General features: G+C 42.8%; 2 long non-coding RNA genes and 1 pseudogene across 3 annotated transcripts; 2 read left to right on the plus strand and 1 right to left on the minus strand.

Annotated features, from left to right (window-relative positions):
• Nucleotides 1-66,365: 66,365 nt before the first annotated feature.
• On the minus strand, nt 66,366-237,100 carry LOC309634521. The gene is made up of 3 exons (XR_014248174.1): nt 236,105-237,100; nt 189,629-189,774; nt 66,366-68,125 (listed from the first exon to the last, which is right to left on the minus strand). It is a non-coding gene; the product is annotated as an uncharacterized lncRNA (long non-coding RNA).
• Nucleotides 101,371-134,672, plus strand: LOC309634529. The gene is made up of 2 exons (XR_014248184.1): nt 101,371-102,883; nt 102,994-134,672. It is a non-coding gene; the product is annotated as an uncharacterized lncRNA (long non-coding RNA).
• Nucleotides 237,101-247,041: 9,941 nt separating the features above from the next.
• LOC309634488 (transcription initiation factor TFIID subunit 9B pseudogene) lies at nt 247,042-250,075 on the plus strand (annotated as a pseudogene). Its single transcript has one exon. The product of its transcript is annotated as a transcription initiation factor TFIID subunit 9B pseudogene (transcript).
• Nucleotides 250,076-288,358: the final 38,283 nt, after the last annotated feature.

Genomic DNA, 288,358 nt, shown 5'->3' on the forward strand with positions numbered 1-288,358 from the left:
AAAGAAAATCCCAGTGAGAATATATTATTGTCCCATCATACAGATGGGTAAGATAAGGCTCATTCTCCCAAGGTCAGTTCCAGGAGTAGGAGAGCCAGGGCTAAACTCACCTCGGGTGCTTGGACTATGCTTGGGGGATGTGACAAATAGAAAATGGTAACACATACACCTCAAACCATAGTGCATTTTAGACTATCAACTAAAAATAGGCTTAAAGAAGGACAAAAGAAAGACCCAGAAGAGTGGACAGTTATGGATGAGCACTGGAAGCCAATCAATAGGAAAAGATGGCAGAACCGAAAGGTTAGACAGTAGCAACCACGAACTTCACACGAGCAGGGACTTCTGAAATGAACTTGGCTGAAGGAAGAGCAGACTCTTTTTCCATCCTGTATGGGATATGTTCTTCCACTTTTGACAGCTGGACAACCAAGTTCTTAAATAAATAAATAAATAAATAAGGAACAATTAGTGAACCTCAGACTTCCATTTAGGGCCAAGGAAGGGGCTTCTTTCATTTCAACTAATATCTCCATTTTTATCTGTCAGCATTAAGAGAAAGATTATCCATTCAAAAGCAGCTGCCATCCAATTAGCACATGATTCCAAGTAATAAATCATATCACAGATTTTACTGACAATCTGTAGGACATTATCTTTCCAATGACACTTGGCATGACCTTTAACTCTAAATGGTTTAAAAGAAATTCAAGTACAGCAATTCAGAAGCTGCCACAATTCTAGTGCATGACACATCCTGGCAAATCAAGGGAGTGCCAAGCAGAATATGGAAAGGGCACGCTTGCTTGAAATACAATTACTGTTGATTAAGTATCATCCAACATCTCATGTATACAGAATCTATTTTTAACATGCATATTTAAAATCCAATTGAACTGGATTTCCTTTTTCAAGCGTTCATTATTCCTATCCTTTTTTCCTAGTGAAAGATCAAATGTTCTATAATGCATTTTGTGTAAAACACTGTTTTAACACCACAAAAAATTCCGTTAAATGTCAGAAGAATTTAAAGCCTCGTTGTTGAAAATCACAGGCTCAGGATGTTACGAGTATTTAGATCTCTGGAAACTTTAATAACCAATGAGTGTGAAAATCTTTTGCAAGTCCCTGTTTGGCTGTAGAATATGATATGATCACTAGTTTATTAAAAGAAACCAGTAATTATGCATGTGAAACACAGGGAAGATTTGGAACGCTTTTACTTGGGTGCCATATAAGTCTTTATGCCCATGCATTCTCATACAGTTCAAGAATATCAGCATTTCTTTTCATTCGTTCATTCAGTATTCTAAATAGTAATGTCTGTAGGGTTGTTAAAATAATTTGCTCTCTTGCATTATCTCGTGAGTACTTAAAATATCAAAAAAAAAAAAACAGAGGCAGAATTTTTAATCTAGAGGTGGAGACCTCAGGAGACATCAAAAGGAATTCAACATGGGTTAAACATACACATGATGCATGCATATACTTGCACACATGTACACACATATGCCCATATACGTAAACATGTGTGTACACACGTGTGCACACAGAGAGACACACACCACGCAGAGTTATCTAACATTGAAAATAGAAATTTTGCAAGACATTTTTTCTTCTGGTTAAACCACTAGATTATTTTAGGAAACATTCCTATCCCTAGCAAGTATTCACGTTTCCTTTCAAGAATGTTCTAAACCTCACTGACTACTGCCTTTCCTAGTCTTGCAATAGTTACAGTGTTGGATGTATGAAGCTTGAGAGTGCAGACGGTAAAATAGATAGCATAGAGCTATTGATCAGGTTGAATAATTAATCTCAAAATTAATAAAAGTAAAAAGCTAGGAAAGAATATAATATGGGGAAAAGACATTTGAACTCCCTACAGAAGATGCTACCAAAAATGTACAAAGATGATAACATGACCAAAACCTGATGTCCATGCTAATTAATGTGCATATATTACAGATATAAATATATACAAATGTATGTATATAAATGTATGCGTGAGTATATATGTGTATATATACACGGGGTGGGAGGAGAGTTCTACTTACCAGGCCCTCAACTAGACACATTAAGGATAGAGAAATAAATATGAACATTCCTGCTCTCACAGAGCGCATGATCCGCTGGTCACATAAATAAATTAAACTACTAAGCACAGCACAGAGAATAATCCTGATGTAAAGCTTAGCCAACAATCATAACTATTCTATAGATCAGATATTTATTATATGTAAACTCAACAATAAAATTAATCTGGGAAAGCTTTATAAAAGTGGTAAATGTTAAACCCAGTTTTGAAGAAGGAAGAGACAAGATTTAATAGGCACAATTGGAGTAGGCAAATCAGGAAAAAAAATCTATCCCTTAAGATATTACAGAAGCAAGAGATTTTGAGTTGTGTGCAAAAGGTAAATACTTGAAATTATTTCTTGAGTCAAATACATAATAAAAGGTTTAGGTAAAAGGAATAAAAACTCGGTTCATAAAAGGACCTCTTGCTTAATGTTTCCCAAATTTCTGTTCTTATTTCCTGAATAATCATTGATATATTTGACAGTAGAATATAGAGAAAGAACATAAGTTTTAGGATTGATTTAGTAAACAGGACCTTGAAGAGGAACCTCCTTCCCTGATGTGAAAAATAGGCAAACAATTCTAAATTAGGAAATAGTTTTGAGAACTAAGTGAGATAAAATACGTAAAGGGCCTAACATAAGGCTTGATACCTACAATACACAAAACAAATGTTAGTTCATTTACTTCTCTAAATATTTGTTCCCTGATCACTTTGGTACAGGAAGTCTTAGTCTAATTTTTCAAACATATCATAAAGCACTAGAACATAATGATATTTGAAGACCTGACTTTTATGTTTAAGATTCACACTACTCTAATAAAAGAAAATTCTCTAAGTTATGATTTTATAAATCTGCTTTGCGTTAGTCCCCATAGAAATTAAATAAAACAAATCGTGTGTGGTTTAATCACAGTCGAATGTATGTTCCTCTCAAGAGAATAGGTTAGTGATTGTGCAGTCTTTAAACACACTCTGCACATGGCTGGTGTAACTGAGTTGTATTTCTAAAATTAGCTGTCAGGTAGAAACTATGCTTTTTAAAAGAATTCTCCTTCGGGTCCTCTGCCAGCTCCTCTCTCCTGTTGTTCCTTTCAGTTTGTCCTGATGTGTTGTACGTAATTGCCCTTGATGATAGTACGTATAGCTCTTGATGACGCGCTATAATGAATACCCCTCAATTCAGCGTAAGAGGGACGGGCAGGGGCAGAGAGTTTTATGCATATCTGGGCTATTATCTCCTGACACGCTCTCGCCAAGTGAGACCCATTATGATTTTCTCACCGGTTCCATGGAACCAGGCAGGCTCCCTCTTTTCAGAAGCCACCAGCAGCTTGTCTCCCACCCTATCCCACAGATCCACGCTTCTACGGTGTCCCGGGAGCTGAGGGACGTAGGGGAGTGGGGTTCCTAAGCCAAGGTCGCCTCCGGGATTAAGCTGGGTTCCACGGGCACAGATGTGAAAACTCTGAAGATGCCCAGTTGGGTTCTGCCCTCACCTCCTCCCCAGAAGGAGCACCGTGCTTCTTCTGCAGATGCGCAGGATTTTAATGAGACACTTGCTGTCAAAATTCATGCTCCTACGCGCAGGTGTTTGACCTCTGCAAAAACGGGAGTGTCCTGCCTCAGGAAACAGCACATTACCACCATAGCAATAAGTTAGAAACTCGAATTTCAGAAGCAGGGTCTTCAAAATAAGAGAGGATAATTTAAGGGCAGAACCTACAAGATAATGAAATAATTCAGATCTGCCTTGGTTTTACCAGCATGCATAGATATGGGTCTGCAGTATTTCTCAGGCGATAAGAAAACCCCAAAACATGGAACTAAAACTAAAATACAAGCCTATTTCATTAAGGAGTATTCAATCCAGTTCAACAAACGTTTATTAAACAAAACATTATTGAGCCTCTATCGTATGATTTTTTTTCTATTCAGCTTGTTCATTACTAATATATTCCGTGATATAACACTTCTTTTGCCATATAATTTAAGTGTTCACACTACTAAATTCTGCTTAATTTGCCCTCCTTCCCACTTACAATTAAAATGTTGCTATGAATTTAGTGTTTCCCCACAATGAAGATGAACCTGGAGAAGAAAGGTCTTTCTTCTCATTTGGTAACCACTTCACAGGTATTTGCTTCATTAACTATGCAGGCAACCAACTGCGTACTTTGCTAAAAGGTAGTATGTTTTGTAAATAGAGGTCCTTCTCCAAAAACTCTATTTCCCAAATCCCTGGACACTTTTGCCAGCCTATTTTTTTTTTTCTCACAAACTGACTCAATACAAGATTTAATAAGGTTCATTTCTTTCATTCACTCATCACCCATTCATTTACTTACCCATTCATTCATTCATTCAACCAATATTGATTACTGATTATAAGGCAGGCTCTTAGCTAGGAGCTGGGATCAGAGGGAACCAATCAAGACACGGTCTCACTCCTATAGAGCTGACAGTTTGTGGTTCCATCTTGTCAATGGGGAGATTTCAGGGGCTACCAGGAAATTCTGGCAGCCTGACAGGGAGACAGTGGAGCAGATTTGTAGAGCACACACACTTGGAAGTTCTCAGATAGGAATTCCGCCACAGTCTTGGGAACTTAGGGACGTTATTTTACCCTCTGATCCTTACTTACCTCATGGATAATTATAGAACCTTCATAGGGTTGATGGGAGGAGAAATGAAGTAATAACTCAAGTGAAGCATCCGGCACCAAGCATGTAAGTGCTCAAGAAATGTCAGCTACTATTATTTTGTCTTGATTTTTTTTTCAGTGGACTGCCAGCCTCCAGCCAGCTGCCACTGCCCATAGCAAGCATACATGCCGTACTTCTGTGCTATAGCACTGATTAAAAATAGATTTTCATTCCCCACAGGACAAAGCTAAATCCGTGCACCTGTGCTTTCCCGTTTCACTAGGTAAACCCTGTCAGCTTCCTGACAATATGCTCTGCAAACAAGTTTTAGTCCCTACCTGGGCTCACCTCTGTCTGCAAGACCAGAGGAATTCAGGATCATTCCCCCTGGAGCACGGAATCTTGCTCATTAGACAAGAATTATGAAATCACTTTTGCCAGAATTGTCATAAACCTAGTTTATTAGTTCTAAGAAATCAATTGTAATTTTTTAAAAGACCTCCAAGAATTATAAGAGAGGCTGCCTGGTATCCAAGTGTTTCCCAATACAGACTCTTTGAGGGCAGGGAGGACTGGGGAGGGGTGGGGTGGAGGGGAGCTGGGACATTGTTGGCTCAGACAGGGGACATTCCAGCCCTGCCCCATGCTCCGGCACCAGGTTCTTTATTCTAAATTTAGAATGTCCTTGGCATTTCTGGGCATTTAATGCCCTGCACTATATCTCTCTCCTGTGAATTCTGGTTGTGTTTATCTTAACTTACAGAGACAATTTAAAAACCTTAATGTCTAATAGTTTTGTCAGACTCAGCCTAATGATTAGCGGTGTGGGGAAATATTTTAATGATATTTCTATGGTTCATTAGGAGCCAAATATTCCAAACTCTCAAACTGGATTCCAAATCCCCTGAGAAGGAACCGAGTTTTTTTCAACTTTCAACCCCACAGAAACGTGCAAGTCACCTGGAAATACACAATAATGAATGCATGAACAGAAGAACGCACAGCAAATCCATTTTCCGTGGTAGAACCCTGGGGCCTCGGCCGTGTTGCGCTACGGTTCTCACTGCTCTCCAGGACCAGACAGAACCGGAGGCTGATTCCCAAGTACACTGTGAACAGCTGCCCACAGGCGCTCTGAACGGGGACTTGGGAGCCCATGGGGAAGCAAGACGCTCTACCCGAGTCGGGTCACAGCTAATCCTTAATCCAGGATGTATGGATAACGGAGTAGGAGGGAGGCTGGACCTTCAGGCCCAGGAAGACACACCCACACTCTTCCCTTCTTCTCCACACCCCTCCCCTTCTCCCATCTAGCCCCTCGCCCCTCCTCTTTGTACTCCAAGCCCCTCCCTTCCTTCCCCACACCCCTAAATGTGAATGTTTCCTTCACAGCCTCCTAAGGAACCATAAACATGGGTATTCTCCAAAATTCCATCCTCCTTTTCCTTCTTTCCCTCTTCCATTCTCTCAGAAATCCCTTCGAATCCCACATATTAAACTTCCACATCAATGGCATGATTAACAGCACCAGTCCTGGTGCCAGACGGCGCCATCACGTTTTAACTGTAGAGCCGTGGGCAAGTTATTTAAAATCTCTGCCTCAGTTTTTTAATCTTTAAAATAGGGATAATTGTACCTCTTTATATGGGGCCATTGTGTGGATTGAATGAATTGGTACAGGCAGAGTGCTAAGAAAAGTGCCAGTATAAATATTAACCATTTCTTAAGGTATTGGTATTGTAATTTCTGAATGCAGATGACTCTCAAATCTTTACCTACACTAAGAACTCTCACCATCATCTCAAGGTCTAAATGTCAAAGTTTGCACCCATTGCATTTGCATGTCTCAGCCCTGCTATTTTGTGTGTATTTCCCCACACAGCAATGACACCCTCATTCACCCGTCTACCAGAGCCAGAGCCCAAAGAGTGCATTTTATGCTGCACTCTCCTTCCCTCCATTTCCTATCGAGGATAACTCCCGACTTTCTGAGCTCTTCCCCAGACCCCTCGCCCCCTGGCCCCTCCTGGGTGTGACCATCACCTCTGGGAGTCTCCCTTCTACAGGTCTCAGCTTCCTCCAGCCCCTCACTGCCTCCAAAAGTGGTGTGACCTGCGGATCCCTGATTAATCATGTTCTTTGGAAAGTGTCAGCGGTTCAGGACAGTGCTGTCTCTGGGAGGGCAGATGGGGGTGGACGCGATTGGGGAGATCAAAGCTCTCGATGTGTCTTACTTAAGCTGAGAGGAGGGCACACAAGCGTTTGCTGTATTCATCTTCATTAAATTATACTGATCCGCATTATATATACTCTTCTGTAGCTAAGCTTTATTTACTTTAAAAAGCAGCAAAAGTTTAAACTCTAACTGGGTGCAATGCCTGTAGGAAGAGCCTGATTCGTAAGGCTTTCCACAATCTGACTCAAGTAACCTCTTGGCCCTCATCGTATGGTCGGGTCACCCTCCTTCTTGCATTCTCCAAGCACGACGCAAAGGCGAGAGAGCGTGAGGGCAGGAAGGGATCCAGGGAGGTGCAGGAGCGGGTTCCCATCCCGGTGGTAAGTGGATCTCTCCCGCCACGGCCCGGAAGAGGCACCCTGATGTCACCTGCTCCCCTGTCCTCCAGCACACCAACTGTGCCACAGAAATCACCAGTCCGTTATGTCCCGTGGAAATGTGCAACTTACCCCACCCCGAGAGCCAGCAATGTGATGCTTACAGAGGCTGGCGCAGCGCAGGCAGAAACCACACCCCCAGAGAAATCAGCTTCAAATCTGTCCGACCTCTCTGTTCCCCAAACTGCTCCTCGGCTGACTTCTTCCGAGGCTGCTCCCATGCTGGTGTCTCCTCCCCTCTCTGCTCTTGTATGTGCGTGTAAGTGTGTGTGCGCTTGCGAGTGTGTGTATGTGTGATCGCCTCTCCCTCCCGCCCAGCAGCGAAGCTCTCTTGGCCGCCTGGTTCTTGTTACTTTCCTAGCCCCATGCTCTGCCTCAAACACCTGATCACAGGGAGTCTTTCTAACACCATGATCTCCTTTCAGGAATTCTGGTGAACACTGTGTTCTCCGTTGCGTTAGAATAGCTTATCTCCCTCTAATACTTTTAGGATACTTACCACTTTCCCCTCCTGGGGTATTTGGGGAACATTGCAGTATTAAGGGGCATGTCGTAATGGGACCAGAGGAGGTGATTTCTCCTACAGTGGCTCCCACCCCACAGTGTTTCCACATTAATACTGAGATCTTCCCAGGCTCCAAGCTTTCCCTGTGTTGTTGGCTTTGTCTGGAAGATCTCACTTTCTTCTTATCACCTAGTTAATTCCTATTCATTCTACCATCTTATTTCCATTTACTGTCATCCCCTTGCCAGAACTCCTCTTGAGAAATTGTTACTCCTCTCAGGACCGCCACATTCAGTTGCCCCGGTTGTTCACTGCACAACTCCAGTGGGTGCCATTCCCATAGCCATTCCCATTGGCATCTATCTGAATTGTGTCCCTTGAGGCTGTGCAGGGTACAACCTATATGACCTGATACTCTTTCTTTTGTTCCTCCTCGGCAAAGCACACTCCTTTTTTGGTGTAGTTTCTTCTTCTCTGCTTGTCTTACCTCTACTGAACTCTGTGCCTCTAAGGAGCAGGGAGCATGTTTTCTTTGAGTCTGTCCAACACTTAGCACAGTTCCAGGCACACGTGGCTCTCTGTAAATAAGTAAGTGAGTTCATTGATTGGTTAGTTCTAAATGGATCACAAATTCTCCAATTGCTCCTCAATCACACTGGTGACTTAATGAAGATTTTTGAGCAATTGTTCTGCATACTTTAACGAGAGAATGAGAGAGAGAGAGAGAGAGGGGGACTGCTCAAAGTAAATAATACCCTGGAAAAGAACGTGTGTAATAAAACTGAGCAGACCCTAATGAAGAAAGCCTTGGAACCACCATGCCTGATTCTGATCAGACGTGAAGTTCTCTACCCACCTGCACGGATAAAGGATGAGAAAAGCCAAGTAAAGCAGGCAGGTAAACAGACTGCCAAGAAGGAGATTTCTTGTGCTTTGGGGAGAAATGTTGGCATTCCTGAGCCTTACCCTGGAAAAGGTCAAAGGAGTGTCTCTGTGGAGGCGTTCTAAAAAGGATGCACTGCCTTTTATTTGCAAAGAGAAAGCTGCTGACTGCAGCTCAGGCCGCGGGCGGGTCCGGGCTCCCGGATGAGCGCGCCCCGCGGTGACGGATTTGAGTCTTTTCACCTGCGCAGGTGGCTTCTGCTGGGAATTAGCCAATGACCGACCCCGCTGAGAAAAGTGTTTAGTAGAAAAAAATTACCCTTAACTATTATGAGTCTATTTTCAGTAGACTTCAGGTTGACGAAATGAAGATCAAGCGAGCATCCGCTCAATGGCTCCAAATTACAATTCCTCACGCGTTGCAGCGGAGAGCGTCCCCAGGAAATCAACAGTGCCTGCGCTCTGGGGCCATTCTGCCTTGTTCCCTACGTATTGTTTCGATTCAGATTATTTCTGGAAACAAGATAATTGTCTCCTGGCTACCTAATTCCCCGGAATTCTCCCAAGGCGCTGCTGGTGGGAGGGCTCGGGGAGCCGGTTGCTGCTGGCAGCTCTAGACATGAACCCTCTCCCCTGGGTCTCTCCAGCTCCCGGGAATGTAGATCAGCTTTTCAACATCCACGGAAAGGAGAATTCCTTTCCGTTTTAGGGGAAGCTGGGAGGACAACTTTAGCATATTTACGATAGTCAAAAATAGGGAGGTGGATGAAAAGAATTCTGTTAAAGGAAGAATAAACAGGATCCTGAGACATCTATCTGTAGAAAGTATTGCTAACAAGTCAGAAGCCGGAGTTTTAAGATCACTCATGTAAATACCTCCCAGGATGTCTTCCCTGATTAAGGATGTGTGAGGGTTATTGAGTTTTGAATTAGAGGCACTTTAATAAAACAGTAGAATGTTCTTATCTGATTGCACCTGTATTAATGGTGTTAAAGAGGTCTCTCCTTGCATCAGGGTAAATGAACCCTGATCCAAACTTACTAGAGACTCAGACTGGTATTAGTTTTAGGATTCCTGTAAGCTATCCAATTTGCTAGATTTCAGTAATCGAAGGAACATGAGAGCATGCCTCTTGTTGAAGAATTTTTTTCTTTTTTTGGCCTGTGTTTTAGTTTGCTTAACCTCTCTGACTGCATACTCAGTTGAGGTATTAAAAAATAACTTGCATTAAATAACAGACTTTATTTCAATTTTTTTAAATTTTAAGAAGTCTTTCATAGAAACAAAAAAATGCATAGTTAAATATCACGTAGGAAAACTAGCTACATATCTAATTAAAATGGAATGCACATTTCACAGTTAAAATGCAAATATGTGTTCAATTGATATACATTCATCAATATACTTCAGATTATTAGTTGTGTAGTTTCTGATGACTTCCAGAAAATCAATATACATGAGTAAACTCATGGACAAGCTCCTACCTATTAGTACCCTAAACCTCAATTCTGCAAGAAAAAACATTCATTAAGCTGAAGTTTGGAAGGTTTTCAATTGCCATGTGTATGATGTTGTAAACATTATTATATATTATGAGCATATTTATAAGGACATCTTCAAAGTTTTTCCTAGATTGTAGAGATGTTCTTTTAAAAAGCTTTTTAGATTTTACAAATAAAGCAAAACAAACAACTCAAGATTAGAATTCATTAGTTCTTTCATTCAACAACTTTTTGTGTGTTTGTTTTAGATCCTACTGTACTCTGGCACTGTTCTAGGAACAGGGATATGACGGTAAACGAGACATATGGGATCCCTGCCTTTACGTAGCCAAGGAGCTAGTGCAGATGACAGACAATAATTAGTGAACAAATGGAAACATATGAATTCAGATGAGATGGAGAAAATAATGCACAGTGAGGCTATGGAAAGGTTGGGGAGAGGGTGGGATTACTGGATGGTGGGATGGTGGTGGTTCTCTTAGAGAAGGTAAAAGATTAGCAGCAATGTGACTAAAGAGAGGGAAAGGAGAGTGTGAAAACATGTGGGAGGGGTGTTCTGGGTAGAAAAATCAGCAAGTGTGGAAAGCAGATGTGGCTATGAGTTTGGTGTCTTAGAAACTGTATGGCTAGGAAGGAGTGAGCAAGGAGAATGGTGGAGAAGATGGAATAAAAGGTTATCTGGGGACCAGATCAGGAAGAACCAGGAAGGGCATGGTGAGGAGGACCTTTGACTGCATTTTAAGTGTGATGGGAAGCTAGGTAATAATTTAAATAGGAGTAACATTCTAATTTGTGAATTAAAATATCATACTGGCTTCTGTTAGGAGAATGGATTGGTGAGGGGCATAAATAGAAGCAGTGAGGCAAATACAAAGATGCGTTGAGCATTGCTGATACCTACCCAAATCTCTCCTCCTTTCTTACACAGTAAAAGAATTCAGCACTTCTTCCGGACAGTCATGTGACTACCTAGAAAGCTATATTTACTTGCTCTCATTCCAGAAGGAATTGCCAGTGGGGTGTAATCAGAAGTCAAAGAGGGAGTCAGACAAGTGGCCTGAGTCCTGTTGGCCCTTCCTTTCCTCCTGGCTGTGTGGTCAGTGGTGTGAATGTGATGCACGGCCAGTGATGCAGGCACCTTGGCCCATGCGGTGCTGCTAGGACGGCAGAACAAGAAGGTAGCAGGATGCCCTACCTCTGGAATTCTGTGGCAAAGAATACAGCCATACCTTGCTTTTTTTGGCTTTGCTTTATTTTGCTTCAAACATACTGCACTTTTTACAAATTGAAGGTTTGTGGCAACCCTGCGCTGGGCAAATCTATTGGTGACATTTTCCAAAAGCATTTGCTCACTTCATGTCTCTGGGTCACATTTTGGTAATTCTCATAATATTTCAAACTTTTTCATCATTACTGTATTTGTTATGGCGATCTTTGATCAGTGGTCTTTGATGTCACTATTGTTAACTGTTTTGGCATTTTTAGCAATAAAATACTTTTAAACTAAGGCATATACATTGTTTTTTAGACTTAATGCTATTGAATACTTAATAGACTACAATATTGTGTCAGTGTAACTTTTATATGCACTGGGAAACCAAAAAATTCATGTAACTCACTTTAGTGCACTGTTCACTTTATTACAGTGGTCTGGAACAGAACCCACACTATCTCTGTGAATGACTGTAAACTTCTGTTTTGTTTAAGCCACTGATATTTTGGGATTTAGGTTAGGCAAATCTAATTCCAAGTAATTCAGTAGATAACAATGGCTTAAGGAGATACAAAAGTGCTTGCTTGGATTGGGTATAGTGTAGGAGGTGGGAATTGTTGGATATCAAAGTATATTTTGAAAGTAGAATCATGAAAGTTTACTGATCTGAATTTTCTGGATGAATGTGGATGATGAGAGAAAGAGTGGAACCAAGGATGGCTGCCAGGATTTTTGCCTGAGTAAATGGTTGGATTGGAAATGTAGATAATAAAACACACTCCTGGCACATGATTACAAGGGGGCAGATTTGTGATGAAAACATGAGCAACTTCCCTATAAGTTACTTCTATTTTTCAGTGCAAAGAAGGTCCTCAGCTGAGAGTGAAAATGGTGGACGGGCTGTTGAACACTTAAGGAGGGAGGAAAAGGTGTGGAATGGACATTTGAAAGAGGAGGTGAGTGAGTTGAGCTGGGAGATGTACTAGCATTCCTGGCCAGCACTGAAAACTCACTTATGTTTGTGATGAGAAGTTTCAAGTAAGACAATCTTCCCACCACCAGCAGCATCATTAGATAATCTTTCCCAGAACATCTTCAACTAGTCAGATATGGACACATAGTTAAGAGAGTTGGCTGTAACCAAAACAGTGGTTTTACACAGAGAGTACAATTGAGGGATAGAGGGGCAAAAGCCCTGAGGATATATCAAGGGAGTTGCCATAGTAATGGACCATGAAATCTAAGCTGGGTGAGCAGGGAGTAGGAGGTGTAGGGAGGGATGGACATTGACAAAGGGGTAGAACAAATGAATTGGAGGTCCCAGTGTAGATGAAGCCATATCAGTGTAGAAGTACCAGCGTAAGCGAGCTGGAAAAATGAGACGTTGGGCCAGAGAATGCTTTAATTAAAGACTTTGTAGGGAATGTGGTACTGGTAATAGTAAGTACAAGGAAATGGTCATGGAAATGGATGGCCGAAGTAGAGGAGGAAAGTTTATTCTGGAGGTGAGGGAATGAAGGGACAGTAGGGCAGGTGTTTGATGATCCTTTACCTGGGTGTGCAAGTCACCAGGAATGATGATCAGTGCCTTGGTGGAGAGAGAGAAAGAGAGTCACGTGGGTGCAAACTGCAGACCGCCCAGAAGAATGGTAGGGGACTTTTTGACTGGAAAAGGGGGGCACTTGTAATAATCTGATTGTGTGTGCTTTAAGGATGCTGGGGGGTCATCTGTTTGGTCTCGCTTGTTTATTTTATGGGCCAGAAACAGACAGTGTCTGGGAAACAGGGAGGATACCACCCCATCTCCGGGCCGTGCAGAGCACATCACGAGGACGGGAGCCATCACTTGAGAGGCTTGCAGTGGAAACCGCATCTTCAGGCGGTAGTTGGGACTATGTGAGTGCAGGAAGGTGATGCACTGATAACAAGACGCCACAGAAGACAAAGCTGGACAGAAATGTGGTCAGAAAAGAAAGAAAAGCAAGCCAAGAATACACATGTTGACCAACCCCTGGAACACTCTTCAGACTTGAACATGTGCAAAGCATCCTTAGGGTGGAGGGTGGGGATTGGGGAGTGTGGGAATAGCAAGCTCTTCCTGTCCCAGCCTCATGAGTAAACGCAGCTGATTGTCCAAGCCCCGAGGAGCATTCATTCCCTGCTGCCTCTCAGAGGACATACTTGAAAGCAGAGATTGGACAAGCTTGGTCAGGCTGTCTCTGTTTCACTATCCCTAAGCCTCCCCTGGGCTTGAGGAAAAGTCACAGGATTGTCACACAGGTGTATTGTAGTGTTTTCTTTAAGGAAATGTCCAGAGGCCCAGAGAGGTGCACCCTTTAGCTTTAATTCTTGAAGTATTAAAGAATTAAAGTGCTAAGATGTCCTTTCCAAACCTAAGAATCCATAACTGCAAGCTATTCTTGAAGTTTAAGACATACAAATGAGTTTTTAGAAAGAGAAATTCTAAGACCCAAAAATGATGACACCACCCCTTCCTGGGCTGTGTGTACACACACACACACACACACACACACACACACACACACACATCTGTCATTCAAACCTCATCGAGTTCACTCTTCTATGTTCCCTTGGTAGCCTCCATGCTCATCCCTGCTGAGTACTTTCAAGACTGTGTAATTTGCTTCTGTTCTTGTCTTCTTACTAGATTTGAAAACAGGAGCTGTTTTTACCATTGTGTTTCCAGAACTCAGTAAGTGGTAGGTGCTTGAGAAATGTTTATTGGATAAAAAAAGAATGAATAAACAAATGCCCCGAGACCCATCACAAAGTAGGAGGCACCATTTTGTTTTCATGATTCCAGGCACATCCTACAGGTCTAGTTTCCCCTTATTCTGAATGGGGTCAGCAAATCTGTCTTCTCTTTTGCCACGTAAGCCAAGCCACCTGGTGGAAGCCGTGAAAATGGTTGCAGTGGAGTTCATGGTTGTGACAGCATTTTCAATATGGCGCTGACCCTTTCCAAGTTAGGAGCCATCATGGGAATACCCATCCGTCTAATGAATGGACCCTGATGTAATGCAAGACACTAACAGACATTGTTCATCCATTAAGTGGTTTATGGCCTCCACACTCTGTCTGCCTCAAAGAATCAAAGGCCGAAAAATAAGTATATTTTAATGAATCCACTTACATGTTTCAAGTATGTTCTTGAATAGGTTCTTCCCAAGCCAAAGAGCACCTAAGTGTATCAATGAAGTGAAACAGCACAGAAATAATACCAATGATCAAAGCCCTGTTCATACTGTAATTTCTTTCCGCAAATGCATTTCTCTCTAGTAACTGTCACCTTATACTGTACCCACGCATACAAGATCTTCTGTGCGCTGAAGGCAAAGACCACACATGTGAAACCAAATAGTCCCACAGCAGAAGGAGGCTTTACCTTGTCTCCGTAGGTAACAACTCAATCGATTGTCAAAAGGCATTTTTGTCCCAACACTAATATCCCTCAAATCAGGGAAGAAGTTGAGGTTACAATTTAAGTAACCCACAAAGGATTAATAAAAAAGTAATTACATGTGAATAAGACAAAAGAGGGAGTTTCATTTCCTACTTTCATTGCCATCATAAGGAGACAACAGAGAATCTGAAAGTGCCTGGGTATAGGCTCACGTCACGCTCCAAAGCCACATGCAGACTGAAACAAAAATCCCACAGCCAAGAACCTGCTGATGAAAGTCAGACACACTGCCTGGTATGATTCTTGTGCCAACTGTACCTTTGGGAGCTAACGTAGAAAGCGTGTGCAGAACAGCTAAGATTCAGCACTGGCTTAGCCTTAGAGACGGGGTCCTGGGAGCCATCACAGACCGCCTCCATGACTGGTCCTGCCTCAGCTAGGGACCCAAGGCCCACAGAGCCTGCCTGTGGGAAAGCAGGATACCTGGTTCCAAGATCTGGCAATAATGTGAACACACAGAAGTGTTTTCAGGGAAGTGGGAAAAGAGGGAAGATGGACTCATTTGTCCGGGGAATGGTGGTGTTCTTTGGTCCTGAATAGTAGCTGTTGGCTATGAACAGTTACTATGGATAGTCAGGCTGAGGAAATACAAGATCCTTCTTGCATCTAAATTTTGCAGCCTGAGATCAGACACAAAAACCATTTGGGGAACTACTACTGATCGTGCCAAAAATTTTTCTTGGTCCTTGGTGAAATGAGAAAAATAATGACTGTGTAGAGAGCTTTCTGAAAGGCTAAATATAGTCATAAGATATAGTCTTACTTTTTCTAATTAACCTTCTACCCTGTTTTTAGTGTTAAAATGCCTTTTCTTTTACAGGATTACAATGATATGTATGAGGTGAGAGTCGCATCTCTTTGGTTTATGCCCTTGTTGGCATAATAAGAGGTGGGTGACCCTGCCAGACCTCCACTGTCTTTGGAGGTTTTTACTAGACTGGAGTCGACTCCCCAAGAGCATGAGAAGTAGCTGCCCCAGAGGGCAGCCTTGACTCTTGCATGAAAAACTTGGGTCAGAAATTCTTTCAGCAACCAAACAAAACCCAAGAGCCTGGAGAGAAGTTCCGCTGCCCAACTTGCTGGGCTGTGCTAGTGAACATGTGTCTTGGACCCTCTCTTTTACCTTCTCCCACGCTGGAGGCATTTCATAAATCAGCAGAACCCACAGGGCTTCTCAAAATGTGCGGCAGGAGAGCCCCCAAGCTCTGCCGTCTGCGGAGGGCACCAGCATCCCTCATGAGGATGAAAACCTAAAGGTCAGGGGCAAGTCTGTTCCCTTTCTTCTTCCTAGAATGTGAGTGATCCCAAGATGCAGTTCTAAGAACAGAACACAGAAGATATGTTCTGCTCGTTACTCCTAAAAGCAGGGCATTATGAGTGATGAATGATTGCGTCATTTCAGAAAATGATCTCCTGAAGACTCCCTCTCTTTGGAAGTTTCTTTTCAGGCGTCTTTTCTCTTCAGTCTTTTACAACATCTTGGCTTCATCCACCCCAGCACTTTCTTTCATTTTTCTTTCCTTTTTTAAACCTTCCTGACCCTCGGCACCTTATTTCTCCAACTGAATCATTTATAGTAGAGAAGCTTACAGAGAGGACATAGGATGTAGTGGAGAGAACTTCGATCTGGTCCTAACAATGAATTTTTTGAAACTAGACTCTTCGGAGGCCTTCATTTCTCTTGAAATTATGTCTAATATCTCTTCTAGCTCTAAACATCTGATCTAGGATTGCTCAGAGGTAAATAAGTTTTCTTGAACCATAATCACACGAATTCTCCCAGAATCCAGGCCATGAGCTCCTCCACGCCTCTCGGCTTGTTTGAGGCCATGTCTGGTCAGAATCCCGTTCATCCACTTTTTCAGTCATCTGTTCATTCACTCAGTCAATCATTTCTTATTTGTCAAATGCAACTGAAAAATTACCATCTGTTTTTCTCCACATGTGTGAATGGAAAAGCAATAGCTGCTTTCTGCACACACAAGGCTAACTTTCTCTTCTCCTCTGTAAAGTCTTCATTTATTTTCGCAGGTAAAGATTCCCCACTTTGTGCTTTATTTAGAATTCTATTGTGAAACGAGTAGTACTGTGTTGTTTTTCATTGTTTATGCACCTTCTTCTCTGACTGTAATATTAGCTCCTTGAAGGTGGTAACTTGCTATGACCCAGTTCAAATGCCTAGAACAGAGTGTGGTGTGTAGCGACGTCAACAATTCCTTATGAAGTGCTTTCTAGATTCCAGGCACTGTCCTAGTCAGCTTACACGTACTAAGTCATTTAATCCTGGCAATGACCCTATCAGCGATTTGTTGGTATCATTCCCACTATACAGGTAAGAAACTGAGGCTCAAAGAGTTGAAATGATTTGGCCAATTTCATACAGATGATAAGAAATAGAGCTGGGATTCCAGTCCAATAGACTGGTTCCTAATTCCACGTAATAAATATTACACTATATGACCTCACCATTAATTGAAAAAATTGAATTGATTATACCCATTGGCTTCACAAGTATGTCAGAATGATATAAAATACAATAATTATATTCAATACATAATATACCCCAAAAGTAGAAATTTTGCAATGATCTTCAGATTCTGAGATTCCATTTTGATGCACAATTTTAAAAGCTTATATCTCTATTTATTGTATAATATCCCACATTATATTAATTACGTAATTCTTTAGGAGCATTCCATGATAAACTCCTCCACGGAACTGAACATATTTCTTATCTCCTGAGCACTGTTCTAATTCTCCTTCCAAATAAGCCTGCTAAGTTTAACTTGTAAATACATTTACTTGACTAGTTCAGGTTTTAGTCAGGGAAACATAAATGGCAATTAGGATGAAGATTCATGATTTTGGAAAATGAGAAGTAAATCTCAAGGTGTAGACTTGATTGAAAATATTTCAATGAATAAATGGACCAATTAAAAAATGTGCTTTCAACCTTTATTAGTCACTGAATATTGACTAAATAAATGCTGAACCGTGAGCTGTTCACAGATTAATTTTCCAGTTCAATGTGCAAACCCCTCTGAGGTTTCCTCAAGCTGGACTCAGTCCTCGGGTAATTTCATTACAGCTTGAAGAGACTAGATAAAAAGGAAGATGAATGGTATTTGAAATTAGTATTTCCCCCTTCAGGGCTAATCTACAAATCAGATATTATCAATTTTTTATCCTGTTCCCAAATCAAATAATTTCAGAGACTCTACACTGGCTGGGTTTGAAACAGAAATCCCCAGTGAGCTGAGACCCACAGCTGTGGTTTACTTGCTCTTTCCTCAACTTAGAAGCAGAGTCATTAATTTGGGTTTAGATTCCAACCCGGCTCCGGGGGTGGGCAGGGCTGGTAGGGGCTCCTGGCAACTTCCCGCAGGCCTGGAGGAGTTGGGCCTAAGTATATCAGCCCTTCTTTTTAAAGATACAATAGGAACTTGTGAAGATTCCTTTTTTATTGGTAATTTCATTTTCCTCCCTTTAAAGACATTCTTCAGTAATGTGGTCCTCTTAGCATCTTAAATATCTCGCAGGATGTTACAAAGACGCCATTCAGGGCTTCGCGGGAGCAAAGCTCTGCGATAGCACAAACACAGGAACTGAGAAGCTACAGCCTGTTCCCAGGGAGGGACTCAGAGCCACAGAAAGTTGGCAGAGGGCAGCCGCTGCTCCGAGGAGAGATGGCATGAATGCATTTGAGACAAAGGGCCGAGGGAGACTGGACCCATTTTCCACTGAGGATAAAAAGCTACCATCAGCAAAACCACCTATTTCTGGCTCCTTTTCGTTCTTCCCTTCTCTCATCTTCTTGTCCGAATTATTGAATAAGCCACCCATTGGATGTTGTAGAAATTATGTAAAACACAGAAATGTGACTTTATCGGGGAATGTGAGACGTAACTTGACAGGTCACCCCTCCATAGTTGCTGCTTTTATTGGCAAAGGAACCCAGGAGGCAAATATTCATTCAGACTAATGAAAAAACTGAGTTTTATTTCCAGATGACAGACGACATATCCTTGAGACCCAAAATATTGTATTCTTCAACAACAGTAGTATCTTTGTAGCAGTATTGTATGAGGAAGCCTCCCTTCCAAAACAAAGAAACAAAGTTAGGAAAGCTGAATGAGCTGTCATGGTCAAAAAATCAAGAAATTTTAAAAATAATTTACTTCATTTACATTATCAGTAAATGGACCCAGAAGTCCTCAGTGGTCACTAGACCACTATATTATTTAAATCAACCACCAAGAGGATAGTATAACAAAACCTACCTTCCCAATATCTAAAGTAAAGCTACTGGGAGCCTAAATGCCCCTTGGTGCTACATCATGATTACTGTACATTACACATTGTTCTAAGTTAATACAACTGGTTTAAAGCACTAGTACAGTAACTAACACCAGGGCCATTCAGTTGTGTTTATTCAATAATGAAGAATTCCTAGCATCTTTCCTACAGGATAAAAGCAAATTGTAGAAACCTTTTTCTCTAAGGGCAATACTCAACAAAAGGCCATTTCTTTTGAGAGTCCAATTTAATTATGGTCTTTGAAAAGCAGTAGGCATTTTGGTATTTCACTTAAATCTACTAACTGTGGCAGAGTACTTGACTTGTGAACAATATTAGGAAAGCCTAGAAAACTGGCGTTAAAATCCCCAAATTTCCATTTGTTTATTTAAAACAAAGTTCTTGATAAGCAGGATGGTGTCTTTCTCCTCCCCCAACCAGCATGGCCCATACGCCTTTCTAAGCATTCCCTTGAGTCTGAAGCTTTTATAAAATCTTTCCCGAGGCTGTTTGACAGCAGGAGAGGCCTCGAAAAGGTGTATGCACCTTTCCCTGAAGACCACCTATTAGACTTGACTGGGATCGCGGTTCACCATTATCCCTCCCAGAGATGATGGAGTGTTTGTTCTGTGAAGCTCATTCATGGAGTCCTGAAACTCCTGTCTGAGGTGGTTTTCAGTTATTCTGGCCCCCATAAGGTACTCTTGCCACCTCCTTTGAAATGTCCCTCACCTCAGGGGTACTAACTCTCCATAGTGCGGTATGAGATGTGACAAAAGGTCAGCAGGAAGAGTCCCGTTGTCCTCCTCTTACTCCGTGTGACCTAAGGAAAGAGCATTCATCTCTCTGATTTTCAGTTTCTCATCTTTAAAATGGATATAACAGAAGCCACTACTCATATCACAGGGTCATTTTAAGGTTTAAAGAAAATTATGCATGTCAAGCCCTTAGTAGAGCACCTAGTACAGAAAATATGTGAGAGTAACTATTATTTGAAGACTTAGGAGACAAGGATAAAAAGCCAGGAAAAAGCTAGGAAAGTCAACAAGAAGAGGGAAAATGATGAGTGAGCCAAAAGATGGAAATAGATGAAAAGACACAACTACAAAAAGTTTGTCATCAGCTACTCATTCTGCTCTATGAAAAGCTGGGTAGAAAGGCTCCTCTCCCTCATTATTGTTGCAATCCGTGTTCCACGACAGTGACTTCAGCTCATTTGGAACAACACAGAGTATAAATAAATAATGAAGTGCTGGCTGTTGAGAATGCACATCTACAGTCTGAGAAGAAGAGTCACTTGTAGGTCTGCAGTCCCTGCTAGGTGTGCTTTGCATGCGTTTTCATAATTGTGACAAGAAGCAGGCAGCCCTGGATTGAGGTAATTGACCAGAGGTAATGAATGCAAGGCTGAGCATTGGGCAAAGAACTCTGCAGGGACTCAGCCCCGGCCCTTCAAATGCTTGTAATTGAAGGAGGACATCAATGGCAGAGACAGGCAGCCAATGGAAGCCATCCAGCTCTGAGCCAGCATGAGGCTGACGAGGAAGGTGTGTGATGGGAAAATTCAATGTCAATGTATTTTAGGCCAGGGAGAGTGTATAACTGAATGCATAGCCAAATGGTTGGATATCCAGACTGGGTAAAGCTGGAGAAAGAGAAGATTCTGGAACTTTCTCATGAGCCCTAGAGGACTCTATGAGTATGATAGTCAGCATTGAGAGTGTTGGGAAGAGGATAAAGGGTGGGTCAGGGTAGAAACTCATGTGCTACGAACAATCCTTCACTCCTGAGGAAATGGGAAGACCCTGCTGTCGAAGGGACCAAGAGAAGAGTGAGGTGTGGTAGGACACATTGGCATTCACCAGCCCTGCCCTCTCCACTGCGCTTGAGCCCAGGTGTGGTGGAAAGTCCATCAAGGCAAGCTGAACCCATTTAAAGAACTCCACAGAGAAGAAACTGATCAGGAAATAAGTGTGGAACTTCAAACACAATTGATCAAGCCATCACTCTCTTATATCTAAACGTTCCATTAAAACACTCTAATTTTGAAATCATACCCAATAGTGGGCTATTTTGGGGTGGTCTTAGAGAATCAATATGTGTAGGAGGTTCTGAATTCTCTCCGCAGGTACTCCAGGTTTTCTGGGGTATCTCTACATCCCCAGAGACTTTGCTGAGCAGAGGACCCTTCTAATGTTTGCACAAACAGCCTGGGAACCAGTCCTTACTCTGGGTCTATCCTCTCAGCTCAGGTAGGTGGGAGAACTGGAGTCGAGAACAATGGCTTCTGGGAGTTTCTACTCTTCAGGCAATGGTAGAGTGTTCACTCCTTTTCCAAGACTCATTGAGCAAGGGGCAGGCTTCTGGCACCTTAGGCTGGAGAAAATTTTCAACCTTTTTCCACAGAGAGAAATGCGGAGGCAGATACCCACCAAAATTGGTGATACCATAACAGCAAATTTCCTCTCTAGACCTTGGTTTGATGGCAGTAATATGTCTCTTCATTAGTTCTCTGGTCAGGCAATGTTTAACCAAGATTTTGGAGGCAATATTAAGGGATAATTTAACTAATAATTTCTAATGGTCCAATTAAAGGGCTTCTGTATATAAATAAAGAATATCTGGTTTTAGGGTAAATGCATTATTCTTGTACATGTACATCTGACCTTACCATGTGTTGGCTGCAGAAAATTCTAGAATTCAATTCTAGAATTCAATTGCATAATCTGGTGACAAAGTGAGGACTAAAACGTGTCTACTATGCTAATATTCTATTGTTTCGGATTAGCTAGGTATGGTAGGAACTCTGAATACATTGACTAGTGACAACCTTTGTCCTCACTAGGAGAGTCCAGTGGTGGAGACAGACAAGCTCACAGACAATTCCCTGTGAGAAGTGTTCTCAGAGATATGATCGAAGACCCATGAGGGCATAGGAGAGGGAGAACCAAAGTTCTGGAGAAGTCAGGTAGCTCTGATTAAGAAATAGCACTTGAGCAGGGTAGAAAAGGATGACTAGGTATGCCCAGTGAAGGAAATCACCTGACATGCCCAAGGCTAGGACCACACAGTGTGGTTTTTCAGGTTGCTACCATCCAACTCTAAGAGCTATGGTAATGGTTGAATCTGCATAAGCCTTGCATCATTGTACTGGCGCCCTCTTAGTTATTCATCATCATTTTTTTGGTTTGTTTTGGACTTGGGCTCTTGCAGTGGTCTTTGCCACCTGATTAATTGGCAGCTATTTGACAGAAGGAGGCTGATATTGCTTCCACCACCACAAAAATTCAGTTAGGTATATATTAATATGGAAGAGGGGGTGTGAATTGAATCTGGCTTTTAAGTTCAGAGATGGCTAGGAAACAGGAATGGTACAGTTGAAAAACACTTTCTCCACTGTGCAATAAAGGAGTTTTTCTTAGTAGAAATATTAAGAGGAAATTTTCTGAGCATAAAATGTATGTTCATAAGAAAAGTAGCATAATTGATAGAATCTATGGTTTAACTAGAGCAAATGCTTCTTGTTATTTAAAATAAACGAACTTTCCTTGACTAGCTTCTGACTTTGGTGACACATAGAAGAAATGGGAATTTTCTCCTAGGAAAAGTTTCAGCTCTTTATAAAAATAAAGAAATCCATCAGGTCATTTCTTTGAGAGGCCACTTTAATTATAAGGCCACACGCACATGGCAGCAAGAGGTAATGACCTCAGAGAACAAAGATTCTGTATTTTGAGCAAGTGCCTATTAATCAGCGTCCACTCCACACCCTGATTTCCTCACAAATGCCTGTTGAAGAAGTCTTGCATCCCCAATGACAGTAAGACTTCATGAGTGATCACATGTGGCCCAAGTGCTTATGAGATTTTTCTCTAATAATTGGGCTTTTTCATAACTTTAAATTTATGTTATTTGTCCTATGGCAAATGTGTCCTTATGCATTGATCTTTTGCAAGGACCTTTTATCCTTAGTGCTTGTTTCTGCAGTTCTAAACGCTGATGCCAACACAGATGAGGAAAAGCTGAGCAGCTGCTGGTGACAGTGGATCGGGGATTCCTTGCACGCACCCTAACATCTCTGTGCAGATTGGTTCAGCACGTGGTACAGCTCCCTCCTTACCTGTGGGTCAAGCCTCAGGTGCCCTAGGAAAGTGTGGCTCTACCCATCCTTACTTCCCTAGAGCGATGGCTCATTACAGCCCTTTTGTCTCCCTCCTCTCTCAGTCCACTCCATTTGGATTTGAAATTTTGCTCAGAGCACGCTTTTGTTACCCAGCTCTTCTTCCGTTTGTGGATACCACACTTCCCGGTACACCTTGATGGCTGCCCTCAGCCCTGGCCACATGGGCCACTCAAGGGCCAGGTCCTGACTCCACAAACTCCTTAGAAGGAGGTCCAGAATCCAGGACGTTAACACATTGTGATAATAATAAGTAGGAAAGGAAGGTGAGACGGACACCAGATACTATCGCGCTGTCTCTGATTCCACAGGAATCAATGCATGTCACATACACACTACGTTTTAGGCTCTCTCCATTATAGCCTTGTCCTCATTCCCATCACTCACTGTGCACCTGCTATTCAGACTCTGCTAAGCACATTTCATACACTTTTGCATTTAATTTTAATTAGGTTTTGCTGAGTAAGCATTTTTACCCCCAATGTGCAGAGCAGGAAGCGGGGGCTCAGACAGGCTGCATGATGGGCCCATCTAGTTATCAGTAGAGCAGCAGCTGACTGAGGAGAAGGGCTTTTCCTCCTGGCCAGAGCTCAACTCCCAAACCAATCGTTATCTCTAGGACCTTGCTCTGGTAATTATATATGCTTTCTCATTTTCCTTCTTTTCTCTATCTGTGCCACTTTGCTCTCTGCCTACAAGTAGGCTTAATTATCCTAGAAAAAATAAATAAAACTCCTTTGGATCCTGCTACTCCCCTTTTCTTTTTTCTTTCGAGGCCAAACTTCTTTGAAAAGTGGTAGAACCCTCCTGCCCACACCTTCTTACCACCTGCTTGCTTCCCCCCAGCACTTCACTGAAATGGCTTTCTTGGACATCAGTACTGACCTTGTAATCATCAACTCCTCAATTATTCTTTAAGCACATTTGTTCTGGACGCCTCTGCTCCCTCACCCTCCATATCAATTACCAAGCTCTTTAAAGTTTACTTTCATTTTTTCTTGCATTTTACTCTGTATTTCCTTCCCACAGTCCCACTGTCACTACTGTAGGCTCTTTCACCAGGATGACGTCAACAATTTTTCACTTGTCTCTCTGCAATTTCATCCATTTCCTCTAGAAATCCCAACCTTGATGATATTACTTTTCCTCTCATGCCTTCATCACCCCTCTTTTCCTTCTTGATGCCCAGTTACTCCGTCTTCATAAGGCTCCCAGTGCTAACCTTGAATTTAGAGCATCTTTCCTTCCTCTCCATCCTAACCCCGGAGCTCAAGCAAGAGAGTGCTAAGGACTCAGTCCAGCTGGAAATCTCGTTGCACAAAATCCCATTTAGAAGCTCCCTCAGTGGGTTGGTTGTGCAGTGCTGTTTATTTCACTTAGACCCTTTAAGAACATAAAGAGATATTTGAAGTCTAGAAAATCTTGGAATATATGGACAAGGTGAGTCATTCATTCATCCAACAATCTCTGTTTTACCATAATAGAATTAGGGGACATTCCTTGAAACTTAAAAGGGCAAATTAGGTCAAATTAAACACTGTTTTGCAACTGATAGCCTAAGAATTAGAAATATTGAAATGTTTTTTAAAAGGTCAAGGAAAATTTACATAAATTCAGAATGTAAATTTCTAATGGAGGAGTGAATGTGAGGAACACCTACACTCTGTGCTGCCCGTTTAGCCTGGACATGTTTCACTCTTCTTCAAGCTCTTTGTTCTGAATTTCCACGGGACTGAGAGCTCAGTGCAAATAGGTTACCACTTAATTACACATTGTCTTGAAGTGTTTAATGTTGTATCATGGATGTTCATTCTATGACCTCAGCTAGGTTATAAGCTCCTTGCGTTCATGGCCATGTCCGCTTTTTTTTTTTTCTCTATATTCCCCACAAATCCAACTATTATTGTATCCACCCAAACATTTTAAAATAAATAATTATAATTAATCCTCAAAATTTTGCGATTTACGTCATCTTAGTCAACCATATATTTTACACTTAAAAGAATGTTGATACACCTTTCTAGGTAGATCAGTGGGGTATATGGATTATTGTTCTGACCAATTACAGTATTTCTTGTGTGTGGGGTAAACTATAATTCATTCTCCCAGAATTGACCCATTTAGAGCTGTTTATGAACACTTCAAGCCAAGCACATATGGAGAGAGATAAAATCATGATTACAATTTCCTAACACAAGCAAGAGAAATCTTTAATAATGATTTTTAATATTTTAATATTACACAACTATGTGCAACATTAAATTTGAAAATATTATTTTCCTTAAACGGACTAATTCTTTAATAAGAACAAATATTCACTTATTTTTTCTAAATTATGCATTTTTTATGGCCTAACCTAACATTTGTATGTCCTTAGAAGCCCACATCAGTTGTTATTTTTTCAAGGATCCTAGGAGTTTTTAAATGCTCCATTGCAACAAGACTCGTAAGAAATAGGTACTTCTTGAGATAATTAAAACTTATGAACACTGACGAAATGGAAAAGAATCTGCAGGAATCCTTGTCCATTTTCCATAAAATTTCTAAATACTCATCTCATATACAAACACCTAAGTTCACCAGTCGAATGGCTATAGTACTTTCACTCTACTGACAATACTGTGTGGAACTGTAAATGGAAAATTTAAACAATTCTGTAAAAATGTTGGATTCAGCATATTCATTTTACTCCAAATTTGGCTACAGTGGATCCTTCTAGACATCAATGAAGTGAATCTGAGTTCATGCAACCACACTCACTGGACAGAAGAGAAAACCGCAGAAGGTGGGATAAGCTATTGGCACTGCATGGCAGGTCTCCCTATGGAGATGACCCGTTTCCTTCAGAGAAGGTACTTTTTCAGGCATAATTCTGAGGCTGCTCTGTAGACAGGGAAATCTCCCAGGACATTTCAGGTGCGGAGTAAGGAAGTGGCCACTAAAGACCACAAGGCAAGCAGCAGAGTCTTGACCCTCAGAATTTGGCTCTTGGTCAGCTAAGCATTGAAACTGCAAACAATCGATCAGTCTTAAACTAACAGTGCCATTTTCATATCTCTAACAAGTCTGCATGCTTAAAATTCCAAAAGCTTAAAACGTATTAAACGTCTGGACTCGACCACAACTTCTGCTTGTTTTTTGTTTTCATTATTTTTACTTTGAAAAAAAACAAACGCTTGAGCCTTAAAGGAGAAATAGTCAAAAAGATCGAAGTACTTGAAAAATACAGTTAAAGTAGAATATATTCATGCTTTCCTTGGCTGTACCTACAGCAAAGCTATTCCCTTTATTCTCATCTTCCCTCTCCTCCCTTATCTTTCTGCTTTGAAGAACTAAGAGCTTTACAGAAGGTTTGACTGATTCAGGGAACCAAACCGTAGAAGATGTTCTCCCAGCAAAGCAATCTGCTAAGCAGTCAGATTCCCCCAGGCATTTGCCTGCAGCAAATATGGCATAATACCTCCAGGCAAATTGCATGACCCAGATGCCAACAGATTCGCTGTTGTTGAACCACTTCTGTGTGATGAGGGTTTTAATCTTGGCAATCATAAACATGGCTTCTGAGTTATTTCAATATAAGACAATTTTCCTTTTTGTCAAATACTAGGGGTCACATTCTTTTCATAAATTCACACTCTCCTTCTGGAAAGCTATAGCATTCCCTATCACATAGTATGGTAACCTTTCTTTGCTCTTTGCTTGTACTCAATACAAAGTATCTTGAAAGACAACTTAAAGAATTTCTTTGACCTACTATAGAGAGATCTCTACATATACGAAAAAATAAAATACAACATATATGAAAAATATATGAAAAAATAAAATACAACACTCTTCAGTTTCTGAGCAGCCCCAGTGTTCATATTTAACTGAAATTCAAGAACGATGTAGCCATAAGCCGTACTAAGCTGCTTCTAGGGAAAATGTTATTTTACAGAAAGTCAGTCATCTGGCTATTCTGTATTAATGAATGCCTTCTGTATGTTTCCTTAGATAACACTATGATTCACCCAGCAGATGCACATAAATTAGCTCAAAGGTCAGGAAATGACAAGGAAAAACATTTAAAAATATAAACACTGATTGATTATTCCTAAACTGCTTATTCCCACCCCTCCCATCCCTCTCAACCATGTGGAGCAAAATAACTCCTTGCGTTTTCTGACCAAAGCAGTTCCATTTGAAAAGCTCGCCAGCCGGGATGTTTTAAAATGTTGCTGAATGATTAAACACAAATCGTTAAATGGAGAGAGCTGGTTTTTATTAAATATCCTAGAGCGGTGTTGTCTGTCCACACTTGTGCCCGTGTCTGGCTGCTGATAAATGTTGCGGCTTTAAGATATTACTTATTAGCATGCCTGTATATTTCTACCTCATGCAGTCACCCAAGGTTGATTGCTATCTGTTAATTGAATTCTGTGCCAGCAACTGTGTCTTTGTGTGCTTGCCATTATAATTTCAAGGATTGTAACTTCATTTCCTATTTACAAATAATAGTGATAAAAATATAAAATGATGTACTGATGCACTCCGAAGTGTTGTGTATGTGTGCACGTGTGTAGTCATATATATGTGTGTTATGTGTATATATATTTACATATATGTATATATATTTGCATATGTATATATTTTAGGGACAGTTGCTCAAAGTCACAATATATTACAGAAAGACACAATTTAATAAGCCAAACATTTCTATATAGAAACAGACATATCCAACCACTTGACAGTTTTCTGCTATTGAGCATGGCTGACAGACTATAAAATAGAAACAGGCATTTTTATTTTTTGCACAACAATCAAAACTGACACGGTGGGCAGAATAATCAGTGAACAGATATAAAACTGTTCATTTATAAAGCTGTCTTTTGGAGCATATAAGAATAAGGCACAGTGATATGGTTAACCCTCTTTGGATTTCAGAATGTCTGTCTCTGAATCAGGCATCACATGAAATGAACCTCTGGTGAAGAAGAAAATTGGACCCTGGATCAAGACGGCACTTCATCAGCTGTGGTGAATAAGGTGAGGGGACAGAAGCCGTGGACACTTAGAGTCAAGGATTTCAACTTCTCTGGTGCAACCTGACCTCAATTCCTTTCATTTACTCCAATTTTCTAAGATTAAGGGAATTTCCTAAAGCATGGTCAAAGTTTTAAGTCTTCCTGTAGCTAAGTAATATGCTCAATGATACATTCTATTGGTCACTGGTACAAAAAAAAGGTATCGACTGACTAATCCAGAAAAATGTTCCGGACATTACTAACAACCCAAATGACTTCACCAAGTCATATAATAGATATTTCCAGTTCATGGAAGACAGAGGAGTGGTTTAGATTTTCTAAGGATGAGTCATTGATTCTTGGCTATTCTAACCACTCCCTTTAGTGGGACCCCTATTTATGTTCCCATGATCCCTAATTCTGGGTGACACTTTCTCCTTTAGAAGTGCCAAGGGATGTGATAAGGCATGACATACTTGCATGCTAAAATGCATCGCATCATGAGTTTAGTGTTTTCACTGGATTTCTGGTATCTCAAGATATTTGGATTAAAATCACCATCCACCTTTCCTTCTAGACTGAAAGTGGCAAAGTGGCAATAAATAAAAATAGATTAATCAAATGAATGGACACAGTTTTCTAAAGAAGCCACTTTGATCTGGAGATAATTTCTAATTTCATAGAAACTGCTGCTCCCATCCCTCGGGTAAGCAATGGTCTGGAGGGTCATGCAGAGTAGACAAAGGCTTATCTTTCTACATCCCACCAAGTCCTGGCATTCTCTCTGCCCGACTCCTGGGATCCCTGAGATGCAGACCTGTGACTATGCGAAGCTTCCACCTGCAGGGAAGTACTCCAGATACAGAATTACTCACTTATAATGTATAATACTTTCCCCACGAACAAAACAATTTAAATTCCATTTTATGCAAATAAGTTCATCTGCATTAGCAAAGCAGAAATAGAGACACAGATGTGTAGGGAACCGACATATGGATGGGGGGTAGAAGGGGGGGGGTGGGATGAATTGGGAGACTGGGATTGACATATATACACTACTATGTATAAAATAGATAACTAATGAGAACCTACTGTATAGCACAGGAAACTCTACTCAGTGCTGTGTGGTGACCTAAATGGGAAGGAAATCCAAAAAAGAGGGGATATATGTATATGTATAGCTGATTCACTTTGCTGTACAGCAGAAATTAACACAATATTGTAAAGCAACTATACTCCAATAAAAATTAATAAAAAATAATAAAAAATAAAATTCCATTCTATTACTGCAAGTGATTTTTTTAGGTATTGGGGAAAACATAATCTATTTTTTCAACTCAATTCAAATAAGTTGAGACCCTACTTTGTAATGTACTGACTTTCAAACTACAGAAAAGACAGGGGGAGGAAAAGCATAAAATCAAGCATATAAGAGCATTTGGAGAGAATGAAGTGAGAGTGATGGAAAAACAGGAAGAAGACAAATGTCCAAAAATGTGAGTGTCATGAATTAAAAAAAAAATCGAATGGTGTTGAAAGGAGGGAATAATCATAACACACATAGTGTTGAAAGAATGGCAAAGAATTTATGGAGAGATGGCATCAAGGATGTATCTTGAAAGATATTTAGGGTTTAGAAATTTGGCAAACAACATGAAGCAGACAATCCGCGTTAATGAAATAATATGAGGAATGACACGACAAGCAAAAACGCTGGGTGCATTTTGTGCCAGCACTTGGGTTTGACTGTAATCTAAGTGCAGAAAAAGACAGTTTGCTGACCTCTGAAACAGACGATAAGCCATATTGGGCAGGGGTCTTGCTGACAATCTGTGCAGGTGGACCACACAGTATGTCATAGGGAGCCACTGACAGTTGTTGAGCTGCTCCTGGAGGCTATGACTGCAGTTGTGCTTTGAGAACTGCAGTCTACAAAGTGTGCAGGAGAGGCTGGGGTCGAGACAGAGAGGAAACAGAATTACAAACAGGGGCAATTAGTCTATAAACGGAGGTACGCCAGTTAGCTATGGCCACAATAATGCTGCATAACAAACAACCCCAAAATTAACAGCAGCAATAAGCCCTTATTTAAGTCACAATATGCAGGTTGGCTGGGCGTCAACTGATGCAGGCTTCCATATGGCTTCCATCCCTCTCCTAGGATCAGTGGGCTAACCCATGCCTTCTTCTTCTGGCAGGGACAGAAATACACTGATAGACACAAAAGAGCAAACAAGCACAACTGTGTAAGCGCATTCTGAGCTCTGTGGAGTCAGATCTGTCAATATCCCACTGGCTAAATAAGTCACCTGGTCAAGCCCAGCGTGAAGAGAGCAGGGATGTCTTCCTCTCTCATGGAAATAAGCAAGAGTGAGTGAACAACCTGTGCGATAATCTAATCCACCATAAGGGCATCGGGCCAAGAAGGTGACACTGGAAACGGTAAAGAGGAAACAGATGTGAGGAGTCTGACAGAGCTAAAACCCAAAAAAGTCAACCATCATGTCACATAAAGGGTAGGATTAAATGACAGAGTAAAAAGACATGAGCTTCAGGTTTCAAACCTGGGAAGTTATAATTATTAGGAGGCCATTAGCATAAGTATTGAGAAGAAAGAAAACTTGGGGAGGAACATAATGAGTTTCATTTTAGATGTATGGAATGTAAAGTGTCAGGAGAATACAGCATAGATGTCCAGCTGTTTCTATAGAGCTGGGACTCACATAAAAGTCATGTCAAGAGAGAGCTGTGTGTCATCTGCATAGAGTTTGGACTCAAGGAGTGAATAAGATGTTAAAGATAGAGATATCGTTCTTAGAAAAAGAGAGGAGGGGTCCAAAGGCAAGGCCTCTGAGGGCTGCGCCCACCACCCACTCAGACTCCACACAGCAGGCTGTCTCTGACGGTTCCTTCTCCCCATTGCCCACATTCAGTCACTTTCAAAGTTCTGAACACTCTTTTGCTGGAATGTCCATCAAAGTTTTTCTTAAATTTTTATTTCCACTGTCACCTTAGGGTTTGATATGATAGTAATAGATCTCCTACCTCGTAAGAAGCTTAAAATATAGACTTGGAGTTTAAATAGTTTAAAGTAGAAAGAGCAAAGCTAGAGAGAGTTGTCTCTATAGAGTTGGGAGAGTCAAAACTCCAGGAATTGGTTGAGATCACGAAGAGAATAAATAACGGAGTGAGGAAACAAGAAACTCAGGGGAAAGAGGCCCTACAGATTGGAGGTGCATAGAGGAAGAAGAACCAGTAAAGGAGCATGGGATACAGCTAGAGAAGATGGGGAGGTGGGACTGTATGAGGTGAAGACCTTAAGGGTCCAGAGAAATCTAAGAATGAAGTGGTTGCACACATCAAATGCGATAGAGGAATAGAAGATTGTGAGGTCTGGAGAAATGACATGATATGGCAAATAGGAAGTGCTGAGGGTCTGAGAGAGACTCAGGAAAATGAAGATGAAAGCCAGATGCCCAGGAGGTAAGGTACAAATGGGAGTAGAGGGGTATGAACCATGTTCCTAAGTTTGATCACAAGGCAAGAAGAGACCCAGAGGGACCCAGAGGAAAGAATGGCAGGAAGCAGTAAGCTGGGGAAGCTTCCTGATTTTCGAGCAATTAAAACAATTCCATTATTCTCCAACATAATCTTTGCATTTGAAGAAGATTTAGTTCTTTAGTTGACTGCTGAAGTGTGGAGGTTGGAGAGAAGCATGTTAGTCCTTTTCTTGTGCCCCATTGCCCAGGCTACCACTCTTCACACATGCAATCCCACACTTTCACCAATTGACACGTCTCTAAATAAGGGTTGGAAATTTGGCTGGTTTTCCAAAGTAATCAAAAACCCCAATCAAAAATTAAATTTTATTTTCTATTTCCTTGGGTATGAAAATTCTTCGGATTCTATTATCTTGTGATAACTGTGGTACTTGTCCATATACTTTCAGGCACCAAGACCTAGCTAGCAACATCCTCACTGAATCTCAGAGCACTCTTTCTTCTGCCATACAATACGGGTACACAAATGAGGTGCTGGAGGTTGTTAGGGTGACTCAAGTTTATTGGTCTCCACTATGTTTGAGTTTTAGGGCAACTGGCCTATACTAATCAAGAACACAGGGGAGTTAAAGTGTTGGTATTAAATATACTATCAAATGCACCTGTTTAATAAGGCATGAAAGTTTCCTATAGAAGCTTTCAATTATTAACAGATACGTCTACCTAAGAAGCCAGACTGGGGGAAGAAAGCGTGTGTGTGTGTGTGTGTGTGTGTGTGTGGAAGGGACCTATAATTTTTTAAGTGGAGCACTTTCCTTATCTTCTCTGTAATAGAGGTGATAATCCCAGCTACCATTTTTGATCTTTTGCTATGAGGGCTCTTTACACAGATCATCTCACTCAAGTAGTTTAGCTTTCCGATAAACTATTAATATTTTTGAGTCCCCAGAGCAAAACACCCCTCTTCTCTGGACACTGGTACATTTATATTGTCCCTCACCATCCCTCCATGCCTTCCTTTTCAATATGTCTTTTCTAGAGTTGACTTAGAATGTGGTGTTTCCATTTTCACCGCTCCCTGTGGTTATTTTTTGGTACAATCACAGTTTATCCAAAAGACTTAAAGTCAGAGAATATTGGAATCCCAAAGATCTTGGGAGACTTTTTTCTCCTCCTCTTGTTTTGTTGGTAAAATTAACCATGGCTTTTAGAGGCTGAGCTGTGATGGTTACGGGACAAGAGCTCCATTTTACTGGACCTAAGTCTAGTGCCGGACACAGGAGATGTTCATCTCTCCATAGCAATTCTAGCACCCACTTGACCAGCCTCTTGTCTACACCCCATCTGATTCTGAGTCAGGGGCTGGACTTCCCAAAGCTGATATCCCTCTGCGGCAGGCCTGAGTGCATAAACAAATCCAACACAAAAGTGGGCAGTTCTCAAGAATGAGCGATATAAACCTCACTTGCCTCCATACAGGATTAGCAATGATCTGCAAACCACGTCGCTGGCCTTGGTTTACCAGGGCTGTTGCTGGGTTTTGGGACCTCAAGTAGGCCAATCCAAAAGACTCAGTACGAAAGCGGCCTGAGACAGAGCACATTGTACAGCCCATAAACACAATTAACTCTGCTACTGCCAAAATTCCTACCACCTGATGAAAAATGAGAGCTTTCCCAGCTGGAATATAGGCAAAGCCACGGGCGATTACCTAGGGACCTATCACCATAATTCTTCTGGTCCAGTAGGATCTGCTAATTACATTTATTCAAAATATGAGCATTATTATCTTTTAATTTCAAAAGTTAAATGTGATTTGATTGGGACTTTAATATTTATGTTTTTTGGTTTTTTTTTTTTTAACTAAACATGCAACATATCAGTCAACATTAAGGCATCATTTTAGTTCAGTGATTGAGTGAAAGTTTCCATGCAAATAAATAACCAAGTATTTCCTAAATATGTATTTACATAATGAGCTATTTAAATGCAAGGGATTATAACATATGTAAACAATTGCAAATGGCATGTATGTGAAAATCCATAGCAAAAATGTCCACTGTCACTTGGAATATGTGATTCATAATTTAGCCAAATCATATTTCCAAGTTTTTATGTAAGAAAGAACCATATACTATACCATAAGCATAATACATTTTTCAAAGCAATTAGATCAGTAAAGTGAAGGAGTTAAAATGTAGCATGACAATGTTGAAAAGTTATTGTCAATTATAAACTTTATCCTGAATTACGTAGTGTATAACAACCAGAGGAATATATTTTACAGTCATCAAGATCAATTCTATTACAACAAAGCCCATAGGAAGTGATTTCAGACTTTTTTAGTGAGCTCTGACAAATCATACAATGCATAGTTTTTGTACAGAAACATTCAAAATCATATTTTAATTCTCAATAGCTGTGAAGGGTTTTCTTAGCCAACCAATCAAAATATACCGTCTCAAAATATTTATTAAAATAAAGTTTGCAGAGCCAGCTCACCTGTGCAGGCTTAAATGAAGTAGCTCATCTTTCTTCTATATATTCCAACATTTTTTTCCACCCTTCTTTTTTTCTATTTTTTTTTTTTCCTAGACGTGAAAAAGGGAGAAGCATAAAGAGGTAAAGAGAGTGAGAGTGAATGCTTTCTGGTTTTGATAAGCAGTAAAAGACTGAGGCAGAGAGGGCCAGGTGAGGAGCTTAGTAGCTTTTGGCAGTAGGATGACCAAGTCTGTATTTCACATCTGCTGCATACTAATCACTGCCCTAGGAAAACCACTGGTCAGACACAAACAGCTAAAACCAGTTAAGCTCAGAGCTAATGGGTCACACTAACTGTCATTGATGGCAAGGATGTGGAAAATGCTTGGGCAGAGAAAAATATCTGTTATCTGCTGGTCGACTACTTCCCTTCACCTTTTCCTCATCCCAGATGGCCTGAAATAACCAAACTACCGAACAGACGTGGGATGATGGTTTCTTCCATCTCAGCTGATGGAAACCATATACTACATTTCAAAGGCCAAACGCAAATTAAAATTAGAGCTGACCTGGAATTTTTTCATTACTTCCCAATGCTTACTTTATTCGAGACTCCAGATATTTTGAAAACTAATTTCTATAAAGAACTTCAGAGCCCTGGTAGTTACTTCAAATGAATAGAAGAGAGCAGGACATCGTCCATTATGTAGTCCTGAGCATTTCACAGGGTGCCGAGGCCACATTAGGGAAGGTGATGCCTTCCTTTGTAGGGGAAGGGTGAGCCCAGAAAAGCAGCTCCGTTAGACTAGGACCAAGGACCTGGTTGATCGGGATTTTAGGATGTTTTACACCTTAAAAATAGCAGAACTATGAAATTCCAATAGTTGTAAACCAGAAACATGCACACACACATACACATATATATGTGTGTATATATATTATATATGTACATATGCATACTATATCTATTATATATTTTATATACATTGTGTATATATATTGTATATTATACATATATAATAAGTACATATTCCATTATATATTATATATAATATGTATGTATTCCTATATATATAAATATAAGTATGAGGGGTCCATTTGCTATTCACAGTTCTCAACTCTAAGATGAACATTCTGAGACTATGAAATTCCCTCCTACGGTGTAAATTGAAGAGTGTCTTTTCCATAGTTACCTGAAGAGGAGATAATATAGTTAATAGGGTCCACTCTCTTGTAATGGATTTAGCACCTCAATCACTTAATTGACTGACTGAAATGGATGAGAACAGACCTTTTCATGGACATACCCAATGCTTTTTGTTCTGTAAGTTAAAATAACAATGGCCTATCATTTTCCCTATTAAGTTTTTAAGTAAAATTCAAATTAGCAATCAAAGACAAAATACAAAAGTAGCACCCAAAAGGCTTCAAAAACAGTTTGAGAGATTGTTAAGGAAAAAATTATGAAAACAAACAAAAAAAGTGACCGCAAAATCCACTTCTTCCTGCAAGTCACGATATTTTCACAGCAAGCTCTTTTTATAGGAAGCTACAAGCTTTCGACAGGCTCATTTTCACCAGTCTGTGTCCAAGTAAGTCATCTGTCACATCTGAGTGCATATATTTTGCTCTGGACCCATAAACCCCAGAGAAGGTTCACGTTCTTTTTTCATTGAAATTCTTCCCCCACGGATATATTTTTTTCTTTTTTTGCAAATTAATTTCATACTGCCAGTGGTGTTGGCAATAATATATTAAAAGTTAAATTTATGTCAACATCCCCAGATCAACTATCAGATGTTGCTATTAACATTGACATCAAAATCATTAAGAAATTTCCATCATGTAAATTAATTATCAGAATTGTATTGTCATGAATACATAATGACATTATTCATGCAAATAATTAAAAATATGCTTCCTGAAAACAAATTATAATAATGGAATAAAATGTCATTATTGTGGCTTCTTGACAACCCATTAGGCTTGGTTTTAGGCACTCAAGTCTTGGAGATTATCATAAAGAAGGGGAACAAAATGAAAGCATGTTATTAATGTTACTGATGCCAAAATGGAGACTGAGAACAGTACAGCAATGGGCAGGATCGTGGTGATAATCAGGCAACACATCTATGGCACCTCTTTACTGCACAATTATCTACTCTACAATTACTGTTAAACAGAAGATAGCTTATTTTATTGTTGCCAATTTCACGTCTCAAAGGACCTCTCACATAAAAAGGTTGTGGTTATTAAAACACTGATGTTATTCTAGAACACAGCAGAGAAAAAAATAATCCACCTGTGTTCTCACAGGTTACATCTTGCCACCCCACAAAAATGTAATTACTACCCATCAGAGAGCACAGAGAGAGTTTGGTTATGGAATTCGCAGATGTCTGCAAACTCTCCCAGTAAGAGAAAGACGAGGCAATGATGGGAATTAAGTTCCTCTGAGGGAAGAATATGGCTGACCCTGTTGAATTAACATGGCTAACAACGTAGACAGCAGAGCACTTAGTTCGGGGGTGGTCCCCATTAACGAATAGTATTTATAACAGTGATAACATTGGCTAGGAGGCTAAGTGAGCAGTAGAAATGAAACCATCACCAAATAGATCCTATTTGCACCTCAACGCCAAATTCTCTAAAGAATCTTTTGTCTACAGAAGAATTAGAATCTCACCCAAATCCCTTACAATTTGGGGCTCTAATTCAGGGGCGAAAAGCAAAAATTAACAAGCATGAGTTGCCATTAAACCAAACAAAAAATGGAAGATATAACCATTGAAAAGACATAGGGATACTGTTATCAGCAGAATAAGTTGCAATGGTGGATGGAAAAAAGCAAAATTGTATCAGTTCAACAGAAAGTTGCTTTGCTAGAAAACAGAAAGCAAATGCTTGATGGGGTTTGCTTAATGAGGCATCAAAACTTCCATCGCTGCTTGGAAGCCCAGGTCCTTCTGTTGCTGATCCAAAAACACATCAAACCTATATCCTTAACTTGATGCTATATTAATAAGGCCCTGTCTTGGGGCAACTCAATGATAATATGTCATGTGTTGTAAGTAGAGTGTTTTTGCAAAGCCATGGCTTGTACATAGTTCACATGAAGTACTGCGATTTTTAAACAGCATGTTTTACAAAACAAAACCAAAAATAATTTAAATACCTTTCATACACTCTCTTTCAGAAGGACCATCTATAAACCCACAACTGGGATTTTCTATGTCCATCAAACACAAATCTACCGAAGACTCCAAATTTGTCCAGGAAGGGAAGATATAGGCCATGGCCATCTGGAATGAAGAGGGAACTGTTTGCACATTCTCAATATTCCTGGAATCAGGAATATTTTAATTTCCCAAATGCTTAATAAAGAACTATAAGCTGAATCTTGTTCAGAACTGGAAAGCCTAGATTTACACCACAGAAATTCATGAGTCATAAGAGTAAAACTCTGGAACCTTGTGAAAAACTGGAGTGTTACTTATGGTAGCACACTCGAATTCAGAAACAAGGATGTCTTCCTCCTAGGAGTTACCTCTAACCAAAATTATTATGCATGGTATCTTCTGTGAAAAAAAAATTATTCCCTATAAAATATAAGGTCTTCCCCTACTCCTTACAACACTAATTGCCCTCTGGATTTTAAGAAAACCAGTTTTAAGATCATCTAGAAATCAAAAAACGAAAAAGAAAAAAGGTACACGTTTGTCTTTCTTCTTAGTGGGTGTTATTTCTAGTTTTCACAAGAAGAAAAAATGACGTTATTATTGTTAGTATGTAGCAAGAAGAATAAATAACCCTAAGCCCCCATAAAAGTCATCAGCCTTGATCACGTTCCAGCTTTGGGGGCCCTCCTGGTAGAGGAAGAGGAATTTTACTCTTTCTGCTTCCGGTATTTTCTGTAGTCTATCTGCAGAGCTACGGTGACAAAATCTGTGACGACCAGGATCAATGAATAGATCTGTGTCATGATCACCTCCTAAAGAGGTGGAGAATGGGATGTCGTGCTACATGCTGGATAGAAGGACGAGAACGAGGGTGAGAACCGCACGAGAGAGAATGGACAAAGTGACCAAGACCAACAGGGACACAGCAGAACCATCAAGGTTTAAATCAAACATCAGGAGCCCAGCAAGAGCAAATCCATGGATGGGGCCCCTTTCTCCTAGTGCAAAAGGTGGAGAGAATGAGACTCTGCTGCTCTAAGCCTACAGGCCAGAAAGTGCACTTGAGTAGAAGCACACCCGGTGCCCCAGGGCCTGGGACAAGTGGAAATACGGCGGGGAGAAGACCACCATTCACAAGGGGCACCGGTCAGGCCTGTGCCGTGGGGTTAGGGCCACGAATGGGGATGGAGAAACCCTGGGCAGTCAGAGGATTCAGGGAGGAGGGTGTGGGCAGCATTTGACCATCATGGATGTAGAAAAACACTGCAGACTAGAGGAGGGTCTTGAGTGTCTAAAGCATCCGCAGGCAGGCACAAGGCCAAGTCCACCCACCGTAAAATGTGCGGGGAAGCAGAGAGGCGGGGAGAGCCGCTGGCCTGCCCTCCTCTAATTAGTCGGGCAAAGGAGCATCAAAGCCCACAGTCAGCAGCTTGCCTTTGCCCGCGCTGCGAATGGAGACAGAGCAGGAGCGCAAGCTGATAGGTTTGGATTTATGTGACAAAACTACGCAGGCCAGTTAATTAAGCCTTGGCCATTTGCCTGCAAGCGGGGTGGTGTCAATCTACAAACAGCGGTTTTTGCTAATTGGCATGCTGACCCAGAGCGACGTGCCCCCAGAGTGGGGTGCCCCAGGAAGGGCAGAGTGTGCCCTTACCCCAAGCAGCCAGCTCTTCTCCTTCCTATAAACATGTAACTCCTTTTCAAAATACCAGAAGAAATATTACTGTCGTCCCTGATTGAATGCCCTTGGAGAGAGTCTTCTTTCAAATAAACAAAAACTTGATCTCATTCACTCCCAGCTTCTCTCTTTCCTCCAAGGATACATTTAGCGCTGAGTGTGGGGAACCTGGATTGAACAAATGCAGATACTTCCTTAATGTCACCAAATCCCTTGGATAAAAATACTGTTTTTGGAAACTACAAATATAATAACAATCACCCAAATTCCCATCAATCAAATTAATAAATATAGCATAGTCTTATATACTTTTCGACTTTTTCTTCTATATGTGTGCTTTAAAAAATAAATGAGTAGTAGAGTCACATGACCTCCCCTTGAAAATGAAGACAATATTCCAGGTGAAGGTAAATCCCTTTGTCTCTGCCCTGGTCCCACTCCTTTCCCTATTTCCAGAGGAAGGCACTGTATGCCTTAACAACAGGTCTTCCCCAATTATCTGTAAGCCCTTGAATTTAAGCAAATGCAAACCCAGATTTGGTCATACTACAGCCAAACTGCCTCAAACTTCTCACCTTGCCCCTCTCTGCCTCAACTTTTTATTTCCTCCTAAAATCATTATCCTCACTTGTCTTACTGACCAAAGAAGTTCCTTTTGTTCTTCCTACACGACAGCACAACTGTTGCAATGCCCCAGTTACAATGATGAGTATCGTTTCTCTTCATCATCCTTGCCTTAGTCAAACAGTCTTTCAAGGCTTCCCTCCCCTTGGCATGAACGTCCATCTTCCCGCAAAAAACACTCATCAAAATGTTTTCTATGAAAAAAAATGCCCATGTCCTTTATTACCCCTGTGATGGCATGAGAGACGTTTAGTAGGAATATCACACTGCAAAGACCGAGGCACAATTGCTGGGTGCAGGAAAGGAATCACATAGGTAATGGCATCTTGAAACTGACATGACATGAATTCATGCCATTGTTCATTAAATATGTATAGATTTTTTTTAACGTCTTTATTGGAGTATAATTGCTTTACAATGGTGTGTTAGTTTCTGCTTTATAACAAAGTGAATCAGTTATACATATACATATGTTCCCATATCTCTTCCCTCTTGCGTCTCCCTCCCTCCCACCCTCCCTATCCCACCCCTCTAGGTGGTCACGGAATATTACTCAGCCATAAAAAGAAATGAAATTGAGTTATTTGTAGTGAGGTGCGTGGACCTACAGTCTGTCATACAGAGTGAAGTAAGTCAGAAAGAGAAAAACAGATACCGTATGCTAACACATATATATGGAATCTAAGAAAAAAAAAAAAAAAAAGGTCATGAAGAACCTAGGGACAATACGGGAATAAAGACACAGACCTACTAGAGAATGGACTTGAGGATATGGGGAGGGGGAAGGGTAAGCTGTATAGATTTTTGAGGTCACAAAAAGCAGACGCTCACCTCTGAGGTATGATAGTCAAGACATCGGCACCACTGAAAATATTTCTTCAGCTGCCCTGGAATTAAGGCTGTGGCCAGCTTGAATTTTTCACCATCAGTCACTCAAAGACATTTCTTAATGTGAAAAAAATGTACATATGTTATCTAAGAAGACAGCAATTAGATTAGTAAGATAGCACAGAGTGTGACTCTGAGATAGTAGACAGAAAGACTAGATATGTTGAGATGAGAAGAAGAAAGGCAGGTTACTTGGAGCCCGTGGCTTGGGAAGGAGGCCAATTCTCAGGCACCAGAGCAAGGATGGAGGTGAGCAGGAAGCTGGGGGCCCCCAGGGCTGCACGGGGGTGGGTGAGCCGCGCTGCAAAGGCTCTTGAATTAAAGAGTGAGGCTCCTGCCCCCTTGACCCAGGGGAAAGGCGGAGTAGAGCAGGAGGAAGACTAGTATACAGCAAGCTACCTGGGCGTTTTCCAAATAAGTCATCCCCACGGCTTCGCCATGGGGCCAGCGGTAAGTGCTCACGTCTGTCTAACTTGCCTTGAGAGTGGAGCTACTGACGTAAATAAACCACCAGGCTTCTTTTCTCCTTTTGACAACAAGCTTTTGCCATCAGAGGCTGCAACTTTGGTCTCCGTCAAGGACCTTCTGGTGGCAAGTGAAGAGAAAACACTTCAGGACAGTTTAACATATAAGAGGAATTGCTTAGAGATGATACAGACTATTCCTCAGGACCTAAAGCCAGGCACGCTTCACTCATGCATATGTACTGTATGTTAGGGTGAATGATAGACAGTTGCCAAGAGTCAATCATGTCTCACCTTTAAACATGGCAATTTCATAAGGTACAATATGTATACGTTTTCTGCTCTTCCTGCCCTCCCCTTCCACCTTCCCCCCACCCAAGCCTCTCTTGAGGATTATAATATCCCCTTTGAAGAGAAAACATCCAACATTGCTAGTCACCACATCTGAATTCCAAATACTTGGGTGAGATCATCTTCCGGGCACAGTTTCAATCCTGTAGTCAGGGGCTGAGATTAGAGACCACAAACATGGTTGTCAACTGCTACTTTTTTAGTAAGATGTATGTATGTGTGTGCACATATGTGTATACATGTGCATGGGTGTGTGGAGGGGAGGAAGGAGCCACCAGAGTCAGTGCTCCAAGAAAGAGTGATGGTGGATTGGAACACCACACAGGGGTAAATTTTAGAGCACTTAGTATCAAACACCCAGACCCTGAAAGGAAGCTAATAAAAATTAACTCAATGATGGAGATGGTGTTTCAGTTCAGTTACTACACCACTGACCCACTGGATGGCTACAAGCAACCTTCTGTTGGGCCATTATCACCCAAACACCACCCAAGAAGCTCCATGCTTACAGGACAAAGTCCAGATTCCTGAGCCTGCTGGGTGAGGCCCCACTTGGCCTGACTCCACTCCCACCTCTAGCCCATCTCCCATCACCCCCAAATTAACACTCATCTGTTTGCCCATCTGGACTCATTGTCCTTGGTCACAGCTCCTGAATCTCAGCGCCACTGATTCCATTTACCCAGGAAATGCCTTCTTCCTCTTCTTCCTTTTCACCAGCTCTGCAAATTCGACTTCTTCAAAATGCCTTTCAATCCCACTCCCCTCCATGAAGCCACTTCTCACCCATAGAGTAGTGACAACAATGCCTAGTTCATAAAGGTGACGTGGGCAGACATCAAGGTAACATACACAAAGTACAGTATCTGGCAGTGATAACTGCTGTTGATATTATTCTCTATTATCAATATTATCTAATAATAGTGTTAATATTTTTCTCTCATTATTTCCTTTCCCACACACTTCTCCATTTTCTAGCATCTTAAAGCTCTCCCTGGCTTTGATTCCACTGTAAACTCCCTGGCATTGCCATCCAGCTGTTTTATACCTTCTCAGAAGTCTGTGTTCTCCTCAAGAACAGACCCCTGCATTGTGCTTCTCAATTCCTATCACTGGGCGAGTTAGAGCAGGTGCTTGATGGATACCTATTAAATTGCTTGGAGAATGAGTGCACAAAAAAAAAAAAAAAGGGAGTGAAAAAATACATAATTTTAGAATACCAGATTCTGCACATTTTACATGAAGAAAACACTAAAGGGTAAATAAGACAAATTCCTAATGGTAACAGAAAATTTCACGTAAGTAGCAGCAGAAGCAGAGAATGTTGTAATTTATTTTCACGTAGCATCTTTTATTCAAAGCATTACCAGACATTTGCTGAAAAGAGTTAGGTGTACCAAGGGCAGATGACTCAATGAAATATTTTAGACACATTTTATAATGGGGGTGAGACTCTCCTGCGACATCTTTTGAGACCCAGCAAACGATCAGTAGGCAAGAAACCAGCAGTGTGGGAAATTCAGAGTATAAAACAAGCCTCAGCGTTTAACCAGACAACATGATCCGTGCAAGGCTGAGGGGAGCTTATTGTAACTCAACGTCTAGGTGACTTGAAGTGATGTTAAGCTGAGATTCCAGGAAGCAGCCTCAGTCTATCAGGGTTACTACCATGGATGAATGCCTTCTTTCTGGGGCACCAGGAAATTAGAATTGATTTAAGTTTCAGGGATAATGTTCTGTAAGGAATCCAAGGGGCAAATTCTTTCTGGATAAATCCCCACACAGGCAACATCTACACATGTCACTAACAAAAGACGCATTTAGTGAATTCATCTGGGAAAATATTAACGCTTGAAATATTTGTATTAGTATTGTAAAAGACTGAACTACTTATTCAGTTCTGAATTCCCTATTCTTGATTGCAAGAAAGTAGTAACAAGAGATTCATTTTCTAACCACCAATGGCCCCTCATCTTTCTGGAAATATTAATCAACTAAACCATAAGCAAGGAAAAGAAGGAAGAGAAACAAGAAACTTTCCTGAATATTTGCATTCAGCAGAGTGAGATTTATGCATGAGATGCAAATTGCTATGCGGTATTTACACATCTAAGGAAAAACAAATCTTGAATGTAAATGTTTAGAGGGCATATCATTTTTAAATATGAAAGTGGTAAAAAATTATTAGAGTGTTTGCAACTCCTACTCTGTTAAAGAGACATTCAAATGAGTTTTTAAAAGCACTTTTGTCAGAATTACAGAAACTATACCAACAAGGCATCTGAAAAAATAGAAAGCACAAAATATCTGGCTGTTTGTACTTCTGCAAATCCTTTAGAATAATTAGTTGCATTTTCAAGTGATTTCAGGACTAGTCCTCTCTCTATAAACATTCTGCTATTGATTAAATATCAAACACGTAACATTCACCCACTTATTTTCAAGCCCTTATTCTTTCTGTTGGAATTCAAATAAATAGAGCGCTGTCTTACCTAGCTATTTTGGTCTGATCTCTTTCACAGACAATTAAAAAAAAAAAAAAAAAAAGAGGAAAAACAAGTGGAGGAAATGGAGATCCACTGGCCCTAATTCTCTGGGTCACCAGTAGTTTATTTGGGAAATTATGCCAAATACCAAACTATGCGCTATGCAGGGCAGAGTTTACCTACAGACGACAGGATTATCGTTTATGCTTAGCACTTATGACGCTAGGTCTCTGTTCTAAGTGTTTTACATATAACTTATTTAATTCTCACCACAGTCATATCAGATACTATCACAGTAGACCCCTCCACCTTATCCACAGGGATAGTTACTTTCCCAGATTCCCAGGGGATGCCTGAAACCTTGGCTAGTACCGAACCCTATATATACTACGTTTTTCCTACGCATACATACATACGTACATCTGTAGGATAAAGATTAATTTATAAATTAGGCACAGTAGGAGACTATCTGAATTGCCAGCATTACTACCCTTCACTTTGGGGCCATTATTAAGTAAAACACAGGTGACTTGAACCCAAGAACCGCAATGCCGAGACACTTGATCTGATAACACGGGCAGCCACTAAGTGACTCAGGGGCCGGACACACTGAACAAAGGAATGATTCCTGTCCTGGTCAGGACAGAGCTGGACAGTGTGAGGTTTCATCAGGCAGCTCAGAACAGTTCGAAATTTAAAACTTATGACTGCAGGTAACTGAAACCTTGAATAAGGGCGACGACTGTATTATGGTTGTCATACAGATGAGGAAACTGAGGCTCTGGAAGTCAATAAGATTTCCAAGATGGCACAGCCTTGTCAACATGCAACCAGGCTCTGATACGAGCAATACACCACGATGAAGAGCAACGCCAACAGTTGAGATTGAAGGGGAACGGCACCCAGGAGAGAAAGGTGCACCCCTGCTTTCACACAGGTTGGTCGTTAAGCCCAAAGGCCAGATGCGGTGCTGAGCGCTTTGTATATTACTCTCTCATGTAATCTTCCTAACAGCCAAGTTAGGAAATGGGGATCCCGGCCTGTTCAAGGTCACAGTTAGAAGCTGGTGGATTCAAACCCGAGCCCTCTGACTCCAGGACCACATCTTTAACCAGAATGCCTTCCCGAATTATTTTCTTTCAGATTAAAACAAAGTGTCCCAACTTATTGATGAGAGACTACTTAGCAAGAGATAGAATAATCCACGTCTGCAGAAAGCACTGCCTAGTGTGAAAAGAGGCTGTCTCACTCACATTAATAGCCCTCCTTTTCAAAGACATACTTTTTGTTACTCCTTTGAAGCAGATTTATTGAGGTATAATTTATAAACAATAAACTGTGCATGTTTCAAGTTTCTGTTTGGTAAGCTTGGGCTTGTGTATATCCCGATGAAATCATCCCTGCAGTCAAGGGGATGAACTCGCCCAGCCCCGGGGCAGGCTTGGTGAGCTTGTGACCTGCAAGCTTGGTCTAGTGCTCTGCTGCCGAGTCTTGAACTTACAATGATTTTTGAACAAGAGACGCCACTTTCTCCTTTTTCTTTACAAATTACATGGCCAGTCCTGCCATTACCTCAAAAGTTGTCTCATGACCTTTTATGATTGTGGTAAAACATACATAACATAAAATTTACCATTTTAACCATTTTTAAGTGTGCACTTCAGCGCCATTCACATAGTTGTGCAATCATCCCCATCATCCATCCACAGAACGTTTTCATCTTCCCAAACTGAAACTCTGTCCCTGTTAAACAATTAACTCCCATGCCCCCTCTAGCCCCTGGCATCTACTCTTCCACTTTCTCTATGAATTTGACTCTAGTACCTCATAAAAGTGGAATCACAGTATTTGTCCTTTTGTGACTGGCTTATCACACTTAGGATAATGACCTCAAGGTTTATCCATGGTGTAGCAGGTGTCAGAATTTCCTTCCTTTTTAAGGCTGAACCGTATTCCATTGTAAGGATAGACCACACTTTGCTCCTCATTCCTCAGTGGATGTCTTGTGACCTTTTGTACCCTCTTCTTCTTGCCCCTTTTTTTCTCCAGGACACTGATCTGTTTTCTGTCCCAACAGATTAGTTTGTATTTTCTAGAATTTTGTATGTAATTGGAATCATGCTTTTTTGGTTGACTTCCTTTGCACAGCATAATTATTCTGAGATTCATCCATGTTATAGCATGCATTAATAGTTCATTCCTTCCTATTGCTGAGTCGTATGCCATTGTACAGATGTACCACAATTTGGTTTCTGGTTTTCTACTATTACAAATAAATCTGCTATGAACATTTGTGTACAAGTCTTTGTATGGATATAAGTTTTTCTTTCTTTTTGACAAATACCCAGGAGTGAAATGTCTGGATCACGTGGTAAAGGCATGTTTAACTTTTTAAGAAACTGCCAAATTTTTCCAAAGTAGCTACAGCATTTTGCATTCCTACCAGCTGGCTGGAGCGATCCCGTTCCTCTACATCCTGAACACTTGATAATGTCATCTTTTTAATTTTAGCCATTTTCACAAATGTGCAGCAGAATCTCATTGCAGTGTTAATTGGTTTTTCCCTAACTAATGATGTTGAACATCTTTTCACGTGCCTATTGGCCACCTCTAAGCTTTCTTTAATGAAGTATCTACTCAAATCTCTTGCCCATTTTTAAATTAGGTTCTTTGTTTTCTTTTTATTGAATTTTGAGAGTTCTTAATATGTACTAGGTATAAATCTTTTATCAGATATAAGCCTTGCAAATAATTTCCCCCAACCTGTGGCTTGTCTATTTACAGTGTATTTTGAAGATCAATCTTGGGGCCCACCTCACCTGTCTCCATCTCTCAGAGATCACTGCCCCTTGTTGCCTGATGTCCAGTGTTTTGAAAACTAATGTTACCTATATTTTGTCTGGTTTGATTGGTTGTTTCAGATGACAGGGTAAATCCAGCCCCTATTACCTGGAAACTAAAGTTTGACATATACTTTTTAAAAGTATCATGTTGAGATTACCAAAATGCACATTTTTTTTTAAAGTATTGCTAAATTTTTAGTAGATTTTTGGTATTTTTTTTTTGATTCAAAAGTTACTTGGAGAATAACTATCATCATGTGGAAAGTTGAAAAAGGGATTTCAAAGTTAAAACTTTAAAAATAAATGTGATTTTTCAGAGGAGTGCTCCTCGCTCTGAAAAAGTTAGGAAAGCTCAGGACTAAGAGAATTAGCCAAGATGCGAGAAAACCTAAAAGTGATTATACTTTAAGCCAGGAGTCCTCAACCCCCAGGCCTCGGGGGCTGGGGACCAGGAGTGGTCCAGCCTGTTAGGAACCGGGACACACAGCAGGAGGTGGGCAGCAGGCAAGCGAGAGAAGCTTCATCTGCCTCTCCCCATGGCTCCCCACTGCTCGCATTACCTCTTGAGCCATCCCCACCTGCCCCTGGTCCATGGAAAAATTACCTTCCACGAAACAGGTCCCTGGTGCCTAAAAATTTGGGGACCGCTGCTTTAAGCAATTGGTACCTTGGGGTGAATTCACTTTTAAGAGAATTTTTTAAGTTAGTCATTTCACAAAAATGAAATGAAAAAAGAAAATATGTTAAAAATTCAGAGGTGACAAACTAGTGGACCTTAGAATAAACATCTTTTGGTTTCTGGCTTTTCTTGAACACTCTGGCAACAAGAGGGCAAGAAGTGGTCAAACAGCTTCCTGTTTTCTCCCAGAGGCCAAATGATATGGACCCTATTTTCAAGTGTGCAGTGATGTGCCGCGTAAACTCTCCAGCTCCTGTCCTGTGCACACCTGCTGGGCCCCTTGGAGAAGCTGGAGGTTTTACAGGGGGCAGGGGGGCGGTGAGCAAAGAGCGCTGGGCATGATGAGGAAGAAGCGGCCTTGGAAGCCCAGGCGGCGCTCACCTGCCCTCCAGCTTGGGACACCCGTGGGGACCAGACTGAGAGTCTGCAGAGCGAGCCCTGGGACACTGCTTCCCGGGAGCATTAGGGACAGAGCCCAGCCTGACACTTTGGAGGTGAGGTTATCTCTAGGCAGAAGCAAGGAGAAAAGGATACAAGATCTCTGAAGATTCGGTGTGTGATTTGTTTGTAGCTGACTCTTCACGTGCCCTCCACTCTCCATCCCCATTTGAATTAAAAAAAAAAAAAGAATATATATATATAAAACTGAGTCACTTTGCCGTACACCTGAAAATGACACAATCTTGTAAATCAACTGTACGTCAATAAAAATTTTTTTAAAAAGAAAAAAGAATGGAGTGAACTGAGGCTGGGCCAACAGACTTGTCTCAGCAAGTGGGTGAAGGTTAAAACATTTTCATCTCAGGGATTCCCTGGAAGTTAAGGAGGCATATATATGTGTATCTATATAGAGATACACACATACACACACATACATGAATGTATATGCACACATAAATATTACACACGTATATGCACACATGCATACCTAAACATATATACACACACATAAACATGTATACAAACACATAGATAAATATATATACACATTCACACGCACATTACATACATGCACACACATACGTAAATATATATATGCACATAAAAATATATATACCTTTACTTACATATACATATCAAGACATAAGTGTATAGCTCAATACATATAAGTATCTAAAAGACTCACCATTATGAAATACTTTACCATGCTTATTTTTATTTCTGATTTGCATTTTTTTAAATGAGAATCTCATATATTTTATGCTATATACCAATATACTACCAAAAGAAGGAATGTACAGAGGTTACTCTACCAGCCTTGCTTCCTTCTCTCCAAAGCAGTGGTCATATCCCTTTTAGCCATTTTTCAAGGACATGGTTCTGGTAGAGTTCTAGATCTTTTCAGCATCCCACACCTTGGGCCTCCGGGCCTTTACTGCTCAGTTGCTGTCTGTGTACTCATGTGTACCCTTGTGCAAAGTTCATCTTCCCTGGGCCCCATGCCTGTCCTCCATCAGCATCCTTTCTCTCATGCCCTCAAGACACAGATCTCCAATGCTAACAACCTGGCAGGCATTTTTCCATCTTTATAGCATGTGTAAATATGCACAGATAATAGCATATACACACAGGATATTAGTCTTAATTTCTGTATTAGTGTCCTAGGGCTGCCTTAATAAATCACTCCAAACTGAGTAGCTTAAAACAGAAATTTATTCTTTCACAGTTCAGAAGGCCAGAAGTCTAAAATCAAAGTTTTGGCAGGATTATTTCCTTCTAGAGCTCTGAGGGGGAATCATTCCACTCCTCTCTTAGATTCTGACGGTTGCAGGCAATTCTGGGCATTGCTTGCTTGTAGATGGGTGTGGTCAGGCCACTCAAGACAGATGTTTTCTTGCTGTCTGTCCTTCCCCTGCTTGACCAGTGCCTGCTTCACCTCCATCTACTCACAAGACTGACCTTCCTACATACTTGTCCCAGGCCCCAGCTAATGATTGCCCTGATCTAAAGACCAGGACATCTCCACCCTGATAGCTTATCAGAGGGGCGGGGAAGGGCATGCCCCTCTGCTGGTTTCCCCGGTAACTGACGTCAGTTCCTCCTATAACTGATAACCTCCCCGTGCCCCAGGAGGGAATGCTACTACCATGTCCTGCCCACCGTCCACCACACAGGGCGGGGTGTCATGCCAGGACCTTGCTTCCGACGTGTAAGCTCCCCCGACCGTTCAACCACTGGTGTCTCCATTGCTGATTCCAGGCTCTTTCTTTGGTCTCGAGGCTGGGCAAACACAGGGCCTGCTGGCCCGCAGAGGGCAGCCCACCAAGATGCAGCACTTCAATTTCTGCTTCCATCTTTTTCCTCACATGGTCTTCTTTCTCTGTATATCTGTGTCCCAAATGTTCCTCTCCTTTCATTTATAAAGACACTAGTGAATGGATCTGGGGCTCATCCTAAATTCAGGATAATCTCATTTCCAGATCCTTAACATTTCCAGATCCTTACATCTGCAAAGACCTTATTTCTAAATAAGGTCATGCTCACAGGTAGGGGAGTTGGGACTTAGACACACCTTTGTGGAGCCATCCATAACTCAATCCACTATAGTTTCTTTTTTTTTTTAAAGTGTATTATGTGTTATTAAACTTCTCCCAGTCCTGATTTTCTCACTTAATAGTACCTCGTAAGATTGCCTTCAAGCTGTTGGAAAAGATCAATGTCATTATTTTAAGGAACTACATATTAGTTCATTGTACAAGTGCACCAAATTTTATTTAACCATTAGAATCCAAGCTAATATCATTTTAAACACAGAATCACTTCTACCAGCAATTTTAGTAAAGAGTCTCCCCCTTTCTCATTGAATTCACTCCTTTGTCAAGTTTCCATAATATACTGGGATCTATTTCTAGGATTTCAATGTTGTTCCACTTCTTAAAATAGAAGGAGTTGGATATTATAGATATGCAATCATATCATCAGGAAGAAGAATAACTTTATCTCTTCTTCACAAGATTCTGAAGACTATCTGTTTTTCTTATCTTATTAGATTTCTTAGAAATATCAATAATATCAATAATAATAGTGATAGTAAATATCCTTGTCTTGTTCCCAGTTTTGTGGAAATTGGTTTAACATTTCATCCTTTAGAATAATGCCTGTTGTTGACTTTTTACAAATTGTCTCTTTCAAGTTTAAATTATTTCCTCCTAATTCTGATTTGCTTAGATATTTTATTAGGAATACCTGCTAAATTTCATCAAATCTCTTTAGAATGAGTCGATACGATTGTATTTTTTTCTCCTTAAATTGGATGATGTAGTGAGTTGTGTAGAGATGTCCTGATAGAGAATCATTCCTAAATTCCTGAAATAATGTCTAGTTAAATATATGTAACCTGGGGGACACATGTTTGGATCTTGGGTGCCAATTTTTAACTTAGAATTTTTACAGCTGTAGTTATAAGAGGGATGGTTGTTACAACAGGTGGGTTTTACGATGCTCTCCTTGTTGACTTCCAGCCTTTAAGTAGGTCATCAGTGGATTGGTGAGCCGCTCGGTTTGGCCTGTGGTCTGTGCCCATGTCCTCAGTCTCGTGTGGTGGCTGTTTTGGGGTGGGAGGGGCCTTCCCTTTCCCCACAGCCCTGTCATGACCATGCTCCCTCATACTCCTAATCTCTGCAAACCCCCTCGGTCCCCACGTTGACACACAGAGACTAGGTTTTTTTGTGTCAGGTGACGTCATGATTATGAATGTGTCAGGAAGTGGCTTTAAAACCACATCAGCGAAATATACTCCAAAGAGGACGGACTAGAACCTGATCCAGAAGGAAAGGACAAATATCCACCAGCCAGTGTGTAAACGTGGAATGTGTTTTCTAAAGAAACTGCAGGGAGTACCATCAATTAGAATACTGAATATGTGAAATACATCTTCCCATTTCATAGATTAAAAGTAAAAGTCTTGTTTTAAGGTTTTCATAACTTACAGTGTTGCATCGTCCCTAAGTGCCCTGGGAACATCACGGAGACAAGCTGTGGGTTCATCTCTTCACTGGACATTCCTCAGCGTATTCACAGATCTGTGCCCCGATTGGTAAGAAGCAGTTCAGCAATCCACAATATTCCTAAATACCTTTTGTACCCAGGAGGCTGGAACATGCTGACAGCACCAAAGCCCAGGGAGACGGGCCCACGAGGCCATCTCTCATAGGCCTTGACCCCGAGTCAGGGGCTGTGTGTTTGCTTTATTGAACAGCCTGGGGTGATGGTGCCGCTAGACAAACACGCCAGGCTCTCTCTCTCTCTGAAAAAGAGCGCTCTCCCCCAGCCTGGAATGCGGAAGGCAAACATTGTCCCATCTTTCCCAGCTAATGAGGATTCCTGGAATGTGTGAGCTGGGGCAGCTTGCCGCCTAGGATCGTGTTTGGGGAGACATCCCCCCCTCAATTAAAGGAACTCTGAGATCATCATCAGAAGACAGGACCGTGACAGCGCCAGCAAAAGGAGCAAGAGAGGGACGGCATAAAGCAAGGCCCATCAAGTGGACGTGACTTGCTTTTTCAAACTCTAAGAAAATTCCCTATGAAGATTTAGCTACATAAAACTGTAATCTGTTCAAAGCGACAAAAGCGTTCCATATTTCACAGTGCCGCTTCATCAGGCTGGTTGTTCCAACACTGTAAAACTCCTTGCCATTGGAAGGCAAAGATTGACACTCTGTAATGACATGAACTGCTATGGGGACCCCGAATGTGTGCAGTTAAAGCCCCCTCCCCTACCTCACGTGCCCCTCTACACGACAGAAGACTTCGATTCTGCCTCTCAACTTTCCCTTTCCTGATGAATAAGAGTGAACTGGGTGTGCGAAGTACACCCGTCCGTCCAGCCTCTGGAGTGTGCTTTTTTTGGAAATGGCATGAGACCCAGACAGCTGGACGTCCCTGCCCTCGTGGGCCTTATGCCCCAGGGGACCTGGCAACCAGCAGGCACATCTGGGCATCAGGAGGTGGAAGAACAGCAGCCTGTGCTTCCACTTCTGTCTCCATGTGTATCCAGCTCCGAATCTCACTGCAGGGTGGTGGTGAAGTGCTCACAATTGTTTAAATGTCAGCGAAATCCAAGGCATCTCCAAAAACGGAATTCTGTGGAGTATCTCCTCAGAAACCGGGCTAAATTTTGCCCTGAGAAACCAGAGCTGTCCCACCCCATGGAGCCAGGAGGAAGCATGGTTTGAAGGTGCTCTGGTGCTGGTTCAAGGGTTAGGAATGCAACTTTGACAAGACCCGCTGGGAGGTGAGCTCCAAATTACCTGACATACCTTGGTCGCAACAGGAGCGGTGAAAGAAACACTCTTCTGAATGGATTACAGCTTCGTGCTGTGTAAACACACAACAAGGTAGTGTGCTTTAGTAGTTTTAATTAAAAATAACAGTCACTGTTTTTCATTACTATAGCAATGCATGTTTGAGAAAATAAAGATAAGCCAAATTTCTTTAAAAAATTAAAAAGCATCCAATATCTCATCATACACAGATAGCTCCTGAGAATGCTTTGTGCACATTTATTTCCAAACCCCTCTCTGCCTAGATATGTTCATCTGTTTTTCACACAAATAGACTCCTATTGTCATTTTCCTTTGTACCTCCTTCTTTTAATAATAGATCTTTTAATATCTTTTAATAATAGATCACAAACCAATTTCCATGTCATAAAAAATTTGTGTAGAATATCATTTTAACAATAATTTATTTTGCTATTATTTAATGGCAATGTATTTTATTTCATTCTTTTTTCTGTTACAAGGTGATGTTTCATTTTTAATTTCAATAAGTTGCTGGTTATTTTCTCAAATACCTTTCTTGGTTTTGTTTATTCAATATATTTCCTGGGTAACTGGCATGAGTTCAGCTCTGGGGAGATGAGGGTGAAGAGAACAGGCACGCTCCCCCGCCAACCCCAAAGAAACGTAGAGCCTGAAGGAAGAGGCACACATCAGGCAAGCATTTAAAAGTGAACTCCTAACTAAAGGTAAAACTGTGAGGTTTTATCTAGACACCAGTAAGTGTCTTGGAGGAAAAAGAGAGCAGGCAACAGGTGAGAATAGTGATATTCGACTGGAGGCCTTGATGAGGCAACCGTGCGATGAGGAGGGGACATGCACGTAGGAGACAGTGCACGTGAGGCACCAGGATGAGTAAGTGGGGAACGGAAGACAGGACTCTGGGAGGACCAGGCATGGAAGAGGATGCACTGCTCAGCTGTGCTGAGGAGATGCAACCTGACTGTGGGTACAGCGGGGGAGCCCTGAGTTCACACAAGAGACAGTATGAGTCAGGGCTTGAAGATGACTTGGGCATCCTTGAGGGGCGGGGACAACGGTGACACAGAGGTCTGCATGAGATGCCAGTGGCTTGGCCTGGAGAGGAACGAGAGGAACTTTTTTTCTGTTTCTACTATGGGATCTTTGCAAAACATTCAGAAAGTACTGAAAATAAAAACAAAAGTAAACATCACCTCTGCTTCCACTATCTGAAGAAAATCTCTGACCTATTTTTGCACCCCTTTTCAGAGTATGTTATGCCTATGCTTACATATAAGTGGTTTACTGTTTTTATAATAAAATGAGATCATCTCTGTATTATGCGTGTGTTGTATAATACGTTTTCTGCTTACTATATCATTTATATATTTCTATATTGATAAATATACAATTAATCAATCTAGAAATTTCCATGTTGATAAGTCTATTAATTTAATACAAAGTAATAAAATATGGATATAAAAATGTCCTTAAACAGACCACGATTAATGAACAGTAATGATGTTTCCCTTTTCGTATAAACAGTATACCTTCGTAACCACTACTTAGATCAAGAAACAGAATATTACCAGATTTCAGATCTTCCTCTTGCTGTGTTTCCACCACTATCATTTCTCTCCTCTTCAAAGATAGCTACTAGCTTGACTTCTAATACCCTGGATTAATTTTGACTGCTTTTGAACTTTATGAAACATACAGTGATTTTTAAATGTATAATAGTAATATTATATAGTAACATATAATAATTTTATTATAATAATTAAAATGTTTAAGTATGTTATTAGTGTGTTTATATAATTGTGTTTAATGATAATATATTTTAATTATATGGACAGTGTACTCTTTTGCCTGACTTCTCTCACCAAATTTTACGATTTTGAGATTCATTCATGTTATTACATGTAACTACAGTTTGCTCATTTTTCTTGTGCTATAGTATTCTATTGCATAGATGCATCTTTTTATATATTGCTGATTATTTTCTTAGCATAAATTTGAAGAAGTGGGATTGAAAGGCCAAAAACCAAATATTAAGACATTTGCTAGGCACTTCCAGTTATTCTCCAGAAAAGATACACTAATGTATTCTTCCACCAACCATGCAGGGGTGGGCCTGATTCTCATCACACGGTCAACATTGGGTATTGACTTTATTTTTTAAATTTTTTCCAGCCTGATAGACAACTAAGACATTTATTGTTGTGTAACTCCTTTCAAATCACACTTTGTTAGGAATTTGCACAAATGCGCAATATGTTTTTAAAAAACTATTCTGTAGCCTTTTCCCTTTAACAATATATCCTGAACATTTTCCTGTGGTCTAAGTCCACAACTATGCCATCATCTGTAATTAATACATAATAATCTATAATAGGGATATACCTAAATTTACCTCCTGACAGTTCACTATGTGAAAGGTATTGTTTTGGGTTTGTTTGTTTTTTTTAATGAATTCATTGTCATATGTCTTTTAATTCTCATGGCAATTCTATGAATCAAGGTCTATTATTACCCACATTTTAACAACAAGGAAACTAGGGCACAGAGAGATTACGTAATAATTTGCCTAAGACTAAACAGCTAGAAAGGTTTGGAACCAAAATTTGAAACTGGGCTGTTCTGGTTCCAGCAGCCATGATTTTAATACCCTAAATCCTGACTCTGTAAAGTAATTATCACACTTTCCTCTCCTTCAGAACAAAAGGTGTGGTTTATTTCCACTGCACCTTTGTAGCCTCTTGTAGATGGTAATTGTCCAATAAATCCACTAATGAAGTGCCCTATAAATGAGTGAAACAAAAGTTAATCACTGCTTGATTTCAAAATGTGCTGGTTTTGTTTCCTACAACACTCACACCGATAACTGTTGTTTTCTATAAACGAATTCATGAAATCACTTTCATTTTACTTCTTAAGCTTTATACCACAAATGTTTATGGGTCCAAAGAACAGAAATTCCGGTATGTTTCTAGACGTCAAGTTCTACAGGACAAATTCCTCCTCAGTTAAGAGGAGTTAACCAATTTCACTAGCAAATTGTGCCTTTGGGTGTGCTGCTTCCCTCACTGCAAAAAGTGTGGAGTGGCCAGTTCTAGATGGTAAAGTAGATGAGCTGATGCGTTGTCCAGAAAATTTCAGAATAACTTCTTAGCAGTTTTTCCAGAATTACTAGACAACTGCCTTATTCCTCCACATGTGTCTGGCTTTGGAAAGTGACATTAAGAGAGAAGATAAGAGAAAGGACCAGTGACTTCATTAGGTTTCTTGAACATCTGAGAAACGTGAAAAGATGTCTGTAAAACTGATCAACCCGATGCAACTGTTTACTATGGGTTAAAAACAGTGTGTTCAGCCAACCTCTTTCCACACAGCGGTAACCTAAATTGCTGTTTTCAAAAGCCAGTGCCTTTCCCTGCTCAACCCCATAGCTGTCACATGATTAATGTGCTGGCGTCTTATTAACTGCTCTGTTACAGAAGCTGTCCAATTCACAGCCACGCTCACTGCAGAGACCTTTTTGTTAAAAACCTAGTTGAAATCATGCTGTTCTGACTGCAGGCTGCTGCACCTTTCTCCAAAACATCATAAAGAGCAAAGAATTATTGTTTCCAGTAATCCAGGCCATAAATCAACCCAGTCTGAGGATGGAAAAAAACATCATGAGTGTTTCCTTCATTCATATTCAAAAACCTATCCGTATAACAGCATATTTTGGAAAACGTCGGAGGACCTGTGGGTGCCTGTGTGTGTGTGTGTGTGTGTGTGTGTGTGTGTGTGTGTGTGGTGAACAAGAGGTGAGAGCAATGGGAAGATTCGGGGAACGTGAAGGACAAAAGAAAGTTCAGCACCAGTTAAATAATTCCAAAGGCTTTGATCTTATCAGGCCCTTCCTTGCTGGAACAATATTTTAAGATTGTTAAAAACTGCCACTTTATCTGTTTGGCACTATCTCCCACTGCTTAACTTATCTGGGCCCAGCTGTTTGAGAAAAATGCGATGTGGCATGACCTTGATTTCCCAGGACCTGACCTTAATATCTAATCAGCTGTACGTCTCAGTGAAGCCATCTAGAGATGTCACCTAGGCCCCCCTGGCAGCCAGCGGTTGAAAGGATGTTTACTTCTTCTCCTCTTTGAGACATCTTCCAGCCGTACCCAGCAACCCTGCCCTGCTAATCTGTGCACTGGGTCCTCAGGGGTGACGGGGCACTTGAAAATCTTGGATGCCCTTTCAGCTGAAAATAATTTGGATACGTTTAGTTCAGTCGTAAAAAATGATCTGAGTTCCTCCTGAGACTTCTGAGGGGAAACTTCAATTTGGATGAAGAAAAACATTAACCCCACATAGCTGCTGTAGTGTTTATAAAACACAAACCCTTCTCACCTGTAACAGCCAGTTTGAAAGTCATACAATCCAAAGCAGTAAATACACACACCCACCCACCCACACACACACAAGCATGCATGCATGTGCACACACAGGAATACGCATACACACATTCACACATGTGCACACAATACACGCACACACATACGTGCATACACACACACACGAACTCGAAATAATTTTTTTAGAAACGTCCAAAGGTGGCTTAGTGACCCCACATTGAAGTCTTAAAATTCCAGAATGATCTAAAGAGGTGTCAGAGTTATTAAAGTACCATTATATTAAAAGTGACATAAAAGGAACCGGAGTTTTTTCTCTCTCGGCAACTTCGGAATCAAATTTGCTTTGTTGACAAAGCAATAGTTTCCTGCCAGCCTGGCGGGCTCAACCTGGAACCTGGAAATCAAGCTGTTTTCTCCCTGGTTTTGACACTGTCACCAAGAATAAGTGTCCCACCGTCACGACACCACAGCCGCCCACATCTCAGATCCAGGCAAGAAGGAGACCTGATGCCTCTCTTTTCCTGTTACTATTCACATTCCTTTACATGGTCAGCTACAATCATACAGAATGCTCATGGATTAATTCTTGAGGATGCTCGTTTTCTACACAATAAGTTGTAATGTTGCCTCTGAACTTGAGAAGGAAAACTAAGGGCAGTGCCAAGACCCCGCCAGCCCTCCTCGCCTCTGGTCTCCCCGTGAAGCTGGGCTTGGGGGATGAGGGGGACACCGCGTGTCTGCTGGGGCCTCCATGGGAAGACGGCCATCCTAGCAAAGGGCTCTCTGGACCGGAGTCTCTCCTCTACCTGCATGGCCCCGTCCCCAGGCCGCACAGCTCTCTCCATGGATCTGTGCTTCTGGTGCTGACATTTGTAGGCGGGGACTACAATCCTTTCTGTGACAGAGTCCCTGACCCCCTGCCCTTTGTGAAGACAGCCTTGCGGATGGGGAGACACTAGGCTCCTGCGGCCGACCCCCAGGGGGTGCATCCCCAGGGCTGAGCGGGGCTTCTGGAAGCTGCAGGACTCCCGGCCCCAGGACCCCAGGCTAGGTGTGCTGCTGTCCCCGCCCACCGGGCAGCTTAGGCAGTTATGGTCTGGGCTCCTCCTGAGGCCGTGGCGGCTCCGAACATCCCTGATCAGGTTTCCATCAGCCCCGAACTGGTTTCCCTGCACGGCTCACAGGTCAGGCTCCACCGAGGTGGCCCTGGAGGCTACAGGGAATGCCCACCTGCAGCCCTGAGTGCCTGAGCATCGGCCAGGGGGAGAGAGGCCCAACGAGACCCGCATACACTGGACTTCTTGGCTTCATGGGAGCCGCCTGTAGTTTCTGTTCTGCTCTCGGAGCCTAAGCCCTGCATCTAGAACCGCAGTCCATTCCAGTCGCCAGCAAAAGACCCGGGATGCTTGCCCCCTGCTTGCTGTGTTGGGTGCCACTTTCCAAGAGCTTCTACACACCTGTGATTTGAGGCCCGGTTTTTAACTGAAGTTGCCCTCCCTCCTGACTTTCTCACAGGCCCCCTCTCACATTTTTCCCTGTAAACCAAATCCCCCTCCCCAGTGATGAAGCAAAGACCCAGCCAGGTGGGAGGATTGCTTTCCTGTTGAAATCTCAGTCAGTGAAGAATTTTTAATAGGTTTAGCAGCTGGTCTTCAAAAGTCTTCCAAGGTCTGACAAGGCCTCCACATCTGAGGGAAACAGCTCTGTGGGATCAGATGCTGACATACGACATCTCTTATCTGGGCAGACATAACACACCCAGGAGAGCAGCTAAGCCTGTCCTCACAGGCTGACAGCACCTAGCAGGCTCCAGTACCTTCTTCCAGAGGAGTGGTACCTAGAACGAAGTGGGGCATTATCAGAAGGGGAAACCTTCCAAATAGATGCTGAGCTTCAAGGTTAAAATGTCAAATTACAGAAGGAAGACGGCACGTCCCCCACTGGCAGGGACAGGAAAAGGGACCCCCGCCCGGTGAGAGATAAATCAGATACAGAGACGGTCCCCCTGTGGGCTAGAACCACGCTGGAAGGGTCAGAATCAGCATCGCATGCTGGAAGACGGTGTGCAGAGCCCTGTAGCTCCTCCGGGGAGCTCGCGGTCCTGCTGTGACTTTGCATGAATCTCTGCCTCTGGCTTCTCACGGGGTGTCACATGCACTATAATTAGATTTTGGAAATGTGGGCAGCGAGAGGGAAATGGCGTAATTAAGGCAACCTATCAGATGCCCAGCCTCATCCTCTAGAAAGGAGCTGAGGTGCACAGCACGCGGGTTTCACACACCACCCTTCAAGGGCAGGGACGTCAGTGTGGTCATTGCGAGAATTCCAAAGCCACTCTGGAAGGGAGCCTATTTTCCACACCAAAGTCAAGGTGGCGAGTTTGTTAGCAGAGAGGACACATCCATCCAGAGACATGTCAGCAATGTAAGGGTGGCAGGCAGGGCACTCAGAAACTTGATTTTGCATTTGGGCCACACAATCCTGTTTTCGGAGAGAGCTCAAGGGAAGCGAAAGCAAAGCAAAGGAAAATTCACTATAAACTCGAGCTGGGGGGAATCTCACTTGAATAGTCAAACCAGCAGGAGATGCAGGGCTTCTGGAAGCTGATTCGGCCAAGGTGAGCTATGATACAGCAAGGGTCTTGAACTTTCAGCATATTTTACCCGAGCGTTTGCTTTTCACACCAGGAGGCTAGCTTTTCACCTTCATTTCTGAGAGCGAGAATAGGAATCAAGTAACTGGAAGTAAAGCCACTAGGTCTATGCACTGCCCGCCTGTGACTCAGGTCCAGGGAGGTGTCTGGGTTCAAATCCCAGGTCCTCCTCATGTGAGCTGTGTGACTTCAGTCAAGTTACTTAACCTCTCTGTGCTAGACGATTGTAGTCGAGACCCCCAGTTGGTCCTGTCTCCCTTTCTCCACCTCCCTGGCTAGTGCTCCCTCCCTCTGACTCTGGGCTTGGCTGTGGCCAACGGTACAGTAACAAGAGTGACACCAAGGGGGGAAAGTGGTGGGGGGATGGGGGTGGTGGTGGGATGAATTGGGAGATTGAGATTGACATGTATACACTAATATGTATAAAATAGATAACTACTAAGAACCTGCTGTATAAAAAAACAAATAAAATAAAATTCAAAAATTAAAAAAAAAAAAAAAAGAGTTGACACAGCTGAGACGTGAAATACTTCCTCTCTCGCTGCCCTGTACGCCTCCTGCCACGCTGCTGGAAGATGCGGACGAGGCCCGGTCTCCCTGTCTCCACCCTGGACAGGTGCAGGAGGCCATCCTGACCAGACCGCAGAGCACGGCCTCCCCAGAGCTGCCCAGCTGGGTCAGAGAATCATGGGCTCAATCACCAGCCCCTGTCTGAAGCAACTACATTTGGGGAGGTTTGTTATACAGCAACCATAACTGACATAGTTCCTAAGCCTCGAAGTCGTCATTGCTAAAATGGGGACAATGAAAGTACAATCGCTACCCCCTCATCCACGATTTTGATTTCTATGGTTTCAGTTACCAAGGGTCAACTGAGGTCCGCAAATATTAAATAAAAAATTCCCAAAGTAAACAATTTGTAGGTTTTAAATTGTGTGCCTTTCTAAGGAGCCCGATGAAACGTGTTCTCTCCATCCTACTCAAGACGTGACTCATCCCTTCGTCCGGCACGTTCCGCCTGTTAGTCGCTCAGCAGCCCTCAGTCATCAGACGGGCTGCTGGGCTATCACAGTGCTGGGGTTCAGGTGCCACTATTTACTTAATAATGGCCCCAAAGTGCCAGAGGAGTGATGCTGGCCTTTCGGATACACCAAAGAGAAGCTGTAAAGTGCTTCCTTTAAGTGAAAAGGTGAAAGTTCTCTACTTCATAAGGAAAGAAACAAAATCATATGCTGAGGTTGCTAAGGTCTACAGTAAGAATGACTCTTCTATCCATGCCACGGTTTCAGGCATCCACTGGGGTCTTGGAGGGGATCCCCCGCCATAAGGGGGGCTTACCCTCTGAGGGTGGTCGTGGGGATTAAGGCAGGGGAGGATTAGGAGTGTCAGCTCTCACTGACAATGTGCATTGTGTCTACTACAGTTTAAAAAGAAAAAGTAGCCACCCCTTTTTCTGAATTTTTAAGACAACTTCTTGGTGCTTAAGAAACACCAGCTCTAACATTTAAAAAATTTGTCAGAGCAAAGAAAGTACCAGCAGGGAGAACTTTTAGCATCATTTCTCCCGTCCTCTCCTCTCCAGTGAAAATGAAGTGACTTCACAGCATCCAAGGTGAGCGTTCGGGACAAGATGTAAACACCTCCTCCAAAGCTGAAACTCGACTGTAAGAAAGTCTCATGTTATTTATTGGTGCACCTGGTTACCCAAAATACAGACTCTCCTCAAACACGCCACAGAGGAGACCACCAGCGACTCAGTTTTATTAGCCATACCCCAGCTCTGAGCAGGCTGGGGAAACCAAACATTTATTCTGATGAGATGGACCTCAGATGGACCCTGGAAAAGGAGGTGATAGAGGGATAATCAACAGAAAACCCCCTCCTGGGCTAATTAGTGAATGGCACTGGGGGGGTCTTGAAGTGTGCCGTATTTAGGTCTCTAAAAAGCAAGGAAGGAAAACACTCAAAGGGCTGACTCACTTATTTACACGCCGGGCTCTTGAGTGTATGATGAGGGTCAGTCTCTGCCCCTTCACTCATCCTCACAAGCCCTCCACTCTGTATCCCAAACCACTAAAAGGTGCTGGGATCCAGTTTAGCCCTGGAACGAGTAGGAGGCAGGGCTTGAACTCAGACCTTCTGCCTCTAAAGTCAGAATTCTCTCCTCTCTTCCAAGATAGGGAGAAAGAGGAACCAGAGAGTGTTTTGATCAAGTGGAGGGAGAAACAGTGGCAAACACAGGAGCCTCTTGAGGCAAAGCCTTTAATACTTGTAGGGCGAGGTGAGGGGGGAGAGAGAGAGAAGGGAGAGAGAGAGAGAGTTTGGACCAAAAGCAGTAGAAGATCGAGTTCAGTCCCTGACATTCACTGAGAACAGAGGAAACAGAATCTAAAGCAGAACAACAAAGAACTGACATAATTGCCAGGATGAAGCTTAGGCTGTGGCATTATCTTTCTGGTATTAAAAGAAGCTGATAAATTTCCACCCCCCTCCCTTCCCCAAGGATTATTACAAGAGCCATTGGTAAGATCTGTTATTTTACAGAAAAATGGGTTTTTGAACATGTTAGTCAGATTGTAGGGCTAAATCTCTTGAGTGTGTGACTTGAACTTCTATAGGGATGACATTTTTATTCATTCAGGAAGCATTTACTAAACACTTGCGAAGTGTACAATATGGGGGAATTCCAGAAAAAGTCAAAACCGTGCTTCCAAGGTCTTTGCAAGGTTGGGAAGGTGAGAGCACAAAAGTGAGTCACAGCAGTGAGCGAGTGCCCCTGGATGCAGAGTCAGCAGAGCAGAGCAGACCTGGGGCTTCGGAGAGCACAGGGCAGGGAGGAAGGTGAGAGCACGTCCGGGAGGCTTCCTGCAGGAGGAGGGCCTGGGGGAGGCTGGGACAGGGAGCAGGAGCCCCCAGGGTGAGGAGGCCTTGTCCTCTGGAACGAGATGCCCTGTTCCCGGGTCAGGTGTGGCCGGGTCACTAGACCCTCGTGTGACAGCTGAGAGGTTAGGCTTTAAGAGGCCGCAGTGGAGAACCTCTGACAGCGTCAGTGCCGTCCTGCAGAGAAAGTCCCAGGTATCTGCCGGGTTGCGTGAACCAACTACAGTGTGACCGTGAGAAGAATTAGATTGGTTACCTACAAAAAGAATTGCTTATTTTCCTTGTCTCAAAAGAAAAGTCATTTTTAGAAAATCCAGTGCCCTGTCTTTTAAGATTCTAAGTAATTTGGAATTAGGGTGGCTAGATTTAGCAGATAGAAATAAGACACCAGTTAAGTTCAAATTTCAGATAGATTGAGCAATTTTTTGGTATATGTATGTCCCAAGTATTGCCAGGTATTCTGGTTTTTGCCTGGGAACTCTACTTGGAAGGAGTAGGGAGGGCCAGGCATCATTCAAGTACTCGTGGGACAATGCCTTGCATTTACGAGAACACAGAGCACGGAGAGGCCAGTGGTGCCTTGGTGCACACAGCAGCTGTGGGCCTAAAAAGAATGTTCTGTTCTTTCTCATATCCATCACATTTACAGTGACCTTCTATTGGAAGGAATCAAATACATTTTCAGAGTAAAGAATATTTCTGCACTGGCAAGAGGCAATTATCTAATAAATGTTAATGCATTTGATTTAAATCAAATGTTAGTATATTGCATTTTTCTAAAAGGAGAAACACACTGAAGGAAAACTTTGTGAAGAGTCAGGATGCAAAGCCCTGGAGGAGGTTCCATGGACTCGTTGGGAAGTCCCAACAGCCCCGTCTGGGAGCTTTGGGTGGAATCCTCCGGGCACAGAAGGACAGACGGTACATTCCTCTCTGCCCAAATATCCTGAGGAGGAAGCTGGAGCCGGCGTCGTCTGACCCAGAATCTGCAGGGTTAGAGCAGAATTTACGAACGACTTTAGGATGCAGCATTGAGATGGAAGATTTAGAACTGGAGAATTAATTTTCTCTCCCTCCTGAGTAAAGCAGCTCTCTGCCTAAAGCCAAGAATCTTTACAGAATCAAAGTACTGAATGGAAACAATCCCGTAAGCATTGCATGACCCTAATAATTCTGACCATATTATGCCACATTTTGCAGTGGCCTAAATTAAACAGAAGAGAATCCACGTGATGCGGTCCTCCCGAGAACAAGACTGAAGCTCTGCCAGTGGACCCGTATTCCCTGGGGGAAACATGGGGCATTCTCTTTTAGAAGCTAATCAGAATAGAAGGGCACTTGGATTCTGTGCTAAGAACTGTTTACCGGGTTTAAGTGTTTTAGGTGATACAATAGCTAGGAACAAGCCTCCAAGAAACAGAAAATCTGGATTCAACAAGAACACTTGTTTATTAAAATGTAATCTGAACAATTAGAACGCTGTAAATATTTCAAACTGGAAATCCTGCAAAATTAAAAAATTCTCATGAGATTTTATGTTTTCTAGTAAGTACCCCTCTTGCTCAATCACAATTAGAAGATGATATGTATCTGTACATGATCCCAGAGGAATATTTTTAAAGTAGAAGATTTTAAGAGAAAACCATGTAATCCTAATAAAAATAAAAAATCTTCCTTTTCAAACACCTTTTGATTTTATGAGAAGGGTTTGTTCTCATAATACCTGTATAAGACCAGTATGGTTTTCTCCAATATATAATTAATACTTTATTTGCCTACAACTCTTAAGTCTTACTTTTTAAAACTGCCAATTGTTAAAACAAAGCTTGTAGATAGAAGCTAAAGAAAGATAATCCCTATAAAATACAAATGAACCTAGGCCTAAACAAAGATATTGATAAGACTAGCACAAACATTGAACAAAGACACAAGATGAATTAGGCCCAAGATGAATTTCTTTTAAAAAATCACTGACTAAGTGAAAAGCACTGGGTCTGTCAGCATTAAAGACAACAATAAAAATGTTGATAAGAAATAGCCTTCAACTTTATACACTATGGAAAAATTAGAATGAAATTGAAATAAAATATTCTTCAAAACAGAACTCTTAGAAAAAATGGGAAGAACATCAACGGATTTCCTACACTGATATTCTATGAAACACTTACAAAAATATTAATAAAAATGTTACAATGTAGAGGTCCACGGCCCAACAATTTTAGGAAAAACTCTGTGTGTTGTTTGAAATATTTTCTTATTAGAGGCTCTGAGAAGTTCTGCAACAAAGAATCATGTTTGATTGCATTTAATCCATCATTTTCAAAACTTACTTGAGCACAGGACACCATTTCTTCCTGCATACCTATCAACAAGCTAAAGAATATTTCTCAGGAATTACTAACTTGAGAAACAGTCCCTGATTTAAAGAGATCAGGCTCTCTGCATTTCAAAAAAACAAAGAGCTGTTGAACAAAATCCACTGAGATATTAACTCATGCTGTTAGTCAAAAGCATGCCATCCATTTTTTCACAACATTGGTACTATTCCAGCCTCCTGGTCTCCCAGCTCTTGGGAGAGACCCTCCCATTTCCATGGGAAATCTGGTTCCCAGAACTTCCAGCAGGGGGCTGTGTCTGCTAGTGCTGACCGTGAAGGCCTTGAAGCTAGTTCAAGGTTAAGAGGGCTCAACAGCTAACAAGCTAGAAATGTCATCTGGGCTATTAGGACACAGCATTACAAAAGTATGATCATGGTTCAAGAATGTTGCCAGGAGAGAAATCTGTGCTCAGAATTTTATTATTAGGTTTTATCATGTGTCCATTTTCAAATATAGCTAAGAGAGCCCAAAGGGGAAGAAATAAAAACCAAAGAGTATTTTTATAAACTAATAATCAAGTTATGACTGATACTGAAAAAAATTCAAAAGACTTAAAATTTCCCTACGTGGTTAGCAACTCATGTATGCTATTTTCTATCAAAATAATGCAGAAAAACCAAAATGTGAAAGTACAATTGAAAATGAATGGCAGGATTTCCCTGGTGGCACAGCAGTTAAGAATCCACCTGCCAATACAGGGGGACACAGGTTCAATCCCTGGTCCGGGAAGATCCCACATGCCGAGGAGCAACTAAGCCTGTGTGCCACAACTACTGAGCCTGCGCACCTAGAGCCCATGAGCCACAACTACTGAGCCCATATGCCACAACTACTGAAGTCCGAGCGCCTAGAGCCCATGCTCCGCAATAAGAGAAGCCACCGCAATGAGAAGCTGGCGCACCGCAACGAAGAGTAGCCCCCGCTCGCTGGAACTAGAGAAAGCCCGCGCGCAGCAACGAAGGCCCAACGCAGCCAAAAATAAATAAATTAAATAAATTAATTAAAAAAAAAAAAAGAAAATGAATGGCTATAAGTTACTCCTACTGAGATGAAGGACAAATGTAACTCTTCAAAGAAAATCCCCGCGAAGGAGGGAAGCACCATGTTTTGACAAAGTGTATACTGGTGAAGTTCACGTCCATAATCTGGATTATTTTCTCTTAAAACCCTTTTCCCATATCTCCCTCCATACCCTCTTCTAAAAAAAAATGTTTTTTTCCTACTTATAAATTGGGTTGTAAAGAGATAAAAATATTTGGTTCAAAGGGAAAGCAGTATCACTTTAGCCGGAATGGTTGGAAAAATGACAAATAAAGTAGCCGGACAAGAAGGTCAAAAATGCAAATAGACTGAACGGGCACCCAAAACATTGCACTTTTGCTTTAGTCTCAGGAGAGGGTGGCTGCTGGGAGGGGGACTGATTCCCAATGGGAAAGAAATCTGCAGCATGACAGTTGCAAGTGGCTAATACATTGTGGCATTTGCAAGAGAGTGGAACAATTTAGTCCCTCCCTAGCCTCAGGAGAGTTTGTATGTAATATACCCACCCACACATACACACAAAATATCTCACCAGTAAACCAGTCAAACCTTTGCCATTCTTTTATTGAAATGCCAAAACTATCTCTATAAATAAACCATATATGAAACCAGTGCACTGCACTCTAATTTCCCCATAATCGTGTGTAGATGATTCTGAGAATGTGATTACTTTTATCCTGTGTTTTGATCTCATTAAAAGTCAGTGTTATGTAAAGATGTTATTCCCACGTACTCTGTACTTTCATGTACTTTTTATTTTGCTCCAGGAAAGTGACTGTTACAATGTGTGCAAGGTGTACCCTGTAAACTGTGTGTAGGGGGCAGATTTGGGGAGAGTACAATATAATGTAAGCAAATAATAAACATTTTCCCACAAGGGAACCTTTCCCTTTCACCTTTCACTGGGAAATGTGACCACAGGGGAGAGAGCTCCAGAGCTCTGGGCATTCCTCAGCCAAACAAGCTTTCAGACCACACACTGGGTATTTCTAGCAGCCAGAGGTGAAGATCTGGGTGGGATAACACAGCCCCAAGAAGGGAGGAGACGGGCCACAGAGCTCCTCAGAAGCCCATGCTGGCACTCCCCAGGCCCAGACCCCATGTGCAGGGCTTGGGAGACTAAACCCGATTCTCTAAAGTTTATGTCGAAAAGTTAGTGGCAACTAAGAGCTAAAAGTAAATTATTCCACAGTATCAGACCATCACAGAGTTTTCAAAGAAAGTGTCCTACATATCAGCTAGAAACAGATACTCTGGCAGGTACTTAACAGTTAACTCAGGGAATAGAGCTGTGATTTGTAGAATTTGCCAATATCTGTGGTATAAATACTCCCACCGTTGTTAATTTCAAGCCACAGCGTGAGGTCATTGGATGCAGAGGTGGGAAGAAATACATACAGTTGACCCTTGGGGTGTCTGAGCAGACTGAACCAGGTTAAGCAGACTGAGGTTTCCCAGCAGCTCCAGACTCCCAAGTCCAGGGAACTTGCTTAAAACACAAAACTAATTTGGTTTAGGAATCTTTGGCTCCATGCTGGAATTGCTTCTCTTTATCATAAATCAGAATTTGTTTAAAACAGATATCGAAACAGCATCTTGATGTTTGTTCAATTCCACCAGCAAAACTATTTTATGTTTAAAAAGTAGTTTTAAGTATCTTAAAAATAACTTTTCCAAAGCAGACCATACACTCTTGCTCAGTCATTTCCACAAGGCTTTTCCTGAGAGCCCCATTTAGGAATATGAAAAAAGACGGTCCAAACATTTATACCTGTTCATTGTTCTGGCATAATTTGGATGAAGAATTTTCAATGAATTTGCAAATAATGTTTTCTGCCTCCCTCTTCTGCCTTAACCAAGCCCCAGCCACTTACCACAAACAGTGAGTTGGTCTAAGGTATCTCCATGTGTTTCCATAGGGCTTCTGTCTTCTCACCTTTCACTGCCAAGTAAAAATGCAATTTCTTCTCATGATCCCAAGCCATAAAGCTCTCATGCGGCCTTATGAACTTCAAAGCATTTGCATTTCTTACGGTTCTTATGTGATTAAATACGTGGCCTATCAAATATTGAATATGTGGGTAAAAAGAAAGATGTATCATGAAGAAAAATACTCATGGTTCTAAAGTATAATTTCACACAACTGGTTTGGGCCAGTAAGATCCAGATATTATACTTTTTTTTTTTTGGTTGTAATCCATAATCACCAAAGACATGAAAATTTACAATAAGTCAGCCTCCAAACGATGAGCATCTTAGATGAGGGAAGCTGAAAAGAATTTCAAATTTGAATTTTAATTCATCATTTTACTCTTCATGTTATTTCTGGGTTTATTTCATGACTCTGAAGAGTAGAGTGAATGGAAATAATTCAGCTGTTTTAATCTTTGTGCCTCTGAGGCTGTCTTATGCTCCTGAACACATTTTGTGCTGGGAAAAAATCTCTAGGGTTGCAAATGTTCTGAACGTGCTGAAGTGATACTTTTTCTTTTTTTTCAATTTGTCAATAAGGAACTGATATAGACCAATTTTACGAATTTTAACAATGTCATTTAGAACAAAATATAAATGTGATAGAGCTCAAAAGATTTTGCATAATCGATGTGCTATACTCAATAACTCCAAGAAAATGGAAACTCAATCATAAAAAAGGGCAAGACGAACTCTATAAAAATACAAAATAAAGCCTGTGACAATCTAAGCACTGAGGAATTAGTGAAGGTAATTAAATATCATGAACAGTTTCAAAGGAAACAAAGGAAACAAATCAGGGCCGAAAATAACTAGACACAGGTTTAAAGAGAAATGTTACAGTCTGATAATTAGATGAGTGTGCTTGGGAAACGTCTTTGTTTGGCTCCTTTTTTATCTTAACTAAAATTTGAAATGACAGTAAAAATACAGATGAAAGGTGGTCCAAAGGAGTCCAACGATACCACTGTAGCTAAAGAATTTTCCAATAACCTGTAAAATATTAAGGACAAATTAAAGAAAAAAGAAATGCCAAGAGACAAGCGATTACTCTGTTGCTTCTCTTGGGAGCAACCATGGATGGACAGAGGCAGGACATGCGGGTGGGAGCTCACTCTGGAATCAGCTATAACCACAGTTCCCCTCAGGATTTACACCTTAAAAAAGAAATCCAAGACAAGAGGCTTTGCCCAAACAACTTCTCTCTATCTCTTTTTTAAGTACACAGAGCAAGTCACACATCTTTAAAGACTCATTAGGAGATGAACCCATCCCAACCAAGGGCATATAAATGACCGTACACGTTGAAAGAAGCTGGATTTGCTGTAGTAACTTCTGTTTTGTCAAACAGTTTTGAATGCCTGACAGCTTATGTAGATGCAATTTGTTAAACACGGTTCTGAAGGGAAGAACAAAATAAACCATCCTGTCAACAAATAGCTCACTGTGCTTTGTGTTCCTTAATGCTGCAAACCAACCACAAGATCTTGAAAATTCAAGTAAACCAAAAACAGAATGCAAAGATAACTACTAATAACATCTGCTTGGTGTGTATGGAGGGTGGGTGTTGGGATTTGAGGACAAGTGGAGAAATCAGAGTGACCACGGTAAAACCAGGGTAAAATTTAGCACGGGCTCGTTTCACGCAGGCTAAAACTCTGAGAGGGGTAAGTGTCCCAAGTCACAGCAGAGAAACTGGCCAAGGCAGAAGGGTCTGCATGAAGCTGAGGGTTAATGTGAACACATATGACCTCGGAATAATGTCCAGATATGATTCTTCCAACTCAGCACTCTGAGAAATGGTAGAGGACCAAGCCATTTGTTTTCTATGCTGGTAGAAGGAAATATATGTGTGTGTCGGTGGCGGGGAGGGGGGCGTGGATTTGGCCAGTTGAATAGAGTATGTGGCTGGGCTACAAGGATCTGATCTCCTGGAGCTGATTTGGTACTATGTACAATGTCTTCTGGTGTTGCCATGGTGATGATGTGTCACTAATACAGTAGCCTCCAAACCCACCTCCCAGACTCAAACACTAATCCCCTCCAACCCCCTTCCATTCTGCCCCATAGATATGTCTCTGAAATGTCCACTCTGGTCATGCTGCTTTCTCACGTAAATACCTCAGATGAGCCTGGTGTTCAGGCTACAGAAATAAATATAATGATGAGGTATTTTCCCAGCTGGCCCCATTCCATGGTAGATGCCCTGCCCCCACCCTGATCACCAGCTCATTCCATCTCCTTGGAAAGCTTTCCTCCACCTTCTCTACAAAGCTAACTAACCGTCTTCCATTGTTACTTCCAAGTGTCACCTCCTCAATTTGATGCCTCAGGGAAAATTAATTCTCACTCTCCCTTGTTTCAAGAGCATTTTACTTGTACAGAGTTTAGAAGGTGTCATATTGCATTAACGTTTAGAATATATTATATTCGTATTATTTCTATTACGTGTCTGTCTCCAGTTCGATCAAGGTCTCTCAAGGGCAGGGGCAAGTTCTTCTTTCTTTCTGTTCCCAGCAACCCACAGGCAATGAGCCTCACTCAGTAATTGTTAGTTGAATAAACAGAGTTTTACAAGTTTATAAGTTTGATTATTTAACGTTACTGATTTTTCCATTTTGCAGGCTTAAAAATACAGACACAACGCTTAGAATCACCCAGGGAATGAGCAGCCATTCCATTCAATGATAGACCCGGAGACATTATATATTTTTTCAAAGGGTCCTGGACTCTTAATTTCCCTTCTGTAAGCAAGATAATACATCAACCAGATTTGCAGTAGAAAAACTTTTATTTGCAAAATTCATAGCATTAACATTGTTATTGGGCTCATTTTTTACACAAGAAAACATTAGCACACAAAAAGCTAGACTAATTTACAGGGCTTTCTTGGTGAATTCACAACAGAGCCACAGCTAAGAGCCAAGATTTACTGAACCCCCAAGTTAATCTGAGTCCATTGAACCATTCTGTAGCTCAGTCAAGGTAGACCTAAGGAAGAAGGATAGGGTTGAAAAAGCACCGCCTCTGCTACCAGCCACTGACAGTAGGGTATGGCTAGAATATACCACTTTCCTGTAGGATAACAAGTGAACCATAGCCATTTCGTGCTCTCCCTGTATCTCTGGCTGGTTTGAAGCAAGCACGTTACAACTGGTCATGGCACCGTCTTTGGGCTTGAAGCAGAGTGAAGCCAATGAGTACAGCATGAAACCCACTGAGGTCTAACCTCCCTTATAAAACTATACTTAGTTCCAATGCATAAAGATCCTTCCTGAGCACTAGATGCCTGGAAAATTATATCTTACAGGGTAAAAAGTAAAACTTGCCAAGTTATGCATTGAATGTGACAACCCTCAGTACATTTGGATGTTTCTAAGAAATGTTTCCTAAATTACATTTGGATTTTCTGCATGCTAAGGGAAACAATTTGCATGTCATCAACAGATGCATGAAAATCCCAAGCTGTGTTAGAAAAACTTTATAAACATAAATATTCGGTCTGCCAAATTTCAGGCCTAGGTATCAGAGGAACAATAGCTCTCCCATGATTCTGTATTTACATTGTCGACAGGGTCAAATCAAAGATAGGTACGGTGCTTTCATTAAGGAGAAGGATGAAAATGATAGGCAGATTTGGGAATGCGTAAATAACCACATGAGAAAAAAATGGGAAAAAGTGTATAAGGACACCTTAATCGATGTGAAATCAGTTCTCTTCTAAGTTTGATGTCCCACAGAAAAGTCAGTGTCAAGCAAACACACACATACACACATGCCCCTAGTGTGAAGTCCCGCCTCTGAAATGATATAACTGTGGGACTTTGAGAAAGTCACAAACGCTGAGCCTGGCTTCTAATTTACAAAATAAGAATGGTGATGTCTTTAGAAAACAAACTTATGGTTACCAACGGGGATAGCGAGGGAGGGAGGGAGAGAGATAAATTAGGGGTCTGGGATTAACATATACACACTACTATATATAAAATAGGTAAACAACAATGACATACTGTATAGCACAGGGAACTATAGTCAGTATATTATAATAACCTATAATGGAAACGAATATAAAAAAAGAATATATATATAATAACTGAATCACTTCGCTGCACACTTGAAACTGTCACAACATTATAAATTAACTATACTCCAATTTTTTTTAAAAAAATTGACAATTAAAAAAAAGAATAGCAATTGGTGATGTCTTCCTATGGAACTACTGTGAATATTAAAATAAATAAGTACCTGAAAGTCTGTTATAACTGGGAAAAGCTTTTTACAGACAGGCAATAGAAACAACAACAAAATACATGTCATGAAGTCCAAAATGTGAAAACCTAGTGAGATGCAGATAAACATGAAGGTGTAAGTGATCCACCTTAAGTGTAATTTTTTAAACAGAGTTCCATCATTTTCTAATTCTTGAACGAGGACTCCATTTGTAGAAAGAAAACTAGATTATTGCTGTTTATGCACCAAATAAGACTCCTGGTTACTTGATACCTGACCTCACCTGGCAAGCTCCCCCTGAGTCTCCAACCAACTCAGACCTACGTGTCCTGCAGGGGCCTCACCGCCCCCCCCCCAACCTGTCCCTCTGCCACTTGGAGCCTCTCAGAAGCATCACTACCCAGCATTGCGGGAAAGACAAAACCTCCCCGTCCAAATTCAAGAGCGGTGCTCAAGGAAAGAGCTTCTGGAAGAGTTTTCTAGTTTGCTGGTCTCCAAGAGTGTTCTCTGGCTTATCTCACTTTCCTGTTTTGGTTTCTCCCACTTTCGTGTTTTTATCCCATTTTTTGGTGAACTTATTTCATCACTTCCCTTGTGATGTCTACTCCTCTCACAGCCACCTTCCTTCTTCTGGGGTCTCTTTCCTGTCCTCTCCCTGCAGACTTGCTCTCCTCCTTCTCTTCTTTCTCTCTTCATCTTCTCCCAGGTAACGCAGGCATGATGCAAAGGGCTCAGGACTGTTAGGAGCCCATGAAATGTTTTGATTTCTTTTGGAACCAGAAGAGAAAGTGAATTCTTAGGTCAAATAAAATGTGTTAATAAACAAGATTAACATAGTCAGAGGAGATTACAGACAGAGCTGTAAAACAGACTTCTTAGTATATTCTTTCTGTGGAAGAAGGAACCACAGACAGTGGTCTCTAGGGCCCACAGAAGTCATACTGAGGCCCTGCCTTCTTCCTTTACTGAAACTTATCAACACCTTGACTTGACTTTTAGAGTAAAATCCGCTTCGTCATTTTTCAAAATTTTCCCAACAACGAAGTTAGTAGCTGACTTTTCTGGGTTCCTGTAGCACTTTGAACATATATATCCCTGACCGGAATTATTACCCTCGCATCAATTATCTTTTGATGAGCATCAGTGGGCTGTGAGCATTTTGCAAGCCTGAACCTATTTACCTTCGCAGGGGATTAATCCGTGTTTCATATCCTACCTAATCAGCAGGTGAATCGGGAAATCATCAGTGACTTACACTGCGCCCGCTGGTGCTTTCTCATTCACTAAAATGTACTCACACCACCTGCCATCCAAACAGGGCAGGAAACCCCAGGAGAAGGGGGTAGGTCACGGCCATGTCAGAAATGTAGGGGTAAGACGTGAAACCATCAGCAATGCTGCTCACTGGTGAAGAGGTAAGATGCCCAGGGTCTGCTATAGATGTGGCAACTGGAATCGTGCAGATTTCTGGTGGGTTACGTCTGCTCATCCCACATACCTGTTTGCCACCGGAAACTTCCACGGACAGATTCTGAGCAGCTAGCAGCCCACAAATGAATATTTATTTACGCACATAACAAGCCAATCCATTATCCATACTACCTGAAGTCTGATTGATTGAGGCAGCAGAATTCCCAGGGGGAAAAAAAAGCCCTGGAAATACACTGCAATCGCAGGATCTTCGAGTTTATGGAAAGGTAAGGTGGCCCTTGGATCAGAGGGACGGATGTTTACAATCCAAGAGAGGAAACTAGAGCAAAAGTAAGAGACTACAGGTTCACATTTCCAACACTTTCATGGTTTACACAAGCCCCTTTTTCAAGGCCAGAATAATATTTCTTCGTTTCTCATTATTGTAGCTTGACACGGTTTCAAAGCACCACATGTACTTCTGAGTTGGATAATGCACAAAGAAAGTGTGTGTGATGTTACTGCTGAAAAGAATCCTAAATCAGGATTTAGAGCTCTTGAACTTCAACAAATGTCTTGGTAGGTGGGTAATTCAAAACCTCCCAGGGAAAGAGCGAGGCATTTGTTAAATCAGGACCCATGTGAGTACGTGTCTGCCGGAGGAAACAGTTGCGACTTGAAAAATTCGACTTGGGGAGAAAAGAAAGTGCTCTTTTCCCTCTAGAACTTTCAGTTCTCCTCGTGTCTTTTGTTGCTGTAAAATTATATTCATTAACAAAGCCCCCTGGAAAGCTGCCTGGGCTGAACAGCAGCTGGAAAAGATGCTGCAGAAGGAGACTAAAATTGATCCAAAGGTTTGTACAAGCCCAAGGCTTCAAAAAGCACGAGGCTAAGCAACTCCGAAACCAGGACCTCCACCTGGGGGTGAAGTCCCTGCCGCCCTGGCTGGTGTGGCCGGCCTGACCCCTTAAGGCCCCCCCTGTCAGATCGCTACGATTGTGGGACCCGGCCTCAAAGCACAGGGAGTGTGACCACTGCCCTGACAAGTTGAAAGTCAATATAAGAAAAAGTGCAAGTAAACGAAGAGCCCCGTCTTCCTCTCCTACCTACGGAAAAAGTGAAAGTGGGGGGGGCTTCCCTGGTGGTGCAGTGGTTGAGAATCTGCCTGCCAATGCAGGGCACACGGGTTCGAGCCCTGGTCTGGGAAGATCCCACATGCCGCAGAGCGACAGGGCCCGTGAGCCACAACTACTGAGCCTGCGCGTCTGGAGCCTGTGCTCCGCAACAAGAGAGGCCGCGATAGTGAGAGGCCCGCTCACTGCGATGAAGAGTGGCCCCCACTTGCTGCAACTAGAGAAAGCCCTCACACAGAAACGAAGACCCAACACAGCCAAAAATAAATAAATAAATAAATAAATAAGCCTACACCTTTAAAAAAAAAAAAAGTGAAAGTGGGAATCTTTCCTTTATTTAGCAAACTCCCAACTGCGAGCCCTTGGGTGGGAGAAAAGCAACGTATCCACAACAGTGAGTGTCAGCTCTGCATCCTCAGGAGGCTTTGCCAGGGGAGACCTGGAGAAGGTGACCTTGCAGCACAGAGGCCATCACTGATTGAATCTATCCCATCCTCAGTCCAGAGATGGGCAACCACAGCTGATCCTGCGGGATCCCTTTCCTCCTTGACTATTTGCTTTGTATTCTGGGCCACCGGATCACTTGGGTTGGAAAGGACTGGTTTGACTTGTTCTGCTGTTTTCAGTTCCCCCAGGAACTCACATGCCTGCGGCGCCTTCCAGGCCCTGGGAAGCCTAAGCCTGTGCCCAGAGGAGGACTTGGTGATGACCTGCTGCTTAAATGTAAATGAAAGCTGACCCAGTGCCCCCAGCGTGTCTTTTAATGAGGCTAAAAATTTAAATTTGGAAGTTGAACTTTTTCCTCTCTACTAAACCTTTAATTTCATAGGCTGGGCCAAGAGAAAAGGGAACCCACAGGCATGGCTGGGAGAACTAATACAACTGTTCCATCTGTGACGGCCACATTGAAAGAATTTCATCAAATAACTAGTGTTTTCTTTTCTCTCAGATATGTTTTCAAAACTTGCTAAAGTCACTTTTTATGACTAGCATAAAAATAAAAAATTCACCTGTGCAATTTAATGAGTTCTTATGAAAAATACTTATTATTAGTAGTAGTAGTAATAGTAGTAGTAGTTAGCTCTGAACAAGGAATCTTCTCTGAATTTTGAGGTAATAATGCACTGGGTTTAATGTATAATTACCAAAAAACTCTTTCAGTATATAAGCCTCAAAAATATTATATGAAGAGAAAAGCTCTTACTCTGTAACAAAACTGCACGACTTTTTCCAACCTGTCGGACTATTAGTAAGAAAATGTGGGGCTACATTTTTCACACTTACCAAGAAATAAAATTGACATGCGAGTGATAGCTAGCACAAGACATCTTGTCCCTCGAGAATGAATCTGATTCATCTGTGTCTCCTGGTCTCTCACTGATGGCTCCTGGCAGGATGCCCTATGCCCACCAACACCTAAAAAGTATTCACTGAAGATGACAATTTATATCTGCCCTCAAGACTGGGACAATATCTCTGCCTGTCCCATGTCACTGGCCTTGTGCCACCCAAACCGCAAATGCAAGCAGCAGGTGGGTTTGTGGAGCAATAAAATGAATGTGTGCGAGGCCACCTGGAGGGTAATGGTGCCAGGGCGCCACTCTTTCCCAAACTGCCCCAGCCTGCTAGTGAGGAAGGAAAGGCTCTCCAGTACATTTTACACCAGACAAATTGGTGCTTCAGTCTGCTAGGGTGCTTAATTAGAAACAGGTTTAATCAAAATGTTTCACAGTGCAAAGATGCAAACCTATTGGATAACTAATAAGAACCTGCTTTATTAAAAAAAAAAAAAAAAGGAAGCAAACCTACAACCTTATATATTTAAAACATTTTACTGGGGAGAGAGTGTATGTAAAAGGAATTTTCATAATTTCTGATATAATCTCTGATTTTTAAATATTTCAAATATGGGAAAAGTACCAAATCACTTAAATTCAGCAATTCTGACAGGAACTTAAAAATCTTATTTTTTATAAGCAGATTATGTCATTAGAGACTATTCCAGTAATTCCCTTTCCCTTTAGAAAGCTCCGCTGCTTATAGATGTTAGCTAACCTCCATTAGCACCAAAGGTTACCCGTCTTTTTTCTGGTAAAGGTAAAAGCATCCTGTTACTGGTTTTAAACTCTAACAATAGGACAACAAAGGCCCCAAACCTTGCTCTTCTGCAGTACCCTAATGAAATCTAACTGGGGAATGAGAAAGCAAGAGACATCCCAGGCTTTGAGTTTTTTTTTCTTTTTTTTTAAATTGCCCATTTTCCCCTTGCAGTGAGGCATTAATCCTTGAAGAATAGAAAGTAGACTTGCCAATAACCCAGCAGAGAAGGGTCCTGGGAGTGAGAGAAGGGAGGAAGCTCATAATTGTGGGAGAAGTCCTTCCCTCTCCCAAGAAACCACTATTGAATCTTGTGGGCCCTCCCTGCCCTGGATCTGGAAGTCCCCCCGCCCCGGAGCGGCATTGGTATTCAAATTAGTCTGCCAATCTCAGCCTGGCACAGCTCTTGGTGGCCTGTCAGTACACGGCTTGAAGAAAAGGTACCCGATCTCAGATCCGGGGAGATCCATCCAGATTTCCAACCCCCCACCACCACCCCGGAATATATGTCATCAGCCTGTAAAGCAAGCTGCTTTGAGGTGGGAAGTGTTTTCTTTGCTACAGTCTTTATTTTTATTAAAACAAAAATAACTAGAAGACAATGCATCGCCAACAGAGATTTAAAAAGAAAGAGGAAGGGGCTGCAGAGTCAAGCTACTCATTCAGCTCAACGCCGGTTTCTATGGGAACAAGAGCTGCTTTGTGTGGCTTGAACAAGTCCGCGTCCCCCCGCCCAATGTGCTGGGGCCACTGCCCTGGGATTGTATTTGTGTGGCCAACGCTTCTGCGTCGCTCACTCTCCCTGCCCCCATCGGTCCCCAGCAACAACACCCAGCGCCACAGAAGCAAAAAGAAAAGAACTCATTGCACCCAAGCTGAATTAAATCATGAAGCACAAAAGTGTCCAGGAGGCTGGGAGCCCGCATTCAGCCCAGAGGACCACGGCCGTCATGTGGTTTCTGGCCTCATTTTTCATCCCTTCTTCAAGCAGGTTATGACTACTACTTCTCAACTCTTTTCATGCATAACACACACACTTTATGTATCCATTTAAATTGTGTTCCATGCATAACATGCTGTGGGCACATTCGATATTATAGAAAAGTAATAATAGCGATAAGCTGAATGGAAAATGGCCAGAGAAGCATGGTTTAAAGCAAACTTCACTCAGTAAAATTTTTTAAATCTTCACGCTTTCTGTTTGTGTGCAAGCACACATGTGTGTAGGGGGCCAGGGGGAGAGAGAAACTTTTATTTTTTTTTATTTTTGTTTTTTAACATCTTTATTGGAGTATAATTGCTTTACAGTGGAGTGTTAGTTTCTGCTTTATAACAAAGTGAATCAGCTATACATATACATATATCCTCATATCTCCTCCCTCTTACATCTCCCTCTCTCCCTCCCTATCCCACCCTGCTAGGTGGTCACAAAGCACGGAGCTGATCTCCCTGTGCTATGCGGCTGCTTCCCACTAGCTATCTGTTTTACATTTGGTAGTGTATATATGTCCTTGCCACTCTCTCTCACTTCGTCCCAGCTTACCTTTCCCCCTCCCCATGACCTCAAGTCCATTCTCTATGTCTGCATCTTTATTCCTGCCCTTCCCTTAGGTTCTTCAGAACCAGTTTCTTTTTTTTTTTTACATTCCATATATATGTGTTAGCATACAGTATTTGTTTTTCTCTTTCTGACCTACTTCACTCTGTAGGACAGTCTCTAGGTCCATCCAGCTCACTACAAATAACTCAATTTTGTTTCTTTTTATGGCTGAGTCTCATTCCATTGTATATATGTGCCACATCTTCTTTATCCATTCATCTGTCAATGGACATTTAGGTTGGTTCCATGTCCTGGCTATTGTAAATAGAGCTGCAATGAACATTGTGGTACATGACTCTTTTTGAATTATGGTTTTCTCAGGGTATATACCCAGTAGTGGGATTGCTGGGTCGTATGGTAGTTCTATTTTTAGTTTTTTGAGGAACCTCCATACTGTTCTCCACAGTGGTTGTATCGAAACTTTTAGAAGCTCCTCTCTGTCTACCTTGGATGAGGGAGGTGCAGCGGTGCTCAGACTGTGAGGCCAGGGAAAACCCAAAGTTCATCTTCTCTGTTTGACTGGGTATCTTTACTTTGGCACTTTTTTTCTAATTCATTTTGACTTTTAAATTAAAAAAGGGAAATATTTATGAATCTATTACTCAGAAGCTGCCATGCAAAACGTTTTAGCACATAAATCCTCATCATTTTACTGAGTGTCAGGACTTTTTTTTGATTAAAGGAAAAGCATATTTCTTAACATTGTTCATAAATCACCACTCTACAAGCTCCTTAGCTTTCAAAGGCACTCTTTCCTTTAAAAGCTTTACGGAGTGGTTCAAAGTCTACCTCTGGCAAAGCCCAGTGCTGTTCCCAGGCAAGCTTCAGATTCAAAGACATTTGTGTTTTGTTTGTAAGTATTTATTTAGGAGATCTGCAGTTCATTTTCTTTTGCAAGATGAAATGTCAATTTTCATCATTTAGATTCAAACTCGTAAAAAAAAAAAATATTAGCCTATTTATGTATAACCAAGTTGCTGTCTTACAGTTTTGAAAGGTATCTTGGGCTATAGGGCATGAAAGGAGTTAATAAAGATTTAGGGCCATTGTAAGCCTTAGTGAATAAGAAATATGATTTGCTCATAAAAGCCAGAAATCATCCTCAAATCCTTCTTTTCCCTCACTCACCTTCCTCATAAATATAAAACCTCTTTATCACAAAGATGTTAGGACACTGGCAATCTGCAGAGATTTTTTACATTCTCACAACTGGCCTATTTTGCCCTCTCCCACAAAATTGTGCAGGATTCACTTAAAATATTATTTCTCAAAATGTGAAGCAGATTGAAACTCCTGAGCAGGTTGATTTATCTCCCAGGGTCACAGTTAACTCATATCCTCTTTTCTCTTCTTTACTTTTTTCTTCTCTTGCTTCCTTTCCTCTTTTGTTTTCTCTTCTCTTCTTTTCTTTCTCTAAGAACCTTCCCAGAATGAAGCATTCGAAGTCAGGATGCCCCAAAGACCAGACACCACTTTATCAATAATTACTGAAGTTTCTGCTCTCCCCCATTCCACTCTGAGTGGAGTTTCTCTCCTTCCACTCTGAAGGAGAAAAGCCTCTCCAGATTAGATCACCCTAGTGTTCTGGGCCTCTCCATTTCTTATCCCTTAGGAACCAGCATCCTCCTCTGTTTCAAGGGTTTCCCCACCTCCGGCCACTTCTCTGCACTGGCTTCATTCCTTCTGCCTTGAAACATGGGTAGGTCTCTGAAAATCCTACAAAGGTTTTCACCAGGCTTTACTGTATCCTCCATTTACTTTCTCTAATCACCATCAAAACCATCCGAAGAAAGGTCATAGCTACAACGTAATTTCTCAGACTCATAGGGTCTTTGTAGGAAAAGCCACCTACTCATCTCTTGCTCCCCTTCCCATCACGACGAACTCTCCAATGGGTGGCCTGCACGTTTCTCTGACTATTCTGTCTTTTCTTTCTTCTACCTCTGTGGTCTAACACCCATTCCCACCAGGGTACCAAACCCGCTCTCCTGAAGGTCTCCACAGGCAGAGAGAACTGCTTTAGCCTCTTTACTCTGTTGCTCTCCATTTTCTACTTGAAATGCTTTGCTTTTATGTTTCCACACTGCAGAAGCTTTCTGCTGCTTCTCCTACCTCTTGCCTCACCCTGTTTCCTTTCCTAAATCCTGATTCTCTTCCCCCTCCTTCCTTATTTTCTCTCTGCACTCCACTCTCCTCATTTTATTTCAACTCCAATTCCAAGTCAGATAACAAATCTCGTCTTTTCTTATACATCTTCATTTTCCCTTCCCTTACATGCCAGTTGCTACTTCTGTTTATCAAGCACTTGTCACCCAACACCCAGGTTACTGAAATGACCTCCCAATAGGTCAACTCTAAATCCAAAGTTCAATTGGGTTCAAAGCAAGAGACTTACTTGAAAACTACAAGAATATATGGTCCTTGAGCATTGAGACTATCTTACTCAGCTTTTAATATCCATAGATCTACAAGTAATCCATGGAAATCATATGTCTAGTGTACTCTAAATACATTCACTCATTCAGAAACATTCACCGCATCACTACTAAGCAACAGAGACATGGTGGTGAAATATACACATGGCGGTATCTGCATTTCTGGGACTTCCAGTCTAGTAGAGGCAAAGACATGGAGCCAATAATTATTAAAATAATTAATTACAATTAAAATACAAGGGAAAAACAGAGGCTGCAGTGAACATGTATAACAAAAGTGCCCACCTGGGGTGGGGAGAACAAAAAGCTGCCCTGAAGAAGCCTGAGATGGGACCTGAAAGGACGTAAAGGAAGATGGAGTGGATGCAAACACTGGAGCAACAAGTGCGGTAATGTAAAGCAGGAAACTGAGGAACTGAAAGATGGCCAGTAAGGCTGGAAGGAGAAAGGGAAGTGTAACCAAGCAGGACCCTATGGGGCCTTCCCGGGACAGACCTTCCTCCACCTTCCCCTTGTTTGTAGAAAAACTTTAGCCTCCTAGGCTTTCCCCAAGTTCCAAAGAATATATTTAACCAGAGAAGTGAGAAAATGCAGAAACAAAGGAAAACAGTCAAGCAAGACACAATAATAATAGTTTAGCCATTAAACAAAGTCAAGGACCTTTAGTTCTGCCTCAAGGGCTATAGATAATATCCTGAGCCATATCTTTTGAGCTGTTTTGCAGATACTGAAACCCCCACTGGTGGAAGAAGTTAACTGTATGCTGCCCACAAGCACATAGACCCCAGACCAGCTGGAACCAGAAGGTTGATGATGTTGACTCCCAATTACCTCACAACCAACCAAAGCGAAGAATGTCCATGAGCTGATCACACACCTTGCAACCCTCTCCCTCACCCTGTCTTTAAAAGCCTTTCCCTGAAATCCATCGAGGAGTTTGGGTCTTTTGAGCACTAGCTGCTGGGACTCCTTGTTTGGTGCCCTGCAATAAACGCTGCACTTTCTTTCACCACAACCCAGTGTCAGTAGACTGGCTTTACTGTGAGCTGGCAAGTGGACCCAAGTTCAGTTAGGTAACAGAAACAGTGGTGCAAGATGAAGAACTTAGGTCATTCGGGGCCAAGTCATGCATGGTAAGAATGTTGGGCTTTATCTAGAACAGAGGGAAGCCATTACACACAAAGCATAGATGATGCTTTTAGAGCTTCTTCCCATCGATTTTGGGAAATTCACACAACTTCTCTATTCTTGTTGCAATAACATTTAAATCTTTAAAATAAGTGTAATTGATATTAATGAGAAATGGTTGGAATGGAAATAGTTGAAATATGAAAATATTTGACCTTCCTGTAGATGGGGGAGGCACACCAATAGACAGGACTAAAATCACAGAGTGCTGGGAGAGAAGGGAGAGTGGCTAGTAACCCACATGGCACCACATGACAAGACAGAAATAGCCAAAGATGACAAGATTGTCTGTCTTTGGAAACATTCAGCTTGAGCACCTTTAGGCATGTAGTGCAACAGGATGACTTCAACTCTGAAAAAGTCTTTCCCTGCAGGGCCTTGGGGAAATGGGCTTTTCAAGGGGGAGCATGTTAAAACTTTGTAAACATCTTCTAATTAGTATGGCAGCAAAGCTTGTCAAACTAGTAGCCCCCAGAGCTTTCTGACAATACATTGTATTCAGTGAACACTCAAGGGATGAGCCTGAGAACTCTTTGAAATGCAGTGCAGCTACCATTTTTCTTCCTTTTTTTGTGACCATGACCTCAAAAATAGATATAATTTTATAAATAAAAATTAGTTCTCCTTTATGTCTAACTTCTGCACCCACCATCCCTAAATTAATACATATGAGATGGCAAGATTTTATTTTGACCTTTTCGCTGAAGTCATTTGATGTCAATTTGTTTTTATAAGCATCTAAAGCACAATTACTGCTATTCTGATATTTGGCTTTTAATTATCAAAGACAACTTACCCATTAGTCATACCACCAAAATCTTCCTCTATTTTCATTATCCATTTTTTGGTTTGATTATCCCCAAGATAAGTTCTTCATCATTTAATCAACCAGAATTAACAATGTAAGTGTAGTTATTCAAATTCATGCTCAATGAAAATAATGTAACAAAAAGGACTTTTGATAAATGTGGCTTCCAGATTATCAAATTAGATGAGCATTTACCATTACTTTAATTTTTAAGTACTTTAAAGTTTCAAGAATGTTTCCACTTATATTCACTTATTTTATTTGGTTCACAACTCATTTATTCAGCTGGGCTGTGTGACTTGTATTCTGAGAACCTTTGTAAAGTTCAAATATTATTACTCTATCTTAATTTATTGAGATAATGTTTTGAAAGTTATCAATGTATATATTTCTTAGGATATAGGTTTAGCTGCTATCACAGAAACAAAAAATGACAGTACCTTAAATAAGATGGAAATTTATTTCTCTCTCATATAATTGTGGGATAAAAGTATCTGGGCTAGAAAGGTAGCTCCTCCTTTCTGTCTTATTTTTCTGTACATTCTAAGGTCATGTGGCAGGCACTGGTGTGGGACCACAGACACATAAGGAGATGGAGGAACCCCCAGTGACCGGCTTGTGGGATCTTGGTTCCCAGGCCAGAGGTCAGGCCTGAGCTCCTGTGGTGGGAGCTCTGAGTCCAAACCACTGGACTAACAGGAACCTCAGACCCCAGGGAATATTAATCGGAGTGAGGCATTCCGAAGGTCCTTGTCTCAGCACCAAGACCTGGCTCTATCCAACTGCATGCAAACTCCAGTGCTGGACGTCTCAGGCCAAACAACCAGTAAGACAGAAATACAGCACCACCCATCAAAAAAAAAGAAAGAAAGAAAGAAAGAAACAACAAAAATATATGTTACAGACGAAGGAGCAAGGTAAAAACCTACGAGACCAAATAACTGAAGACAAAATAGGTAAACTACCTGTAAAGGAATTCAGAGTAATGATAGTAAAGATGATCCAGAATCTCGGAAACAGAATGCAGAAAATACAAGAAACATTTAACAAAGATCTAGAAAACTAAAGAGCAAACAAACAGTGATGAACAACACACTTACTGAAATTAAAAACACTCTAGAAGGAATCAATAGCAGGAAAACTGATGCAGAAGAACGTATAAGTGAGCTGGAAGATAAAATGGTGGAAATAACTGCCAGGGAGCAGAATAAAGAATGAAAAGAATTGAGGACAGTCTCAGAGACCTCTGGGACAACATTAAATGCACCAGCGTTTGAATTATAGGGGTTCCAGAAGAAGAAGAGGAAAAGAAAGGGTCTGAGAAAATATTTGAAGAGATTATAGTTGAAAACTTCCCTAACATGGGAAAGGAAATAGTCAATCAAGTCCAGGAAGCACAGAGAGTCCCATACAGGACAAACCCAAAGAGAAACACACCGAGACACATATTAATCAAACTATCAAAAATTAACTACAAAGAAAAAATATTAAAAGCAGCAAGGGAAAAGCAACAAATAACATACAAGGGAATCCCCACAAGGTTAACAGCTGATCTTTCAGCAGAAACTCTGCAAGCCAGAAGGGAGTGGCAGGACATATTTAAAGTGATGAAAGGGAAAAACCTACAACCAAGATTACTCTACCCAGCAAGGATCTCATTCAGATTCAATGGAGAAATTAAAACCTTTACAGACAAGCAAAAGTTAAGAGAATTCAGCAGCACCAAACCAGCTTGACAACAAATGCTAAAGGAACTTCTCTAGGCAGGAAACACAAAAGAAGGAAAAGACCTACAAAAACAAAAGCAAAACAATTAAGAAAATGGTAATAGGAACATACATATCGATAACTACCTTAAATGTAAATGGATTAAGTGCTCCAAGCAAAAGACATAGACTGCCTGAATGGACACAAAAACAAGACCTGTACATATGCTGTCTACAAGAGACCCACTTCAGAACTAGGGACACATACAGACTGAAAGTGAGGGGATGGAAAAAGACATTTCATGCAAATGGAAATCAAAAGAAAGCTGGAGTAACAATTCTCATATCAGACAAAATAGACTTTAAAATAAAGACTATTACAAGAGACAAAGAAGGACACTACATAATGATCAAGGGATCAATCCAAGAAGAAGATATAACAATTTTAAATATTTATGCACCCAACATAGGAGCACCTCAATACATAAGGCAACTGCTAACAGCCATAAAAGGGGAAATCGACAGTAACACAATCATAGTAGGGGACTTTAACACCCCACTTTCACCAATGGACAGATCATCCAAAATGAAAATAAATAAAGAATACAAGCTTTAAATGATACATTAAACAAGATGGATTTAATTGATATTTACAGGACATTCCATCCAAAAACAATAGAATAAACTTTCTTCTCAAGTGCTCATGGAACATTCTCTAGGATAGACTATATCTTGGGTCACAAATCAAACCTTGGTAAATTTAAGAAAATTGAAATTGAATCAGGTAACTTTTCTGACCACAATGCTATGAGATTAGATATCAATTACAGGAAAAAAAATGTAAAAGATACAAACACATGGAGGCTAAACAATATGCTACTAAATAACCAAGAGATCACTGAAGAAATCAAAAATTACCTAGAAACAAATGACAATGAAAACACGATGACCCAAAACCTATGGGACGTAGCAAAAGCAGTTCTAAGAGGGAAGTTTATAGCAATACAATCCTACCTCAAGAAACAAGAAAAATCTCTAATAAGGTCATGTGCTCAGTCACATCCAAAGTTGGCTTACACTACATCCATGTTTCAGGGAGCAGAATGGAAGAAGAGGCAAGAAAGGAAAGTCTCATCCATTCCTTTAAGGTCACCATCTGGAAGTTTTTCACATCATGTTGCACACTCTGTTGGCCAGGACTTAGCCTTATGGCCAGAATTAGCTGCAAAGGAATCTGGGAAATGGGGTCTACCTAGGCAACAATGGACCTAGCTAAAAATTCCACTACTAACACAAGATAGGAAGATTGGATTTATCAGGTAGAACTAGCAATCTATACAATTTTTTTTTTCTTTTTAGCTTTTCTACTTCTGGCAGCAAAGTAAGATTTTGCAACAAGACCATGAACTCAAGAACCAAATATTGTTGAGAGAAAAGATTTAATACTTTATTTCCCCCTTTAGCATATCAAGAACCACACCTCACTTACATTGACGACTCACTCAAACCATTCTCTCCTGAAATAGAATGGGCTCCCCTTTTGGTTAAGAGGATGAGATTTGTTCTTGTATTACTAGTAGAAAATTATATAAGACAAGAAAAAGAAAAAAACTGATACTGTTACAGTCTAGGATATGGTGAGAAGGACATAGAGAGGGAAGGAAGAGAGTAAAGAGTCAAAGGTATAAATCTTCAGGCTGTACCCTGAAAGGAGGTGGTGCTTCAGAAGACTTTGCATAACACGGAGAGCAGGGGAGGCTCACACTGCCATCCTCCATGTGCTGACTTCCCCCTGGGACTCTGGGAAGGGGTTTTCTTAAAAGCTTCTGTTGTATCAGTCTGAAGTTGTTGGTGCAATATAATTTCAGAGGGAAGCCTTGAGGTCAAGCTCTCTGGGCTACTCTTAGCTCCTTTATGTTATGAGTGGCAGGTTGAGAGTCAGCAGATATGCCAGGTGGCCAGCCAAGGCTGGACTAAGTGCCCCCCCGAATGATGTCTGGGGGTCACAAGTTGGACAAGGGGAAGGAAGTGGCTGAGACTCAGGAAGTCAAGCTGAGGTTGAGTAACCCAGCTTTGTTCAAGGCGAAAGAAAGACCACCAGAGTGCATCGGTATATTTTTTAAATGTCATGGAAAGAAAAATACATTCGAATTTTCCCCCAGACTTTCTCCTAGGAGTTGAAGAGAAAAGGGATTTTTAAAACAAACCCACCAACCAAACAAAACCTTTGTTCTGAACAAAAGTATACCATAGTTTCATATGATACATTCCACAAAGTAAAAGGGGACTGTTGCCAAATTTTTATGAAGAAAAGACAGAAGGATTCCACCCATCAGTTCCCAACATCTATAGTGAAACTATTTCCTTGCCTAACTAAAAACAAACAAAAAACTGAAAGGAAACAAAGGAAAAAAATCTTGAAACAAGTGCAATTAAAAACAATGTATTTTAAACAGAAACAGACTCACAGACTTAGAGAAGGAATTTATGGTTGGGGGAGGGGGGAAGAGTGCGGGGGAGGGATAGATTGGGAGTTTGGGATTGACATGTACACACTGCTATATTTAAAATAGACAACTAATAAGGACCTACTGTTATAGCATAGGGGAAAAAATGTATTTTTTCAAATGTAGTCTGGTTCTCAAATCATAATTATTAAGTGCTTGCATACTTCGGTGTTGCTTTCCTCAAAGTTACCTTACTTTTCAATGTATACAAACAAATTCCAATTTAAAGTACATAAAAACACCTCTTTTAGTCTTTGCTGCAGTAGAATGATTGTAGATTCTGTTCCATCACTACCCTCTGTCCCTACTGCATCTTTATTCTCACTACTTCTCTACAAATAGCTCAAGTCTCATGTCTCTTCCACTGATCCTGCCATGTCCACAAGAGAATAACTTCCCTTCCTCCTTCCTCTCACAGCTAAACTTTTTGAGTAATCTACCTAGGCTTTTTAAGGCTATCACCTTATTCAAACTACCCCTCCAGGCTCCTATCCCATCTCAATACGCATGAGTTAATCCCTCATCACTCCATTTAAAGCTCTTTCAAGATTTTCCTTGCTGATTTCCCAAAGAACAAATTCAACAGCCTCTTTGAAGATATCATTTTCCCTAAACTTAGTAGTTTGGGATACACCTGACCAGCCCTCTTCCTTGAGGTTCTCTGTCTCTGACAGCACTGACCTATGTTCTCTTAGCTCTCCTCCACTCCTTCCATGAGCTCTTCCCCTGCTCCTTCCTCTACTGTTCATGTAAAGGTTCTGCAAAGACCCATCTTGATGTCCTTCCTGCAGCTCTCTCTGTACCATGTCACTTCTATGACTCATTGCGTAGATGTGCAAGCGTCTCTCTAGGTACTAGAGTCTAGGTTATGTACCCGAAAGGAGCACTGTGGGATCACAGCATATGAATGTATTCGGTATTACTACATCCCCAGAATTGCTCTCCCAGAATTGTACCAATTACTGTTCTCATAAGCAGTGTAAGAGGGTACCCTGCTACTCTATGTGTAGCCCACATAGATCAGGATGGAGGGCTGTCAAATCACATCTCATTGCTATTAAAATCAAATGGTTAAACACCCTTGCATATTTTATTGACAATTCAGGTTTTCTATTCTGAAATTTCCTGTTTATATAGATTGCTTAACTTTTAATTTAGTTCATTTGTCATTTTTGTTGAGTTTCGTCACATATTATGGATACTAATCCTCCGTGGGTTCTGTGCATTTGCAAATTTCTTCCAGTCTTCTCAATGTTTTAAAGCCATGTCTTACTGTGGAGAAGTCTTAATTTTAATATTGTCAATTTTATCAGTCTTTTCCTTTTAAGATTGTGCTTTGTATATCATATTTAAGAAAATGTTTTGTACCATAAGATCGAAAAATATATTTTTATGTTATCTTCTAAAAGTTTTACTGTTCAGTTGTAGGTCTGAACAGTGGGAGGTACAAATGTAATCTAGATTTTTGAAATATAATAAGAATAACCAGCATTGTTGCATGATTAGTGAATAATATCCTTTTCCACTCTGATTTATAATGCTGTATCTGACTTTTTGCATGTGTGTGTATCTAGCTGTGGCCTCCTCACTCCATTCACCTATTGTTCTCTTCCTTCTCTCAACATAAATATCACAGTGTCATAGGACTGTTGCTCACACTGGCATCTTTCCTCGTATGAGCACATCTTCAGCGTGACTTTATCCGAGGGAGTCTTAGGTAAACTTGGATGAGGGTATTTAATTACAACCCTCTTGTGTTTAATTTTACTGGATGCCCCAGAATTATTACCAGCTTAGAATCACTTTTTAAATTATTTTTTGGCTTGGAGGCTCCTGGACCATATGGTGACACACATTTCAACCTCAAAAGTAGTATGAGGTCACTACTACGGTTGTAAAATCTTAGAGATTTTTTTCTAGGCAGAACTAACAAGAAGAAACATAAGCTTCCTAGAAGTTTCCCTCCCTTGTGGGCATATTGTTTAGATTGAAAACTCCGACTCTCGGTGTTGCTACTCAAGGATTCCAGCTTTATGCACCTGGTCCTACTTCATTCGTTAGTTTCTGGAGCTTATCGCCTTGTAAGCCCAACTCTGCAATTAAATAGATATATGAACAGATTGTCTAGGTGTTCCTGAAGGAGGGATTTTAGGTTATCTAGTCCAAAATATTGCCGATATGAAAGTTAACTGACTTACTCCTAAATCTGTAACTTGAGCCACATCTCTGCATTACACTATCTCTAACTACCTGATTGCATAACTTCAGCAAGATGACCCACGAGCACCTCAAAATTAACCGAACTTCTCATTTTTCTTCCAAAATAAAGTGATGTTAATGACATCACTGTCTTCCCCTACACACAGGTTCAAAACATCCACTTCAGTGCATTTTATTGTATGTAAATTTTACTTTAAAAATGTGAAAAAAAAGTGTTATCTTTGTGTCTTCTTTCCTTGCCTTCAAAGCCAACAAATGGCCAATGTATGTTTAATGGACCCCAGAAATGCCCATTTTCGTTGCTTTCTTTCCAGCTCCAATGCAGCGACTCTCACTAAATCTCTCTGGGCTTCTCTCCAGACCACTGGAACAGGTTCCACCTCAAGGTGCTTCTCTTCTTCAAGACATCTCACTCCGCAGCCAGATGAAACCCCCCAAAGTGGAGTTTAGATTCTGCTATTATCCTACCCCCAAATATTAGATTCTCTATGGTTTGTGGAATGAAATCCAAACTCTTCAACCTAGAATTGAAAGCTCTCCCTGACTTGATCCCACTCTACCTCTGAGTCTAATTTTCCAACACTCCCTTCTCATAGTACTAGCCGCCACACAGAAAATAAATTTTCCACATCGTCCTACCCTTGGGGAAGAGTATGAACTCTAGAATAAGAAAGTTTGGATTCGAGATCTGGCCTCACCACTGACACAAAACTTTTCTACCTAAGGGTCTTCAGGATGTATTTTGAAGATACAGCAGATGTAACTTGCTGATGGATTGAAAATGAAGTGTCAGAGAAAATGAAGAGTCAAGTAATGCCAAGGTTTATGGCCTGAGCTGTGGGAAGGACAGAGGCACCATGAATACCATGAGGATGGTGAGAGACAGGGGGAGGGGTGAGATTAGGAGTCCGGGTTTGAACCCCTGACATCAGGATGTCTATTGATACACATCCTTCACGGCACAGCTCAGCGATGATCTCCTTTGGATGACGTCACAAATCCTGCCTTTCCCGGGGGTGCCCATCTCTGCTTTCCTCTGAGCACCGCTTTCTCCCTTGCAGGACAGTCAGGGCACCTGTCACTTTTCTCTTCCTACACATCACTCTTACTAATAAGAGGACTCATGTCTGCATCGCCTCCGTCCCCGACCCCAACAGGTAGGCAACTATTTTACAGAGAGAAGCTCAAAAATATTTCTGAATGAAAATTAAAATGTATATGGAATTGTTCCTTTTATTTTGTATCATAAATATCAATAAAGTGCTTCAAACCGGTGAGGAAAGTCATCCTCATGGACTTCTGACATCCCACCAACAAGCAGAACATCCTTATCAGACAGTCTCTGAAAACTTCCTTCTAGAGAGAGCACTTCTAACCCTGCCTACTTTTTCCATCATCTCATGTAAGAATCTGTGATTGTAGATAACTGTGGGGAAGCAATCAGTTTCCAAACGTAGTGGTAAATACCCTTTAATAGGAGCCTATGGCTGCTCTTCATTTGTGTAACAGAGACAACGTATTTACCAAGCAACTAAAAATAAGAGTGTGAATTTTAAAAATACATATTACTGAAGACAACTAAGCTTTGCCATCCTAGCAGCCTATAGGTATGCTATGGGTCCAGGGGAAGATTGGACTTCCCGTCAGAAAACCTTCACTCTGTCATCTCACTATAACTGTACCATATTCATGTTTCTGCAGGAAAATATTTCATTAGCGAAAATGCTAACATTCCCCTTCTGAGCCCCTCTGCGTCTTTAAGAGCCTCCTGGTGCCTCAGATTCTGCATTTAAAGAACACACCCGGCCCCTCTCCCACATGAAGGGCTGTGTTCATTGCTGTCTGTCTGCTGGCTAAATTGATTGACTGATTAAAGTTTTCTGGAATACAGAAGAGTGACCTATAGTTCTGCTGTAAATATCAGTTGTCTTCGGGATGCCCCGGGGATATTCTAGAATGTGCATGTGTCTGCAGGTCCTACCCCAGACCTACTGATCCTGAGTCCTCCGGGGAGGGTGGGGGGTGGAGAAGAAGCCCGGTATCTCTGCAGGTGGCTGGGGAGCCCCTCTGCCGAGGTCTGTGCCGCAGCTTTGTGGCTTTGTGGCGGGCAGCCCTGTATTTGAATCCCAGCTCTGCCACCTCATAGCAGGGTGGCCACAACTTGGTACTGAGCCTCTCAGAATCAGCTTTATCCTCTGCTCAAGGGTGATCCCATCCACCAGGCCGTCCTAGAGGTTAGAGATAATGATCACAAAGACCCTGCCTTGTGCACGACAGCCGGTGCTCAGTACTGGTAGCTCGGTACAGGCAGCACTTATTTTACTGAACTTAGCTTTACTGGGCTTCGAAGATACTGCGGTTTTTACACATTGAAAGTTTGTGGCAACCCTGCATTGAGCAAGTCTGTTGGCACCGTTCTTCCAACACCATTTGCTCACTTTGTGTCTCTGTGTTGCATTTTGGGAATTCTTGCAATACTTCAAACCCTCCACCAGCAAACTATCACAACTTGCTAAAGTCTCAGATGATGGTTAGCATTTTGTAGCAATAAAGTATTTATAATAAAGGTATGTACCTTGTGGTTAAGACATAATGCTATTGCACACTTAATGTGTTTTTGAAACTGTTGTATTATTTACTTTCAGTGTTAATGCAGAATTGTCATATATGTAAACTGCGTGTTAGGCACGTCTTTTAAAAAAACAAAAATAATTATATTGGTGTGAGGCATATCATTTTTTCAAGTATGAAAGTAATCACTTAGCAAACATGCTTGGTAATTTGGTGTCTGTTAAGGTAGGAGAGTTGTGGACGGGTAATCTATGCATATATCACTAGTGCCAAGACATAAAGTGACGGAAAATATATTTTACCCCCCTCCCCCCAATAAAAGGGTAAGCGTGACTTTACATGCACTGGGAGACCAAAAAAATCCATGTGATTTTCTTTACTGCTACAGTTGCCTTATGGGGGTGCTCTGGACCCGAACCCGCAGTACCTCACAGGCGTGCCTGTGTGGGGCTTTATTAACGGTCACCAGCAAATCAATTTTGAGGACAGAGCCCTACACGGAGGGCCCCTGCCTGCCTCTGGAGCTCATTCCATTCCTCTGCCTGCTTTGTCCCAAACACCCCAGCCAGCCCGTCCTGCCTTTTTTTTAAAATTTTTCCTAATTAATTTGTTTATTTATTTATTTATTTTTGGCTGTGTTGGGTCTTCGTTTCTGTGCCAGGGCTTTCTCCAGTTGCGGCGAGCGGGGGCCACTCTTCATCGCGGTGCGCGGGCCTCTCACTGTCGCGGCCTCTCTTGTTGCGGGGCACAGACTCCAGACGCGCAGGCTCAGTAGTTGTGGCTCACGGGCCTAGCTGCTCTGCGGCATGTGGGATCCTCCCAGACCAGGGCTCGAACCCGCGTCCCCTGCATTGGCAGGCAGATTCTCAACCACTGCGCCACCAGGGAAGCCCCCGTCCTGCCTTTTTTAACTCAAGCACGGCACGCCAGTCCCCACCGCGGGCTCAGCTGCAGTTCTCCCGCGTTCTCACTGACGGCTCCTTCTCTCCATCCGGAACTCCACGCCTCCTCTCTGTAAGGGGCCCTCACCCCACCCCCAAAGCTCCTTCTATCCCATTACAAATGCCTTATCGTTCTCCTACAGCTCTTCCAACGACCTAATACTTGTATTACATTGATTTATTTCCTTCTCGTTGATCTTTTCCCACCAGGCTCTTGTCTGTTTCATGCTCTCTCGAGCCCCAGTGCCTGAGACAGCATTTGCTGACTAAATGAATAACCTTGACAATCAAATTACTCAACCATAATAAATTCAGATAGTCCTTGGATTCGTCCCTCCAATTCTGAAAAACAGAGGCCCATATTACAAATCACAAACACAGGCGGGCCTTCCAGAAGCTTTAGGAGAAATGTAGGCCATGCAGCACAGCCCTGCCAGGCCCCTCTGCCGACAGCAGCAAGTCCAGGCTTCAGGGAAGGGCAAAATCCGTAAAAGGAAGACGTGAAAGGATAAAGCTTTCTTGATTTTCTTCTTTCCTTTTCAGTTTCCCGGTAATATTTTTCTTCTCCCACCGCCGTCACTTTTTTGTAAACTAGAGCAATGCCAAAAAATGAGAGAACAGGGCCCGCTGCTGCCGTATTGACAGGGACCAGGAAGGGAGGATGGGAACAGGATGCTGTAGAACAGACACTTCTCCGGCTCCGCTGCCCATCAGGACCCAGCTGAAGCTTCTAGGGGGCCTGGCTCAGGAAACCACAGTTGCGAAGAACAGTAGCTAAAGGTCATACGGTCCGGTTGCCTGGAGAGAACTGAAACTCTCGGAAACAGCAGCTCCGTGCCGTTCTGGAAGAAACTGGGAGACCTGGCCTGTCCGCAGCATTCGTGACTCTAGACAGGGTCCCCTTGAGGTTTACCCTCTGTTCTGCCTGGTGGCAAGTGGGGTGAAAGGACAGCTACCGCCTTCCAAAGGCAACCTTCACCTCCCTCTCTGTCTCTGTCTCTCTATCTCTGTTTCTCTCTCTTGTCTGTCTCGGTTTCTGTCTCTCTCTCATTTGCTTAGCTGTATTTGTACATTTTGAATAAATCAGCTAAGAGTTAAGCCCTTCACCTTCAGAACCCACTTCCCATAACCACGCTTCCATGGGGTATCCGTCTGGCAGGCTGGGAGCGCAGGAAGTTCTGACCTTGGTATTGGGTTGGTCTTTGGTGCAAAGAAGGTTCCTTGATCAATGGAAAACTTTCAGGGCCACATTTTGTATGGCGTCAAGCAAGTTTATACTTTTATTGTTTTTATTGGTTTCTTTTTTAAATTGACTTTTTGTCAATTTAATTCTTTAGTCGCTATTTTTTCTTAGTGTAAATCAAACTTTCCTGAATGAATTCTTTGTCTCCATTGATTGGCTTTTCTGGAAAGACTCCCTGTCTTTTCAATATGCTGTTTACCTAATTTTTTTTCCTTTTATATTTTTTTCTTTTATGTTTTTTCCCTGGTTAATTATAAAATTTTCTTTCCTTTTATTGGCTTTGTCAGTGTCTGGTTTTAAAACATTTCTTGGCCTTCTGAAAGAAATAAACTTGAACATCACATAGAATGTGGTTTTTCATTATATACTTGTAGCAAGTAAGTGTATGATAAATATGGATTTGGGACGTTTCAGAAACAGAAGAATACCCAAAGATGGGCCATCTACAGTACATATTTCTGGCAAATTAGACTATTATGTTTTGAACACTGACGAGAAAGCTAGCTGGAGCTCAAATCCCACCATGGAAGGATGTTCTTTTTCCGGTAGCTGTCAGGAGAGCATTGGTTGGGGAAGAGGTTCCAGAGGAAAGACCAGGGGCAATGTACGCCCTAATATATATAACTACATATGTGATTAATCCTAATGTATATGACTGACCCTAAAATACATGACTGGTCCTAACATACACCCAATTCTGAAAGCAGACAAGAAAGTTACTCACTGCTAAATAAATAAACCACAACAGAAAGAAAAGGATCATGGAAGAAAATCCCCAACTCCTCACCACTTGAGTGCCACTGTAGAAGATTCTGTACTGCCTTGGTATGTAAACAAGTGGAAGTCTTTAAATTCCTTCAGACAGAGAATAAACAAGATAAGTGGTCACCTTCTAGAACTTACAAAGGCTTTTTAAAAACTGGAGGCCACACAGAATCATTCTGTGACCCCCAGAGGCAGATCCTACCCCAGGACCTGCCGTCTTCCCAGCGGCATTTTCTGTATTGTGGGAACAGCTCTTCCTCCCGAGCCAAGTCAACTGCCATCGGCTCCAAGTGACTCAACAGTGAAAAAAACTACGCAGCAGGCAAGCTCTAAAGCCATGTTTCCGACCAGCCCACAGTGACCTACTGAGCCTGGACAAAGACGAAGACAGGCCAAAAGTGCCCCCTGCTCAGTTCTAAAGACGTTCTAGCCTCATTCTCAAGGGACCAGCCCCCACTAACAGAGTCCCCTTTATAACCCCTACCCTCACCCCTTACAGTCCTGGGAAGCTCAGGGGATGTGCCCTGTGAGTCCGTTCTTGGCCTGGAAGCACAGGAAAAAATCAATTCTCCCTTAAGAGACGGCTCCAGATTGTGAAATGCTCATGGCTCACTGTATCAAATCCCATTTCCCAAAGCAAAATACCCTCTACTTTCACTTTCCAGTGTTAACAAAAACTGATACATTGTGGCTGCAAGGATGACTAATGAAACGTTTCTAAAAAGACATATAATTACGGCAAAATGAAACTATGGTTCCAGAAATTAAGCCAGCTGCTTGACAGTGCAGATCAACTAGGCTTCCCAGAAAATGTCTTGTAGGAATAAAATAAGAAGGGTTTCTAAGATGCAGTACGAAGAATTATTTCCAGAGGAAAGATTTTTAGTTTTCAATATTTCATTTCGGTATTGTTAGACTTATTTAATTGGCAATGGCCTGCATTCAAATAAAGCAAATTATGTATTTAATGCAATTCAACTCAGCAAACAACTCTCAGGCACCTACTTTGGCTCAGGTTCTAAGACAGGCAGTTTACAGCTGTTATCCAATCTTCCACAGACAAAGGTGGTGGGCACCGGCCTGATTTTGCACATACAAAGACAGTGGCTCAGAGAGGCTAATAACTTGCCCAAAGTCACACAGCCATTATGTGGATTAGCTGGGGTTTGCCTCCGGGTCTCCCAGAGCCTGTGTTGTTCATGCTCTTGACCATCATGGCTCTTGGACCTCACCCTTCACCCCAAGAACTCACAAAGTACATAGAGAAAGGGGAACAGAAAATGATTTTCAAGTGAATAAAGTGATTACTGTAATTTTAATGATAGAAATCCACATAAAGTACTGTGAAAGCATAACGGAGGGATGAATTAATATATATTTGAAAGCAATCTTGTTATTGCAAATCAGAAACACTTCAGCATATCCTTGGGAAGGATATTGCTTTTTTGTTGTTGTTATTGGTACTTGGCTTTTACTTTGCTTTGCATTTTGGAAAGGGAAAGAAACCCCCCGTGGGTTGGCTGAAGCTACCGAAAAGGCATTTGAAGGCAGCCTAACTCCATGCAATCTATGCCTCCATGGGGCCATTTGAGGGTTTTAACTGCAACATAAATGTGCACAATTCACCAGTGAGAAAGAAGAGCCATAATGACGCATTCAGAGAACCTTCACTATAAGTGCATAAGATTATCCAGCTGCTACAGACTCAAAGATGCTTAAGCTCTGTTCCAAAAAATAAAATAGTGGGGCAAAGTTTGTTTTGAAATAATGTCAGACTCTTACCATTAAACTATTAATAACATCATTTCCTATTTTTTTAATACCTTAGAGGTACAGCTCCCAAAGCTATCAATTGCCTGACAATAAAGTGAGATGGGGCATGTAACAGATATAATTTAGTATCTTCTACTACCCTAGGACATAATAAAAGTAAGATTCAAATATATATCAATAAAGCTGATAGAGCAACTAGAACAGGTAAGTGTCATAGTCTTATTCAGCATAATGCCACTGATAAAAATTAAAAAGAAAGAAAAAGAGGGAGAGGAGGAAAAGAAAAAGAGACACTATTTGCTCTACTGAGGCAGGATGCTAGCCCAGGCTGGCAGCAGTACAGGATGGCCGGGCCCCCCGTGCACCAAATTCAGAGCCTGATGCCCGGTGTCCTGGGCCTGCAGGCCCGGGACCACCATCGGCCCACACTCAGCCTCCCATCTTTGCTCATGTTCTGGACTGTTTCTATGCTTCTGGCCCATCTGGTCCTCACAGTTTACACCTTTGGAAAACTTTCATTCTGTCTCTTTGTTTTCCTTTCCAAATGAAGGATCATTTTTCTGCTTCACTCCGGTTTGAGACCTACTTTATCCTTTTCTTCCCTCATTTTCTCAACAGTAATCAGACTGCCCTTGCTCCAGCACACCTCTCTTATCTAAGCAGCCTTTCTTTTCTCTTAGACGTGTTGTGATCAAGGCTGGAAGCCAAAATGTTGCATCTCATGTACAAGGTAATATTTTAGGCAGCTTTTACTGCAATGTTGAAAATGAGTGAGCACAAAAATCACTCTTGTAAATGAATGCAAGACACTTAGACCATGAGTCTAGCTCTCTGGGGCCACTGTCTCTCACCCTGTCCTTCTCCAGGTGTGGCTACAGCCAGAGCTGCCTTGTGCCTTCTGCTGGTCCTGGGCAATTTTGCTTTCATGAATCCCTCAAAAAATATTAAAAATATAATTTTATGTATAAAGACAGACGTAGGACTATTATATTAAAACATCTTCTTTGGGCTTCCCTGGTGGCGCAGTGGTTGCGAGTCTGCCTGCCAATGCAGGGGAGACGGGTTCGAGCCCTGGTCTGGGAAGATCCCACATGCCGCGGAGCAGCTGGGCCCGTGAGCCACAGTTACTGAGCCTGCGCGTCTGGAGCCTGTGCTCCGCAACAAGAGAGGCCGCGACAGTGAGAGGCCCGCGCACCGCGATGAAGAGTGGTCCCCGCTTGCCACAACTAGAGAAAGCCCTCGCACAGAAACAAAGACCCAACACAACCATAAATAAATAAATAAATACTTTAAAAAAAAAAAAAAAAGTAAGTCTATTAAAAAAAAAAAATCTTCTTCAACTTAAAAGGTTTTTTTTTTTTCCTTCTGACTTTAAAAGGCATTAAAACTTTTTCATGGGTCCCTAAAGTATGGTGGACGCTAGGCACTGCACTTACTGTGCCTCATGGATGTCAGCCCTGGGTCCAGCCATCACCTCGGTATTCCAGACCGGACAGAAGGCAGGAAAGGAGCAAGGGTCTCACCTCCCGGGTGAGATGTCATTATGTACTTTCCTGGAAGACCCAACCGGATTGGCCAGAGCTTAGTCACATGACCACCCAGAGTGGCAAAGGGGTCTGGGAAATAGAGTCTTTATTCTAAGTGTGAGACAGGCAGCTAGCAGAATCTGCCAAAGCTGCCAATCCGAGCAGATGAATAGCTCTCTTAAATGAATAGAAGTGGTGCAAAGGCAGTAGTAAAAGCGTAATCTGCTAGAGATAGTATTCCAGATTTCTTTCAAGGCAGCCCATACAGAGAAAAACAAAACTAAACTAAAGAAACAAACAAACAAAAACTCCACTGCCTGTTTGCTTACTTCTAAAATTCCTGAACAGGAACTTTACTTGAGCCTAAACTTCAGTGCACATGATTTTCCCTCATCATTTCCGTCCATTTCCATGCCTCAGTTGTGGTGTTTGGAGATCTCTTCCCCCGATTTTAAGGCTCGAGTCAAATAAATTCTCCTAGAGAAGCTCTTCCTAACAGTTCTCTGCAGTGCCCGCCCAGCCCCAACTGACAAGTGAGCTGCTCTCCTTGCTCCTCACCAAGCACTTTGCAAGTAGCCTCTCATAAACCGTTTGTTTACAAATACATACTCAACACTCACAAAGATTTGTTGAACGAATGAAAAAATGGTGTATTTTGATTAATTATGTGTTTGTCTCCTACCGTCAGCCTTGGACTCTGGGAACAGTGTGGTTCTCAGATACATGTGTATCTAATCCACAGCGTCTAAGAGAGTTTGACACAGAGTAGGTACTTCATGAACGGCAGCTGAACGGAACGGCAAAATTCCAGTGACTTAATAATTAATAATTTGCTCTGCTGAAATGTATGCTACGCCAAGCTGCCATTGTTCCTTGTCAGGTGTCAATGTCCTGCTCCAGGAAGAATGCTACGTGGAGGTGCCCTCATCCTAGAGAGCAAGCTGGGCTGTAGAAGCCAGTGCAGCAGTCAAATGCATGCTTACTGCCTGGTACTGTAAAGTAACTTCACCACATTTGTACCACTTCTGGCAATTCAAGGCTCTTTGGAATAAAGGTGAAATAGGAAAATAGCGAAGTGGGCGTTTTAAAGTACTCAAAGGGCAAATTATCATCCTCTTCAAAATATATACTTGTAATTTTTTTCTGGACCATCTTTAGAAGGGACTCTACTCTCCCTAAACAGAGGACAGTGACAAGGGTAAATAAATGCCATAGTCAACAAAATGGATTTACAAACAAGACAAATTAAGCACCTAGGAAGGTGCCCAGCACACAGCAAAGTGCTTGAGTGAATAAATGGTAATTAACCAATCTATAAAGTAATTTGTCACTTTTTCGAAATAACTCACAATTAGATTCTTTCACCAGGCCACTTTAGCATAATTTAAGTGATTTAACTTATAAAAAATCCAATTCACACTGACTTTTCAGGAGAAGACTTAGTTCTTAAAGCCAGTTATGATTTCAGGTGTATCTATTAATTTAAATGTATCTAACTCAGAGCCCTAGTTACCCTTTAATGACAGGATAAAGGCCTGAAGGATGGTGGTTCTGATTCATTCCAAAGCCCAGGTGGTGGATGGGCATGCAGAAAGATTGACCTGTGCAGGGAAGGGGGGCAGCAACAAGTAACAGGGAAGGTGTGTATTGAAAAACTAAGAGGCAGAAAATCAGAAATGGAAAGCACAGGAAGTATAGAGGATTCCGTGTTACCACATAAGGGTAACAAAGGGTAAGTGTTCAAAATAAGTCACATCTTAATCAAGTTGTAAGGAAAGACCTCATTCAACTAAGAAATTCTCAAGAAATGTACATATAAAATACCCTTCTTCTTAACAATAGGCATGAGCAAGTCAAACCGTTGTTGACAGTATCTATGAAATGTTGCTTTGGGACGAATAAAGCCTTTATTCTCATGAACAGAGACAAAGTTCCTCTTCTTTGGACTCAGACCTCCGTTTCCTCCTTGAAAATTGCTGGCGTGTGTGGAAAGCTCCCAAACTCCTCAGCTAATGTCAAAGGGCAGATTCTACACCTGCAAGTTACAACTAAATCTGCTTCATCTTTCAAGCTCTCATTTCAAGGGAATGGTGGAAATTTTCACTTAAAATTGTCGATTCAGCAAAACTCAGCCACTTTCAGTGTACACAAGTCTCTTTTGAGTAAATAGTTAACTCAGAATCGCCCCCCTGCCCCTCATTCCCTCCAATCTCTCATCTTATTCCCCAGAGGCTTAAATGTGGTCCCCATGTCAGGACAGGGCTCCCCAGCCCCTGGGCCTCCCTTCTTCTCACATCTTCCTTCTCCGTGTCCTGCTGGTTGCCACCTGCACTGCTGCTGTTGACCTATGGCACCTGCCGGGGCTCCGTTTGACCCTCCCGGCCCGTGTGTGTTCTGCTCTGGCACCTTCTCCAACCTCTCCATCCCTGTCCTGACCCCAGGCTACTCCTATCTACCCGCTGGGCTTCTCAGGACCATTTTCACCCTCTTCTGAAGAGGGGAACGTTTACAACCTCCAATTGCACCGAGCCGCGGATGGCAGAGCCTCACCAGGCTGCCAGCAGGCCCCTTGGGAATTGTTAACTTGACGTCTGAATTAGAAGCTCTGTAGTTCCAGGGCTATTCTAGATAGAGGTTCTCGAAAAGAACGCTCGCCTTCTCAGCCGTACCCCAGAAACAGAGGTGCACTCCTACTGCTCTTGAGTCCCTCCGCAAAGTATCAGTCAGTCCTCTGTTCTCCCCTGGGTTTTAGTGGGTAAGGAGGGAAAGGGGGAGACTTTCTTGGGCTCATGGGTCTTTTTCCTGCCAACACTGCCCCATCAGCCCACTTTAGAATCCATCATTCCTTTGAGGGAGGAAAAATGTGATGTCATCTAATTTTCCTTTTTCCTTTAAAGCATTTAGTATGTATTCTATGCATAGTGTTCTAAGCTTAGTTCTTTTTTTTTTTTAGTCACACTGTGTAGCATGTGGGATTTTAGTTCCCCGACCAGGGATCGAACCTGTGTCCCCTGTGATGAGAGTGCAGAGTCTTAACAACTGGACCGCCAGGGAAGTCCCTAAGCTTAGTTCTTCATATTCAAACCCCACCTGCTTTATTCCCCAGAAATCTTTTATTATTTTATCAGTAAAGTCTAGTTCTTATCAATCAAAGTCAGTTTGGCTTTCAGGCTGTTGTTTCTGTTACTTGTCTCAAAAATCCACCCAGAAAGTAAATTTCCCGTTTTGTCTAGGCTGTATCACCCTCCTTTTGAGACCAGGTGAATTGTTGCCATGTGAAACAGGGGAAAGATGGAAGGTGAAAAGAAGGAAAAGAGAATAGCTAATATCAAACCAATGTCACAAATTAAATATGGAAGTTCAGGATCTAATTAGCTATGATCCAATTAATGCACTCTTATTCAGATTATTGCTGCATATGTTAAAAAAAAAACCAAAAGCAGAGATGATAAATATGATTGGCTTGTCTTAGTAATAATTATGGGGATTGTTTGTTAATTTATGAATTCATTGCATCATCAAATGCTTTGCCAAACACATGCACCCCCCCCATCATGTTGTTAGGTTTTGAGCCCTTTAAAGGCAAAGATCATGCCTCATATTTTTTTAACATGTCTCATAGCAACTCTCACAGGACTAGGAGCCCAAGAGACACTCAACACTTGCTGCTCTGCCCAGAGCTAATGAATAGAACCCTGTTCATTGTTCCCTTTCAAGACGGAGAATCACACAAAAGTAATTGGAGGTGATCAGCTGAGAGGAGGTGATGTTAGGGGAAGGGAAATGTTCCCATTATTTAATATTCAATGAGGGGCTTGCATCAGGGATCTCTGCGGGCAACTGAAGCAATGTGCTAAGCCATCTCCATGGGAATGAGGTAAGACCACTGTATTAGGTAAGATGACCAGGGCGTTTATTGTTCAAAGTGGGAAACATTTTGAAGTAAAAGAGAGCACTATAAATAATTAACTTATCTCACACACACTGGGATATGTGGTCACCCTGGTACCAGGAGATTTTAAGACACATGGAATCATAGAACATTAAAGATGGAAAGTTCTTAGGAAATCATGTAGTTCAATACTAAGGGAAAAAAATCTGTTCACCAGAACAAGAGGTGTTCCTTCTGAGAAATTGGTTTCATTAATACTGAGAAACACACACAAAAAAGTATTTTGCAGCAAAATAAATTTGGTGCATACACTTAGAGATTCATCATGCATATTAAACATTAAAGGGAAATTCGTCTACATGCAAACTTTGTTTAAAATAGCATTCCCCCAAATATTTGTATACTGATCTCTTCTACCTTTTTTGTTTTGTTTTGTTTTTATAATGTGCTTATTGCCACCTTGCAGACAGAAACATGTATCTACTTCCAATTTAACAGGGGAGGGAGAAACACAAGTAGATTAAGTAATGTGTCAAAGAGCATATAGTTTGGCAGGACTAAAACAGTGGTGGAGTAGTAACAGTAGTAGTAACAGTAATAGAAGTAGTAATAATCATAGTAGCAACATCAATCATGGTAGCAACAGTGGTAGTAATAAGAGTAATATAAGTGGTAGTAATCATAGTAATAACACACTAGTAGTAGTAACAGTAAGGGTAATAACATCAATACTAGTAGTAATTGTAGTGGTAGTAATAGTAGGAGTAGCAGTAGTGGTAGTAAAAGCAGTAGAGGCAGTGTGCTAAGTAATAGCAGTAACAGTAGTGGTCATGGCTACCATTTTTTGAGTACTTTCTACTAGGCACACTGTAAGAAATCAAAAGAGTATTTTTTACCAGTCTCCCCAACCAGCAAGCAGGTAAGCTCAGTGAGGGCAATTTTCACCCTTATATCCTCAATACTTGAGCCTGGTGCCTGGCATGAAGTAGATACTTCATAAATACTTATAGAATGAATAAATGCTTATAAACGGTCCATTTCAAGACTACGAAAGAACTTCTCCAAAGCGCCAGAATGTTCCTTTATAATTATCATGAATCATCAAATCTCTTTCTAGGTTTTCTTTCCCCCTTTCTTTCCTTAAAGGTAGAAACACAGTGCCGCATATGTGCCCAGCAGCTCTGGAAAAGCTCTTGGTTTCAGGAAGCAGAATCAGCAATGCATTCCCTCATGCAAACAAGCAAAGATGCATCACAAAGGTTCTGGAAAATCACCTTGACCTTGAGCACCATTCGAAGAACTAAAACCTGAGCAGTGCTTTGTATTCACCAGGGTCACACACTTAACGGATTCCCACTGCAAAGTTGTTCTGCTACCAGAACAAAAAAAAAAGGAGGTGGGGGGTAGGGTAACAGCAGGTATAGGCAGGCAGGAAGGAAACTGGCCTACAAAATGAGGGGAATTACCTGTAATAAAGGAAATTAAGGATTTTAATGAGCCTGCCAGGAACCACTTGGTAATCACTGTTTAATAAGATGAAAAATAAACAAAGGGGAAAATGATGGATGTTATGGAACAAGAAAATGTTCTCAATAAATTTCTTATCTTCAGTCTTAGTGCATCCTTTGTGGTACTTTTTTCTCTCTCTTCTTTATTCCAAGAAGGTTAGTTTCTATTTTCAGTCTAAAGGAAAAGTTGAGAAGACAGTGACATGATGGCCATCTTGAAGTGTCTGAAGAGCTCTGGTGAGCTGGGGGAACAAGTGGGCAGCAGGCAACCACACCTCATACAAATATAGATCAGAATTTTCTCATAATTAGAGCTGATCAATAATATGGAGCAGTTTTCCTCAAAAAATATAAGATGGAGTTTCACATCCCTGGAGGTGTCTGGACAGAGCTGGGGCCACCATCTGTCAGGGGAAACTTTCATCTGGACAAGTTAGCATTCAAGTGTCCTTTAACTTCTGGGACCAGTCCCCGCAACTCTTTGTGGGATGGGACACAAGAGATTTTCATTTTCCTACTATTTCAGCCCTAATGCAGCACATTTGGTGAATGTTGCCAACCAGCGGCAAGTTTCAGGGGTTTATGGGTCCCAATGTAATCGTTGGGAGAAGCATTCTCAACCAACCCCCAGGTGCTCTCTAGTTCCATCCCATTTGTTCAAGGCAAGCAGAGAAGACAAGAAGTGAGTATCCCGTGGAGACTGTCCTTTCTCACCTCATCTGGGCCTGGGCCTGCTGGGGGATGCACCCAAGGCGGTAGAAATATGCTTCATCTACCGTCCTGTAAAACTTCCAGTGAGCCCTCTGGAACAACTGAGGATTTGGGCAGGCCTAATTTAGACCTACATTGAATCCCTTATCATTGCGTACCTCTTTTTAAATTACATAAAGAAATCTTCTAAACCAATAAGAGAAAGACAGACAACCAAACAGAAAAATAGGCAAAAAGACTTCCCAGAATAGGATAACTAATTGGTTCATAAATACATAAAATGTCCTTAGCCCTTAGTCTTCAAAGAAATACAGATTAAAACTACAACAAGTTATTATTATAATCACCCCAAAATTAAAAAGACTGACAATAGAAAGAGTTTGTAAGAATGTGGAACAACTAGGACTCATATTGTTGGTGTGTTTATTTGTACAATCACATTGGGAAACTGTTTAGCAGTATCTACACATACCCTATGACCCAGAGATTATATTCCTATATATAGAAGGCGTACTTTTGTGCACCCAAAGACCTATACAAGAATCTTCATAGCAGTATTATTTATGATAGACAAAATTAGAATACAACCCAACTATCCATCGACAAGAGAATGAATGATCAAGTTTGGTATGTTCACAAAATGAAGTACTAAACAGCAATGAAATAAACTACAATTACATGCAATATCATGGATGGGTCTCCTAATGTTAAATAAAAGAACATGAACAAAAAAAATAGTATATCCTGCATGATTCTATTTATATAAAGTTCAATCACAGGCAAAGCTAATCTGTGGTTTTAGAATTCAAGACAGCAAGTGCCTTTGGAGTGGCGACAATGATTGGGAACGCACAGGGGAGATTCAGTGGTGCTGGTAGTATTTTATTTCTTGACTCGGGCTGTGGATATAGTCCCTTTGTAAAAATTCATTGAGCTATACAGTTACGATCTGTGCACTCTTCTGCATGTCATACATCAACAAAAGTTTGTTAAAATACATTATTAGAATGAAAAAATCGTATAACCTTTCACTTCTTCAGGTTATTTTTACTTTGCTCAATACTAAATAATTCTAAAATTCAGGTTGACTTAATGCAATCTGAAAGGAGAGGAAATCAAGTCATGGACTGGGAGAAACTGGGGCATTCCAGAACCAAAGTAAAGCCTGGTGTTAGAACTGGAGCAGCATTCCAATAAGAGCCAAGAACTACTTATGGAACCCTGACCCAGAGGACATTAGTGCTTGACTTAAGGCTTAGACGGAGGAAATTTGTTAGTAAGGCTTCCAAGAAATCGTTCGTTTCAGGCAAAATTATTCTCCCCCATACACTCAACTTGCCAATGCACATGTACATACTAAATGCATAAAATCACAGATCTCAGAATCTGTTTATGCATTTGCATTGTACAACTATATAGAACATCTTACTTATTGAAGTTGTTCCTTCTTGTTCAAAGATATTAGGGTTTATTGCCATTTTAAATTTGTTATAGAGCCATCACCTACTGTGCTTAGGACACCAGGGCATGGCATAAAGACAAAGCTTCTACCAGAACTCGATATATCGTTTTGTGAATTAAAGTGAATTGATAAATATTTAGTTTTAAAGTTTCTCCATTCTCTATTTTATAATCATTCCTTTCAATCACAACTTGTTACATGCCCATATAATATGTTTCATTTAGCCCAGTATGTATGGGAAGCTGCCGAATTGGCTTGTCTCTTCTAGGGCCAAAATCAGAAACAATTTTCCTTTGAGTTCTAATTCGGTAACAAAATTTAGAAAGGCTTCTTGGTAAAAAAAAAAAAAACAGCAAAAGACCTGAGAAACACCGAACTGACAGATGAACGAGAACTATGTGTGTTATTCTGGCAGTAAACTACAGCTGCATTTCATATGTATGTGTGTGCGTTTGCATTTAGATATCTATATGCCTATCTATCTATCTCTATTTATCCATCTATCTATATATCTATTATCTATCCATCTATCTATCATGGTTCCTGTATAAATGTCAAATCCCCACCCACCAGAGACTTGATGAAACCTGTATGGGGTTCTCAGGGAAATTTCTGACCCAGGCAGGTCTGAATTTTCCATTTCTTCTCTGACTAGCTCTGCCTCACACTGCTGGGTCCACACCACCTTCACTGGCATGCACGGTTTCTTCTTTGCATACAGAGAATTTTCAGCCTTCCTGGCTATACCTGCTGGAAGATCACATCTTATCTGCACGTTTCAGGAGGTTTGCTTTCCTGGAATATTTACCCTCTGGAGACCACAATGCTCTCTCTTCAATTCTTAACATTTATCCTACCTCCACTCACCAATGCTGAAACTTCTGCTGTTTTATAAAGTAGAATAGGGCTTCTTAACTGGGTATTCCTTATAAAGAGTTTCATAATGTGCAGAAACCATAATTTCTATAATATTTCCTGTTTTAAGCAGTTATCTACCTCTTTTCCTATTTTCCCTCAGAATTTAGCTACCTGGGATTTTGCTGTGTAACTACTGGTAACTTTCATTTAGACCAGACCTCAGGGCACATGCTGTTCCAGTGGTAAAGGCTATTCCTAAGCAAAGGATTAAGACCCTGTACTTTTTGTTCTCCAGCTTTGTTCACCTTCACAACTTAGGGCATTTCTTCCCATTTTTTTCTGGATTTTGAGTTCCTTGAGAATAGTTCTCCACATCTGACTCATCTTAAATATTCATCCAAGCAAACTTTACATGTTTTCTATAAATATCTCTTCAATAAATTTTTAAAAATCATTGCATGAATAAATATTTTAAATATTTGTATGTTTCCCATCTTAAAAATCTTTTTTAAAAAACACTAGACAAGTCATTTTGTACCCCATCTCCTTTCCACTATAACACCCTGGACCTTTGTTAGTTCTGTGTATAAAATAACCCACGTCTTTAAAACTGACCATTTACTAACATGACCAATTCAAGTTTTGGAACCACTTAGAATCATGAAAATTTAACAAAGGGGAAGTAATAGTGGAGTTGTATAGTCAGACTACCCTCCTGCAGGAAACAATTAGAAAAGGTAGGCAAAAAAAAATTTTTTTAAGACTAAGGCACTAAGAATGACCAAAAACGGGCATAGATTGGAGTGGAGTCTAGGCTGGAAGGATGGAAAGATCAGCAGTGAGGTTTGTGAGTTTGCAGCTTTTTGACTGAGGGGACATCGTAATCCATGCATCTTGTGCAGTAGAAAACCACAGCCTTACTAGCTAAAGTGTCAGAGGACAGAGAAGACCAGTGGCAGAGCAGCTGCAAACACAGCAGGAAATCCTAGAAGGGACATAGATCCCAGGGGAGTGAACCCTGACTCCTAAACTATGCACACACAGGGAACCCATGAAAACACAGCTTACATTATATAGCAAAGATTTCAGCGTCTGCCCACTGCAGGGGAGACAGAGTTTGGAGTGTGCCTCCAGGCAAGTTAACTACTGTGAGAACAAGAATCAACACTCTTCAGAGGAATAAAACAGAATCCATACTCTCTACATATTATTATGTCCTAAATTCACTAAAAAAAATCACGAGAAATATGGAAAAAAATTGACTAAAATTGAAGAGCAAAAGTAGTCAAAAAATCACCCCGATTACCCAGATGTTGCAATTAGCAGACAAGATTTTAAAGCAATTACTACAAATATATTCAGGGACTCAAAGAAAGCATTCTTATAATGAATTAACAGGTGGGTAATCTCAGGAGAGAAACAGAAACTGCAAAAAAAATTGCAAATGCCACAAAAATACCTGCACCCAGATGTTTATAACAACTTTATTTATAATTGCCAAAACCTGGAAGTAACCAAGATGCCCTTCAGTAGGTGAATGGATAGATAAACTGTGGTACATCCAGATAATGGAATATTATTTAGTGTTAAAAAGAAATGAGCTGTCAAGCCATGAAAAGACATGGAAGAACCTTAAATGCATGTTACTAAGTGAGAGAAACCAATCTGAAAAGGGCCACATACCTTATGATTCCAACGCTACGACATTCTGGAAAAGGCAAAACTATGGAGACAATAAAAAGATCAGTAGTTGCCAGGGGTTGAAGGAGTGGGAGAAGGAGGGGGTGGAGCACAGAGGATTTTTAGGGCAGTGAAAATACTCTGTAGGATTCTGTAATGATGGATACATATCATTGTATATTTTTCCAAACCCATAGAGTGTACAGCACCAAGAGTGAACCATAATGTGAACTGTGGACTTTGGGTGGTTGTGACGTGTCAGTTGTGACAAACATCCCACTCTGATAATGGGGAGGCTGTGCAGGTGGGAAGGCTTTACAGGCAAAATAGCTAGTTTTATCTTAAATTTGAAGTTGATTTTGTCCTATTAATGTGAAGTCAAAATTATTTTTTAATGTTTTAAATTATTCATTGCACCCCTGACCAAAAATGTATCTATTTCCATAAGTAAGTAAAAAGCACGAAATACATACATACTCTTTGCTTGTGGCATTTTTCATCCACACATAGGTATCTCTATTCAGACTTGTATTTTTCTGGACCAGCCCATCAAGACTTTCCAAGTGCTGCTATACTTCAGTTCTCTTCTACAGGAAGTAGCATTTCCATGCCCCATTATGTAGTACTATTAACATTTTTAGCTCAACAACAGAATATTACATTTTACTATGTTTTCTCCTGCCTAGAGAATAGCTATTCATTTCTTAATAAAATAGTACAGTGTGTTTTCTCCAAGATTATTTAAGACTCAGGTGAGACACGAGAACAATAAAATAAAGAATTGAAAACTCTATTCTCAGGATTTCACTAGCTGAATTAGATAAAATGACTACTTTCTTTAAATCTTTAGCATCATTTTTTTGTAACATGATTTTATGTTTTTTCAGGGGAAGGTACATCATGCATATTGTCATTATGTAAAGGAAAACAGCCAATATACATTGAAGTCAAATTCCCTAAATTACAAAAAGCAAATTAGAAATACCTGTTGATAAAAAAAAGAGAGTGCTCTGAAGTTAAATAAAAATATTAACAATATTCAATTTAATTCAATAAACATTTATTGAGAGGCTACAACGTCCCAGGGTTATATTGTTTTAGTTATTAAAAGATATTTTACAGCTATTGTGTATTCCAATACAATATGATTTTGCATGCACGTCTTTTAAAATGTTTTGCAAACAGACTAATGAAAACACTGGCGAGATTCAAAAGAATATCTGAAGAAGAAAATAGGCAATTGCCTAGTAATATTTCACAAATTAAACACATGAAACTTCACTGCTTCAAAGACCAGCCATAAGCTACAAATTTGATTCACAGAGCTCTTTACCTATCAGCCAGGAGCAGGCAGTAGAATTGGCTTTGATAAACGAGCTGTCAGAATTTTTTGCCATCTTTATTTCATTTTTAATTTTCTTCCTAAATTCTAGGGTCATACTCCTTGTGATTCATATAATTAAACAACAACAACAATAAATCTTAAGAAGAAAGTGAGGAATCAAAGTTGTAGGCATGTTACAAAAGAATAAATCACTACCTAGAGCAGAACAATTAAATGCTGGAGTTAAGCACGAGCCTGATCTAGTGGAAATCTGTTCAGTTAAGCAAGGAAGACTTTGCAGAGTGTGAGAGGTGTACAGTCCGCCCAAAAGGTCATGTGAAGATTGCCTAGGAACATGACGAGTGTCTCTGGGGGGATACATCACCTTTACCCATGAAAGATTCCATCAGGTGGGTGTCCCATCCAGAATAACATTGTTTATCTTATTAGTTAACAAGATGCATCACCTATTGCCAAACCTCAGTATATTCCTTGAGCATTTGAGTCCAAAGGGTAATTTTTATTTTATTTTTTTTACTGACCTTTAGATATCCCACTCTGCGGTAATTCTACTTCTGTATAAGTGACAGCTGGCTGAGCACATAAGAGGAAGAGCCAACTCAGGCTGGAGGCATCAGAGAAGATTTTTGAAGGAAAGTAAATCTAAGATGAAAAGGAAGAAAAGAGCAAGAATTACGTACACCAGGGGAGGAAAGAATATTTCAGACAAAGGGAATTGCATGTACAATATCCTGAAAGTGGGAGAAAGTGTGCTCTATTCGAGATGAAAAAGAAAAATGCAGTGTGCCCAGAGCTCTGAACGGGGAAGTGGAAGAGTGAACAGGTGTAGAACATGCAGGCAGAAGAAGTGCTGGCAAGAGGAACGGAAACAATTGAATTGCCTTCCTCAGGCCAGTGCCCTGACCAGATCTGTATTTTTAAAAGATCACTCTGACTGCAACATTGAGTATGCTATGAAGCGCTCATGACCGGACACAGAACAGCAGTCACAGGGTTATAAAGTAGAAAACTTTCCATAATCTCACTGAGGCATGGTGCTGGCAGGAATTGGGAGTAACAGCAATGGAGATGGAGAAGGATGGAGATATTTACACGTTAGAACACAAGCTTGGTAAGTAGGGGTGTGAAAAGAGAGTGACAGCAGAGCCCATGGTCCGGACAACTGACAAAAAGGAGGTCCATTAGCTGACTACAGGTTTGCAGGGAAGAGAAACAGTTGAGCTTGGGCTTGCTTGAACATGAAACATGTGTGGGACTGTGAAGCAGAGATACCTAGCATCAGTTGGAGCTGGAAGTCAGGAGATGTCATTATGAAAGAAGAAAACTCAAGAGCAGACGGTGTCACCCATCGAGGGAGGGAGCGGGAAGGACAGCCCGAGAAGGAGCCTTGGACCAAGGGACAAAGAATCCATCAAAGAAACTAGCAAAAGTCCAGTGAAGTAAGGAAGGAAGGCCAAGAAGTAAGGAAATTTTGTCAAGTGTCCCCCAAAAGAAGAGGCTTTCAAGAAGGAGAGAGGATGAATAGAGCCAGTTCCTACACACATGTCCAGGGAGCTACACACACCTTCCAGTGTTTCCTCCAAGACGTTGATTCAAATGTTGAACAACAAATGGCCAAAAACAAACCCTGCCCCCAATCTTTCAATCTGTTCATCAATGTCATTTAAGGCTCAATTATGGAAACTTCTAGAAGTCATCACCAATCTTCACTTTTTTATGTGTCCACAAGGTGATCACAGGAATTTGCTAAATTCCCTGAAAAGTTCTAGTCACACAGTATTTTTCTCATTTCTCAGACTGGCCTGAGAATAACACTGCCACCAATCCCAAGACCAGTGGGGCTCATTTGACATGACTTGTTCTCATTAATCCCATCCTGGACCCTAGGGAGCACACTTTCTTTTCTGGTCAACCAGAAACCTGGGCATCATCTCGCTGTGAATGTCACTAGACTCCCCAAACTTGCCCAGCCCACAGTCCTCTAACCCCATCAGCACTGAAGATCAAGTGTACAAGCCAATGCCTGCAGGGGACTCAGGATGTTGCTTCTTTATGGTGCACACGTCGACCAAGACTTGTGCAGGAGGAAGCACGGATTTTAGACCCGAGGTGAGTTGAAATCCTGGACCCTACTTTAAGTGAGACCCAGGGTGAGCTATGGCTCTTTGAAGCATTAGTTTCCTCACTTACTAAGTGGAGAAAAAAGTCTAACTACCAGAGTTACGGCGAGGACTGAGTGACGTCGTGTGCTCAGGGCTTCCCATGTTGCTAGCACGCAACAGGCACTGAAAAAATACAAATTTCCCCCGACCCTGGCACTTCAAAACAAACAGCATGATTCTAGAGGGTAGAGGTAGTTTCTTGCTGGTGCTATCAATCTCATATTCTCGCTACAAAGATCAAACTCATGTATATATACAAAATGCTTTTAGTTGGGAATGACCAGTGATAGAGTCTAGGGTTGAGGAAAGGAAAAGAGCAGACATCTTACTATTAGGAAATATAGGTAGGGTGATGATGGCCCAAACAAGGGACAAAGGACAAGGTTTGATATTTGTATAAATGGAAGCAGAATTCTAGCAGAGAACGTGATGAGTGTAAGAAGAATAGCACATGGGGGGTGTTCACATACAGGTAAACTGGTGATGGGACTGAAATGGTGTTTGTGGGAGAAAAGAGCAGATTGTAAAGGGTCAGAGAAGAGGATGGCTGGGGACTTCCCAAGCATTATCAAGCTACTCAGCACCTCCAGATTCTGAATTACAGAGGTCATACTGATAAAGTTATTGAAAATCTATATCATAGAGTCCAAACGCTGGTAAGGTAAGGACCCTACCACCCAGAATACACATAGAGTTGGATAAATAAGATACAAGCACAAAAATAACAAAATAGTATATGACGAGGGTCACAGGTAGGGTATAGTAGGTGAGGCTTCTGGCATCAGCGAGCTGGCTGTGAGTCTTGCCCCAGTGCAGACCACCTGTGGAAGCTGGCCCTTTAACCAGTTACTTAATGAGTTACTCAACCTCTCTGTGTCTGAAGTCTCCTGTAATTGAGTAAGGATGTTTTAACACATTCCCAGGAGTATAGGAAAGCAGTCAATAAGCGGCAGCTATTCTCATAATTATCAGTGGCTTTGGGTAATTCTCTCATCTGTAAAGCTGGAAGAGTGGACAAAAATGCTAAAGCCTCACTGATCCTAAAAATCCATGAATGATACAAGTGAGAAGAAATCTAATTCAGAGCAGGAGGTGTTCCCACGGGTGGCATTCCAACAAAGACTTCTTGGCAGCCAAGGTCTTGGCGACATGATGTTTGCTCGTAAGCACATTCCTTTGGAGGAGGTGAGTGATACCCAGAAAGAGAGCTGGGAGAGAAGGCTGGGAAGGTATATGGTGGTTAACCGAGAAACACTGCAAATGATACGTAACAGATGTAGAACTTATCCCGTAGGAAACAGGGAGCCACTGAGGATTTTAGACAGGGAAGTAGTACAGTTGACTTGACACTTCAGGATTTCTCTGGCTGTAGTTTGCAGAAAAGATTGATCAGAGATACAGATTCTAAAGAAAACAAGTTAAGAGGCAATTGTATTTTTAGACGCAAAATAATAAAGCTCTGAACTAAGGCAGGGGCAATGGACACAGGAAAGACAGGAGAATACAAGCACCCAAGCCTGAGCAGGGCTGAGAAGCTGCCACATCCAGCGGGCACCGGCCCCCAGCCGGGGTGTCTTCATGTATGGCATCTTCATCTGTGTATTTGGACAAAATTGCATGCGCTTTGATTTGGCTAATGGATGACAAACAACAACAGGTATGCCTTTGCTCCCATCTATTCTTGTCTTAAAATAAACCATGATCCACTAGTCACAGCTGCACTTGCACAAAGAAATAGTAGTCTTCCACTTGCAAAGGAAACAGCTTAGAAGGGAGAAAACAAACAAAATTTTAAGGTCTGAGATTTCATCTGGCATGAGAATGGTTTTTTAAAATGATTTCTTACTCTAAATTGTTTCCTGTCTCATTTGAAAGCATCCCCAGCGGGCTGTGACCTCTCGCACACGGGTGATGGGAGGGCCATGTAATCACACGCAGCCCCTCCTCCTCCCAGACCCCCGTCCTCGTGGCAAAAGCAAACACTGATGCCATTCTAATAGCCGTTAAAGATAAAAATTGAGAAAGAAAAGTGGCATAATTTGTGGAAAAGTTGAAGACAGATGCTTGAAGGTCACGGGTTTCGTAGAGAAAGTCACAGGACACTAGTTTTCAAAGGTCAACAAGAAAAATATAAGATTCTCCCCTTGGCCTTCTCTGGCTCTAGAGTAACAGGATGCTGCAAGCATCAATAAATTTTGGGGACAGTTTTCGATGGAGAATGTAAACCTTAATGTTATCTGATATTTGGGTTGTACAAACTTGCGGAATTGCAGAAAGTCTGACCACAGGCAAGGAATCAGAGCTGCAGATCTAATTGGTACCACACACTTCTATCTATCAGCTATGTTCTTGGTGCAATAGTGAAGAGATGAATTACAATTTGGATTTTTTTTTAATCCTAAAATGAAAGAGGGAGACAGAAGGGAAAGTAGTCAGGTGGGGTTTGGCTGAGAAAAACTGGCTAGAAACACGGGCAGGGATTCCATTCTGGAGATGACCTCTCAAGCAAGGCTGCAGAGGGTGGGCAAAGCTGGCCTCATAGATGGAGCTCCAGGCAAACAGCTCTCCTTGCTCCCTGGTACCTCCTGCCACCATCCTGTTTGTTGTTGATGCCAAGAATCCAGGCTTCCGTGATTGAAAGGAAATTGATACAGACACGGTAACCCAAAGCCCAATGAATACCTTCTCTTTTCTTTTGGAACAGTTCTCACTTTTGTGAAGCTTTCCTAGCCAGGCTCCCACTCACTGATTCTCCTTCCTCTGAACCTTTACATAACTTGATACTTGGCATTTCTTCTGAATTGCTTTTTGGCATCTCATTTGTTGTTTTCTTATTTAGCTTTTTCCTAAAAGAAACCTACTAGATTCAGCCCAACTCCTCCTTTCATATTTGAATGCACTGCTAAGCTATTGGTCTTCTGGCTTCCAGACAGGAGAGAGAAGACCCCCAAGGACAGACGTCTCGTGGCCCACAGAGTCCACTCCATCCTAAAACAGAGAGGATCCTTGGGAAATTAGAAGCTTCGGAACACGCCCATCTGTTCCTGACGGGGGTATAAATGTTGATATTTCTGGAAGACAGCTAGACAAAACATACAAAATCTTTTACAGTGCTCATACTCTTTGACCCAGATACTCCACTTTTAGGAATTTATCCTAAAATGTCATATTGGGTGGTCCCAGTTGAAGGCACCTCACCTCTCCCAACTCCACGTTCACTGAAATTGGTTACAGTGGGAGAGGTAAATGCACTTACACCTCAGAACATCAACAAATGCTACAACTGGGGGTCCCTGACCCTGAGCTCCAGAAAGTATTTTCAGCGTACCACTGGGTGGGCCCAAATGTTTAGCTGAAGTATATTCATTACAGAATACTGTAGATGAAATAAAGAAAACAAAAATGAGACACAACTTAAATGTCCATATAGGCATTAATTAAATGAATTATAGCATGTTTGGATTATGAAATATTATGCAACCTGCAAAATAATATTAAATAAAAACATAGAAATACATGTATATATTTAGTAAAAAATAAAAACAGTTTACACAGCAGTGGGCCATGATAAAATCCCATTTTTGTTGTAAGGGATGAAGGAAGAGAAAAAATCAATGGTACTTTTAACTGGAATGTGGGATGGTGGGATTTATTTTTTGTTTATCAATATGTACCAAGTCTTCTACGATAAACACACATCTCTTTTGTAATATTAAAACATTAAGGATTAACTTTGAAAGCAGACATATAGACACAGATGTAGAGAACGGACATATGGAAAAGGGGGGCATGGGGGGTGGGATGAATTGGGAGATGGGGATTGACATATATACACCACGATATATAAAATAGATAACTAATGAAAACCTACTGTATAGCACAGGGAACTCTACTCAGTGCTCTGTGGTGACCTAAATGGGAAGGAAATCCAAAAAAGACGGGATATATATATATACGTATAGCTGATTCACTTTGCTGTACAGCAGAAATTAACTCAACGTTGTAAAGCAACTATACTCCAATAAAAATTAATTAAAAATAAGACACACACATATATTCCCCATCAGTGCCTATACTTAATTGCATAGTTTTGTTGTCTGACACATTATTTTCTGTAAGGGAGAATTGCAGAAGGAAACACTGGGCTGGGAAGGCCCAGGATAAAGTAGAAGATGTACCAGGACAGCCAACAGGAGTCTCCTCCTGCCTCACAAAGGTCTCCACTGAAATGCGACACTAATCTAAACAGAACTTACACAGAATCTAGGGAATAATCAACAAAACATGAGATCCATAGTCTAATCAAAGTAACCATATTTCTTGATTTTTCCACTTAAAATGTCTTTATGTCACTTACGGCACCATCACAACAAAGTTGAAAATATGCCCTTTCTCCCCTTTTTTCTCCAAGCCTTTTCTTTCTTTCTGGGTGCTTTCTCTGCACCCATATCAGAGAAGTTCCAGCGTTGGGGCTCTCCCCAGGTAAACAGCAAGGGCCACAGAGATTCCTCTGGGGATGGAGGTTGACATCACTATGAAGAGGTCCTCCAGCTCCAAGTGACAAAGAACTGTCCCCAGATGCTGCCCTGACTGATGGATGGCAACCACCTTCTGAACGCTAAGGAAAAGCAGTCCTGTTCCAGAGACTCCACTGCTGTGGAATCACAGAGAAAACTCTGAGAGCGTTTATGCAAGACACTCCTCCTTAAGGTGATGCATTTTTTAAACTTTTTATTTTATATTGGGGTATAGCCGATTAACAATGTTGTGATAGTTTCAGGTGCACAGCAAAGCGACTCAGTCGTACATATACATGTACCCATTCTCCCCCAAACTCCCCTCCCATCCAGGCTGCCACATAACACTGAGCAGAGTTCCCTGTGCTATACAGTAGGCCCTTGTTGGTTACCCATTTTAAATATAGCAGCGCATACATGTCAATCCCAAACTCCCTAACGATTCCTTCCCCCCACTCTTCCCCACCTCGCCGCCACCTCTGGTAACCATAAGTTCGTTCTCTAAGTCCGTGAGTCTGTTTCTGTTTTGTAAATAAGATCATTTGTATCATTCTTTTTAGATGCCACATATAAGGCATATAAGGGATACCGTATGATATTTCTCTCTCTGTCTGACTTACATATATACAATGGAATATTACTCAGCCATTAAAAAGAATGAAATAATGCCATATGCAGTGACACGATGGACCTAGAGACTGTCATACGGAATGAAGTAAGTCAGACAAGGTGATCCATGTAAAACGTGCTTCCAGTTGCCTCAATGCCCCCTGTCTGGCTCTGCGTGGGACCCTGGGCCTTGGCCTCTCTCCGCACCCAGGAAAGTTGCTCCCCTTGGCCACCCACTTCATCTTGTCTAGGCAACTGTCTCCCAAGTGTTTGTGGTGAAAAGCGGACAAAAGAAGAGAGGGTGGTGAGGCTGGACAGAAGGGGCTGATTGTCTTCCACTTCCTTCCAGAACTATCTCCTCCAACGTGGCCCAGAATGAGCGTGAGATGCATGTGGAGTCACCGGAGAGGCTCTGAGCGCCTGCAATTCCTGCCACATGAATCGGCCAGGTGAGGAGCCTGGGCATTGGGATTTATTTAAATTTCCCCAGGTGGTGCTAACGTGCATCCGGAGTTCAGAGAAAGCTCCGCACCCTCTAAAGCGTGTGTTGCTGGAAGGAGATGAGCTTACTGCTTCTACTACAGTTATTTTCCCTGGAAACCAGAGATCAGAGTGTTAGTATTTACTCTGGCCCTGGGGTATTGGGTATTAGCGATGCCCCACAGGGCATCCTGAATTATTCAGAGATCATCTCCGGGCTGTTGAAGGATTTCCAGCCCCTCCTCCCACCATCACCACCAACTTTTCTTTCAAAAGAGACTAGTGAAAGCATCTGTAAATGCTTCAAAGGGGGCAAAGTCTACAGCCAACACATGACGACATGACGGAATTCAAAAGGTCCTGGGAAGAGGCAAAACCACAGATCTGAAGGGGAATTTCTCATGAGGTGAAATCTTAGAGGCATGTGGTGAAATCGTCTGACGTGAACCCTTCAAAAGATTAAAGTGTTCAATCTCCCCTTGGCAGGGTGAGATGAGCTGCCAGAAACCCAGAGAGGGAAAAAAATGTTCTTTGTGATAGAGAAGCTGTTTGATAAATTACCAGATATAATGGGTTCAATTCTTCCATCCTTAGATCAGGAAAATAAAAACCCTAATGCTATTAATGGAACAGTGGCCAAAAGAAGTAATGTAAAAATATGGAGGGAAAGAGACACAGAATGGGAAAAGAATATTCACATGAAATATACTTCTTCTAAAAGCTTTGCAAGACCAATTTTTCCCTCATGGAGGTGGGGTGAGAGGTTAAAGAGACAGCAACTTCGTACTTAGACTAAAAAGCTTTCCATTAACACTGTTCATAAATTTTAATGCTTCAAATGAGGACAAATTAAGGTTATCCAAAAAAAAAAAAAAAAATGGTAACTGTCGTTATTGCTGGTGTAAGTTTTTTGCTATGAAAAGGAGTAATGTCTACTCACCAAGGCTGCCTTTGCTCCACTTTCTACGTTTGATTCTGGGGAAATAAGCAACTGTGATTATAATTACTTCAAGCAATTCCAAGACATTGTTGCCCTGACACATAAAGCAATTTCTATCTTTCCTCCAGGACTCCACTACAGATTCAAATGCTTGTGCTAAGTCTGAATCTGCAGTCTGTCCCATCTACCTGGCCAGGAAATAATCTGCATAGAGACCACCCAATATTACAGTATGTTCTCTGAATCACTCCAGGCCACGTTCATCAAGAAATAGCTTCTGAGGAGTGAAGGGTGGGGAAAATACAAAGTGTCACACAGGGGCAGGGAGAGTGTGGACTTGAGCTTCACATTCTGTTCTAGGCTCAAATTCTTCCTCCCCTAATCTAAAGAGTAATAGTTATGCCTCCTATATTGGAAATATTTGGAAGTTGCCCATAAATTTTGACGATTAATATAACCCACTAACATCCATGATACTAACATTTTTGCAGTTCCTCTGTTGTATAAGGAGGGTGCGGGGGAGGTTCCAGATCTTTTTCTTCTTGTTTTGTGATATTGCACATATATTCATGGCTTAAGTGGCCAAGAACATGGACTTTGGAGTAAAGTTTGGTCCTATCTCTGCCATTTACTTATTGTATGATCTCAGGTAAGTTAGTTAACCTTGTCAAACGTGAGTTTTCTCATCTATAAAGTGGGAATAATAATTAAAATGCTTCAGGAGATCAGAAACTCAGTGTTATCTGTTTCCTTTTACACTTCCTGTGCCTTTAAAAAAGGCTAGAACTATGTGTAGAATGAATGGATAAATTCTGATTAGGATTAGTTTAAGGAAAGGCAGCTAACTTCCTTAACACACTACTCACCCATAGTAATTACTCATTTAACGATGGTTATCATAGTTTAAGAAAGAGAGCCTAAAGACATCTTTATTCTTTGTATGATAGGCATTTTAGTTTCCTGAAAGGAGCTAATTTTACCCAGGGAGCAAATTCAGCAACCTGACCCTGCCTGCCAACTACCAGTTCTGTGGAATTATTACTACATGGTGAGATAGAGCCACAAGTTAAATGAAATAATCCGTGTGTTAACACAGAGCCTCAGTAAGCACTGGCTGTCGTTTTCCTCCACTCTCATCACCATCTTCATCTGAGGCTGGAGCTTGGAGGGTGCATAGAGATTGCTGGGCTTAATTTTCTTCCTTTCACAGATAAAGCAACTTGTCCAGGGTTGCCTAGAACTTCACAATGAGTGACTGACTTGCTCTGGGGCTTCTGGCACTTTCTATTCTACTCAGGCAGGTGTGACTTATGTACTATGTATATATAAGTACATCTGAAGGGTGGCTGTGGGGCAGGTCACAGAGTCATAAGATGTCACAATAAGAAAGAATATTAAACATCACTAATCCGAAACGTTCAGTTTCCACAGATGATAGTGATGTTCAGGGGGCCAAATGATCATTCAAGGTTCCACAGGTACATAAATACTATCATGGTTACCATCTAGTAATCAGCTCTACTTATAAAATTTTCTGAACATAATCACTGCCGAAAGCTTGCAATCTAAAATGGACCAAAAGAGAGAGCACCAAAACATTAGAAAATATATGAAGTTAGAGAGCAGTACATCTAAGTGGGAGGGTACAGCAAAAGCCGCTCCAGAATACATAACTAAATTTCTCTTGCAGTAATCCAGGTAAGAAATGATACGGCCTTAACTGAGCCCATTACACTTGGACTGGAAAGGGATCAATATGCAGAGAAATTAAAGAAGTAGAACCAAGGGGACTGTATTATTCTCCTAGGGCTGTTGTACCTCAAACTGGGTGGCTTAAAAGCCTCATTACGCTCTCACAGTTCTGGAAGCCAGGAGTCCAAAATCAAGGTGTCGGCAGGGCTATGCTCACTCTGAAGGCTCTAGGAGGGGAATCCTTCCTGCTTCTTCCAATTCCTGTGATGGCTGACAACATTTGGCGCTCCTTGGCTTATCGCTGCATCACTCCAATCTCTGCCTTTGTTGCCACATGATATTCTTCCCTCCGCATGTCTCCGTGTCTGTGTTTCCTTAAAACTCTCTGAAGGTGCATCAGTCATTGGATTAGAGCCCACCCTGAACGAATATGACTGCATCTTAATTTAAGTAATTACACCTGCCATGACCTTATTTCCAAATAAGACCACATTCTGAAGTTCCAGGTAGATGTGAATTTGGGGAGAGGGATATGATTCAATCCAGTACAAAGATTTATTGACTGACTAACTGGATGTGGAAAGTGGAAAAGAGTCTGGATTGACTCCTACATTTTGGTTTGAGAAATTGGCTGGATGGTAGAGGACATGAGAATTGATGATAATTCTATCAAATTGGTTTATTTTGAGCTGGAAGTGACCATGGACCTCCGATAGTCAGTGAGACGCAAGGCTAGGGAAGGGCTCTGGGATTCAGATTACCTTGGACCAGTGAGAGCATATGTGTTCCCAAGATCTGGGGAAAGCAGGAAAGTGTGGCTCGTATCAGGACCCCATTTCTATTCCAGAGATCTTGATTCACAGTCATTTGAATGATTGAGAATCTTGTCTTTCTTCTAGCTTTGAACAAAACGTATAAAAATGGAAAAAAAAAAAAAAAACACATAAAAAGCTGCCTTGACGTGGCGTTATCCCCAGCCTTCAGCTTTGATGAGCAGCCAGTAGCCCCCTGTGACTCCTCATTCCTCTTCTCCTACCCAAAGCCCATTCTCACAGCAGAGCCTGGACCACACAATGTGTTCAAGTATGATAAGCACACCTACATCCACAGTGAAGTTTTAGCAAAAAGACAAGTTGTACAACCTAGACCCTAAGTAGTTCAAGCAGCTAAGGTGAATGTTTGCACAGAGGAAACACTGAAAACACATGAAAGATTGAAAAGGCTATTTTGGAAGGTGGAAAGCAGATAGAAGAGTGATAACCAATTTAGCAGAGTAGCTAAAACAGAGGACTGAACGCCTGGGGAGAGGGAAACCATCAGTAAACAAGCTACGAGTAAGGCAGAAATGCAAGTTTCAGGAAATGCAGACCCCAGGAAAGGGAAAGAGGAAGTGAGGCACAAGGCTGGAAACAGTCTGCTTAACTGGAAACCTGTGTAAGTGTTGCCTTGACCCCAGATCTTCTCTCCAACCCTGTTCTAGGCAACTTCTTCTCCCTTTCCCTCCCCCTCTCCAACAGGTGACAAGACATGTACTCTCTGGAGAATTTAGAGGTCTCCTAGACTCAAGATACTAGATACAGTAGAAGGTTGAGAAGTGAAACAAAGGGCTGCAAGGGGAATTGAGTGAAAGTCATTGTACTGGATGGTGAGACTCCCAATCCCATCCCTCCTTAGAATACCCAGCACCAGCATCCAGGTTCACACTAGTAGTCTGAAGAGCAGAGGCTTCTTCTTCAGAGAAAGTGCCTAGCTCTAGAGAAATTCCTAAGGATAATGGCATTTGGCCATCCACAGCCCAATACTATCTAATCACCCTATAGTGAGGATCACTAGATAATAACCTCAACCCAGTACACATAGCTTCTAATACACTTTTTATAGGTTTGCTCCTGAATATGATAGATAACTAAAGACCACCAGAGAATAGAGGAAATCTTCTATAAAAAACAAAGAATAAAAACAACAACAACAAAATTTGGAGAAAGATTAGGCAGGGAGTAGAAGAAACTTTTTTCATAATATAATTAATATCCTCAGAGAGATAAAAGAATCTTTTACATGCCTGAAATAAAAATAGCCTGCTTTAGGAAAGGAACATTGTAGGAATAAGAAAGAGCTCTTAGGAACTAAAATGATCATATGGATTTCAAAACTCAATTAAATGTTTGTAAGGTAAGTTGAAGCAGTTTCCTGCAAAGTAAAACTAAAAGAAAAAGTGATAGGAAATAGGATTTAAAAAGATGAAACAATTAGATGATCAAACAGAGAGGTCCAATAACCACATAATAGGAGATCCAAAAGAGAGACTGGAAAAAGTGTTGGGAAAGAAATTAGCAAAGAAATAATACAAGAAAATTTCTCAGAATGGAAGGATAAGGATTTTCAGATTTAAAAAATCTATCAAGTGCCTAGAGCAAATAATTTACAAATTTAAAAATAAACCTACATTAGGCCACCAAGGATTAAAAAAACACCTCTAAAGGCTTCTGGAGATTATAATAACAACAATAAAAAAAGAAAAACAGAGAAATCATGAATCAAAATAACATTATATTTCTCAAGAGTAACACTGGAAGCATGTAGACAATGGAACAATTTCTTCAAATCCTGAAGAAAAAATATTTTAAAGTTGGAAATTTCAGTTTAGCTAAACTATCAATCAAGGACAGATAAAAAAGAGTTTCAGATTTGCCTGTCTCCAAAAGATTGTTTCCCACACAGATTTTCTCAGAAAGCCAAAGTTCAGTGTGTTAAACAAATACAAGAGAGTGAACTAAGAACAAGATCCAAGAAGTGAAAGATTAAGTTTGGAAGAAAAATAAGTATAATTCTCAAAATGCAGGTAAAGGGAAAGTCAAATCAAGTAGCTGTGCCTGGAGGACCCAGGTGGTGCCAAGATCCAGGAGGATGGACTCCAGGACCAATGCATCCAAAAAGGTAAGTAACTCACATCTTTGGTTATAGAAAGGAGTTTTACTGATTGATTGATTGGTTGATTGGAAACTTTGGAGAGGAGTTGATGATGGAAATATAGACAGCTAAGCAAGTCGATATTGAAAACAAATGTTGTACAAGAAAGAAATTGTAATCATCTGTGAAAAAAGCTCTATTAATATAAATATTAAATGTTCAAAATATTAAATAATCAAAATCTGTATTAGGAGGGTGAGGAAAAGGGGAAATGGAGAGGGGTAGGGAGAGGTCTAAGAGAGCTAAAAGTTTATCTTCCGTTTAAAAATAGAAGTCAATGTGTGGTATCTAAAATTTTGAGAATGAAAAAAATAGTTGTATATTATTTACAATATGGAGGTAAATACCAGAAGTACCTAAAATAACAGAGGTGGAGGCTGTGACCCTGGGGAAGGAGGAGCTCAAGAGAATGCTTGCTTTTATATTTTAAACCTTTTAGTGATATTTGAAGTTTTAAACTATGTTCATGTGTTATTTGATAAAATTTAAATTAAAAAAGAAGAGAAAATTCTATTTTCAGGGCCAAGAAAGGAGGACAAGTTAGCTGCATACTCACGAGAGCAAACCCTCAAGGCCGATTCTGGGGCACACCTGCCTGCTACGTGGGCATTGAGACACAGCAGGGATTCTTCGTTCAGGCTTTGGCCAGAGAAGCTGGGGACTGACACCAAAGACAAGAGGTAAGTGACCCCTGGGTTCCGGGGAGAGCGTTACTTCTCTTGCCACGGTTCCTGAGGATGACTCATTAGTATCTGTGACTCATTTTGCTGTAACTTAAACACACCAATGCCTTGGGTTCATAACAAGTAGTTTTGGGGGAAAGACAGCATGTTTTCATCACTTCATAATAGCCCTCGCACAGCATGCAGTTAACTTGGAGTGAATTAGGTTCATCCTAGCTTTGGGAGAAGGTTGTCCTCAAGAAATAAAAACTCAAGACAAAATTTTAGAAGGAACAAAGATAGTATTTACCAGCTACAATTTTTTTTTTTTAAAAAAAGGCCTATTTCCATAAAGCCAAGGCCATGTTTTGAATACTAGGGTAACTATCTGCTATTGATTTCCTGCATTGCTAGGTGTGCCAAGGTCTGCCCAGGTGCTTTATATCCACCATCTCACATGTCACAACAACCTTGTGAGATGTGTATTTTCATGTCTATTTTGTAGATGAGAAAAGTAAGGCTCAGAGATTAAGTGGGGGACTTAGAAACACACACTCCTAGGCTCACTCCAGAGTTACCGAAATAAAATCTCCAGTCACGGGACTCACGAATCTGTGATTTTATGAGCTCCCCGGGTCAATCTGAGGGCAATCCAGGCTGGAAAGCATGGTTAGGTCACATTGTTAAACTAGGTGTAAACTAGTTATTGAGATCAGTCAGCTAAATAACCATTCTAAAATGTAATTCAGTCTTTTTCTCTGCTCTCTTCTTTTTAACTCTACATTTATGAGTAGTGTTTAAAAATAAAAATCTTATAAAGGAACATTTGGATAACAGGAAAGAGCTTTTGAGAATGAAAATTGTGATATTATGTATAAATGAAACATGCTTGTCTAAAAAAAGTCTAACTTTTCCTGAGACTAAAATGAGAAGCTGCCTGCAAAGGAGCTGGCACATAATAGAGGCCCAGCTAGAGGTCAGGAGGGCATAGGATGTCTTGGAAAGAGTGTGGGCTTTGAAATCCAACAGACCTAAGTTCAAATTCTGGTTCCACAACTTAGGCAATCGTGACAGTTGGTGATATGACCTGCCTTGCAAGATTGTTCTGAAAATCAAAATGTAAAAATATATCCAAAATCCCTAGTACAGTCTTTGAAACATAATTGTGCTCAAAATAATGTGAATTTTCTCCCCCATAACCTCATCCATCTACTCTATTTTGTTTGTTTCTCTTTTCTCTTTACTTAGACTATCTTCCCATTGTGCAAAATGCCATGGTCCTTTCTACAATTGCCTCCTTTGCTAATCCAATAAATAATATAGTACTTTTCGTTTTCTAATCTCACATTTTTATCCTGAGGGGGGGAAAAAGGTATTTCTTAAAAAGTCTCCACGTTTCCTGTAGATTACTTACATATATTAATATCAATTCTTTTGGGTTTTTTGCTGTAATGAAAGTTTTATAGTTTGACTTTCCAAAATAAGGTATCCATGTGATGATTTGCTTTAGTTCTTTTTCTGATGGATTATCAAATTTAATCCTGTGATCTTTATCAGATAGTCCTTTATGCCTGACTATACACTACATTGATCACCTTCCATTACCAAACCCAAGACTATGTATGGTGACCATGTGTCCTTAATTTGCCAAGACAGTTTCAATATTAGGTAATTTTATTCTCTTCAATAATTGAGGGGTATTAAATATATAACAATGTGAATTAGATGTTACACCTTTATATGATTTTTATATAAATCATTCATCTACTTTTTGTGTTAAGACACTACAATTTTTATAATACATGAATTTGTTCATATTAGAGTCTTAAAGTGATGTAAAGTTAGACAATGATTCTTGACATATAATGAATCTTCTTAAATGAAATGAATAAAATTATCTAACATTGGAACTGTCTTGGATAATCTGGGACATACGGTCACAATAAATATAATTTCCTTCCTCTGCATACTTAGGAAGTAGTCATATTATGATCTCACATGAATTAGAGAAACTTACCAAGAGCAAAATTATAGAATAATTGTATTGTACAGAGAAACTCCCTCAGTTAGACAACAACCAGAAGATGTTAACAAAAATATTTAGCATTGATGGCATAAGGATTTAAACAGATTAATCCAACACAGACTACTCAGTGTTCATAAGATCAACAAGAAGTATATGTATTATAACTTACTCAGAGCTTTGTCTGTTTAAGCTGGTGCTGTGTGTACTGAAAATAATCCAAATTGCAAATATGAGGAGACCACAAACTAGTAGAAATAAATTATGAAATAGAAAGGCGTCTTGTGTTAAAATGTTTGAAGGACTAGTTTTATGGACCAGCATCCAGGTCCACAAAGACTGTACAGAAACTTAACTTACATCATCAAATGCTTAATTGACTGGTCTCCCCTCTGCCGAGAGTTATTCTCTGGGACATGTAGCTCCTTCTCCTTTGTAGTAAGTAGATGCTAAATACAGTTTCATCAGCAAGTGCATTATTTATCAACTCACTCAAACAAATGGTGCCCCTAGAGCTGTTTATCCAGGAAACCACCACTCCGTTGACATCTTGTGTGCTGTGTACCAATACCCAGCACTTACCGAATCCTGTGTGCCAGGCTTTACACTCAGTGGTGTACTGGTAAATCAGTTTCCTGGGGCAGAGGAGAGATGTTTACCTGCCAATGGCTGTGGTGTAAGTTCTTCCACCATAGCCAATTTCAAGCTACTAACATTTTAACAATTACCTTTCAAAATTAATGCAAGCTGACTTGAGCACACGACTATTAAATTATTGAATTAACAGTGAAACAACTAGGCAGGTAATTTTTATTGACCTCCTTTTATAGATGAAAAAACTGAGGCCTGGAGAAATCAACTACGTTGGCCAAGATCACATGACTGATAAGTGGCCTACTTGGGATTTGAGTACATGTTTGCCTACATTCGGTCTATTATTCAACAAATATTTGTAAGACCAAAATACTATTTCGTCCAGCAAAAGACAAAACAAACAAAAATCCTTTAAGAACTTACAGGCTGGTGTAAATCAGTCCATGACCTTAATCATTCCAGTCTTTTCCCTGCATTACACATGTCAATCACCCCAGGGGATTGCAACGAGACAAACTGGAAGACCCTCCAGTAGACACTGACCCCACATTCCGTTGCCATCGGGCAAGGTTTGTTACATTTTTTTTCTTCTCTGTGGAACCGATACTTGGAGGTGCCTCTTCAGCATAGCACAAGGTCCACTGGTTATAAGAAAACATAAGGAACCTCTGGACGGCTCACTACATACTGACTAGAAAGTTAGGGCTAAATGGTCATTTCTTAACAGGTGAAGCACTACAGTCTGGGTTCTTCACGGCTTCTACCTACTTGTCTCTCAGGCCAGTCAGACCACCCCTGACCCATGAGGTTTCCTTCTTGGTCCTCTGGGTGAGCATTACCTGCTGTCTCCACGGGCACCTGAGCTCTGATTGGGAGACTCAGCCCTTGCTTGGGCTCTTGGCATTGCTTATTTCAAGAACACCTTCCCAAACCCTGACTAAATCTGCTTAAACAAATTCCTCTGAGGGCCCCTTCCTGCTTTCAAGCCCTTTGTATGGGATTCTCTCTAGTCAGATAATGGTCCAGCCTCCATCAAATTGTCTCAGGTTACCAGTTCCTCTAAGCCTCCAGAAAACAGTCCTGTCAGATCAAGCGACCACCTCTTGCCCAGCCTCATTAAAAATACCAGCATGAGCAGAGCTGGCTTGCGGATTGTTGGAAGATGGACGGACTTCATGGAAAAAATATGAGGAGAGTGGCTTAAACTCACATGTAACTCAGTTTCTTCATCTGTGAAGTGGAAGCTTTTAAAACATATACCTTACAAGGTTGTTAGGAGGATCACACAAAATGCTTATTTGAAAATAGTATAAAATGTCATTATTTACATTTTATAATACAGTCTAATGAGGGATAAGCTATATTACTATTCCCTAAGCATCTGGGAAGAATGTATTTCTAAACAAGATATGAAAAGTGGTTTCCTCTGTAATGATTGTCCTTAAAGCACATGCTTTACAGTCATTATGCCCCGCGAAGTCACAGGACCCTCTGATTGAGCCCAACAGTACGGCAGGCATCGTGCTGGGTCAATGATACAGAGTTGACTGAGACTTGCTCCTTGTTTCCATGGAGCTTACAATCTAGTGGGTGGGCTGCTCAGGAAACCCTCCTTACTCTAGTTAGAGAAAGGCCATGGCCTAAAGGAACCAGAGCATCTAAGCCAAACCAGTGGTTGGGGAGATACCCCTGCTCTGAGTTTTGAAGAAAGAGAAAGAATCAACCCCAGGATTTGGTGATCAGAGGCCAGAATCACCGTGGAGCTTTGTCAAACCACACTTGCAAAGGTTCAACCCAGATATTTTGGTTTGATAGCTCTTGGGTAAGGCTGGATATTTGGATATTAATAATCTCCACAGGTGATTCTGCACAGGGGTAACTATGACCTACATTTCTCTGATTTTTGATCAGAATATTAGAAACTACACTTATTATATCTACTAAACATATTAGAGTTAATTCTTGGTATCTGGGGACGCTTGCTGATATCCAGACAGTAGGAATGATGCTACATCAACTCACAACACATTTCTACTCAATTTCTTCATTTTTAATTTTAGAGCTCCTTGCAAAATTAGTTGAGCTTGATTTTTTAATAACCTTAGAACTGTTTAATCCTATCCCCTTTGTCCATTTCTCTTAAACTCAAGCTCATAATTTAGGCCAACCACATTTTCCCTGAGCTCTGAAACTTTAGAAATAGTATAGTATAGGTTTCTCTCTTTATTACTGTGGACAGTAGAAACTGTAGAAAATAGTCCCAGTCAAAATATCATCTAATAAACAATTCGCCAGGGACTCTGAAAGCTCCCTACAGAATTCCATCATAACAGTGGCCATAAAAACAACATTCTATCCCCAGATCATGCTATGTGTTTATTCAGCCAACAAAACATTGAATGAACATCAGAAATGGCAGCATCTGGCAACTCCTGTATATTGATGTATCTCCACTCATTTACTGTGTGACAGCTTGAGAAATGGAATAAAATACCAGATACTAGAGGTACCAGACAAGTGACATATCACCTTCACAGAACCTCAGAAATCTCCATCTGCTCATCCTACCGAGGAGGAACTAAGAGGAAGGAAAGGTAATTGACTTAATTGACATATTCAGATGAGGGCAAAGCCAACACCAGAATTTTAGTCTCTCTCTGTCCAAAACCCAAAGTACCCTAGTACCTGATAATTTAGTCACATTTTGATGATGAAATACACTGTGATTTCTTTATGCATGATTACAATTTATGGCCAGCAATAAAACACTTTTGTTCAAAAATAAATTGCATGCAAAAAAATCATTCATATAAGCTATGTAAACAATTACATATACAATGACATCTACATGAGCAATGATCTGACAGTAAATAGAAAATTATTTTAATTTAAATTCAAAGTCCAGAAGAAGTTTACAATCTAGTATGGACTATTGTCAGTACTTTGTACTTTCAGCCTAGAGTTCAGATACAAAGAATCTGGAAAATTTGCCTCCCGATGAGTTTTAACTTAAAAATGTCAGTGTGGAATGAACCAAAACAGAGCTATGCAAAAAAATACTGGCAAAGAAGAAGATGAGGAGGGAGAAGGAAAGGAGGATGAGGTGGGGAGGAAAGAAGATACAGTTAAATTATTTGGCAATACTTTGATCCTTTGGAAACTTGCTTTTAAGTCGTATTAGGCAGGAATGGAGCAGTCTTCAACTAATCCCTCTGAGGATTCTATTAAATGGCCTGTGATTCCAAAGTGGTCCAGTCAGCCTGGGTGAACAGCACTGTTCTTGATGTTGCATGAGCTTTGAGGATTGTTCCTTCTCCTTTCACATGGTTATTCCCTAAGCTTGGGGCACTTTCCTCACAATATGTGCTGAGCAACACTTAGAATAAGATTGGAGAGGGAGCTTCTGTTGATCTCTGGAGGGTCTTTCTGTTCCCAGTGCTCTGCTGCCTTTGTCTACCTGGACTTCTACCTGCATCTCCTCAACACAGGGAGTCTTCCCTGCTCCACCTGGTAGAGGAATAAGCTGTCTGTATTCATCAATTGCTCTGGTTTGTTACCCCTCTCTCAGGGATCTCTGTCCTATGCTCCCTGATGTCCGATATCTAAAAACCATTGTTTCACATATTCCGTTCAGTTTTTAGTTTCTTTCGAGAGAGAAAATTTTGCCCCTGTTATTTTATCTTGGCCAAGTGTGGAAGTATCAGTGTTACCTTTAGACTACTTAGCTTTTTATTGAAGTTGGCCTTCAGATTTTACACCTAGTGTCACAGTTTGGTAAGCATGACTCTGTCCTAGTATACAGACTACTCTTTGCGTGCCAACACACAGGTGTCTGGTCCTTCAAGCCTGGGGTCTGGACCCCAGACCCTACAGTCATCAGGGTGATGCTGCCAAGGTCTTAGGGAGATGGCAACCCCTATGAGACACATGCTGACTGGACTCAAGCCTGATTCCTACCTTGAATTTCTTCACAGGATGAATTACTCATGCGCATGATTCAAAATATAAAATAGCTCCATGAACATATGTAGCTTGCAGAATGTTGTATATAACCAAATCCTGTGATTACTCATTATAATTTTCAGATGGAAAGCGTATCTATCCATATCTTAGTAGTACCATTAGGAAAAATACTATATACTGAAAACAACACTATCTGCTATTATTTTAAAAAGTAAACTATTTTATTTTCCAGGAAGTGTGTACTTGTGTTCAAAATTACATTTTCATTATAATATGTTTGTCATACTCCAGTCTTCAAATGCCAGGCTTTTGAAAACAGACTATAACAGGAACTTTATTTCATGTCCAGACTTTCTGGTCTCCAGTTACTATAATACTAGTGAGGAACCTCTCGCTAGGTAACTAAGTACCTGTACAGGTCACCAAGATGGAAATTTCATCTGAGAGGAGATGGAGGACCCAATTACAGGCCTATCTGACCTCAAGGAAACTTGCCAAAAGTTTTAATTTGATTTGATCAGCCTGAGGCAGAGATTCAGGTCTGGGCCGATTTTAACTGGAATTTTCTGTTATGAAAACACAGAACTCAATGAGTCTGTTTACTTCTTCTCTCCTTCACCCACTGTCCCCAGTTTGGCTGGAAGTAAGAGAAGTCATGTCTGAGACATTACTTTCCAATTTTTTTAGAATTTGTCTTGTCTACTCAGAACAGGTCAACAGAATGGATCTGGAAATTTTATGATCTATTTGTCTCCCCCAGTCCTATTCAAATATACTCTGATATCTGAAAGATAAGGTTGTTTGTCCTTATAACATTTCTAAAGATTTATTTTTATCAACGTTTTATATGTATGTATGTATGTATGTATGGCATATGCACATAAAGAGTCAAAGTGCTCTCAAATCTGTTACGAAAAACAGCAGTATCTCCCATTTCCATTTTCCCTATCTCCCAGGCTGCTTGGAGTAGAAAAACTCTAAGGACCATCAAAGATATAAAATTTGATATTGATTTCCAACCAGAAGTCTTTAATATTTGACCAGGTATTGCTAATTTTGACACTTCAGTATCTTTCTAAACATAGAATTTTGGCTACAAGCCAATACAAATTTCTCTTTATCACCATTTTCCAAATGTATAATATAGTCACCATGTAAATCTGTTCTTCTAGGTCAAGCCTCCCTTTGTTTTATTTTGTTTTGTTTTTAATATAACTTTCTTATGAAAGACTTGTGACTTATAAAAGGAGAAAAAGAACAAGCTAGTGTTCTCATCAACACAGGCAAAAACGTAAGAATAAAAAATGTTTTCCCAAATCTGAAGTACAAAATGTATGCTTCTGTAAATTACTTTTGGAAAGATGACCTCTCTTTAAACTGAAATACACACTCGTAACTATGAGGCACTTGTGCATTTAAATCTGTTTCTCTGGTCGTGAAAATGGTCAAACTGCTCAACGTCCAAAGTGATCCCAGTTCGCAGTACCATATATGTGCTGCTGGTAAAAACTGGAATCTTCCAGAAGCCATGACATCTTCACTGTACGTTTCAACAAAATAAAATTCCCAAATATTCCTCTATGCATTCTATCATTATGAATGCTTATAATAAATTATGTGGGGAGAAACACAAGTTGCACATACACACTGTTTAATGTTCATTCAAGAATATCAAGAGGAATTCACCCTAACTACTAACATTGTTCTGTCTGAAATATGGAAAGGGAAAAGGATAGGAGTTTGAAGGAGCTGTCACTTTTTACTTCAAATGTTTTATATTGTATAAATTTATACATTAAAATGTATTGTTTTATCATTTTAAATAAGGAAAACTTAATTGACAAATAAATCTATATAAACACTTTTATACCCACAAAGTGATTTATTAGGAAGAAGATACAAAAATAATAGGCAGATCATGAAACATTTTAAAACTTTAAAAGCCATTTCTATTAGTTAGGATTCCAAGACTGGTGTAGTTCTTATCAAAATTAGTCTGTAGCTTACATAATTGCTCTTTGTGAGATGCTTTGCCAAGGATCCACATGCATTAAAGCATTTAATACTCACATTAAATCTATACAATTGGAGTTCTTAGCCCCATTTTCACAGGAGGAAATTAAAACCCAGAGACATTAAGTGTCTTGCCACCTAATCATTAGAAGAGAGTGGACTTGGTATTTGAATCGTGTTCTTAACCTTTACACCTCACAACCTGCTTCCCTTCCCTCACACTTTGCATTTTAGAAAACAATGCAATGAAGTGTCGAGAGCTCAAGAGTAAAATGATGTCGCTGTGATCAATTCTCCTACAGGAAGTTAAACACTGATTAGCCGCTTACGCTAACAAATGGTTACTTTACGCCAGCAAGCAGTTCCGGCACCTACACTTTGCCAAAAGCAGTCGCAGGAGACGGCAGGATGGATGTGCAAAATGCAAAGAACTATCCTGTCCTCACCTCAATGAAGCTCGCAGAGGAGCCAAAGTGGATGGACAGTTGGATGGACTGAAGTGTTTGTATCAGTCCCAATAGCGTAGATTGCAGCCCCTGAAGACCAGAAGCACAGGTGTCATCTTTCTTGCATATGATCTGCAAAACCCCAAAAACAGTGTTTCAAATCTTTCATTAGTAAATGTTGAAGGTACAATCCCAATGAGTTAGTGCTCTCTGGATGCAAGTGGCAGAAAATCCAACCCAAAGTTGCTCAAGTCTATACATATGTATTTATATTTATATTTACTTATATATAAAAAAGATACATAGAACATATTTCTCTCCATCTAAACATACATACGTAATTTTTACGTAAGTGACAAGCTCAGGGTAAGGTAAGTGGAGGCTACAACTTGCCCCAGAAACTTGAACTCACCAGGACTCACTTTCTCACCCTCTCTGGGAAACTTTCTCCATGACGACTGCTTTGCGGAGACAGGAAGCTTCTGCAGCTTCTCTCACCTCCCCAGGTTCACGTCCAGAGAAAAAAGAGCTCCTTGTGTGATCACCAGCACCAAAGCCCTGAGACTCCCCGGGATTGAGTCAGTGTGGATTATCTGCCTTCCCAGCCAGTTATCGGCGTAGGACGTGTGGATGGCTCGACCCCCCGGGGAACCAGAGCTGCTGAGCTCACCTGAGGGGTCGTAGGGGCAGGGTGACCTTCACTTGGAAGTCAGGGCCTGTGGCTGAAGAACGGTGGGAGGGACGCCCTGAGGCCAAGCACGGACCCTCGCAGGACCCCAGCTCGGAGTGCCGTCCACTGGGGCTCTGATCGGCCTCAGGGGACAGCTGGGTGCCCAGTCCAACCTCGCAGCAGCATTTACAAGGGGTGGCACCACGTGGTCACACTACTAAAGGCTTGTTCTACACAGTGTCTCTGCATCTATCAGCCTGTCCCGTGTAGCTCTTGGATGGTAATACTGGGCTGTGTGATGGGGCTATGAGCAGGGACCAACAATCCTCTCCAGAAATCACTTATTTCTGTAGTGGATGAGAAAAGAGTGCCATAACTATGTAAGCTCACCTCTCCAGGCAGAGTCCAGACGGGGAAGAGGCAAGAAGGAGGGAAAAAAGAAGCCTAAGTTTAACTCAACCTCTTTCCTGGCCAGGATCCCCCAGACTTTCCACTTCTGGGAAGAATAGAACCAACTTAAAAACTGAATGTTCATTAGTAGATTATCAAAGCAGAAATTCTGTACAGAAGAAAAATAAACAACAACAGCAAAAAGCTAATGAGTTTTTTTCAAACTTCCAAAGATGAACAAATTATAGATAATGATAAAAGGAGTCAGGAATGACAAATTGCCAATGCCTCGTTACCAGTTTTCGATCTGCCTAAAGACGAGAAATGTCAGTTTTCTTCTCCACCTACTATTCGCTGAAATTTTTAAGGAGTTTGCAGTCTTCACACTTCAAGGTGCTCTGTCCCTCTAAAGAGGAATTTCTTCAGGAGGCAAGACATCTACTTCCACTCTACAAAATGCTACCCAGTAAATTGTATTGGAGAAAGTTTACTTTGTTTTATTATTAATAACTTTTGTACAAATATAAACACGAGCTTGTCCTTTTTTTCTAAGTAGTTATCTTCACTGCAAGGAAATGGAAAGCAAACTCTTCAAACAAAATGTGGGATATGTTTGCTTAAAACAATAGGCAAAGAAGAAGACCACAGAAGCCCCTCCAGCCCTCTAGGTCTCCAAATTTAGTGGTTAAATGTGTCCAGTATCATATATATATAGATCTGAACTTTAAATAATAATTTATACAAGAAATGGTGTAAGGTCAAAAGATTAAAGACAAAATATCATTGCCAGAATCACTCATCAGTGGGTAGGTTAAATAGGACACCATATAATTTTGTTTTCTCGTAAAGTAAACCTCAAACAAGAAAGTGGCGAAGGCAGAGAATATGTGAAGAAACTATACACTTTTTTTCTGAAACAGATGACAGAGACGCTTTCTTCAGTAATTTTTATCCATATTTGGTACTCTAAATGTGCAAGTATTCAGAGATGAGAATTAACCAGCTTTGCCAAACCTTAAATACAGTATTTCATGTCGACGATCAGTTCCGGGTGAAGCTTTCGTGCATATCTCTTAAAAAACATTTCCTTTTCCATTTCATAAATCACACAAGTAGAGACCCTCATAATTTTAACTGAATAAATCCTGCTCCCAGCCCCTGATCACTCCCACTGTTCTGAGTATGAAGCCAAGATCCTTGCCTGGCCTCCTGGGCTCTGCAGGTCCCACCAGACCATCCACAACTCTTGCCCCTGGTCCCCATATTTATAAATGTAAGGCCAAGATTTATATCTTTGTTATGGAGACACAGTTGAGTAAAGCAATATAACTGTCAAGAGTTCCTGTCTGAGAGATCTGTCACAGGGGCTCTTGGGAGTCTATAGATTAATATCAATATAGGTTATGGATATTAATATCTCCAGGGTGTTTGAGCAGTTGTTGCCTCAAACTGCTGTCCTGATCCAGTCAGGAATCCTGCCTATTTATATTTTGCTTGAAGAGGGTCCAAAGATGGCACCGCAGGTTAGCAAATCTAAATGGGCTCCAGTCTCCCCCTATTGAAGAAGTAGGTCACAGTATGTCTGGCTTCAGTCATAACCTGCTCTGGTGCTTAGTGCCTTGTCCCTCCTGTGAGACCCTCCCCACCACTGCCTCACCCCATCACCTTCTCTCTGGCCAACTTCTTCTTGTCTTCTTCCCCCTCTCAAAGAACTGTCTCCAAAGGAAGAGCCTTCCTCAGACCTGTTCCTTGGGCACAAAGCCCTTCTTTGGCATCAGTTAGACCACGGGAGTTTTACTGTTTAGTCTGTATCTCTCTAGATATTCCTTTTTCCTCTCCTGTCCTGTGTGACCTCCTCATGCCCAAAACGTAAGCCTCATTAAACAACCTCCACATCCAGAAAGACCCTACATCAGTAGAGCACTTCGCTGTTTATTCAACCAAGGCATGAGTGTCAAGGTGCCTGGAGTGGTACTTCACTTCCCTACCAAACATGTCTTTATGTGTTCTCTTGTTTAAGCTTCAGAAGTGTGTAGTGAGTTTGGTGTAACCATTCCCCTTTTTTCATGTAATAATAAAATAATAGCTGAGATTTCTTGAGTACCAGATGCTGTTTAAGCACGTTATGAGTTAACTCATTTAGTCTTCATAATGCCATGATGGTAAGCACATGATCATCTCCATTTTACAGATGAGGAAACTGAGGCATGGAGGTCTAAGTAACTTGCCCATGTTTATACAACTGATAGATGACAAAACCAGAATTTGAATCTGATGCAGTCTTATCCTCACGTGGGCTTACCCCCTGCATAGGAACTGCCAACAGAAGAAAATCTACCTATTTGGGGGGCTGGGAATGGAAAGGGCTTATCCAGGACGAGACGGGAAAAGCAGGCTGGCCTTCTCACTCAAGCATCTCTCCTATAACCTGCTGCTCTCTGCCTGCTTCCTGGTCATATTTCCCTCAGGGAAGCTGCATACCCGTTCATCCCTTAGCCTGATGGTCTCAGCTGTCAGTGGCACTTCACATGGCAGAGGCCATTCATAGCCGCAGCTCTGTGGGCTCAGCCAGATTCAGGTGAGAAAAATGGGGACGAACAAACAAGCATGACAATATCTCACCACCACACAGCATGAGGATTCACTGGTATTAGGCGGAAGGATGTGAAAATGCTGATCTTTGACAAGTTTTGACTCTCAAATACAGCATTTTGTATGGGCTTTGGTGCTCAGCCCAGAGAGTGGGTCTGGGTGAGTTGTTGTGAAGAGATGACCAGAATCCTCAAACCCAGAGCAGAAGCTACATCGGTGCGCACGGGAAATGGCTAAGGGGGGTACAACTTTCCTGAAAACGTGCCATGACGCGGTTTGCAGAAGCCACAAGGAGAAAAGAAAACCACCCAGCCTTCCATCAGAGGCACCAAGGAAGAGAGAGGGCAGCCTCTGGCAGCCACATCACAGGAGGGCAGGTGTGGCATCCCTGCCCTCTGGGCATAACGAGGACAAGGAACTCCCTCTGATGTGGGCATCATGTCCTCCAATTGCCTGCTTCTCTGCTCTGTGGTCCCTTGGCATGTAATGAGCACAGCATGTCACAGCTGATCAAGACACAATCATAGCAAGTTCCCCAGCATTTAAAGCTAAAATAGCATTGAGAAGCATCACCCTGTGGTCAAATCCAGGAGTGAAAAGAAAACCTCCCCCAGGAGTCTGATGGATTAATGGGTGACCCATGGGTGGCTCAGCTTTGGGACACTAGGTAGTTAACAAATGTCACCATTTATTGATGGGAATGAAATTATGGGGACAGGATGTAAGATGGAATCAGAAAGAAGAATTTAGTGTGAAACAGACACTTAAACGGTTTCAATAAATCAAAGAAATAAACCAAGAAGAAACACCACAAAAAGTTCAAGCAACTCCATTAATAGGAAATGAAGTACTAGAAGCCAGAATAATTGAGTTATCCCAGAGAGGAAATCACACGTAAGGATGAATTTACAGCCCTGTCCTGCCTGATAGAGTGAAAGATACAAGGAAGCTTTTAAGCAGCCGCAAATATAGAGAGACAACAAATGTCAGCGATGGGAGGGTGGAGATTTTCTTCAGGAAGCACGTCTCACCTTATCAAAGACGCCCTGTGCCTCAAGGTGATTCTTTCAGGTAAGAGGCAATCAGACTACTGTTAGTTAACTAACAAAGTGGAAATCAATTAACCAAGAAACCACACTTTTAGGGGTATTGAATAATGTCCTATCAGTGACTTGTTTGGGGAGCAAAGATAAGACCATGTAAAAACAGGAAAAGAAGAAGACGAAAAAGAAGAAGAAGGGGAGAAGGAAGAAGGAGGAGGGGGAGGGAGGGGGAGGAGGAGGAGAAGAAGAAGAAGAAAATGATGATGAAGAAGGAAAAGAAGAAGAAGGAGAAGAAGAAAAGGGGAGTGAGAAAACCAGCTTCTCAGGGGCCTCATTGCATGATGAATGAGTACATTTTCAGTCTATTGGCTTGGATGGGGATGTATCGATGGTCCAGGGCTCAGACTGTCCCCCAGAGAAACCACTGTGCTCATGCCAGAGTCTTACTAAAGGACAGGGCCCTGAAAGCATGCAACATCAGATAGGAGGTCTGGAGGCATATTCTGGTCTAGAAATGACGCTGTCTAATATGGTAGCCACTGGGTACCTGTGACTACCGGCTAGTTGAATCCAGATGTGCCATGAGATAACACACCAGAATCTGAAGACCTGGTACAAACAAAAACAGGTAAAATATCTCAACCCTACTGTTTTATATTGATTAGGGTGTCAATGATAGTATTTTGGATATATGGGGTTAAGTGAAATAGATTATTAAAATTAACTTCACCTGTTTCTTTCTTCTAATGGGAGTAGTAGAAAATATAAAATGCTAGGTGTGGCTCTGTCTCTGTCAGACAGTGGGAGTCTAGAAACAGAATGTAGCAAGTGAGCCAGGCCTTCCCCTTCCTCTGGCAGCTCTCCCAAGTTGAGGACTCAGGGGCAGCTGCTAGGGCAGAAGCGGCCAGGTAGGGGCTCCCGGGTGGCCCCCTCCCAACATCTAGGCAAGAGAGAGCAAGAGCCCTGCATGTGCTACGGGCACCAGGGGACAGCAGGGGAAGGCTGGCTTCCCACCTGGAGGAGAGCAGAGGCAACACCTCCACCTGGGGGCCAAGAGCATTTGATCTGCAGCCCAGGTGACTCCAGGAATCTCCAAATCCAGGCAAGGACCTGAGCCAAGGAAGCACTGTTCATTCCTGAGACTGTGCAACTCCCTTCTCGCAGGGAGCATGCGTGGAGTGGGCAGGCGAGGGTTATTAACAAAATTATAAGTCCTCATGTAGTAACCTCTGCAGGAAAAAACACTGAGTACCAGTGAATTCAGAAAACAGGGGTGCGTTACTTTACTAGTGCTGCCCTAACAGGATCGCAGAATAGGGGACGACAGAAATTCATTCTCTCACAGTTTTGGAGACCAGAAATCAAAAATCAGGGTGTCGGCAAGGTTGATTCCTTCTGAGGCTGGGAGAGACGACCCGTTTCACACCTCATCCTGGCTCCTGGGGACTCGCTGACCATCTCTGCTTTCCTTGGCTTGTGGCACCATCACCCCATTTGTGCCTTCCTCTGCACACGGCTTTCTCCCTTCCTCTGCACACAGCTTTCTCCCTGTGTGTTTGCCCTTCATCTTCCCTCTCTGCAGGTCTGTGGCTGCATTTAAATTGTCTCCTTTTTCATGAGGACAAGTCATATTGGACCTGCGCTGCCCCTGACTTGATCACCTCTGTGAAGAGCCCATCTCTAAATGAGACCACATTCTGAAGTATGGGGGTTAAGACTCCCACACATTACTTCTGGGGACACAATTCAGCCCTAACAAGGGGGCGGCGGTGTGTCTGAAATGACTTAGCTACAGGCAGTGCATTAAGAGTTCCGTATGCCAGTCCAGAAACTCAGGTGTGAGAAATAGAACTCTTCAAAATATATTCCCACCCCTAAACTTCTGTTAAAAGGTTTAAAGCTTGGCCAATTCAGTGAACCGACCATCTTCCCCAAGTTGTGTCTTGATCTCAAGGACTTGCCTAGTGCAGAGGAGTTTTAATTCTGTGTTGGGTCAGGAGCTAGAATGTGATTCTACCTGTCTTCTATCCAAGTGGCCATCTTCTGAATTATGCGGTGTCCCGTGTAGACATCTGTGATTGATTCACTGAAGCCCCACTGAGCCGTCCTCATTTCCATCTTCCCGCCCCTACGTCCAGAGGTTCCCTCTGCTTCCTTCTTAACACCTCAAACACTGGAGACTCGGGCATGGTTTCTATGTGGCGCCACAAATAGGAATCCCTGCAGTTCAGTCAACACAACAGCCCCCGTCCGTCTGGACCTGCCACGCCACCATCTCCTCTCTGGGGTTCTGCTGCTGCTGTAGAAGTCGAACGTGGGATTGGATGTGGGTTCTGGTGCCCTTTGCTCCTCAAACTTCTCTGGTCCTTTCTCTTGGATCCCTCATCATCCCTGCATTGTTCACTTGTCCTGCTCTCTCAATTTTAGAAAATCTTTCCTAGCTGAAGAAGAGCTAGAAGCACAGTTCTGACCCAGGATGCTTCCTGCACGTAATGATTCTACATTTGTAGGGTTTTCACCAAGGGGATGGTCTCTTGGAACACAAAAGCCAAGGGAAAGCAGGACTGAGTGTTGTGTGTCCCGTATCTCCCTGCTGGGACCAGGAGCATAGGATAACCATCCACCTGGCTGGGGAGTGGAGGGGATGGGAGAGAAAAGAGTCACATAAACCACCAGGAGGAGAAAAGGCATTGGTCAAAAGCTCAGCAAATACACTCTTGCCCCCCTGTGTGACCAACCTTGACAAGACATATGAATGGAGAGACAAATGTGTGCTCTCCCTGTTAAAATAAATCTTCATTACGGTAGAGGAAAAAAATATTTAAATTTATAATGTGTGTACCTAAGAGTGGCAGAGATTTGCTCATTTTTAACTCAGTGAAACCTCACTAATTTGGACTTTTAAAAAACGCTATTTCGCAGCTTCTAGATAATAAAATTATTATGATGGTTTAAAAAAGTATTCACCAGCAGAATTTCCAATGGGCTTTGCTACCTGAGTGGATACTGCCTAAATACATTAAAACATTTTCTGCCCTTAGTGGTTTACACATTCCCCAGGTAACGTTGGCTCATCCACTGAGCAAACCCTTTTATTACAGATTGTAGAAAGGCCCTGGCCATTTCTGATTTAACACATGTTTCAAATTATCGGAGTCTTATTCTATCAAGCTGTATCTGTTTGTCTAATTGACTTATTGTTTATTCAATTACAGATTTCCAGAAGTGGTGGGATCATCACCAGTTCCAAAGTCATCTTGGTGACGGCACACGTGGTGGATAAATTCTCACAAGGCAGAAATCTCTTTATATACCAGAAATGGGGATTTCACAGGGTAGTGAATCAGCTTCAGATCTTTCAGCACCAAGGGGTTTGTCTAATAAGAGTGCTTAGCAAACCAAAAGGAAGATGATTGTAGAGTGATGAAATATTCAAGACGACAAAATAGCTACACACAGAAAGCAATAGCGCTTGCCAGATAACTGGGTATTTTCTCCAGGCCTCTCAAGATAGTGAGATCTGGACGAAGCATCGGCCCACACTGGGTGCAGATAAATCTAGTCCAGACACCTCTCTGGGGGCCTCCCAGCTCTCTCTCACTGCCCCCAGGGGACGCAGGCTTCCCTTCAGATCCCTTGGCCCTGGAGCGCTGCACAATTAGGCTCCCAGTATAACCAAATGGGCTCCCTGCTGCCCTGTCGTGCTCTGTGCAGAGCAGATACAGCCAGCTCATGGAGGAGCATGGCCATAAATCATTAAGCGTCAGAGCCTTTTCCAGTTAAATCCCTCAGCTCTGGAGCCCATGGCTCACAGAAGGTTCGCGGAGCATCAATTATGGAAATGACTTCGAGTTAAGATTAGCGGTACATTTGGTTATTCATTTACTCTCCATTCCTGAATTGCAATAACTCTATTTCAGGAATCATTCTGCAGTCTACCGTCTACTGTTTGGTGCAATTTTCTAACATGAAGGGACTTTCAAAAATAATGGTATGCCATATATACATATATATATGTGTGTATGTATATATATTTTGTGTGTGTGTGTCTGAGTATCTGTGTGTGTGGAATTTCACCTAGGAATGAATCAGTTAAAAACATTTTTCATTAATACTGAATACAACACTGAAAAGTCACTTGGTGTCAAATAGAATTGCTTTTGGGTGGGCTAGAGAGGTATCCAAGGATGGAAACACTGCACAGGCTTTTGTCAGCATCTTCAGAAGTAGGTTTTAAATCCCTGCCTCCTAATCCTTGCCGCTTTGTGTGTGCCTCATAAACCCATTCTATAATGAGCATTTTATTTAAGCCATTTTTAGAGATTAGAACAGAGTTTATTTCCTTCTACTTTTCATTTACGTTTCTTTTAATCCCTTCATTCTATAAACTTAATTGCTATTTTGCTAGTCCCCTAGCAGCTAACCTAAGCCTTCTTTAAGCATTTCTTAGTAATTTTCCTTTTCGTTATTTAGCACATTTCTCTTTAGTCAGCTAAATGAAACTTTCAGGATATTTCTTGGGTGAATAAAACTTTCAGATGAGGCATTTGCTTTTTGGTTACAACTAAACACATTTTATTTTGCATTCTTTCCCTCTTCTAGGGGGCTTCAAATAGATGACAGAATGATGGATACCAGCCATTAGTAATGTTCTTTTTTTTTTCTTTATCTCGGGGAAAACACTCAACATTACATTTGGTAGAAAAACAAATGAGCATTTGACACAATTGCCACCATCTCCCCCCATCCTGACAGATTTGGATGCTGCTCAAGATATCCCAGTACCCTCTTCTTTTGGTTTGGCCCCCACACTCAGGCTGCTACCTGCTTTATCTTCCTGGCTGACTGCAGTTTTACTCTCTCACATACCTGTTAGAGCAGCAGCAGGATAATAAAGTAAACAAGTAAATAAATAAGCTTGAAAGAATCCACTGAGGATACGTCCTGTCTGGGTAATAAGATTTCGTCCAAGGAAAAGACTTTGGAGAACAGTTCGATTATTTACCTCCTTATTCTCTGTGATTAAAAATCATAGCAAATATGGAAAGTGGACCAGAATTTAAGAACTCTGCAATGGAAGCATATCAATAAGTCATGACAGTCATGAAATCAGTTGCCATGACGAATGGGTGTATATCTGTATATAATATATTTATCTAACCATACCTATCAAAATATAAGTCCTTGCAATCAGTTCTCCAAAAAAAGGAAAAAAAATGGATTTGGCCAGTAGTGTAGTTGCTGGCTTGATGATAAATAGCCATAGGTATGCAAGTCAAGCGTAAAATGAGGCAACAAGAGTCAAGTGTAAAGTGAGGCAACAAAAGCAATGCGTTTCTCGTATGAGACCATAGAGCCCTAAATTTGCTTTCATATTTGTGTCTCTGGATAAGGCATTTCTCACCTCAGCCCCCAGCTGGGCCATGTCCCTGCCATGGAAAATAGCCATTTACATTTCTTTCAAGTGTCACATTTCACAGGAGGATTCCATGTTTATTTTCTCATTTGATTCTGTCACCCACTACCACAAAGATTATCGATGACCAGGGTGGTCATTATCATCCTATTGCACCAAGAAGAAAACAGTCTTACGGAGGTCCTGTGGCGTGGCGTATCAGTGTCTCACTGCTAACGCTGGGATACAAAGGCTTGATTAAATTTTATTCTGAATTTGATCTTCCTTTAGCAGCACTGTGGCCACCTCCAACAAGTATTTCTTAGTCTTGACTTAAAAAAAAAAACGGTAGGAATTTTTGTCCATTCTAACTTGAGACTTGACTTGAGACCCTAAGTCAACCAAGTTGACTTTGCTGCTGTGCTCACCGTGCAATGGATCGAGGATCTGGACAAGTAACTAGGAATCTCTACCAAAGACTTGATCCGGACAGATAAAACACAGTACACACAGTGTTGAAACCAGTCCAGTAGAATCTCATCCTGATTACTCATCACTGGTTAGTCCTTAAGGATATGAAGTTGGAAAAGGACACAGTTTGTACACAAGGGTCTTGCTGTTCAAAATCGCAATATCATATATTAACGCACATATGTGGAATCTAGAGAAATGGTACAGATGAACCTATTTGCAGGGCAGGAATAGAGACGCAGACGTAAAAAATGGAAGTGTGGACACGGGGGAGGGGAAGGGGGGGTGGGACAAATTGGAAGATTAGGATTGACATATACACACTACCCTATGTAAAATAGCTAGCTAGTGGAAACCTGTTGTATAGCACAGGGAGCTCAGCTCAGTGCTCTGTGATGACCTAGCTAAGTGGGATGGGGGAGTGGGAGAGAGGTCAAAGAGGGAGGGGATATAGGTATACATATAGCGGATTCACTTCGTTGTACAGCAGAAATTAACACATTGTAAAGCAACTATACTCCAATAAAAATTCAAAAATTAAAAAAAAAGAAAGAATTTGCAGCTGTGTCCTATTCCATAGGTGACTCACTTGAATATGGCTAATTTTCCAAGGTAATGAGTATTTGAAACCTCAATGAAATTGATCAATGCCTCTGTTACAAACGAAAATGGGAATTACTAACCCTGATAAAGCTACAAAATAACATGGGGTAAATACCAACTGTTTATTTGCTTACTTTTTAAACTGGAAATGGAAAGCTAGTCACTCAAGCTACAGATCCTCCTCTGGAGAATACTTGTTTCAACCACTTTACCAGGTCTTGTAAGTTTCCCAATCAAAAGAAGATAATACTGCCTGTGAATGTGCTTGGTGAATAGTAGAGCCACGAAAATGTGAATGGAATTTTTACTCTCATCAGTATTATTATATTATGTTGTAGATAGACTAGCACAGCATAATTATGGTTTAATGTAACATATTTACTGCCAGCAACTACTATAGTATTAGCCAAGCTTCCAGTGTAAAAAAAGTCTATGAAATCTAAACCATCAATCTTTGGATTGATGCAGTGTCGTCACTGCAGAGGTAGAAGTGGACATTACTTAGAACCCTTATTGTCAAGACGCACCCCTTTCCTTGCAGCTCTGCACATCAGAGCCCAGCTGAAAGGAGAGGAAAACCGGGGGCAGTGTATGGAAAAAAGGAGCCCCGGACAAAGGGCATGGAGACCCCCATCTGCACATCCATTGCTCTTAAACCCTGTGTCTTAAATCCCTTACAGCTGCACTCAGTATTTCCAAATGGGTGGTTACTCATATTCATGTGGCATTTTTTTCCTCCTTGAAATCTAAAACAGAAAACTGTAATGATTTACCAAAAGGTACAACCAAAACAGCAACAGGAACAGCAACAACAAAAGGAAACATGCAATGTGTTTGGTTCTTCAAGACCACGTTTAAAACAAGTGCTCCCTGCTTTTGGAGAATGTGAGGGCATGCTCTAGTACTTGGGGTCTTATTCCTTCATGTACATGGGAATATTTAGTTCAACATATACAAGTCTTAACAGTAACCATAATTGTATTGTTGCTATTGTTAGTAATAATAAGTAGAAAAAAGACTTAATACCAACTTCAGAGGTGGGAAAATTAAGGCCCAAAATAGTATATGAACCACAGTGAATTATGGGACAGATCCTGGAGTCCAGTCCTCTGAACATCCAGCGAGAAGAAATCCCAGGAAAACAGGCTGTTTCTTCGAGGAAGTAAAGATGACCAGAGGGCTGTCAGTTTCAATTTAATAATTTTATGCACATCCTACCTTGCAAATTCTTTTAAAATGTATGTATATTTAACGTGGACATAAAAAATCAATGTTGCGGCCTCAGCCCCATTCACACCTTGATGTAGTTTATAATGGAAAAAGCAGCCGTAAAATTAAAAATGTTGATAACTTCCTAACAGCTTTTTGTTGTTTTATGTTTGACATAACTGACCAAATGGGACATGCTCACTTTTAATGTGGTTTTATTTATTTTTCTTACACTATTTCTTTAGCACTTTTTCTTCTCACATGACATATTAATATATAATTCAGAGATTTTATGTCTCCCTGCACTACTGGAACGATTTCTTGTGCTTTCGAGCTGCTCTATTTATGAGCCAATGGCCAAAATGTCTTTGATTATTCATTTTGCGGAGGGGAAGGGCAATTTTTTAAAGCTGCTGGGAATTTTAACCCCCTAAATCCCAAATTGCTTTTCTGTGTTTTAGAGATTTGTCTAAGCTCTGACCCTGGCCAGTAACAGTCTATCTCCTGCTGGGCCGTCCTGTACTCTGTCTGAATGCCGACCTTGGGAAGTTGATGGGGGTGAGGACCCCCATGACGGGGGGGACACACCTCATGGGCATCAGCCCAGATTCTCGGGCTTTCACCCCCAAGTCTTCACAGCCATTTTCTTTTTTTCTTTTTTTAAATGTTAGCTTTTTTTTTTTTTTTTTTTTTTTTTTTGGCTGTGTTGGGTCTTCGTTTCTGTGCGAGGGCTTTCTCTAGTTGCGGCGAGCGGGGGCCACTCTTCATCGCGGTGCGCGGGCCTCTCACTATCGCGGCCTCTCTTGTTGCGGAGCACAGGCTCCAGACGCGCAGGCTCAGTAGTTGTGGCTCACGGGCTTAGTTGCTCCGCGGCATGTGGGATCTTCCCAGACCAGGGCTCGAACCCGTGTCCCCTGCATGGGCAGGCAGACTCTCAACCACTGCGCCACCAGGGAAGCCCCACAGCCATTTTCTTAGTTTGTTTACACGTGTTTGTTCCCCTGATTTTGTTGTTAACTTCTATCATTTTGGGCAGCAGCTCGCTGGCTGGGCTCTTGGGAAACTCCTGAGAAATCCCAGGAAATCCGCAGCCGAGCTCTCACCCCAGAGCTCAGCAGCCCATATCCGCTCTGCATCTCTCTAAGGCAACACCGGTGCCTCCCTCCGAGCTTCTGGGATGAGAAAATCCTGTCAGCGGAAGAGTAAGATTATGCAGCGTAATTATAAGATTTAGAGCCCGGAAGGGGCTTTGGAGATCATCAATCTTTTTGTTTTACATGAGGAAGTGGAGAAATCACGCTTTGTGAAAAGGTCACGGAAACAGCGAGTGATAAGTGCTTGCCTTGAGCTAGAGTCCTAGCCCTCCAGAACGTCGTGGTCCTCCCATCCCCGTGAACTTTCTCAGTTACACGTGGGTCTGTGTGTGGGTCTGTGTGTGTGTGTGTGCGTCTGTGCCTTAAGCCCATCTGCCCAATTGGTCCCAGGACCTGGTCTCAGCTCACCAAGTGCCTTAATGTTCCCCCGAACCCAGGCAGACGGGCGCGTACACCACTGTCCCACCTCACGCCCAGCCGGACTCCTCTGGGCTTCTTCAGAATGCTTTTTCCCTCCACACCAGACTTTCCACAATTAGAAAAAGCCCAAGAGAAGGACAAGAAAGAGGAATGACAAGGATGATGATGGAAACTGCCAAGAAGCTCTCCCATCTCCATTTATTTCTTTGCTGCCTTGGCTAATTAATTCCTGGCGTTGTGTGTTCTCACACCTGTAGATTGCAGACACCCTGACTTCCATGTCAAGAGGACCTGGGTGGAGCCAGTCTCAGCACAGCCCCGGGGGCACACAAGAGTGGGTGTCAGAGCAGAGAGGAATTAATGTGGTGACATACACGATAAGAGAGGTAGGTGAAGCCCATGACAGCCAGGTCTATCCTCCAAGACAGCCGTGTACATCCTCTTAACTCCCTTCCTTCCTCTCCCTCCTTCCCTTCTTTTCTCTCTCTTCCCTCCTTCCACCCCTCCTTCCTTCCTTACATCCTTCCGTTTCTGTCTTCTTTTCTGTATTTTTCTTTTCCTTTCTTTCTTCCTTCCTCCTTCCCTCCCTTCTTTCCTTCCTTCCTTCCTTCTTTCCTTTTACTTTTTTGCCAGGAAAGAAGCAGCCAACAATCCTTAGCCTCTCACAGAATCTTTAACTAAAAGAAAGATGCCATTCACCCATAATTTATTCACTTTTCCATTCATCCAACAATTACCATGTTTCCATAGGCACCAGGCTGGATCCCAAGGCTACAAAGGATGATGGAACCCAGCTTCCACCCCCAGCTGAGCTTGAATGTTTACACTCAGCCGTCTTAGGCCAGCCCTGTCTGGCAAACCTGAAGTGTGCAGATCGGACTGGGACAGCCGTCCGTTCAAGCCACCTTCTAATCATGCTCTGTGGACCATCTTGCTCAGGACCGCGAGGGCTGATAACCCGAGAACTGCACACTCAGTTGCCAAGGCATCGAGTGGCTCCATTACTTCCCACCCCCGGAGGGCCCCAGGGGAACCACGGCTCAAGCTGCAGGCGACAGAGGACCAATTCCGACCTCTGTCTGCCAAGACAGCACTCAGTGAAAACACACGGCGTGTTCCGCCACTTCCCAAAGTGCAGCCACTCTCTTAATAAGAATAGCATGGTTTTTATGAGGCCATGATTTTTTCCGGTAATAAACACAGCTAACAAATTATGCAGCACTTCCTCTGTGCCAGGCACTGTTCTAAGTCCCGCTTATGAGTCAATCCACTTACACCTCACACCGATCCCAAGTTAAGTGCTTGATTTTCCCTGTTATGGACTGAATTGTGTTCCCCAAATCCATACGTTGAAGCTCCAGCCCCCAGAGTGACTGTATTTGGAGATGGGGTCTTTAGGGAGGTGATTAGGGTTCGATGAGGTCATGAGGGTAGGGCCCTGATCCAATAAGACTGGTGTCCTTACAAGAAGAGGAAGAGACCCCAGGGCTCTCTCTCACACACAGAGAAAAGGCCATGTGAGGACACAGTGAGAAGATGGTCGTCCATGAGCCAGGAAGAGAGGTCTTTCCAGAAACTAGCCCTGCGGCACATTGATCTCGGACTTCTGGTCTCCAGAAGAGAAAATAAATTACTATTGTTTGTTCCACCCAGTCTGGGTATTTTGTTACAGCAACCCTAGCAGACTAATACAACATCATTTTACAAATTAGGAAAGTGAGACTCGTAATCAGGGACCAGTGTTCAAACAGAGCCTGTGTTCTTATACACTATACTGCAGTCTCTCTACTCAGCAGGAGGGTTTATCAAAAAGTCCACATTCTCATCCAGAGGACTCTTCCAAACATCTTCAAGAAAAGCTTAAATATATTTGGATAAAGTTTTGTTTAATGGTTTTCAAACTTTTAGAAACACCACCAAGTTTCCCAATGGTGCTTTTAGATATTCTGCAAATATTTGAAATATTTCTTACAATTGAAATATATACATAAAAACAATGCAAAAACTCCAATATGTTATAAATCAATTTTAACACATCAAGCAACACCAAATTAACTAATATTACCATTAGTTGATTTTATCATGTTATAAAATTTGCTTACAAAGCATTTACACATAATTTACATAATATATAACAATACATAATATACTCTATGTAATGATATATAATATAAAATTATACATAATAAGTGTCACTTTAAACTGCTTTTTGTATGGGTATTTGTATTAGTCTGCTCAGGCTGCTGTAACAAAATACCATAGACTTGGTGGTTTAAACAACAGACATTTATTTCCCACAGTGCTGGACACTGAAAAGTCCAAGATCAAGGGACCAGCATGGTCAGTTTCTCTTCCTAGCTTGCAGATGACCATCTTTCTCACATCTCATGAGAGAGAGAGACAGACAGAGGGAAAAAGAGAGAGAGAAAGCAAGTTGTCTCTTGTCCCTTTTTATAAGGGCACTGATATCATCATGGGGGCCCCACCCTCATGACCTCCTCTGAATCTAATCACCTCCCAAAGGCCCCATCTCCAAAAACTATCTCACTGGGTATTAGGGCTTCAACCTATGAAATTTGTGGGGTGTGGGGGACACAATTTAGTCCTTAGCAGGGTTCTATCTAGATCATATTTTAAAACAGAATTTTGTTACTTAAAAATTTTGAAAATCTGCTCTGATTCATATTCCTTTAGTAATTAAAAACTTTATTTTCCTTTAGTGTTAAGGCAGAACTTAGATTGCTTGTCAATCTCTATTTACATTTTGGTAAACAGTAATATTACAATGGGGGAAAAATATTAATTTCTACTTATTTTCTGGTAGAGGAAGTTCACTGTAGTAATGCATACAAAAGTTTTTCATTAGTGTGCCTTTAAACATCACTAACTTTTGAACAGCATAAAATACAAACACAGGGAACTCTGGACATCTCACAGCCCTGGATCTAAATGGTGGAGCTCTTGGTCTGAATGCATAGACACGTCCATTGCTAGTGCACATGTGACCACATACACAGACATCAGGAGTGAACAAGTACCGAATCATGGAGAAAAAAATAAGTTCTATCACGGTATGTGGTAAGCACACAAAAATCCTCTACAACCTCCCGATATACACACAGAAACCTTTAGTGAACAAACTTTAAGATTTTATTTACAATTTTTTTTCTGAACTTAAGCAAATTCCTTTTCAGTTCAAAACTAGGCAAATACGACCAAAAGAGGAAGGCTTTGCAGGTGGGTCCAGGGACCATTTCTCCAAACACAAGACTCTTGGGCCTCCAGCGCCCACCTCTACAGATGGCGGATCTGGTTAGTAAGGTCTCCTGCCCTTATCACCTCCAAATTCCAATGGAAAAGGATCAGTCTCCAGCAAAAGGATGGAACCTGAGATCTCAGGCAGCAAAACACAAAACAAAGCAAAAATCCCATCCATAAGTGAATGTTTGCCCAATAATACTGCTCTGACAGCACCATAGAAGCAGGTTTATTTTTTATGGCAGGTGACCCCAAAAAGGAAGAGCTTGGGTGTCTGCCTAAGAACTTGAAAACTCTGAGCGTTTATAAAATTGCAGCACTGCAGCTTGACTTTACAACCACTCAGAGACCCTTTTTCCACCTCTATCGGGGAATAAAGCAATCTTTATTTAATTTTAGTTCTGCCAACCAGCGACGGCTTCTCTACATTTTGTCTTGTTCAGCACTAGGTGTATAGCTTTGCTGAGAATGAGGTGTAGCCCATGGAGCTCAAATCAGAAGATTAATTCAGTTATGCTTTTCAGGGTTTCAAAACTACAATTTCAATTTATTATATAATTTATATTGCATGTCCTCTGTACCTGGATTTCAGCTGACTATTTCTAATATGGTCCTAGATTATCTGCTGTCACCTGCCCCATAATTTTCTACTCTTATTTCACTCTCACCTTACAATCTTCTTTAAGAACCCCTTGTCCTGTGATAATTAAAATTTAAGCAACATCTCCATTAAAAGTGCACACTTGCAAGGGTTTATAACCATGTCCTAAAACTTTACCCGTAACTAAAGGAAGTGAAAACTGTTTTCTACACTGCATCATGGACTGAGAACATTCTAAGAGAGTGCATTCATTGCTCCAAATGATGTGTATCAACTGGTTAGACCAACCCCACTCTGCAGCTTGGAGGTCAGGATCCAGGGTAACAGCAATCTTCTTGGGATTTACTCTAAGGGATGATCTACCTAATGGACCTCAGTGGGGGCAGATGTGTGCTTTCCTGTGTCCTACAGAAAAGGGGAGCCAGTTATGTGGAAGTTCCAAAGCAAGACAGAACTGCAGAAAACTTTCCTAACAGAGATTATGGAAAAGAATCTCAATACCTGAAACAAACCTTCAGATAACCTACATTGCAACTTAAACTCTGATTTTCTTGCACTGTGTGATGTAGACAACTTGCTAGATAATATAGTTTTCAAGCAAAATCCTGAAATGTGTAAATACGTATGAGGGGAGAGAGACAGAAGAAACAGAAGAGTGATTACAACGGAAACACAACTTCCTCATTAAGGCAGCATCATGAAGGAAATGTCCTCACAATCGATTAAAATATACACTTTTCTTCCCAAATTACTCAGTTCCTGGCTTAGAGGAAGTCCTGATTGTCTATTTGATATTCAAAGCAAGGCCAGAGAAGAGAAGGATGGGCTCAAGCCCAAAAGATCCTGTGAAAACTTGGTGCCCACCCACTGGGTGGTTGAAGAAAAGCACACACACAAGCCTTCTTCCTGTTCATTAACTTTATCAGTTGCTGTAGTCCTTTGACACACATAAAAAGTCAGGGATATTCTTCTATCTAGAGAACCTTAGCTTCCCAACCATCTAATAAAGTTAAATCAGTATCATAATGGTATGGAGGCTCTCAACTCAAAGAGTTGATATTATTTAAGTGTACGGTACTTTCTACTTAAGCATGTGGAGAAAATGATATGAGAAAAAAGGCCATTAAGACTTTCTATGAAGCATAGTAATTAAGACAGTGTGGTATTGGTGAAAGAACACACAAGTATATCAATGGAACAAAAGAGAAAGTCCAGAAATAGAACCACATAAATATAAAATACAGTCAAATGATCTTCCATTAAGGAGCAAAGGCTATAAAAGGGAGGAAAGATAGTCTCTTCAGCAAATGATGCTGGAACAGCTGGACATCCACATGAAAAAAATAAATCTAGACACAGAACTTACACTCTTCCCAGAAATTAAATCTGGGATCTTCTGTGGACCATAGCCCTAAATGTAAACCACAAAACTATAAAACTCCTAGAAGATAATATAGGAGAAAACTTAGGTGACCTTAGGTATGATGATGAATTTCACATTCAACACCAAAGGAATTGTCCATGAAAGAAAGAATTAATAAGCTGGACTTCATTAAAATTAAAAACTTCTGCTCTGTGAAAGTCAATGTCAAGAAACTGAGAAGATGAGCCATAGATGGGGAGAAAATATTTGCAAAAGACACATCTCATAAAGAACTAATTCAAAATATACAAAGAACTCCTCAAATTCAACAGTAAGAAAACAATCCAATTGAAAAATGGGCCAAACACCTTACTAGACATCTCACCAAAAAAGATATACAGATTGCAAACATGCCTATGAACAAATGTTCCACATCATATGTCATCAGAGAACTGCAAATTAAAACAAGGAGATACCACTACACGCCTATTGGAATGACCCAAATCTGAAACGCTGACAACAGTAAATTCTGGCAAGGATGTGGAGCAAAAGGAACTCCCATTCATTGCTGATGGGAATGCAAAATGGCGCAGTCACTTTGGAAGACAGTTTAGTTGTCTATTACAAAACAAAATATAGTTTTACCCTATGATCTAGCAATTGCATTCCTTGGTATTTACTGAAAAGAGTTTAAGACTTGTGTACACACAAAAAACTGTACACAGATGTTTACAGAAGCTTTACTCATAATTGCCAAAACTTGGAAGATGTCCTTTAGTAAGTGAGTGGATAAATATACCGTTGTATATCCAGACAATGGAATATTACTCAGCACTAAATAGAAATGAGCCATCGAACCATGAAAAAAACATGGAGGAAACTTAAATGCATATTACAGTGAAAGAAGCCAGTCTGAAAGTGGTATGTACTCTATGATTCCAACCATGAGACATTCTGAAAAAGTCAAAACTATGGGGTCAGTAAAAAGATCAGTAGTTGCCAGGGGCTGGAGGAGAGGGAGAAGGAGGGGGTGGAGCACAGAGGATTTTTAGGGCAGTGAAAATACCCTGTAGGAGTCTGTGATGATCGCTACATGTCGTTATACATTTTTCCATAGAATGTACAACACCAGGAGTGAATTATGGACTTTGGGTGATTATGGCGTGTCAATGTAGGTTCATTGATTGTAACAAATGTACCCTCTGGTGAATGATGCTGACTATTGTGGAGGCTGTGCACGTGTGGGGCAGGGAGCATACGGGAAATCTCTGTATTTTCCTCTCAATTTTGCTATGAATCTAAAATTGCTCTAAAAAAAACAAAGTCTTAAAAAAATTTTTTTTACATTTCTCGAGTTAGTAAACATCGAAAATCCACATTGCACAGAACACCATTCCAGGTTCTAGGAAAGGGTAGGGTGGGAAAGGGGAAGAAAGTGAAGAGAGGGGAAGGGGGAGAGAAAGGAGGAAGAAGATAATGTACAAATGATAAGGAAGAAAAAAACAATGACAGAAACCATGATAAAGCCTCAATAAATGGAATTTACAAGACAAATAGAAGAGAAGTGGTGATAGATAGATAACCTTAGCCATTTCAGTAAAAAGTTATTTTGTGAAGAGTAGAAATACTGCAAACAAGGTTCGAGGTAACCAAGGAAATCGGTCACACTGAGAGTGTATCATTATTCAAGTGGTCCAGGGCTGATGAAAATGGCCACCTCCCAATTATCAGCACTCAATGTTTCTTCTCTTTGGCTTGAAGACCCCTTCCTCAGTGTACACCACCCTTTGCTGAGAACCTTCCATCATTCACAAAGCCTGGTTTCCTCCAGGACCAGGTGGGCAGTAGCAAAAGAAAGAAACCCATTTGCCATCTTGCTGGCCAATATCCTCACTTGGTGTTTGGTTAGAAACAGGTGGAAGGACTAAACTAACACCGACTTGGAGGTGATGTTCGTTGACTGCAGCCAAAGAGCTTTTATTTATTGAGCACCTACTATGTGCTGAGCATGAAGGGAGCAGGGCAGCCCCTTGACCTGCCGTCCACACACAGGCAGGTGTAGGCGAGTACACAGGAAGGAGGGCGAGGGGTGCTCAGAGACCAGGGCTGTTCACCCGACCGTCATGAACCAAGGGGCTGAGCAGTCCAGCTGGGGGAGCGGCCTGAGCAAAGGCACAGAGACGGGGCGGGGTGGGGAGCATACAGGCTGGTGGAGGCGGCATGGGGAGGAATGAAAATAAAAACAAACTGATAAGGAAGAGCTGGGGCACCCTCCCCCTCTGTGACAGGCATGGTTCTGGGACTTTCTTCACACCCATCCCAGGTGGGGTGTACAGAACCTAACGTAACAGACGAGGAAACTGAGGCCTTAAGAGCTGAAGTGTTTGTTCAGAGCCCTATGGGGGGACTTGAACCCAGACACCTCTAACCTCGCCCCCTTAGAGCTGGGGGGAACACGTGATTAGGATGGGGAGGGCTGAATTGTACTGTGAAGTCCTAGTTCACGGGATGGACCCCCTCAGAGGTCTGAATGGGGCGCCGAGAAACAGCACGATCTTGCACAGTCCTCTGTGGCCAGGGTGGTTGGAGGACTTGGACACAAGGTGTAAATGTCAGGCAAATCATAGGAAATGCTTTTGTTTTCAAGTAAATTAAAGTTGAGTGGGAAGAAGACAGCTCTACCATCTCTTCAGTGATCCCTGCATCCGTCCTCTATGGGGGGTGGGTTCTGCGGGCTGAGGGACCGAGGCTGCCCCTCAGGAGATGGACGGGGACAGAGGTCCTGGCCCCCAGGTCCCGGCCTTTGCCTCCGAATAAGCCTTCAGATGGGAAATCTTTCCAAATGAGACTTAATGCTCCAAAGGCAGGGCAACTTCTCTGATGACTCAGGAACAGAGGTGCTTTCTAGGCCAAAGTGCTGCAGAACAGGTTGAGAGAATGAAAATTACAGCTGAAAAACTTTAACTAAAACTTGGGAAGCACTGGTTAAGCCACTTGGTTAAACAGAAGTAATTCCGGCCATCCTTCCTACCAGAGGCCTTTAAATGGTGGAACATTTAAACATTAAGGGAACTCTTCTCAGTACTGTGTAATGACCTATATGGGAAAAGAATCTAAAAAAGAGTGGATATATGTATATGTATAGCTGATACACTTTGCTGTACCACAGAAACTAACCCAACATTGTAAATCAACTATACTCTAATAAAAATTTAAAAATAAATAAATAAAATGGAAAAAAATAAAAGCATTGAAATCACTAAAAAAAGAAAAAACCCTTGTTATGAAGCTTGAAAATGCAGTTCAGAGTTGACAGGAGCACATTTCAGTTACCTGTTTAATTTTAATAACACAGGTAAGTAAACAGTATAACTCAGACTCAAATGTCCACTCTACCGCATTGGACACCTCACTTTTTCACCTAGGTGGTGGCACAGGATATATGGTGCTTTGGGCTGTCTGGTACTTCTCTCTATAGGAAGCCACCGGCTTCCATTCTATCTGGTTGGGGACACTGTCACAGCTTAAGTGAGGCCACAGGAATGGGTGCATAGCCTAAGCCAGGCCATCCTGCCTCTACATCCCACTGCCCAAAAAAGTGCCATCAAAAGGTAGACATTTGAGAGCAGGAGACTTTGCCTGGGCTTCATACGTAAATACGCAAGTTATATGCTTTCTTCTTGCCATTGATTTTGCTAAACTTGGGGAATGTGACTCCGGGGGTCCTGATGGACAAATGGTTTCTGCAGAATGGAGCCGCGAGGAGCTCATCAGAGCTGGACCAAGGTGGATGCTTCTGCATCAGGACCTGGATCTGGGGTTTCTCCTGCATTCCTGTGAGGGCCTCGGCTTCCTTCCCTGCCCAGAAAATCAATATGTTCCCTTTAGTGTTCGAGCTAACTATCTGCCTAAGTTAGCTTGGAACTGGGGAACTCTGGTCACTGCTGTGCTCTCACCCCCTTTCAGAGGCCACTTAACTGAACTCAGGGTTCATCACTTAAATGCGTAAGGAAGCAGAGAACATTTTTGGTCACTGGTAGAATATGATCAAGGTGATTATTTATGAAGCTAAACGTCAAAAGACTCTACAGGCTAAACTTGAAAGGAGTGTGTTTGTGAGTGAGACAACCTGGGGACTAGATTCCACGGAGGAATGAACAGACATGCGTTGTACAGGAAGAGTTGTCAGAACTTGATGCCACCGGGTTTGGGGGGTTTACTTCCTTGTTGTTTGACTTTCTTTGCTGGAGGGAAAGATTTTGTATAGTAAGAATTGCGGAGAAGAATTTTCTTGGCACCAACCTCTGACCGAATTTTAAAAATTGCAGACAGATCTACTCCAGCCAGCAGGAAAGAAGCTCATGATCATATCTGCTCATCCTCTCCCAGAGTGGTCCTCACTTAACACGACACCCTGACAGGCAAAATTCCTATCAGTGTAAATAAGCTGAAAACTAGGCCCTGGCACAGAAGCGATCAGACTAGGATTGGGCCACCATGGATTAGCCTGTGATTACGGACACATCGAGATCACGGATTGGCGATCCGTTGTATGAGCCAACAACAGCAGCACATGGACCGATTTTCAGGATTAGTCCTCACAAGCGAGCATACTATTCCCCAATCCCCTGCCCAGCTGGCTTATTTATGACCATCCCCTTTCCCCTGGCAAACAATGACCATCTGGATGCTTTGAAAGGCGGTCCACGGTGGCTCAAGAACGAGTCAGGGATGAGTTCAGCTAATACACTGTTTGCCACTTAAAGGGGTCATCTTGGAACCATCACTATGGTGTTGATTTAGTTAGTAAAACATGGTGAGCACCACCAGCTCTCCTGGATATTATCTTTGCTGTAAGTGACATCAGTGGACACAGATATTTTAGGATCAACCATCCTGGCTGGTCCAAGACTGAGAGGTTTCCTAGATGGGAGACTTTTAGTGCAAACACTGGGACAGTTCTGTACAAACCAGAACAGCTGGTCACCTTATTTGCAACAGGAAAGCTGGGAAAAAGGGTGTACCCTTAAAGTTTTCAATTTTGCTTGAGTTTTTCAACACACTTGAATTGATTAAACTTAAACATTAACGTCCTCCAGCTTTCTGGAGCCTTTTATTTAGGTCTAGACTTAATTCTCCTGACCACTGAGGGCCTGGTTTGTCAGAAGACCTACTGAAATAGCAGAATGCTTGAGCAGGGCTCAGCTTTGGATACAAAGTAAACAACCCTGAAGGAAACAGACCTCCATACAGACTAATTAAACACAGCTACTCTGAATTAGGGGAGAAATGTGCATTTTTCTATTCTGAGGTATGCAAATGCGTTATTTTCAGGTACATACCTTTCCAGGATGCTAATGTTGACTACTCAGATTTTTGGAGTGAATTGCTTCAATGAATAAAATAACATGTTTTGGGCAATCCAATTGTTTTTTAGGAAATGGATCCTTCTAGAGCTCGAAAACTGTTTGACTGAATATTTAGTCACAGAGGATAGAAGTCATGCAGCGGGGGTCTGTAGACTGTACGAAGACTGTGGTCGATGTCCAGGCAATGCCCAGGGAAGGAATCTATTATCCCAGTCAGCCTAGTGCCTTCAGCCCTTTCCCTGTGAGCCGGCCTGAGAGTGGCTCCAAGGGACGTGAAGCTGCCCAGGTTATCCTGAGTCTTAAAAGCAGCTCACGGTGGACGCTGTGGACACGAAATTGCAATTACCCCAAAGATGTGTGGAATGCTGATGGCTTGGAGGAGAATATGGGGCTGCTCAGATGCGAAGCAATTTTTCTAACAAAAATTCAACCAGTGAGCAGTGTTGCAAGTCTGACTGGCTCCCAGGCTGTCAGACTAGAATCATAACTGGCCCTTTGGAAGGTCCAGCCTCTCCAAGGGAAGTTCCAGTTTTAGACTGAGCCACTTGAGTGCCTCTAAAATTGAGTCTCCACCCTGCCCAGCCTCAGCCTGTCACATAACTCAGCTACTCGCTCGGGCTGTGGAGAAGCAGCTCTGTGTATCTCACATCAGAAACTGAGTCATGCTCTATTTTAAAGAGTTTTATCAAATCCATCAAAGAAAAGGAATTTCCCTCTGTGAAACCTAAGAGGAGATAGGGAGAATAAATAAGATCTTACTTCATCAAAGGTTTAGGAAAGCAGAACTGATAGGGTTATGTTGAATAATCTGTGCTCACGTTGATTTATCATTTGGAGCTGTGACCCGCCCCCCTGGCCCACACCAGCCACGTGCCCTTCTACTCGCCTGCTGGTCGGGACCCAGACTGCAGCTGGAGGCTGGATGGAAAAGAGTCTCTGAGAAAAGGTGTTGTGAAACGAAGCCTATCAGGTGACTGCCAATGTCAAGTGCTTATTGTCCTTGGACCAGCACGATGGCATCTCCTGAGAGCTTGGTAGAGATGCAGACCCTCAGGCTCCCACCCAGACCTGCTGAATCCCAGCTTCTCTGCTGGTGATTCGTATGGGCGTCAATGTCTGAGAAGCACCGGACAGGAAAGTAGATTGATCGCCCCAGACCCAAATCCACTCTCATGGATGTCACCCAGCAATATGCCAGCCCATGTCACGGGCTCAGCCGATGGTGGCTACAGCAATGAGCCATTTGCCAAGAGGTAATTTAGATTAATGTGCTGAGAAGACTTGCTTTCCCAAACGCTCCACCAGCACCTGATTGTAAAGACCATGACTCATGATTTACTTAGCGGTACACTTGGTCAATTCAAGTCTTAAGGGCAGGAAGGAATTCTATTTGAACCAGGATATCAGAGGTGACAGAAGGAGGCAGGGCCAATTCTTATTTAGGCCACAGAAACCCAAGCAAAAGTAATCACCTCTTCATTCTGAGAGCAGCAATAAAACACAACATTTGTATAGTGTTTTTCTCTTGGAAAAGCACTCTTAATGTACATTACCTTTATTGATTGGTAACCAGGGAATTATTTGAAAATGACACATAGTTACTGTTTTAGTCTTTATCAGGAACTGGATTTCCTGTCCTCCTCCAGTCATCCTTGTTTCTCATTCCCCAAACCTGGTGACATAACCTCGGATTTGCTCCTTAGCTGTGACTGTGCTGCTGAAATCAGAAAGCCTCACCAGTCCTCCGTTACCTGGTCGGGTCCTATGTATTCCACGTCCCTGGTCATCCCTAGACAAGGGAGCTCAATAAAGCTGGAGGAGAGGAGAAACGGCACATTCTTTGGAACATATTTACATTTGCTCTCATTTAGACTGTGCAAATTCAAACATCTATCTGCCTTCCTGCAGTTTAACCTTGAGAAGAAAATGATTTCAATAAAGTAAAAATATCCATTGTTCATAGTTGTGATGAATTTTTTCTCCCATTAAGAAGAGTTACTTTGCACAGTTCATCATAACTCCATCTTCTGACTGTTAGGGGACTATTAATGCCTTTGTGTTTTCTGTAAATTGAAGAACTCAGTGGACAATTTTCCTGAATGGAAACAAGCAAAATTTCTCTGGGATTTATATCTTTCTCTCCTATCTATTTATATATCCATGTACATCATTTAGTGTTTTCCTTTAAAAAAGAAAAAATGAAGAAGAAGAAGAAAAGGAAGAGACAGAGAGAGCACAGGAGCTGGCTGTAAATATCTATTTCGGCTGAAGTGAAAGGCTGGGACATTATGTCATTTTCTCCACTATATGGAGACCACATTAGTCTTTCTAAAAAAGGGGGGAGCTCCGCATATTTGAGACAAATTTTGCCGCACTCTGAATGAGATGTGTGCTTTTTATGTTTATGAAACTACCATCCAGCGAAAAATAGCAGCCTAATATTTTGAAATGAAGGTCATTTGAAAGTTTTACTGCCTGCAAGCGTCATCCATTTTTGTTGACAAAAAGCTCTCTCAGGGCCCTTTACGATGCCCCAGCCAGCTCGACTTTCTCTGAGTCTGGCATTTCGGCCCCCTCCCTCTTTACCTCCACCCACCAGACTAATTATCAGCTCATTAAGGCTGTCCTAATGAATTATGTTACAGCATTAAGAAAGGGTTTGGGACAAGTGTCAGTGTCAGCGAAGTAGGGAGGGTGGGGAGGGACCGGGGACAGGAGTGGGGGGTCACCAACGCTGTCCACTGCCACCGAAGCTAGTGTGATCCCACCGGGCACACACGGACACCTCATGAATATTTCAGCTGCCGTGAAGTTCAGACTGATGTAAACGTGCTCTTGGGAGCTGCTGGCTCGCTAGGGCTCCTTGGCTTTGCAGAAACAGAAATTCTCCCGAAGGTGATGTTGCACGCGCGTGTGTGGACGGACGCCCACACGTGCTCGGAGAGGGTGGCGGGAGGAAAGGGGGCTTGTAGGGCATCCTGCAGGGACTCAGGCAGGACAGAGCAGGGAGCACGTGAATCTTCTGCTGAGATGACCAAACACTACCGGGGGAAAAAGAGCCAGCCCGGTGTCTCTCTTTAAAAAATACATACCTGCAATTTCAGTTTTACTACTTGCTTATTTCATTCTTTGGGCTGTTCCAGAGAACAAAATAAGATACCCCGTTTTCCTGCAACCTTCAGGACACAGAAGTCATTGCTGCCCTGAGAACAAAGAGGGCCTTTTACGCTTCAGTTCTCTCCAGCATAGCATTAACAATAACAGAATGATGCAGACAGCCGCTCCAAACTAAATCAGATCCTACAACCAAGTCAAAACCGAATTATAGAAGAGCAAAGTGCAGCAATACATTTTAAAATGCCCAATGTATTTTAAAGGGCTTGGTTTTTCATTTCCTCCTGCATTCAGAATTGTCGGTGATACTGATCTTAAGGGTACTGTTTCCTTATTTCAATAATAGCCCACATCTCAATCGCAAGTCTTCTATTTACTACATCTGTCAAGGAAAGAAACACCAAGCTTATAAATCACATCCCAAGCATCTGACTTTTTTGCCTATAATTATACTGATGTTGTTTCTCTTTATGTAGCTTCCCCAAGCACCATCGGCTCAGCTAGCCGAGCGGCCACACACAGGGGCTACTTCAGCCCCTAATGAGAGACAATCACCTGGGAGTTGAAGTATGGAGCTAATTAATTATCATATTTGGCAAAGAATCCTTTGTAGCTAAGCAGATAATAGAGATGATGAATATCACTCTATCTATGGATTTTAACACTTTTTTTTGGCATTAAGTGATATTTTTCTCAGACAACACAATAGCAGAAATTCACATTAGGGGAAAAAATGGTTAATTTCATCAGTAACACCCATCCTATTGGATTCATTAGCTCTAAGCAAGTGTAAATCTATGTCCAGCTCTGAGAATGACATTTCCATGTAGATCCTCAAACCTTTTAAGCAGCAGCGGTAATTTTAATCAGGTCTTAAAAAAAAAAGAATCCATGCACAGCTCGGAAGAACAGCCTTTGCAGATCTGCAGATCAGTGGTGGTCAACAGTAGGACATCTCACCCACCAGCCGGCCTTCCCCATTCAGCTGGTACCCTTTGCACAGGGGTTGCCTAAACACGTTACTTCTTTATTCTTCCTATTTATTTTTCCTTTATAACAGCATGCATAATGCAAGAACTTATAGATTGATGATAGGAGAAACATACTTTAAACGTAGGGAGGGAAGCATCTAAATGTTGGGCCGAGAGAGGGAACATAAAAATAGACCAACGTGAGAACTCATTAGTTTAGCCATACATTAATTCATCCATATAGGCCTGGGAAGAACTTCTTTTCCTGGAAATATCCAAGTGATAAGGAGACATCCAACAGCATGCTTAAAATAGTTCTAGTGTAACCCTTCCTAAGAAAATGGACCAGATGATAAATTAAACACACTGAGAAAGTACTACGCGCCCGGCAACAGGCAGTGGTGATTCATTTGATTCTCACAATGGCCTTAAAATGTGGGTATTGTTGTCACTTTACAGATGGGGAAACTGAAGGCTAAGTCGCTGCCTGAGGTTACAGTGGTACGTGGAAGCCTGCCTGGTGCTAGAGACCTCAGTATTTTTTTTTAACTTTAAGTTATTGTGGTAAGAACACTTAACATGAGATTTCTCCTCAATAAATTTCTAAGTGGACGTGACATCAGTGTTAACTGCAGGCAGTGTGGTGTGGCAGATATTTAGAAACTTATTCATCTTGCACAACTGAAATGTTATGCCCACTGATAAGCACTCTCCATTTCCCCCTCTCCCCAGGCCCTGGCAACCACCATGCCACCCTTTGATTCTCTGAATTTGCTTATTTTAAACACCTCCAGTAACTGGAATCAGGCATAATTTATTATTCTGTGACTGGCTTAAATCACTCAGCATCATGTCTTCAAGTTCATCCATGTTGTTGCATATCATAGAACTGACTTCTTTTTTAGAGCTGAATAATATTCCATTGTATGTGTATATCACATCTTCTTTATCCATTTATCCATTGATGGACACTTGAGTTGCTTCCATGTCTTGGCTATTGTAAATGATGCTGCAATGAACATAAGACTGCAGGCATCTCTTCAAGATCTTGATTTCAATTATTTGAGATAAATATCCAGTAATGGGATTGCTGGATTATACGGTATCTCTATTTTTAATCTTTTGAGGAACTTCCATTTTTCCATAGTGGGTGCACCATTTTGCATTCCCACCAGCAACGTGCAAGGGTTCCCTTTTCTCCATACCCTCAACAATGCTTGCCTTTGTTTTTTTGTTTTTGGATAGAAGTCATCCTAACCGTCGTGAGATGACCTCTCAGTGTCCCTGGTACTGACCGCCTGAGATCACACCAGGTGCCCAGCCTGTGTTCCTCTCCAACACCAGTGAGTGATTTGGTCAAGAATGACGTGTGCTGGGCATTGGCTCAGGGAGACAAGCTTGCAGGTGTGGGTCTGGACAAAAGTTAGACTTTATGAAGGAAAATCAAAACCTCACAGGGTGGCTTTGTCCTCCTCAGAGCCTCACGTCAGGGTCCAAAGAGCAGAGAGAAGAGCTGGGTGCCAGACAGCCCGGGACAGAAGGACAGAGCCGGAGAACAGCATCTGGTCCAAACGGAAAAGTGATGCACGCTTCCCTTCTCGTGTCCGTCCCTCCGCGGACCTAGGTTGCCTGCTGCATAGGCTTGGTTGGTTTGGTACTGGGTCGTGGTCTTGTTTGGGGTCGGGTTTTTCTGTTTGGTTGTTCCTTCAAGTCAACAGGAGGAACAAAGAGAGAAAGGACACGTATCATCTTGCCTTTGAGGGGGAAGCTGGAGAGTGACAACGCCCGCCCGCCAGAGGCACAGCATCTCCGCATGTCTGGGCCATCGGGCGCGGCCCCCGCCCATCAGCGCCTGGCAGCTGGGGAGATACATTTAGATAAAGCAGCCGCAGTCGCTGATAACAAGCCCCTCAAATGTCAGGCGACACAAAGGCCGGCATTGATTGCCCGCGCAGCCCTTCCCCCGCCCCCCGCCCCCCTCTTCAGCGCTCCACGGCTCTTGTCTTTCCTTTTTTACACAGCAGAGCCTCTGGCGGGGATGATCTGCCTGTGGAAAAGGCCACTGTGCCTGAGCACGTATTGTGTCATTTGCTAAATGGGATTTATCAATATCTCTCCAATCCCTGCTCCTTGCTCTGCTTCCTCTGAGGCTGGTTTCTCTCCCAGCCAGGCCCAGGGTTCGCTCTGCTCCTTCCTCCCTCTTGGAGCCCATCGGCCAGCTTCCAGGCACAGGCCTGGGGCTGGACGGGACCATCCCCTGCACCCAAGCTCGGAGAGGGGGTAGGTAGAGGCTGGAGAGCCCAGCCCAGCGTGAGAAAACTGGACAGACGCCCAGAGACGGCTGCTGCGGGCAAGCGGATATCAGGTGTCAGAGAGATGCTCAAGGCTAACAAACAGGTCCTCCCTTCCCACTGAGCAGAGTATCTTTTCTATACAAGGAACTATCTTTCAAGTCCCTTTGAAGCCCTATGAGAGGATACAGAGAAGGGAAAGAGTGGGTGTGGATACCAACAGTAGGACCAGCACTGGTATATGACCTGATCCAATCCTCAAATCCTCTTCTACCTGCTGGCCTGGGAACCCACCATCGGAGCCACCCTTGAATTGGCCAAAGATGTTGATAACTATGAAAATGCAGATACCCTGAGAAGGGGCTGTGTGTCAGAGAACAGCAAGTTCAACAACAATGGATTTTTTAATTTTTAAAAAATATTTATTTATTTATTTTTATTTTATGGCTGTGTTGGGTCTTCGTTTCTGTGCGAGGGCTTTCTCTAGTTGCGGCAAGCGGGGTCCACTCTTCATCGCGGTGCGCGGGCCTCTCACTATCGTGGCCTCTCTTGTTGCAGAGCACAGGCTCCAGACGCGCAGGCTCAGTAGTTGCGGCTCACGGGCCCAGTTGCTCCGCGGCATGTGGGATCTTCCCAGACCAGGGCTCGAACCCGTGTCCCCTGCATTAGCAGGCAGACTCTCAACCACTGCGCCACCAGGGAAGCCCTGGATTTTTTAATTTTAATTTTTGTTTTTGTCCTTTTGAGTATCCTACACAGTGCACTGAGTTAATGTGGAGTCATTCCAGAACTATTTAGTGGAAACAAATGCCTTGCACAGCGAATGTTTGCACATCCATTGCTGGTTTGTGTTGGCTCCCGAACTTGACATATATTCCAGTGACATGAGAGCCTCCGAGGGAGATAAATTATAATATGCATTTTTATTTTGCTTTTAATAGCTACTGGTAAATAATAGAACCCTATCTCTACTCTGTCCCACTGTGCTTAAAATAGTTGCTTTGGAGCAAAAACAGGAATTAGACATCAAAAACTACTTCAGAAGATTCCAACAGTAAGAGGAGTTCACTCGAAAAACAAAAAAGAGCAATGCACCAACTAAATCAGCGCTTAAAGGGTTCAAACAGTTTAATGACAACACAGAGAAGAAGGTATGGTAGGCAGAAAAATTGCCCCCAGAGCTGAACACATCCTAATCCCCAAAACCTGTGAATATGTTAGGCTACTTGGCAAAGAGGGATTAAAGTGGCAGATGAAATTAAGGTAGCTAATCAGTTGACCTTAAAGTGGGGAGTTAATTCTGGATGACCCAGCCTTGTCAAAGTAATCAAAGGGTCCTTACACATGGAAAACAGAGGTGGAAGGGTGGGCTAGAGCCAGGGGATATGATGGGAGAGGACTCTCCCTGCTGTTGTTGGCTTTGAAGATGCAGAAAGACTCCACAGACCAAGGAACGTGGGCACCTGAAGAAGCTGAAAAAGATAAGGGACCAGATTCTCCCAGAGTCTCCAGAAGGAATCATCCCTGCCCACATCTTGATTTTAGCCCTGTGAAACCCATGTTGGATTTCTAACTCAGGGGACTGTAGGATAATACATTTGTTTGCAGTAATTTGTTGCAGCAGCAATAGGAAACTAACCCAAAAGGAAAAGGAAAAGAAGAGCTACTGCTTATTGAGCACTTACTATGTTCCAAACCCTGGGCTAAGTATTTTACTTGAATAACCTCCCTCAGTCCTCATAGCCCTCCCACGACATGAGCACTATTTTTGTTCCCATCGGATAAGTAAACTGAAGTTTATAAAGTTACAAGGTCTGATTTTAAAGCTCCAGCTCCTATCCACTACTGCTTATCCACAAAGATCCCTCCATGTTTCTGCTATATGAAAGAATAAAATACTTATTGCACTTGTAGAATTATGGCACACATTGAACCAGAGCCATCAATCATAATTTAGAGATTCACATTGTACAACTGAAATCAAGAACCTGGTGAGCACATCTCTGAGTCATTGGAAAGCTATGTCAGTTGTCTCAACCATGCAATACTGGAGATTTCCTAGACGAGTTTGTGGAATTACCTTGCGTGCAGCATTCACAGTGAATTCCTCCAAAAGTACCTTCTGACTGAACAAAATTTGACGTTTATAATGGCCCAAGAAAAACATCTCCCTGATGACACCACACCACTGCATGTCACAGAAATCAAAGGTGTCATTTCTAGTAGAAATGCCGGCTCCAACAAGAAGGAAGGCGACTCCTTCCCAGAGTCAATGGAGTACAAGTCAAGGAGGCGAGACCCTGCAGAAGCTATGGACAGTCACACCCAGGCAATTTGTCCATTCAAGGAGAAGGCAGATTCTGCAAGAAGAAGCAACTTTTCAAGACCGTATACTCTTCAAAATCCTTTGGGAAAAAATCCCAAGCACATGTCATTAAGATATCTTGATTCTTTAACAATAACAAAGCAAAAGAATGATACTCTACTGTGTCACAGAGTCAGCTGTCCAACAAAGATGTGTGTTCCCCTTCCAAAGCATAGAGCTGCAAGGAAGAGAATTTTCCAGGTCCTCTTGCATTTAGATGGGGCCATGATACTGGCTCTTATTAATGGAGACTGTAAACAGAAGTCATGTTGTCTTTCAATTAGGAGGCTAATGTGCTTTCACAACTCCTCTGTCCCCTTACCACAGTGAACTTGGAAACCATGTTTCAAAAACAATGGAGCGAAAGAGGGAAGGGGCTTGGATCCCTGAATCACTGTGTGGAAGACCATCTGCTGAACATGATGTTGGATGATTATATAAGCAGTAAATTCAATTGCGTTAAGTCACTGTAATTTCAGGGTTTATCCTGTTAAATCTGTTACAGCTAGCTGGTAGCATTATTATCATTAAAACATACACTCAAAAGGTCAAGTGGAGCATGTCTTATGGTTTTGGGCAGCAAGACTGATAAGTACCTGGGAGGGCAAGTTGGAGTCATTTCCGTGTATCGTGTGTAGCAATAAGGAATCCTTCACAGTGATTTCTCACAAGGCCTTTTGCCAAAGTTATTAAGGTCACCAATCTTTAAAGCTCAAAGTTGTGTGTGTTGTTCTGGAATTGATTCCAGCATATGAAAGACACTGAAGGTTCATTATTGTATATCTCACCCTAAGAATCAGTTGATTTTGCAGGACCTTTTCAGGGAAAGAAGATGTTGTTTATAGAAGATACTTTCTAAAAATGGCTCAAAATGCTCCGAAGTCCAAATCAGAAATATGCCACAAGAAAACACAGGGTTTTTTTTGTAAGAAAACACAGTTTTGCATTTATTATTTGCAACATATAGATTGAGAAAAAATAATGATTCTTCAGTGGAACTTCATAGACATTAGCTGAGCTTTAGAATATTGTTGGGGGTGTGGGGAGGTTGTTTGGCGAGTTACCGTTGCACCACAATACCTTCAAGCAAGTAATGAGGTTTAAAAGATAAGGGAGTTAATTAAGATGCCTGAAGCAGCTTGTTGAAGGACGTGGAGTGCTGGCCTGTAAAAGTCTACCATGAACCAGAATGAGCGAGGGAGCCTCCGCCCTCCCTCACCTGGAAGCTTGTTTACAATCACTCACCCTCATCTTGCGTGTGCGCGTGCCCACGTGAGGCCCTGCAATGGAGATAGGAGCCAGCCAAGCCTACTTCAGTCTTACTCCTGAGGTTCCCAAGTCCTCCCTTGGACCATTCCCAATGGGCAAGGGAGAGGGAGAGCTGGGAAGCCTTCCCATAAAGAACTCCATCGACAATTCCATCTCCCCGAGCCCAGCTCCACGCTGTCCACGGATGCGGATTTCCCCGCTCCCACCTTGATTCCTTGGACACGGCAACCACAGGTAACTCTTTATTTAGAGGTTACTATTACGGTGCTTACCTGTTACTATTACCATAACCTATTATTATGAGGTTGATTCGTATGAAATGGCCATTTTTGTAGATCACAAATAGGCAAATATGACCAAGTTCATGTGATTCGACTTACTGTAATGCAGGGTATTTAAAAACTAAGAAGGCAAATAAAATAGCAACAGTGTCACAGTTCTGATTCCGGAAGTCCCTGCCGCATCCCAGTTCTGTGCTGCGTGCCGTCCACGTGGCCTTCACCTCCTTCACTAACTCTGGCTTCCCTCATTAAGAGTAAACATCTATATGCCAAGTTGCATCCCATTTTGAAAAGGATGCAAAGTATGCATCCTTTATATTTTATAAAACAAATTATTCTCTTTAAAACTAATAAATTCTCACTATAAAACTAGAAAATACAAATAAACAAAATGTAGTCTTGATGTGTCCAAAAAATGGCACAATTTCAAATCAGGCCACATTTGAGGCATTGACCCCACCAGACACTCAACCATTCTCCTGTTTCCTCTTATGCAGAATCAGAGGCCAATTTCTTATTACCACAAAGAACTGCTCTTCCCAGCACCCTACATGATTCCTAACGGGTTTCCAATCCTGATGAACAAAAATGAATTATGATTCTTTTCCTTGACTCTTAAAATATTAAACCTTATAACTTTGGGACATATGCTCCACCTAAAACGTAACTGTTAAGATATGCATTGTACACTCATCCCCACCTCAGTAAACAACGTACTTTTTGCTCACCAAGCTCAATTTGTCTTTTTATCCTTTAAATTCTAGTGGTGAACATCACCGGTAGAGAATCTTAGGAAATCGGACAAGAGCACAGGAAGCATCTGGTGTAGGCGATGTGAATTGGGGACAAGCCCACTGGTTCATGTCTAGAATCCTAAATCCTACCAGTACCTCCCCATCAATCTCCTACAACAAGCCTCATGCAGGTTTGAATTCTTAAGTGTGCAAAATTAAGGGGGAAAGCCCATGATCTTCCTCACCAGCAATTTCTAGGTTTTAGAAGTGAATGATCCATCATGCTCTGAAAAGAACTTTGCTCTTTGAGGAAGATCATTTTGATTATTCTTTTTAATAACAATAGCCCATCGGTCTGTCTGCATTTAAAGTTGGCAGATCAGGAGGGAGAGGGAGGTGGCACTTGTATTCCCATCAGTGGATTCTTTAAACACACCCAGCCCCCCAAGAACTGCCTCATGAGTCCTGTTGGCTGTCAAGTTCTACTGTAGCCCTCCCCGTACACCTGCAAAGCCCGTGAAGTCTGAGCAATCTGCCCACAACCCTCCTTCATCCTTCCGTCTAAACACCCTCCCCAGGGAACTGTGTCAGGTGGTTTAAGGAAAAGAGCATCCTTCTTTTCCCCATGTGTGGGCAGTGACTAGATACTCCCACATTCCAGGATGAGTGACAGACCCTGACTGAGGACCCAGGATGTTCAAAGCAGGGGCTGTGCTGGGCCCTGGGAAAGGCGTCGGCTTAGCACCAGGTCGACCCACAAGGTCACTGGGCTAGATGCTTCTGCCCTTGCTGTGGGAGAGAGCCAGAGGAAGGAGAAGTAAGCACTAGCCAGCTAGTCACAATCAGTATTTATCGCTAAGTGAGATGGACAAAAAGCCAAGGATCTGTTGGTCTCCTTTCTCAAAGAAAACTAGGAACTAGCATTTGGTGAGCAAGTTTCTATAAAGAGGCTGCCGTAGTCTGATAAACCACTCCAGCCCATGGCTACCCGATCCCCACCGTCAATCCCAGCCTCAAGGAGCCTGCGTCAGGGACATCGTTTGGACCAAGCTTAGCCTCTGAAGGTAACTGAGGGAGGTCCTGCCAAAGAGGGTATATGCCTCTTTTCAAAGAAAACAGCAGAAGCTAACACAGCATTGTAAACCAACTATACTCCAATAAAAATTTAAAAAAAAAGAAAACGGCCTGTCTCTTGTCCAATCATTGCTGAGGAATGTCTTCATTTCAGACAGGAAATCCCCTGCTTTGTGGGGATTTCTCTGTCTCGGGAAGACCAGAAGCCCAGCACTGTGGGCGGTGGCACAGAGGGGCCCACAGAGGCTGCAGACTTCAGCTCTGCTCATACACATGCTCACTGCAGGGCAGGTGTCTTTGCAGCCGATCACAATTTTGCATCCAAGGATTATCTCAGGTTAAATGGAGCATCGTGTAGGCTGCGTGAAACCACTTAGAAGAAGATGAACCTGTCATGTAATGAAGAAACACTTTGCAGTCCAACCTGCTACGTACTAGCCTGGTGATCTTGAAAAAGGTATTGAAAATTGTTGAACTTTGTTCAACCTAGGAAAAAATAGCACCTCAAAGTCCAGCTCTACTACTTATAAACTAAGCAATTTGGGCGAATTATTTACCTTCACCGAACACATACTTTCTTATCTAGAAGATAAGGCTAATGACAATTACAGTTCTTACCTTGTGGAGTTGTTATGTGAATTGAGAAAATTTAGGTAAAATACTTAGCATAATACTTAGAAGGTAGTAGGCATCCATTAAATGTCAGACAAGATTTATGTGTTCAATATTCATCTGCTCATTTATTCAGTTCAAAAGGTATGGGAATTAAATAAGAAAAGATATGCCGAATGCCTATCTAAATGTCCCACACACAGTAGGTACTGAACACAATTTATTTCTCCTCTCCTTTTCACAATTAAAAAACTATGATCCAGAGGCACCAGGTCCATTCTACCTTATTTAATGTTGCTGCTAAGCTGTCTCTGTATCAGGCAAGTCCCCTGCAGGAAGAAATTGAAAGTGAGAAAGGGACAGAGAGAAACCTGAGAATCTTGTATCTGCTTTAATTGATTTACTTCAGGTCAAACTCAAGGAGCAGGGACATAAGTGGAAGTCCATTTAGCTGACTTGAAAGCTCTGTTCTTGACCTCGGTGGGCTGGGAGGTCTTTGAACTCATCTGAGTTTCTAAGTCTTTGGCCAGAAAGAAAAATTTCCCAGTTGCTTTTTCATGCCTTCGAAATGAATTAATTTCCTAAATGGAAAATTGAAGTAATTAGGTTATAGACTGAGTGACATTTACTAAGGTGAAAAGCAGGGAAATTTTTATATCCTTTATTAAACAGTTATTAGATGTATTAAGCCATGTGGAGTAATTACTTTTATTCCCCCAAATGTGATTATTCTTTTCATGCTAAGGCAAGCTCAGACTCATAAGGATCCAACAGACCGTGACTCTTCACAAAAGCACAAAGTCGCATTTTCAGCCTTGTTCCCAGGACCAGTGCCTCACTGGGCAGGTGGGCAGAGGGGCTCAAGGAGACAGACAGAACTAGGTTCTCATGATGGCACTCAGCCTTCTTCACGTACTTGGATGTGCCTTTCTCAGGAACGTTTCATTTTATCCTACCGACCTGCCCCACAAGGAAATTTACTCATTGGTTCAAAACTATTTTTAATAGCACCTACTATGTGCCAGACGCTGTTCTTAGGTCTACAGCAGTGAGAATAACAGACAAGACTTCTCATCTCTGTGGAATTTGCATTCCAGAAGGGGAAGCTGGACAGGAAATGAAATAAGTAGAATCCATAGTAAGTTAGAAGGTCATTTGGGTGGAGAAAAGGGAAAGTCCTACAGAGAGGTGCTGTTTTAATAGACAGTTGACGGAGGTGAGGGAGCTAGCCACACAGCTGACCGGGGAAGAACATTCTAGGGGAAGGAATCACCGTGGGCAAATGTCTGACATGGCCAGGGTTCCAGGAACCCCCAGCAGCCGTGGTCCCAGTGACTGGTCAGGGGTTGGGTAAGAAGGGGGTCTGAGAGGTGGGGGAGGACAGTCATTGGGAAGATTTTGACTCATTCTGAGTGAGACGGTAAGCCACTGAGAGATTACGAACAGGGGCGCTCCCATTAAGAAAGCACACGGATATCCTTAAATGAGTTACATGAGTATTATTTCTCCAACGAGCCTGGCTTCCTACCTCCATTTCCTAAATGACAAATGACCCCTTCGTCTTAAAGGTATAGTTTCCCACTGCCTGATCTTCATTGTTTTGGGGTCTTGACAAAGCAAGGAGGCAATGGGAATAGCACCTGGCACAGGATTAGATCTATTTTTAGAATATTGATTGATTCAGAGCCCAGAGAGAAATGCCTGTGTCTTCTGATCCAAAGCTGTAACTTGAACATGTCTCTGCATCTTCCTTAGCCTCAGTCTTCATATTTGATGAGTAATTGTGAAGATTACATGAGGCAACGCATTTAAAACGTTTGACATAAACCTAGTACTCGGTAAACACTAGCTATTTTTTCTTAAGGAATGACTTCATATTTCTAAGTACAATTCCACCTCTAATTCCATGTTCTTGAGCTTTCTTCCTACCTGGAGAAGGCTCCTCGGCTCCCACCTTGGAAGCCACATGCCCGATCCTGCTTCCTTAGCAGGTTCTGTTCAGTGCCACCATCTTCCCCAAAGTGTTCCTTCAACTCCCTTTCCATCGGGACTTCTCACGGGGTAGTGCTACTAGCATTTAAAGGTGTAGAGGCTAGAGATACTGTTAAGCATCCTACCTTGCACAGGACAGCCCACAACAGAGAATTATCTGGCCTCAAATGGCAATAGTGCTGCCATTGAGAAACCTTGCAGCTGACAATACATCATGTGTGGTATCACACTTTCTTTCATGTGTATATGTATGTATATAATATATACATCTAATGGGCTTCCTAATGGGCTCTGTCTGGTTCACCATATCCCCAACCACTCTGGCACGGTTCCGGACACGTGGTAGGTACAGTTATTGAGTGAGTGAGAGTTTGCCAAAAATAGAACTTTATGGAAACAATTTTACCATACAACCCCTACTGATATGTTGACCAAAGTGCCAGAGATTTGGACTCCGAGTAAAAATTTCCATATTATGGTCCTTAAATTTCCATACATAGTTCAAGAGGCCCTTGCATCCTAAGTGGATAAAATAAAATAATAAAATAAAACAAATCAAAATAAAATAAAATAAAACAATCTCTTGCAATTATTCTCAAACACAATATTAAGGATTTAATGGAGAAGAAAAATATAATATGCTTAATCTGATTAACATCCTGAGTGAGGGGACACAGAATGCTGTCAGTGATGGTGGCCTTGTTGAAATGGAGGTGGGGTCACCTGGCTGGAGGAACCCCTGGCAGGCAATTCAGGGGCCGGATCTGTAATACTTTCTGCAACCTCTGCTCCCCTGAGCGGCCACCACAGTCAAGGCTGCTTGTAGCACCCACCGTCTCTTCTCGAGAATTATGCTGGTCCATGCAGCTTCTTTGTCCATGTGGGAAGATGCAGGAGCCAGAGAGTGGAGGTGACGTCAACCACCACTTGCCCCCATGGCTGCAGCCTGGCCTCTTTGCATGAAAGTCACAACCACTTGTGGTGACCCTGCTCTTTTCTTTCAACTTGCCTCATCTTATCAATATTCTCGTTCTCTAGAGAAATGTATCGTTACTACATGGGGCAGAAATAAAGTGTCCAAAATAACTTGGAAACCAAAGACCTTCCTGAGACTGAAACTCCCAAGAATCACATGTAATGGATAAAGCCAACCATCTGAAGAGAAACCAGTCCTAGGAGATGGTCTGTAAGCGGGTGGAGAGGAGACATTGGAACACCCCAGTCCAACAAATGCAGCTGGGGTTGAATGTCTAGGAAACATGTTTGAATACAAAAGAAGGTATTAACCTAGGCTACTGGAATTTGACCGAAAAAAGACTGTTAGCAGAAAGGGGCGTTTGCATGAAGTCTAGAGAAAGGGGACTCATGGTTGTCCACCTCTCCCCCACTTCTAGAAGTTTCCATAACATGGCTTCCTCCTAATTAGCTCCCTCTTGGCCTCCTTTGCTCACCTTTCTTCTTCTCTGAGTCTGTTTCCTCCTCTATCAAGTGGAAGGAATAGCGTCCACGTTGTCATACAGAATTGGGCACATTGTAGGCACTTGGTCAATGTTCATTTGCCTTCTACACGTTTGAAAGTCTCCTTTCATCTCTTCCCAAATAAAACTGCCCTTTCCTTGGTGCAGTTAATCTTAACTAAGTGTTAGGAGAAAGCCCTTTAAGTAAATGTATATTAATGTGTTCCTGGCTAATAATTCATTAGCCCTTCAAAGGCATCTGGTATTTTTAGGGTCCAAAGACAACCCAAAAGGTTCATCACTTTGTAGGCATGTTGATTTCAAACAGTGTGATACAATAAAATGGAAAAACTCAGGCTAACGTTGACCAGGAATCAGCCTCCGGGTATCAGCTCCCTCAAAAGCTTAGTATTTCCCAACATCGTCTTCCACTCCTGAAACCAGAGATCCTCTGAGGGTTTTGAATGTAACTTCCATGCCTTGTTGGCCAGTGTTGTCCACGTTAACCTCGTTCTATGCAAGCCCCTCCTCCCCATCAGTCATGTAGCACAAACACAGAGCTAAGAACCCTGTCCTTACCCCTCCTGTACTTTGTTACTTGTCTTGCCATGACCTGGGGGGGAGGACTGCCCACACAACTGTGCATGCCAGGTCAGTAGGATATAGCAGTAACAGTGCCTGAAGTGTAGGAAGTCTCCTCGTGCCGGACGGAGTTACTCTGATTTCTACCAAACAGCCAAAAAAACCATGTTTGTCCCCACTGTGCCAAACACAAAAGGCTAGAATTGTCCCTGGATTCCTCAGCATGAGACACTGTGATTATGAATTTGGAGGGACTCAATCAGATTGACCTGGGTATGACTCTCAGATCCATCATTTGATACTTTGCCATTTTGGACCTGTTATCTAATCCTTCAAAGTTCAAGTATCCTGTTCTCTAAAATGGGCTGGGAATGGTAACTGCCTCCCTGGAAGGGTACACTGAGATCAGACGGGTACCAGCTGAAGCCGACACCTGCACTCACAAGGGGGCTCAACACACGTGAGCTGAGCTGGAGTCACTATGGTCGGTGCTGTCGCCACCACCTCCAGGGGAAGCAAGACTTCCGAGTCCTTTCCAAGCTCCAGGGGTGCCCTTGGGCATCCCATGCTAGAACCGGGTGAACTGCCTTCTGTTCCTGTGTCTACATCACCCCTCCTCACAGTTAGATGCCTTCCACTCAGTCCATCACCAAGGGATGCACTTCTCTAATGCTCTCATGCACCAGCCTGCCCATTCCCTCCAGTCTGATGGTTTTCCTAAGAGGGAAACAGTTGTTTCTAAAAGGTGAAAATTCGAGTGCGTGGATGACAGTGAAGCAAAATTTTCATCTCCTTCCGATACTTTTGTAAGATTTGCCGGTCAGTGACCACCAACATCTTAGAATAACAGCAGCCTCACCGCCCCCCAACGCCCCGCCCATCTCTGTCCCCTGCACTTGCACCTGTCACTCTCCACAGCCAACTCCCACCACAAAGCCAAGATCCGCTGTCTCATCTCTGCTCCTTTAAAAGATGTGCTGTAAGTGAAAAGCTCGAGGCATTAAGAAATGCAAAGATCAATCCTACAGTGTGTTTAAGCAGAGCAAATTCCATACGAAGCCCTAAAATAATGACTGTGTCAAGGCAAATGGTTTATCGCCGGCAACTTGGTAGCAGATAAAATTATAGTATTGGAAACTTGACAGTGGAATAATACAAAGGAAATTAAGAGAGGGGAAAAAAAAAGACCCAGTCTCTAATCTGTGCTGCTTTTTTCAAAAATGTACTTAGGATCGGCTGTCCTGCAGCAGAGCATCTGAGACCGGTGAGGCAAAAGATGACTTTTGGCAGCAAGGTTACCAAACGTAAAATAGATAGCTAGTGGGAAGCAGCCGCATAGCACAGGGAGATCAGCTCGGTGCTTTGTGACCACCTAGAGGGGTGGGATAGGGAGGATGGGAGGGAGAGAGATGCAAGAGGGAAGAGATATGGGAACATATGTATATGTATAACTGATTCACTTTGTTATAAAGCAGAAACTAACACACCATTGTAAAGCAATTATACTCCAATAAAGATGTTAAAAAAAAAAAAAGTTCTAGCAAAGTCACAAGCCAGTTGACTGTGCTAAAGCCTGTTTCCTGGAGGGCGTTGCCCCCATTGTGTGGTTTCATAGAAAGGTTTCAGGGAGGCACCGGAAAATGTCAGCGCACGTCCTCTCCCTCCACTAACTCCTCAGCTGTCTATCCCATCCGCCCTGAGAGCCCCAAGATGCATCCTTCCCTGTGGGCTTGCCTTCCATGTTCCCGCCTGCAGGCATTCCTTCCTGGTCCCTTCAAGCTAGAGGGGGAAGCTGAGCCGGTGTCAGGCCTTGTCATTTAGACAGAGCGCAGACACCCTACGGTGATGTCACAAGCCACGGCACTTCAGAGATGTCAGCTACCAGCAGCCCAATTCATCAGGAAACTAGAAATATGACAGTCCTTGGAGATAACGTGGAGAGACTAGCAGAGCCAACTTGGGTTTGTCATATTAAGAAAAATAGAGGCGGGAGGACCGTTTCCATAGATAGTCTAATGAGTTTTGAGTAGGGAAGAAAGAGTAGCAATGATTTTAGATAGAATTGCCGCCTAAGGCTCTCAGATCTAACCGGTAGCAGACTCTGACGACCTCACGCGCCATCTCCTGCCTCGCTCCAGTTCAGAATCTATAAAGCTCTAACTAGGGCCAAGGTCAGAATAGTTTTCTTAAAACCAGGAACTAGATCACAGCATATTTCATGAAGTATTTTTATCAGCCCTAAAATACTGTGCCATCCTATGACAGCAAGAATGGGCTCAGTTAAGCAAATATTCCTAGAGCACTCCCTCTGTGTGTGAGGCCCTGCTGGGGGCTGTGAGAGAAGCAGGTTAAGAAACACATCATTTGTGTCATTAAGACTCACATCATTCGTGCCATTAAGATTCTCAAATTCTATTGGAGCAATTAGACACAGACATAAATGACCATGAAATATGGAGCAAAGGGTAAGTGTCGTTGAGAAGCATAAGATGCTGCAGGGATTCAGAGAAGGGGGAGATCACATCAGGTTAAGGACTGAGAAAGGCCTCAAAGGACAGAAGATTAGAAATTATCTCAAAAACAGAACAAACAGATTAGTGAACTCCAGCCTGAGGGAACCACATAAATAAGGCATGGTCATAAGAAAATGCAGGTATAATGGGTATTTATCCACCTAGTCATTAGTTAAATCAACATTTACCATGGACCTGTTATATGCCAGGCCCTGCTCCAGGCATCAGAAGCAGAGAAATGAATAAAGCAGACGCTCCCGGAGCTTGGAGACAAGTCACACGTCCATCGATTAAAAAATATCACAATGAGTGACAATCAGAATAGGGCAACAGGAGAGAGCATGACATTCAGACGAGATCTGCATATTATGGACCCAGCCACGGGAAGGAAGGATTCCTGGTGGAAGAAAGAGGTGGCAACAGGCCTCAAGGCGGAAATGACCTTGACTGTTTGCAGAAGGCCAGCGTGGCCGGAGCAGAGACGGGGACGGGAGAGGGGGTCCAGGGAGGACAGAGACAAGGCCACATAGTGCATTATGTTAGCCAGGGTTCAAAGTTGGGACTTTGTTTTAGGTGAGTTGGGAGTTCTGTGAAGTGTTCTAAGCAGGAGATGACGTGATCTGATTCACGTTTTGGAACAAAAACACTTCGTGCTGTGTGGTCATGACTAGGAAGGCAGCGGGGACTCCTGAAAAGAAGGGAGAGTTGTTACAAGCATGTTGAGGTGAATCTGGGTTGAGATCAAAGGGAAGAGCAGTAAATTGTTAAGGAAATTTGCTGAGTTCACATTGATAGCATTTGCTGATGGCATTGGTCTGAGCCCTGAAGGAAAGAGAAGAATGAAAGAAAACTCCAAGACTTTTACCATAAGGGACTGGCTAGCTAGTCTAGCTTATGAGATGGGGATGCCTGTGTGAGGGTAAATTTAGGAGGAATATTCTATTTTGTCCTAATTAAATTTGAGATTACCGTAAGTATTCATGGTGAGATGCCAAGAAGAAATACACACATACACAATTCGTTTTGAAAGAGAGATAGAAAAATAAGGTAGTAACTGGAAGAAGACGTAAACTTTTTTGTCTTAAGACAAGAAGTATTGGAATATTTTCATATAATTTTCTCCACCCAAATACAGTAGATAAACCAAAAAATATATGCCACAATTCATAGCCATTTCTGATACAAAAAGGACATAGAACAATTAACTGTAATAAACCCAAAAATGCAAGTTAGAAGAAGAATGAGGTAATACTTTTCCCTATAACAGAGTGGAAAAATACAAAAAAATATAAATAACACCCAATGTTGATGTGGGGTGTAAATTAGTACACAATTTTTTTGGAGTCAGTTTGGAAATAGCTATCAAAAGCAGTTAGGTCAAACAATTCCATTTGAAATTTATCCTGTAGAATCAAAAATGAAAATGATTGTATAGGGAATTCCTTGGTGGCCCAGTGGTTAGGACTTGGCCCTTTCACCGCCAGGGTCCACGTTCAATCCCTGATCAAAGAACTAAGATCCCACAAGCTTCCCGGCATGGCAAAAAAAAAAAAAAAAAAAAAAAAAAAGCATGTATAAGGATACTCATTGCCTCATTTTTGATAAGGGAGTAATGAAGAAGATCATTTTACATCTACAATACATTAAGAAATACTGTCTCAACACACTGACATGGAAAGATGTCTGTAGTTTAAGTGAAAAAAAAGGCAATTTGCATTATAGTGTATAGCGTGTGATTCTAATTTTATCATAAATATTTGCCTATGCATATGCAAAATGTTATAAATGTGAGCAAGAATCAGAAAGGCGCCAATCGGACGACTCACTAAAGCTGGCGTTGGGAATTGACAAGGGGAAGGGGGCGTATCTTCCTTCTCACTTTGTATATTTCAGTATGATTGAATTTATATAATAAGGAATATCACTTTTCAAGTTTAACATTAGAAATTAAAGATAGATATTAGAAATTTAGACAAGATGGAACACAAAGAGTAGAGCTCAGAGCACTAAACAAGCACCTTCTTAGTGCTAGTGAGGGTGTGGAGAAACGGTCATGCTCACACCCTGATGGTGGAGGGTTAACCTGGCATATTTCTGGAGGGCACCCTTGGCAATATGTATGGATGTCTTTGAAGTATTTATATACTTAGATACACTAAATACACTTCTAGGAATCTATCCAAAGGGACAATTCAGATACACAAAGATTTATAGAAAAGGATGCTCGTTGCCATGTTAGTTATAATAGTGAAAAATTTAAAGAAACTTATTATTTGATATTAGATTAATCATTTTGTAAATTACATTCAACGGACCAGAAGACAGCATCCAAAATCACATTTCTGAAGATTATTGAATCGTATGGGGAAATGTTTACAATATGTGCTAAGGATAAAAACACAAGACACACATTGCTTCACACAGCATAATCCTCATTTTACACACACTTAAATGTATATACATCTATTAACATGAGGAAAAACTCATCCAAAAAGTCAACAGTGTTGATTTCTTGGTAAGAAAATTAGAATTTGTTTAATTTATTCTTTTTATAATTCTAGTTTTTAATTTAGTTTTAAATTAAAAACTAGTTTTTAATTTAAATTAAAAATTTAATTAAACATTTAATTTAAATTAAAAAAATTAATTTTAAATTAAAAATTAGTTTTAGTTTATTCTTTTTATAATTCTATAATTCTAGTTTTTCCTAAATGTTCTTCAATGAGCATTCATTCCTTTATAATCAGAATGACTTTTTGATATTTTTTTGTTTCTTTCTGGGTTTTCTTTATTTTTATTGGAGTATAGTTGATTTACAATGTTGTAAATTACACACACCTGTTAGTTTCAGGTGTACAGCAGAGTGAATCAGTTATACATATACATATATTCACTCTTTTTTAGATTCTTTTCCCATATAGGTCATTACAGAGTATTGAGCAGAGTTCCCTGTGCTATACAGTAGGTCTTTATTAGTTATCTATTCTATATATAGTAGTGTGTATATGTCAATCCCAATCTCCCAATTTATACTTCCCCCCCTTTCTTCCCTGGTAACCATAAGATTGTTTCCTACATCTGTAACTCTATTTCTATTTTGTAAGTAAGTTCATTTGTACCAATTTTTTTAGATTCCACATATAAGCGATATCATATGATATTTGTCCTTCTCTGTCTGACTTACTTCACTCAGTATGAAAATCTCTAGGTCTATCCATGTTGCTGTAAATGGCATTAATAAGAGAAGAAGTAATAAATTAGTACACCTGTCTGTCCCAAAGCTCATTGGATTTTTTCTTTTTTTTTTTGTCTTTTTGCTCAACTTGAAAAGTCTCTGAAAATAACTCAACTAAAGGGAAAATTACCTCAATAAAGCAGCTGCATTTCACACATTCCTCACTGACCACTTTCTACACATTCCCACTCATCTTCTTGATGTTGAGACGCATTAATGTTCGGGGTCCCCTGTCCCTGGGAGATATATGAGCCCGAGCCCAGCAGCAGCTGTTAGTACAACAGAAGGGCATTCCTCAGCAGGGATTGAAATGGATGTTATTGACTCAAACGTTGATTGCGTTACAGGCATGTAAATCACGTGCACACGTGTGGAACCAAAGGGTCCAAGCGGCAGCGAGCCGAAGTCTGTGTAAATGACACCTTGTCAATGTTCATCCTCCATCCCTAAAGCAAGTCTACTTCCAGCAAAAGTTGGGTCATTCTGCACATAACCCAAACTGATTTCCATCCGATGCGTCCTACACCACAGGGACTTCGTGTGGCCCGGGTGTAATGTAGATGCTGCGGGTGCTTCCAACAGCCTAAGCCTCAGCTGGAACCCAGAGCAACAAATTTAATACTCTCAGGTCTCCTAACAAACCCTCCTTGAAAAGCCCCTGGCTGGTCTGACAGTGACAGAATTGCACAAACTCTTCTTCTCTGAATTCATATTCTTAAGCTCAGCAAGAGTCGTGTTATTAGTTCATGTTAAAAAGTTACCAAAGTAGCTTAGCACTTGACACATTTTGTAATTTCATCATTAGAACAGCTCTATGAGTCAGAGAGCCTCTAGTATCCCCATTTTATAGATGAGGAACTGGGACTCAGAGAGTTTAGGAAAAGTGCCCAAAGTCACACAGCTCATAGATGGTGGAGGTGGGATTGGAATTCAGGCGATCTGGCTCTGAATCCCCATGCATATCTGCCGTGTGTGATATCCACCACATGGGTTTTAACAGTACCAGTGTCATGGGACTATTGTGATACAATATACAGAGTGCTTATCTTTTACTCGGTACAATGTAAGCTTTCAACGAATATTAGCCACTGTGATTAAACCTCCAATAAAAGGCTTCAGGAAGAGAGAAGGAAGAACCAAGCTTTCCAGGGACTTCTGTTACCATCCAACCCTCTGTCCTACAGTCATGTCCCCCTTAGTACAAGGTGACGTTGAAACCACTTTGCCAAGTGGAAGCTGCACATCTTCATGTGTCTTCAAGCTCTGATGGCCCCAGAGAAGGAAGAATCCAGAGAGAGTCTGGGCAAGTGTTCAAGTTGACCCTGTGTGATGTGACCTGGGTGGGCAGCCTCTCCGTGCTGGTGGAGTGAGATAATGAGTCCTGCCCTCATTGTCTTCACATGCTAATCAGAATTAATTGGCAAAAATCATTTTCAACTCTGGGTCCTCTACATCTTGGTGCTTAATTACGATATATCATTTGCTCGGAACAAGTACTTGGACCCTGGAAATGAATCCTCTCTCCTTATCCCTTTAATGAGGATTCAGTCCTGGACTTGTGCTCAATCACGTCTTCTTGAAATTCAAGGGAAATAACAAATGGTAATTTTTCTCTCTCATTTCTTAACCAAATGGTTTAAATAGGATAAAGAGCCGTTTTTAAACCACAGACATTTTTTTTTCTTTTACAAGCCCTGTAAGGTTGTTCATTTAGTGGGACAAATATTGCTATATGGTCCGGTCACATACCTTGAAGTTACGGTACATTCTAGTCTCTTCCATCAGGGTCATTTGATGCTTTAGTTGTAACCTTGCTACTTGTCAACAGAAGCCACTCGCTGCTAAGCCATCTTCAACCATGTTGCACAGGACAAATGCCCATATGCACGACCCCACCCCTTCCAATTACATGTGGTGTTCCCAAAACACCTGATGTTGCCTCTCGTCCCTGCCTCTTTATCCTCTAGGCATCTTTGTTCTCAGTACTGAACAGAACTACAGTTACAACGACTGCAAAATGATATGCCTACAAAACAACTAGGACTTTGCATAAAGAAATCCACTCATGCGCCACTCAGCTGATCTTGAATGCCTGAGTACACTTACTTGGATTTTATGACAGTCGATCTAGAAAGGGCCTGGGTGGCCCTCCCACCGGTCACCCCTCCCCCATCCCACCCAAGTTTCTTTTTTTTTTTTGCAGAAAATATGACTTTATTATATGGATGCAGGCAGGTCTTACACATCTAAGCTTTTTATTTATTTGCTATTTGTTCCTTCACCTTGTCTTTTTTTAATCAATATTTTTTATTGAAATATAGTTGATATACAATGCTGTGTTAATTTCTGCTGTACAGCAAAGTGATTCAATTATACATATATAACACTCTTTTTTATATTCTTTTCCCTTATGGTTTATCATAGGATGTTGAATATAGTTCCCTGTGTTATAGAGTAGGACCTTGTTGTTTATTCATCCTGTGTATGAAAGCTTACATCTGCTGACCCCAAGCTCCCAATCCAAGTTTCTTTTAAGTCAAATGAAACTATTACCCTATAAAGGCTTTAAAATGCACCTGTCTTCAGCATCTCTAAGCCATTATAAAAACCACACAACTAATCCCTTGGCATATGCCCAGACCCTAAACGCAGGAGGCGATTCAGGCCTTCCCATCCTGCAAAACCCTTTGGGGTGTAACGTGATGAACATCTCCTGGCCTCCGCGGTTACCCCAGGCTCCGCGGTCAAGATCCCAACCCCCCGCATCCCTTCGTGCCTGAGCCTGGCCGGCCCACCCACACTTCCACCAGCACTTCCAGGATGTTGCTGAAGGACGGATCACAGCAGACAACCCCAGATTCAAGGGTGCCTGAAGGTTAGAGCCTTAACAGGCATTTGCATTTTACAGATGGAAGAGTAATGCAGAAATAATAAGAATCGTTCCCCAGATAACGGGATGAGTCAAGAGTTTCCAGGAATAGCCTGCAGATTTCCATATCCTATTACCGTTCAACATCACCACCAGAAGACTTCTGTGAGGGCATGGTGACCTCACACATGTTCTCAGCCCAAAAATATTTGTCTTGAATCCTGTTCCAAATCTTCTCAAGCTGTAATAAACTCAGCTTGAAATCTTTTTTTTTCTTCCATTTGACAACCAAAAATCAGTGCTAAAATCTTACTTTAAATGTGTATTTATTTATTTATTTGAAACTTTCTTTGGAATTACCAGTCATAAATCCAGGGTACAAAAGGCCTTTCTTTCTGGCCAGATTTATGAGAACACTGAAGGCGGTCTGGAAAGTTGTGCATTACGTTGTCAGATAGGCAAGTGCTACTGAAGGGCCATCAGCTATTATATTTGACACAGAAGATGAGAAAATTCTCCAAGGCCTGGAAATGGACAAACGTGGACTCATATGAATAAGGAGGGAGGGGGGAGGGAGGAAGACCTACCTCAGTGGTAATTACAGACCGGTCAATGAAAGTTTGATGCTTGATTAAATATTAGAATTTATTCCAAATAAAGGAATATGTGTGTATTTTGCAAATACACACTAAGAATCATGATTGTAAAAGTGGGAGAAAATCCTGTCTAACTCATTCCAGCTCCTCCTCTGACAATGACGGGCCTCAGAGCTACGGGTTAACTGAAGAGCACAGTCTATCAGGGCTCAGTAAGAATTTTAATTTTGAAAACAACAGAGAAAGGCAATAGTCTAGGAGATTCAGACAGGCTCTCACGAGCCTGTAGGGATGCTGCAAGATAACAATGCCCAATGGAGTGAAGGGAGGAAGGCAACCCATGGTTCTCACTGTGCTTTCCTTTTTTCTTTAATTAATTTTTATTGGAGTACAGTTAATTTACAATGTTGTGTTAGTTTCTGCTGTACAGCAAAGTGAATCAGCTATACATATACATATATCCACTCTTTTTTAAATTCTTTTCCCATATAGATCATTACAGAGTATTGAGTAGAGTTCCCTGTGCTATAAACTAAGTCCTTACTAGTTATTTATTTTATATATAGTAGTGTGTATATGTCAATCCCAATCTCCCAATTTATCCCTCCCCTTTCTTTCTCTCTTGGTAATCATGTTTGTTTTCTACATCTGTGACTCTATTTCTGTTTTGTAAATAAGTTCATTTGGACCATTTTTTAGATTCCACATATAAGCGATATCATATGATATTTGTCTTTCTCTGTATGACTTACTTCACTCGGTATGACAATCTCTAGACCCATCCATGTTGCTGCAAATGGCATTATTTCATTCTTTTTTTGGCTGAGTAATATTCCATTGTATATATGTACCACATCTTCTTTATCCATCCCTCTGTTGATGGGCATTTAGGTTGCTTCCATGTCCTGGCTACTGTAAATAGTGCTGCAGTGAACATTGGGGTGCATGTCTCTTTTCAAATTATGTTTTTCTCCAGATATATGCCCAGGAGTGGGATTGCAGGATCATGATTTTCTATTTGAGTGGATGGTCAGGATGAGGAATTGCAGGCATGTTTATAAACAATGCCAAGTTCACCTGTTAGAACACAAGAAAGTTTTCAAAGCAACCTTGATGAATATGATGTATCAGGCCTAAAACCACGATGAAATTTAATAATGACACAACTCAGTGTAAAAAGAAAAGTTTAAGCATGTTGCATCACTAGTTCTACCAAGAGAAGACTACAAATGCAGTGTCCTTATTTTAAAACACATAAAGTAAATTAAAATAATGAACTGTTGCCAGGAAGGAGTCCAAGGTTGTCTTCCTAGGTCATTGGCCCACCAACACTTCTAAGTAAATGAATGGGAGCTTCCAAAGTGCCAAAGTGGGTATTTTGAACCCTTCATTTGCTAAAAATTAAGCATTCCTTCCAAAGTTTGTTTTGCCATGTTGATTTCCTAACAAAATACATTGTTATAGATAGTGCAAAGACAAATGTCTCACTAGCCCCAGTGAATTATTTCAAATTCCTAATTGATGTAATATGAACCAATGAGTTCCCTTAGTACCAAGAGAGGGTGTATCAGCCTTTTCCTAAAGCATGTTCTAGTGGAACTCTAGTCCTAGGAAATTCTATGAAAAAGGTCTCCAAAGACAAATGTAATAACAATAATAAATAATAACCTTAGCAACAATTAACACACACACACACACACACATACACATGCATGCACACACTACTTTATACCAGGCACTGTTCTAAGAACCAATACACCTGGGAAGCCCAGCACACCCCATCTCCTCTTATCCACACACAATGTATACTGACTGTTTACACTATGACAGGTCCTATAGCAAAGGAACCTATTTAACTTTCTTGTGCAAAAGCCAAAAAAACAAACATGGCGCTCCACACCCTTATAAATGCCAGCCCTGCTGCAAAGCCTGTGAGGTCAATTGTTCTGGATGTTGAACTTGGGAGGGGACCACACTGCTGAGGGTAAAGTTAGCATGACAGCAAGCAAACCAACAAACCCCTAGGGTTTTGTGTGTGTGTGTTTGTGTGTGTGTGTGTGCTACACACATACACATACGTACACACATGCATATACACACAATCGTCATATAAATTCCTCTTCTGTCTTTAAACACTGGGACTTGCTAGTGGTTTGGTCCCAAAGCCTCCTTACCCTCCACCAAAACTCTACTATACACACACTCATACACACTCCCAGAGCCCACTGGGTGTCTGTTGCCATCCAATTTTAGCTATGCGCCATTTGCATCAAAATATCAAGGGAGCACCCATGCAATATGCCTAGATCCTACAGTGTCTGTACACAAATAATTCCTTTTAACACCAGTGTAGGGGAACAGAGCTTCATACACCATGGATATTATTTGCTGTTTTTCTATACCCACTTAGGGCTCAGAAGAACATGATTTGACTGAATAAATGTCAACTCGTGTAGTTGTTAACTATTTTATATGATGTATACATCCAAAAAGATGTTTGACTAGTTGGTAGCTCTAATGAAAACTGCACTTTAGAACATTTCTAGCCATGATATACCGTCCCCAGAATAATTCAGAAAATTTCAGACTTAGCTGCCATCACGACCAAAGTTGGCCTTGAAAAGTCAGTCCTCTATTTAAAAGAAGTGCTTTTAAGTCACCTGCAGAGTCTGGGGGACAAGTTTTCATTCTGCTGCTGCATTTTTCTGGTGTCTGCTCTCTTCAGAGGCTGAATGAAGGAAAACTGTATTCCCCGCAGGCCCTCCCCCTTCCTCTGGGAGCACACGTTCCTGATCAGACGGTGTTTTGTTTGGTACTTTGAGATGGAGAAAGAGAGAAAATAGTCTGTAAAAAACAAATTTCCAGGGGCTTCCCTGGTGGCGCAGTGGTTGAGAATCTGCCTGCCAATGCAGGGGACACGGGTTCGAGCCCTGGTCTGGGAAGATCCCACATGCCGCGGAGCAACTAAGCCCGTGCGCCACAACTACTGAGCCTGCGCATCTGGAGCCTGTGCTCCGCAACAAGAGAGGCCACGGCAGTGAGAGGCCCGCGCACCGCGATGAAGAGTGGCCCCCGCTCGCTGCAACTGGAGAAAGCCCTCGCACAGAAACGAAGACCCAACACAGCCAAAAATAAATAAATAAATAAAATTAAAAAAAAAAAAATTTCCAGAATGTTCGTCTTTAGGGAATATTTCCTCCCCACTCCATTGCCGATCTCCCCCTGTATCTGACCCTCCCCAGCTCTCGCCTTTAAATCCGGATGGTCAGAAGATTCTAATTCATTGTCCTTTCTTCCCAACTGAATGCACATTTTACAATCCACCAACCTTTAAAAACCACTAAATGGCTGATAGTGAGATTTGCAGAATTCTTTCTTCTTACCACTGTAAATCTGAGTAGGTCTTTAAAAAATCTCTGATTTTTAGTACCATTTTTCTAATTATTGATGACACTTCCATCATCTCCTCATCTTTTATCTTCACAAGGTGTCTGCTCCTTTTTCAAAATCTGAGCCTCCCAGCATAAGGAAAAAAATCCCACATAAAGTGTCTTTTAACATGAAAATATAACATAATTTTTATATCAGGTAAACTTGATGTACGAAATCTGATTCACTCACTCTTTGCAGAAGCTTTGATGCCCGGAAATCAGTTCGGAGAAATTGGAAAATCTTAACAAATATCCAAGGAAACCCAATAACTTCTAACCAGGATATGAATTGAGGTCAAAGATGTTTGGGGCGGGGAGACACAAAGCTGGAAACTGAATTATCGTAAGAAGGGGTTCATGAGTTACCAAAGATACTTGAACATCATGTTTTGTAAGCTATGTAAGTGCTAATTATTAATATTAGTATTTTTATTAGTGCCCTACCCTTCCTTGTTTTTGAGCAGAATTTTGTGTTTCACCAGGCACGGTCTTGTTAAGTGAACGAGAAACAAGAGTCTGGACTTTCCTTATGTCATATAGAGTGAATTTCATTTCTAAATGTTCCTAGGTTGTTTTAGAGGGCTCACAATGCTTTTCCGCTTAGTGGCTTGGATCTCCTGGATAATTTATTTAAAAGATTTAACTGGCCTCTTATGGCTGGAATCCATTTTAATCTCTAAATTGACCACTCTTCTCAATTGAATTTAAAAATGAAGAGACTGGATGCTTTGGACTGGAATAGTGACTTCATCCACTAACCTTGGCCTGGGGGTCTTAGCAAAGCAGCTCTAGGCCGTGTCCTTGACCCTACTCCTCAGACTCAGTCCCACAGAGAGTGTCTAACAGGCATCTGAGCCCAGGAGTCTAGTCATGACACTGGTGAGACCTCAGACAAGTACTCCAGTTATCCAGAATGGCATCGTAGAAACTTCAACACAATGAGACGTCTACTACACGAGAAACAATGTGCTAGCAATTCCAGAGATCATAGGAAAAAATCAAAATGTCCTCGCCTACAAATTGTTTACAGTGTGATAAGGGAATAAGACATCGCCAAGTTAATGTTAATAAATCAAACTATGATAAATTCTAAAGTGTAAGAATAAACAAACGATGCGCAGCTGGGGAAAAAAAATAATTCCAACAGAAAGGACTGAAGAGATATGTTTGGGGTGAGACCTTATAACCCGGAACACTGGGTCCTCTCTCCCTTTCACCACGGGACCCAGACTGCAGACAGTGGGAGACACGTGGCTTGGAGACACCACAGGTTCTCCATCCTGGCCCAGAATGAGTTTGGACTGCATGGGTTTGGGTGATTTCTCACATTCACCCAAGGAGGGGTGCAAAAGCTTGCCAAAAAGTGTAAAAGATAAAATCAGCTCTTTATGACAGGGAGACTGTTTTCCACCCCCAGAGGCTGGTACTTCTTCACCTCTTTATCACCAGAGGCTTGCAAATAATTGTTCATCTAGTTCCCATACCTCAGGGATGGGTAAGACAAGCTGAGCAAAGTATAGAAATCTCTTCGTATTAAATTATGAAAGACCTATTACACGGATAATGTCTTCTTGTAGTGTAATTTTATTTTCTTTGTCGTTAAGTGATTTTTATTAATCTATTCTTTTGGTTATAAATGTAGTACATGCTAATGTATAATGTTAATAAAATACATTAAAAGTATAACAAATTAAATCACCTCCAATCCCTCCACTCAGAAATGATCACTCTTTTACATGATGGTGTTTTCTTCTAGCTTTTACTTATGAAATATTAATTAATGTTGACGTCCCATAAATGAGTCTCATAAGTACTCTTAGAGGTTTCCCTTAAGCAATTCTACATCTCATGGTTTTAAACTAGAAAATGTAACAGGATGTACGTGTCCATCAAGAAAAAGATTATATGGTAGATAAAATGAAACACAAAACATTTAATTCGTGACATGATCATCTTATGGGCAAATATGTGATAACAATAAAATTCCTAAGATATTAAAAATAAAGTAACTCTTAAGTGACAACTAGGATCTATAACTAGAAAGTGGATGAGATGTGGCAGTGAATTTCTTTGTTTTAAAGATAACCGAGGGGCTTCCCTGGTGGCACAGTGTTAAGAATCCGCCTGCCAGTGCAGGTGACACAGGTTCAAGCCCTGGTCCAGGAAGATCCCACATGCCGCAAAGCAGCTAAGCCCGTGCGCCACAACTACTGAGCCTGTAGTCTAGAGCCCGCGAGCCACAACTCCTGAAGCCTGGGCACCTGGAGCCCATGTTCCACAACAAGAGAAGCCACCGCAGTGAGAAGCCCGCTCACCGCAAAGAAGAGTAGCTCCCGCTCGCCGCAACTAGAGAAAGCCCGCACACAGCAACGAAGACCCAACGCAGCCAAAAATAAATAAATAAAATAAAATAAAAATAAGTAAAGATAACTGAATCATTTCCTGCTAAGCAAACCGAGGGGTTCCACACTAAAGGATGGATCTACCCCACAAAGTGCTGGAGGAGAACCGGAGACCCTCCCGAGGACAGAGTCTCAGACGGGCCCTCCTCTGCCAGAGCTGACCTCCCCTCTTCTCATTAAAGAAACTGAGTCCAGGGTGAGAGATCAAGGGAATTCTCAGAGGGGACCTGGTGCACAGACCAAGCACAGTCACCTCCTATTTCTCAGTTTGATGAGCAAACCACCTCCAAGAATGCTCCTTCCTCGTGAGCTGGGGCTCGCTCTGGACATTCCTGGGTTCTTTCCATGACCACCATTCAGGCTACCTCCCACAAGCCCAGAGAGGCGAGTACAGGTGGTGTGCTGAGTCAAGCTTCCACCACATGTCTGCTAACACATTGTCAGCAGAGCGATGGAGAGAAGTGGCCAGAACAAGATGGTCCCCTCTGTTCCCAAGAACCATCTCCCATATCTGACTTTCCAACTCACCCATCAAGGCAGAGCTGCTTCCACACCAGCCAATGACAGCACGGGTTTCTCCCACTCAGTCCTCACTGGGTGGATGGTTAACTTTATGTGTCCACTTGACTCGGCCATGGTACCCAGATGTTGAATCAGACATGGTCTGGATGGTGCTGTGAAGATATTTTGAGATAAGAGTGACATTTAAATCAGCAGACTTTGAGTAAAGCAGATCACTCGGCTGGTAGGGGCAAGATGGCGGAAGAGTAAGACGCGGAGATCACCTTCCTTCCCACAGATACAGTAGAAATACATCTACACGTGGAACTGCTCCTACAGAACACCCACTGAACGCTGGCAGAAGACGTCAGACCTCCCAAAAGGCAAGAAACTCCCCACGTACTTGGGTAGGGCAAAAGAAAACAGAAATAACAGAGACAAAGAATAGGGACGGGACCTGCACCAGTGGGAGGGAGCCGTGAAGGAGGAAAGGTGTCCACACACTAGGAGCCCCTTTGTGGGCAGAGACTGCGGGTGGCAGAGGGGGAAGCTTCGGAGCCACGGAGGAGAGCGCAGCCACAGGGGTGCGGAGGGCAGAGCGGAGAGACTCCCGCATGGAGGCTCGGCGCCGAGCAGCACTCACCAGCCCGAGAGGCTTGTCTGCTCAGCCGCCGGGGCGGGCGGGGCTGGGAGCTGAGGCTCAGCTTCGGTCGGATCGCAGGGAGAGGACTGGGGTTGGCGGCGTGAACACAGCCTGAAGGGGTTAGTGCGCCACAGCTAGCCGGGAGGGAGTCCGGGGAAAAGTCTGCAGCTGCCGAAGAGACGAGAGACTTTTTCTTGCCTCTTTGTTTCGTGGTGCACGAGGAGAGGGGATTCAGAGCGCCGCCTAAACGAGCTCCAGACACGGGCGCGAGCCGCGGCCATCAGCGCGGACCCCAGAGACAGGCAGGAGACGCTAAGGCTGCTGCTGCCGCCACCAGGAAGCCTGTGTGCGAGCACAGGTCACTCTCCACACCGCCCCTCCCGGGAGCCCGTGCAGCCCGCCACGGCCAGGCTCCCGGGATCCAGGGACAACTTTCCCGGGAGAACGCACAGCACGCCTCACGCTGGTGCAACGTCACGACGCCTCTGACGCCGCAGGCTCGCCCCGCCTCCTCCGTACCGCTCCCTCCCCCCGGCCTGAGTGAGCCAGAGCCCCCGAAGCAGCTGCTCCTTTAACCCCTTCCTGTCTGGGCGGGGAACAGACGCCCTCAGGCGACCTACACGCAGAGGCGGGTCCAAATCCAAAGCTGAACCCCGGGAGCTGTGCGAACAGAGAAGAGAAAGGGAAATCTCTCCCAGCAGCCTCAGGAGCAGCGGATTAAAGCTCCACAAACAACTTGATGTGCCTGCATCTGCTGAATACCTGAATAGACAACGAATCATCCCAAATTCAAGAGGTGGACTTTGGGAGCAGGATATATTAATTTTTCCCCTTTTCCTTTTTTTGTGAGTGTATATGTGTATGCTTCTGGGTGAGATTTTGTGTGTATAGCTTTGCTTTCACCATTAGTCCTAGGGTTAGGTCTGTCCGTTTTTTTTTTTTTTTTTCTTTTACTTAAAAAAAATTGTTTTTCCTAATATATATTTTCTTAATAATTTTTTCCTTATTTTCTATTTTTAGAAATTAAAAAAAAATTTTAATAAGTTTTTTCATATTTTTTATTTTAAAAAAATAAAAATTTTTTTCTTAATAAATTTTTTTCTTAATAATTTTTTTCTTATTTTTTACTATAAAAATTAATAAATCTATTTTTAAAAATTAAAAAAAATTTTTTCTGAATACATTTACTCTTAATAATTTTTTTTCTTATTTTTTATTATAATAGCTTTATTTTATTTTATTTTATTTTATCCTCTTTCTTTCTTTCTTTCTTTCTTTCTTTCTATTTTTTTCTCCCTTATATTCTGAGCTGTGTGGATGAAAGGCTCTTGGTGCTCCAGCCAGGCATCAGGGCTGTTTCTCTGGGGTGGGAGAGCCAACTTCAGGACACTGGTCCACAAGAGACCTCCCAGCTCCACGTAATACCAAATGGCGAAAATCTCTCAGAGATCTCCATCTCAACATCAAGACCCAGCTTCACTCAATGACCAGCAAGCTACAGTGCTGGACACCCTATGCCAAACAACTAGCAAGATAGGAACACAGCCCCATCCATTAGCAGAGAGGCTGCCTAAAATCATAATAAGGCCACAGACACCCCAAAACACACCACCAGACGTGGACGTGCCCACCCGAAAGACAAGATCCAACCTCATCCACCAGAACACAGGCACTGGCCCCCTCCACCAGGAAGCCTACACAACCCACTGAACCAACCTTAGCCACTGGGGACAGATACCAAAAACAACAGGAACTACGAACCTGCAGCCTGCAAAAAGGAGACCCCAAACACAGTAAGATAAGCAAAATGAGAAGACAAAAAAAACACACAGCAGGTGAAGGAGCAGGGTCAAAACACACCAGACCTAACAAATGAAGAGGAAATAGGCAGTCTACCTGAAAAAGAATTCAGAATAATGACAGTAAGGATGATCCAAAATCCTGGAAATAGAATAGACAAAATGCAAGAAACATTTAACAAGGATGTAGAAGAACTAAAGAGGAACCAAGCAACGATGAAAACCACAATAAATGAAATTAAAAATACTCTAGACGGGATCAATAGCAGAATAACTGAGGCAGAAGAACGGATAAGTGACCTGGAAGATAAAATAGTGGAAATAACTACTGCAGAGCAGAATAAAGAAAAAAGAATGAAAAGAACTGAGGACAGTCTCAGAGACCTCTGGGACAACATTAAACACACCAACATTCGAATTATAGGGGTCCCAGAAGAAGAAGAGAAAAAGAAAGGGACTGAGAAAATATTTGAAGAGATTATAGTGGAAAACTTCCCTAATATGGGAAAGGAAATAGTTAATCAAGTCCTGGAAGCACAGAGAGTCCCATACAGGATAAATCCAAGGAGAAACACGCCAAGACACATATTAATCAAACTATCAAAAATTAAATATAAAGAAAACACATTAAAAGCAGCAAGGGAAAACAACAAATAACACACAAGGGAATCCCCATAAGGTTAACAGTTGATCTTTCAGCAGAAACTCTGCAAGCCAGAAGGGAGTGGCAGGATATACTTAAAGTCATGAAGGAGAAAAACCTACAACCAAGGTTACTCTACCCAGCAAGGATCTCATTCAGATTTGATGGAGAAATTAAAACCTTTACAGACAAGCAAAACCTGAGACAGTTCAGCACCACCAAACCAGCTTTACAACAAATGCTAAAGGAACTTCTCTAGGCAAGAAACAGAAGAGAAGGAAAACACCTACAATAACAAACCCAAAACATTTAAGAAAATGGGAATAGGAACATACATATCAATAATTACCTTAAATGTAAATGGATTAAATGTTCCCACCAAAAGACACAGACTGGCTGAATGGATACAAAAACAAGACCCATATATATGCTGTCTACAAGAGACCCACTTCAGACCTAGAGACACATACAGACTGAAAGTGAGGGGATGGAAAAAGATATTCCATGCAAATGGAAATCAAAAGAAAGCTGGAGTAGCAATTCTCATATCAGACAAAATAGACTTTAAAATAAAGACTATTACAAGAGACAAAGAAGGACACTATATAATGATCAAGGGATCGATCCAAGAGGAAGGTATAACAATTGTAAATATTTATGCACCCAACATAGGAGCACCTCAATATATAAGGCAAATACTAACAGCCATAAAAGGGGAAATCGACAATAACACAATCATAGTAGGGGACTTTAACACCCCACTTTCACCAATGGACAGATCATCCAAAATGAAAATAAATAAGGAAACACAAGCTTTAAATGATACATTAAACAAGATGGACTTAATTGATATTTATAGGACATTCCACCCAAAAACAACAGAATACACATTTTTCTCAAGTGCTCATGGAACATTCTCCAGGATAGATCATATCTTGGGTCACAAATCAAGACTTGGTAAATTTAAGAAAATTGAAATCGTATCAAGTATCTTTTCCAACCACAACGCAATGAGACTAGATATCAATTACAGGAAAAGATCTATAAAAAATACAAACACATGGAGGCTACACAATACACTACTTAATAACGAAGTGATCACTGAAGAAATCAAAGGGGAAATCAAAAAATACCTAGAAACAAATGACAATGGAGACACGACCACCCAAAACCTATGGGATGCAGCAAAAGCAGTGCTAAGAGGGAAGTTTATAGCAATACAAGCCTACCTCAAGAAACAGGAAACATCTCGAATAAACAACCTAACCTTGCACCTAAAGCAATTAGAGAAAGAAGAGCAAAAAAACCCCAAAGCTAGCAGAAGGAAAGAAATCATAAAGATCAGATCAGAAATAAATGAAAAAGAAATGAAGGAAACAATAGCAAAAATCAATGAAACTAAAAGCTGGTTCTTCGAGAAGATAAACAAAATTGATAAACCATTAGCCAGACTCATCAAGAGAAAAAGGGAGAAGACTCAAATCAATAGAATTAGAAATGAAAAAGGAGAAGTAACCACTGACACTGCAGAAATACAAACGATCGTGAGAGATTACTATAAGCAACTCTATGCCAATAAAATGGACAACCTGGAAGAAATGGACAGATTCTTAGAAATGCACAACCTACTGAGACTGAACCAGGAAGAAATATAAAATATGAACAGACCAATCACAAGCACTGAAATTGAAACTGTGATTAAAAATCTTCCAACAAACAAAAGCCCAGGACCAGATGGCTTCACTGGCGAATTCTATCAAACATTTAGAGAAGAGCTAACACCTATCCTTCTCAAACTCTTCCAAAATATTGCAGAGGGAGGAACACTCCCAAACTCATTCTACGAGGCCACCATCACCCTAATACGAAAACCAGACAAAGATGTCACAAAGAAAGAAAACTACAGGCCAATATCACTGATGAACATAGATGCAAAAATCCTCAACAAAATACTAGCAAACAGAATCCAACAGCACATTAAAAGGATCATACACCATGATCAAGTGGGGTTTATTCCAGGAATGCAAGGATTCTTCAATATACACAAATCAATCAACGTGATACACCATATTAACAAATTGCAGGAGAAAAACCATATGATCATCTCAATAGATGCAGAGAAAGCTTTCGACAAAATTCAACACCCATTTATGATAAAAGCCCTGCAGAAAGTAGGCATAGAGGGAACTTTCCTCAACATAATAAACGCCATATATGACAAACCCACAGCCAACATTGTCCTCAATGGTGAAAAACTGAAACCATTTCCACTAAGATCAGGAACAAGACAAGGTTGCCCACTCTCACCACTATTATTCAACATAGTTTTGGAAGTGTTAGCCACAGCAATCAGAGAAGAAAAAGAAATAAAAGGAATCCAAATCGGAAAAGAAGAAGTAAAGCTGTCACTGTTTGCAGATGACATGATACTATACATAGAGAATCCTAAAACTGCCACCAGAAAACTACTAGAGCTAATCAATGAATTTGGTAAAGTAGCAGGATACAAAATTAATGTACAGAAATCTCCTGCATTCCTATATACTAATGATGAAAAATCTGAAAGTGAAATTAAGAAAACGCTCCCGTTTACCATTGCAACAAAAAGAATAAAATATCTAGGAATAAACCTACCTAAGGAAACAAAAGACCTGTATGCAGAAAATTATAGGACACTGATGAAAGAAATTAAAGATGATATAAATAGATGGAGAGATATACCATGTTCTTGGATTGGAAGAATCAACATTGTGAAAATGACTCTACTACCCAAAGCAATCTACAGATTCAATGCAATCCCTATCAAACTACCACAGGCATTTTTCACAGAACTAGAACAAAAAATTTCACAATTTGTATGGAAACACAAAAGACCCCAAATAGCCAAAGCAATCTTGAGAACGAAAAATGGAGCTGGAGGAATCATGCTCCCTGACTTCAGACTATATTACAAAGCTACAGTAATCAAGACAGTTTGGTACTGGCACAAAAACAGAAATATAGATCAATGGAACAGGATAGAAAGCCCAGAGATAAACCCACGCACATATGGTCACCTTATCTTTGATAAAGGAGGCAAGCATATACAGTGGAGAAAAGACAGTCTCTTCAATAAGTGGTGCTGGGAAAATTGGACAGGTACATGTAAAAGTATGAAATTAGAACACGCCCTGACACCATACACAAAAATAAACTCAAAATGGATTAAAGACCTAAGTGTAAAGCCAGACACTATCAAACTCTTAGAGGAAAACATAGGCAGAACACTCTATGACATAAATCACAGCAAGATCCTTTTTGACCCAGCTCCTAGAGAAATGGAAATAAAAACACAAATAAACAAATGGGACCTAATGAAACTTAAAAGCTTTTGCACAGCAAAGGAAACCATAAACAAGACCAAAAGACAACCCTCAGAATGGGAGAAAATATTTGCAAATGAAGCAACTGACAAAGGATTAATCTCCAAGATTTACAAGCAGCTCATGCAGCTCAATAACAAAAAAACAAACAACCCAATCCAAAGATGGGCAGAAGACCTAAATAGACATTTCTCCAAAGAAGATATACAGATGGCCAACAGACACATGAAAGAATGCTCAACATCCTTAATCATTAGAGAAATGTAAATCAAAACTACAATGAGGTATCATCTCACACCGGTCAGAATGGCCATCATCAAAAAATATAGAAACAATAAATGCTGGAGAGGGTGTGGAGAAAAGGGAACACTCTTGCACTGTTGGTGGGAATGTAAATTGATACAGCCACTATGGAGAACAGTATGGAGGTTCCTTAAAAAACTAAAAATAGAACTACCATACGACGCAGCAATCCCACTACTGGGCATATACCCTGAGAAAACCATAATTCAAAAAGAGTCATGTACCAAAATGTTCATTGCAGCTCTATTTACAATAGCCAGGACATGGAAGCAACCAAAGTGTCCATCATCGGATGAATGGATAAAGAAGATGTGGCACATATATACAATGGAATATTACTCAGCCATAAAAAGAAATGAAATGGAGGTATTTGTAATGAGGTGGATGGAGTTAGAGTCTGTCATACGGAGTGAAGTAAGTCAGAAAGAGAAAAACAAATACAGTATGCTAACACATATATATGGAATCTAAGGGAAAAAAAAAAAAAGGTCATGAAGAACCTAGTGGCAAGATGGGAATAAAGACACAGACCTACTAAAGAATGGACTTGAGGATATGGGGAGGGGGAGGGGTGAGATGTGACAGGGTGAGAGAGTGTCATGGACATATATACACTACCAAATGTAAAATAGATAGCTAGTGGGAAGCAGCCGCATAGCACAGGGAGATCAGCTCTGTGCTTTGTGACCACCTAGAGGGGTGGGATAGGGAGGGTGGGAGGGAGGGAGATGCAAAAGGGAAGAGATATGGGAACATATGTATATGTATAACTGATTCACTTTGTTTTAAAGTAGAAACTAACACACCATTGTAAAGCAATTATACTTCAATAAAGATGTAAAAAAAAAAAAAAAAGCAGATCACTCTCCCTAGTGTCGGGGGGCCTCATTCAAGCAGTTGAAGGCCTTCAAAGAAAGACTACCTCCCAGAAGAGGGACTTCTGCCTGTAGATGGCCTTTGAACTCTAGCTGCAAATCAGCACTTCCATGGTTTTCAGTCTGCTGTCCTGCCCTGTAGATTTCAGTTTGACAGTCCACAATGTCACGAGCCAGTTCCCTACTCTTTCTCCTTCTTCTTCTTCCTCTTCTCCTCCTCCTCCGCTTTCTTCTTTTTCTTTCTCTCTCTCAATGTGTGTGTGTGCACGTGTGTGTGCGTATGTTTCAAGTTTAAAACCATGAGATGTAAAATTGCTAAACGTAAACTTCCAACGGGACTTGTATAGAACTACTCATGTGACACCAAAATTAATTTTTCATAAGCAAAGCCCAGAAGAAAATACACCATAATATAAAAGGATGGTAATTTCTGAGTGGAGAGATCACAGGTGATTTTGTTCAGTTTGTTATACTTTTACTGTAGTTAACCAATACTGTTAACTACATTAGCACAAATTACATTTGTAATCAGAAGACTATATTAATAAAAATAATTTTTAAAGACAAAGAATACATCCCGTTGGTTCTGTTTCTCTGGGGAACCTGGATTCCTAAACTTCACCAGAACCAGCATTTCCTGCCACTCATTTGTCCTCCAACCACCCTGGCACAATTCCCACTGTTTCCAGCAGAACCTGCAGAGTGGGTCAGACTTGATTGAGATTAAATGGCACACATTCTATCATTTCCATGTCATTGGTGATAAAAACCAGGTTCATGAAGTTTGAATGACTCCTTCCAGGTCCCAGATCCATGGCTGGGGAGAGTGACCTCCCCCAGGCCAGAGCTCCCCACATCACAGGAACTTGACCGTGGCAGTCTCTACATCCACCATAGCCAGGAACAGAAAGCACGTGACCTCTGCTCCCCCGTCCAGCGTGCTGCATTCCTGAGCCCACTCTGCTCTCCTCCACAGCAGTGTGAGAGCCTAGGGACCCCAAAGGGAAGAAATGCTGTTCTCGAAAATGCCTTCAATAGTATTACTTGAAATCGTTTCCAAAGGCCGGGCACCTAGAATGGTTTGGTTCCTGTGCTACAGGAAACTATAGTCAGAGTTCTTAATTACTACACCCCAACCCCTGCCTCTGTCCTGGGGGCATACTACCTCAGTCTAATTCCAGAGTGGAAATAAAAGTTGTAAAGAAATTCTGAGCAAAGTCAGTTGCAAAGACAAAAACCATGAACATCCTTCTTCCCATAGATTCAATCAATCACTAGTGCAAGACCCACAAGGAGCTTCAGAAATTTAAATCAGACTGTGTACAATTAATGACCAGAAACTACAATTTCATGTTAATTAGTTTTAATTAAAAATTTTTTCTTTGCTTATCTACAAGGGCCTACTGTCAGGGTCTCAGCAATCTAATCTTTGAATTCCCTGCACCATAGGCTTTACCTTTGCAGCTGAACGATAAAACAATTCTCTGAACGATACCTGAGTGGCCCATTGGGGGCAAGGAGGAAGCTGGTAATAGGGCAGGAAGAGGGACAAAAAGGCAGGCACTGTAAGTTACACACAAAGGAGATACCCAAGAGGCAGGAAGTTCATTTTGGACTATCAAGGCATTAGTCAGACTTCTCATCCTAACACAGCATAAAACATTTCCCCCAACTTCCCAAGGTGACCGCCACAATGTGGTTGGAGCACCAGAAATCAAGAAATTGGAGGGTTATAAATGGAACTGCTCCCCCCATCTATCAAGTTCTATAACGTCCCGCCCTTCAAGGAAATAAGGAAGGGAAGCATCTGTTTCTTGGCGTCTGGGTAGCAGAGAGCTGCTTGGTAATGTGAAAGGATGAGGGGAATCTCTTCGTTTGGGGGTAAGAGGCAATTCTGCCAACAGCATGAAAAGGAATCAGTCAAGAAACACACCGTCCCTTCCCACTGCATTCATGAGCATTGACAAGAGACCACAAATAGATAAAAGATGCTAATTCACTTCTCCAAACAACACAATATACTCTCAGCCACAATGCTATTTTATAAACATCATTATTTGTGAAATTTTCTCTCATATCCATCTTGAGGAAGGGCAGTGAGACGCATCCATTTTAAGCCTCTCCCGTAATTGAGAATGTCAACAGCCAACGTTCTCGAAAACGGCACAATTGTTCCTGTCTTCAGGAACACAAATACTCATCTTTGCTTCTAGTCAAAGCTCTCATTCAGGGTTTACATGCATCCGTTTTATTGGATTGTATTGTTGAGTGTTCTGTCAACTCAGCCTTACCAGTGGAACTGGTTTTCCCCTGAGCGCCCGAGAAATGAGTCTTATAAGGTAACAGCTGTGGGCCAATAGAGCCTATAAATTTCTACGGGAGCTACAGTTGTTTGGAAGGTCAGTCATCAAATGGGGCTCATTTTTCACTGGAGAAAAAGGCAGTGCCAAGGTCTTTTCAATCTGTATGGAATTAGGCTAGTTTTGTAGAAGTGATAACATGGTCACTGGAGCAGTTTTCTTTTTAAAAAAAATATGGTAGAAGATTTATATCTTTAAAAAATTCATGAAACATTGATCTAGTGGCAAAGTTTTAATAAGATTTGTAAAACAAATGATAATGCAAAAGTTATGGCTGTAGAATAAAAAAAGATCCTTATTAAGGAAATCTTGTTATTTCAAAATTTACTATTTACACTAGAATTATTATAAGTAATGAGACATTAGGCCTATCAGGTTAGAGAGAGAGGTAACAGAGAAGGTAATAAAATAGCACTTTTTACTGTGCTTTTGTCTGTTAATTCAGGAAAATTCAAGGAAACTTGATGTTATCGCTATTAACAGTTTGAAGCCATCGATTAAGCATAGAAATGAGTTTATAATATAAATGCTGCTTTGATTATAGACACTTTTCTTTTTCTTTAGACAGGTGATTCTGTTGTCTGTTTGCTTATTTTTTGCTTATTCCTCCCTCTTCTATCTTTCTTCAGATAACCAATGTTTACTGACTGGCATAATTCTATTCATAACTTGCTCTGTGGGTCATATAATCATGGCATACATATATATATATATACACACACATATATATGTTCATCTAAAATGTTTTATTTAGTTAGTGCTTTATGAAAATTTAAAACTTTTCTCTGCATCTGGCTTCTGTCACTTACTGCATCCTGGATTTCCTCTGTTCACTGAGATAGAATGAACTCCCTCCCTTTAAGAGCTGCATAATGTCCCATGGCATGGAAGTGCCATCAAATACTGACTCCCCAAAATATCACCAAGCCGATCTGTTGATCAGCCAAAGCTGATTTTATTGCTTAGTGGGGTCAAGGAGAGCACCAGCTCAGCAGGACCACGGCAGGATCTCAGAGAGGGAAGGGCATGTCGGGATATTAGTTGAGATATTGAAGTCTGGCTTAAGGTGTCTCTTTCAATTTGGAGGCGTGGTGAGGTTGGGCATGTAAGGAACATGAAATAATAATATTCTATTTCTAGTTCTTGTAAAAAAACTTATCTTTTGCAGCTTTATTGGAGTATAATTGACATACAATAAACTGCACATCTTTAAATTGGACAATTTATGTTTTGATATGTGTGTATAGCCATGAAACCGACACTGCAATCAAGTAATAAATGTAACAATCACCCTCAGAAGTCCCTTTATGCTCCTTTATAATCCTCCCCCGCCCCCCTCCATGACTCCACTCCAGGCAACCACTAATCCTCTGGCTGACACTATAGATTCGAGAGTTTTACATAAATGGAATTATTCAGTCCATACTCTTTTTGTATGTTCTTTTTCACTTTGCATAATTATTTTAAGATTCATTGATGTTGCATGTATCAATACTTCATTCCCTTTATTGTTTAAAAGTATTCCTTTGTACGGATATATCACAATTTGTCTATCCATCTGTTGAAGGACATTTGGGTTGTTTCCAATTTGGGGCCTTTACAAGTAAAGCTGCTATTAAATATTTGTGTATAAGTTTCTGTAGAAACGTATGTCTTCATTTCTGTTGGATAAATACTTAACTGTGGAATGGGTGGACAATTTAGTTGATGTTTACTTTTTTAAGAAACTGCCCAAGTAGTTTCCAAACTTGTATCATTTTTTTATTCCCACCAGCAGTGTATGAAATTTCCAGTTTCTCTGCATCATCACCAACACTTTGTAGTGTCAGTCTTTTTTTAACTTTAGCCCTTCTAATAGGTGATGACATCTCATTGTGGTACTGATTTTCCTTCCTTAATGACTAATGGCATTGAACATGATGCTGTCATAGAGCAGTGTTCTATCAATGCTAATCAGGTCATGCTGATTGATAGTGCTGTTCATGTCTAGTATTTCTTTGCTGATTTTCTATCCACTTGCTCTATTAGCTTTGAGAAACGGCTATTGGAATGATCAACTATAATTGTGTATTTGCTATTTCTTCTTGCAGCTCTTTCAATTTCCAGTTCATATATTCTGAAGCTTTGTTACTAGGGGCATAAACATTTACAATTTTTAGGGTCTTTTGACTGATAATCTCCTTTATCATAAGGGGAAGAAGAAATGACCTTCTTTATCCTTGGTAATATTCTTTGATATTCTTGATATTAATATAGAAACTGCAGCATTCTTTTGACTGATCTTAGCATGGAATATTTTTTCCATACTTGTATGTTTAATCTATTTGTGCCTTTAAATTTAAAGTCTGTTTCTTGTGAACAACATGTCATTGGGCTTTCTTTTTCATTCAATTTGACAATCTCTGCCTTTTCACTGAGGTGTTTAAATCATTTACATTTAATGTGATTGTTGATATGATTAGGGTTTAATCTATCATTTTGCTCACATCTGTTCTTTATTGTCTTTCCCCTCTTTTTGTGCCGTCTTTTGAATTAACTAAATTTTTTTTTATGATTCCTTTTTATCTCCTTTGTTGGCTCACTAGCTATTATTCTTTGTCATGTCATTTTACTGGTTGTTTTAGGGTTTGCAGTATACATCTTTAATTTATTACAGTCTATCTCCAAGTGATATTATACCATTTCATGTATAGTATAAGAAACTTAACAAACTTCCATTTCTCTCCTCCCTGACTTTATGCTATAGTTTTAATATATTTTACTTTTTCATATTATAAACCCCATAATATATTATTATTTTTAAACTGTTAAGTATATTTTAAAGAGATGTTAACAATAAAAATTCTGGTGTATATTTATCCATGTAGCCACCATTTCCTGTGTTCCTCATTCATTTGTATAAATCCAGATTCCTAACTGGTATCATTTTCCTTCTGTCTTGAAGGGCTTCCTTTAAATTTCTTATAGTGTTAGTCTGCTGGTGGTGAATCCCTTCTGGTTCTATATGTCTGAAAACATTTTTATTTCACCTTTGTTTTTGAAATATATTTTTGCTGAGTATAGATTTCTAAGTTAACAGTGTTTTTCTTTCAGGAGTTTAAAGGCATTGCTCCAGTGTTTTATGATGTACATTGTTTCCAGTGAGAAGTGCACTGTTTTCCTATTTTTGTTCTTCTGTACAGATCAGGTTACTTTTTTTCGCTACTTCTAAGGTTTTCTTTTTAGCATTGGCTTTAGGTAATTTCAGTATGATGTACCTTGGTGTTTTCTTCATGTTGTGATTCTTGTGTGTTTATAGTTTTTTATCATAAGACACCATTATTGCTTCAAATATTTTTTCTCTTGCTTAAACTCCATTGGAGATTGCAACTAAGTGTCTATTATATCATTTGAAGTTTACTCACAGTTCACTGATGCTCTTTTCATTTAAATATTTTCCTCTGTGTTTTGTTTTGCATAGTTTCTATTACTATGTCTTTAAGTGCACTAATCTTCGCTTCTGCCATGTCTAATCTTTTGTTAATTTGAACTACTGTGTTTTATTGCAGACATCGTAGTTTCTCTCTATATAAGTTCAGTTTAGGTCATTTCTATATCTCCATGTCTCTACTTAAATTTTTGAAACTATAAGATACAATTATAATAACTTTTTAAGGTATTTTTCCTGCTAATTCTAACATCTTGGTCAATTCTGGGTCAGTTTTAATTTCATATTTTTTTTTCCATTATGGATCATGCTTTCCTGCTTCTTTGTATGCCTGACATTGCAAATTTTATCTTGAGTGTAGAATATTTTTTTATTCCTGTAAATATTCTTGAGTTTTGTTCTGTGGTGCAGTTAAATTCCTTACAGTTTGATCCTTTCAGATCTTGCATATCAATGATTTGTTATGCATGTCTGGAAAAGTGCACTGTCTAGGGCTATTCACTCCCTGCCACAGAGGTACAACATTTCTGAATAGTCAACACAGTGCCCAGTGAGTTGAGCTTTCCAGTGTGGCTGGTGTTCAAGTAGTTTCCCCAATTATCTGTGTTGATCTGTACTTTGCTGAATAATTAAGGGGGGACTCCCTGTAACCTTCAGGGTTTTCTCACTTCATAGCTTTCTACCCTCTAGTGCTCTGTCCTCTAGCTGCTTTTAATATCCCAGACTCTATTCCATCTCCTTGACTCAGAGACTCTGCTGGGCTTCTCTTCTTTGTGCCACAATCTGGAAATTATCTCAAGGCAATAGGCTGAGAAGTTTTAGTATCTTGTTTTACCCCCATTGCTCCAGGATTATTGTACTCGTTGCCTGATATCCAGAGTCTGAAAAAACCATTGTGTCATATGTTTTGTTTTGCTTTGTTTTGTTGGTTATTTCAGGCAGGAGGATCAATCTGGTTCCTGTCATTCTTGAAGAGGAGTGCTCTGTATAATAATTTACAACTGATGGTCACAGGAAAGCAATGATATTGAAGCAAGAGGTTCGATGAGTAACTGTGGTTTGATTCTTTCTATTAAATATTTTTTTATGTCTTTCAGAAAATTATTTACAACTCTCTGGACAAAAGGTACCTGAAATAATAAAAATATGTTCATAAAGACAGTGTAATAGTAAAGTCTTGTTAAGTTAGACAGTAAGCTACGTGGGTAGAGAGATGCTTTTGTTTTTCAGTGTCCCCCTTGTTGTAATTCTTCAGCCTGAGCTAAAGGAGGGACCATTAAGGATCATACCCGGGGGTATGATTGATCCATATGTTTCCCACTATTTGAGGTGTCTGACTGCATAACAAGCTGCTGGCAAGATTGGGTCAACTTCCATAAAATGTCAGGTTTTCCTGTTCTTTTTGCTGGATGGCCATTTGCCGGGTCTTTTGAGGTACAGCAGCTGCACAGCAGCATTTAAGATGCTGGAGATCACACATTTGCACGCTACAACACGGACAAATACCAAGAGAAGGATTGTTACCAGATTTGCAGTCTCTTTCCCAGCAAGGAGCTGAGAGTGACCAGATTAAACCAAGAGGCCACATTCTCCATCTGAAGAGCGTGCAGGACCAAATATACAGATATTAGCAAAAGTATGTAATGTTATGATTGATTTGTTTGTACTCCAGGTCATTTTATTAATATTGAAGATTCCAGAGAAGTCTTTAGATACGAATATAGCATTCATGTCCTATGCCCTCTTTCATGAATCTCTCAAGGAATGATTTATATGACTTTGGTGGGATTATCTATTCTGTCTTCTGGTCCTTAAATCATGACATGCAAGATTCTCCTTAATTTCTTGGCCTTTTGTAAAACATAAAACTTGAAATGAAGCCACATAGAGGGAGAAAACAATCCATAATTTTCTGAGTGATTAGTTTGGGTTCTTAAATCAAAGTCCAGTTTTTCTCCTTCTTGAGTTAAATGATCAAATGACCTATTTTCTTAGAAGAGAAACTGCTGGATGGAAATGAATGCTGGGTACTATCATGAAGGCTGGTATCAGTTTACCAAAGTAGCAAGTTTCAGTCCAGTTTTCAGGTAATAGCCAGTGTGCTTTTGTGTCACAAATCCCATATCAGTCACTGGGGAACACTCAGTGATCTGGTTTTGGCCAAAATAGGATTGTCAAATGATGTCATAATGTTTTGACACCACTCACCTAAGAATAGTTCAGTGCCAGGCAACAAAATTTTTAGTATCAAAATGATTATTAGGTAGATCTAAAGTAGACTAAAAGTATTGTGCCTTACTTGTAAGATCTGTGATGGAGATACAGCCTCCAAATACAAACCCTATTCCTCTTCCAGTTCCATTTCTTTGAAAATTCAGTTACTAAAGCTAGCTCCCACAAAAGGCCCCCAAGTATTGTTTTGATGGAGAAATGAACTTCCTTTTCTATATGCAAGATAAGGATTTTAGATTTCTTGCTATTGTGGTAGTTGCCAAATAAAAAGTCACCTAAATGTGAGTTCAGGTACCCAGGAAACCAACTGATTAATTACAAGAAGTTGGAACCAAAGGAAGTTAAGTGGCTCCAAAGGTGAATGGGTACAAATCCAACAATCAATTTCATTGTATGTTTTAGCAAGTAAAATATAGCCAGATACTAGGTCCCTACCAAAGAGTGACTAAAAATGCAAAGGGCAACATTAAGAATTAAGCCTTATAAGTAACATAGGTCAAAGCAGCTTTAACCCAGCTAAAGAAGAAGGAAGATAGCTGGGAAAATACATAACAAAAGAATTCAGATTAGAGAATGACACTCTGCAGTCTTCTCCTGTGGAATTTAAGTGGAAGATGTCTACATCACGTGCAATCATCAACTTGGTTCAAAGTTCTGGGTAGAAGCTATCTCCTTCTGAAGATCCTCTTCTTCTTGGGGGTTTCTAAGAACCCTCAGCTTGAGGTCTCCAATAGAGAAAGTCTTCCAGTGAGTTAAGAATAGTTTTTGCCTCTTTAATTAAGACACATGAATCCAAGAATCAATGCCTTGGAATTTTACTGTTGTTCTAGTTGTTAATAGTACTTGATAACATCCTTTCCATTGGGGTTTGGGGGCTGTCTTCACCTAATGTCTCTTTCAGAAGACTGGGTATCTAGGTATTAGTAATATAAAGTTTGTTTAGGAGGATGTTGAGGAAAGGCTGCTTGTACCTGTTGATACAGCTGCGTGTATTGCATGAGTTCTTGCACTATTTGACTGTGTCTGCTTTCAATAGTGTAGAGCCCAGAATTGGAAGTGTTATTCACAGATAACTGGGCCAGCCTGTTACTAATTCATGGGCACAGAGTCCATGAGTCCTGGAGGCAGCTGACCTTCTTGCTATGAAAGCCAATGGCAATCCCTTAGGTCATGGAAGTTCTAGAATCCCTGAGAGCTCTACTAATTTGAATTCTACAGTTCTTTTTTTTCTCTCTTCATTTCTTGGCGATTCTTTTGCTTCTTTCTTCCTTCCTTTCTTCATTTCCTGAAGGTTGGAGATGATGTACACAGTAGTAAAGTGGCAGGGCTTTGTAAAGCTCTTGAATAGTCGTCCCAATAAAATGGAATATCCTGTCCATTGACACATAAGTTCCCAGTTGGGAACACAAAATCAATTTAAAAGAATTACTACTATAAGAATTATAGAATTTCGGAAAGGAAAAGCTTCAGTCCATCCTAAAAATAATCAAAAAGACATATTCAAAACTCATTGCAGAGGGCAGTTGTGTGAAATCCATTTGGAGATGAGCAAAGGGGCCCTGAGGTTTGGATTCTTGCCCGTGTCCCACCATTACCCACATTTACAGTTTTACCAAACTTCTGCTGGTGACATAGGAGACATGCCTGAGAGACCCCCACCAACCTTAACAATTTTAGTAATGTTTCCCCATCAATGTTGACTGAGTACATTAGCCATTTTCCCATCCTGGGGTGGGTAATTTTAAGCAAAAAATTTTTGAAAGCTTCCATTTGAGGTCTTCTTACTTTGGAGCTGATTGATGTCTTGCTTTCTGTTATAGCCTCTTTGCCTCTCCAAAGACTTGGTTTCTTGGTATATTATGAGGGTTGGAATCTCAGTGGGGGGTTGCCTGTCTGACATAATAACCAGCCAAGGCACCGACTTCAGCCTCATGGTATCCCTTTTGAAAAGAACATCTACTTTCTAACAGCCTGAGAGCACTCAACACTCTTTGATTTGCTGACCACTCTTAAATGGGGTTCGCACTAAGCTCAAGAACTCTTTTTGTTTACAAAGCAGTCAAAAATCACAGATTATCCCACAAGCATAGCTACTCTCAGTGTATATATCAGTCTTATTATCTCCATTCTGCCCTTCTGGGTGAAGTGAGATTTGTTTCAGCTTAACTCATCTGATATTTTACTGTTTCAGTCTTAAGAAACAACCCATCAACAACCAAGAGTGAGTCTGCAGTTTCTGGGGGACTCTTCATAAATATATTCGGGGTAGAGCTAGTTCACAAATGGAGATTAGGGAGTCATGGGTTTCTCCTTCTTCAAGGTATGACAGAAAAGTAGTAGGATTCAAAGGATTAATGAATGGAAATATGTGAGGCATTGGAAAAAATAATACAACTTTATAAGATGTAAGTTTACTTGCTGAGAAACATCATGTTGTGTATTCTTAGTGAGCAACAAAGGATGTACACCATGAAAGAACAACAAAATCAGAGGAGAATCCAAAGCCAAGTCCACAAAACTTCCACTAAACCAGCTCCCACAGCTCAGATACTGTGTGGTAGGGCTTGGCCAACGAGTCAAGGGAAACGCTGTAGAAAGCTCTTTGTCACTGATGATTCCCATGAAGCTAAGTCAGAACAGGAAGGGCTTTGTCTCTTATGTAATAATATGTAAAAAAATGATTCTGCAGGCACTGAGTCGGAAGTTGACAAAGGCTAATTTTGACTCACAGAAAGCCTGTTAATGTTTAGGATTCAGGGAGAGGTAACCAGTTAACCAGGCCTTGGTTAAGTCATATCACAGCATGACAGTTTCAGAAAAGTTGGGAAGCCTCTGTCTGCAGTAACAAGTGAGACCCAGAAAACTTCTGAATTGTGTCTTAGTGACTGGCATGGGCAAGTTTTGAAGGTTCTGTAGTCTGTGATAAGCAAGGGATCAACCTCCTTAGGATAAAGAATGTCCTGGGTAATGAAGTTTACTGTAACAAAATTGTAACTTCTCTTTGGAAAACTTCTGCCCTTTCTGAGATAAAACAGTAAGTAGATAGATGGAATCTGTCTTAAAGCTTACCAGCTTACCTCATCTTTCCAACACAACAAAAGGTCATCTACATATTAGATAAGAATAGAATCAAAGGGAAATTTAAGGTCCTTGAGGTCAGAGTTGAGAAAAGCCAGTAATGCTTCAGTAAATCCTTGGGGCATGACAGTGTAGATATATTGTTAGGATTTTCCCAAGAGAAGCAAACAAATATTTACTATGTTGATGTAAGGGACCGTGAAAGAAAGCAAACACAATGTACAACTATAAAATATACATTCTCAATAGGCAGCAGAGACAAACTAGTATTTGTACTTGGTACTACAAGGAAGGAGAGAATGACTATTCTACTTATGGTCCAGAGGTCCTAAAGAAATTTATTTCACTAAACAGTATTGGTTGTTTCTTCATCTGCATTTGATTTGGTTGCTGTGGTTGTTGGCTGTATTGTTTCACCAGGAGGATAGGGTGTTACAAGAACTGGTACAAGGTATAATGAGTCCTTTCTCTACTGAACTTTTGACTATTGGATTTGGTCCTTCTTTAGCTTCTGGTTTAAGAGGATATTGTATGAGTTTGAGTAGAGAATTGCTTCATTTTATTTCTTTATTTTCTTAGCTCTTATAGGTCAGTTCTTTTACGAACCTCCTTTCTGTTTATGGTATCTATTGATACAAGTGTCCTTAACAAGTCTTATTTCATCTGGCTTTTTTAAAACTTGAGATATAATTCACATATCATAAAACTCATCATTTTAAAGTGTACAGTTCAATGGTTTTAGTATATTCACTATGCTCTAAGACCATCACTACTATCTAATTTCACAACTTTTCCAAAAAGATACCCCACATCTATTAACAGTCAATCCAAATCCCCTCTCCACCCACCCCATGGAAAACACTAATCAACTTTTCTGTCTCTTTGGATTTTTCTCTTCTAAACATTTCATATAAATGGAATCATACAATATGTGGCCATTTGTGTCTGGCTTTGTTCACGCAGCTTAATGTTTTCGAGGTTCATCCATGTCATCACATGTATAACTACTCCATTCCTTTTTATGGCTGAAAAATATTCTATTGTATGGGTATACCACTTTTGTTTACCCATTCATCACTTGATGGACATTTGCACCAGTTTGTTTCCTATCATGAGTAATGCTGATAATGAACATCTATGAAATATTCATAATGAATATTTATGTACAGTTTATGTGAGAACATGTTTTCAAATCTCTTGGGTATATACCTAGGACTGGAATTGCTGTGTCATACAGTAATTCTGTGTTTCACTTTTTGAGGAACTGCTAAACTTCCCACTGTGCCTGCATCACTTTACATTCCTACAGGAATATATGAGGGTTCCAATTTCTCCACATCCTCACCAGCACTTGTCTGATGATGATGAAGATGGAAATAATGATTGCCATCCTAGTGAGTGTGAAGTGGTATCTCATTGTGGTTCTGATTCTCATTTTCCTAATGACTCATGATATTGAACATATTGTTTCAGGGGTTTATTTGCCATTTCCACGCCGACTTTGGAGAAACATCTATTCAAACCTTTTGACCACTTTTTAATTGGGTTATTTGCCTTTTTATTGTTGTAAGGACTTTTTATATGTTCTGAATACTAGATCCTTATCAGATATACAGATTTACAAATATTTTCTCATTCTGTGAATTATTTTCACTTCCTTTCCCAATAAATTCACCAAAAAAGACATCCATAAGTCTATAAGTCTTCACCATGATGCAAGTTTGCTTGTCTTCAGAAATTCTAGAAGCCTAATCCTTTTATAAACTATTATTATAATATTCATTAATCAAAACAACAGTAATTTTTCCATGTGGAATGTCAACTCTTATCTAAGCTTTAGTATTAAAAGAAAGGTGAAAAGAGGTGAATGATTACAATAAATAATGATTTTGCATGTTGAACAAATAGAAGGCATATTATTAGACAATCTAACTATACAAATACCATAGCCCCTTATAGTTCAGTTCATTAAACAGCCACATGAGAGACTAAAGGATTCTATTAACTTCCCCTTATGCTAAATGAAAATTTCAAGAAGCAATTATTCCTGCATCTAATGAGTAACACTGAAAAACCAGCCAAGCCCTACATCAAGTACTAAACTCTGTCCCATGGTTGGTCTGAGCTAAGAACAACCCAGGTCTTCTAATTAGATTGAAAGTCTCATCTCTGAAATGAGAATGGAAGACCCTTGGGCACCTGGAGAAAGATGTGGAGACTTGCCTCTGACCAGTGAAAATGTGCCTCATTTTACACAGAAATTTTTTTCCTCAAGGCGTATGTAAATTGTGCTGTTCTCAATCAAATCTGTTTTACATGTACCAGAAATTTTGCTATTTAAAGATATATTACAGTAAATCCTTTTAAAAACAAAGAACGCTTTGTGAATAATAATTGCTCTTCAGTTAATCTGTACTGCAAGTTTGATTTTCAAATACTGCATTTTCTTAAAATAGGGCACACCCTGCAATGAGATGACAGCTGAACAATACAGATTATTCTGCAAAGATAGAAAACAAGGGATCAGCATGTAATTGGGTGTAGCTTTGGTTTCTGTATTTCGAGGAATGTTTTGGGTCTGGAAAGAATCCAGAGATGAGGTAGCTACAATGGTTAACTTAATGGAAACTAAGACCCTTGAGAAAACTTTAGCAGATTCAAGCTTACTGTACTTGGAACAAAGGAAGCTAAGGTTCTACTTGTTCCCTGTCTTCAAAAATATACAATAAAGGAAAAAGGTTTACAGTGAAATATGAAGTAAACAAGAAGAATGCAAAATATTATTATGACTATGTAAGAATAAGTATAAATAAGAGCAAAGAATACACAGAAAATGCAATGATGAAATCAGTGGATACACTGGGAAGGTTATGGATAAAATGTGTTTCTGTTTAAAACGTCCTTTAATGTTATTACATTACATTGCTTTGTGTAAAATAATTTATATAACAGTGTAATACAGTAATAGTATAATAATGTTATATGTAATATACTTAAGTTAGAGGGGAAAAAAAGTGAGGCAGTTTAGATAAATGTGTTTAAGCAGCCACAGACAAGAAAATTTAAGAGGAAAGAGAAAAAATGATTCTTTTCAAATCATCTCCCTTCCTGACTCTTCTCTGCTGCTGCTTCTACCCCTTTAGCCTCAAGGATCCTAACATTATTACTCCCCTGTGTCATCTGGAGACATTATGCACTTTGATTTATTGATGGATTCAACAAAGATTAGTTGATCACCTATACACACCAGGCTCCTGCTAGTAACCAGGGATGCAACTGGAGGAAACCCCATCTTCCCTGCCCTCCCTGACTTACTATGTTTAGAGAGATGATTGTCATACAGTATGATAAGTGCAGAGAAGACAGCCAAAGAAGATGCAGACAGAGACATTTTTACAGAAGGGGTGCTGAACCCATATTTGTGGGGTTGAGGAAGGCTTTCAGATGGAAATGACACTGGGTGGGTGAAGGGGGTATGTTGGGAGGGAGACTCAAAGTAAGAATGACTGTAATGTTCAAAGAACTGACGTTGAAGAAGGAGAGGAGACCTCCAGACACACCTGGAGAGGTGGGAAGCTACCAGGCCATGCAGGACATCATCAGCCTTACTACTGAGTTTGACCCTAAACAAGCTCTTGGAGGGTTCTGAGCAGGAGAATGACGCCATGAGAGCTGCCTTTCGGAAAGATGAGTCCAGTTGCTAAGCAGAGAACAGATTAGAGGAGAGAAATACAGGTGCCGGGTAAAGAGGACATTCCAACAAATGCAGCAAAGATGCTTTCAGCAGAGGGGATGGAAAGAAGGGGCCAGAATGAAGAGGAACCTGAGAGGTAGAAAACTGGATTTGGGGAATGGTTGACTGTGGAGAGGAAGATGGTGGGAATCCAGGAGGGTCACATATTCTTCTGAAACAGCCAAAGAGAACTGAATTCCTTGAATTCAAGAAGAGCCCATGACAACAATTTCTGGCTGGTAGATGAAGGCGGGAATGAAGGGGACTTTGAGATGCTGGGTCAGGAAGCATGGGCTCAGCGAGGCAACAGGTACGAACGAGCAGGTGCGAGTGGGCAGCATGAAACCAATTCAAGCTTTGCCTCAGTCACCAACTGCAGACCCATCCTCGGGATGCTACATGGAGCTCCTGTGTCCCAGGCCCCTCCAGCCTAGAGAAGGAAACACAGGGGACGAGGAGCAAGAGCCATCAGCATCCTGGTTCTTAGCTGCCAGAGTGGACTGACAGGCAGAGCGTACCTATGCACCGCCCTTCCCCCACCAAAGCTCACAACTCCCTTTGGCCATGATTAAAATGCTCTCTCTGCATCCTTCAGGGACACTCTTCGCTTTAGCATGTATGTATTTGATGCCTACTCCGTTCGAGAGCCTGGAGATGCCAAGATAACTGTGATCTGTCCCTAAGGAGTCCCTGGTCCAGGAGGAGGCTTAGACCAATGGGGTAACAATAACACATGAGTAGTCAACACAGCACGAGATGGGAGGCCAGTGAAAGTCCCAGGATGGAAATGCCCGAGCCAAGTCTTCTAGGGCAGTCTTGGCAGGAGTGACATAGAAAAGGGGGGGAAAGTTCCCAAGTAAGAGCTGCAGACTGTGCAAAGCCATAGGAGCCAGAGAACTGGAAGTGAGCATGGAGATGAGGAGATGAGGTCCCCTCATCCGGAAGTTGGGGCAAGAGGAGCAGGGAGCCCTGGGAGGTGAGATTGAGAGCTAAGTATAGGGCAGGGCATGGATGTCCTTGACTTTCCCCATAGGCTGCTGGAACTTCATTCTACCTTAGAGAGGAACGGAAGGAGCTTTAAAGCAATGCAAGAAAATGTTCAGATGTGCATCTTTCAAAGGTTGCTGTCACTTTTTCTATTTCTACACATGGTCAAATATAAAGATATTGGTGAAAATTACAGAATGTTTTTAAAATATGACAAAGGCCTTCTTAATTCTGGGACTGAACATTAAGAAATATTATGAAATAACTTTTCCTAGACCTTTATTTTGTGATTATAGTCAATGGGTAATATATGTACATGCTTCATTCTAAAGGTACAAGATCGGAGTTGATAAAACCTAGTCTTCCTTCCACATCCAGACCACCATTGCTTCCAGTTTCTTATGAGTAATTTCAAAGAAATAGTCAGCTTTCTCTCTCTCTCCCTCTCCCTCTCACACACACACACACACACACACACACACTTTCTTACACAGATAGTAACACATGAAAAATCCTGCTCTGTCACCTCTTTCATGTAACATTTCCTGGAGATCATACTTATAGAGCTGCTTCTTTCTTTTTAACAAATGCTTAATTTTCTCGTATGTGGATGTTTCATTAGCCAGTTTCCTATTTTCCTATTGATGGACCTCTAGTCTGACAACATTCTTTCGCTACCATAAAAAAACTGTTGTAGTAAATATCCTTGTACATGTGTTATTTTGTGTAAGTATGAGAATGTGTGTAGGATAAATTCCTGGAAGTTGGGACTGCTACTCTTAGTTCCTAGAATGCATGCATATTTTTAATGTTGATAGACATGACCTATTTGTCCTTTATAAGGGTTATAAAAATAAATACTCCCCAAAGCAATTAGTGCCCATCTCTCTACATCATTGCAAAATGCTTGTGACACCAAACTTCATGGTCATTGCCAATTTGAAAAATGTTACTTCTTTTTAGACTTAATTTGAATATTTCTGATGAGTGAGGTTGAACATCTTTTCCTATGTTTAAGGGCTGCTTGATTTTTTTCACTGTGACAGATTGTATTCTTGGCCCATTTTTCCAATGGGCTGTTGATAACCTTCTTATAGATTTGTAGGGCTTCTTCGTGTATTAAAGAAATTAAGTTCTTTGTGACATGTTACAATAACTTTTTTATTTTTGATTTTGATTTTGATTTCATGTGTGATTTTTTTTTTTTTTTAATTTTTATTTATTTTTAATTTATGGCTATGTTGGGTCTTCGTTTCTGTGCGAGGGCTTTCTCTAGTTGTGGCAAGTGGGAGCCACTCTTCATCGCTGTGCGTGGGCCTCTCACTATCGCGGCCTCTCTTGTTGCGGAGCACAGGCTCCAGACACGCAGGCTCAGTAATTGTGGCTCACGGGCCCAGCTGCTTCGCGGCATGTGGGATCTTCCCAGACCAGGGCTTGAACTCGTGTCCCCTGCATTAGCAGGCAGATTCTCAACCACTGCGCCACCAGGGAAGCCCCATGTGTGATGTTTTTGCCATACATAATTTTCTTTAGTTTTATGTAACCAGATTTATCAGTCCTTTTTGTTTTGTATATAGCTTGTGGATTTGGGGTCAAATTTATAAAATTTTCCTGTGGCAAGATTATTTGTTAAAAGATTTTCCCATGAAACCTTTTAACAATTTTTATAATTTTATTATTGTCATATAACTTTTTTTCATTAGGAACTTATTTGGATGGAAAATAGGAAATTCAACTTTAATTTTTTCCAGATGTTGTACTATAACTGTTCCAATGCTATTTTATTGAATGTGAACATTTTCCCCATTGGTTTGAAATCTCATTTTATAATATACAAAATATCTAGAGTGCTTGGGCCTATTTTGGTTACACTGATTGATCTATGTATACAGTAAACCATATTATTTTAAATATAGGGAGTATGCCCCCTCTTTATTCTCTAATTTCAAAATTTGTGTGGTTATTTTTCCATAGAAGCTTTAAAATCAGTTTTAAAAACATAAAATCTATGTTTGTCTTGTTTGATGCTTTTTGCCCCAAAGTCTGATACAAAACCATGACCTCTGGATTTATTGTTGTTTGCATCTGCTAGGTTTTTACTTATTCTTTTATTTTAACATTTCTGATATTCTTCATTTTAGCTATGTCCCCTGAACATGTTCTTCTCTTTGTCACACTGAATGCTGCTTTTGCAGAGTCTAAGTCCAGTATGAAGGTTTTATTCTCAGAGATATTTTTGCTTAGGTCACAAAGAACCTTTCTTTCTTTCTTTCTTTCTTTCTTTCTTTCTTTCTTTCTTTCTTTCTTTAATTTTATTATTTCCTTTTTTTTTTTAGTTCCAATAAACTTCCTCAGATGTATCTAGTGAATCAATTTGTATCAATTTCTCCTGGAATTCCACTTGCCCTTTCTACTCTGTAGACTTTAGTTTTATTTTATTTATGAAATCTGTTCTTGCTTTTAATCTTTAAATATTTTTTTCTATTCTATTATTTTGTTATACTCCTGTAGGTACCCCAATTATTTATATGTTGAATATCATGTGTCTTCCAATCCTGTCTTTTTTCTCTCTTATTGCTTTTTTTTTTTAACATTTTATATTATCCTTTGTGACTTTCAACAAAATCTTCATTATGGTAATAGTTTTATTTTTCTTTTCATTTCTTACCTAAAGCTCTCACAGTTCATATTTCTCTCCTTTCACACCACCCTTTCTTCCCTCAGTTCTCATATCTCTGCTTTCTGCTCTAGTTTTATAGAGGTTATTGCTTAGATTTTTTTATTCTTGTTTTTGCTTTTATTTTTAAATCCATGGGTATTTTGGGTCATAATTTTAATCTGCTTTATGACAACATTTTATTTCTTATCTGCCATTTGTTTTTCCATTTGCCTTTATCTCTGTCTCTTATAACATCTTTGCATAGGCATATGTTGTATTCTAATTCATGAGTCCACCCCAAACCAGTTCATCACAGAAGGACCATGAGGCCGGGCTCTGCCATCGGCTGGTTGGAATTCTCTTTATGACACATCATGAGTTCTTTTAGCTTTTGGTTCTCCTTTCACAGCTGAGATCTACAACAAACCATTTCCTGAACATGTGGCCTGTCTTCATGATTTCTCATTCATTCCCATCTTCCTTGATTTCCCTTTATGCAAGTAATTTGGAGAAGCTCCTTTCCCCTGAGACAGGGTGTTTGGATTTGCCTCTCCCAGAGCTCTTTATGCCTTGGAGAACCACACTGTACCTGCAATCTGCCCTCAGGGTGTCTTCACCTCACTTACTCCTGAACCCGTCTCTGACCTTCAATGTACTCCCTTATATATTGTGTTTTAGGTTACTCAAATCTCACAGTTTCTCCAGAGTTGGGGCATGCATGTATGTTTCTTACTGCCCTCATGGGATTTTTTTTCTTAAAGAGAGGAGGCAAGACCTCTTTACTCCTTCATCTAATAAAGGGAAGTCCCCTTCCCATCCTACACAAGTCTTCTCCAAAAGTTGTCTAACTTAAATACTTAGCCTTCCACTCAACAAACACATAGTTAGACAATCAGGCGTTGCACGGGTGCTATGGCTATTACCTGCACAGATATGAAAGCTATGCTGCTGGTACCTCAGATGAGACCGAAGGGATTATTGGATGGGCTCTGGTTTTAGCTGGTAAAGCCTGAAATGACAGGAGACTTTTGGATTCGTGTCCAAAGTCATACCCCATAGAAGTCAACAGCTGAATTTCAACAAATCCATATATGATCAAAATCTTGTCCTGGAGCCAGCAATTTACTTTGGTTTAAAATCTAAGCCCCAGGCAACAGCTGTTTCTGACCCTCACACTAGCATGGAGACTTTCTCACAAATGACCCTCACAGCTGGGAGTTTCAGTCTATTCTTTCAAACCAGTTGTTCCCTAAAACATTTGTCCTGTCTGCCCAGCATTTTCCAGAGCTGGACCAGTATTGCAGCAGTCTGTTGTCACATCCTGTAGCACAGGTCAGCTGCCAGCTCAGGGCCAGCAGTGAATCTGAGGCCGGGCCCAAATGGTATCGACTTACTTGCAGCTGTCCTTACCAGAGCCCAATAGGCCCTCAGCATAATTCCCCTACGTGTTTATAAAAACCTTTCTTTCTATGATATTGTGGGAACACACACTAGGCTATCTGCCTTCTTGTGTACAACTCTGAGAGCAGGGAAATAATCTCAGAGTCCAAACAGACTACGCAAAATTGATTTATCATTAAGGTTAAAAAGTTTAAAATTAGACAGGAAGTAACATGCTTTTACAGAATACCCTGTAAAATACCCTGTCCTTACAGTATCTAAGGATCTGGAAGGGCTTTGCAAGTATCAAACATTCTCCTGCTTTAGTATGCCCACGGTGGCTGAATCGCTAAAAGTTGCGAATATTCTCATTTGAAAAACAAAGAAACAGGGTAATTGATTACCTCAAGTGGAAAAGAGAAAAGCAAAGGATATTATGCAAGTGTTTTTGGACAATCAGCTATTTCAACACAAAGGGAGAGAGAGGTTCTTGATCAGGTGAGCCCTGATAAGTAAGGGTGACCTTCACCGAGGGAAATCTATTCAGTTTATCCAATAGTTAATAATAAAAAGTCATCTCACCTAAGAAGGTGCATGGTAAGCAAAATGAGGCTTTTCATGGAAGCTCCATAAATTGGGAACACTATTTTGACTCAAGTTTAATTTGATGAGGACCACATATAATATGCATTTTTTTCTTTTCATGCATATGTTTTTCTTCCAAACTTCTTAAAGATACTATTTTTTTAAGTATTACTCAAACTCGAAACCTCTTAAAGTTTAAAACAATGTGAAGAAGACTCCCAGTGTCAAATGCCTTTTTCATTTAAAAAGAAAAAAACTCCCAAGGCTTCTAAAAGAGTCACTAAACTGTGTGAATGTGCTTGAAGCTAAAACAAAACCCATATAAATGGGTGCACCAGAAAAGACAAGAGATTCTGAGGGTAGCTAAAAATTATTTCTGAAACTAATAGGAGTAAACGATCTGATGAAAAGTATTCTTACTGACCTCAACTCAGCTCAGGACATTAGGAACCAAATTAGGAGCCAACTCCATAAATAAACTACTAATTATTTTTGAAAGAGGAAGTGTGACAGATGCAAATGGCACAGATTCACATGAGGCAACATCTTTTGTTCAGAGTTTCTGAGAGAAAAGTAAAAATCATCCTCCTGATAATAGTATCTTTGGCGACTATCATTTAACAAAGATATCATCTTTCTTTATGTAAAATCTTAGGAATCACTTTTTCCCTTTTCATGTGAAAGCATGTAGGATAATGATCTGCACTTGATCTGACTCTCAAATGGTACCTTCCCCTTCCTAAGGCAGCGATGTGGGGACAAACTCTCTGATTTACTCTGGTTTTGCACATAGTAGGACGTTCATGCATGGTTGCTGGGAATGGCTTGAATGGTGATGATGAAACAGCAGAGCTGTTTCAAGGTCAGCTTTGAAGCACAAGAGGGAAGCCCTCATGCGGGAAACAGATGGACCCAACTGGCCCCCACTTCCTGGTACCCAGGGGCTTGGGTCATCCCCTCTTCCTTGGGTGTGGCTGGACCTCTATCTGGCTTGTAACAAACAGAACATGACAGAAGCAATGAGACGCCCCTTCGGAGGTCAAAGACGATGGATTCCATTTCTGTTGCTCTCGCTTGTCTTCTCTTACGTGACTCACTCAGGGAAGCCACCGCCATATTGGGAGGCAGCCCCATGGGGAGGCCCAGCCACGCGAGGTTGGAAACAGGTCCTCCTGTGGAGCCCTGAGATGACTGTGGCCCTGGCCATCACCCTGATGGACACATTCAGAGAGACCCTGAGCCAGAATGACCCAGCCGAGCTGCTCCCGGATTCCTGCGCCACAGAAACTGTGAGAATAAATACGTGTTGTTTCCAGCCTTTAAATTGTGGAGTAATTTGTTAGGAGGAATGGAGAACAAATATGCGTGCCTTTAAGGAGAATGCTTCTCCAGGGGGCCAACAAAGGACAGCACACTCCAGCTGCTTCAAGGCGATTAGAAACATTGCTTTAGATGTTTTACCCTTCACAACGACTGTATCAAATTCTAAATTATGAACAATTATGTTCTCAGGACCTTCAGGAACCAACTGAAAAATGGGAAAGTCTAGACTTTTGGGTGAGATTTGAAGCATCACTAAGACTTTCAACGTTAATTAACATAAACAGCTCAGGCTCTTCCTCCCAAAGTACCAGGAATTGTCAATCTGCCCGTCACCCTCCTGGGTGCACTAGGTCACAACCTTGGGTCCCTCTGCTTCCCCTCCCCCCCCACCCCATGCCATCAGTCACAAACCTTCAAATCTGCGTCACGTTTGGCTCTGCCCTTCAGGTCTGTAATTGCCAGATTCTCACAGCTTCCATCAGGGCTTGCCACAAAGACCCCCAGCATCTCCTACCAAGCTTCGTACTGCAAGGTTACCCTCAGACCAGCTTCTCGGTAACCGTCATTTCGCCCTAGTAAACATGAGAATGACTCCATTCCGGTGAGTCCTCTGACTGTCCCAAACCCCATCTGGCCCATTCAAGTCCCCATGCATTCCTCCTGCTCTTCCCCTTGTGTGACATGCCCTGTGGCCTCCTTCTTACTAACACACAGCCGTGTTCATCCTCAAGACTCAAATCCAAACAGAATGCCTTGGAGAAACTTCCTTCCCTCCCAGACCCACGCACGCTTTGCATCTCCTTGGACCTGGAGGTGTAGACAAGCACCATGGGTCATATGTGTGATATTTCTTCTTTTCTTTTCTTTTTTTTAATTTTAATTTTTTTTTTTTTTTGGCCGTGTCAGGTCTTTAGTTGCGGCACGCAGGACCTTCACTGAGGCACACGGGATCTCTTGTCTCAGGGCACGGGCTCTTCATTGTGGTGCACGGGTTTCTCTCTGGGTGTGGCGTGTGGGTTCTCTCTCTCTAGTTGTGGCGCGCAGGCTCCAGGGCACGTGGGCTCAGTAGTTGTGGCACGCAGGCTCTCTAGTTGAGGTGCGTGAGCTCAGTAGTTGTGGCGTGCAGGCTTAATGGCCCCACGGCCTGTGGAATCTTAGTTCCCTGACCAGGGATCGAACCCACATCCCCTGCATTGGAGGGAGGATTCTTTACCACTGGACCACCAGGGAAGTCCCTCTTCTTCTCTTTTCAACTCACCTGAAAACTTGCTGATTCCAGCACCCCAGCCTTCTTTTGTTCCCACCCTATTTCCTAACAAAAACTGCAGACTCTGGGCGTCAGATGAAGAGAACAGATGAACAATATTATCGCCTGGGCATTCCTTATGTGCCCGGTAATTGTAAGTGTAACTTCTTTAATCCTCACTGCAATCTCAGATGTATTTTTGCATCTGCATTTAACACATGGGAAAATAACATGGGTAAGTTGTCCAAGTTCATCCTTCTGGTAAGTGGTTGAGCAGGAATATGAATGTAGGTCTGGAGACTGTCAAGTCTGTGCTCTTCACACTTGCTGCACCAACCCCAGTGCAAAGTCGAGGAGCTAACTGCACTTAAATCAGCGTGTGCTGCCATGATGAAAGAGTGGGGAGGGTAGGCACAGAGGTTAAGAGCAGGCAGTGTGGGCACGACCTGCTGGCATCCAGATCTCACCTTCACCTCTTCTGCAGGCAAGTCCGTCAGCTCTCCTGAGACATAATTCCCCTCTTACAAGGAGGACGGTTATAGTAGTAAGTCCCGGGTGATTGTGAGAATTCAAGGCGCTAATGCGCATACAGTGATCAGCACGGAAGAAATGGCAGCAGAGCTTTTTTGGTCTTGGCTCTTCCCCCCAACCTCTCCCAGCAGCAGCTTTACCAACACACATAAATTCTGTGATTTTCCAGGGATAAATTTTTTAGCACGCCCAACATTTTATTAGTTTTTATTTGTGAGTTTCTAGAATTTTTTTCCTGCTTATCGTATGTACTGTATACAATGAAGTAAAAACTAGAACTCAGTAGGTGTTCTGTAGGAGTTGTTCCACATGTAGATGTATTTCTGATGTATTTGTGGGGAGGAAGGTGATCTCCGCGTCTTACTCTTCCGCCATCTTGAAGTTATTTGTAGTGAGGTGGATGGACCTAGAGACTGTCATACAGAGTGAAGTAAGTCAGAAAGAGAAAAACAAATACCGTATGCTAACACACATATATGGAATCTAAAAAAAAAAGAAAAAAGAAAAAAAATGATCAGAAGAACCTAGGGGCAAGACGGGAATAAAGATGTAGACCTACTAGAGAATGGACTTGAGGATACGAGGAGGGGGAAGGGTAAGCTGGGACGAAGTGAGAGAGTGGCATGGACATATATACACTACCAAATGTAAAGTAGATAGCTAGTGGGAAGCAGCCGCATAGCACAGGGAGATCAGCTCGGTGCTTTGTGACCACCTAGAGGGGTGGGATAGGGAGGGTGGGAGGGAGAGAGACACAAGAGGGAAGAGATATGGGGATATATGTATATGTATAACTGATTCACTTTGTTATAAAGCAGAAAGTAACACACTATTGTAAAGCAATTATACTCCAATAAAGATATTAAAAAAAAAAAAAAAAAAACACAACTCATACAGTCAGAATCTTCCCAACCACTAAGCTGTGTGGACCAATTCAAGCTCTTAAGAGCAACAGGCATTTTCAAATCACAGAAAAATTGCATTTTATTCCTGCTAAGACAAAACACACAATGGCAGTATTTTTCAAGATAGATAACAGAGAATAGATAGATGAGAGAGGGAGAGAGAGAAAGAGAGAGAGAGAGAATAGTCTTTAGCCACCAACAAGGAAATGCAGACAGACATAAAGCAATAGCAGTTTTGGAGCTAGACGCATCCCTTGGTTTCATCAAGTCTCTGCCCCATCCCACCTGACCCAATTTTACACCTGAGAAAACTGAGCCTGTGGGAAATTGACTGTCCTGTTCACATACATAGTGACAGATGGGCCCTTAAAGTCTCTTCCCGTCACCTGCAATGGGGTTTCTCCCACTGCACCCATCCTGCTCCCTCTGTCTCTTAGGTATAAACTGAGGTCATTTGTTAGCTATTTATATGACCTCATCATTGCAATACTCTACTCCCTACTTTCTTCTGATTCCTCTTTCTGTACAAGAGTATCTCACTCTTCATCATCTACTCTTCCACCCACAAAACTAACTCTCAAACATGTATTTCATGGGCACCTCCCAGTAGCAGATTATTCTTTGCTAGCCACGCATCACTGTTCCTCAGACGGGATGCACAGCCCGTGGGTGGGGGGTTCCCGGCTCCGGCTGGCTGCTATTCCATTCCCAAAGCTCCAAGAACAGAAGGGACCAGATAACAGTGTTCGCTAGGCTGTCTCTCCACACACAGAGCCCTCCCACCAGCTCCTGGTCCAGCTGTGCGCTGTGTTGCCTACTTCTGCTCTCATCCATCCTTGCTCCTCTCATCGCCATCACCACCTCAGTCCCCACCCTCCTTTGCTTCCTCATATCTTATAAGGTCTAGGGGACCCCAGGAAATCATATATGAAAGAGCTTGAGATTTATTACCATGTTTCAACAGGTTTCTCTCTACCTCTGAACATATTCTCTTTTGATCCTTTTCTTTTCACTTAACGTCCTTTTATATGCGGTCTCTCTAATCCCTCTCTCTGCACACTATCATAGCTGACTCTGTGTCTAGTTTCATTTCTGTGCTGTCACTTGCACACAGTTGCAGCATTTGGTTGCAGGGACAGCTGGACATGGTAGCCGGTGACGTGATTCTTATTTTTATTAACTCGTCCTAATGGCTTAGTGGATTTAGCAACACTACTTGAGCACTGGGTGCCACAAAAGCTTCTGAAAAAATATCGACATAAATCTTCGATAAAATGCCATTCTGAGCATAGGAAATAAAACAGACAATAAGTCTACTGCCCCACTTGAAAATTTCAGAGGTTTGGGAACGGACTTATTTCCCAAAAAAGATCCTTCCCACTGTACGTGCTGCATCTTAGAAACACAACATCCCTAGTGCTGAGATAGAGTCCACGCTAAACCAGGAGTCCGTAAACTTTATCTGCAAAGCCCCAGATGGTAAATATTTTGGGCTTTGTGGGCTGTAAGGTCTCTGTTGCAACTACTCCAGTCTATTGTTGCAGCGTCCACAGCATGTAAACCAATGGGCCTGCCTGCGTCCTGATAAACTTTGTTTACAGAGACAGGCGGTGGTCAGATTTCACCTGCAGGCTGTAGATTGTAGGCCCCAGCTCGAAACCAATCCCCTGTTATAATCAGTGGGAGCCACAGCCTCGAGAGAGCTGCACTTGCCTGAACACCGTGTTCCATAGGTATGGGAAACGCACTCACTTACGTGTTCAGATGAAGTTTCAGTCTCAAGGATAAGACCCTGTCGAAGTTATTGGAGATTAAATTTGAAAAGAATATAAAAAAGGAGCAATGGGGGAAAGACTCAGCACAGAGTCTGAGCTGTAGAAATGCCACACCCACCACTGTGTCAATAGCCTGCTGAACTTGGATTACAGAAGAGTTCGTTAGATAACTTCAAAAAAAGGGCAACTTATAAAGAGATGTAGATATGTTCTTTATCCATTCATCCGATGATGGACACTTAGGTTGCTTCCATGTCCTGGCTATTGTAAATAGAGCTGCAATGAGCATTTTGGTACATGACTCTTCTTGAATTATGGATAAAGAAGATGTGGCACATATATACAATGGAATAGTACTCAGCCATAAAAAGAAATGAAATTGAGTTATTTGTAGTGAGGTGGATGGAGTTAGAGTCTGTCATACAGAGTGAAGTAAGTCAGAAAGAGAAAAACAAATACCATATGCTAACACATATATATGGAATCTAAGGGGAAAAGAAAGAAAAAAAAAAGGTCATGAAGAACCTAGTGGCAAGATGGGAATAAAGACACAGACCTACTAGAGAATGGACTTGAGGATATGCGGAGGGGGAGGGGTGAGATGTGACAGGGTGAGAGAGTGTCATGGACATATATACACTACCAAATGTAAAATAGATAGCTAGTGGGAAGCAGCCGCATAGCACAGGGAGATCAGCTCAGTGCTCTGTGACCACCTAGAGGGGTGGGATAGGGAGGGTGGGAGGGAGGGAGATGCAAGAGGGAAGAGATATGGGAACATATGTATATGTATAACTGATTCACTTTGTTATAAAGCAGAAACTAACACACCATTGTAATGCAATTATACTCCAATAAAGATGTTAAAAAAAAAAAAAAGAGATGTAGATATGGAAGCCAGCCCTCAATGATAAAAAGCCAAATAGATGAAAACAAGTAAGAAATACCTGGATGCCTGACGACTTTTAATTGCCTTCTCTGGGGCTGCTTCCCCAGGTCACATACCTTTGGAAAGTCATCCTCTCGTCAGCCTCCTCCATCATTATCACCTTCATCCTCATTCTTTTCCTCATTCTCACCTTCATTCTCATCGTCCTCCTCATCATCCTTGTCATCGGTATTTCTAAAAGTTGCCCTTCATTAAAACACTGCTTTCTGCACCTTATGTGTAACATTTGACTAATCTTCACAACATCCTTGTGAGACAGAGATACATGTCATTCTCATTCTGCAAACTAGGAAGCTGAGACCCAGTGGTTAGTAACCTGACAGTAGTCACATAACTAGAAAGTTGCAGAGCCCAGTTTCAAATCCAGGCCTCCGCCATCCAAAACCCATTCTCTTAACTAAAAAACTAAAACATTGCCCATTTCCTTTGCAATACGGCGTGTGAATGCTGCTCAGAGATGCTCATGACTAAAATCCCTATCACCATCTGGGCCCATCGTGAGCGTTTTATTGGTACCACAAGTAACTGTAGATTCGAAAGGGCACCAGCAACTTCACCCTTGCCGATCCCCTTCTGCAGAGGTGAAGGGTTAACAAGCTCACCCATGGTGCCCGGAGCGGAAGCATTTAGTGAGTAGCTGGGGAGACCTAGTGCCCTTAAGCTTTTAATGCATATGTATGGCATCACCCTCGCTAGCCTCCTGCATTTGTTTTTGTGTGGGTTTTTTTCTCTACAAGGAGACTGTGGAAGAAGCCAGCTGGAAGTCACACAGGCTTCAGCCTGGACTGTGTGTCTTCTCAGAAATAGCCCTGGTACAAAACAGAATCTGCTCCTAAGAGATTACAAAGATGGGGTTCTTCATAGACCAGAAGGAATAAAATTAAATTAAATCAAAAATTGCAAAAAGACTATCCATCACCTGGAATTTACAGTGGGCTAGGTTTCCTCAGTCAACAAAAGCCTTGCTAAGTACCACTGATCTTCCTTGCAGCCAGTAGTGGTTACGAATGGATCACGATGGGAAGCAAAGCAGAAACACACCTCGTTTGTCATAAGGGGGCTTTTATTCTACTGCGATGCCTTTTAAAATTAGAGGGGCCTGGCTGCATTTCAAAGAGGAATGAATCTCTTATCTGGCTAGACCTACCACACTGGGTGTAACAGACTTTGTTCTCTGAAGTTCCCCAAAGTGCAGAATGATGCTTTAAGGTCATGAGTGAGCTTGGCATTGAATTAAGAGGGCAAACCTGAATAAAAAGGTAGAGTGTTCGCTTCTTACACAGACGATCACTTCTCTACATGACAGCTCTACTTGTGAATGCACCACACTAAAGAGGAAATACCACAGAAAAATATTTTTCTGGGCAAGACAAATAGAAGATGTAAAACCAATTCAGAGTGAGACTGCATTCATGAAGCGATGCAGTTAGTCATTTTCATTTGCTCTCAGAAAAATGAGCATAACCAGGTCCACCCGTCTCTCTCTCAGGTTTTCAGTATAAACTACCTCACTGCATGTGAATTGCTCAACATGATCCAAATATGCAATTTGCAGAGACCTGACTACAAAAATTATTTTAAGAAAAATTTTAGACTCATGACTTGAAATATAAAGATTTATAAGTACAGGATAATTTAAGGTTTGTGGCTGCTTCATTTTAGAAGACTTTGTCTTGAATTTCTGTTGTTAATAAGGGGGCAAAGTACCATTTGAGTATCATGAAAAAGTATTCTGATAGACCTAAACAATAGAGTTTTTGCATACATTATGAATTTGAGTTTGAAATTATAAATTGTAGAGTCAGGGCAGAGCTGTTTTTCTGCTCACCCCTTTATCACCAGTACCTAGCACAGTGACTGCCCCTAGTAGAAGTTTAATAAATATTTTTTAAAATAAGTACATGAAAGGAAGTAAAGAAAAAGAGAGAGAGAGGAAGAAGGAAAGAAAGAAGAAGGGAAGAAACTAGTCAGTTTGAAATTATCATATGTTCAAACAATTAACAATTACTATGTCAAACCACATAGTATGTGACACACTAACAATATAATTCTTCTGTCATAGATATGCTTCATAAGAAAAGACAAGCAGGTATGGGTAGAAAGAATTCTTATATTGAAACTTGGTAATTGAGGGCAGAACTGTGATGTTCTTTACAAAGTATAAATACCAGTATGTTCAGGTATCTGCTGCCCTCCCACCCACAGTCCAGCCCCCAAGCAGAAGAATCATAACATTATGATCTGGTTCAGCCTAATGAGAACAAGAAAAGAATGCTGGAGAACAGTGTATTCACCAAAAGAAAAGCCACTAATAGATTTCCTAGATGGAGGAAGTTGGAATTCTTCAATAAATATGTTTTTCTCCTCATCTATAAGTATCCAGGGTACAATTTTTCTAGGAAAGTCAGAATAAATGCTTGATTCTTTTCATTTATTTACTATTTTTTGAAACAGAGTTTGGTTTACTAGCATCTTTCAGTGGTGACCAATTAATTGTTTTGATTTTTGCATCATTACAAACTCATTGATATAAATACATTTATTGTGCATCAGTCCATTGCAGATATTATTAGTATTGATGTTCAAAATATCTAATCTTTTGCTGGTGGGAGCTTCTTCAAGTTATCTCCTTAGTGTTTTCAACATGATAGTGTGGACTTTGATGTTGAAGCCCATCTTGTATGTTTTCCCCTTCCCCTACCCCTGACCTGGAATCAGGCTTTTCTCCAAAAATTCATGGCTCCTTTTAGAAGGAAAAGGTATTTAGAGACCACAATCTGGGCTGTAGAGGTGTTCATTATTACTAGATTGCACATTGTTTCCAGGCCTTTTCAGTGAACAGAGCCAAGAGAAAAATAGAATTTTAATATATAAAATCCATCATGAGTCCATAATGATATTTCAAATCAAATTCAAGACCCCATGGATTTTGATTTACTCCTTCTTTCTTATTCCTTCTTTTTTTATTACAAACATTTTTTGTTCTCAATGCACTGGGAATTGGAAATTTTATCATTGTGTAATAATTCACAGTTTTTGATGTCTGATATTAATATTGCTGTAACAATTTTCATTTGGTTATCATTTGCCTGGTTTATCTTTTACATCTTTTATTTTTGAAAATCTCCAAGTTTTTATATTTTGGAATTATCTTTTGTAAATAGTATTTATATTAGGAACTAACTTTTTCTTTTCTTAATTATATTTGTCATATAACTGGTGAGGTTAATCCATTTATATTAATTATGATTATTGATAAAGCACAACTGATTTCTACCACCTAATTGCAGGCTTTCTATTTGCCTTATTTTTCCCTCCTCTTACTTTATTTGTAATGAAATTTTTAAATCTCTTTGGCTATTTTTAAATCTTCTATTTGTCTTTGGTATTATGTAGTACTGTCTGTGTCTGGATTTCTTTTCTTTTATCTTTCTTTTATTAGTGTACAGTTTTCTTCCAGTATCTGTGGATTTGTATCTTTGATGAGTTCTGAAAAATTATTAGTTATTATCTTTTCAATATTGTCTTTCCTCAGTTGTCTCTATTCCTCCTTCAAACTAATTAGACATAAGTTATCTCTTCTCATTCTATTCTCCATGCTTCTTAATCTCTCTTTCAAATTTCCCTATTCTTTTTATATAGGCTACATCCTAGGTAATTTCTTCAGGTATATTTTCTAGTTCATGAATTGTTTCTTCATGTATATCTAAATTTCTCTTTAACTCACTCACTGAGTCTTTAATTTTAAGATTTATATTTTTTATTCCTGAAAGTTCTACATGGTTCCTTTCATTTTTCATATATGATTGGTCAGTTTTGTAACTTTTATTTTCTGTTCATTGTTATTATATATTTGTTTAATTGATTTTAACCATTTCACTTGTAGCTATTCTATACTCTGCATATGATAATACCAATATTTTAAAACTTGAGGTTTTACATATGGCGTTTGTTGGTTTGGCTTATTTTTTATGGTGGTTTATATATTTTCTTTGGGATATTATTTATTCGTGAACACTTATTTTATTTAACTTAACCTGTAGTGATTCCAGGACCTGAACTGGTAATGCTTCCAGCCTAGCTTAACCTGTGGTCATTCTAGTTGCTATTAAGAGAACTCCATGTGGGAGTTAGGGGTTTTATTTCCCCAACTTTCACAGTCTCAGGTCTTTTCTCTGCATAGTGGTGGTGATCTAAGCATCTGATCTCAAGTTCACCTCCCAAACATTTGTTTATTATTCACTGCTCTCTCCTATAGTCTTAGATCCCTTTTCTTTCAGTTTTTTCAATCTTATTTAATCTTATTTATATCCGAATAAAGATTGAGTGCTAGTGAGTTCAGGGTTACATCAAAAGTTAAGGTTATTGTCATATATCCAGGATCTAGTTTTTTACATCAAATGTTTCTTCAAATTATCTATTCTGATATATTGCCAGAAGCAGGAGACCCAATCTGCAAAATGAGATTTTTTAACATGAAATTAAATTATTGGAAAGATATCAACAGCTCAGGTTACCCCACTTTGGTTTACACAGAATTATACAAATAATTGAAACAATGAACAGAAAAAAAAAATCATTACGGTAAAAATAAGAGTGGAGTTTCTTTACCAGTCTATTTTTTTTTTTTTTTTGTAATTCTCAGAGCTGTCAAGACAGCATGGGATAGAACTGTTTCCTAACCAAGAACATGTGTTATACATAGTTACATAAGCAAAAATCTAGAAATAAGCATTAACCTTAAAACACCCTTAAGTTTAGAAAACATTTTAAATAAAATCTACATTAATATTACTGATATTAAATAATAATTATTGATATTAGGGTTTATAAAGTGCTTTTGTATCAGTATCTCACTTGATCATCATGACTTTCTGAAGGAGTGAACACTGTTTTTCTCCTCAGCTTATTGATGGAAAATTGAGAGCCCGTGAGATCAAGTAACCCACTGAAGGTCACATAGTGACAGAGTTGGGACACGAAGCCAAGAGTACTGACTCCATTTCCTGGGTTCTTTCCACTACATTGTCTTGAAGAAGATTTTTTAAATGTTAATTGAATTAACCTAGATGGCAAAGATTCTCCTGTCCTCTGGAAACTTAGAATTTTAAAAGTGGCCATCAAAAAAAAAAAAAAAGGTAACGAAATGATAAAATATATACATAATTACCTACACAGCAATGAATCTTGCAAACCAAACTTGACAAGAACAGAAATCATAGGTGGATGTGGCCATCACTTTATATTCATATTCTAACCAAAAGCAAAGCAATGAAACTGGTCAGGATAAGGTTCATGCAAGTACAATATTAAAACGTTTATAAATCATCAGAAGCTGACATCATCCTTAGCTTTTGAGCTCCATTTCATAAGCTATATTACTAATTATGGTGAGAAGCTAATAGAAAACACACCTACAAGAAAGCCACAGTCAGTATGACTAAGATTGGAAGGTCCCAAACCCTAAATCATGTATGTCCTCAGAAGACTCTATTTGATTCTGTGATCATTGTTTCTTCTACCATCCCAAATCCTAGAGGAATCTAAGGGCCCTGCTATGCACCCTCTGGTTGCCTCTGAGAAAATAACACTTAGCTGGGCCCAGAGCCTACTCTCTCATTGTCCCACTCATCACCAAGGACTAGAGAAGATTCCCCTGTGAGGCTCTCCCTGGTACTATCTGGAATCTCTAAATAGCTCTGAGACTCAGGAAACCAATCTATGTCACAGTGTGCCAAATGCTGGAAATCCAACCACCTTCACCATGGACTCTGGCCCATGATCAATAGACAAGTACCATCCTAATGCCATATAAAAATTAAAAAACTGATGGTTAGTTCCACTGGGGGAGGCTAAAGTGACCAGTGTAGAAACACAATACAGCATAAGGATCTACTGTTCAGTCCTAGTCGGGGGCAATCAGTATTTACCTTAGTAAAGGCACCTAGCTTACATATTAGGTTCAGAGCTTGCTGGGCCCCTGGGAGAATTGTCTGACACCACTTACCTGACAACTTCCACTTGAAGAATATCATCTTCAGATACAAGTGGTAGAAAAACAAAGACTTCCCAGGTTACAGTGTGAGTCAAAGGAACCACTGGACCAGAACTTAACTGATAAACAATGACACCTACTTCAGAGGAGCTTAGAGACTAAGAAAAGAATGTTTACAATCTGCTCGTCCCATGTTGCAGCCATTCTAAGTTATTTTCTACGCTACTGTTTAGATCCCTAGGACCCCTGAATTGTTAAAGGCACTTTCACTACAAACTCATGGAAATATATTGAATAAGTTTTGCTAAACATTACTGTATATATAGCAGTGGGCATACTACATGAAAACCACTCAAGAAATATACTGAAACATTGAAAAAATAGCAAAGTACGCACTTACGGGTTCATACACTTGTGGTTTACAAATTTAGTATCAATAAAGAAAGGTTTAAAATTGAAACGTCAGCTGTCCAGAAACTCAGGCGTGTCTATAACAACCGCGCAAGCCCAGTGGGCTTCCGCTCAGGATCGTCTGGGCAATGGCAGAGCTAAACGTGGTGGAAATGCAGTGCTTCACAGATACACCCAGCTACCATGTGCAAATCTGCAATGGTTCCAAGACTCGTCCCCAAAGTCACGTATATTTATTCCACGCATAAATTAGGGACTGGATTCCCATAATTTGGCCCAGTGCCCCTGCAAATTGCTGCTTCTTTGTCATTCATAATGTCACAGCTGTTCTTGTCAGAAGGAGGACGAAGAACAGAAAGACAATCCATTTAGGCTTCATCCCTTGCTCTTCCTTTTAAGAAGGAAAGGAGAAAAAGGAGCCGTTGCTTTTCGTACGCTTGTTCACGTGCTCTTGTCCGTACATGATACGCTCTCACATCAGCCCGGCTCTTGACACCACGCAGCCACAGAGAATGATCTAAACCAAGGGTCTGCTCACACCCTCTGATGGAGAAAGACCTGGCCGTTTACCCCTCGAAGTGCTGCACTTACGGCAAGCTGGTAAAGTGGCTAGTACAATTTTCTAGCCTGAGCTAAACAGGGAGAAGCAGAGTGGATCACAGGCTCTTAATGGCTGAACACAAACAAGCCTGTTAGGAATGAAGTGCAGTTGCTTTTACCAAACCTTTCCAGATCTGCACTTTGGTGCAAGATTTCAGCTTTTCTTCCATCTCCCTTATGCTCTATGCCTTGCTCCCTCCAGAGTGCCTGTTCTGGCCCTACTTCCTTAAGGAACGCCTGGCTGATGAGAGAGACTTCAGAACTGCTTGAACAACTAAACAATTGTATCCCACCCTTCCTGAAGCCAACGAGGATGTTTGCAAAAACCCAAACAGCCTGGGGAGGTGTCAGGAAGCGAACCAAGGAAGGCATGCTGTTTATAGGCCAGAAACATTGCAGAGATTCTATTCTGGTTTGCTTGTTTGGATTGCAACGGGAATTCAGCCCCTCCCAGGGAAACGCTGACAGTCTACAGGCTATCATTCAGAGAGACTCCCTCCTTCATGTCTGGCCGCAAGCCTCAGGGGGCCCAAGAAAGAAGACAAATGATGAAAGGATGGCAGAAATCATTTCTCACCTAGTATAGGGTAAAAGAGAAACAAGGAAAAATTTAGAATAGACTTCACAAACTCTCTAACATATTGGGACTTGCCAAATGCTTTGCCTACTCAGATACTGGAGACTTACTTATTTTGGAAATGTCATAAAGCTTTCATTGCCAGAAAACAAGGAAATATGTTATAGAAAACAACGCGGGAAGCATTTGGTAGCATATGAGATACAGAGAAGCCCAAGAAATAGTCAAAGAACGTTGAAGCTTTCTTGATGAAAGAGTTATATTCCCACTGCAGGATAAAATAGAGAAGTGCATTATGGAGATGAGGCGCTGGATTTTAGAAAGTTTAGAGCTAAGTGATGCCTTAAACATCATCTAGGAGAACTTCCAGGCCTTCAATATTAATCATGCACTGGAGACAGATGATCCCATTTTTCTTTTTTTTTTTAGTAGCTACATGTTTGTTTGTTTTTTTTAATTTATTTATTTTTTTATTTTTATTATTTATGGCTGTGTTGGGTCTTCGTTTCTGTGCGAGGGCTTTCTCTAGTTGTGGCAAGCGGGGGCCACTCTTCATCGCGGTGCGCGGGCCTCTCACTATCGCGGCCTCTCTTGTTGCGGAGCACAGGCTCCAGATGCGCAGGCTCAGTCGTTGTGGCTCACGGGCCCAGTTGCTCCGCGGCATGTGGGATCCTCCCAGACCAGGGCTCGAACCCGTGTCCCCTGCATTGGCAGGCAGATTCTCAACCACTGCGCCACCAGGGAAGCCCCAGATGATCCCATTTAAGCAAACCAATACTCCAAGGGTTAGACTGAATGACACTGAGGAACTCAGAAGTCAGGAGAAAGGGCCCCTGTTTCCTATGCCCAGATAGTAACTGAAGCTGTCGACAGAGGGAGACCCACCAGGTATCAGGAGGAAAGAAGGGGGAGGCTGGAGCCATAGAGTCACAGAGTAGGGGATGCCAACTAGGATAAATCTTATGAAGAATCATTGAAGGTGAGTATTATTTCTGGAGTCCTTTACTTTCCCTCAAGCTAGTTATTATAAGATCATTACAAGAATATCAGTAAACCCCCAAAACTGGACTTTCAACATTACTAAATGACTGTAAGAATTTAGTCTGAAGAAATCATCATCTTAAATGGCCAAGAGTTCAAACTGTTCCTTCCGGGGTCCAAGAATAACCAAAGATGTGCAGTCAGCTATGCCCTCAGCTGGGTTCACCCATGCCTTCTGTTTGGTGGGAGAGCTGAACTTCTCCTTACTTTCCTACTTCCTAGTCACATGCTCCAACCACCTTTCATCCCAGCCACTTTCACCACATTACAAGAGCGTGCTGAACTCTAAAACTGAAGATCTTCCCGTGCACGTGAGATTATCAGATCAGGAGAAAGAGAACTACATTATTATCCACACCTCGGCCTTCATTCTAGTCCCAACCTGCTGAAAGAGGAATAAAGGAAGCCATGTTCCCACTCAACTTTGGCTATCACACCTGGGATCCTCTGCTTTTCATAACCACTTGAGCTCCCGGGGTTCTAGTTTTTGCTTTCAAAGAGGAAAGCAGGAGAAGGAAATATCCAACCCAAAATAGCTGATATCACTGTGAAATAGTGCTCTATAGGAATAAAATAGTTTGAGGATTCTTTAAAAATATCCATTAGGTTCTTACAAAGATGATGTCAAACAATCCTTGGACATATTATTTCGTAGATATGCTGTAGACTAAAACATTTCCCCCTTAAACACTGTACTGGTTCCCCTTCCTCAAATTGGGTTCAGAGAATGGTGTTTTTTCTCCTGTAAGCATTATTAGTTTCTCTCTCAAGTCATGCTTACAATAGTCAAGTCAGAAAAAAAAAAAAAATCATCACAGGTTCAACTTCCTGAGTTGACTTCATGAACTAGTAATATGTCATTGGCTCATCACTAAGTCATAACCAAAATGAACAATGAGCTTCACTTTCCACAGTTTCCTAAGACAGCACACAGCACATCGACAGTGATTTTCAATTCCATAGGATGTGACTTAAGTCCAGACCAGTGGTATTCAACTTCCGCAGAGCCTTTTGTATTAAAAACAATGAATTTCCTTACACATCTAAATGTTCAGACATGAATAAGCTGACAAAGTATATTTGTACCTTACAGTTGTTATGGGCTAAATGGTATTCTCCCAAAATTCATACGTTGAAGCCCTAACCCCCAGTTATTCAGAATGGAGATGGAGTCTTTAAAGAGGTGATTAAGTTAATATGAGGCCTTTAAGGTGGGCACTCATCTAATATGACTGCTGTTCTTATAAAAAGAGGCAATTAAGATACAGACAGAGAGAGACAGCAGACACCGTGCACAGAGGGATGAGCATGTGGAGAGGCAGCAAGAGGACGGCCAAGGAGAGAGGCCTCAGGGGAAACCAACCCCGCTGGCACCTTGATCTTGGACTTCCAGCCTCCAGAAGTGTGAGAAAATAAATGTCTGTTGTTTTAGCCACCCAATCTGTGGCCTTTCGTTATGACAGCTGGAACAAACTAATACACTAGTCATCTCGTGTACGTAAGAAGAATGTTTGGAAATTTTCAGATTCCATCAATCAAATTCAATGGGATGGCTGGACCACACTGATTTTATCTTGCCAGATTGTTTCATGTTGATCCTTAAGGGAACACAGACCTTCCAACTAAGTGCCTTCCAACTAAGTGGCCTGGAAATATCGAAAAGATTTGTTAACTGGACTTCTCAAGGAAAGTGGAGGCCGGAAGCTAGTTTACCCCCTCAACTCAAATTAAAATTGAAATGAGAGAAATTGATCCTCGAGCACTTCATTCCTCTTTCCCCTTTGTCTCTCTTCCTTTCTTCCTCCATGATCTTATCTGTAAAAGGAATGTTATAAACCCTATAATAAGCTATCATAAGAATGGGTGAATTAGTATACTTGCATGCTTCTCAAATGACAGAGGATAATAAAATACAGTGGGCTGGGCTTCAAGAGGAGAGGGAGGAGGTAAAGGAGGAAGAAGAGAGTTAATATTTACAGAGATCTTACTACGTGCCAAATACTGTCCTGGGTCCTCGACATGGATCGTCTGTCTCATTAAAATCTCATAATAATCCTGTGGAGTGGGTGGTATTATTAATTTTTCTTTACAAATGCATTTACTAGTATTCAGAAAGTAAACATGAATATTTACTACTATTCATAATTTGCTGCCCAGTTCACACTGCTAGCAAACAAAAAATCTGGGGGTAAGGAGACTCACAGACCCAAGTTCTAAACTACCACGGTCTGTCCAAAGTTTGATTTTTCTTATTCTAGCTAATAAAGTCATGCTAATTTTGCATAGTAATTTGATACTTGTGTAAATATACAACAGAGAGAGAAGTTATTAATGTATGTGAGTATGTGTAGCCTTTTTCTTTTTCAATTGGATAGGCAAATAACAGCTGGCAGAAGAAAAGGACTTTTTAAAAAAACCAGGAAGGCAGAGGAGAAGAGTATCTGTCCACTGCGGTGAAGCACTGCGTCGGCAAGTATCAGATGGTACAGAATTTTGAGGGACTGAAGATGAAAAACAAAGAGAGACAAGAGTTTCAGGGAGCAGTTGCTCCGCGTGGAGGATATTAACAGTGGCAGAAATGGCAGAAATAAATTTGAGTTTTTTTCCTGTACATTGAGAATCTACTCTCTCTACCTACCCCTCTCCCCGATGTTACCCCTCTCCCGGATATTTTCTTGATAAGTAAAGTGAAATACTTGAATGACTTTAAGTTCTTTTTTTATCTCAGCTGATAATGAGAAAATATTGGCCACAAGGTTCCCAGTTACGCTTGGGTAATATTTTCCACATTATTTTCTAGGCTTGACATTCGAAAGCCAAGTTGGAGTCCGTTGTTATGCTTTGTTTTCCATTTGTTACCCTATACCTGACCAAGAGTATGTTTTGACTCACAAGCTTTACCAGCACAAGATTATTGGACGAATGATGGAAAGGAGCAGAAGTGGATGAATTCAAAGCGTGCTGCTCCTCAGCAAACATCCGAGCATTGGAAGGACAGTCTATCAATCAGCAGAGCTTCGGTTATGCTTTGCAGCAAATGGCACCAAATTTTCAGTGCCCAACAAAACCTTAATCTTTACTCACAAGGTCTGATGGATTCTGATGGTGGTTGACTCTCCTACAGGAAGTGGCACAGAATCCAGATTTCTTCAATCCGTGGCCCACGCATTACAGCACAAGCCTTCAGGGTCCGTCAAGCCAGGGGGAGAAAACATGGCGAGTCACACACTGGTTCTGCCACCCAAATTCCAAGGGGCTGAAGGTAGTCTTCCTGCTTCTGAAAAGGGGAAGGAAACTGGAATTATTGTTGGAAACTAGTCACGTCTACCACAAACGTGGCAGAGACCGCAGAGAGATTCGTTTTTCAATTAGAAGGAAAATATGCTGAATAGGACTCAATGTGTCACGCGCTGTAACAGATGTGTGTGATAGAACGTAAGTTCGCTTAACAAGGAGTCTAAACCCTTCCTCGCAATGCTGCAAGCAAATGTTATTCTCCACACGCACCCAAAGTGGCAGTGACGTCAAACACTCTTGGACTCGCTCGAGGCCCTGACAGATCTACCTACCAGGTCCCTCGGGTGTGGGGTAGCTGCTTCAGGACTTGACATCAAGCCAGTTCTGAAGCTGATTCAATAGCCTGATTTCTACTTTAAGCTTGAGAAAATCACAGAACATGCCAGGACATGGCCCAGAGACAAAGGGAGTTTTGAGTCACAGTTGGAGCTTGCCACTGGAAAGGTAGAGGCATGTAAGGTCCTAGAAGCTGAGAAATGCTGCTGCCTGAGGGAGCTGATAAACTCTTATTCAGGCTCATCCGTGGACTCGAAGCACAAAACCTGACTCACTCTGTGAGAGCAGATAAATTAGGTTTCAGGGAGTGGGAGCAGGTAAAACACAGGGGCACAGCTGCCCACATGGAGAATACTGGGAGTGACCAGAGGTGGGGAGAGAGGATCTTTTTTTATCTTTATGGTGAAATAGGATTGTGTTTCTCCATTTGCTGTTTCCTTGAGATACTGGGGAAGCATCCTGATTACTTTTCTTTGCTCTTTTAGGCTTGATTTGACTTTTTTTTTTTTAATTTATCCTATTGAAGTATAGTTGATTTACAATGTGTTAATTTCTGCTGTACAGCAAAGTGATTCAGTTACACATATATGTATATATTCTTTTTCATATTTTTTCCATCAAGGCTTATTATACGATATTGAATATAGTTCCCTGTGTTATACAGTAGGACCTTGTTGTTTATCTGATTTTGATTGACCAAGCAGACACTGAGCCATGGGGGCCCATGGGGGGCCCTGGGGCCCTGGTATAGCTGGCGGTGCACACACTTTCTTGTCTTTAAGGAATTATCAGCACATACAATTACCACCTTCACGAGACATATTGTATTAGTCAGCTCAGGCTACCATAAGAATTCCATAGACTGGGCAGTTTAAGTAACAAACACTTATTTCTCACAGTTCTGAGGTTGAAAGTCGAAGATCTGGGTGCCAGCAAGGTTGGGTCCTGGTGAGCGTCCCTTCCTGGCCTGAAGGGCCAACTCCTCGTTGTGTCCTCACACGGTGGAGAGCGAAAAGACAAGCTCTCCGGCCTCTTCTTACTTACAAGGACATGAATCCCATCGCCCCCATGGCCTCATCTAAACCTAATCACCTCCCAAAGCCCGAGTCTTCAAAGACATCACATGAGGAGGTGGGGCTTCAACGTCTGAAGTTGGGAGGCACACAGTTCAGTCCACGGCACGTGTCGTGTTCATCCCATGGCTTCGGGGATGCCCAGCCCGCTGGTGGCAACACGGTGAAGCATAGTCTGGCCTTTCTCCACACCGGGAGACTTTTAATCCTATACGCTTAGGTGTCATTTTCATAAAATGTCTATATTCACCTAAAACTTGCTCCATTTAAAAGTGAAAGCCTGTTTTGCTTTTGCTCTTGTTTTCTACAAGTTAATCTAACTCTTCAGTTCTTTAAATTCTTGTAATGGAATCAAATGCCCACCTAAAAATGTTTTTATCCCTCGAACAAATACGTATCATACAAGGCTTTGTGCCATGTGTTCCTCTGGATTCTGAGGACTCAAGACTTCCTGAGAATAACGGCCCTGTCCTTGTGGGGCTCTCATTCCAGCAGACAGAATGGCTGAAAAGCTGGCAAAGACAGGAGTGATCTACATACAGACTGTGATAGGTGACCAGGGAAAGTTAAAGATCGATGCTCCTCACATATGTAAGGCAAAGAAGGCCCCTCAGCAGAGGGGGCATTTCACATATGACCAGAAGGGCTGAGAGCTGGGAGAGGAGCATCCTAGGCGGAGCTAGCAAGTTCAAGGCCCTGAGGTCAGGGGAGACTAGCGTGGGCCAGCAGCAGAGAGCGGGGGGCCGATGTCATAGTGTTGCTAAGGAATTCGGGGGTCTTCCTCCAAACGCCTTGATAGAGGGAGCATTTCAAGAAAACTAAACCGAATACACAACCTCAAAGAGGTAACTTTCTTGCAGTTAAAGTATTTTAGTGTGAATTTATAGAACATGTTGGAAAAGAGGGAAATTTACACGATAACCCCTTTCAAATACGTAAAGAGTGGAGAAGCTGGTGCCTGGCTCAACGCACAGGTGTTGGATTGTGGGGTAATGAACACCGAGTAATCGACAGCAAGTTACCAAAGGTGCCGTCCATCTCAGCTCCTGTGATCGGTGGTCTTGATCTCTAGCCTAAACGTGCCTTGCTCTGTTTGTTTGCATGAGTCACTGAACCTCTGGAATATACTTTTAGAAATATGCAAAATGAAAGTAAATTTTTACCCGGGAGCACGTTGGTTTTCTTCCTTCAATCAATTATTTATGTAACAAATATTTATGCAGCACGTACCATGTGCCAAGCCCTAGACTTGGCACATGGTATTACCCTCGGGATGTAACAGTGAACAGAACACGTAAGAGTCTGACAGTCAAGTTCACAGTCTGTAAGGAGAGACTCTGCTCAAAGAAACAGAAGTAAATGATGGCACACAGACGTAGAAAACAAACTTATGGTTACCGCGGAGGGGGGGCAAGGGGGGGATAAATTGGGAGATTGGGATTGACGTATACATACTACTATATATAACAGATAACTGACAAGGACCTACTGCATAGCACAGGGAACTCTACTCAGTACACTGTAACAACCTATATGGGAAAATAATCTAAAAAAGAGTGGATATATGTATATATATACGTATAACTGATTCACTTTGCTGTACACCTGAAACTAACACAAAATTGAAAATCAACTTTACTCCAATAAAAATTTTAAAACAATTAAAAAAAAAAAGAAGTAAATGACTGCAGGAAACTGGCAAAAACAAGGAGTGTCACTGCGGGGAGAGACTCTCAGCTTGAAAGAGCAGAGAGGTGTTGTCTAAAGAGCCGACATCTTTACTGACCTAATGGAGGGGGGACAAGGGGGAAACTAGGAAAAGAGAAGAGAGTAACTTAGGCAGGAAAAAGCCAAGTCAGCCCCGGAATTCATGTAGAAGGAGCTTAGAGGTGACAAATGCCCCAGGATCTCACTCCCCATCTGTTAGGGGCTGAATTTTCCCCCTCCCCGCCCCCCAGACTCATATGCTGGAGTCCTAGACCCCAGAATGTGGCCATATTTGGAGACAGGGCCTCGAAAGGGTGATTAAGTTAAATGAGGCCATTAGGATGGGCCCCAGTCCCATGTGGCCGTGTCCCGCTAGGAGGGAACTGGGCATAGAGGGAAGCCTCTCTGAGGACACAGGGAGAGGGCGGCCGTCCACAAGCTGAGGGGAGAAGCCGCAGAAGGAACCCACCCTGCCAACACCTGCTGACACGTTGATCTCAGACCTCTGGCCTCCAGAGTTGTGAGAAATCAGGTGGCTGTTGTCTAAGCCCCCCAGTTTGCGGTACTTCGTTACAACAGTCCTAGCAAGCGAACACTCCCTCTAATTCTGCTTTTCAGAAAAGTTCAAAGGAACGGTCTCCACTTCCTTGCCTCATGTTCTTTCCTCAACTCACTCCAAGCATCGTCCAGCCCTCCCTTCTCTGCACACTTCAGCATCATCTGACAAGGCCGTCATCTTTTTCTTCACGTGCGTTTCCCCCAGCTTCCATTTTCTCCCCTTTCCTGGTCTTGCCCCTGCCTTCCTGGCCTTGATTTCTCCTGGGTCTTCCCATTCTTCAGATCTTCCTTGGGGGGGGGGGGTTGTCCCTGAAGCTCAGCCCCCCGCACTCCTCTGCTCCCCTTTCACTCCCACCCTGTGGTAGGTGGGAGTCACTGAATGTTACTGTTAGAACACAGGGAGCCCATAAAGGATTTTAAGGACTGGACAGAGACGATCCAATGCACATTGTAAAGAGACCACTACTCACGTAGCACATAAAATAAAAGTCAATGTTGGGGTGGACTTCGAGGACCACAGTAAGAGTTAGACACACGTGGTGGCAACGAGGATGGATGGAAGATGAAAGTGACATCCACATGAGGGTTTTTTAATGTATTTAGAAGCTGAAATCCTCAAGACTCAAGAGGAAGGGAGGAAGGTAAAGATGTCTTAATTGTGAGGTTTCTGGGGACCAGATGGATAATGGTTCCTTTTACCAAAGCAGAAAATCCAGGAGGAAGAAGGAGTCTGGGGGCAGAGCATGGGTTCAGTCTGGAACGTGATGAAGTACCCTTAAGATATGCGAGTGGAAATGTCATGTGGGCCATTAGACGACATGCATCTGGAATTCATAGAAACTGCTGATTCAGAAATTTAAATTTAAGGGTCACCACCATACAAACGGTGCTTCGAGTTGGCAACAGTCATGAGCAGGGATAAGATCTCCCTGCAAGAGTGGAGCACGAGGGAAAGGAGACCTCAGAGAAAAACCTGTGAGGCAGCATGAGACGCAGAAGTTGGGTAAAGGAGGATGAGCTAGGAAAACAGACTGAAAAGAGCCAGAGGCATGGGGGAAGTATTATAGAAGCATCTGGTGTCAAGGGAGCCAATGGGAAGACCGAAAGGACAAGACCGGTCCCATCAAATGCTGCTAAGAGAATGCTATAACTGGGCAAAGGACTCGAACAGACGCTTCTCCAAAGAAGATGTACACGTAACCATCAAGCACATGAAAAGATGCTCAATATCATAACCATTAAGGAAATGCAAATAAAAGCCACAATGAGATACCACCTCCCACCCATTAGGATGGCTACTATATATATGTGTAGTATATATAAAACAGAAAATAAAAAGTGTTGACAAAGATGTAGAGAAATTGGAACCCTTCCGCACTGTCAGCAGGAATGTAAAAAGGTGACGCCTCTATAGAGATTCCTCAACAAATGAAAAATAAAATGACCATACGATCCAACAATTCTACTTCTGAGCAGAAACCCCAAAGAATTAAAAGTAGGGTCCTGAAAAGGTGTTTGTGCATCATATTCATAGAAGCAGTATTTGCAATAGCAAAAGGGTGGAAGCAGTCCAAGCATACATCAGAGGATGAATGGATAAATGAAATGTGGTACGTACATACTATGGAATATTATCCAGCCTTGAAGAGGAAGGAAATTCTAACACATGCTGCAAGGTGGTGAACTTTGAGGACACAATGTTAAACAAAATAAGCTGGGCCACAAAAAGACAAAGACTGTAAGATTCCATTTATATGAGGGACCTTGGGTAGTCAAATTCTGAGAGACACAAAGCAGGATGGCGGTTGCCAGGGGCTGGAGGGAGGCAGAAATGGGTACAGTACAGAGTTTCACTAAACTGGGAGAAGCAGATTGAGCTGGAGAGAGGGACGTGTATACTATTGATGTTGCAATGACACCGTGTCATCGAGTGGTCATGATGAAGTGGGGGAGGGGTCACTGGAACTATGACGGTCAAAATGCCAGGGTCCAGGCCATCGAGTGTACCCTGGGAGCACCCAGGTATATGACAGAACCAGGGTGGAGAAGAAGACAGCAAACCAAGTGACAGAGTCTTCATTTGTCAAGAAAAAGAAGGGATGCTTTTTAAAGCTTTATCCATCACATTTGCTGTTCCATCACACACACAGGGAGAATGAACACCCTGTGAAAATGAGGGCAGAGATCGGGGTGAGGCTTCCACAAACCCAGGTACACCAGGGATGCCACCAACCACCGAACCTGAGAGGCCTGAAGAGGGTCTTCCTCACAGAAGGAACCAACCCTGCAGAACTTGGTCTCTGACTTCTAGCCTCCAAAACTGAGACAATACATATTTCTGGTTTTTATAGCCATCGGTTTGTAGGACTTTGTTGCAGCAGCCCTACAAACTAATTCTTTGCTTTCATGTATTTCCATCCTAATCTATAAAAGCCATGTTTGGAAGGATGCCCTGGACCCAGGTTTCCTGTCTGGTCGGGTGGGCTTGCTGAGTCCAAGGAAGAGAAAGGCCTTGAGAAGCTTCTGTCTTCCAGGTAGGTCATTGCAGGTAAGGGACTCCAAAATAAGTAATGGCTATCATTTATTTGTTTCTTATCACCACTGTCAGGTTTACATACATCATCTTATACAGCCCTCACAACTCCATGCAAAGTTAGCTTTATTTTCCAAATAAGGAAACCAGGGCCCAGAGTCATGAAGGATTTTTCCCAAGATCAGACAAACATCAGAGCTGGAATTTAAATCCAGGTCTGTCTGACTCCACCGTCCAATCTTAAGTGCAGCCTGAGTCCCCCAGAGGCTGGCTTCCCGCACCTTCTCCAGAGGGGACGCCCATTCCGCCACGGGGACACTGAAATGAGGTCTTCTTTCCTCTCTGTTGCTGCTTCTCCACCGTTGCTTCTTCCCCCTCTTGTTAAAACTCCTGGACTTTGGGTTCGTTGTCTCCTTCTTCCCTTGACCTGTCATCTTCCTCTGACAACCGTTCCAAACTCCCTGGAGGAGTGTGCAAGGCCACAGTGACGTGGCCCCTGCCGGACCCTGCAGTCTCTTTTCTCTTTATTGCAACCAGCCCCTTTCCTTCTCTGTTCCCCGTACGTGCCCTGCTTTCTCCAGCCTCCTGGCCTTTGCACACACTGAGCCCTCCTCCCTGCCCCATTTTCTCTCGATGTGGCTGGAAGAAATCCCCTCTGCTCTTCCCACAGCGGCTGGATGTCCTCCTGACAGAGCCCCTGCCACGTCTCCCTTGTCTTCTCATCCACTCATGTTCAAACGTCTGCGTCAATCACCTGGCTCAGGCTCTGAGGTGGGGCAGTTGAGGAGACGCAGCTCCTGACCCATGGAGCTCGCCTTCTGGTGAGAGAAGTGGGCAGAAGCTCACAGGGCCCACCCCAGAGCGGGGGGTCAATACATGCGCGCTGAGGTCAATGAATTCCGCTTTCGGTGTGCTACTTGAATTTATGAAGAAAACCTAGATTCCTTTCTAAAGCTGGTTGTCTCATGTTTGGAAGCTATTGTCAGGGAATTATTCATTATGAGAAGTATTCAAAGGCCACATCTAACTTTCAGGTGTGCCATGAAATGGGCTTGAATCACGTGTGTGCTGTGTGCAAGCTTTTCCTCTAGATTCTGTACAAAGGCAGCAGGTAGGTGGTGGGCCCAGCGTTACCAAATTCGGGGCAGGAGCCCAAAGCTTTGAAAGCCCAGAGGGACAGGTCAAGTCCACAACTGAGTGAAGGGCGTCAGCTGGGGGCAGGGGACAGCGTGTGGGGAAGTCAGCCCCACTGAAGGCCAGCCCACTCACTTCCACGAGGAAAACTCAGGCCGGCAGGGCAGAGGGACCCATACTTCAGAGAAGCCAGAAATCTGCATTTTAAAATGATATCTTCAGACACTTTGTTTAGTGCTGACAGCAAGTCCCTGCCTGTTAGAATAGAATTCGGCCCGAATTTGGCCCACAGCTATCAGCTCACCTTCACTGTCAGATCATCACCGCCTCTTCCCCTTTGTTTTGTTTGAAGACCTGCCCTTGCCTCCGCCTTCCGCCTCCCGGGGAATGCTCCATGAAACTGTCGTTTCAGTTCCTTCCCAACATCTGAGTCCTTGCAAACACCCCAAGGAGAGAGAGACCGGGGCTGGACTTCACTGGAGTCCAGCAGTGATGCCAGGTGAGAGGTTTCCTCAGGCCACACACCTGCACCAGGGCTTCCGCACAGGGAGTGGCCTCGGGGAGGGGGGGGGAGGAGAGGGGGGTCGGGGGAGGGGCAGAGGGGCGGGGAGGAGGGGGAGGGGGAGAGGGGCGGGGGAGGGGGAGGGGAGGGGGAGAGGGGCGGGGGAGAAGGGGCCGCCGAGGAGGGCCGCCGCTTTGCGGGGTCTGCGTTTCCACGGAGGTGACCACCGCCGAGCAGCAACAAGGTAAATGAGGTTGACAACGTGTGAAGTGGAAAGTGTCTCCAGCAGAAGACAGCCACAGTGCACTTTAGTTTTGATTTAAATTAATGGGGACTCAAGGAGAGAAAACCCTTCCCGTGTTCCAAGAACAGTGGCACGGTTGCGGGTGTGCGCCCGCCGCGCCGGCGTCTGCCCGGGTGTGATAGATCCACTTCTGTGCACGGCCTGTTTATTCGCGGACGCCGCTGAAATATTTAGACACATAAATACTTCAATTATAGGGATGTCATCCGGCTACCGAGCTTTGGGTTCCACTCTAAGAAACTCATTTTTCCCTTTTCCATTCTTGGCGGTCACGGCCTGGAGCAGCGCAGGAGGCTGAGACGATCCCGGCAGCGAAGGCGCAGCGATGGGACGGCTGAGCGGGCTGGCAGGCGAGGGTGGGCCCGCGGAACTCAGCAAACGGTTCTCTGAAATGTCTGACTGTGAACAGCACACACACACAGAGAGGGGGAAAGCCCCAGACAACAATCAAGGGAAGGACTGCTTCCAAGGGAAACCAACCACAGCTTCTTGGGAACAAGTGCAGCCAGGCCCTGGGGGGTCGGTACCCTGACCTGGGTGGGACGAGGGGAAGGCATCCCGAGGAAGGGGCGGGTGGTTGATGGTCCAGCTCTTCCGTGTGCCCCTCGTCGCTCACACAGCTACCCTGTGTTCGGTGACCTGCCTACAACCCTAGAAGACCAGACGCAGAAGTGGAAGACACCTGCTCAGGAGAAATCAAGCTGCCTCTTCCCTCTGCATATTTATTACCCCAAAACATCAGACTCACGTAACACCCAACGCTAACAACCTGAAGTGGAGTCTTGGGCAGGGAGGTAGACAGGGGAATCTGGACATCAAGTCGCGATCCAACAAGAAGTCCTGATGGAAGAGAAAGCAAGCAGATTCGAGGAAGAGAGGGGCGCCTCTCGAGCTGTTTGGGGTGCGGAGACAGCTGTCAGGAGAGAGCTGATGGGCGTCGCCTTCAGAGTCCCGAGGACTGAAGAGGCAGATAAGGAGCTGCTAGGAGAATTAACATCCTTAAATAAAAGACAAAGTGTGATGGGAACAGAGATGATCCTAGGTGGCTCATCCGGGCCTCTCTGCCGCAATGGGAGGGAGCCGGCGAGGAAAAGGGAAGACTATACGTGAAACTGGTGTGGTCTCAGAAACAAGACGCTGCACCGGCATCGTATGAGCCAATCTGCAGGTTTGCTTTGAAGCAGGCAAATGACAACTTTTTTAAAAGGTAGTAAATTAAAACTCACTGCAGATCTATGCGAACGCCGGGAACAGTGCCTCTGTGCGTAGGAGATGGAGACTGCGCCTCTTGCTCTCCCCGGGGCAGCTGCAGCAGTGAGCTGGGTAGGGTACCTCCTCCCTGGGTACCCTCCTCCCCCGTAGGGACAGCTTGCATCCGGTTAGCTGAGTAGCTCCAGCACTGCCTCCTCCGTAGGGCCAACTTTCTCTGAACTGCAAAACGAGTGTCTATTGCCTTTTCATGTCTAGTGTTTAGTTTCCCAGGCAGATTGCAAGTTCTTTAAGACAGAGGAGAATCCCACACCTCCTAACGCCCTCCACCTTCTTGCTTGTCAGTCACTCTGTGCGCAGAGGGCTTCGTAATGGCCTCGGTCGTGCAACCACCCCAATCCCTTTCCAGTCCTGGTAGTTAAGAAATAGTCATTTCAATGTCTGTGAGTTATCAGGAAAACTAGTATTTTCAGTCAGTAACAAGAATGCACATGTACATGTGTTGGAAAGGGAGAAGTATTCTGAGAACTGGATATTAATAACAAGTAACTGTCCTCTGGCCGGGCTTCCCAAGGCCACCCCAAGCAGGGTCTACAAGGAGATAAAGTGACATCCCCTGGCCCCTGGCCCATCTGTACCACTCGGCAGCCGGGACGATGTCCCACCCTGCTCCCCCTCTAGAGGATGCACCTGTTCATGCCAAGGACACTGCTTCTCGCTGCTTCTGGAGCAGACCCCTTCCGTGCCCTGTGAGGGAGCCCCACGGGCTGAACTGCTGACGAGGACGAGGCTGAGGTGAGGACGAGAGTGGGCTGCCAGCCCTGCAGGTGCCCCTCCGTAACCGGGAGCCACCTGGGAGAAGGGCTTCCTCCTGTTTGGTGGGTCAGCCCTCGGGATGGGTCTATGCAGAGCCGTGGGTCTCCCCCAGCCCGCGGAGATTTCAGGGGGCAGTTCTTTGCTGTCCTAGTTTTGTGCTGGGCGCCCCTCTGTGTGAGGCACAGGAGTGGGCAGAGGAGAAGACGGGGAACACCCATGGGTCCTCCAGATGAGTCTGAACCTTTGAGTAAACAACATTTGGGTTCAAAGAGAGACCCTGGGGCTTCCCTGGTGGCGCAGTGGTTGAGAATCTGCCTGCCAATGCAGGGGACACGGGTTCGAGCCCTGGTCCGGGAAGATCCCACATGCCGCAAAGCAGCTAAGCCCGTGCGCCACAACTACTGAGCCTGCGCGTCTGGAGCCTGTGCTCCGCAACGAGAGAGGCCGCGACAGTGAGAGGCCCGCGCACCGCGATGAAGAGTGGCCCCCGCTCGCCGCAACTAGAGAAAGCCCTCACACAGAAACGAAGACCCAACACAGCCAAAAATAATTAATTAATTAATTAATTAATTAAAAAAAAAAGAGACCCTGCATGACGAGCAGCAAGATAACATGCAGTCGGGCAAGATGGCACCTCCCAAGAACGCTCCGAGAGATGCCTCGGTGATGGCACAGATCCTGAAGGATATGGGAATTATGGAGTACGAGCAAAGGGTTAAAAATCAAATGTTGGAATTTGCTTTCTGATATATGACTTCAATTCTGCATGACGCAAAAATTTATTCAAGCCATGCTAAGAAACCTAATGTTGATGCAGATCATGTGAGACTGGCAATCCAGTGTCGGGCTGACCAGTCTTTTACCTCTCCTCCCCCTAGAGATTTTTTACTGGATATTACAAGGCAGAAAAATCAAACCCCTTTACCACTGATTAAGCCATACGCAGGACCCAGACTGCCACCTGACAGATATTGCTTAACAGCTCCGAACTACAGGCTAAAGTCCTTAATTAAAAAGGGACCTAACCAAGGAAGACTGGTTCCACGGTTAAGTGTTGGTGCTGTTAGTAGCAGACCTACCACTCCTACTATCGTTCCTGCAACAACTGCAGTTCAAAATGTTCTGCTTATTCCTTCAATGATTGGGCCCCAAAATATTCTTATTACCACCAACATGGTTTTATCACAGAGCACGGCCAATGAACCAAACCCACTGAAGAGAAAACACGAAGATGATGATGAAACAGATGCTATGTAAGGAATATACTGTAGTCTCTACGCATTTCAAACGTGTAGTTCGTTTTGAGCCCAGTATACCAAACTACAACATTCTTGATGGAAAACTTAAATATAGCTGCAATTTCACCTTAAACTGTTACATTTCTTAAGGGTACCAATGTATTTTCGTTAGACTTCAACTATAAAAAGTTAAGTGCTTGTTTTTTAATGGTTTCATTAATGTTGAGTCCTGCTACGGTAATTCTATATTTGGAAGCAGTTTTCTGCAATGTATCTGACAGCAGCACTTAAGTTTCAGCTTCTACAGCTTGATCAGTGGACTAATCTTTAACAGCATGATTTCTAATCTATACTTAAATACTTCTTTTGTAAGATAAAAGAGTCACTTTTATTGTCACCAACTTTTTTGACCAGATCTCTCAATTTAGCAAATATTTTTGGAGAGGATGTATTCAGAGGGATTCTAAATCCATTTGGAATATTTCTACGCTGTTTCTTGCTGTTCCCTAACCTCCCACCTCCTCAGCCCCCGTTTCTAGGTCCCATTCATTTTCTGCCCCACACCCTCCCCACAGGCTTAGGTTTCTTCTTCCTATTGCTCTTAAATTTAAAAGGCCAAAACTAGAACTTTAGGAATATAATTCCTGATAATACAGCTCAGTGTCATTTTCATATTTTTAAAACCTGCTTTACATGCCTGATGGTCTATGGTTCACTTTAACCGGAAGGTTTGCATTTGCTGCTTTTGTCTCCACACCAGAGCCGTTGTGTTTTATCCCTTGCCTTTTATGCCCAAGGAGCATTACTCTGCTTTTGACAGGTAGTTTGGGGTCAGTTCCATTCAGTTTCAGTCTTACATTCCAAGTTGATAACGCCACCATATTTCACATTTGGAAATTTAACACAAGAGATGCTATAGCTTAAAATCTGCCTTGATAAGTACACTTACACTGGACCTAGGCAAAACCACTGAAGAGCAAGTGCTTTCTTCCTTTTCACCATACATACGTAGGCTTTGATCACTACTGCTTAAACCCCGCTATTGGTACAGTTCAGATTTTTCCAGCTTGTTGCTGACGATGTCACACATAAGATGGTATCAAACCTGAAAGCTTTCTAATGGTTTTCCTTCCTCTGGAAGGCCAACACAAACAAATCAGTGTGATGTGACTTGCGTTTAGGTGCACTCTGCATAGGCTTCCCAGTAATGTTGCTAAACACCTTTCCCTATTTTCCATTTAGACACATCTAAACATCTTATTGGGAAAGACTGCAAAGCTTTCAAAAATGTAAACAGGCTGGTGTTGGTTTTGTTTAAGTAAGTTTGACATATTCAACATAGGAATACTTTTGCAGAATTTCTAAAATAAATTTTTATATCATAATTTAGAACTTAGAGCCAAGGATCCTCAAAACTTAAAACACAAGTAAGTTTCATCTTAGGATGGTGCTTGATACATCAAAGAGAAATTGTCCAGTAACAGGGAAGAAACGTCTCATCAAAACTGTGACTCAGTGTTCTTGGATATTAGGAAAAGGTGATACCAAACTTATAAAAATAGATCTGATCATCGTAGGAGAGAAATGTTCATTATATAGCGTAGGACGTCATTACTTGAATGTTCTCAGGGAGGCGTGTCCAAAGGCTTAGGTTCCAGTTCTGGCTCCATCGCTAACCAACTGTGTGACCTTATTTCACCCATGAGCCTTGCTCTCCTCACTAGTAATAGGAAAATAACACCAACCCTGCCTACCTCACAGGGATGTTGTGAGGGTTTAATTGGTGTATGTGAAAGTTCTTTCAAAATTGTAAAAATGCCATATAACTCTAAGGAATTGTTAACATATTTGTTCCAAGATTATTAATAAAAAATTGAACTTATTAAAAAAAAAGAGAGAGAGAGACCCACCTGGGAGTTCCCAGGCGGTCTAGTCATTAGGACTTGGCCCTTTCACTGCCGTGGCCTGGGTTCAATCCCTGGTAGGGGAACTAAGATCCCACAAGCTGAGCAACTCGGCCAAAAAAAAAAAAATGAGACCCACCCACCCCGTGGCTTTCCTGTGACTCGTAAGAGTTTATGAGGCCTGTCACACACGCATTACCTCACTCAGTTCTCACGGGGCCCAGGGAAACCTGTGGCCCTAGTCTATCTACTTTGACAAATGAGCAAACGGGAGAACCAGAGAAGTTAAGCGACCTGCCCAAGCTTGCACAGATTTAAGTGGTGAGATGAAGATGTAAGTCCAGGTCTGATTCCAGATCAGGTGCTTTTTATACCTCAAATTTTTACTTCATTTTGATCTCTGATAGGGAGAGGTGAAATTGGTGCAAACTTGTTTCCACAATGAGCAACAGAGAAGTCATCCAGTGTGGTTACCATGTCTCTTTTCTGTCTTTCCACAGCGGTATAACCACAATGGTGATCAGTTCGCCAGAACCAGATGGATTCCTGAAAAGCAGAGGCTTGTAACTCAAGAATCCACATGATGCTGAGGCCGCGTCGTAGGATGGGCCCGAGATCGGTGCGCCATCCTCAGGCCGCCCAGGGATGATGTGCTGGGCTGGCTCACGGCCCAACAGGGTGCAGCCTCTGCTCGTGAGGCTGAGAGGAGGACGCCCTTCCCCCGCTCCCCCTTCCCCACTTTCCTCTCACGGGCCAACTTACCCAAAGCATGTGAGGGTTTCATGTCAAAATAGCATCCAGCCAGCCAAGGTCTGGCCTCTGGAGTGACCCTAAGGGACTCTTGTGCAGGACATTGCTGAACCCAGATGTTAATTTCAAAGCTCCCTCAAATGTACAGAATGGAACAGGCAGCTCTTCAAACCTTGAAAACACCACCATTATGAAGCAGAGTTGAGATCCCAGCCAGGATCTTTCCATTACGTCTCCTACTCTTTCTTGAGGCCAAAAGCCCAGAGCCCCCGAGTGAAGGTCAAGGTCGCTTGTACCTGGCTTCTTCCCTGTCATCACCTGTAGGCCCATATGAAATTTAATCAGAAAAGACAACATCCTTGCCTGGTGAGACCTGGCCAGAATGAAAGCAGGAGGCCGACAGAGCAGACCTGGCAGGGACCCTGCAGGTGAGCACAGTGGGGTCATCCAAACTCATCTCCCAGAGCCCGCGCCAGTGACGGGCGGTGCCCACACCATTGACAGCCCAACACCCGGAGGCCTGGGCCCCCTACCAGCGCACTCCAGCAAAAAGATGTTTGTTTTGCAACCAAAAAAAAAAAAAAAAGAAAAGAAAAGAAAACACCTTCTAAAGGGTAAGCTCAAGGTCTGGAGTCTCACTGGCAAAGCTCCCGTTTTAAAAATAGGTACATTTGGGGCTTCCCTGGTGGCACAGTGGTTGAGAATCTGCCTGCCAATGCAGGGGACACGGGTTCGAGCCCTGGTCTGGGAGGATCCCACATGCCGCGGAGCAACTAAGCCCGTACGCCACAACTACTGAGCCTGCGCGTCTGGAGCCTGTGCTCCGCAACAGGAGAGGCCACGACAGTGAGAGGCCCGCGCACCGCGCTGAAGAGTGGCCCCCACTTGCCGCAACTAGAGAAAGCCCTCGCACAGAAACGAAGACCCAACACAGCCAAAAATAAATAAATAAAATTAAAAAAAAAAATAGGTACATTTGAAGTGCTTGCATGATGTAGCCCATTAAATGATGGTCTTTAGTCGCACCACTTTTAAATGAATCCCCCTGTGTCCAGTGCTGTTGAGGTCAAACACACTGATTGAAATCCTGCCTATAGCCGCGATTGCTAAGACCTTAGTAATGCCTACTCTATTCATTTGGAAGTTGTTGGTAAATGTATACACCTGATTTGGGGGCAGGGGGTGGCGGGCAGAATGACATTTGCCTTTGAACTATCTTTGAAAAATGAATTTGCTAAGCATGCAGCATAATAAGAATTGCACAGAAAATGCTCACTGTGAATGCTCACATTCAATCACGCTCATTTATGAACTAAAGAGTTGCCTACAGACATCTGCCTCTCCGTCTTTTCTTGCTCTGGTGTTAGAATACTCTGCATTCTTTAAAGCAACACAACATTTAATTTCCTTACAAACTTTCGAATATAGATTTTTCACTGACTGTTTTTGTTTTTCAAATCTAAGAGAACATTTGTTTCAAAAGGAAGTTGAAGCAATGAGACAAGGCCATGCTGGCAGAGCAAGGTGGCAGAGGAAATGGGTGATGGAGACCAGGATGCAGACAGGGGAGGACGGTGGATAGAGACCCAGGGGCTCGTCCTCTACCCTTGGAGCCTGACCACGGCACCTCGGGCAGCAGGGCCGGTAGTTCCCGGTACGTATGGGGTATAGTCTCTGTTTGTTCTAGACTGCTGGAAAAGGCCCACTGACTTCCCACGAGCTGCTCAGAGCTCCTTTCTTGGCTGTGGGTTGGATGACATTTTTCTTAACCTCTTTAACAAACATGGGGTAAGGACCACACTGTTTGGCTGAAAGACTAAATTTCAGGAAAAAACGGCTAGAAGGGGAATTATTTTGGAGCCTTCAGCAAACATCACTAATCACCATGATCCCAAAACATAACAAACACAAATTAAAGCTGGGGCATCTGGGGAGACTCAATATTTTGGGGCTAACCTCTCCCCACCTCCAGGCATGCCGAGCTAGACGATGAAGCAGCCAATTAAGCACATTTCCATGAACCAAACGTGATTACTTTTCAAATCCATCTCTGCCACGTCCTCCCCTATGACTGTGCATGTTAGGGACTTTCTGGTGCATGAAGAGGGACCCATTCAGGTGCCTTCAAGGAAATGGAAAAGTTCTAGAACTGGTCCCTGAAAACTCTTGGGAAAGGAGGCATGTGCTTCCCCAGGTCTCCCTCAGGGTCCCGTGGTTTCTCTTGCGTGGCGTCTCTGTTCTCTCTCTGAGCTGGCTCCGTTCTCCTTTCAGCCAGCTGGTGTCCTCGGACCTGGCAGCACCCGTGAGGGCACCCAAGTCAGACTCCCTGTTATGGGTTGAATGTGTCTCTCCAAAGCTAGTATGTTGAAGTTCTAACCTCCCTGCCCTCAGAATGTGACCTTATTTAGAGAGAGGTTCTTTAAAGAGGTAATTAGGTTAAAATGAGCTCATCAGTGTAGGTGCGAATCCAATACGACCGGTATCTTTGTCAGAAGAAGAGATTAGGACACATACAAGCAAGGAGGGATGACCATGTGAAGATGGAGGGAGAAGACGGCCATCTACAAGCCAAGGAGAGAGGCCTCAGGAAAAACCAACCCTGCTGACACCTTGATCTCGGACTTCTAGCCTCCAGAATTATGAGAAAAGAAATTTCAATTGTTTATGCCACGTGGTCTGTGGTACTTCATACCCACCCAGGCTGTTATGGAAGCCCAAGCAAACTCACACGGTCTCCTTGTGGAATTTTTACCGCAGATTCTCAGCAACTGATGCGGGCAGTTTCCACCTTCCAGAGAGAAGAGCCTGATGGCTCCAGTTCATTCTGCAAATCCCAGTCATCGTGACGGATATAGGTCACGACCTGTCTTTGGGTAGGAATTCACCTGTGCTCAGTCAGCTCGGGACTGAGGGGGGAGGCTCAGGAAGCCCAGAACCCGGCTGCCCAGGCTCACCTGGGTGCAGGGTCTATGGGGACCAAGTCTCTGGAGGATGGGCAGGGAGTGAGCAAGCCCCCCCCAACACTCGGCAAATCACTACCAACCATTGCCGGCTTCCTAGGTATGAGGTGGCCCAGAGTTGGACGGGCACACTGTTACTGTGGCCAGACTATTTCAGACAGGATTAGGTTTCAGGTGTTTACTGTCTGAAAGTGGAAGGGTGGGTGCCAGGGGCTGGAGGGAGGAGGAATGGGGAATCATTGTTCAGCGGAGACAGAGCTTCAGTCTGGGCTGATGAAAATATTCTGGAGATGGGTGGTGGTGACGGTTGCACAACAGTGTGAATGTACTTAATGCCACTGAACTATACACTTAAAAATGGTTAAAATGGTAAATTGTATGCTACGTATATTTTACCACCATAAAAATAAATAAGGTAAACTTGGAAGGAGTATGCAATCAAATGGAGATGAAGCTTCTTCTTTGATGGGGGTCACGTTTAGCTGGTTGTGTTGGAGCAGCCCTTCATACTACTTGTAAGAGAGAATTAAGCCCGCAGAGGGCCACTCCTCCAGTCCTAGTTCCATCTGCTGAATGATGAGCTCCAAGCTAATTACAAGAAACTCCAGGCGATCAAGAGGTACTGCAGAACACACGCGCAAGGGACTCCCGAGATAGACTAAAGAAAAACCAAACAGCAGTTGCAAGCGCCCCCCCGCCCATTCTGGCCCAGACTCTTCTGGTCTGAATCAGTCAGAATGGATGCCCGGATACAGGCAAGCATGGGCCAAATGGTTTCACTTATTTCCTTGAGTTCAGGATACCGAGGTAACAATGTTCACTTCTATAGCATTTATATGTTTATCACTAATATCCTCCTCAACTGTTTTTCTGCTTTGGGATCCTAGGAGTTTTCCCATTGGGACATTGAAATGAGATGGTAAAATAGAAAAGTTGCCATTTGCATGATTCATTTGGAATCTCAAAGATAGAATAGCCTAATTCTCTCCTTCATACTCTTAGGACGTACAGGTTTGGAAAAGGTGTCAGATGTATTCTGTGCACAGATACCCAGCAATAAAAAGAGAAAAATCAATTTGTCTTCCTTCTCGCCCTCCAATCCCAGCCATGGAGACAGAAGAGGAAGCATTGAAGGGTGGAGGGAGTATGGTGAGCCTGGCCCGGGTGCTCAGGGGTGACCTGAAGAGCCAGAATCATCCAGAAGGGGAAGGGGAGGTGTACTCGGGCTCAGTCACAGCTCAAGGGAAGGCACTCTGCAAGGGGCAGCGTTTTTAAATGAACCCATTGAATGCCGGTGGAAGCAGACAAGAATTTTCCATCCCAGGCCTCTCGGTGTCCCATTCGCTCGCATGAATACGTTTGTGCGTGGGCGTTGTGTGTAAATGTATCCTGTGTATATTTTCCACATGATACGTAGAAATATACTTGCAGGATTTGATGGGGGTTGGATTCCTTTCTGGAAGTTGGTGCGGCTCTATCTTATTTTGCAAGGCATTTCTCATTTACAACCACAAAGGAGAAGCTCTCCCCTTGGCAGATGGTTTTGGGGGGCACGGCCCTTCCTCTGCTGTTGCCAGCTGAGTGACAGAGAGGGCAGGGTTCTGCTGACCCAGAGAGGGGATAGCAAACAAGTCCAACTGTACGTGAGCCCCCGAGCCACAGGCCTTGGGAAGGATGCTCCAGAAGGATCGCTGACGTGAGCGTGTGGAGGAATGGCCAGACTCAAGGCTACCTCTCTGTTCCTCCAGCTCCATCTTGAATATCATGCGCCAGACCACCCAGAAGGGAAACCTGTCACAGAAGAAGATCTGGTGAGCTAACAAGCCTTCTGAGATCCGAGTGGGCCGGGGCCTGGAAATGTCCCCAGAGCCTCCGGTCTGGGACTCAGACGCAGAACCAGCTGGCGAGCGGCCCTCAGGAAGGAGGACCCAGCCGACTGGAAGCTGCATCACAGCTGAGGGCTGGAGGGGCTCCAGGAGGGCACGGCGCCCCCAAGGCCATGGAAGGGAGCTCGCCGGGCTCAGGCCAGAGCCATTGGCTGGCCACGTCGTGGGGAAAATCACTCTGGTCCTTCCAGCTCAACATTCTTAGTGGCAGAGCTTAAACTGCATCAAAGAGCGGGGCAGGGGTGCTTAGACATAATAACACACAGAGTTGTCACAGCACAGAGATCAAGCATCCTTAAATGAAGGGCAAGAGTGGCACAATTCTTTTAACGAAAAGTCAGCAATATGTATTGGCTGGAAGATAGCTTTAGAGTGTTCTACCGTTTGACACAGTCATTCCGCTTTTGGGAATTTGTCCTAAAGAAAAGCCAGAGACTCATACTAAGCATATATTCAAGGATGTAATTAGGTCATAATTATAATGCTGCAAATTTGGAAACAACCTAGGAAGTAAAATATTATGCTTCCATTAAAAATCAGGTCTTTAAAGGTGTGGGAAAGTGTTCATGATATGAAATATTAAACTGAGAAATATAAAACTATGTATACAGTATGGGCCCTAATTCTATATAAATGTCGACTACTCCCCTTAAGACACAGACACAGCCAGAAAACAGACAGGAAGAAAATACAGAAAAATGTATTTCTGGACAGGTGGATTACAGAGTAATATTTCTTTTTTTTTTTTCCAGTATTCTCTACAATTCCCAGTGTGTTTCATCCCACTTTAATAACGGGAGTGGGGAAGGAAAGCTTATTAAAAGAGGTAAAATGAGTCCTATCGATTAAAGCAGCCCTGTTGACTGAACCTTCCCAGCTCAGAGAGCACCTCCTCAGACAACACCTGAGCGGCTGCCAAACACAGGTAAGCGCCCTCTCCCCTAGCCCTTCTCCCCTCCTCCCTCTGCTTCAGGCCCTCAGAGGTCAATTCCCAGCATCCCCCCCTGAGCAGGTGAGAAGGTAGAATCCACATGTCACTCTCCGTCTGTCCTCCAGCCCCCATGTCCTCGGACTTGAAAAGAAAGCACCTAAACCCGGAGCCAGCCTCAGGTGGAGAGATGGCTCCCCGCTAATTCTCTCCTCCCCAAGCGAAGAAGACAGGAGAGGTGATGGCCGGGGAACTGCCAGCACGGACCCACCCCCTCCCCAGCTCGGGTAGGAGTGCAGGGTCCAGGGCCTGGGCAGGTTTCCAATTCCGCTCTTCACAGCGAGCCCACCCCCCAGATAGACACCTCAGGCATCCTCCAGTCGAGGGCAAGGCAGTGGGAAGCTCCGTGGCGGCCCAGGTCTAAGCTGTGGTCTCTTACCCAGTTTTCCCCTGAATAAAGGTCATAGTCTGAGCCGTGACTAGCTCACATCTCCACATGTGTACTCATGTATCAGTCAGTACCGCTAAAAGGGGGAAAGAGTTGTAGGATTCGAGCAATAAATTCCATCCTGAATAGCCAACATTTATATATTTTTATATATATATATGTACAAATATATATTTATATATATTTTATATATATATTTATACATATATATATATTCAAGAATGTTTTAAAATAAGATTTTAACTAAATAATGTTTAAATATACCCAGATGGTCTTTGTGTACCAGGCTAGTAAAGTTTCTGAAAAAAAGAAATCTGGAAAGCCTCTTTGCAGTGGGCCCAGCAGGTTTCCAGAACGTCTGATTGCTGCTAACAAATAGCCTTTTAGCAAATTAAGTATAAATGAATCAGAAGCTTATGGACCATGTTTTAGCTGAAACACACAAAGGATCCAAAATTTATAAGACGAGGTGCTTGGCAAACTCATTATAGTTTGCTGAACCCCAGCATCTGAAAAATAGTTTGATTAATTTTGCCAACTCAAAAACCCTGCCAATTTTCTACTGTCCCTTAAGTATTTACTAGCATTTTTCCAGATTGAATTTCCTATCCATATTTCTAAATGTTCTTGGCCGCTCTGCTGATAATTATTTGGAGTATTTCATACGCACAGGGATAGTATGCCTCATTCTTTCAGAATCAATCCAATGTCATACTAACTTTGAATGATTTTACAGTTCACAGAATTCTTTCAAGGACATCATTTAACCCTCCCAGCCTTACCCTGGGATCACTCCATTTTATCCCCCCGCCATCCCCACGGATAAGAACACACTAAGGCTCAGAGAGGGTAAATAACTTCATCATAGCCACCTAGTCAAAAAATGCAGAGCAAGGATGAATATCCAGGACTCCTGATCCCAAATCTACGCCACAGGAATAAAGAGTGTGCTAAGCTCTCAGCCTGCTCTCACCAAGCTCTTCCTGAGAAGGAAATCCGTGAGACTCTCTCTGGAGGACTGGGTACGGTTCTAGAAAACAGACGAAGCCTCCCCAGAATCAGGAGAGAAGACAGCCTCCAGACAGTCGAGGAAACTGGCCTCCACCACTGTGTGCTGTTCTCCACCCCTGCTTCTGTTTACACCACCTCAGTCTCCCCAAAATATTTTCTCTCTACCTGGACCCTTAATATACAGATAGGATGGCCCATCATTCGGAAACTGACATAAATAAAAAGGCTTCCAGTATCAGGATACACCTGTGAAGGAAGTCAAACAAAATGCCAGCTATGAATTGAGCAAATGGTGTTGTCGACAAAGATCTTCCACTTGTACTCGGTTGACCAGCTGAATTACTCAAGTTCTGTTCATGGAGCGAGTGATACAGCGGTGGGTCTGTCTTTCGTAACACCTCCCAACTTAGTATTCAGGTATTTAATTAATGTTCTGTTCACATCCCACTTCCAGATCACTAATAGAGATGTTTAATGGAACGGAATTTAACACCAATCTGCATGCATAACACCCTGCCAAGCGCCCCCCATCCCCAGACGTGGCCCTGCCCTCCTGCCGCCAGGCGCACAATGCAAGGATCTAAGACCCTAAGGGTTTTCATATTTAAACCCCCCAGAAGTGCCTATTCTGTGTCCTGACACCAGAAATGTGATGGGCCATCTGGGGCACTGGACAGCCTGCCCGCTGCTCGGAGTAGTTTTGCCAGAGGGACCAAGCTGCCACCCAGAAGCAACCCCACGGCAGACCATTCCTTGCGGGGCAGGGACAGTTTGGGGTATAACCCAGGAGCTCGGCCCCATTGGCCGCACCTTCGGGAACTCCTGCAGAAATCTTAGGTCAAAAGAAGGTATGAGGGAAATGGGAAAACTCTAAAGACAGGGGGACCCCAGGCAGCGTGACCTTGATCCTGCACCAGACAGACTCTAAGGAGGAAGATTCCCGTACCCTCCGTGCGCCATGGCGCTGGCGACGCTGTCACACTGGAGACTGCTTGCGTTCACGGTGCTCATGGCCGGGTGTCTGCCACGGCCCAGCCCCTGCGGGAGGAGAGGCAGCGCTGGAGGATCTGGGGCTGCACCCTCGGCAGGAGCCCAGCTCTCTCTCGTTCTCGCACCCGCCTTTGAGGCAAGGACTCTAAATTCAAGGAAAGTGAAGCAACTCATCCAAGGTCGCAGTTTGGTTCATTTGCCTCCAATACCATAAGCTGCAGGTGTTTAAGATACATGGATAGTGTGACTCCCTTATTTCTGCCCAAGAGGTAAGCTGGGTAAATAGAGATTAATGAGGGCTCACACATCAGGCATTTTCCTGTGTCAGGAAGGTGATTACTTGCCGCACAGACTCACTGCATCAACAATTACTGAGCGTCAGCTATGTGTGAGGTACGAGGCTAAGAACTGGAGATCGAAAAGAAGGCAATTCTTGCCACCAAAGAGGTTGCAGTGTGATTGGGAAAGAGAAGTAATACAAAATGCCACCCCCCCCACCCCCGCTGCTCATGTGATCACCTCGCACCTGGCCTCAACACGCACCGAGGTCCTCCTGTTGTCAGGGGGCTACAAAACCCTGTAACTGGCATCAGATGAGTCCCGACTGTGGGGAATGTGGCCTGAGAGGCTACTAAGATCCTTGGAAGAGACTTGAACAGAATCCTTCACACGTCTGGAATTTTACAGCTTACAAGCAAGCTTATCTAGCTCCCTTAATTCTAGCTTAAAATTACCATCTTTTGCCTGTTACCACTGATATCAGACATAGTTACATATTAATTTGTCTTAAAGGCAAATATGCAGGGCAGTGGAGGGCTGGAGCGTGCCACGGAGGAGGAGAGACCAGGCCCTTGATTCATGCTTCTGAATCACAGCAAACAAACTTAACTGGACACAGGATTGAAGACACGTCAAAGGTCAGCACTGGTGAGCTGCAGGGGGCTAGAAGGAGACTATCCTTCAAAGACAAGGCCTCAGGGTTCGGGCTGTTCTCGGGAAGGGGCTTCCTGACAAAAGAGCAGGGGGACAGGTGAGCATGGTGGGATCCTAGGCGGCCAGGGCCATGGGACGTGCCCTGGGATTGTTCTAGATCACCTCCCAGTTCCGTCTTACTTGGTCTGCATCAACCCCCCGTTCCCGCCACCCGCCACGCTGCGCGTGCCAATTCCTGAGAAACTGAGGCTGTCTGTAAGGCCTTGTCCTGGTGAGATAAATACCTGCTGTGAACAGCATCTTCGCAGGCAGTTATCCTTACCTGGGCTTTCACTTGTCCACATCTCCCAAAAATAGTCCTTGGGGACCTAGCGCAGGGTCTGCCCTCCACGGTCCCCAGCAGACACACCCTGGGGAGAGGAAAGCACCTCTTCCCAGCGCCCCTGACTGCCTCCACCCTGAGAAAATTCTGGGGCCCAAAGGCCTCCTAACATCTTCCTTTCTCCCTTCATCTGGCCCCGGGCCTGGTCCTTGGCCATCTGGAATGGCACCCCCTCGCCTCTGGGCATCACCGTCCTTTCTGAGCCATCGACTCTGACATCAGTGCTATGAACATGCGCATGAGGCCATTGGTCCATCGCTGGGCAGCCGTGGACACCCAGTCAGTGGTGACTGCTAGTGGGCGAGTCTGCCCACCACTCAGGGTCCGCTGCCGCTTTCTTCAGACACGCCTCGAGCCAGACTCACAGGAGGTTCCAGAGAGACTGCCTGGGGAAGCCCGTGGGAATGTAGCCAAATCTACCAAGACGATGGCCCACGGCCCCCCTCCACTCCTGCCGGGAACAGCTGATGTCTCTGTGTCATTGCCCAGATCAGAGGGCGTTATCTTTAACGTATTGAAAGCAGCAAGAGGACCTGCCCACCTGTCTGGAGACCAGAAGCCCCTCATGAAAAGACAACTGTCCTAATGCCCCCTCGTGCGTCACGCCCTCAATCGGCACCCAGTGACAGCACCCAGCTGAATTCCACTGACACTGGTGGTGAGATGGAATTCTCCCTCAAAGTCCTCTCTTGGAATAGCCTTTAGTCTTCCTTTCTGTGAAAAGAAGCACCGGAGATAAAAGAAAGGACATTTCCAATCTGTGCTATTCTAAAGCCTTGGTGTTATAATAAATATGTGATTCCTCCCAATTTCCTTAGAAGTAACAATCAATTGAGCCAGCTTCTACAGAGCTAGGGCACACTGGGGACTCAAGTTTCCTTTCAGGAGAACTGTGCTCGCATCAGGGTTTGCACTGACAGAGACCCGGTTACCACAAGGATCCATTTTAAAGGAAAATAGGCAGAGAAGGAAGAAACGAGAGCCTGCAAGGGAGGAAAAGAGGCAAGGTTCCTGAGGCCCCAAGATCTCTGAATCTCAGGATACAAACTCAAGTTCATACACGACCTCTTAGCAAAGGCTTCCAAACAGAAAGTTCAAAAACACAAGAAGCTTTCTCTTGAATGTTTCTGAACTCAGAAAAATGGGAAGGTCACCAGGTCCCCAAGGAGAAGTTCAAATCCTGAAAGACCTTATGCCTCCTCTCCACGGGCCTGTAGTGCGCAACTGGGTTTGCATTTCCCACCTGGTGGAAGATCTGTCTTGCTGATGAGGGGCCCGCAGGCTCAGCGTCCAGGGGAACTGCTCTGTGAAACCTCGTTCAGCCTGCGAAATGAGTGAGCTGTAAGTCTTCCTTAGGAGCGGGAAAAAAACGAGCCAAAGCACACTCCTGATTGGCGACTGAAGCTAATGGGAATTTATAAATTGCTTCCTGTCTCACTGGGCAAGGCATCTACTAAATTTGAGATTTCAATTGTATGAGAAATTACTTCTGCAATTCAGTCAGCAAGAGCACATATAACTGTGTTTTTTCAGTCTCATCAGAGTGTGACAAAAATCAGAAAATTCATAGCTTTGCGGCAGCAACACGTGAATGCACAAGCTATCAGAAGCCTTGCTTAGAGAGTTTTAATGTGTGAGCGCCACCTGCATATGTGAACGCAGGATCCTCAGGTCGCTGCGAGGTGGCTTATGAAACCCCGTTGACTTTCCTGCCTCTCCAGATGGCACAGGCCCGTTACCCAGAGCGTTCAGGAGAGCCCCTTGCTTGGGTTCCAGTCTTCCAGAGTCATTCCGCGGCTTCACGTTTAGGAGAGGGGACCTCCCAGGTCAAAGCCCAGGACGAGCTCTGCACTGATGGCTTTGCAGAAAATGCGCACGCCTGCCCTCCCCCAGGAGTTCCTGATGCTCCATCAGGACTCAGCGAGACAGAATCCAGTATCCGATCATCACACCTTTCCCCCAAGTGCTGCCACCAAACACACACCTGCAACCACACAGGCTGAGTGCCCAAGGGTGTCTTGTGTTTCTAGGGATTGGCAGCCAAGTTAGGAGGTAAAGAACAGGGCAAAATGATGGTAGGCAACAATTATCGAGTACTTATATATGTCGTGCACCACTCCAGGCTCTTACTGGTATTAATTCAATTAACTATCCTGCAACCCTTTGAGATCGGGAACATCGCCATTCCCATTTTACAGATCAGGACACTGAGGCAGGGGAGCGCTGGGAGGTGCCGGAAGTCACCCAGCTGGTATGAAGCAGAGCTGGGATAGAAGCCGTGCCCCCAACCTGCACACCTGCTCCGGACAGCGGGCTCAGCCAAATGTGCCGCTCATCCAGTGTGTTCGGCTTTTCTCTTTCCCTTTGGTCACTTTATGGTTCATATTTGGGGGTCAGGGACAGCGTCTGATGGATGGGTCACACTGGCCCCCAAGGAGGACACCAACCCCGAAGGCTGGTCAAAGAGAACTGTACGCAAGAGAGGAGCACCTTCCCGGCGCTGGGCGCGGAGATGCTGGTCCTCTTCTCACTGCAGCGAGACCTCACCTGGGCTGTCAGACACAGGACCTGCTCTGCTGAAGGCTGGGGTGGGGAGACGTCCCTCAAGCCAGCTCAGCAAGTGGACATCTCGGAAGGTGCCCGCTGCCCAGGCTGGCCTGCAGTCCACACAGGTGCCAACATTTCCCAAAGCTTCTGCGTCTCTCGATCTGAGACTCTGCTTTCAAATCTTCACGCAAATAAGATCTTTCAAGTCGTCTCTGAGTCGGTAAGAAATCAAGTAGAAGATTATTTTTCTTCCACGGTTCAAAGCTTGAAAATGAAACAAACTCTGGGCTGATAAACTCAAATAACAAGACAAAAAGGTTTAAGGAGGGAAATTCAGATCTAAAAGGTTGAAGGATGTCGCAGTTTCTAGATTTACAAAGTTTTTAAATTTGGAAGGGACCATAAAGATCATTAATCTGGCTGCCTCATTTTATAGCAAGACACCAAGGAACAAGGTTTAAAGTAAATCCTCTCAAGACTCTGAACTCAAGTCTTCTGCTGCAAATCCGAGGTTATTTCCACTCTACCACCTGCTCTCAAAGGAGATACAACGTTAGACCAGGGCTCATATTTTCTGAGTCATTGCTGTTTTCTCTAAGACACAAGATATTTATTAACAGCTCTATGTATGTTGAATATTTATTAAGCAGTTATGATGTGCCCAGCAGCCCTAGGCATCATGAGGAAGTCATAGTTGTGAGAGGCCTAAAAATACTACATATGTAATTTTACCACATGTTCATTTGTGTGACAGTCAAGATACAGAACGATTCAACACAAGGATCCCTTGTGCTACCCTTTTATGGAACTAAACACACACGTGCACACACACACAAGTGTGTACTTGTAAAACTGAAGAAATCTTAGTGAGGTCAACAGATTGCACCAATATCAGTTTCATAGGTGGAATATAGTTGTACAAGATGTAATAACTATATAACACTGGGAAAAATGGGTAAGGGGTATACATATCTCTCTGTATTATATCTTACAATGGCATGAAAATCTACAATTATCTCAAATGGCCAAAATCAGGACACTGACAATACCAAGTGCTGACGAGGGTGTGGAGCCACAGGAACTCTCATTCACTGCTTGTGGGCACGCAAAATGGTGCAGCCACTTTGGACTGCCATTTGGTGGTTTCTTACAAGACTAAACATACCCCTACTGTACAATCCGGCAATCACACTCCTTGGTATCTACCCAAAGGAGATGAAAATTTATGTCACACAAAGCCCTGTACATGAACATTTGTAACAGCTTTATTCATAATTGCCAGAACTTGGAAGCAACAGAGATGTCCTTCAGCAGGTGAATGAATTTAAAAAACTATATACAGCCAGACAACGGAATATTATGCATCACTAAAAAGAAATGAGTTACCAAGCCATGAAAAGACATGGAGGAACCTAAAGTGCATATCATTAAGTGAAAGAAGCCAATCTGAAAAGGCTACATACTGTATGATTACAACTATATGACATTCTGGAAAAGGCAACACTATGGAGACAGTGGTTGCCAGGGGTTTGGGGGAGGGGTGGACAGGCGGATCACGGAGGATTTTTAGGGCAGTGAAACTATTCTCTACGATACTACAGTGATGGATACATGTCATTGTGCATTTGTCCAAACCCATAGAATGCACAACACCCAGAGCGAGCCCTAATGTAAACTATGGGCGGTGAGGGATTATGACGTGTCAGTGTAGGTCCATCAGCTGTAACACATGTACCCTCTGGTAGGGGACGTGGATAACGTGGGAGGCTGTGCATGGGGGCGGGCAGGGGGGATACGGGAAACCTCTGTATCTTCTTCTCAATTTTGCTGTGCATCTAAAGCTGCTCTAAAAATAGTCTTTTAAAAAGGCTTAAGTGTCAGGATCGTAATGATCTGAAGTGATTGCATATTGACCATCTCAATTTGCAAGAGGAAGTGCTCACAGCACAGGTGGGGGATGGGGATTACCGTGAACCTAGGTCTGGGACGCACTCCGTGAGCGCTAGACAGATGCAGGGCACGGACGGCTCAGCGGGGCTCCGGGGACAGGGAAGGAGGGGCAGGGACAAGTCAGCAGGGACAGGGACAGCCAGACTCCAAGGACGGGGTCAGAGATGCGTGAAAGGGCAGAAAGGAGCTGGGGGCTGGATGAAAATAAGCAGGTGTTCCCAGCCGCTGTTCAGAAGCAGCTGGCAAAAAGCCTGGAGGAGAGAGTGAGGAAAGAGGGATGAACACAAGGTTGTGAGTGTTAACTCAATTCCAACAGAAGTAAAAACGAGGAACCACCAAAGTGTGGTGTGATTGTTTTCAAACTGCTAAAAGCAGAACCCTGATTTCAAAGAAAATCTTCCAAGGAGACCAACTCTGTAACACAGATGACAGAGAACTTCTCCCCAACCCTCGGGCCGAGGCTCCCTGCATGGCCTCAGGCATCCTCCAAGCTCAGCATCCTGAGGGCACCAAGAACCCATAGTCAGGCTGGGGGTGCCTTTGCTCAGTCCCCAACAATGTGACGAGGTGACAGTACAGAAGGTATTTAGACCTGCAGAACCCCAACTCCGTCCTTTCTAAAAGGAGGAATAATAACCCCATGCTCACTGGACAGAAAGGCCCTCCAGTGCTGGGAAGTGCTGGGAGACCACCTGGCTAAACACGACTCTGGCTGAACTGGACACAAGGACCACAGGAAGGAGGTCTCCACCCAGAGTTGAAGGTCATAAATCATCCAAATGTATAAGAACGAGAAACCTTGGTCTGCAGATTCCAAACAGATAGAAATAGAAGACAGCGTAGAGATTGTTCGGTCCCACTGCTCCATTTCACAGATGAGAAAACTAAGGTCACAACAAGGTCAGTATAGCTGAAAGAAGAAGAGAAAAGGGTCCAGGTGGTTCCAGTCTTGTCAGTAAACAGGAGCTCACATCATTGTCTCCATTTAATATTCTCTCACTTAAATTTAAACATGTGCCAGACAAGGGAAACGTTTTCACTGGGAACAAGATGAGAGAAACGACAGTACAAGAATCTGCAAATACATCCACTGTTGGGGGCTTCCCTGGCAGTCCAGCGGTTAAGACTCCACACTTCCACTGCAGGGGACGTGGGTTCAATCCCTGGTCAGGGAACTAAGATCCCACAAGCGGCACAGCACAGCCAAAAAAAAAATATATATATGTCCACTGTTTTATTCTTCTTAATATTACATAATCTGCCAAACGTGTGGGACAGAGAACTGATTTGTTAAATACATATTTAACTTTATTCATATATGTATTCTTTCTACTTCTTGAAATGGATTTGAGGCAGGAAAAAAAACCTCAGATACTTAGGAGAAAGTAATGAGAACAAGGCAAAATCAGAAACAAAGAATAAAAGGAGTGAGCAGATGGGGGGCGGGGACAACATATTGACTCTGCTGAAGACAACGTCAGCTACTGAACACAGAATTTATTTCCAAGCTTCCTGGTAGGCCAGGCAAGTAGGGAAACACAGCATAATTCTCATCATTCAGTTCTGGTGATAGGTCACCTGTTTTTGTGCTAACATAAATGAAGTCTCCTAAATCAACTCAGCAAGAGCTTAGAGGCAAAGAATTGGAAAACAGCTACCAAACTGAGCACCTACTATGTGTCCGGCCCTGTGTGGCGAAATTAACATCTCATGGATATTTAACTGAATGTTTGACAGCAACAGCACCATGAGATCAGAACACTTGGGACATGCAGCTTGACCTCGGGCTTGAAACCGGGCTGTCTGCGGGATGTTTCACCAAAAGCCCAACACTCACTGTCTACTTTATGGGGAAGGAAGGAAATTAATTCACTCGGGCACCCTCATGCATAAATAAATAAATTCATAAATAAATAATACGGAAACCCTTGCTCTGGAGCACACAGCTTAGTTTTACTTGGAAGGCGACGAGCATCCTGGCTAAGGGCCCAGAGCCGTGGAGGGATCTCAGGGCTCACTCTCCCCGCCGCCCACGTCTAATTGATAAGCAAACCTACCAATGCTTCTCAATTAATTACTCACCTCTTCCTCTCCTCCCGCTACCCCTGTCTTGCCTCAGCCCTTCTCGTCTCCCGTGTGGTTTAGGAAGCCAAGTCCTGCGGCGTCCTCAGGATGGAGCTGAACCGGTGGCCACACGCTGGCCTCTGGGGTCAGACTCTCTGGTCCAACCCGGGACGCGTATATATACGGTACTAGCATGTGACCTCGGGCAAACGGCCTGACGCTCTGAGCCTGTTTCCTCGTCTGGGGATGGGGTGACGATGACACGGCGGTGATTCTGCCTCTCAGGGCGGCTGCAGGCCTCAGCCCACACAAAGCGTTTAGATGCCTGCACGTGAAACACTCTCTCTGAGTCAGCTGGGCTGGCCCTTGGCCTCGCACCTTCACCCGCCAGGGTCAGATCTGAGCGATGCGGCCCTTGCGAGAGCCCCTGCAAGAGGCCCCACTGCTTCCGAGACTGAGTCCCGTCCCTGGAAGGTCTTCCAGCCTCCCTGACCTGGCCTCACCGGCCCCTCCATCCCGGCCCTACCCTCGCCCCCCCTCCAAGCCCCTCCCTGGCCAGCTGGCTCTGCCAGTTTCCCAGCCTTCCTACCGTGACCTGCTAGCCTGGAGCACTTCCACCCCCAGGACCCCAAACTCGTCCGGGAGACTCAGCCAGCGCCCCCCGGCCGCTCTCCCAGCCCCTGACCCCATCTGCACAGGCCTGCATCCCCGGAGCCCCCGGGACGGAAGCTGCTGCCCCCATGGCCCCCAGGACACTTCCCCGTGCACGTCTGTCCACTCGTCCCCTCGGACAACAGCTCCTTGCTGGCAGCTCAGCAGGGCTGGACGTTTAGCTGGTGGGAAGTGTAGGGAGACAAAGCAGCGTGGTGGCTTCCTGGGGCTGCTCGAACAAGTCACCACCAATGCAGTGGCTTGAAATAACACAAATGTATTTATTATCTTGCAGTTCTGGAGGTCAGAAGCTCCACCGGGTCTCACTGGGCTGAAACCAAGGTGTGGGCAGGGCTGGCTCCTTCTGGAGGCTCCAGGGCAGAACCTCTCCCACCCTGTCCGGCTCCCAGCTGCCCGCAGCCCTCCGCTCGTGGGCCCTTCCCCGGCACCCCCTCCTGCTCCCACCCACCACGTCTCCCTCCTGACTCGGACCCTCCCGTCCCCCTCTTGGCGGGGTGCTTGTGAGGACACGGGGGGCCCGGAAAACGCAGGACAAGCGCCCCGTCTTCAATCCCTGCTCCGCCACACCCGCCAAGTCCCTTTACCACGTGAGGTGACACAGTCACAGGTTCTGGGGATCAGGGTGAGCGCAGCTCCGGGGGCCATTCTTCTGTCCACCACAGGCGGGATGGCGGGGTGGGAACGGAGGTCACCGCGGCACAAGCCTCACTGAGGAGGTGTCCCTCGGGTGAAGCTCGGTGGTGCAGACAGGGCGCCTGGCAGACGCGGGGCCCCGCCAGGCTCAGGGAGCTGGGACGGAGCCTGGGCAGCGGCGGGGCTGGAGCTGGGCCCTCCAGGGGTGGGTTCAGCAGGGCAGGCAGAGCACCGGGCCTTGGGTCCCGGAGGTCGTGAAGGGATGCGGAGCCCCGGAGGAACGGAGCCCCCACCTGCACGTGCCAGGATGGCCCTGAGGACAGACCCAAGTGACGAGGTGTGGGAGCGGGGACAGCGGTGTCAGGCCACACGCGGCCTCCCGGTCCCCAGGAACGAGCCCTCCAGCGCCCTGGGTACGCGGTTGGCAGGGGGCTCCACCAGCATCCCCGAACCCCGGCCCTGTCACTCGGGCTGTGACACACCATGAATCGGTGCGTCTGACACTGTTTTGTAACGGTCAGCCCCCGGGCCTGCGGGCACTCGCGTGGGCTCTGCCAGACTCCCAGCCCCTGCAAACCCTGCCAGGCTCCGTCTTCACAGGGGCCTGGGGCCCGAGGCCCACGTGCTGCGGAAGCAGCAGTGAGCTTCACACAGGGCACCGGGGCCACTTCACATCTGCTCATCCCACTGCCGGCCACCAAGGCCCCGAGGATAGTTAGGGAACCCAGGGAACAGATTTATCTTACATGGGGGATACTCCATCAGATGCCTCTTCCGATAGAACTTATTTAAGAGAGGGCAAGAACACTCCCAAAGGACAATTAATACACCCTCCATCTTCGAGGAATTTCCAGCAGGTGCTGCAGCCAAAGACACAGACCCTCCCTCCCTCCCTGCAGCCAGGAGGGGGCCGGCGGGTCACCGTCGGTGACATACTTTGAATGGAAAGCCTGCATCCTGCAGTTTCCACTGGTTCAAATAGTACATTCCTGAAAAACACGTTTTATCTTCCCAGTCCTGTTGAATTCTTCCCACCCAAAGCCCACGTAAGATGGCCTGGCGCCTTCTAGGATCCACGTCAATCATGCAAAAGAAGAGCTTATTCCAATCATTATAAGCAGGGTGAGACACGCACCCAGGGATTCGGTCTGGCTTTCAGGAAAGTCATCAGTGCCAACCGGACCACCACAGGCAGGTTACAAACAGATGGTCTGACAGGGCCCCCAAGTCCTCTTAAGGAAACCTCTGATAAGCAAAATGAAAGGGGGAGGAAGAGAGAGAGTTGGGGGATTGGAAGAATCTTTTTTTTTTTTTTTGCTTCAGGAGCATTGAGAGCCCAAACTGTGGCATCTGACCTGTAGCCTTGGTCCTTCCCCATCTGGGAAGCCAAGAAAGGAGGGGGCCTCCAGGAGCCCCTAGGGCAGCGTCTTTGGCTCTGTCCACCCTCCACCCTCCCCGGCCTGAGCTCTCCACTCAGACCTGTCTCCACAGTCCTGTCAGAACGGTAACCAGGGATTAGATCTCCCTCCCCTGGGAAGTGAAGTGCTTTGAGAAGAGTGGCGAGCACAGCGTCCCCTGTCCCCCGTCACCGCACGCGTCCTGACCTGCTCTCATCCTCTTCCGCTCACATCAGTGCCCCCCGGCCTCCCCGCTGCCGCTGACACCCTATCAGGGATGACGGGATCTGGGCGCCACTACTCCTTCCCTAGGTTTGTCTGATTCTTGGAAAGAAAGTGGGCAGCTTGGGAAAGCGTCTCCGGATCTGACTGGTGATCTTCATCCCCCTCCGTAGGGGACCCTGGCCGTCCAGGATTCTGCACTCACTGTACAGGTGTCCAGGCACCATCCCCGAGAGCTGAGCCACTGCCGGCCCTGCCCTGGCAGTGACCCCCTGTCCATGCCGGGACTGAGGGCCTCTGGCCTGTGGAAGTCAGCCCTTCCCACCCAGGCTGCCACCAAGCCTGACCCCAGCCCAAGCCTGGTCTCAGTCTGAACCCGACAGGCAGGGGGGCCTGGTTTGGGTCCAGCGTATCCTCCAGACCTGCAAGCAGACCCTCGGCCTCTTGGGAAGGAGGCTTAGAGCAGGGTTTCTCCACGGCAGCTCTGCCGACATCTCGGGCCAGGTCATCCTCTGGTGGGCGCCATTCTGTGCACGTGGAGGGGTTCAGAGCCCCCTCGGTGACCCCTCTCTAGATGCCGGTGGCACCGTCTCCCCCAGTGCAGTGGCTCCAGGCATTGCAAATGTCCCCGAGGGGCAAAACGCCCCAGTTTAGAACCACTGGTTTAGGGGAAAGAGACTGGAACATGATGCCTGGTGTGACTGTAGACCCAGACAATGTGTCTAGAGCTCAAGGATGCTGGTTTGGGGCTACTCTTGGCTGTCAGTTCTGGGTCCGGCTCTTCTACAGACACTGTGTGATGTGAGGGAGGCGGGAAGAGGGCGCCCCAGGAGAAGGACCCACGTGGAAGGGCTGGGGGGGTCCAGGAAGGCGCCATCAGATCCCGACACTCCGGCCCACCATCCTGTCGTCAGACCTACCATACTCCCCCCGGAGAGGAGGCCTCATCAGGACAGGAAAGCCACGTTAAGAGACGCCCAAAGACACAGGCTGCTGCAGCCTTGTATATGACAGCAGACTGGAAACTAGGCGGCTGCCTGTCAACAGGGCACTGGCTGAAAAGAACCACACACGTACAGCGACGGTCTGTGAGGCCATTTAAAAATGCAGTAGATCTGTAGGTGCTGATAGGGAACGGACCCCGAGACCAGCTTGAGAAGAGCAAGACACGGTCGCGTCCAAGGCACGCCTCCACCTCTAAAACATGACGATGTGAGTCAGAGCACATGAATGAGCAGAGAAGCTCCCCTTTAACTGTGGTTGCTTCTGGAGGGCTTTGCGCGTCTTCAGCAGGAAAGAGGCGATTGCCAGCGTGGGTGCCTGTTCATATTCTGAATATTTTACAGCGTACGCGCATACTTTTTCAATAAAATTAAATATGTTTAATTTAAATATATATATATATATATATATATTTTTTTTTTTTTTACATACAGATACCCAAACCACACCAGACCCTATAAATCTAAAAATAGGAAGAGTAATCTTGATCATAGAATAAAATGCTAAGGACCCCCCCTTACAATTTTTTCTTAGTTCTTATACCAACTTGAATGTTTCTGAACAAAGAAGTACGCCCACAAAGCAGGAAACTGATTCAGATCTTTAAAAAGAAAATGCTTCAAGGTGACCCAGGAAAAGGCAATTTAGCTAAAAGTAGTTGGCAACCTCACTCAGCTGGCACAGCCCTGAGGTCTCTTGCCTTTAAATTTAATGCACTTTTTAAGTCCTCGGCGCATGCTAATTCTTGAAACGGTTGAAACAGTTGGTGAGTTTTTATGTGACTATTATATTACCACGAATGCTTATTCAGGATTAATACACAATGACACAATAAACTGAGAAATCTGCTAACATCCTCAGACTAGAGGAGGAATTTCTGCCAACACCACGAAAGCTCTTTGCTGGAGGCAGGTCTGACAAAGAAGAGGCAGGATAAGATTAGCACGTCTCGCAATTGATAAACCCAAAGATTACAACTGTCAATGTATTTGTTTTTAGTTCAGGGAGTAATGTAATTGCGTAACTAGCTGCCATCCTGCCTGATTCAATCTCAATTTCTTCTGCAGTACTGAAACGGAAATCTCTTAGCATCTCAACAGTCATATCTTCTGAGCCTAAGCACTGTCCTTCAGAGTGATGCCAAATCAATAGGTCAGAAGCTAAGAAGATAAAGAATTATTCACAACAAATAAGAATGAAAGGAACACATTCAAGTATATTTCTGTGGTCATAATGCTGTCTGCTTTCTCAAAGGTGTGGATAACTTTTTAAGTGTAACTGAAAATAAGAAAAAGTCACCAAATTTTCACAAAATGATCAACTCTTTGAACACTAAGCTGTACATTTTAAAGTGTGCTTGGAGGTCTCCATCACAAAGCTTTATTGTTTATTTTGAAAAAGGGGGATGTCTCTGCTCTGGAGTTTTCTGCTTATCTGGGGTTCATGCCCCACAAACACCTAATAACATGAGACGAGGGTGTCTGCCTTTGATACTCAGTTTCTCCGAGGAAGACCAGAATCTTGGCAGTGAAATATATCAGCTGATTAACAGAAAATTTGCTGGTTTCTACTCCTGTGCATGAACATTTAATCTCATGAAATATTTGCCTGTTCTAAAAGGATTATTCTACATCAGCATATCCGCTCGGAAACACGAAGCACAAAGCTTGTCTCATCAAGCTCTCACTGTGGTCAGCATAACCACAGTCTTTTCATCCCCCGTCAAAATAGGGCGTATTGTTCCTGCTTTTCAGATGAGGAAACCGAGGTTCCAAATGGCTCACCCAAGATCATACAGGGTGAAGCGGCTGAGGCCGAGCCTCGCTCTGGGACTATGGGGTCCAAGTGCACCCATAACCAAGTCCCACTGACAGCGCAGGGCTGTGCATCAAGCCGGTCACTCAGCCTCAGCCTGGACAGATGGGGGTATCCTGTCCTGTCCCGGCAACCCTGGGGCTGAGGACCCTGGAGGCACCACACTTGAGAATCAGTTTGCCAGCGTTTCTCCCTCTCCCACCTCGCTCGCCATCGCTGGCAGCAAGAAGAGGAAGAAACCAAAGGCAGGTCGAAGCAGAACACCACCAAGGTCGCTGACCTGGCTTCTTGCTCTATGGTCCCTTTAGAGCAGCCATGGCCTGGGGAGGTGGGTAGGAGGGCAGTGACCTCTCATGTCCCAGGGATGAGAAGTCGGGGCATCCTGAGTGACACACGCTCTTATTCCAATATTGCAGCCTGTGTCATGAGCCGGGTGGCCCGGAGCTGAACCCGAGACCCTCGCCACCTCCAGGAAGGCTGGTAAGGCTCAGTCACTGTCCTACAAGGACACTGTTGCCTCCCTTCCCGTGTCAGGAAAAATGAGGCCATTTAAAAAGTCAGTTGAATGAACTGATGAGCCCAGTGGGCTGGAACCACAAAACAGATCGCAAGCTGGTGGAAGTCTTCCCCAGAGGGAAAGGTAGAAGGAATATGTTGAACACGGATTGCCTTGGCCCGGTCCGTGAAGAAAACTCTCTTATAAGGACAGGGAACAAGGAAAGCTAAAGCCGGCCTCATCCTTTACATTTCCCATTAGCCAGCACCCTCATGGCAGGACCCATCAATTTAACTTGGGACGTCTGGCATCCAGCAAAGACAGCCCAGCCACACAGGCTCACAAAGTGCCGACCAGCAATTCCGAGCTGCTGCCGGTAGGCACGGGGGCTGGATCACGGCAGACTTCTCTGCAGACCCAATTTCTCCAATTTATCACTTGATTTTGAGAAATCTCCTGCCTGCACTTGCTGCCTGATGCTGGTCTTGCAGGAGTCACCAGGGCTCACTGCCCAGCCTGAATAATTGTTTTTCTTGGTTCGCTCAGCTCTCACCTGGCCGGATTTCCACCCATCCCATCAATCACGTCCAGGCTGTCAGAGCAAGAAGCCAAACGTCTCAGCCACGATCCTTCTTGGGCCCGTGTCCCCTCAGCCCTTGAACCGAACCAAGGCGATGCGGTAATGCTGAGAAGGCAGCTCGCAAGGCCATCGTCACCAGAGGTATGGCCTGTGTCCCTCCCCGCCCTCCCCTCCAGGCACACATGCACACACATGCACACACGAATATGCACACGTGTGTGCACACATACACCTGTGCACATATGCACGAGTTTGCACACCACATGTATACACATGCACATACGCACACATGCACACGAATACACATGCACACGCACAGCACACACAGGCAAACAATACACAAACCACACACACCACTTGCACACATGCACCGGTGGGCAGACACAGACGCACATACATACATACATACATACATGTGCATACACATGCACACAGTACACACCACACACACAGGCACACACACACGTTTGCTGCTCCCCACTACATCAGGCCTGGCAAGCCTACACATTGTTCCAACCTGAAGCTGAACCTGCCTTAAGGCCCCCCGGCGGGCTGACGTTGTCCAGCTGGGCCTTCTCGCCCCTGGCAGAAAAGTCTAGCATTTACTGTCCAGTGAGCGTCAGACTGGGCCATTTTCCAAGTACTGAGGTTACTTGACTTTTTTCCCATGGAGTTTAGAAGGTGTCGAATAAATGAATTGATCTAGGTGTACAAACTCCGGGAAGTACAAGGTGTACAAACTCCGGGAAGTCGTTTAACCTCTCCGTACCTCAGTTTCTCCACCTGTAAGCAGGAGAGTGACAGCCGCCTCCTGGGGCTGCCGGTGGACGACAGGAATGGAGCCGGCCGCGCTCACCAACGTCTGCAGCCACCGACTGACGCCTCACGATGGAGAAGGTCTTAGCCACAGCTCTGTGCCAGGAGCTACGGGCACAAAAGAAATGGAGGCTGGGGTCAAGGCACTGTCATCTAAGAAGCGTTAGTCACTGTAATGGTATAAAAATGTGTGCAGCAAGCAGACAACAGGGGCCCACTTACCCCTCAGCCATGAACCCTAAAGGTCAAGGTGTCAGCTCCTCCCCCAGCACAGGTTTCTCCAGCCCCCAGGCCACTGCCTCTCCTTTACTTACTGCCCAGACCTGTCCTTAGGGGCCCCATCTCTCCTCCGAGGCTGCAATCGCAAGAGTGTGTGAAATGAAGAAAGCCAAAAAAAAAAATAAACTGGCGAGCAAAAGGAACTAATTCAAGAGACACCACCACCCGCCAAACCACCAGCAAAAAAAAAAAATTCTAAGCAAGGACAAGTCCAGCTTTGGTGGGGTCTGCATCTTATACCATTTGGGGCCTGTTCTTTAAGAAAAAGGGCACAAAATGATAAAAAGTTAGGGATGAATATGAAGATTTATTTATAATTAGAAGAGAAACAACAACAAATCACTGGAGCTTGGAGTCCCTTTCTTCTGGGACATCCTGAGCCAAGTGGTCCCTAAGGCTCACACAAAGGCCCCCTGACTGAGACCGGGCTTCGCTCCGCACCTACGACCCCCAACCCGGCACGACCAGCACTTACACGGCCGCACAGTAGCGTCTTCATGATAAATCCAACTCTGTGTGTCCTTCAGGGCCTAGGAGGCTGCCCTGCCTACATCTGTAAAGAATGATGACAACTTGGGCCACAGCTGGGATTATCTGGTGGTTTTGAGAGCCCACCTGCTGGCTTGAGGGGAGGAAATGAAGCTGAAACTCACCTGATCTGTTTTTTATTAAGTGAACCAGATCCTCGAAAGACTCCCACAAGAGACCTTCTAACTTCTGAAAAGCAGGCGAAATAATTGCTGGATTAGTACTTAATATTTATTCCAATTAGCATAGTGGTTTTCGATAGCCTGGACCTGCAGGGCAGTGGAGCGTCTCCCTGGGGAGGACCACACTCACCTCCACTCCTGCCTGATAGAACAGGCTTCCTCTCCCAGCACTCTCCTCCCTCAGTCGACAGCCCCCCACTCCTGCGAGGACCACTATCCTTTCCTGTGTCCCTCCGCCCACCCATATTCATGATCTGCACAGCTCCATTTGGACGTGGTTTGTCCACAAGTGTCACTGCGGAAGGTTCCAGAAATCTATGCTATAGCTCTCATCCTCTTCTCCAAGACGACAGTGTGGTGGGTGAAATGCCCCACCCCATCCCCAAAGCCTCACTGCCCACGTCCCCTTGGACACACACCCACCTCTACCTCACCTCTTATTCTGGCACCTGTGCAGATTCACCCCCGTCACCTCAGCTGGACCGGGTCCCTCCTCTGCTGAGTCTTGAGACACTGACTTCCACCACCTCATGGCGACTTTCATCACAGCTACACCGATGCAGAATTCACCAGATGGCCAGTTTTCCAAAGTCAAGTTTCCCCGCATACCTGGAACTCTGGTGGGCGGGGAGCGGCAAGTGATAAAGAAACTAAACGTGCTTTTTATACAAAAGACCTCAGTGTACTTTCTATTGAAAACTATAATATTTTGAAAATTACCAATGAAAAAATGTGTTCTTTTGAAGAGCGACATTGGGTGTCTGGAGCTCTTTGGTGCCGAGGTTCCCACAGCAGGAAAACAAGGGTGATCTTAACACGGCCTCCGAGGCTCAAACCAAGAGCTCACACGGGTTAGGTGAGCTTAAATGGGTACATGGAGGCACTCATAAAAACTAAGCTAAGTACTCCGGCCTGGATCACAGAAAAGAAACACTCTCTATCTGCCCTGCCTTACCTATAGCCACAGAGCTAAATTTACTTTGGGGAATAAGTCCTGCTTGGAAGCCAGGCTTCTGGAAGGGGCGGTTCTCACGCAGTCCAGACACATCAGCCCTCCTCCGAGTGGCTTCCGCCTGGGGAGTCGCGCTGTGGCTTCCTGGCTGCGAAAGGCCCATCTTCGCACGAGTCCCCTACCGCTTCCAACTGTATCCGTTCCAGATTTGTCTAAATGAGAACCACACATGCTGGTTGCTCCCTGTCTGCATTTCAACAGCACTCAAGCCTGAATCTCGGGGAAGTTCTGCTCCACCACGATTCTCCCCCTGCCCCCCCAAGAACGTCAGGTCCTGTCCATTGGCTTGAAATTTCCAATATTCAAATCTCCTCTAAATTAATAAATGCATTTGACCACGTCATGGTGGGGCTTTACCTAGTCTGCACCTATGTTCTAATCAGAACTGTCCATAGGGCATTAGGCTTTGTTTCTGCAACCTGTGATGTACCTACACAGATGACTTGATGGAACATATTTTTAAGGGTAAAATAAGAGATTCTTGGCTAGAAGGCCCAGGGCAATAACTCGTTCACCTCAAATTGCACAGAAGGGTCCTATCATGGCTTCACCCTACCTGATACAGACGTACAGCACGTAGAAAGCACCCTGTACGATAATCTTCACTGTCATGTGTCACATCCCCTTCGCCCTTGGCCTAACCTACTGCAGGTACCATCTAACTGGCCTCCCAGCCTGAAGCTCACCCCTACACCCCCCCAAATCCATCCTTTCTATAAGCAGTTATTTTTAAAACTCCTAACTAATAAGTTTTGGGGAACAAATAAAGTAGATCTGAACTTCAGTGTCAAACGCCTTACTGCTGAGAATACCTACCCAATGTCATTTTGTTAGGTCATTAGTTTAAGGTCTCAGGCTTTCTAAAGTGGTCTAGAACCCCAATCTGACAATTCTATAGAAAGAGTGTTGAGAAATGAATGATGAATTTGGAGCAAGCGAAGGATATCTTTGGTGTTCAGCATGTTGCGAGGCACATGCCTGTCATTGATCTTTGCATATATCATAACAGAGTAATTATAATTCCAACGAGCACATGAAAATGGAAAACCACACTGACATCTTACAGCTCAGAAGTGTTTTCAGATTCTCTGCACCTTTGTTGGTTTAAAACCTTCTAAGTGAATGTGTTTCAAAATGAAGAGGGTATATCAGTCTTGGGGGTGAGAATGTTAATCTGAGAATATTGTCCTATTTTGTGTCTTCGTGTTGAAAATCTTCAAAAATAACATATTGTCTGGATCAGATGATGTAGAAGAATGTCCCTTAATGTTTCTGCTGTGCTGTTTCAGAGTTTTAAGTTCATGTCTGGGCTTACAAGCTCAGGGATCACCTAAAGCTGTTCCACCTTTGATATGCTGGCATGCTATTTTACTATACTACCTTTAGGTTGCCATGCCCTCATGCCAAAACCCCATAATCTTCCAGGTGAACTCATGTTGGGGGTTATTTGAAACAGTTTTTAAAATAAAATTTCTGTTCAGAAATAATAATTTACAACCAAGAAGCATTTTTTCAAATACCAAAAGTTTGATTTCTCAAATTATTTAATACATTTCATTTGACGTCACGAAATCCACCAGTAAGGTGGAGTAATGTATAACATTTCAGCAAAAGAGTAAGGAACAGTGGTTAAGAGTTATGCTGGCTGGGTTCAAATACTAGCACTGCCACATTTTAACTCTGGGGTCTTGGGTAAGGTACTTAGCCTGTGCCTCAGTTTTCTTGACTGTAAAATGGGTATAATCTATACATCCCAAACATTGCTTTCAGCAATATTTTTAGTTCTCCTCTACTTCCAGGTACATGTCCCCTTGTAGTTAGATGCAGCCGTATGAAATGCTTTGGCCAATGAAATATCTGTGAAAGTGATGTGAGTGACTTTGGGGGAGAAATATTTAAGAGCTGGTGGTCCAAGATTTTCTCCAAGTTTTCTTCCCCTAGAGAAACAATCATGCTTGCTCAAGCTGATTTGGAGGTGATGTAAGATGGAAACAGAGCCTTCATAAGTGACTTGATGTGCACAAGAAATAAAAGCCACTGAGATCTTGGTGTTGCTTGTTACCATAGCATAAGCTAGCCCATTCTGACTTATACATTTCCCCATAGGGTGTTGTGAGATAAATGAATTAGTGTACAGAAACACTTAAAAAACGCCTAGCACATAAAAGCTACATAAACATTTGCCAAAATTACTCTTTTGCATTTATTCTAACAAGTATATTTTTTCACATCTTCACATCCTATAATTGATGGCATCTCCTATTTTAATCAGCAGCAGCATTTCTTTCTAAATGGTCCACAAGATAGTGGTGAATCTTAGATCCAATGAGATAAATGTTATGATGATGATGATTTTAGGGGCTAACGAGTAAAGAACAGAGGCCAAGTTTTAGTATGTAAGTATTGCATTCCTACCTCATGGTCCAAATAAAGGTTTTGCAATAGTTTGAGTAGAGGACAGTAGGGGAGAATGAAGTCATCGTATGAAACACAGTAGTGACATGTGCTGAATTTAGCATAGTGCCTGTATTTATATGTGGAGCAGATACATTATTTGGAGTCAGTCTTTGTACATACCAACTGCTAACCGTACATTAGTACTGAATATAACAGTAAATATGCAAGAAAGGACTTTTGGTAAATGCTTTATAAAAAATTATTCAGTATTCTATTTAGGGTGCAGTGATAAATTAATTCTCCTGTCAGAATAATAGATTGGCAGTAAAAAGCAAATGCATTGGGGTTTTTTTTTCCAGCAAAGCATCCGTCATCACAATAAATTAATGCTAATCTGAATTTGTTGTTTTTATTATTTTCTCTGTATTGAACTTGCAAATTTGTCTTAGTTTTATAGTTGCATAAGAGCTAGAAGTATAAATTTTTTCTTAGTTTTATATTTGTAGGTATTCATATAATAGAATAATAAACAATTAGGTCAAAACAGGAGGTCTTTCAAAAGGGGTTTATACATTTTTTAATTTTAAGAAACACTGGCCCAAACCATACAGCCGTACCGTGGTCTTAGGTTTTCTGACAACACTCCTAAAATATTTTCTGTAGAAGAAGTCCTCCTAGACGCACAAACAGAAAGAAACCTGGATCTGACAGCCAGGCTGCAAGTTGAAAGATGTCTGCATCTTCCCTCCTCCATCTTCAACACCACCAGACGTGCCCGGGTTCTCTCAGCATCTCAGTGCTGCAGAAGGTCAGGCACAGGGGGCCGAGGTCTGCAGCCGAGGGGGGCGGGAAGGGATGAGCAGAGGCCAGCGACCACGCCTGACAGGGCTTCCAGGAATCAGGTCCTCTGCTTCAAGGGAAGAGACAGAGATGGTGTGAAGCTGGCAGTTCCACACAGGCTCCCTGAGCGGCGGGGCTACTTGTGTGGAGACAGCCCCCATCTGCTGTCGCTGCCCTGGACGTGCGGATACCCCAGCCTGTTTGCGCACCGCCCGCCGCGGGCTCCCGCGGCGGCCTGCCGGGACTGCCAAGGGCTGGCGCTGCAGTGTCACAACCAGCGGAGCATCTGGCCTCACACCCACGGCACCTGCGCTGCCCTTCCTACCACCGGCCCCGGCGGTTCCCTCAACCCAGCCACGCTGCACTCTGTTTGGCTGGTTTCGTAACCAAGAGCAAGGAAACGCATGTTCTTTTTGCCTCTTGATGGGCATTAGGACCTCAGCTGATCTCTTTAATGAATTAATTAATGATTTGGAAAACCTGATTAGAAAGGGAGTCATCTTGGCTTCTTGGGAAAATAGATTTTTCAAGGTAAAGAACTGAGAAAACATACAAATTTGATTATCTGACTCTCTGAACCAACATATGCGTTAAAAACAATAACTCTTGGGCAAAGAGAATTTAGGAAAGGGATCATCTTCTCCCAGATGTGCAGATTTGGTGGCTACAGAGCTGGAATTGACCTGCGAGTATTCGGGTTCTACCCCCTACTGTTACCGAAGAGACGAGACCTGGAATGGGGAGTCACCTTTCCAAGGCCGCAGAGCTAAGGGGAGGGGGCAGGGCTCGGAATCCAGCGCAGGCCTCTTCCCTGATTTGCAGAAAATTTACTATAGCCCGTGGTTCCCAACTATGGCAGCCGCACACGACGGACAGACCATCACATGTGGCCCCAGATCTGGGTCATTGGATGCACCAAGCAAACCCACTATGTGGCAGCGTCAGTCAGATGAACTCAGGGCACAGAGTCAAGCCCTGAACTAAGAAAAATAGTGACTCATTGAAACACACCCCACGAACATGCAAGAATGGGGCTAGGATGCCGCTGAGGGTTGAATCGTTTTCCCAAAAGATCTGAAGTGAAGTCTGAACTCCCAGGAACTGTGAATGTGACCTTATTCCGAAATGGAGTCTTTGCAGATGTAATCAAGTTAAGATGAGGTCATTAAGGTGGGTCCTAATCCCGTATGACTGGTGTCTGCACAAGAAGAGGAAAAGAGACACCGAGACAGACACACAGAGGGAAGATGATGTGGACACACAGAGGGAGAAGCCACGTGAGAGCAGCGAGACTGGGGTGACGTGTCTCCAAGCCCAGGAACACCAAGGATGGCTGACAGCCGCCAGAAGCTGCAAGAGGCAGGAAGTCTCCTCCCTGCAGATTTCAGAGCGAGCACGGCCCTGCTGACACCTCGATCCTGGCTTTGGCCTCCAGAACTCTGAGAGAATAAATTTCAGCCATGCAATTGTGGTACTTTCTTACGGCAGCCTGGTAAGCTAATAGAGGCGGTAAACAGTTTTCTTCAACGACACAGGGCTCACTTGTGCAGTGGTGATTTTAGACTTTTGAATTCTTCAAGGGCAGCGCCGAACACTTCTGGTGTTTGAAAGTATCCTGCAAACATGAAATAATAGAGAAGAGCTGCCCAGACATTCTCATTTCCCTCAGACACCTACGTTCCTTGTAATCACTAGCTGCACCCTCTCCAGACCCCATCCCTGCTCCTCCCCCGCAAAGCAAGATCTCTGCCGGCTCTCTGCCCCCTGAGGAACGGGGAGAGGCAGGTGACAGTGACTGCTGACCATGGCCTGATTCTACTGCCTGGTTATGCTCAACCACACACGGGGCACTCACTCAGCCATTCAGCAGACAATTCCTGAGCACCTGCCATGTGGCCGGTGTGGCTAGAACGTGGGGACACTGCAGTGAACAACAGAGCAGGCCTCTCCTGGGGAGCTTGACTCAGACACTAGACAGAGAAAGAGGTAACAGACAGAGAGATGAGATGGACAGATGATAGATAGATAGATAGATAGATAGATAGATAGATAGATAGGGAGTGATAGAGCTGTGCAAGTGAGAAAAGTGACAGGTAGTGATAAGTGTCAGGCAAAAATAAAACAAAGGCCTACTGTATAGCACAGGGATATATTGAATACCTTGTAATAAGCTATAATGGAAAAGAATCTGAAATTATGTATAACTGAATCACTTTGCTGTACACCAGAAACGAACACATTGTAAATCAACTATACATCAACTTAAAAAATTAAAAATAAAATAATACAAAGTGATGTGATATGGCCTGCCAGGTGGTTATTTTATTTTATGTGGTCAGGAAAGTCGCTCAGGGGGTGACTCGAGCTGAGGTCTGGATGAAACAATCAGCTGTAGCCACAGGAAGGGTGGGGCAGCCTCCCAGGCGGAGGGCAAAACTAGTTCAAAGACCCGCCATCGAGAGCACGCGGTGAGTGCCGGGCCCTGCACCGTCCCCAGCCCTTGCAGGTCCAGGAACGCCCCCCTTTGATGTTAAACACGGCCAGGTCACTTCTTTGGGCACCGGTGCGTGATTCGTCACTTCCCCGTCCCACTTCTGCCCAGGTCGCGGGACCCGCGGGAGCCAGGCGCCAGGTCCCCGGTGTCTGGTGTAAGCAGAGCCCTCTGGTTCTGCCAGGAGTTGGGACACCTGGGTTCTCGTCCCAGAGAAAAGCACAGGTTTGCTGTTTGAAAGCACTGAGGTTTAGGATGGTTCATTAGCACAGCCCAGTCTGACCCACCCTTGCCCAGGCAGCAGGCTCGCAGGCCGGAAGGCGGCCCGGAGTGTCCGGAGCTCAGCACCAAGGAGGGGAGGAGAAGGGGGCGGGAACCAGGTCAGAGGGGCCCGCGTGGACCAGCCGGCATGTGGGGCAGGCTTTCCTTCCGTGCCCTGTGAAGCCGCAGGCAAGCTTTCAGCAAGAGAGTGAACTGGGAGAGGGCGAACAGCAGACAGGAGGAGAGAAGCCAAACACGATGGCCTGAGAGGAGGACCCCGGGTCATGACCTCCAGGGTGCACTAGTCACCAGCTCTGTGACCTGCAAGGGCAATTCTATGCCAGGCTTGATTCACCTTTATAACGAGGATAATAAAATGCCCATATCACACGGGGCTTGCGAGGATTAAAGGAGTTAATTCACGGAAGGTGCTTGGCCAAGTTTCAAGCACACGGTAAGTGCTCAGAAGCGGTGAGTGGTCGCCGTCACTCTTATCCTTGGAGATCAGCCGTCCAGCCCCCAGCCAGGCCCAGAGCTGACCGCAGGGTGCTCATCGCCAGCGTCTGTTCCCTACGTCTGAGCTCGGCTCAGATGGGCCTCCAAGTGCAGGAGCACAAGTGGGGAATAAGCCTTTTGAAAAATCAGCAGTAAATTTAGGAGAGACTTGGAAGCCGCCAGAGCTTCTGGGCAGGGGCCCCGTTCTGAGCCCGGAGAGGTGACGATGGGACAGGCAGGGAGGACGGAAAACCGCGTCAGTAAATTAGTTAAACAGGCCCTGGGCGGCAGGAGCCCATACTCTTCTTCATTCATCAGTTTTGACGAATGCAAACCTACAGTGGACAAAATATAATTAGGGAGTTCATTAAACCGCCACTAAAGAGATCAAAAGCGAAGAAATGCTGCCCAAGAGGGCTTTGGACATCAAGCTCTCCTGAAGCTCAATTACCGCTGGGTCAAGCCGTCCCAGAGGGACTTTAATTCCCAGAAAGGCTCAGACCTGCTGAGAAGGGGCCCAATGATGCGACCATGCAGAGGGTGTGGGAGATGGTCAGCAAAAACAGTGATTACCAAGTAAAAAAGTTAATAAAACACAGCTAAATGCCCCCCATGTGACTATCATAGCTTTAATTTTTTGGCTCTTAATTGCGAATCCTCTTAGTAAGTAAACATATTATAAATTAATGACTATTGTGCATTGCCTTTTAAGTGTGTTTTAATTTTTCAGCATCGTTAGAAATCACCCTGCCTCGGTCCCAGACACCCCGGGCTTACCTGGATGCTAAGCTGCTACCTAAGGAAGGACACGCCCTGCCTTTGCAAACTGCCCTCTGCAAAGCGCAACAGACACCTGCTGACCTTCAGCGAGTGCTCACTCTCCTGGCTTTACGGGGCTCTCCTACAGGAGACGTTCCCGCAGACAGTGTTCTGGGCCCTAAAAGTAAATGCCGTCAGTTGGCAGGTGACAGGATTGGCGAGGAGGGTGCAGGATCTGCTGGGCGCCCACCATGGCTCCTGAGTCTCCTGGGCCCCAGAGCCCCGAGGACCCCGTACAGCAGCCAGAGAGGGTCCTGGGGACAGGGGTAGGGGCCCCCTGATCCGGGTCCCCACACCTGGGATTGCTTGAATCAGTCTCTTCCCAGGTGCTGCCTGCCTTCTCCTCCTGGCGGGTGGGGGGGGGGGGATCTCTCTTGCCACTTTGCTCTCATCCCAGGAGCCAGAGCTCTGCTTCTCACTCAGCCTGATCTCAGCCTCTCTTGTCCTGTGTCACCTCCTCTCCTGGGAGATATGGAGCCCTCGAGGGAAGGTTCCTCCATCGGTGCCCCTCCCCCCTTCCCTGCACCCTCCTCCCACCCTGCGTCCCCCGCCTCCCTGGTCTCTGCAGGGGGTCCTGCCATTGATCTCCTCAGTGGACCACGGACTCAGTCCCCCCTTACCTCCCCCCACACTGTTCTCAGCCCCTTGTCATCAGGCTCCCACCTCCTGCCCCCAGAGCTGGTCTCGACAGTCACCGCTGACCTTCTAAGCTCCAGATCCAGGGTCTCACGTCAACCCCTGTCGCCCTGCTGCACCTCCAGAGGCGGCTTTTCCTGGAGACCTCACGAGCCTGGGACCCTGCCCGCCCCCCGCCCCCCTTGCTCTTCTGGCCCCAGGCCCTCCTCTGAAGGATGGTCTCTAGGAACACGGCAGAGGGTGGGGCTGAGAGACGGCGAGCAGAAAGGAGGGGACGGGGGCGTCAGGTGAGAGGCTCACCAACATGATGGGGGGGGGAGAAGGGGGAAGCAGGCGGGAGGAATGGGAAGAGGAGTCAGGAGGACAAGGGGGGGAGTGCGGGAGGAGTGGGCGTTGAGGGGCTTGGTTGTAGGGGGACTGAAAACAGATGTGTCCACGGCAGAGCCACCAGCAGGGGCCTGAGGATGGAGGATGGGGACCCCCCCAGCCCCCCGACTCAGCTATAAAACAAGGCGGCGGGAGGGCACCTGGCCCTGAGGGGCTCCAGAAAGCCAGGTGTCTTCTTCTGAGGAGGAAGAGGATCCCTGGGGGGTCCGAGGGGCCCAGAGGAGGAGAGAGAGACTAACCCCGTGGAGGAAGCTTCCGTGGGACCCGCGCTCCGCTCCGCCCCCAGCCCCGCGGCTGGGCTCCGGAGTTAGGACTCAGTCCCCGCGGAGGCCTGCGGACACCCTAACACCCAGGCCTGCAGAGGACGAGCCGGGAAACATGAAAGCCCACTGAACCTTGTCCCGTGAGCTGTCTCCGTCCTCAGGGACATCTGATGACTCCACTCCCTCCTCAAACCCAGAGCAGCCGCGTGTGGCCCAGACAGAGCAGCTCGCAGCCAGAGGCTCAGCAAATACTGAATTTTTATCAGTCCAAAAATCGGATTTTTAAGACCAAACAGCTGTATGCCACGAAAGAAAGATCATGGAGGAGGGGGTCAGCGGTGGAAAACTACCCATTCAAGCCTTCTGCCTCCGTCCTCCTTTATTTTTTTTATTTTTTATTTTTTTTAATTTTTTTAAAGATCCTTACTTCACTATTTTATTTTATATTTATATTATTATTATTTATATTTATATTATTTATTTATTTATTTTTAGCTGTGTTGGGTCTTCGTTTCTGTGCGAGGGCTTTCTCTAGTTGCGGCAAGCGGGGGCCACTCTTCATCGCGGTGCGCGGGCCTCTCACTATCGTGTCCTCTCTTGTTGCGGAGCACAGGCTCCAGACGCGCAGGCTCAGTAGTTGTGGCTCACGGGCCCAGTTGCTCCGCGGCATGCGGGATCCTCCCAGACCAGGGCTCGAACCCGTGTCCCCTGCATTAGCAGGCAGATTCTCAACCACTGCGCCACCAGGGAAGCCCCCGTCCTCCTTTAATAAAGGCCAGAAGGACCTTCTCTCTCCTGCCCCGGCCCCGCCCTGTTTGTGTGAATTTCTCACAACCATCCTGAGCCACAGGTGTCTTTGTCTTGGTGGGTCTCCTCCGCCAGAGAGCAAGTTCCTGCAAACGAAGAGTCCGGTTCATTTTTGTTTGCTCCGCAATATTTGAGCACCTGCATACAGTAGGTGCTTAAAGAGCTACTGTACTGAAGCACACCGAACTGAATTAAATGGGATCCTCGTCCAACCCCCTCTAGCTGGCTGGAAGGCCGAGTTGTTAGGCCCCTGTCGGCCTCATTTTCCCTCAAGGAGACTCTCCCTCTGTCCTTCACTGAAACCCACCCCCAGGAGCGGCCAGCTGGGCTTCCCACAACGCCCGAGGCCTGGACACACTGGGCCGGGGGTCTCCCTCTCCAACGAGGCAGGACCGCTCAGGGGTTGGAGCCCTCAGGTGTGACAACACGCTGCAAGCAGCTGAAAAGAGCAAAGGAGGCCTGGGCACCGCCCCTCAGCTGCAGGTCAGCAGGAGCTGCCAAGGAGGATGTGAGCAAGCACCCAGCAGCTGTGTTTCGGAAGCTTTGCAGCGAAGTGCAGTTTTCCCAGCGGTCCTGCAGCAGAATTCCTTTCATTTGCAAACTCGTGATGTACACTAAAGGCTGGCTGATGAGCTCTGAAACCCGTCCCTCGTCAATGGGCTCTTACGCCAGTTCCACCAGATATTTTTGTTGTTGTTGCTACTTCCAACCATCACTTCCCTGCCAGAAAAAAAAAAAAAAAGGATGTTTGCTTCAAAAAGACTACAAAACTCAGAACTGGCCAGTGTAAATGGCTCTAAATTTAGCAAATACCGTTTACCCAGCCCACGTGCCATACTTCTCCTCCCACCCTTTCCAAGCCTGCCTTGGCCCGGAAGTCAGAGTTTAGCTGGACCACGGCCTCCCACGCCTGTCCTGGCCCGGCAGGTGCCAGGCGGTGTGCCCACTGCGCATGCGGCAAAGCTGCCCCCCCGTCTCCCCCGGGCAATGAACTGTGTCCCCATCCTGCTCGCTTGCAGTGGGTGGAGAGGCGGAAAACATCTGCTTTCCTCATCTGGCATTCAGATTTCAGCGTTTCCTGAAAGACTCCGGGGAGGAGGACAGAGCGTCCTAACTGGCTAGAAACGCCTGCGCGGGCGGGGGGTGTGGACAGCTGGTTCGTCCCCGGGGTGAGGGGTGTGAAGGGCTCCGACAATGGCCGGCAGGTCCAGAGCCTTCTCCTCGCCTCTCCCCCGCAGACTGCTGCGACCACTGATTGCTTTTACCCTCCGTGTCAACACGGTAGCAAACGCCGCCCAGGAGCACGTGTTTTGTGTGCAGCAGGTTGACAGTTTTTTCAAAGAACGCACAAGGGCACTTGAGCACGGCTCAAGTAACGCCAAGAAAAAAAAGAGCCAGGGGGTCTTAGGCTTTATGTGCCTTATGGTCAATTAAGACTTTGAAGCCGGAAGGACTCCTATCTCCTCCACCACATGCTGCCCCCTTTCAGATGACAGTTCGTCTCATTTTTGTCCATCTGACCATTACTTATTTTGGACGTGTTCCCAGATGCTCCAACTGCAGCCCCCAATATCTTACATCCCAAGGGTGCTGGGGGCTGGTGTCCCAGGGGGCTGCGTGCTCGACACGGGCAGCAAGTTCCCCATAAAGTTAGTCAATGTCGGCAAGCAACCAAGAGCTGGGGCGTTGGGGAGGACAAGTGAGCTGCCCCTAACTTGCTACCCAGCACACTCTGGGCCATTTCTCCTTCAAGGATTAAGAAAGAGGGATTGTTTTTCTTGAGCTGATGGAAGTTTTAGCTTAAAAAAAATTTTTTTAAGTTAGGTTTTTATGGAAGCAGGAAACAGAACAGGAAGTCTGAGAAGTAACCAGAGTAATTAGGGGTTGAGAGATGAAGTAAGTAAACACCAGAAGCACCTCGTTGGCTACAGCCAGGACCCAGGACCCTCCCATCCCATCCCTCCGCACCCTGAGCCTGGGCAGCACGCCTGTGACTTACACGAGGTATCTTCAGACCCACAGATTCCGGGTCGGGAGTAGGCAGCTGTGGGTGTGAGCACAGCCCAGGATTCTGTTTGTGTCTTTTGTGTGTGCTTGTGTGTTCATTTCCAGGTGCTCCGGATGCACAGCCAGGTTGAGACTCACCTTGCGGATTTTCTTTCCATATCTGTGAAATGCGAATGTTGGGCTTTTGTTATTAAAAAAAAAAAAAAAAAGGATTGAAATACAATTATAAAATACACGGGAAAATTTTCTGAGCTATTTAAATACAAGGTTTACTTTGAGTATTACTTTGACATTCATTTTATGTGCCATACCAGTTTATGAACAGTCTATAAGGTCTTTATATAAATAAGGCATTTTACATTCATAATCAGATCTTGAAAGGAGAGGGCCCCTGTAGCTAAGTTGTCTCAATATCAGGTTTATTTATTAGTGGAAAATGACGCTTAGGAGACACTGGTTTAGACCAGCCTCCACAATGCTGCTAAATTTCAACGACCTGTTGAAAGTATCAGTCTTTCCCTAACCTCCAATACGTGTTTGTTTGTAAGATGTGTTGAAGAGCTATAAAACGGCCGGAGTCTGGAGGGGCATGCTGGGTGATAGATCACGGGCAGCCCTTTACGCCTATGCTTCGTGCACAATGAAAAGAATTCCCATTCAGCTCTGTTATTTCAGCGGGACTTGGCACTGGGGACCTGGTGGCCCTGGACTTTGAGTTCTGCCCCCAGCTGCTCAGACCCAGCCAAGGAAGAGCCCACGGTTGGCAGCGGATGAGGAGATTTGGGGGATCTCTTGCCAAGCGGATTATGTATTCCCTCCTGCCCTTCGACCTGTCTGGTCGCTGTCAGAGCCAGACTGGAGTGAATGTCACCGAGAAGAGGAGAAATCGCCTGCTGGAGGC

The sequence above is a fragment of the Balaenoptera borealis genome, assembly GCF_965194805.1.
Source record: "Balaenoptera borealis genome assembly, chromosome: 9".
Taxonomy (NCBI): domain Eukaryota; kingdom Metazoa; phylum Chordata; class Mammalia; order Artiodactyla; family Balaenopteridae; genus Balaenoptera; species Balaenoptera borealis.